We start from the raw sequence: 253,578 nt of genomic DNA, 5'->3' as shown, positions 1-253,578 counted from the left end.
ACAATTATATTTATGGAAAAAAAGCTTTTTTGCTTCAACAATTACCCCAAAATTTAGCATCCCTTGGTGAAAAAAAAGAAAGAGGAGGCAGGTACCAAGGAAAAGCCAGTGTAAAAATGTGCTGATTCAAGTGGTTTGCCCACTCCTCCCTAAATCAAAAAGGAGAAAATTGAACAATTAAGAGGATTAGGACAGCAAGTGGTAGTGGAAATTGAGCAAACCACACAGACTCCATCTTGTGACTCAGTTCTGGAGCTAGCTTAGTTTCCATTCGATGATGGGTCTGGTCCAGTTCTGTCTTGTGAGAAAACCTTATTGCATTGTTTGAACCTAGCCCTGTGTGGTTGGTAAATTCAGCCAACTCTACATGCTGTTTAGAGACCCTTAGCCAAGGAACTAGATGATGCTGACCAGAAACCTCAGTGAGATCCAATAGATTGATGGAGACTCAACAGCTCCCAGAAGAAGAAGCTTCCAAGGAGGACTCTACTCCATCCAAGCCTGTTGTGGAAGTCACCTACCCACCTCCTGAGGTTAGGCATATTGCGGAGAAGGCCACTAGCTTTGTAGTATGGAATGGCAGTGAATTTGAAGCTCACTCCTTTCCAAATGAAATCAGCAATCCTGAATTCAGTTTCCTTAATCCTAACACGTACCATGCCTACTTCTGACACAAAGTCAGCAAGTTCAAGGAGAGGAAGGTGCAGAAGCTGTAGCCTGTCATCCCCATCATGCAGCAGCAACAGGCTCCCAAAAACAGCTGCCCCAGAAGAGCCAAGCCCAGGTGATCCTAAAGACCACTGTATCTGTGGAGCCCCATACAGAGTTCATCACAGATAGCCCTCTCCTCAGCCTTCAACCTGAATATGGTGAAGCTGACCACCAAGTTTGTGGCCCACAAAGGGCACTGGTTCCTGATCCAGCTCATGCAGAAAGAGTAGAGGAGTGACCAGTTTGACTTCCCAACACAGTCTCTTCAACTACTTTACCAAGCTGATGGAGCAGTATACCCAGATTCTGATTCCACCCAAAAGCTTATTCATGAAACTCAAGAAAGAGGTGGAAAACTCTGGAGAAGTTTGGGATCAGTTTCTGTATAGTGCACCAAGTAGCTGAACTGCTGAAGAAAAAAAAAAAAGATTCTTCTAACAGAGGCTCATCCTTTTGCCTTGAGTAGAAGGCTATACATTTGATTATTTGAGATTAAGGTGAGAGCAAAAGAGCATATACCAGGAAAGGTAGAAAAGAAGAATTTCCCAAACTCCCAGTGCCATTTCCTTAAGGCATTTCCTGCCCAGCATCACTGGAATCAACCCAGGGAAGTTGCTCCAAATGCATTGCCAATCCAGCCAAAACAATGGCCCTTTCAGTAAAAATCTTTATGCAAAAGAGGTGGGTCCTCCAAATATTCTAATAAGTATCATAGGATGATCCTTGGTTCTTTCTATTTTTTTTTTTGGAAGGAGGAAGGCAAGGGAATTGGGGTTAAGTGACTAGCCCAAGGTCACACAGCTAGTAAGTATGTCAAGTGTCTGAGGTCTGATTTGAACTCAGGTCCTCCTGACTGCAGGGCCGGTGCTCTACTCACTGCACACCACCTAGCTGTCCGCTCCTTGGTTCTTTCTAAACCAAGATACCTGTGATGGACCATTTGAGGAAATATGAACTCCTCAAAGGTAGAGATGGACCTATTTTTATATTTCCTTCCCCAATGCAAAACACAATATCTAGCACATAGTAAGGGGCAATAAATGTTCTTCATTCAGGCACTTGGGAGTAAGTGGATGGATGCTCTACTCTGGGTTGGGGGGGCAATTCTGCATATAATCATTAATATATTAGTCTGTGATTGGGTACACTTACTCTGTCATGCCCTTTCCACTGAATTAGAGGAAATCTACTACTTCTTTATTTGTGAGGTCCTACCTCTAGCATTGGAAGATACCTGAGAGATCAGTAGACCAGCTCCGTCATTTGACAGATGAGGAAAATAAACTGCAGAGTACCTTGCCAGTGGATGAGGAAGCTCTCATAAAGAAGATGAGCTCTAGTTACGTTCCTCTGGGCAGAGTGGCTTTGTTCCAGGAGAAACAGCCCAGAAGATACTGTATGTTGTGCTCACTGACAGTGAGAAAAGCACAAAAGGGGAAGTCTTCCCTTTGTGATATTCATTTTCCCCAGTTTATTATTAAATAAAATTCACTCCTTAAAAAAAGAACAATGACAAAAGGACAAATATAAAGGTAACTTCATAAGAGTTGAACTGGTCTACACCACATGAACTAGCTACTGGAATAGACCTCATTCAGAGGGCAATTGTGGAAGACTATTCCAAACCTATATCAGAATTTCCAAGGAAAAATGTTTTCAAGTATCAAACAGTTGCATGTATCAGATAAGACCTAGGATAAAATAAGTTGAATAAATGTAGTTTAATGACTTACAGAATCTGTTAACTAGGTTTATTTCCTAAGGGATGTTTGAGATTATGACACTGCTTAGCTAAGTTTGTTCAACTTTTTTGACATTAAAGGAAGTATGAGATTGTGAATGTCCATGTCTTTTTTTTTTCCCCAATGATACTTAATGGTCTTGTGTTCTTTTACCATCTGAAAAATCACCCTGTATTGTGTCATGCTCTTGTTTCCTCATACAAGTCTAAGTCTCTTGACTTATAGCCCGTGCTGTTTACCCCATTTGATCCCTCTGACCATGAGTTATCACCCATCTGATCCCTATTATGCTTTTAAAAAATTCTATCAAGCTCTTGATAAGATGAGGAGTGAGAAGATGCCTCTTCTGACTTGGGTTATTTTAAACCTTTACTTAGGTATTTTCTGTAATTATGTCTCCACTAGGCATTTTGAGCTTTAACCCCAAAAGGGGAGAAATTGTTGCAAAACTTTATAGCATTGTTTGAACCTTTTCCTGCATGGTTGAGAAGTCAGACCTGTTGCTTAAAGATAAGATTCACTTAATACCTAAATCAGGACCTCAGTTGTGGTGACCAGAGCCCCAAACTGATCTGAAGGTTGAAGTGAGAAATGTAAGATTTTTCTCTGATTCATCACAAGCAATTTTTGTACATTTTATGTGAGATAATTTACCCCATTCTGAGTCTCCCTCCTCTCTTTTCCCTGTGCAATTGTCTTTCTCATCCATTAATTTTGGTTTTTTTATATTATCCCATCAAAGTCAACTGATACCTGCACCCTCTATGTATATTCCTTCTAACTGCCCTAGTAGTAGAACAGTTTTTAAGAGTTACAAGTATCATCTTCCCATGTAGGAACTTAAACAATTTAATCTTATTGAATCTCTTATGTTTTCTCTCTCATTATCTTTTTATGCTTCTCTTGAGTCTTGTATTTGAAAATCAAATTTTCTGTTCAGCTCTAGCCTTTTCATCAAGAATGTTTTAAAGTCCTCTATTTGTTGAATATCCATTTTCCCCTGGAAGGATTATACTTAGTTTCACTGGGTAGCTGATTTTCGGTTGTAGATCCTTTGACTTCCAGAATATCATATTCCAAGCCCTCTGACCCTAATTTAATGTAGAAGACACTAAATCCTGTATAACCCTGATGGTGGCTCCACAATATTTGAACTGTTTCTTTCTGGCTGCTTACATTATTTTCTGCTTGACCTAGGAGTTCCGAATTTGGCTACAATATTCCCAGGAGTTTTGATTTTGTGATCTCTTTCAAGAAGTGATCAGTGGATTCTTACAATGTCTAGTTTACCCTCTGGTTCTAGGATAGGGCAGTTTTCCTTGATAATTTTTTTGAAATAGGATGTTCAGGTTCTCTTTTGTTTAATCATAGCTTTCAGATACTCTAATCTTAAATTATTTCTCCTGGATCTATATTCCAGGTCAGTTGTTTTTCCAATGAGGTATTTCACATTTTCCTTTTATTTTTTCCATTCTTTTTTATTTTGTTTGATTGATTCTTGATGTCTTGTGGAGTCTTTGGCTTCCACTTGCCCAATTCTTATTTTATGGAACTATTTTCTTTAATGAACTTTTGTGCTTCCTTTTCCATTTGGCCAATTCTACTTTTTAAGGTCTTGTTTTTAGTGGATTTTGTACTTCTTTTTCCATTTGAACAATTTTACTTTTTAAGTTGTTTTCTTCAGTGAATTTTTGTGTTTCTCTTTCCATTTATGCTTCCTTTACCAAGCTGTTGACTTTTTTTTTCATTGATTCTCTTGCATCACTCTCATTGATTTTTAAATCCTTTTGAGCTCTTCCAGCAGTACTTTTTGGGCCTGAGAGTAATTCACATTTTCCTTTGAGACTTCCCCATAGGTGTTTTGACATTGTTGTCCTCTTCTGAGTTTGTGTTTTTAGCTTCCCTATCACTATAGTAACTTTCTATCATCAGGTTCTGGTTTTTTGTTTGTTTGTTTTTTGCTCATTTTTCCAGCCTATTTCTGTGACTTTTAAAGTTGAACTCTGCTCCTGGGATGGAGAGGGTACTGTCAGCTTCTTGAATCTGGGGCCAGAGCCTCTTAGCTGTCCTGCTGTGATGGGTCCACATGATCAGGTCCAAGGGACCTTGCCTCTGTAAGCACAGTGACTTGGGGCCTCTGGCTTTCTTACTGGGATGTAGCCTATGGCTGGCCTGCCCAGCCACTGCCTTCACTGGACTGTATTCCCCTTTTACTTGAGTGAGACCGATCTTTCCTGCCAAGCTTCTAAGTTTTCACTCCATCTTTTTGCTGGTTCTGCCTCTCCAGAATTCATGTTGAGGCAATATTTTATAGTTGTTTTGAGGTAAATTTGGGAGAGCTTAGGTGAGTTTCTGCCTTATTCCACCAACTTGACTTTGCTCCCTCCAGCAACACTTTCATAATTTTCACAAGCAATGGGCAAACAATCTGTGAAATAAGAATCATTCTTATATACTTGTAAGCCCCTTTACTTCAGCTGTGAGAGATCCTAGTTTCTTATTAAACCACTGTTATTTTGGAGTTTCACAACATTCTTTCAGCAACTTCTCTCCAAGACTTCAAAAGAATTTATGATCTCACTGAGGCTTAAGATCTAGGGGACTGAAATCTGACAAGTCCCTAAAGAACTTCTCAGTTGTTCACAAAGCATATGATACTTTCCCAAACTCTAATTGTATTATTCATTTTGTAATGGAATATTATTGTGCTATAAAAAATGATGAGCAGGCAGATTTCAGAAAAGCCTGGAAAGAAATGCATTGATCCTGAGTGATATGAGCAAAACCAGAAGAGCATTGTACACATTAACAGCAACATTGTGTGATTTATGATAAATTTGGTTCTTTTCAGAAACACAACGATCCAAGACAGTTCCAAAAGACTCATGATTGAAAATGCTATCCACATTCAGAGAAAAAATTATGGAATCTGAATACAGATTAAAACATACTATTTTCACTTTTTTAAAAAGTTTTTTTTTTGTTTTTTCTTTCTTGTGGTTTTTCCATTTTGTTCTGATGCCTCTTTCATAATATGACTAATGTGGAAATACATCCTGGGCCATCTCCAGTCATCCTGGTGAATATCAAGCCACTGAACCCAGATGGCTCTGGAGGACAAAATAAGGCTGGTGACCTTGCACAGCCCTCCCTCACTCAAATCAAAGTCAAGTGCAAGTCGTGTCATCATTTCCCTGATGTCATGGTCCTCTTCAAGAATGAAGGACAAACACAATCTGTGAGTAGCCTCTCCTCTTCTCTCCTCTCCTCAACCCTGAGGGTCTTCCCCTCCCAGTTTGATCTTTTTTTTTTTTTTTAGTTTTTCATTAAAGGGGCCACCCCTTGATTAACTTTTAAAGAGGCCTATTCACTGAATGGGTGTTACCTTGCTCACAGTGAGCACCTGAAAAGACCTTAGCCTAAAAGGGCCAGGGTCTCCCAATACCTCCTGGGCCATCTCCAGTAGTCCTGATGAATATCAGGCCACTGGACCCAGATGGCTCTGGAGGAGAAAGTGAGGCTGGTGACCTTGCACAGCCCTCACTCACTCAAATAAAAGTCAAGTGCAAGTCATGTCCTCATTTCCCTGATGTCATGGTCCTTTTTGAGAACAAACACAACATGAAAATATGTTTAACAGACTTGCACATGTATAACATATATCAGATTGCTTGCCGTCTTGTGGGGGGAAGATAAGAGAGGGAGAAAAATTTGGAGTTCAAAACCTTATTTAAAAAATAAATGTTGATAACTATCTTTACATGTAACTGGAAAAATAAAATATTATTTTTAAAAATTCGTATTATTCATTTCAAACAAAATATTGAACTGACAATTTTTTTAACCATAGTGGCAACAGGCTCCATTCAAAAGAGTTATTTTCAATGATACAATTGTATCACTTGCTGGATACCAATTTTCAAATTAACAGCTTTTCCTATACAAAGATTTCCAAAAAAAAATCACAATACAAGAAAAATTAGAAGCCTAACAAAAATACCAATAATATTCTGGATTTCTAAACATATCACAAACTTTTTTCCAGTCACATAGTATCAGTTAGGTTGGATGCATGTTTGAATCTTCTTACATAGTAAATGACTTCATCCGTCCATCAATTTGGCATTCTATATTAATTGCATTGAAAAGACCAGTATAGAGCACTTACCCTTTTAATTCTTATTCATGCAGTTTCTATGTCCCCTTAACGTCACATATCAAGTATATTTTCCACTAAATGTGATCTACCTATAGAGGATCAAACATTGCAATTATCTTACTAGAAGAATACATTTCACTTTAAATGGGACACCATTATTATTAGTTTGGGGACAAAATTCATTCTGAATTTACAATAACAAATGTTATCATTCAAAATCTCAATTTTCCCAAGAACCATTATAACCCAACACCTCAAATTGTGGAGCCCACTGCTTTAATTTTAGCTCCATTTCAAATATTTGTGATGATACTTTCATATTTTCCTTCTCCAAATATTTTAGCATTTATAAAAGTCTTCCAACCATAATTTGAAAATTTCATAGCAATTTCAATTACAAATTTTATCTCTAATTAGTTTATAATGCCACAATTTTCTACAAACCGGGAAAAAAATTTCTTCACTTATCTGACTATCTCTGTAACCCCAACCTGGTCAAGGCTGAAATGACAGAGAGAAAAGTATGTTATAGATTTTTAAAATCTTATCTCCCACTGAAAGTCTGAAGTTAGAGTAAGCCCCTACTTCCTGGGACAAAAAGTTTACCATCTGATTGCAGAGTGCTGGGAGAATTGTTTCATGTATGAACCTCATTAATCTTCCCCAGCATTTGAAACTCTCTGGCTGTAGATTTTATAGTTGTCTTATGGCTGCTTATTTATTCCCCTTAGAAATCTTCCAAGGAGCAGAATCCACAAACAACTCTAGGCAAGATACAAGACAAAGATATCTTGAGCAGCTCTTAGGGGAAAGATAGAAAGGAAGAAAAAAGAATAGTTCTTTGTTATTGGATATGACTGTTGGCTAGTGAAAGGACTCAACCCTAGACAACAGTTTATTTTGATTAGTACCCATATACAAGCTTCCCTCGCTGATCTTGTATTATCCTAAGTGAATGATTGTAGGACTGATGTTAGGTGACAGGTCTCTTGATCTCAATCAACTAAGTGGATAGATTCCCTCTCAGCAGGTTGCATGATTAAACTGATGGCCTTTGCATGGTTGCCACCAGGATATAGTCACAGATTGGGTATTCATTTTATTTCTAATAGTCATGGGAGGCTGAGAATCACTGAGTCCCAACAACTTCACAAGAACCCAAAAGAACTTGAGATTCTGACTTATCCTTGAATAAGATAAAAGATTCCAAGTCAGGAACCCCCTTCCTAGACCAGTCAAACGATTTATATTGGACCCTCCTACTCAAATTCTTTTTTATTCCTTGTATCAGTAATTAAGGTGGGCTTTTAGCACTTATTTAATCAAATTCAAGTGCCCTTGAAGAGTTTGACCTTTGTTTCTTTGATTAAATTAGGAGTCTTAGATGACCTCCTTGGCATCAAGGGAAAGCCTAGGTCACATGGGTTTAAGTAGCATGTTTGTGACACTTTCTAGGTCATGTGGGTGAGTCGCATGTTGTGTGATGCCCTTTGACCCTGAACAGAATATATAAACCCAGAGGTTGTATACTCCTGTGGGGCTCTCAGCCACTGGCAGACTCGTGTGGCACTCTGGGCAGCTACTCTAAGAGCCTCCAGCTTGTGAACCCAAATGTTGATGCTTCCTGGTACTATGAATTGTGATTTGGTCTGTTTATATTGTGTATGTTTTTAATTTGTTCCTCCTGAACTAAGTGAATGATATTTGTATGTTGGATTTAAAGTAAGATTGTTAACCCCTTTACAGTTACTCTCCTAGTGAAGGCAGAACAAAGAACCTGTGCTGGTAGCTCTTGTTGCTGGTCCTGTTGGGTTCTTATACCCCACAACAGCTGCTAGCCAAATTGTTGCTACCTTCCTTGATGTAAGTCATAGCTAACCTAATTTCCCAGTCTGCTGGGGTTGCTGCCAAAACTCTGAACACAGCAGTGACAGCTTGTTTTCATTGGTAATATGGCCAATCCAGATTGTTCTGTTCATTTGTTTTTTTTTTCATACTCTAGTATCTTGCTCCATTGGCATTTTTTTCCCTCCCAACTCTACTCAAGCTGTCATTTCCCTGGAGAATAAATAGGAATACCTGTGAATATATAGTGGTTATTGTTGAAAAGGAAGGTTTAGAAAATAATGGAAATGGATGTGGTAAGTCTAAGACACAAAGAGGTATATTTTGTTTAAAATGAATTTTTTAGTCATTAAGAAGATCCATTACAGGTAGATTGGTAAGACAGTCCCTCACTCAATGTGATGGGTTCATAATGATTATCCAAACATGGAAGCTCCTTTGCCTCTTAGATCTTAGTTTTCTAATGAAACTCTAGCCCTTGGCAATTTCTCAAATCTCATAATTTTTCTCAAGTCTGCTGTCATTTCTACACATCATGCTACTCATATAGATTCTGCAATTACTCAGGCTCTAACTTTAGCTATCCTCCCCTGGAACAATTCCATATTACTCTGAAAAAGGTATCTATGGTCGTCTCATTCTAGTTCTAGGCAGGTATTAAGGTTAGTGCTAATTGAATCTTTCCTTGTTGGATGAGCAGGGAAAATTTTCAGGCAATGTATTGTTTCAGAGGTTGAGGTTTGGGGCAGAATTGAAGTCCAAGGCAATAGGGGTCAGTTGCTGTTTTGGGAATAAAATGGTCCATGTCATAATGACCTCAGAAGAGCCAAGGTAGGGAAAAAGTGAGCCTTTCTTGTGAGGAACATCCAGCTCTACCAAGAGAAGTGCTTTTCCCTTAGAGAAGTGACAACTCATTGGTGAAATCTCTTCTCTTCCTCCCAGGGTCATTATGAATTTGGAAGTGGTTATTATAATTCACTTGATTTCCCTATGGAATACTCACTCAGACACCTTCAAAAGAAGCAAATCTGCTGATTGACTTCTTGCCTGAAGATGGGCAAATAGACTTCTAATACTAAAAGCTTAAAGGTCATTAATGACCCTCTGAGTGCCACTGAAGGGTTATTGTAGTAAAATTAGTCTTTATAACATTTATGCTTATGGGGAGGCACACATATTAGTCACAGATTGAACAGTCCATCAGTTGCTGCCTTTGATCTAAGGGGATGCCAATGTCTGTTTGGCAACCCATATCCCAAAGATGCACAATTTCTTCTAGAAGAAGATATGGTATTGCACAAGGGGTATGGAGCACATGAATTACCTTCTGTTTCCCTGGAAACTAAGGCCTCCCATGAGTGAGGGTGTGAGGGGACACACTTCCTGCTGGGTAGGTTAAGTTATCAGTAGGATCTAAACTGATTAGATTTTCCTCTAATTTACTGTAGACTAGATCTGTAAGACTGATATACATCTAGATAATTATGCTTAAGGTGAATAAACCTTTGGACTTAGGCCCTGAGCCAGCATCCACATGGGGCTAGCATTATCACAATGGAGCCCTTCTCACAAAAAGCTAATGAATTTTTTATTTGAGAATTTCCTACAGGTAACATAAAAAATATTAGATAACCCACATCAGAATTTACTGAAGTCTATTATCAGGCATGCCTCTGATCAGGCCTCTCTGGCCCAGTCACCAGTCTAGCTTACGAAGGATATAGGAAATGCTACAAGAGTTCATTCAGAGCAAAAATTCTGAGGAATTCTGAGGAAAAATAAGTAAACAGTAGAAACTCAAAAACTCCATGGCCTGGGTTTGGAATTTTGCTTGGGAGCTCATTTAGCTGCTGGATTCTCCTGTGGTAGTATCCTGCTCTACTCAGAGACAGATATATCTCATGCAGAGATAAAGAAGGAAAACAATAAGCATTTATCAACTGCCTACTATGTACGAGGCACTTTATGAACATTATTTCATTTGATCTTCACAACAACACCAGGAGATCAGTGCTATTATGATCTCATTTAACAGATGGGAAAGGAGCAAACAGGTGGTGATTGGTGGATTTTTTTTTCTATTTCTGTTTTACCTTCTTGTTCTAGAATTTCAGGGTGATTTTCCTTAATAATGTCTTATAATACTGTATTGAGATTCTTTTTTATCATAACTTTCGGGTAGTCATATAATTCTTCTATAGTATCTCCTCAATCTGTTTTCCAGATCAGTTGTTTTTCTGTTGAGATATTTCACATTCTCTCCTATTTTTTTCATTCTTTTGATTTTGTTTTATTATTTCTTGGTGTCTTATAACATCATTTTCTTCCCCTCGCCCAATTCTAGTTTTCAAGGAATTACTTTCTTCCTTAAGTTTTTGATTCTCTATTTCCAGTTGGTTGACTTTCTTTTTGTGATTTTCTTGGAGTGCTCTTATTTTCTTTCCTATTTTTTACTTGCTCTCTTTTTGATTTTTAAAGTCCTCTTGAAGTTCTTCCAAGAACTCTTTTTGGGTTTGTGACCATTTGACATTTTTCATTATAAAAGGGGTAGCTTTTTTTTAGCTCCACTGTCTTTCTCTGAATATGAACCCAGATATTCTCTATCCCCATAATAGCTATCTATAGTTGTTTTTTTTCTCCTTTGCTTACTCATTTTGATTTTGTTTTTTTTTTGTTTTGTTCTGTTTTTAGCAACTTATTATTATCAAGTTGTAGTCCTGAGGTGGGGGGAATGATGGCCTCAGGCCTCAGATCCTTCTTACTGCTGTTTTCTGAGATGTGTCCCAGGGCACTCCTCTCTACCTTTAAGCCACAGCTAGCAGCCCCCCAACCATGCTGTCCCCAAAATGCTCTTGTTCCCTATTGTCCCTCTGATATCTACAAGTTTCAACTGTCCTTTTTGCCTAGGAACTGAAACCAGGGACTTTGCTAACCTGTGAGTTCCCACAACCAGCAGGGTCTCTACCTCTCTGCTACCACCTTCACCAGGCATATAGATTTCTTTTATTCTCTCATCTGACTTGTGATACATGCATGTCACCTCAGGGGCAAGATAGCACTAGTCCTTGTTCAGTTGCAGTAGTGTCGTAGAAGTGTGCTAAGATTGTTTGAGAAAAGTTGGCAAGTCCTAGAGTTCATCTATAAAAACAACAACCCTGTACATCTATACTTATAACTCTGTATGAGAAAAACAGCTGCTTACTTGTCAGATAAAATTTTTAAAAGATCAAAATAATTACGCTCTGCTAAAAAAAGAGAGGAAAGAAAAGAGACTCATCATCCTTAATTTGTATTCATCTGGTGTACTGTCTCACACCAAAAAATGTATGGGATGTGTTATGTCTTTGCTTTTCCCAATTGAATCTCTATTAGTTTTCTCATGAGATTTCTATACTTCTCACTGATTTTCAATTTAGATAATAGTCATTGCCCAGGTCCTAACCTTCCAGAGCCCCTGCAGTCACTGTGTTACTATGTACTCCATAGCCTTCCTGGACCAGATCTGGCATACTATTTGATATTCTGCAATTTTTACAGCTCTGGCTGGTGTCAAAGCTGAGTATTGTTCTCAAAAAACACAATGCTTATGTGATTGAGAATTACTACAGATAGTTGAAGTGCCTCCTCCAAACTTGAAACAGTCAGGTTCAACGAAATCTTGGTGTTTTCTATTCTAAGAGGAGATGGAAAAAATGTTTCATTTAGTGACCCAGTAGCAATAATAACACTTGTCTCCAGAGACAAATTTCTTGACCACACTCCATGGAACATGATCTAACTTGGCTCTGTCGATAAGAATACAATCTGAAAACTGGGTAAAAAAAAAAAGTTTGAGTCTAATGATGGAATACACCTTACTCTGATCCAGTTTGTTGACTTATTGTTGCTTTTAAAATTCTCTGTGCTTTTCTTGTTTTTAAATAAAATAGTTTTAAAATAAAATTCTCTCCACTCCTACTGGCCCATAGAGCGATTGTAAAGGCATTGAATTAAAAACCAAAGCTGATGGCTATCTTCTACTTGATTTGAATCTTTGTGGACAACCACTACCTGTAGTCAGGACCAGCTGGTTGATTTGATTGCATTCTCATTGCCAAACTCTCCCTCTATAGTACTATTCAAATAAGTGGCAAGGTCCTCTGACCAAGAGGCAAGCTGAATGCTTTTCCTCACCATATCTCTAAGGAAATAATGAGAAAACTGACCCAGATCCATTGAGGCAAGTACCTTCACCCCGTGAATCACAAGTCCAACAGCAGCAGCAAATTCATTGCTTATGTAAGAGTTCATTGCTGTCTCTTTAAAGGAGGTAGAACCATCTCTTGTCATTATTTTTAATTGTTCAATCCTAGAGATTGAGGGTACTCATTGGGGTCCACTTATGAGTCATTGCCAGGCACAGTGTCCCCGGGCTGGAGAGAAAACTGTTCACATTGTCCAGCATCTTAAAAAGAGTCTGAAGTGTCAGCCAGCCACTATGGCAGAGACTATCTGTATGTATACATGGAGACACATTGGTTTTTCTGTTGTACAACTCATTACCCAAACATGTCCTCAGCATAACTTGGATTGCCAGTTCCAGATTTAAAAAGTAAAGGACAAAGAAGACAATATTGTTTTACCCCTGTATAATAATGAGATTCAGAAAAAAAACATCCTTGAAAAGAAGTATTTCTACCCTGTGTAGACGTTGTGTAACATTAATGACCTCATCATGCAGTCTCCTTTGATGCCGACGTGATGGCACTGAGCCAAATGCATTTGTCAAATCCCACCAGACCACCACTCACGTCCCTATGTTTTGGCCTCTTCTGTGATAAAGTACAGTGAGAAATTATATTCATAGCATAAACTGATTGGTGTTGAAGCTCTTCTGACCCTACTAATGTATTCATTGTTAGTGCTCTAGTCTCCTAACCTTTTTGATAAAACTGAGGCATAGATCTCAACCGTGGTGTTATATAGGATATGAGTCTCCAGATGGAAGAAAGATTCTTATCACCTTTCTTAAAGATTAAAATGTCATTAAAAATTTGTCACTCCTTTGGAACAATTACATTTGTGCAAAATGTTAAAAATAGTTACCAAAATACATTCCCTCTAGATCAATCCCTTGTTGTGCCTAGTACATAATGCTATATAGTCTGGAAGATTCATTCTTACAGTGTCTTGGATGAGCCCAAGTCTCAGGATGCATAAATGAGACTTAGAAACGGGTTTTCCATATCAGAGTATTAAAGTTAGGTACCAGTAGGAATAAAACTATGAGGAAATTGGTTTTAGGACCAACTACATCTTTAAAATACAAAATTGATATTGGGATCTGATAAAGGAAAAACTTCACTGAATATATTGGGGAAAGCTTGAGGATAGTTAGTCCTAAACTGTCTCTGAAACTGAACTGTGATTTTTTAGGATTTGGTGTTACAGACATTATTAAAATTCTTCCAAATACCATTGGACTTAAAATCCTCATGTGCTTTTTTGATTAAATTTGTTATTCTTACCTGGAAGTCTGCTCTATTTCTGTAGTTGTTAAAATTTGTAATCCATCCTTTTTGAAAACCTGATAAAAGTGGATGGCTAAAATTATTTGGTGATACTCTGCTGTTTAAAGTTCTATTACCAGCTTCCATGTTTAATGGATTTCTGCTACCTCATTAAAAGTATCTGAGGACCATCCAAATCAATAGATTCATCATTATTTTTATTAGGTCCTTATCCTTCCGGAGAGACTTGTCCTTTGCCAAGTTATTTTCTATTCAGGTTCATTTCTTTATTATTTGCAAATCTCTTGGCCTGGGCTATCCCTAATCGGGCTTTTTCAGATTGCTTTTTAAATAGATGTGTTAATATGCTTTCTGTTTTCTCAGTGTATACTGAAACAATGTCTCTTTGCTACTGATCCTCTGTGACTGGATAGCTTCCCCAAGAGGCATGGAAGAAGACAAAACATATTCTATTATCATAGATGGTGATATATGAAACCTTTGCAGACTAAAGTGCCTTAATAAGAACTAGTATTGTTCGGAATTACTGAATATCCATGGTTTTAAAAGGGCACAATCCTTGTTGATGCTCCTTCTGTCCTTTAATAGTGACAAATATTTTCTAGCCCCCTATACAATTAAAAACAAGCTTCCATCTGATATTTTCTGACAGGCTTTGATAGACCTCCATACCGCTTACAGAACTTTGAGAGTGGGTCACATCTCTGACACCTAAAATCTACAGCCAACACAGAATTCACTATATAATTTTCTAGGCCAATATCTTCCTCATCTGATGTTATTAGTCAAGAGCTAATTTCAGATTAAAATCTGATTTGAGGATATTAAAACTATCATTCCCATTACTAATCCTAAACCCCTCTATGTTTAATCTTAAATCATCCTTATTTATTAACCCTAATACTTTCCCTAAAACTGTCCCTAAACTTGGTACTGCTTAAAAAATAGAGTGGTGGATCAGGGGAATAGATTAGATACACAAGACACAGTAGTCAGTGTAGTAATCAAAGTAGTCAATTCAAAATTTTAGAAAAGTGAATGCTGAAAACTAAAAATCAAATAAGTAGCTTGTCCCTGAACCCTACTACTGAGTCTGAAGTTGTACCTTTGATCCTCTTCGGTAATATTTTCCTATCTTGCTCTCATAATATTCCACCATACATAAAAGAGATCTGTGGGTACTCAATCTTTGTCTGGAGCTTTAAAAAATTAGAGAAGTAAACTGGGAAAAATTATGAATAGAAGGAAATATCCAAAATGGAAACCATACTGTTCTAGAATTTAGTTCTCAAATAGATTTGGTTTTTTTTTTTAATATGAACATATAAGGATCTTGAAAAGACTTGAAAAATGTGTCTCAAGATGTTACATCTGTTATGTAATAATCATCATAAACCTCTGTTAGCAAACTAATGTTGAATCTTTTGACATTGCAGATGATCAAAATGTTGACATGTGGCTCCATCTAGTGTTGAAGATGCATTACCATTCTGTATTTGACATGAATAGTACAGATTGCTCTAGATTGTAATCTGATCTCCCATCACTTCTCAGGATGAGGCTCAAAGCCACCAAATACCAGAAACAATGATTCTGTGCTTTTATGAGGTGCTTTAGCGTACACACACACACACACACACACAGTAGAAACAAAAGCAAAAGGCAATATGGCCCACTATTTGAGGATTAGTCATTGTAAATTAAAAGCTATATTGTGCAATCCCCTGTCATTATAAGGGGGAAATAGTCTTTTTTAAACATTTTACTTAACGTTGTTTTAAAAAAAAATCCTAAGATCTTCCTCTCCTTCAGCCCTGGACTTGGAAAGAAAGCACATAAAGCCCCAGGTGCGGCTGGGCAGAACCATTTTGCAGAAGTAGCTAAATTTTACCTGAAGAGAGAAATGTAAACAATTCGGCCATGGCCTTTGCCCTCCTCCTCCCCATCCCACCCCTTAACTCACAGAGCTTCCCCTTTTTGAACTGATGCAGTGGACTTTGCCTTTGACTCCTAGGGTTCTCACTATATGCTATTTTCTAAACCTATATGGATTACTAAGCCTCCTGAACCTTGTTGGATCCCTGAGGTGGCTTGCTTCCCTAGGCTCAGATCTACTTCACTTAGTTCCTAATTATTTCTCCCCACCCCACCCCCTCAGCTGTTGCTGCTGCTGCTACCACCACACTTGCCCATTCATGGGTGGCCCAATACTATTAACTACTTCCCTCTTTCTCTTACACCAGCTGCCATAATTCAAAATCACATTAATGTATTTTCCATGGTTTATTTACCAGAGGATAGAATATATATGAATCTCAAATTCATGCACCAAAGTAAAGTAACTAGGAATAAGTATAATGAAAATAAATATACCTAGTCAGGAACTAGGTGATACTTAAACTTTCTAAGTATTTTATTGTGGTTAGTTCCACAAGTCCATTTTGGCTCATGACCCTCTCTGAGCTCTCCCACACCAAAACATCCTCTTTCCCATCCCCAGAAAGTGATGTCCTACCACCACACCAATGGTTCTTGCTATTGATATGACTTCTTAGTAAATACCATTTTGTAGAATTTAATTGGCTAACTGATATTGGGGAGATCAGTTGGTTGCATAATATTGTAGAGATGGGGGGCAGGACACCCTGGATGGGATTACGTGAGTTAGACATAACATGAGTTAGACAACCCCAATACACCAGGGAGAAGTCTAGAACCCTGAGAGGGGTTCCACATTCTGAAGACCCAACCTTCTAGTGTAAGTAAGACCTCAGAGCATGAATTAATGTGTAATATACATATACATGTAACTAGATAGATAGATAAACATTTATGAAGCACATATTGTGTGCCAGGCACCATGCTAAGTGCTGGGGTTACAAAAAGAGGCGAAAGGCAGTCTCTGCCCTCAAGGAGTTTATGATCTAATAGAGGAGACAACACACAAACAAATACATACGAACTAGCTATATACAGGATAAAAAGAAGATAATTAACAGAGGCAAGGTATTGAAATTAAGAGGAGTTAGGGAGAGCTTCCTATAGAAAGAGGAATTTTATTTTGGACTTAAAGGAAGCCAGAGAGGTCAGTAGATGGAGCAGAGGAGAAAGAGGGTGTTACAGGTATGGGGGACAGACAGAGAAAATGCCCAGAGCTGAGAGATGGTATGTCTTATTTATGGAATAGACAGGAGGTCAGTGTCACTGGATTGAAGAGTTTGTGTCAAGGAGTAGGATGTAAGAAGACTGGAAAATTAGGAGGAGCTAGGTTGTGAAGGGCTTTGAGTGCCAAACAGAGTATTTTATAGTTGCTCCTGAAGGCAACAGGAAACTGGTGGAGATTACTGGGTAGGGAGGTAATGTGGTCAATTTTAGGAAAATCACTTTAGTGACTGAATGGAGTGAGAATTGGAATAGGAGAGACTTGAGACAGGTAGATCCACCACAACGCACGAGGTAATAAGGGCCTGCACTAGAGTGGTGGCAGTGTCAGAAGAGAGAAGGGCCCCATTTGAGAGATGTTACAAAGGGGAAATTGACAGGTCTTGGCAACAGATGGAAAATGGGGTACGAACATGAGAAAGTATTGAGGAATCCAGGGTGACACCTAGGTTAGAAGCCTGAGGGACTAAGAGGATGCTGTTGCCCTCTACAATGCCAAGGAGGTAGGATGGTAGAGAGGGTTTAAAGGCAAAGATAATAAGCTCCATTTTAGACATTGAATTTAAAATATCTACTGGATATGCAGTTGGAAATGTCTGAAAGGCAGTTGAAGTTGTGAGATTGGAGGTCAGCAGAGAGAGTGGGGCAGGATAGGTAGATCTAGTTATTATCAGCATAGAAATGGTAACTAAGTCCATGGGAATTAATGAGTAGTATAAAGGGAGAAGACAAGAGGTTCCAGGACAGAATCCTGAGGGACACCTGTGCTTAGTAAGAATGATCTGGAGGAGGATCCAGGAAAGGAGAGAGAAAAGGAGCAGTCAGGTAGGAGGAGAGCCAGGAAAGAGTGGTATCCTGAAAAACTAGAGAGAAGAAAGTATGAAGGAGGAGAGAGTATTCAACAGTGTCAAAGGTGCAGAGAGATCAAGGAGAATGAGGACTGCAAAAAGGCTGTTGGATTTGTCAATTAAGATCATTACTAACTTTGGATCATTACTAAGTGTGGGTAGAATGATATGGTCAGATATACCCCAGATAGTAAGGGATTAAAGAAGAGAGTGAGAGGAAAGAAAGTGGAGACACCTATTGGAGATGGCCTTTTTGAGAATCAGGTGAGAGTTTTTTCAGGATAGGAGAAACACAGGTATATTTGTAGGCAGTAGGAAATGAGCTGGTAGACAGGGAGAGGTGGAAAATAAGTGAGAGAGTGGGGATGACAGAGGGGGCAATCTGTTGGAAGATTCAGGATGGAATGGGATCACTTGAACAAGTGGAGAGGTTAGCCTTTGTGAAGAATGAGACCACTTTATCATCTGAGACAAGGATGAAGTAGGAGAAGGCATATGAATGATAGGAAATGAGGAAGAGGGAGTTCATTACAAATGGCCTCAATTTTTTCTGTAAAATATGAGACAAGGTGCTTTGCTAAAAGAGTGGAGGGCAGGAGAGCCATGAGAGGTTTGAGGAGGGAGGAAAAGGTTTGGAAGAGCCACTGTGGAGAACGGGTTAGTTGATAAGGGAGGTAGAGTAGAACTGCCTAGCAGTAGGGGGGACCAGTTGAAGTTACTTAACATAAATTTATAGTGGACCCAATCAGAATGGTTGCTGCATGATTTTCTTTTTATTTTCCCTGAGGTTCTAACTCTTCTCTTTTTAAAAATTTTATTTATTTTATTTTTAATTTATGAAATAAAACAAGTATTTCCATAACATAGTAGAACAAAAAATCTAATTGCACATGAAACTGCAAGTCTATTATGTACAACTTGTTATTCCTTTTAAATATATAATAAAATCATCCTGTAAATTTTTATCTTCCCCCCCCACCCTAGAGATGTCTACCATTAGACACAAATAAACGTGTATGCGTGTGTGTGTGTGTGTGTGTGTGTGTGTGTGTGTGTGTGTGTTTAGAGAGAGAGAGGGGAAAGCAGGGAGGGAGGGAGGGGGAGAGAGAGACAGAGACAGAAAGACAGAGAGAGAGAGAGGTAGCTCATTGTTTTCCCCACTGCTTTATCCTTAGGGGCTGTTTCTGACCACTGGATAAGTTTACTGCTTATAGTCTAGACCAATTCTTCCACTCCCCAAGGTTAGTTTTACGAATTGAGGATGATTTGGAACAAAAAAAATGAGGGAACAAATGAGGGAACATCTAATGATAGGTAGGAGAAGAATGTGAAAAAATGACAAAATGTTAAGACCTGGAGGGATTCAGATTCTCCTCAAACATCCCAGAGTGCCACAGAAGTGCATCACTCTAAGAACAATTAAGAAGAATCACCTTACTTAGGCCAGGAATGCACAGGAGCCCTAGAGCCCTGCAAAGACCCTGGGATAGATAAGCTGGGGCAGGCCAAAAGCTGTTGCCCAGCCCCAGGCATCTCTGAGGCCCAAAGCCTGAGGTCCATCACTACAGGAGGACAAACCAAGAAAACCTCTTTAGGGTTGGTCCAGAATAGCCCTAGCAGTCTAAGCCTAGCAGTATCTAGGCCCAGCCTGAACCATCACTCCAAAGTAGAAGCCTGTGGCTATAGCCCAGCCAGAGATGGTGGCTGTGGGACAATCTAGGTGAGGTCCATATGGCATTATATCTAGAAATTTTATTCAAAATAACTATGAAAGCTATAAAATATTTGGAAACAGATCTACCAATATTCATCCAGAGCTATATGAAACTATGTGTAATATACTCTTTGCAGAAAACAAAATGCAGACAAATAACTGTAGTAACATTAATTCCTCATGGATAGGTCGAGCAAATATAATAAAAAATAATACTACCTAAATAAACTTAATTATTTAATGCTATACCAATTAAACTACAAAAAGAATAGATCTAAAAAAAATCAAATTCAGATGAAGGAATAAAAGATTGAGAACCTCAAGAATAATAATGAAAGAAAAAAGTGGGACAGAAAGTGGTCTAACAGTACTGGATCTCAAACTATGCTGCGAAGCAGTACTCATTAAAATGATTTTGTCATTCAGTTGTTGCAGTGGTGTTCAACTCCTCATGACCCTGGTTGGGGTTTTCTTGGCAGAGACACTGGTGGTTAAGTGGTTTGCCATGTCCTTCTTTAGCTCACTTTGCGGATGAAGAAACTGATGCAAACAAGGTTAAGCAACTTGCCTGGGATCACAAAGCTAGTGAGTGTCTGAGGCTGGATTTGAACTCAAATCTTCCTGACTGCAGGCCCAGAGCTCTATCCACTGTGCCACCTAGATGCCCTAGTAAAATTATTTGGTACTGGTTTAAAAAAGAGAAGTCAATCCGTTGAACAGATTAAGTATTCAACATATAAAAACAAACACAATAGCAAAGTGTTTGACAAACTCAAAGATTATCAGTTACCCAGTGAAGAACTCACTGTTTGTTAAAAACATCTGGAAAAACTGGACAGTAGTCTGGCAGAAATTAATTTTAGAACAGTGCTTCACACCATAAACCAAGATAAGCAAGATAAAAACGCCCAACAGATACAGGATGTACATATAAAGGTCACATCATAAACAAATAAGAGAATCAAGGAAGAAAGTACTTTTCAGACCTATGTGTAGAAGAGTTCATGACTAAATAAGAAATAGAGGGGGCACACAAAATAAAATGGACAATTTTGATTATATAAAAGTCAAGTTTCTGCACAAAAAATGTGCATAGTTAAAATTACAAAGAAGATACATTACTGGAGGGGAAATCTTTACAACGAGTTTTTCTATTGAAGGTCTCACATCCAATATATGTAAGGAACTGATTCAAATTTATTTATGAGTCGTTCTCCAGTTGATAAATGGGTAAAGAATAAGAATAGGAAGTCTTCAAATGAAGAAATCCAAGCTATCAACAACCGTATGGAAAAATGCTCTAAATGCCTAATTAGAGAAGTACGAATTGAAGCATCTTTGAGTCTCTACTTCATAGTCATCAAGCTGACAAAGATAACAAAAGAACAAAGTAACCCATATTAGAACTATGGAAAAAGAGGTATGCTACTGCATTGTTGATGGCACTGTGAACTGGTCCAGTCATTCTGGAATATGAAAGTTACTAAATTGTCTGTACCCTTTCACCCACTATTAGGTTTACGCCCCCTGCCAAAGAAACCAAAGAAAGAGAAAAAGGACTTATGTGTACAAAAATATCTATAGCACCTCTTCTCATGGTAGCCAAAAAAATGGAAACTAAAGGGTGAATGACTGAAGAAATTATGATATCTGAATGCAGTGGAATATTATTGTGCCACAAAAATGATGAAATGCACAGTTTTAGAGGAAACTGGGAAGAGTTCTAGGAACTGATACAGAGCAAAACGAATAAAACTAAGAGAACAATGTATACATTGTTAATAACACTACAGCAAAAAACAACTTTGAAAGACTTTAGAACACTAATCAATGCTATGATAAGCCATAAGTTCAAAAGAATGAAGTGAATTAAGCCACTCACTTCCTGACAGAAGTGATGAACTTAAATGTAGATAGAGATGTACACTATACAGCCCACATGAGAATTTGTCTTGTACTATGCAATGATATGTGAGGTTTTTGTTTGTTTGTTTAATGGAGCGTGTAGTGGGATAGAAAGATTAATAAAAGAAAAAATGACAGATAAGAATTATCATTACAGTAAAAGTATGGTAAACCATGACTTTTCCTGACTGCAAGAAGCAGGAAGGGATTTCTGCTTAGATGTTGGAGAGGGACAGTTCACCAATACTTTCTCCTTCAGTGGGGTTAGAAGGAGAAGGGATGATGTCTGTAGAGGGGGTTGTCTCACTCAACTGAATATAGTTCACAATACTGCCAATACTACCTCTGTGATGATCAAATGGCTACTTCTTTATTGCATGGTTGATGGAATACAACGTGTTTCACACATTGGTGTCATAGGGTTCCCATAATAGACTGATGGAACTGGTCTACGGCATATTTCATATGATACCCTGTACATAAGAAATTGTACGAGATATTTAACTGAGAAAATGTATTACAGGAAATAGTGGTGGGCCAGTCATGTAGTGAAAGCAAATGATTGCAGACAGGCAACCTGAGTCTTCAGTGGCCCCCAAAGTATATGAAAAGGCCCAACATATATAAAAGGTCCAAAGTTAGGCCACATTGCATAGATTCTTTATATGGAAGATCTATGGCCACACATGGACAGAATTGTACAGAATGACTATACATGAATAGGCTATGATCTCCACCAATGGAAGAATAAATACACATGTCAATGAGATATCAAAATATCTGTGCCAAGTAACAATGCAATGTTGAGGAAACAGCACTGTATTTGTCATCAGAAGAATGAATCTGAGCCCTGACTTTTATTTACTAGCTGTATGAACTTAGATAAGTCATTAACCCCTTGGAATCTTGATTTGCTCATGTCTAAAATGGGAATAATAATGCCTACGCTATCTCCCTAAATGGATTATCATAGGAAAAGTAATGAATAAAACTGATCTATTATTACATGTTGTGTGCCAAATATTTTGTGCTCTTCAAAATAAAGTTCTGATTTTATTTTATCTGATATTAAAGATATGGAAAGTACCTTAAAGTAAAACTGAGATACTATAGCTTGTCAACAGATTTTTCACTTGCCATGTTAAAGGAGAGAGAGTGGTGGGGAAGAGAAGAGATAAAGAGATGTGTGAGTACAAACTCAACTACGTTTTCCCAACTGGGCTTCTTTTAAAAAGAAATCACAAAATAAAAGGAAGCACATGCTCTGTCCCGACTGGCTACACAGGTTGTTGTTGTATTTGTCCTTCATTTTTGAAGAGGACCATGACATCAGGGAGATGATGACATGACTTGCAGTTGACTTCGATTTGAGTGGGGGAGGGCTGTGCAAGGTCACCAGCCTCACTTTCTCCTCCAGAGCCATCTGGGTCCAGCCATCTGATATTCAACAGCATGACTGGAGATGACCCAGGATGCAATGGGAGACCCTGGCCCTTTTAAGCTCAGGCCTTTTCATGTAATCACTTAGAGTGAGGTAACACCCATTAGTGAATAGGCCTCTAGGAAGGAAGGAAGGATGGAAGGAAGGAATGAAGGAAGGAATGAAAGAATGAAGGAATCTAGCCAGTAAACCCCAAGTTAAGGGGGCAGCTTCTGGCCATCAAAATTTGCCTTCCTTCGGAGAGGAAGAGGGAGAGAGGGGGAGGTGGAAAGGGGAAGGGGAGAGGGAGAGGGAGAAGGAGAGAGGGAGAGGGAGAGGACTACACAGGACTGGAATACATGAGAGGAGAGAAAACTAAACACAGTGAAGAAACATCTGCTTTAACAAGTGACAGGTGATATATAGTACAGATTATTAACTATAGAAAGAAAAATCACTTCCAACAGAACACAGAATGCTTTTTGTTTCTCCAGCCAACTACAGCATTCCTGTGATTAAACCCAAGAACTTCCATCTTGATTTTAAGCAAAGTTACTTTGAACTCCATTTCACAAGCTAACATCAATAGCAGGCTATTGTGTGGCCATGCTGGTGAAAGGAATAGAAGGGTTGATATGGAGAGAAAGGCAAGACAAAAGAACACTGAAAGGACAGATATTTATAAAGAACAGAGCCTGAATAGAGATAAGGTTAAAAAATTAATATTTTTTCAGAAAAAAAAAAACTTTTATATGAGAAGAAAGGATTATAAAAGGAACAAACATTAAAAGGGAAGATAATATCAAGATTTTAAAATAACTGCTGGTATGCACCACCTCCACCCCACCCCATTACACATGCACCTACTGTAGTCCTATAGAGTCAAGCTTAAGTAAAGAAACCAAAAGAAAATCTCAATGTTTGAAGCTAACAAAATTGCATTACCTAAATTCCACCAGAGGATGGTAGAATAGGGCAAACCTTGGCAGACTAGGGAAAAATAATAAATTCATTTTTTTCTTTCAAAAGTTAACCAAGATAGTAAATGACAATGTCTAATTTGTAAAGGTCAAAAAGCTCTCATTCAAAAGCCATTGATGGTTTAAAACAAAATCTAGAGTTTGAGGTGGTGGGAAGTGAACACCAATCCTGGAGAGAAATAAGACCAGATATTGATAATTTTCATTACTGTCAATTCCAGATTTGCAAATCAATTGCATTTCAAAGGTACATTTTTAAGTAGGTTTTACAAAGTAATTTATGGTAAGTACATGGAAGAGCAGTATCTGTACAACATAAGATTGAAGAGAGTCATTATAGAGACTTCATAAAGAAATATTTGGGCGAGGCTTTAAAGTTTATGCAAGACATCTTTTCAAGAGATGGGAGGGCATTCCAAGAACAGATGGGGTTTAATTATGGCAGCATACAATGGAACTGTTCCTTCCCTGTTGTTTAGTGATTTTTCAGTTGTCGGACTTTTCGTGACCCCTTCTGGGATTTTCTTGGTAAGGATACTGGAGTGGTTTGCCATTTCCTTTCCAGCTCATTTTACAGATAAGGAAACTGTGATTTGCCCAGGGTCACATAGCTAGTAAGTATCTGAGGCCAGATTTGAACTGAGGAAGAGGAGTTTCCTGACTCCAGGCTTGGAACACTACCCACTGTACCACCTAGCTGCCCCATCCCTTCTCTAGTCCTGAACATTATGACTCTTTTATTGCAACCTACCAACACATTTGTTTTCTTGGCTCCTGTTTCATACTATTGACACAAGTATATTTGCAGTCCTCAGACAAGTTTTTAGGTGAACCGTTGTTTAGCCACTTTTCTCTTCTACTTGTGAAATTTGTTTTTTGAACCCAAGTGCAAGATTTTAATATTTATCTTTAATTTCACCTTGTTAGATTCAGTTTAATCTTGCAGCTTTTCAAGATCTCCTTGGATTCTGACTCTGTCATACAATGTGTTAACCTCTCCTGATTTGTCTCAGCTGTACCTTTCCCAAGTCCACCATCTATGCCTTTATCCAAATCTCTTATTAAAATGTTAGACAACACAAATCTCTGATGTGATCCACTCACAATCTCTTTCCAAGTTGCCATTGAATTATTAATAACTATGCTTTGGATCTAGCCATTTAATCAGTTCTGAATTCACCCATCGTCTAGCCCACATCCATCAAATTTTGCTTAAGAATAGCATGAGAATATTTATCAAATGCTGGCTAAAATCTAGGTGAACAACTTCAACAGCATTTCTTTGATGTACCACTTCAGCAACCCTGTCAAAAAAGAAAATGGAGAAACAATGATTCATGACAATTCCAAAGGACCCATGATAAAAAATGCTGTCTACCTCCAGAGACAGAACTGATGAATTCTGAATTTAGACTGAAACATACTTATTTTTACTCTATTTTTATTATTATATTTTGTTCATATTATCTTTTGCAATATGGCTAATATGTATGGAAATATGTTTTGCAAGACTTCACATGTAGAATTGACATAAAATTACTTGTTTTCTCAAGGATCGGGAGATGGTGAGGGGAAGGGAGGGAGAAAATTTGGAGCTCAAAATTTTTTAAATTCTCAATTTTTACATGTAATTGGTAAATATTTAGTGAAATAAAAATAACTTTTTTAAAAGTAAAAAAAAAGAAAATCAAAACAGCCTGGTATAATCTGTTCTTTATAGTGCCATGGTGGCCTTTTGTGATCCAAGCTCTGTTTTCTAGATGTTTACTAACCCATTGATTATCGTCTCGTATCTCTCTCATTTTCTACGATTTTTTTTCAAAAAAAGTTTTTATTGATGTCTTTTCCTTTGGGTTTGCTTTATTTAGATCATCACAATTTCCCCCGGTGTCTTTTCCCCTTCCCCAAAAGCTATCAAATAAAAAATAATATTTTAATATAAAATCACTACAGCAATAGTCTGGAGAATATGTACAATACATGTACCATATTCATGGACAGTTAGGTAGCACAGTAGATGGAGCACTGGACCTGGAGTCAGATATTTGCTAGCTGTGTGACCCTGGGCAAGTCACTTAACCCCTGCCTGCCTCAGTTTCCTCAACTATGAAATGGAAGTAATAACAGCACTTTCCTCCCAAGGTTGTTGTGATGATAAAATGAAGCAATATTTGAAAAGTGGTCAGCCTACTGCCTGGCACACAGCAGATGTTATATAACTTTTCCCTTCTTGTTCTCATCCCTTCTTATATAATTATTCTCTTCCCTTTTATTCCCTTCCCATTTCACCTGTGCAAAGGCATAGAATAGAGACATCTTCTTATATCTCTTTTTGAATCAGACTCGTTCTTTGTAATTCTGCAACATTCATTTTTTTTGAGTGTTGCTTTCTGTTTACATTATTGTAGTCATTGTACATTTTGTCTTCTTGGCTCTGCTTACTTCACCTTGGATCAGTTCATATAGATCGTTCTATGCTTCTCTGTATTTATCACATAACATTTCCTACAGCACAGTAACATTCTATTACAGTCATGTATCACAATTTGTTTCACTATTCTCTAATCAAAGCATATCTCTTGTTTCTAATTTTTTTTGTTTTCATAACTAGCTCTGCTACAAATGTTTTGGTGCATATGGAGACTTTCTTCTTAGTTGTAGCCTCTTTGTCAACATGATATTTCAAAGGTCATTGCTAGTGGCTCAGAAGTCACAACTGCAAGGTCTTGCAGTATCCTGGGATACAAAGTTCATCTTAACAATTCCATACATGATTAAGAGCTAGTGACAAGCATTTAATATCCTATAATCAAGGAAGCAAGAAAATTGAGCTATGGGGGTGGGGGTGGGAAGTAGGGCAGAGAGAAAAACAGGAACTACTGCCAATAGCATGTACATGGGCATAAATAAAAGAGTGTTTCTTAAGTACTATGTGCAAAGCACTGTGTTAAGAGGAAACAAATACAAAATCAAGACAATCCCTGTCCTCCAGAACTTACATTCTAAAAGGTAAATACAATTGAGGTAAATACATTGAAGAGAGTGGTGGTCAGGAAGACTTAGAATTTTGCAGGGAGCCATGGAGAAGAAAACTGGCATGTCCTTTCCAAAGCAATGTATTATATTAATTTGATCATATTTCCAATTAGAGAACTGGAAAGCAGGAGAGTGAGGTAAAGAAGAATACACACAGTGGTAACATGGTGGATGACAAGAGGACTAGGGTGGAATATGAAGCATGACTATAATGGGCTAGATAAACAGTAAGTGTTGCAGAGCTAAGAACATGAAGCTCCCTAGGATGATGCATTGGTAGGGTGAACAGCAAAATCTAGTCATTTGGGATGGTGTGGCGACAGATAGGGTGGTTGGTAAAAAGATTGGGCTGGGGGATGGAATCCACTTTTCTCTTACTCTAAGAATGTCTATAGGCACTAGATAAAATCAAGGAGCCTCAAGTTATCAAGTTACTATTTAAATAGGAAATTGAATAGGTTTGTGACTGGATTGGTGGGATAGTAAGAGAGGCAAGTAAGACTTCTTCACAGCAGAGTGATACGGTTCTAGAGACTCTGTTTATCTGGGCATCCTTTCCTATATTCCTATGCTTATGTTTTCTTGTCATGTATGTTTCTGGGGTAGTTTTGTAAATTGGTCTTCTGTAAGATCATGGAGCTAAGAGAGAAAAGGAATTGCCCCCTTTCTTCCTTATTGCATAATTAGCTGGTAAAGGAAAAAATTTTGAAGAAGGTGAGATTTTTCTCCATAACCCTCCTACTTCATTTCCCATACCCTGGTACCACCTCTCCTATTCTCTCAATTATCCACCCACTTCTCTAGTCATCCCATTGAGCACTGACTTTGGGAAATAGGGCAGAATAGCCTCCATATTCCAACATTACCTACCTCCCTTTGTCCTCCCTGCCTCTCCCCATAAAAGACTCCTATTTGCTCTTTCCGGATTCTTAGCTGTTCTTAGCTAGATGCTATAGGGGGTAGGGAAAAGCAATGTAATTAAACACATTCATTAAGATATGTTGGAGATCCCTTGAATCTTCGTAGAGTTGTCATTCTTATTGTTTACTTGTTTAAACTTATACAATTATTAATTTATTAGTATAATCCTGTTTCAGCAATCCGGCTAGCAGCTGTTGTGGAGGTGAAAGACCAACACAACCCCAACAACAAGCAGACTGCCAGCACACTGCAAAAGCACAGGTTCTTTTGATCTGCTTAACTAAGGAAAGCTACTTTAAGGGGTTGACAAGCTTACTTTAATTCAGCATACAAATATCATTCACTTAGTTCAGGGGTAAAAACCAGCACCCTGAACTTCAGAGCAAAATACAAACAAAGTACAAACATCGACAGACAGACTTTGTCTGATTCAAATCCCAATACACAGTTACCAGAGTTTAACAAAGTCTCAGCATCCGGGTTACAAGCTGGAGGGCCCTTAGCTACAGCTGCCCGGAGTCTCCACATCAGCACACCAGCACGAGTGAGAGCCCTAAACAAATTACAAACATGGACAGACAGACCAAATGCAATTCATAGTTACCAACATCTAGGTTTAGCCCGGGAACTCAGAAAGAGGGCTGGCCCAGAGTCACTCATGCCACCACTGCTGTGGGTAAGAGCTCCAAAGAAGAGAAAGCCAACCCCTGGTTTTATATCTTTTTCAGGGTCAGGGGTGAATCACACATGCGACTCACCCATGTGACCTAAAATTGTCACAAAGAGGTGACTTAAACCGATGTGATCTAAGAGCCTCTAATGTCCCAAACCTATCACTCAAACTCATGTGTAAACTAGGCCCTCCCCTGAGTTAGCCCCACCTTGGGCCCCACCTTGGGCCCCACCTTAGTTACCAATCCACACCCACATAGGTTTTACACCTAATAGGGGTTTGGGCCTGGGGCTTAGCACCCAGTAAGGCTCAATGAAATACACTGAATTATTCAAAGGAAACAAAAGCCCACTAAGTGCTAAGAGCCCATTTTGCTTACCAACACAAATCCATGATTTAATTTGGGTGGAAGGAGATAGACATGGGATTTCATCATTGTAGGGAATTCAAAGTGGAAATTCCCTCCACCCGTATAGATCAGCAGTTCTTTTTGAGGCACTCCCAGGTTAAGTAACTTGCCTATGGTCACACAGCTAGAATGAGTCACAGATGAGACTTGAACCCACTGAACCACCTAGTCTTCCTACTATCTACTATATAATTAGATGACACAGTAGATAGAGTGCTGAAGGCTAGTCAGTCAGTGAATCAACATTTATTTATTTTTGCAGTGGGGGTGGGAGAAGGCAGGGCAATTGGGGTTAAGTGACTTGCCCAAGGTCGCACAGCTAGTAAATGTGTCAGGTGTCTGAGGCCAGATTTGAACTCAGGTCCTCCTGACTACAAGGCCGCTGCTCTACTCACTGTGCCACCTAGCTGCCCCTGAGTCAACATTTATTAATGTAATAGTAAGTATGAAAAAAACGAACAATCTTTGCTCTCAAGGAGCTTTCAATATAATGAGGTAAGACAATGCATAAAAGAAAGCTGAAGAGGGTGGGGAGGGAGGGAAGGTACCCAGTGAAGGGGGCATGATAGAGAAGTCCAAAGGAGTACAGCCTGGTAGGAAATAAAAAGGTAGATTCTCTTCTTAAATGGAAGTATTAGAAGAGCTCTCCTCTCTACCCTCCAATCAAAAAAGTACCAAGGCCATAGAGTATCAATGAGATCTGAGTACCAAAGTTGATATGATCTTTCAGGATGCTAAGGATTCCTTATGGTATAATGGAGAAGTCCAGAGAAGTGCATCCAGGTGGGGAATAAAGGGAGAAGGTGGGGAAGACCTCTGTTCAAATCCTAGCTTTGTGTGTGTTCTGTCGTTTTTCAATTCTGTCCAACTCTTTGTGACCCCATTTGGGCTTTTCTTAGCAAAGATACTGGAGTAGTTTGCCTCAGTTTCCTCATCTGTAAAATGACCTGGAGGAGGAAATGGCCAATGGAGTTAAATGACTTGCCCAGGGTCACAGAGCTAGTCTCTAAGGCCAGATTTGAACTCTGCAAGAAGAGTCTTCCCAGCTCTTTCCCAGCACTGTGTCTACCGTACTACCTAGCCATGAGCATGACCAAAAAGAGTCCCTTAACAGCCTTTAATCTCAGTTTCTTCATTTAGCATCTATTTTGCAGGATTGTTGTGAAGATCAAATGATGTAATATATGTAAAAAGCTTTGCAAAACTTAAAATGCTATGTAAGAGTTATTATTATGAATATATAATGTATTCCTCCTTAAATTACAAAGAAATACAAACTGAAATTAAAATCTAAAAGCTATAGTCATATAGTAATCTTCCCTCAAATGCATACATTTACAATCCTTCTGATTTAAAATATAGACACCTAAAATAACCACCAATTCATAGCTGTAAAATAGTCAAATTGTTCCCTAAAATGCTAAGGAGGTAAGTACGATAGTTTTAATGAATACACAGGTAGTTGGTTTGGAAACAGAGAAATCATACTTGATCAAATTAGACTGCTGATAGAAACATTATATCTCTTTATTGAAAAGTTGAAATGTATTTTTCATAAATGATTTGTAAAGCAGCAAACATCAAGACTGTGGTATAAATCTTGTTTGCTCATTTTGAACGTGCTGACATTATAATTGTATTTAGCGGACCAAGTTAATCAGATCAAATCTTCATTTACATAGTCATGTAAAATCTCAGATTTTCTTAAAGGTCATTTACTCTTGTCAGGAGAGCCAACTGTCTTCAGGAAGTCTACTGCCATGAAGCATTAATAGGGCAGCCTTGCATTTTAAAGTCTTCTAAAACATAGAAATTTCAAATATAATTTCTATTACATGGTAATAGGGGAAGATAGACTTCTCACAGAAAGATTAGAATTTACCCTTGTCTTGCTTCTTCAAGGATGAAAATTTCTCTTCACTCAAATAATTCTACGCTACAGATCTATTTCTACATTCACTTAGTAACTGCCTTGACTAAACAGGATATTGCGTCATGTGAAATTTTTTTAAAATTTCTGGTAATGGAAGAAAATTGTTTCTATGTAACTATTATTTTATTTCTGTGTAACTATTATTACCCTGTAATTATGCAGGGCATGCAAATCACTTTTTATCAGTTAACTATATTAAGATGAACCTAAAGTTATGGCTTTCAAAGGTATGAAAAAACAAAATGACTTTGACCTTTTATGTATATATATACATATGTATATATATACATACATATGTGTGTGTGTGTGTCTATATGTATATGTATATATAATTACAGATTAGTATTAGTTACTGGAACATTTGTTTTGTGTGCTGCTTCAAAGACAACTGATGAGAATGAATTGCCTCACTATAGATAACTCATCTGAGTTGTGCACCAACAGAAACCTGTTTTACATTTCTGTAGCAATTTATGACTCCCCTACAGGAATAGGCAACGTTAGATGTTAGTGGAAGTATGACTTCAGGACAGGGCTAAAGACACAGTAGGTAGTGTATTAATTAATTATCTTTTTAAAACTCTGCAAAGTTGAAAATTAAATCTCATTAATTTTTTCTTTGAAAGGAATGAATTGTATAGGATGGATTAATTGCTTTATAGACAAAAATCTAGAAACTAATTTTTTATCATCACCTTAATCTTCCAGTTTGTTTATTGTTGCTCTTCTCAGCATCGACAACTGTTTTATTTTTTTATTTATTTAATATATTTAGTTTTCAGCATTGATTTTCACAAGAGTTTGAATTACAAATTTTCTCCCCATTTCTACCCTCCCCCCTCCACTCCAAGATGGTGTATATTCTGGTTGCCCTGTTCCCCAGTCAGCCCTCCCTTCTGTCACCCACTCCCCTCCCATCCCCTTTTCCCTTTCTTTCTTGTAGGGCAAGATAAATTTCTACGCCCCATTGCCTGTGTATCTTATTTTCTAGTCGCATGCCAAAAACTTTTTTTTGTTCTTTTTGAACATCTGTTTTTAAAACTTTGAGTTCCAAATTCTCTCCCCTCTTCCCTTCCCACCCACCCTCCCTAAGAAGTCAAGCAATTCAACATAGGCCACATGCGTATCATTATGTATAACCCTTCCACAATACTCATGTTGTGAAAGGCTCACTATATTTTGCTCCTTCCTAACCTATCCCCCTTTATTGAATTTTCTCCCTTGACCCTGTCCCCTTTCGAAAGTGTTTGTTTTTGATTACCTCCACCCCCATCTGCCCTCCCTTCTACCATCCCCCCTTTTTTATCTTCTTCTTCCTCCTTTTTTCCTGTGGGGTAAGTTACCCATTGAGTATGTATGGTATTCCCTCCTCAGGCCAAATCTGATGAGAGCAAGATTCACTCATTCCCCCTCACCTGACTTCTCTTCCCTTCCTACAGAGCTGCTTTTTCTTGCCACTTTTATGCGAGATAATTTACCCCATTTTATCTCTCCCTATCTCCCTCTCTCAATATATTCCTCTCTCATCCCTTAATTTTATTTCTTTTAGATATCTTCCCTTCATCTTCACCTCACCCTGTGCCCTCTCTCTCTCTCTTTCTCTCTCTCTGTATGTATATATATATATATACACATACATATATACATACTCAAATATACATATATATACATAAGCATATATATATATATATGAATATTCCCTTCAGCTACTCTAATACTGAGGTCTCATGAATCATATATATCATCTTCCCATGTAGGAATGTAAACAAAACAGTTCAACTTTAGTAAGTCCCTTGCAATTTCTTTTTCTTGATTACCTTTTCATGCTTCTCTTGATTCTTGTGTTTGAAAGTCAAATTTTCTATTCAGCTCTGGTCTTTTCACTGAGAAAGCTTGAAAGTCCTCTATTTTATTGAAAATCCATGTTTTGCCTTGGAGCATGATACTCAGTTTTGTTGGGTAGGTGATTCTTGGTTTTAATCCTAGCTCCATTGACCTCCGGAATATCATATTCCAAGCCTTTCGGTCTCTTAATGTAGAAGCTGCTAGATCTTGGATTATTCTGATTGTGTTTCCACAATACTCAAATTGTTTCTTTCTGGCTGCTTGAAATATTTTCTCCTTCATCTGGGAGCTCTGGAATTTGGTGACAATATTCCTAGGAGTTTTCTTTTTGGGATCTATTTGAGGAGGTGATCGGTGGATTCTTTCAATTTCTATTTTGCCCTGTGGCTCTAGAATATTAGGGCAGTTCTCCTTGATAATTTCTTGAAAGATGGTATCTAGGCTCTTTTTTTGATCATGGCTTTCAGGTAGTCCAATAATTTTTAAATTCTCTCTCTTGGATCTATTTTCCAGGTCAGCGGTTTTTCCAAGGAGATATTTCACATTGTCTTCCATTTTTTCATTCCTTTGGTTCTGTTTTATAATATCTTGATTTCTTGTAAGGTCACTAGCTTCCACTTGCTCCAATCTCATTTTTAAGGTAGTATTTTCTTCAGTGGTCTTTTGGACCTCCTTTTCCATTTGGCTAATTCTGCCTTTCAAGGCATTCTTCTCCTCATTGGCTTGTCGGAGCTCTTTTGCCATTTGAGTTAGTCTATTTTTTAAGGTGTTGTTTTCTTCAGTGTATTTTTCAGCATTTTTGGGGGTCTCCTTTAGCAAGTCATTGACTTGTTTTTCATGGTTTTCTCGCATCATTCTCATTTCTCTTCCCAAGTTTTCCTCTACTTCTCTAACTTGCTTTTCCAACTCCTTTTTGAGCTCTTCCATGGCCTGAGACCAGTTCATGTTTTTCTTAGAGGTTTTTGTTGTAGGCTCTATGACTTTGTTGACTTCTTCTGGCTGTATGTTTTGGTCTTCTTTGTCACCAAAGAAAGAATCCAAAGTCTGAGACTGAATCTGGGTGCGTTTTTGCTGCCTGGCCATATTCCCAACCAACTAACTTGACCCTTGAGTTTTTCAGCAGGGTATGACTGTTTGTAGACTAAAGAGTTCTATGTTCCACGCTTGGGGGGATACGCCAGCTCTGCCACCCCAGCACTCCTCCTTCCCCAAGCACCCCCAACCCGGACTGGACTTAGATCTTTAGCAGGCTGTGCACTCCTGCTTTGATCTGCCACTTAATTCCTCCCACCAGGTGGGCCTGGGGCCAGAAGCAACTGCAGTTGTAGTTCTGTAGCTGCCCACCTCCTCTGCCCCCGGGGGTGGTGGACAAACTGCGAACTCCTTTTTAAACTCTGTCCCTAGCAGCTTTTCCCACTAACCTTCTCTGTTGTCTTTGGTGTTTGTGGGTTGAGAAGTCTGGTAACTGCTGCAGCTCACTGATTCAGGGCGCTAGGGCACGCTCCACACGGTTCCTGGTCTGGTTAGTCCGTGCCGCTCACTCTGGGCTCTGCTCTGCTCCGCTCTGCTCTGTTCCCAGCTCCGTGCGGGATCACCCAGAGACCATCCAGGATGTTCTGGGCTGGAGCCCTGCTTCCTTCTGCTATTTTGTGGGTTCTGCAGCTCTAGAATTGGTTCAGAGCCATTTTTTATAGGTTTTTGGAGGGACTCGGCGGGGAGCTCACACTAGTCCCTGCTTTTCAGCCGCCATCTTGGCTCCACTCCCGACAGCTGTTTTTTCTTAAGTGAGCTTTTCCTTCAGTCCAATGTGTCACAGTAACCTTTAAGTATTTTTCCTTTAGTTAGCTGCCTTCCTTTCATAAAGTCACTTGTCATTGTAGCAATGTTATTCCATATTTCTTCTAGTTCCTTTGTTATATCTCAATCAAAAGACCAGAATGCTTTGCTTAGAAATTTGGGGGATGGTCAGAACAGAACAAGAACAAAGCCAAAGGAGACCTTTGAAAAACTTAGGGATTCTTACAGATACTTTGTTTCTCTGATGGGTGGAATCTAGTGGTTTGGTATCTATGGAAGGACATTTCATACTATGCTTGAGTATAAGAGATCCTCATTTATCAGTGTGGTATTTCTGGACTAAACTTTTCAGAAGGCTATGAATGAGCCTGCAACATAGCAATGTTATAAGGAGCAGATCCTGATGAGATAAGAATCTCAGAGAGAAAATAAAGTGTGCTAAGGGGTAGAGAAAGCATGGGTGGCAAAGAAGCCAAGTAACCAGAGAACATGAGCATCATCAACATGTATGTGCCCACTTTATTTCTCTCCACATGGTCACTGAGTCCTCTGGCCATGGTCCCACAGCCACCTTCATAATCTGGAGATGATGTGGGAGTTCAGCACCACCACACCCAGTTCCCTCATAACTCTTGCCTGTAAGGGCAAGTAAAGTGGGACTTTTTACTGTTTTTTTTCTTTTGGAGTGTTTCTCAGCACTAAGGCAATCAAGTGCCTTTGATTGAGTCTTGCCTTTGCTTGTAGAAGGCCCATACCCTTTTGCTAATTAGGTCAGGAGAGGTGTGAAGCCCTCAAGAGGTGTGAAGCTCTCAGGCCCTGAAAAAGGGTATATATACCCTGAGGACAGCCATCGAACTCAGAATCAAGAATTGGGAATCAAGAATCGAGAACACTCAGAAGTGCCGGAGGAGAGATTTTGCTTTGGGGCATCACTCATCGGAAGAGTGTTGGTGATTTGTCCAGACAAGACTCTGGGTAGACGTTGGAGCCCCCGGCTTTGAAAACCCAGGTTCTGGTGCTTCTCTCTCTGGTAATTATGTGTATATTGCTATGGACAGACAGTTAGAAGCCCTGTCTGCTGATTTGTGTTATTTGCTCTGTTTACATAATTCCTGCTTGTAATTTCTGTTTGTGTTTTCTCTGAATTCAGGGTGTTGACTTTTCCCCCTGAACTGAACTGAACTGAACTGAATGATATATGTATGTTTAGTTAAAGTGAGATCATAAACTGCTTAAAATTGCTTTCCTTAGAAAAGCAGATCGAAGAACCTGTGCTAGCAGCCCTCCTGTGTGCTGGTGTTACTGACCTTACACAGTCACAGTAGCAGCAAGAAGCGACATTGTTGTTACACTGCCATTTAGCCCTCATTCTCATCTATGTTACTGCTCTGTTATCCATTCACCCTGATTCTTTACTATTCATTCTGTAACCACAATAATAATACTCCTTTAGCATTTCTTATATGTTTTCTGTTAGGAAACTCCTCATCCAATCAAAGTACACCCTGGATTATGTCACCATACTGCATCCCATGCTTAGCCTCCTCTAAAATACAGACCAGAGAATTTTCCCAAATGGGCAAGTGTCTCTAGGCTTAGAGCATTGTGGGAAATAAAGTTCTTCCATGGACATCCCCTCCATATGGTTTCCATTTTCCTTCATAACAAACATTGTCAACTTCTCATATGCCCTCAAATTTTCCTTTCTATTTAGCAGATGGAAGTTCACTGAGGTATTAGTGAACTTCTTGTCCTCCTCTTGGTATTTTTATACACAAAAAAGACAGGAAAACATAGCATCCTTGTTCATTCTCCCAACTAGTGCTGGACCAGCAGGTTATGTTCCCATAGGACAATGGCTCACTACTCCTTCCCTCAGGGTTCTAGGGTTCCTAGTACTATCATTCATGAGCCCCTGTCTCGTATGCAGTCAATATTGATTAACAGTTCACATCGATAGCTTTTTTTTTGAGTTCCAAATTCTTTTTTTTATTATTATTTAATTTATTTAATATATTTAGTTTTCAGAATTGATTTTCACAAGAGTTTGAATTACAAATTTTCTCCCCATTTCTACCCTCCCCCTCCACTCCAAGATGGCACATATTCTGGTTGCCCCATTCCCCAGTCAGCCCTCCCTTCTGTCACCCCACTCCCCTCTCATCCCCTTTTCCCTTCCTTTCTTGTAGGGCAAGATAAATTCCTACACCCCATTGCCTGCGTATCTTATTTCCTAGTTACATGCAAAATTTTTTTTTTGTTTTTGAACATCTGTTTTTAAAACTCTGAGTTCCAAATTCTCTCCCCTCTTCCCTCCCCACCCACCCTCCCTAAGATGGCAAGCAATTCAACATAAGCCACATGCATATCATTATGTAAAACCCTTCCACAATACTCATGTTGTGAAAGACTAACTATATTTTGCTCCTTCCTAACCTATCCTCCTTTATTGAATTTTCTCCCTTGACCCTGACCCTTTTTGAAAGTGTTTCTTTTTGATAACCTCCACCCCCATCTGCCCTCCCTTCTGTCATCCCCCCCTTTTTTATCTTCTTCCTCCTTTTTTCCTGTGGGGTAAGATACCCAATTGAGTGTGTATGGTATTCCCTCCTCAGGTCAAGTCAGATGAGAGCAAGATTCATTCATTCCCCCTCACCTGCCCCCTCTTCCCTTCCTACAGACCTGCTTTTTCTTGCCACTTTTATGTGAGATAATTTACCCCATTCTATCTCTTCCTTTCTCTCTCAATCTATTCCTCTCTCATCCCTTACTTTGATTGTTTTTTAGATATCATCCCCTCATATTCAACTGACCCTGTGCCCTCTGTCTATATATATATATATACATATATATATATATATATATATATATATATATACACATACATATATACATACCTAGGCACACACACACATATATATATGCATACTCCCTTCAGCTACCCTAATACTGAGGTCTCATGAATCATACACATCATCTTTCCAAGTAGGAATGTAAACAAAACAGTTCAACTTTAGTAAGTCCCTTATGATTTCTCTTTCTTGTTTACCTTTTCATCCTTCTCTTGATTCTTGTGTTTGAAAGTCAAATTTTCTATTCGCTCTGGTCTTTTCACTGAGAAAGCTTGAAAGTCCTCTATTTTATTGAAAATCCATGTTTTGCCTTGGAGCATGATACTCAGTTTTGCTGGGTAGGTGATTCTTGGTTTTAATCCTAGCTCCATTGACCTCTGGAATATCATATTCCAAGCCCTTCGATCTCTTAATGTAGAAGCTGCTAGATCTTGGATTATTTTGATTATGTTTCCGCAATACTCAAATTGTTTCTTTCTGGCTGCTTGAAGTATTTTCTCCTTCATCTGGGAGCTCTGGAATTTGGTGACAATATTCCTAGGAGTGTTCTTTTTGGGATCTATTTGAGGAGGTGATCGGTGGATTCTTTCAATTTCTATTTTACCCTCTGGCTCTAGAATATCATGGCAGTTCTCTTTGATAATTTCTTGACAGATGATATCTAGGCTCTTTTTTTGATCATGGCTTTCAGGTAGTTCAATAGTTTTTAAATTCTTTCTCTTGGATCTATTTTCCAGGTCAGCGGTTTTTCCAATGAGATATTTCACATTGTCTTCCACTTTTTCATTCCTTTGGTTCTGTTTTATAATATCTTGATTTCTCGTAAAGTCACTAGCTTCCACTTGCTCCATTCTCATTTTTAAAGTAGTATTTTCTTCAGTGGTCTTTTGGACCTCCTTTTCCATTTGGCTAATTCTGCCTTTCAAGGCATTCTTCTCCTCATTGGCTTGTTGGAGCTCTTTTGCCATTTGAGTTAGTCTATTTTTTAAGGTGTTGTTTTCTTCAGTATTTTTTTCTGTATTTTTTTTTGGTTCTCCTTTAGCAAGTCATTGACTTGTTTTTCATGGTTTTCTCGCATCATTCTCATTTCTCTTCCCAAGTTTTCCTCTACTTCTCTAACTTGCTTTTCCAACTCCTTTTTGAGCTCTTCCATGGCCTGAGACCAGTTCATGTTTTTCTTGGAGACTTTTGATGCAGGCTCTTTGACTTTGTTGGCTTCTTCTGGCTGTATATTTTGGTCTTCTTTGTCACCAGAGAAAGATTCCAAAGTCTGAGACTGAATCTGAGTCTGTTTTCATTGCCTGACCATGCTCCCAGCCAACTTACTTGACTCTCGAGATTTTTGTCAGGGTATGACCACTTATAGAGTTATGAGTACTTTGTTCCAAGCTTGAGGGAATGTGCTGTTTTTAAGAGCTATTTCTATACAGCCAGCTCTGCCACCCCAGCACTCCTCCTTCCCCAAGAACCACCAGCCTGGACCTGACTGGGATCTTAAGTAGGCTCTGCACTCCTGCTCTGATCCGCCACTTAATTCCTCCCACCAGGTGGGCCTGGGGCCGGAAGCAACTGCAGCTGTAGTTCTGTAGCTGTACCACCCCCTGCCCTCCTCCAGGGGCAGTGGCCGAACCACAAGCTCCTTTCACTCTGTACCCACAGCTTTTCCCACTAACCTCTGTTGTCTTTGGTGTTTGTGGGTTGAGAAGTCTGGTAACTTCCCCAGCTCACTGATTCGGGGGGCTAGGGCCCATTCTGCCCAGCTCCTGGTCTGGTTGGTCCTGCCACTGCCAACACTGGGCTCTGCTCTGCTCCGCTCCCAGCTCCGTGTGCAATAGACCTCACCCAGTGACCATCCAGGTTGTCCTAGGCTGGAGCCCTGCTTCCCTCTGCTATTTTGTGGGTTCTGCAGTTCTAGAATTTGTTCAGAGCCATTTTTATAGGTTTTTGGGGGGACCTGGCAGGGAGCTCATGTAAGTCCCTGCTTTCCAGCCACCATCTTGGATCCACCCCCACCCCATCCCACCACACACACACACATTGATAGCTTTTACAGAAGGGTATTTCCCAAGAAGGCATAATTTTAAGGACAGAAGTTATGAGACAATATCCCAAAGTGAGGGTATACTTTCAGTATGTGCACACATATAAGATCTCTGGGAATAATGAGTTCAAACTAAAAGTTCAAAAGTAGTTAGAGAATACATGAGATTGAGGCTTCTCCCTTTCAGATTGCTGTGTCACAAATGGTTAATTCATTCCCTTTCTCAGCTGGTTGGATTTTTTGCTGTGCATGGTAGGTCAGCTGATGGCCCAGAAAAAGCCATTTGTTCAGTTCTTATACTGGCTGCTCACTGTACTTGGCTGCTGCTGTTATTGGCTCTAGTTGCTGGTAAGACCCTTTTGATAGATTTCCCAGTCTCAGAAGTTGCCTGTGCACTCCCCTCTCAGAATGCACATTCACCTAAGAATGGGAGAGAATAAACACCAGAAGAATGGAAGTACTGTGCATTAATGGACACATGGTGGCAGAGTGAGAGATAGGACAGTCAACACCCCTCCCCTACTCAGTTGTTCACAGCAATTCACATAAAGGGTCAAGAGAAGTGTACTGATCTTTTTGTACTTGAACTCGAGCACCAACTTCGAATCTCCCAATCCAACCTCAGACACTTACAAATGCCTCCTAATGCTTCAAGGACTGGGTCCTTAGTGGCTAGTAGTCCCACTACAAAGATATTTTAATTTGTACCTGTGTACAAATTATACCTACCTTAGGCAATTCACTGAATCTTTTTGGGTTTCAGGTTCTCCATATATAAAATGAAAGTATAGGACTAGATGGCTGTTAACGTGCTTTCCAGATCTAAGTCTATGGTCCTAGGGCCACTTTAATCCATTTTATAAATATTTTCCTCAGAGCTTTACAGGGTCAACTAATACCCATCTGGTTCTTACTTGCCTTGCCACTGTTTCAATGAAATGGTCTCTATAAAATAATGGCTCTCTCAGTATTTTCTTTTTAAAATTAATATCTTTTCATCTTATCTGGGAATCCCACTCTAAGGACAGCTCCCATGTGCTCCCATAATGGTCTTTCTTTATGTCTTTTTCTTCACTTCCTTCGCTATGGACTCGTAGAATCTCCAAATGCTCCCTATTTTTCAATGGCTCTTAAATCCATAGTTCTTCAATACAGGGGTTGGTTATCTAAGAAGTGGACAAGGATCAGTTATTTGTAAGTTAGGGACTTGTGACTTGCTAGTTTCTTGGATCTTCATTCCAATAATGCAATACTTCAGGCCATAAGTAATGTCATCAAAATAGATGTTTCCCACCCCCCACAATCATGTGGATCTACCAGATCACAACCCATTCATGTCTTTTCATTCTACATAATCTTTATCCACCTCCTCTCATTAACTTTGAATGGAGGAGTTACTCAATGCACTAGTGACTTTACTCTATGACTTTTCAACATTTCATATAAACCTATGTAAAACTCAAGCTGGGTAGCTGTTATCTCTTCTCCTTCTACATAACTGATCTATATCCTTTTCTGATAACACATTTCTTCAATGATCTCCTTTATGATTCTTCTTGTTCAAAAGTCATCATATGTTGTCATTAAAGATGTTTTTTGTGTGTGTGTCAGAAAGACCCTTGAGATCACTGAAAGCACTATCCAATTTCCCAAAATTGAGGCCGTCCTTCCTCCTCTTCAATTCTGGAGCCAGCTCATTATCCATTTACAGTATCTGTTTAAGACATAGGTGCTGCTGTATTAACCCAATAAGTCTTCCCATGTGACTGCAGATCATAATCTGGTATTTTTCATCTAACATGTTTTTTTTTCTATGAGGCTGTTTAAGTGAATCTCTTCTGAATGGTAACACATTTCATTGAAGAAATTTCCTATATACTATATAGCTATGGTATTTCAGGGTTTGATGAAATAAGTATTAATGTCATCTGGAGAAATGACTATCTGGAGAACTTCACTACCTACCTGGAAAAATGTTTTCATTTGGATTCCATACAGGACATCGTCCATGATCCTGAAAAACCTCTCTAATGAACATACCTTTCTCTTTTTCTATTCCTACATTGATACTGTCAATCTGCAGTTGCATCTGTGAAGGAATGTTTGTGATCTTAACAAATCCTTAGAGACCCTTGTTGGGGCAAGAAGTTTTCAGGGTACATTTTGTTCTACCAAGTCAAATGCCCCAAACAAAGTGGGACTTCTTATTCTTTCCATCATTTGAGTAGCTGTGAAGATGAAGTCTGTTTTATGGGAAATCACATGCAAAAGGTTTTCTTTTCCCTTCATATTGTGTGCATGCATATTCTTTTGTCAGTGTTTTAATTGATAGTCTTTATTTTTAAAGAACTTACTCAATCACATATTTTCATAAAGGATGCCCATCATGTGTGCCTAGACTATTTCATTAAAATCTTATATTGATGAGAAAGTAGTCATAGGGAATGGTAGTTGCTTTTTTTTTGCAATAATATTATCTATGAGCATTTCTTTCCTTTTGAGTCTTCCACTCTTTGATATATTTTGAAAATCAGTCCCCAAGTGCCTTTTAAATCATTGTTACCACCAACACAGATTTTTTTCTGTGTGCATGTGATCAGATACAGCAGCTCTTTCTGATTTTCATTTATTATCTTTCTCATATACATCAAATGTCCCTTTATCATTTAAATTAAATGCCAAAAGACTTTCTAAAGAATGAAACCGCTACTAAGGCTAGTCAAAACTTCATAGACATTTCTGTTTTTTGTAAAGACATAGTTTGAGTAGATGTTGAGGTGGTTGAAATTCCCCGTTATAACAGCAGCATGCCTCTATGTTCTGCTCATGGGATCTACTGCCACACAGATCTTGTGTGATCTGCTTCCAGAATTAATCAACCATTGTCTCCTCCCAGCTGGGCAGACTAGTATACTCCCACCAAAATATTGCTTCTGTTTCTCCTTCCATTAATCTTCAACCAAATGCTTTCCATTATGCTTTCTCCATCTGGTTCACAGATTTCCCTCCAGTAATATGCTCTATTGATATATACTTCTTTTTTGAACCAAGCATACCCTTTGAACCAAACACCAAATAACTGCAATGGCCAATTTTGGTCCCAGAGAAAAAATTATGAAATATTCTTTCCTCTTCTTAGCAGAGAGGTGGGAGGACTACAGGAGCAGAATGTGACATGCATTGTCAAACACAGACAACATGCCAGTTGTTTTTGCTTAACTGTTTTTCTTTGTGATAAGGTAACAAAGAACTCTTCCCAAGGTTCAATTCCTAGGCAAATAGAATTATAGACAGAAATTACAATGATATAAAAATAAAAGATTTCAATAAGACTTATTTTTTAAAAGGGGAGGAAAAGTAATGTTTAGCTTTTCATTGATACAATTTCTATCAGTCTTATCTTTCCTTCTGTTAAGTTTTCCAGTTTGGTCTGTTTCTCAATCACACTATTTGAGAATATTGCTATATCATTTCCTCTTTTCCCAGATAGTCATAAATTACCGGGCCTATTAACTGATACTATTCTTCCTATGTCATACCTACTACTCTTTGTGTATCTGAACTAGCAAATATAGATGTGCAATTTCCTCCATCCCTCTCCATTTCCAGTTAAACCCCTCTTGGTCAGATCCACAGATCCACACTGGCAAATATCTTCTTCCTAAGTCTTGTTGAGTATACTGACTCCATGCCTGGCAAAGAGTCCATCAATTTTTTTAAAATATTAAGCCTAGACCCCAAAATGCACGTCTCATCTTCTTAATCTGCTGTTTACATCCTATTAATGCTGTGCATGCGTGTGTGTGTGTGTGTGTGTGTGTGTGTGTGTGTGTGTGTGTGTGTGTAGGCAATCAAGGTTAAGTGACTTGCCCAGGGCCACACAACTAGTAACTGTCTGAGGTCAGATTTAAACTCAGGTCCTCTACACTCCAGGGCCAGCACCACCTAGCTGCTCCCTATAGATGCCTTTCTTATATGAAGTACCTGTCTTAAATTAGCAACAGTGATTAAAACAACTTTTTTTTCTCTACCTTTTTTCCCTGGCTGCCATAATCTCTAGAAACAATATCTAGGTTTCTTCTGGCAATACCACTTATTTCTGCATTTATCACCGGAAAGTTATTGTTATTATGATTAAATAGACTCATATTCCAAATACCTGTCCCATGAAAACAGTATGGGACAGAAATGAGGATTCTAGGTATTTATGCATTTCCACTCCAAATTTGGAAAATATTTTTTGCCTCTTTTCTATCCCTCTCCACTGCAACTCCCATCATCTCTGGCCATTCCCCCAATTTTGCAGTGGGACATTATAGACCAAACCTATTCTCTATACTTTATTCTCTTCTCTATTGCAGTGCTAGTATTGTTGACTTTTTTCCTGATCATACAGTGTTGGACGTATTAGGTCTGTTTCACCCCATATATTTACAGAGAAAAATAATATGTCAGAATGAGGACAGGACTTAGGGAACATTTAGTCAAAAAAGGTTTTTTAGGGAATAACTATTTTTTTCATTCCTGTCTTTCCACAATTTCTCTCAAATAATCAGTGTTAATAACATCTCCTGAATGTTCATTAAACTCAATCTCTTTACAGGTAAATTGAAACTCTGAATATCATAACAAATATCATAACTCTCTCTCACCAGACAATTTGACACGGATCAAAGATGATATTCACACCATCTCTCCATTGTCCAGTAGTTTTCAGTTGTATCTGACTTTTCATGATCCCATTTGGGGTTTTCTTGGTGAAGATACTCAAGTGGTTTGCCATTTCCTTCTTCAGCTCATTTTACAGATGAGGAAATTGAGGCAAACAGAGTTAAGCGACTTTTCCAGGGTCACACAGCTACTAAGTGTCTGCGGCCAGATTTGAATTCAGGAAGATTAAGTACCGACTCCTTAGGGAATTGTAGTTAAATTATTACTGTTCAATGGTCCAAAGCCACATAAAGAAATAGTAACAGCTATGTACAGGATAAACAGGAAATACTCACTAGCAGGAAGGCACTGGAATTAAGAGGAGTTGGTTAAGGCTTCCTGTAGAAGGTGGGATTTTGGCTGGGACTCAAAGGAAGCCAGGGAAGCCAAGAGGTAGAGATAAGGAGGGAGAACATTCCAGGCATGGTGGACAGCCAGAGAAAATTCTCAGAGCAGAGAGATGGGTGTCTTGTTCATGTAAACACAAGGAAGCAAGTGTTACTGGATCAAAAAGTGCATAGAGAATACTACATTCCATTGTCTCCTCTCTTGTTTGTTGTTCTTATAACCATGATATTCTATTTAATCAATCCAGTTCATGACATGGGTTCTCCATCTGAATACAGTTTCTGCTTATTCGAGTTAATCTAATGTTTTTATAGGACAAATCTTTTGCAGCAATATCTTTAAGGAAATAAATATTTTTCAAATATGAAAGAAATCAAATCCAAGAAAGGTGAAAGCAAAACTTATTACCTAATAATCAACGTTATTATCTCTTTTCTGTAAGAGTAGATCACATAAAATAGTCATTTTGTTAGGTTCCCTTCATGTGTGTGTGCATATACATATATATAAAATACATATATGTGTGTATGTATATTATCTATATATGTATATATCTTTTCCCTCATAGTGAATGCTATTAAGACATACATACATATAGTATGTAATATATATCTACACATATATACTGTGTATACATCCACACATACTTATAAATGTTTTCATATCATTTACTATGAGGAAAAGAATGGGCAGAAGGGGAGTAAGTGAAAAGTTTAGTGAGTGATTAACAATCTGTTTCTTTTAAAATATGTTTTATTGACGCCTTTTGTAATGACATCAGTCACTTCAGCTCTTCCTCCCAGCTGCTGATTGATCCAGTCCTAGTCATTTCCATCTCTCTACTATAAGGAAGAAGGCATAATATTTACACTAAGCACATGTTATGTCTATTCACTATAAAACTCCAAATAATCCCCAGGTCTATTTGACTAAAATATGAAGTAATATGTGAGAAATATCCCTGACAAAGGTTCTTGTTCATCTAAGGGTAGCAGTCTTATTCTTTCCCCAAGTATGTTTTGATCCATTAGAATGACAAGACTCAGAGGTCCATGCTGATCTGGAACACTGAGAATGGGGTGATGTCCTGAACATCAAGTTCCAGGAGATGGATCTTTGAAGATTCTTCATTGGAGATGTTATGGCCATGGTCATTACCCACGGGTGATTCAGAGCCTGCCCAGCTGACATGCGATGATTGGAATCCAATGTCAATAGTCTATCTATAAAGTCCTTTGCCAAGTTGGAAACATTTGGCCAAGGCTGAAATGAAAAAAGAAAAAGAAAATTGGAATTTGGATATTAGGTACATTTCGAATGCTGGACTTGGAGTCAGGAAGGCCTGATTTTAAAACCCACCTCTTGTACTTAAAATAGCTATTTGGCTGTGGGCAAGTAACTTATGGTTTGCAAAACTGGAATAGTGATACATGGAGTACCTCTACCTCAGAGTTCCTTTGAGTCTCAGAAGAGATAATGTATGTTTAAAAAGTACTATGCAATCGTTCTTACATAAAAGTCAAGTATCATTATTATTAAGAACAGAGCATATCCAATTCAATAGCTTTTTTGACATAAAAATACATGACTATTAACACAGAATGAACCCACAGCTCCCCTCCACTTTTAAGAGAGCCAAGCAGGACATTCTATTTACTAATTGTCCATTTAATAAGAGAGAATTCCTAGGTTCATAGATCTAAAGCTGGAAGGAATTTTAGAGGTCAGCTAGTCCAACATCCTCATTTTACAGGTGAGAAAACTGAGGCCCAAAGAGGCTAAGGGCTCAGGTGGTGTCAGTGTTCTTTCTACAATACTATACTCTCTCTTCATGGGGAATTCTTTCCTAGAAGCTAGGAAACTTAAAAGTTACTATATTAAAGGTTTAGAAGGGGCAAAACCCAGTTTTGTAGTAAACCTTGGGACATCTGTTGCATATACCAGAGACTTCTTAATTGATGGAGAAAATGCTGGTATAATATTTTATGCCTGAGTGGGGAGCAGAGTTAGTGTAAGAGCTTTGGAGGAAAAAAATACTCATTGAAAGAATATTTCTTCATCACACAGAGAACCAGACTCTTTGGGACTAACTTTAGGTATGTAAAGAAAGAGGAAGAAAGACTTGGGAAGCTGTAGACATATTAAAGGAAGCTGGCTTTCCAATATTTCACTGGGATAGTTTCAAGTTTTCTTCCCTAGGAATCCTTGAATGAGATTGAGGTCTCTCTCTTGGTTTGAGCTAAGAGAGCATCTCACTTCCAGAAAATAAATCATTTATTCTTATGTATTTTCTGATATATTCTAATTTCTTTAAATTCTTCCATTTTTGTTTGCCATTTGCTTAGGTTAATGGGTTTACTTGCTATTCACTATTTGTGAAGGTCTTTTGTGTAACCAGTGTTTGGTGAGAAGGTATTAAAGCTTAAAATAATGTGCTGAGGAGGTATAAGCCCCCTCCCCCCACCACCACCTTAAGATCAACCAGGAAAGAAGCTTTTTGTTTTAAAGCAAAATTATGTCCTTAAACCAGCAATATTTAGGGGAGCAAGCAGATATAATTCTGCTCCTGTACATTTCTCAGAGAGTGGAAAAGAGAGCACCTAGCCTTGTGGCCTTCTCCTACTCCCCTCAAGGGAGGAATGACAGTGTCTTTTGGACAGTGTAGGCAAGATCCCAGAGATATTTATCAATGCCTTTCAAGTGCTACATTTAGCTAACCTATGTGGATATATACACTTACCAAGGAATACACAGGAACATATTGGGCTGTTTCAAGGATCAAATGAGATAATATTTGTGAAATACTTACTGCACTGCTTGGCACATAGTAAGTGCTTAATTAATACTTGTTCCCCTTCCCCTACCTTTTTCCCTTATATATACAATTGGGAAAATACCTAATTCTGTGTTTACTATGCCCAATTACTTTTGGGTCCACTGAGTTCTATAATCCCGCAGAGGACATTGCTCTGTGGATTTATTACAGTTCCACAACTATGCAGGGGGAAAGGGAGGGAGAGGGGAATAATTGTTGCATTTCAATGAAGGGATTCTCCTGAATACAGAGTTCTCATTGTCTTCAATCAGCAGACCGGCACAGGAATCCAGTGTGCAGAGGAGATAGGACATAGCTCAGTAACAGCTACTAGCTCTATCTGACATTTGAATAGTTTAATCTGGATATGTTTACAGTATTTAAAATACATTATAAATACAACAGTAGCAATTCACATGGGAGATGGAAGGAAGCAGTGTTCCCTATAGTCAAACAGTCTATATTATCCAATGACCCAGAGCACCATAAGAAAAATGGATAATCTGCCTCTTCCCTCTACACATGAGAAATCCTATAAAGACTCAATGATTCCTTTGGTTTGTCTAAAACATTGTTTCTGTTTTTCAAAATTTTCCTCAATTCTAAATGTAAGGTCAGAATGCCCTGGAGGAAACAATGAAGGGCCTCCCTCTGAAGTTAATCATTAATGTTCCATCAGGGTGAGAGAAGTGGGAATGGGATCTCACTCTATGCATAGACATTCTACAGTATTTAAAAATGTAGCCTTTTACAATAATATTCAGAATGTGAATTGAGAAAAAAAACAATTTCACTGTTGGGCATAAGAATGGGACCTTTCTTTTGGTCTTTTACCTCCTTGTCCTATAACAAAAGATTAATAGCAGCTCTTTCTGTGCGGCCAAAATAAATAAATAAATAACCCCTGCCCTGCCCCCCCCCCCAAAAAACCTGGAATCCAAGTAGATACTCAATCATCGATTAGTAAATGACTGAACAAACTGAGGACTATAAAGGAGTGAAATATTATTGCCCCATAAGAAATAACCAATATGAGAAATTCAGAGAACCACTTGAATACTTGAAGTGTGAAGTGACGCTGAGGGAAGTAAACAGAACCAGGAAAGCAAGATACACAATGATCTATGATCACGTAAATGCAACGAACACTAAAATGAAAACAAGTACTGTGTGCAGAATTGTAATGACCAATCTTGGCCCCAGAAAAGAGGTGAGGAAATGCATCTCTCTTCTTTGGAAAGATAAAAGGCTATACAGAATGCTGCATAAGCCGTTCTATATAGAAGCTATGTCTGTTGGTTTTAACTATTTCTTTGTTACCAGGGAAAGTTCAACATGTGTACAGGCAGAGTAATGTTGGGGATATCTGGAAATGACCATGATGTAAAAACAAGTTATCAAAAATTCATTTTAAAAAAGAAATTAAAACTCAATATGTTTTTAAAAGAGAATATGAACAAATTAAGAAGCCACTCCTCTATTTCTTTAGAGATAAGAGAATTAACGATATCCATCTTAAAGCAACACACAGAGGGATCCAAGTACTGCCTATTATGAAATAACTACCCTGAAGTATATACAAAGCATTTCAATGGACATCAAATACAGTAACATACACTTTAATTTTGCCCAGATTTGGCTCTGAATTCATATAGTTTTATCTGGACTTCATTCTATTTAAATGAAGGTTAAATTGCATGTATCCCAAGCTCAAGAGGCAGTGTGAGGTAGCTGATGATAAAAGGAGAAACTTGGAATAGCATATAAGGGTTTAAAATGCCTATGACACGTACTGTTACCAGGGGAGACTCACGCATGAGAGCAAGTCATTTAACCATTTGATGCCCAGACCATTCTCTGAGATTATAAATTGTAGAACAGTTTTGAATCTACACTGATGTAAGGAATTTCTATCCCAGACATTCCTCACATATGAAATCATAGATCTGAACGAAAATAGCAACAACAACAACAACAAAAATGCTGGGATTGGTTATGAGATAATCAGCTAAACCTTTCTCTAAAGAGCGTAAAATATGTGCAATGCAGCTTCTAAGATGCTCATTAAGTTCCAGTAGAACATAAGTTTCTTATAGGCAGAAAATATTTCTTTTTCTTCTGTCTTTGTATCCCCAGTGCTAAGTATAGTACCTGACATTTAATTGGCATTTAATCAATGTTGAATTGATCTGAATTAAGCTTATACCAAATGCAAATATATTTAACGTTCAACTAAAGAAAATGAGTTGTGTCTTGAAAATACATATATACATGTTCCTTAAAAGTCTGTTTGTTTTGGTGAGGAGGAGAGTTCTGAGCATGATGACATCCAGGTCATATGCCCAACAAGATGGAAGAGTAGACATTTTCTCCAGTCCCCAAGAATCCTCAAAACAAAACAAAACAAAAAACCTCCAAAAGAGGGATTCATTGAAGTATTGAGACTCAGAGGTTAAATATCTTGACCATGGTCACATGGCTAATTAAGTGTGAGAGCCTTACCATGCTGCCAGATCATGCTGCCTCTCCTCTTATTTATTTAATGCGTATTGTTTGTGAAATATTCAGCACTTTTGTTTTTCCTCCTATTTTTTCCCTCCAGGTCTCTGTCCAGTTTTTCTTTCTCTTAGCATCCTTAGCAGAATTTCTAGAATTTAATTTTTTTAAGTGGAAGCCAAAACTCAAGCCAATCAATTCTATCACTCTTAAGTACCTTTGCAAAGCATTTGGTTCCATCATAAAAGTAGTCCAACATAACAGAAAACAGGACTAAATGTAGGAGACATCCAGAAAGAGAATCCTTCATTGTTTTTGTTTTTCTTTTCAGAAGCTCAAAAGATTGGTTCCATTGAATATTTTGTGTCATCTATGGATATCTCACCTCATTCTCATCTAGACTATTTCCACTCCATTTCCTTAGATAATTCAGAGTGTTCTGCCTCCTAATTTCATGGCTACATATGAGTAGTTGTATCATTTTTCATTTTCTAAGCCACATAAATGCCCTAATTTCAGTGATTTGTTTGTAAGACTTTCTATAACTACGCTTTTCTTTCTGGATATTTGTAGGTGGATATATCTTTGTTTTAATGTTGGTAGGTTTAAGTGAACTCTTGGTGATAATTCTTGGTTCTTAAGTTATTCAAATTTAACTTCCAAGTTCATTCTATAGCTTAAAAATAGATGGATTGGATCTGTCATATGCTCATCCCCTTCAGATTTCTAAGTAACAGGGCTAATCATGATCAAAAGGCACTTCTTACAAAGTCATTGGTATAATTGTCATATATTCTACTAAACAATCAGCCTGGAGACTGTGCATTCTTTCAGCTTGATCTTAAATTTTTTAAACTGTGATCAACTTGCTGAGTATGCTACTTGCTGAAGTCTAAGTAATTAACAGTAGATTTAATTACAGAGTTTTCAGAGTGTTGGAAAAACTAAGAACATCCCAAAAATTTAAGTAGATAGCTAGGCTGTAATTCAATGCATTAGGCTTAGAGCCAAATAAAAAATTAACATTTTCCTTGAAAAATAGCAGCAACTTTAAGCAAAACTGCTACTGGTGATCACCCTCTTAAATTAGTACCATCTTAACACATCTTACAATGCCTGGTTATTGCTGAATTTAGCTTCAAGTTGTGCAACTAAATTACACCTCTGCGTATCACAACTCAGGGACCCATTTTCTCTGGTTTTATTGGAAGTAAATTAATAGCACACTTGAGCACATAAAGAACATGTTATCCCTGGTCCTAAAAGTACACTGGGTAAAACCCACTCACCTTTGTTGGGTGATAAGTAACCCTAGAAATAATGTTTATATAGCAAATTTGTGGTCAAAGATTTTTTTCCCATTCTTTACTATAAGCTCCTCATTTTGGTTGACTTTGAATTAAAACTTTAACAAGGAACAGCTGCAAATTTTATTGTGATATTTCATCCAGTTGGGCATATGGCAAGTTTCCTGAAGGTAATATTGTAAAGATATTCACAACAGCATATTTCATACGTGATATCTATTTTCTGAATGAACATTGAAGTAACCAAAATTCATATGTGTAATATATATAAATATGCATATAAAGATATACAATATATGTAGGTATAATATGTACATATGTCTCAATATAGAAAAGTCTTAGTGAAGAAACTCTCTTGATTAATGCATATCAAGAATTATTTTTCAATTCAAGGTCTTAAAAAATATACTGAAGCACTGAGAAGTGGAGTGATTTGCCCAGGACCACAAAGTCAATATATATCAGACACACAAGAGTTGAGCCTGGTTTGTCTTGAATCTATAAATACACAGGAAACACAGAGGGAACCAATAAATAGGTATGAGGAGAACCAGGAGAGAGCAGTGTTACAGAAGTCAGAGAAGAAAGTGTGCAGGAGAAGATGGTCATTGGTACACAGTTATCCCTCCCCCGTGAGCTGGAAAATCCACATAAAAGTTTTTGGCCTCCCTTCATACCAGAGAAGAAGTCTCCTTTTTTTCTTTTTCTTTTTCATTTATGGAGTGTTTACAGTACCTTATTGTAAAATTTGTGTTAAGTATTTGATCATAGGCTCTGGGTCATCTGCTGGACTTCATGTGACATCTGCTGCTTCCACAAAACTCCAAAAAACTTACCTTTTAATTTATGCTGACCCACAATATATCAAAACCTCGATGGGGAAAGTTGCAATGTGGAAGGGATAATTGTAAAAAACTGCACAAAGGTCAATGAGATGAAACACAAAGGAAGAGAGATCTTTTCCCTATATTTATCAACTAGCAAGCATTCATTAAACATGTATAAAGTGGGAGGCACTGTGCTAAGTGATGGAGATATGAAGACAAAGTTCCTCTGGCCCTCAGGGAACTTATATTCTAATGAGGGATATAACATGTGCACATGTGAGTAATACAAAATAGATACAAAAGGAATTCTAGGTAGTTTTGAGAAGAGGTTCTCTAGCAGCTGGATGGGTAGGGAAGGTGAAGGGAAGACCCAGAAAGGCTTAATGATGAAGGTAACACTTGAGTTGAATTTTGAAGGAAACCAGGGATCTAAGAGACAAAGGTAAGAAGGGAGTGCATGACTCCCAGTATGAAGGTGTGGAGGTAGGAGATGGAGATCCTATTTGTGAGACAGTGGTAGGTACCAGGGTGGCTGAAACACTAAATGTAAGGAGAGGATTAATAAATTGTAAAATAGCAAACTGTAGGGGGGAAAAACTGGAAAGGGAGGAATGTTTCATATATATGTACATGTATATGTACAATGTTTCATATATATGTAGATAGGTATGTATATATAAATAGATATATTTGATAATAGATATATTGAGTGGTCCCTATTTGATCCTTGACGCAATGGGGAACCACTGGAGGTTGTTGAGCATTGGAGGTGATATAATCAGACCTGTACTTCAGGAACATCCCTTTGCCAGCAACGTACAAGATGAACGGGATTGGAACTTGGAGGGAGACCAAATAAGAGGCTGCTGCACCAGGAGGCTAGAGGTTAATGAGGTCCTCTACTAGGGTGGTAGCTATATGAGTGGGATAAGTGAAGACCTCTCATAAAATCTGAGCCTCAGCCTTACTGTAAATTGAGTGGGATGAATATAGGTGTGGACTTTTCAGCATGGCTCAGGGCTTCTGATGGACAGCTAGGCCTAAGTTTCAAATCGCCTTACCCGTAGGAATCCAAAACTTAGAGCAGCCTGACAGCCCCTCAGCACGAGCCTCGCCATATAAGGATAAAAGAGTTTTCAAGAGTTGGCATTGGCTAAATTATACCTGGGGTAGATTTCCCCATTTAGATTGTAAGTCTGAACTCCACCAATGAGAGTAAAAAGGTCAGTGCTGGGTGACGGTTGTTTGCGTTAGGTTTATAGCTGGGTTCTGCCCTCTAGGCGCTGCCTCTCCCTACCTATGGTTCCAAGATCACCCTTTCCCGTGAGATAGTAATAAAATTCATTTCTACTTTCCACTGGAGAAGCCTCTGAGTTTAATTTTGGGTGAAGTTGCTGTCCCACACATATATGAGTGGTGAGTAGCAAGAGAAATTAGTATTTGACCATTATATTATTAACCAATTGTTAGGGCAGCTAGGTGGTGCAATGCATATAGTAACAGCCCTGAAGTCAGGAGGACCTGAGTTCAATTATGGCCTCAGACACTTACTTGTGACCCTGGACAAGTCACTTAACCCCAATTGCTTCAAAAAAAAAATGTTAACTGGGATACAGGCTTTTCTTCTCTATTTCTTTATTGACACACAGCAAATGTAGAAGGTCAACCTCCAAAGGACATGACCAATTGAGATTATCCCTAACCCTGGGGGAACATGCCATTCAATCTTGGGTCAGACCCCACCCAACTAGGAAACCTTATTTAAAATGCTTAGAGTGTACAAAGAATCCAGTCTAAATGAGTTCTTGCCCCCAGGTAAAAAAAGCTCCTGTTCTTGTATTCCTCAATTAGAGTTTACTGTGACACAACTTATGAAGGAGAAAATCAACTATAGTAGTCTGGATGGAGATGGATTCCTCTTTCCAAATTGCTGGAGCCAGCTGAGTCTCATGATCAAGAAACATTCTTACTAGGAGGAACTGAAGACTTCTAACCCACCTCCTCATTAAATGCCCACCCATCAAAGTTTATTTTCACTTGTCAATGGCATTCCCTTTCAAAAAATACTTAAGGCTTTCAGGTTCTCCATGTTTTTGTCTTTGGTAAGAGAAACCACTGACCATCAATTTATTGATTGCCAGATAGCCTAATTAACAAATTGATTATTAATTGCTCAGAAACACCATCTCTCAGGGGTTTTTTTGACACAGAGGAGACATATGAGAGAGGTGGAGTAGAAACAAGAAATTTGGCAACTGCTTGGATACACACACAAATATGTATATGTGTGTGGACATATATATATGTACGTGTATGTGTGTGTGTGTGTGTGTGTGTGTAATAAGAATGAGGAATCAGGAATGACAGTGAGATTGTAAATCTGCGTGGCTATAAAGATGATGGTACCCTGGACAATAATAAGGGCATGTGGAAGAGAGGAAGGTTTGGGGAAGAAAGATAATGAGTTTTGTTTTGCACATACTGAATTTGAGATGCCTCCAAGATATTTAGCTAGAAATGTTCATAAGGTAATATGAGATCTGAGCTCAGGAGAGATACTAAGACTGCTTATAGAGATATGAGAGCTATCTGTGCAGAGATGAAAATTGAGAGAATTTCACCAAAAAAAAGAAAAGGTTAAGTGATTTGTCCAAGGTCACATAGGGAGCAAGCAAATAGTCAACTAGCATTTAATAGGTGCCTACCATGTGCCAGGTACTGTGCTAAGTGCTAGGGATACAAAGAAAGACCAAAAAAAAAAAAACCTGTTCTCAAGGAGCTCATAGTCAAAGGGAAGAGATAAGATGCAAATGACTGTAAAACAAAATATACAGGATAAATTGGAGATAATGAACAGAGGAAAGAAACTATCCTTAAGAAAGGTTGAAAAGGTCTTTTGCAGTAAGTGAGACTTTAACAGACTTGAAGGACACTTGAAAGAGGTAGAATATTTACTACAAAGAGGTATTTATTGCAAAGATAGAGCAAGATAATAAACTGTGTATACCCTTTGACCCGGTGATAATACTGCTAGATTTATATTCAAAAAAGATCAAAGAGGAAAAAGACTGATTTATGCAGAAATATTTGTAACAGCTATTTCTGTAATGCACAAAAAAAAATTGGAAACTGAGGAGGTACCCATCATTCAGAGAATGGCTATGTACAATATGGTATATGAATGTGATGGAATACTATTGCGCTGTAAGAAATGATGGAGAAGGTTTCAGAAAAACTCAGGAAGGTTTGTATGAACTAATGCAAAGTAAAATGAGTGGAGGGGTAGCTAGGTGGTACAGTGGCTAGAGCACCTGGCCTGGAATCAGAATAATTTGCGTTCAAATCTAGCCTCAGATACTTACTAGTTGTGTGACCCTGGGGAAGTCATTTAACCCTGTTTGCCTCAGTTTCCTCATCTGTAAATTAAAAGGAAAGTACAAACCACTCCAGCGTCTTTAACAAGAAGATCCCAAACAGAGTCACAAAGAGTCAGACCCAACTGAAACAATGAAACAGCAGGCAAAACCAGGAGAACAATTTATGTGACAATAATAGTGTAAAGACAAACAATTTTGAAAGATTTAGGAACTCTGATCAACACAATAACTAACCACAATTCCAGAGGAGTCACAATGAAACATGTTACCCCCTTTCAGATAGAGGGGTGATAGACTCAGAATGCAGCTTAAGACTTTTTTTTAAAGGACCAATGTGGGAATTTGTTTTGGTTGAGTATACATGTTTGTAACAGATTTTTCTTTCCTTCTCAATGGAGGTAGAAGATTGGGAGGTAGAGAATACAGACCTGGAAGTAAGATAAAATTGAATTTTTTAAAGAGGTTTTTGCAATATTGTATGTAAGAGATAGTGGTGTGAGCTAAGGTGGTAGCTATGTGAATGGAGAAAGTACTTGATGTGTGAGATCTGAAGACACAAACAGGTAAGACTTGACAACTGATTGGACTGAGGGGGTGGAGGTGAAAGGACTTGAAGATGAGTCAAAGATGGGAATCATGCAGTGACAAGAGAAATAGGTTTAGACCAGAGGTCCTCGATTCAAATTCTGGCTCAGACACTTCTTGTACAAACCACTTTATCTGTGCCTCACTTTCCTCCTATGTAAGATGGATGGAAGGACTACACCATTTTGAAGGAACATCTAATCAGCTAGAAAGAATTGAGCACCTCTAATAGATTTGTATTTCTATGTTTATAAAGCCTATAAATGTATTTCTTAATATACTATATATACTTTAAAACGTACCCAAGAAAAGAAATGAAAAAGGATGAGACAAAAATGAAATAAACATTATTTTTAAAAAAATTTTAAGTGCGAAGGTAAAGCAAGAAGTAATATCCAAATACCCCCACCTCCACCCCAACATCTTGAAGGCACATTCTCTATATCCTACCCCAGTTTCTGATAGAACAAGCTCAAAACTTAGTTCACTTCCTACATACTATTGTAGTTTAATCCTTCAGTCATGTCTGCTTTTTTGTGAGTCCATATGGAGCTTTCTTGGCAAGGATACTGGAGTGGTTTGCCATTTCCTTTTCCTGTAGAGAGGCAAACAGAGGTTAAGTAACTTGCCCAAGGTCACAGAGCTAGTAAATGTTTGAGGCCAGACTTAAACTCAGGTCTTCCTGACTCCAGAGACAGTGTTCTATCCACTGGGCCATCTAGCTGCCTCTAGCTCCCTACATAGTGTGGGTCCCCCTATGTTCATGTCTAGATGCAACATAACTACCAGATGAGCTTGTGTCTCTGCTACCACTGGTTTGGGGTCCCAAACAAAGGTTACTCCTAAAGGTCAATCCTTGATACTCAGTTCATTAATGCTGCACTGCCTGTGAAACCATGACTCTGGAATGCCAAGATGCCAAGAGAGGCTTTAATCTCTTTATAGGACACCATGAGTAAAGAAATCACCAAGATCTCCAAGAAGCAAATGAAGCAAAGTGAGAAACTGTAACTGAAGCTAATAGGACTTTTCAAATGCTTCCTCAGCCAATCGAAAAGCTTCCTCTTTAGCACGTGGTTAACTGACCAGAAGTAGTTACAGAGTATCTACCCATGCTCCCCAGTCTGTCTCTCCAAAGTATTTCCCTTACAAGTGGTCACTACTCTCTAAGAAGCAGCATCCCATCATCTGCCATAGAGAGGTATCATCTTAGCAAACTGATGGGCTATACACATGCCCTGGACCCTCATTATGCAAGATTTCTTAAAAATAATTAAGCATATTTAATCATACTATTCTCACTAAAATTTTTATTAAAAATGTTTTAGTGAAAACAAAATTATTTTTGTACCATTAATGAAACAGTATTTTATCTTTATCTTATTTTATTAATTTTACAATGTACATAATTATTAATATAGTGGTATATGTATAATATTTATAAATAAGTAAATATGTACATATTGCAGGCATATGCTCAATATTTTTATTCTGAAGGGGTGTGTGAACAAAAAAGTTTGGAGACCACACTCTATGCTGTTTCAAAACTTTTCCTCAAACTCCTAATAATGCTTCCCTTATCCTCTCAGATAAGATATCCTTGCCTCCTTTTTTACTAAGAAAATGAGGGCTATCTCAAGCTCCCTGTTTTCCACACCTCAAAATCCCTCTACAACTCTACTAATCCTGAGGAGGCCCGTCTTCTTACCAAAGCCAACCCCTCTACCCCCTTTACCTATGTTCTTGATCCTTTTCTTTCTTGCTCTCTATCCCTCTGTCCCTGTCTAGTCTCTCTATCTTAATCTCTCTCTCTGTCTCTCTCTTTCTCTCTCTCTCTCTCTCCCCCTTTCTCTCTCTCTCTCTCCCTCCTCCCCCCCTCCGTGTGTGTGTGTGTGTGTGTGTGTCTGTCTGTCTATCTGTCACCTTTCCCCTTAGCTTTCATACCATGGCCCCTCTCCTAGTTCTCCTCCTACTTTTCTGTTTCTTTTTTCTTCTTCACTGGCTCATCATCACCTCCTGCTCCTACTATCCCTGGGTGTTTTCCAAGGCTCTGTCTTAGACTGGTTTTTCTTCCCTCCTTATACACACGCTTAAAATTCTCATCAGTTCCCACATGTTCAAGTATGATCTTTATGCTGAAGACTTTCAAATATCAAGCTAATTAACAGCAAACATTATTGGAGGAACTCAGGTTCCTGTGAGCAATGAGCAATGAATGTGAGCAAGAACATTAAAAGTAACCCTTACCCAGGGGAGTAACTTGGGGAGTGGGAAAGGATGCCAGCACTTTGCCTTCAGCCGTAGTGCTATCTCTCCTCTCTTTGGCCAGAAGGGAGGGCATTTTGAGCTTCAAAGGATCTAGAGGAATTCTGATTTCTTTTATTGTTGTTATTGTTGTTCAATTTTATTTTATTTCCATTTCCAAATTCTCTCCCTCCCCTACCCATTGAGAAGGCAAGAAACAAAAATATGAAGTCATACAAACAAATTTCTGCATTAGTCATGCCTCACCCCACCACATGCACAAAAGAAAAAGAAAGAGAAAAAAAAATGAGTCATTTGGCACTCAGAGTCCATCAGTTCTATCTCTGGAAGTAGATAGCATTTTTCATCATGACTACTTCCTAGTTGTGGTGGGTCATTGTGTTGATCAGTTACTAAATCTTTCACAGCTGATTATCTTTATAATATTGCTGTCACTCTGTAAACTGTTCTCCTGGTTTTGCTTGTATCAGTTTATACAGATCAATTTATACAGGTTTTTTTCTGAAACCATCCCCTTCATCATTTCATAAAGCACAGTAGTGTTCTATCACAATCTCACAAACCTCAGCTTGTTCAACCATTCCCCAATTGATGGGAATCCCCTCAGTTTCAAATTCTTTGTCACCACAAAAAAGAGCTGCTATAATATTTTTTGTACATTTGGGTCCTTTTCCTTTCCTTTTAATCTCTTTTGAGTATAGACCTAGTGGCAGTATTGCTATGACTAAGGGTATGCACAATTTAATAGCTTTTTAAACATAGTTCCAAATTACCTTCTAGAATGAACTCATTCACAGTGCCACCAATAGTGCATTAAACCTATTTTCCCACATCCCCTACAGATTTATCATTTTCCTTTTCCTTTACCTTAACCAATCTTATGGGCATGAGGTACTTCAGAGTTATTTTAATTTGCATTTTTGTAATTATTAATGATTTAAAGCATTTTTCATATGATTATTGGGAGCTTTGATTTCTTCTTCTGAAAACTGCCTGTTTATATCCCTTGACCATTTATCATTTGGGCAATTGCTCTTATGATTTTTAATTTCTCCTCTTCTCATTGGTGAACTAACATCATCACCCAAGACGGAAGCATCTGGTGGCAGAGTCTGCACTGGGAGCCAAGAACAGTTTAGATGCATAGTCAAAGCTCTACTAAAAGTAGCAAAGAACCAATACCATGCCTAAGGGGACCTTCTTGAGCATCAAGGGGAGAAAAGGACTTCCAAAAACCAGGGTCTGTGAGTTACCTCTAAGCCACATTTGGTTTCTAAACTTGATCCCATTCTCCCCTAGTGGAAAGTGTGTCTCAGGCTTTTGGTGATATGTTTTGTACCAACTATTCATATTGTACCACCTTAGTAAATATCCCTTTCTAAAAGCTACTTAAATCTGGCTGACTGAATTATTTTTAACTAAAATTCTTGGAGGTAGGGAGAGAAGAATAGGGAAGCTTACTGGTGGAGACCCTCTCCAAACCCTCCGGGGCACTCCTAGAGTCCTGAAGGGACAGAGTATACACATTCTAGGGATCCAGCTCATGAGTGTGAGTAGGAGTTGGAAGAGTACCCCCAAAGCATGTGTTAGATTTGAAATATTCTTGTTTGTGCCAATGCTCTGTCTCTTCTCCCCTTTTCACCCCAGTTGAATATGAACTCCTTGAGGACAAGATCTATTTTGTTTGTGTCTTTGTATTGCCAGTACCTGGTACAATTCCCTGAACCCAGTAGGTGATTAATAAATTTTGAATTTAATTGAGTCAATGTAATCAGTACAATGTCATCTGGGAACAGAAAAAAACTTTACCATCAGTAAAATGCATAATTCATAGGGAGAACAAAGCAAGTATGACTCTCATTTTCCAGCTTCCAAGAATTTCCAGTCAGTTTCTTTCAGTGTTCTTCCAACACCATTTAAGCCCAACACCTGATTGTAATAAAAACAATATACCTGTTGCCTTCCATCATTCTTGCCTCTTTTGTCCTCAATTCTAACAGGGTGAATTCTATACAGTCAAAGTAAAATGCATTCCTGCCATTTTGATCCTTGAAAAATTGATCATTGTTAATGACTCATATGTGAGAGATAGGGAACACAGCCTCTCAAATTAAGTGAAGCAAGGCAAGGAAGGAGGAAAGAAAGAAGTTAATATCAGAAAATGGAATTAGGTCCATCTTGCCAAATAACAACAGCAAAAGACTTTCTAAATAGCTTCAATCAAAGCAATATGTTTTTACTAATGAGAAATTCTTGAGCATCACAATTTTAATGAACATAATTACATGGAAAATAAACCATAGGAACTGAAAACTGAAGCAAATTATAAAAATTATGACTTGGCAGGCAACCTGAAATATGTAATAATTATTACTGGAATTCCAGCCCTGGTGGAAAGAGAATGGGGGGAGATGGAAGTGTATAATCTTTCTCTAGTGCAGCCTCTACTCTTGTACCTATTTAATAGTCTGAAAGAGGAAAGATGCAAGAAAGAAGTGTGATACAAATGATGGAAGATGGGAGAAGATGGGGAGACACTGGAGCTGTGAAAGGAGAAAATGAGCACCATCAATCAGACCTTTCATTACAGGGCTGTGTTCTAGTGTGTAAATACAACTCTGTGTGTGAGCAGCTTTTTCTTTACTGAGAGAATCATTGGCAAATACACATGTCTTTCAAATTGGTCGGTGCTAGTTCCTAAGATTATAAGACTTTCTACTTACCAAATACTGTTTGACCAGTTAGCTTGGTGGTTATGTCCATTCCATCAGCAACTTCTGCTTTCAAGTAACTTATAGAGGTGCCAAGAATATGTGAGGTCCCTTTTTCCCTTCATTAGCAACAATAGTGACAATTCATCTTTCAGGTCCCCTAGGCTAATATTAAACTAGACTTCCTAGACAACTCCATTTCGAAGATGAAAAAGGTGACATTATTAGTTGATTAAGACTGTGAACTATTAAAATATTTGTACTGTAAAATACCATATAGAAACTTAGCAATAGAACAGATATTTAAATTGATAGTTTTGCAGGTTTTCATGAATTTTAGTTAACATCAATAAACATTTATTAAGTGCCTACTATGTGCCAGGCACTGTACTAGGCATCAGAAATACTAAAACAGTGGCACAGTGAGTAGAGCACCGGTCCTGGAGTCAGGGGGTCCTGAGTTCAAATCTCTACCTCAGACACTTGACACACTTACTAGCTGTGTGACCTTGGGCAAGTTACTTAACCTGGATTGCCCTGCCCTTCCCCCCTCCAAAAAAAATACTGAAATAAAGGCTGGGGGAAGGGGGAGGGAAGCCCCTGCCTTCGAAGAGCCCCCACATTCTGCTAGAATAAATAAACTTTAAACTAAATTTTTTTCATATTCCTTAATCATGAAGCCTTAATAAAGGCATTAGCAAAAGGATTTAAATTAAATTAAAGACAAAAGGACTTAACATCACTAGACCACATTACAATATTCTGTTTTATATCTATGCTTCATTCACAAGGTAGACATGATAAACCAGAGATATAACTAATAGCTTTTATGCTTTGGACCAAAATGCACCTCCCATGTTTCTCTTCGAAGTGATCGAGAAGTAGAGCCTTGGAGGTTTCAGAGATAGTCAAAGCTTCTGTTGGAAGTGTTCAAGAGGACATTTCTCCACCCCTGATGTGCAAAATAGAAGCCAAAATAGAAGCCATTACAATGGCCATTTAATGTGACCAAAGAGAAATTATCCCTTGGTAAGCCCATTGTCCTTTCCTCCATAAGTTTTTTTTTCTAGGTCAACTCTTAACAGTGCCTGTTTGACCTCTTCGCTTCTACTACGCAAATTCATCCTTCCAATGAATAGATATATCTTTTCCCACATTCCTTAATTTTCTAGAGATAATAAGATTAATCTCAGCTAGTAGAAGTATTAGCATGTAGTAGTGTGTATGGGAGGTGGGGGGAGGGAGATTGGGGACATGGAATGGGTGAAGTATTTTAAATGGCCTTAATCTGACTTTGAGTCCAACAGAAGTTTAATAACTTGCTCAAGGTAACATAGATAGTAAAGTAAGTTTTACTTAATTTCTTCATCTGTAAAATAGGCAGATTGGATTAAATGATCTCTAAGATCTCTTTCAGCTTTGAGATTTTATTATCTGTGAAACTGATTAAATTCAGGTTAGCTCTCATAAATCAAAAGCTTGTACTTCACTGAAACTACCAAAAGCAAATGCTCAGAACAGTGGAATATGTGAGATCCAAAGATATTTTTGTCATGTATTTTATTTGAGGATTCCTGACAACTTCAAAAGTGTTTATTAAATGCCTTCTATGTGAATTACCACTGAGGCATATCATGTTGATACATGTGAGAGATTATAAAATACAATTCCTGCTCTCAAAGAGTTTATAATTTCATCGGGAAAATGAAGTGTAATCCTACTTCTGCCCAAGCTCAGGTCATCTTTGTGGCAAAATTGGCCTGCATTATATAAACAGGAGAGACAACACCTAATTGGCTGGGAGAATTTGGAGTGTGATGCTATTAAAAGGACTTTATTTCAGGTAAAGTTTGTTGCAGGGACTTTGGAAAGACATTTTGGGGAACACACATGGAAAGGGGAACCTCTAGGGAGGTTGTTAGAGAGAGAGACTTTTGAATAGAGGACTAGACCAGCACCATCATGTTCCTTGATCTCCAGGATTTGCAGTTCTAGAAACGCTAAGAGTGGACTTTCTCTGGGTAAGATTGTTCTTACTCCTAATTTGAGCTCAGATCTGATCTCATTCCCAGCTGATGAACTCATTTACTCTCTGTATTTGTTAGTATATTTGAATCTGTAGAACTCTAATTCTATTTGCTGTTTTGCTTGGGAAAACAGGTTTACTTAATTCACTATTTATGATGTTCATTCATGCAACAAGCATTTGGTAGGAAAGGCTTAAGCTGGCAAATTAAGGTAAGGACTATCCTTAATAAGAAGAATAATTAAGGGAGCATTTTGCCTTCTGAACTCCTAATATTGTGCCTCTAGACCAGAGGTTCCCAAAGTTATTTGGCCTTCTGCCCCCTTTAAAAAAAAATTACTCATCACCCTCCTGGAAATCTACTTTCTTTAATCCTTTAACAATTTTTTTTTAATTTGTGTCATTTCAAAAAAAATAATTTTTTAAAAGGATGCATCTTAAATTTAACAATTTATTGTAAATTGGTGGGGTTTTTCCTGCATCGAAATTTTGATGATGTAATATTGCATCATGTAACTATATAGTATCATGTTGTAAACAAGTCATTACATGCACATATTCCTGCTGATGCGTACTGGACTTCCCAACACTGCCTGATGGGCTTTCCTGCCAACACTTGCTTGTTAAGACCTATCAGTGGACTTGAGCACTGATCCATTATAACTTTCATTTTGTGTGTTTATTTGGAAAATAATATAATCACTGTGACTTTAACTGTATTTACACAACAAATAAAATATGTATGAATGGTTCTTCAAAATTTTCTCTTCTTTCCTTATGCTTCCACCACTCCCTTATTTTTATTCAATACCCCCCAATTGCACCTGAGGCTACTACCACCCCCCTAGATCTTCCAACACCCATCAGGAGTAGTATCACCCACTTTGGGAACCCATGCAGACTAAAGATATTTGAGAGGTGACAGAGAAATATAAATCTAACTTGTAACCGTTTTTGGAAGCTGTAGTGTGTATGTGCTGTATGCTGGTGGCATCAACACAGCTTTTCTCCTACTTTCTAAAAAGGTAGGTCAGATCTCATCCATACCACCAGAAGGCTGTGTCTAAATATTTGGACAGTCACACACACACACATACACACACACACACACCTTATAGCAACATATAGACATGAAGCAATTAGATAATCCTACATCATCTTTTTATTATGCTGTTAAATGATAAAATAAGCAATGCAAATATTAAGTGCCATAGGACTTCAAAGGCTGGCAAGGATGAACTTGAACTTGTAAGAATTGGGAGGGGGGGAGAGAAGGAGGACATTTTAGACAACAGAGTGACATTTAAGTGACTCATACAGGTCATCAACATCCCAAAATGAAGTAGTTAATCTTATAGTTAATCTTCAACTTGTAACTGATTTAGTATTGGTGTGAAGTGAGGAAATGGAATCCTATCACACACAAAAGGAACTTACCAAAATATTTGATATTCATAACAAATATTTCTCCTCACTTTGTTATAGGAAACAATACACATGTCATTCTCATTCTTTTTCTTATTTATTAATCACAGTCTCAACTAACAATAGGAAATTAAAATATTTTTTCCATATATGGATACATTATTTACTCATGGATTCCGTAGAGAAGGGCAAACAAAAGTAGGCACTCAACAACGTCCTTGAGCTAGGGGTTCATATGTAGTCAAAAGGACATTTTTATCTCATACTCATACACAATGGGTCTATGTCTACTCTCCATTTATTTTTGTTATTTACATAACAAAAATTTCATGAACTTAAAAATGAAAGATCATAGAATTATCAAATCTAACCTTCTAATTTTTAATAATAATAGGTACTATAAGCACTTTAAGACTAACAAATCACCTTACAAATATTTCATGTTATCTTCCTAACAACCTGAGAGGTGGGTGCTGCAATTGTTCTCATTTTACAGATGAGGAAACTAGGGGCAAACAGGGTGAGTGACTTGCCTAAGGTCATATGGATAGCAAGTATCTGAAGTTGCATTTGAACTCAGGTCTTCTAACTCCAAGTTCAATTCTCTATCTACTTTACCATCTAGCTGTCCCCTTTCCTTTTACATGAGGCAGAGACCCAAGTAGTTTAAGAGACTTATCCAACATCAGACAGGCAGTAAGCTGTTGTTGTTGTTCATCCTTCTTTCTCAAAGAGGGACTAGTGACATCATAAGGGTGATGTCTTGACTTGAGCATGAATTGGATTAAGTGAGGCAGAGCTTCAAAAAGTCCAGTGGCAAGACAAACCTCAAGATGACCAGCAATGGCCTAAGATACAGTGGGTAGGTAACCTTGACCTTTCTAAATTAAGGTCTTTCCCAGGTCTCAGTTTGTCTGAGGCCGTGGCTGTTCAATGAGTAAGGGCTAGGTAAGAGTTGAGACAAAAAAATGGCCCAATTTGCCATCACAAAACTATCAATCTAGGAGGGGAAGACCCTTAGAATTTCTGGCAAGAAGAGACAAAACAATTGCCATTTACCCTCATTCTAAGCCATCAAAACCTAAATAATGAGCCACAAAGATGGGCTGGGAGCTATTTATGAGGGGCTAGTCAAGTAGCTCCATTTGAAACACAATGGGCTTTCTTAAAGCCTGTTTTTTCAGAGCTATATTTTAAGAAATCATAAATAAAAATTGCAAAAATTGCAAAGGACAAAACAAATTGTCCTAGCTTTTTTGAAAAAAGAAAATAATAATAAATAGAATTTTTTTAAAAATCTAGGCTCTAAACTCCAAAATGTTTTATAAAATATAAGAGACCAAAAATTATATTCCTATGGACAAAGCACCCACACGTAAGGAAGGGGACCACATTTGATGAGGAGAAAGAGGAGGAAAAAGAAGAGAAGGAAAAATAGCAGCATTCCCCAACTTCCACTTGAATTGGTAGGTTCAGTCCCCAAAGGACAGCTACTACTACATTCAGATAACATGGTAAAGATAGTTAATACAAAACATTCTCCTAAAACCTGGTTTACTCCTTCCCAGAAATACACACAGCATCCACGGGAAGAGGAAGCTTAAACTTAGACCATAATAATAATGAGGCAAATGTGTAAGAAATAGTGAGTAGTAAGTAGCTGAGCCAAGTCCTCAGATTCTTAATCCAGTGTTCTTTCTTTTATACTACAATAACTTCATTAGTTACACATCTATTAAAACTGTAAGTCCCCATAAAAGATTAAAAGTCTCATACAAACTGAGAGGCTGGAACACTGGGAAGCTGCTCTGTGTTGAGGGCCTTCCAGAATACATCAACATACTTAGCAAACACTTAAAGTTCATCAACACACGCAGCTATTCAGGGCTATGACTCTAGGTACCAACAAGATTCCAATCAAATACTATCCAATAGACTAAGTTAATACACATAAAACATTTTACTCACTTGTCCCTTGTAGCTGTATTTGCCTTTTAGGATCTTCCTATAAAGTCTCGTGTGGTTTTCATCCTCAAATGGCAGGGAGCCACTCAGTAAAATGTATGTTATGACTCCAAGGGCCCACATATCCACTGCATTTGTGTATGGTTTTCTAGACAGAATCTCTGGTGCTATATACTCTGGTGTCCCACAGATTGTATTCATGGACCAGTTACCATTTTTGTTACCAGAGCATGCCAACCCAAAATCTGTGATTAAGATCTTTGACTCTGCCCCTGGGTGATAATATAAGAGATTTTCGGGCTTCAGGTCCCTGTGAGTTATTTGCAAACTGTGCAGATACCTTACTCCATCAATAACCATCTTGAGGATTATAATGGCATCCCTCTCTGTGAATGTTCCCTGGGAAATAATTCGATCAAAGAGTTCTCCTCCTGTAGCCAATTCCATCACTATGTAAACTCGATCCTGCGCTTCAAAGATCTCTATGAGCTGGACAATATTGCAGTGACTGACTCGCCGGAGGACACTCAGTTCGGATTCACATGCTTCTCTGCCTTCCTTTACTCTGGTTTCCACCATTTTTATTGCAAAAGGCTTCTTGGTCACTCTCTGCTCCACTCTCACAACTTTGCTGAAACTTCCTCTTCCAATAAGAGCCTGGATATCATATCTAATGAAAAACAAATAGACCTGTCATCCATCTAAAATTATTGTTCTCTAAACATATCCAGGATCCCTGGAGGGACCCTCTTCCCAACCCTCATGCTGTAATATATACCTCTACAAAAGGGAAATTAAATTTTTTTAACTAGTTCATTTCCTATAGCAATATGAGATTTATAAAATATTTTCCACTCAACCCTGTGAAGTAGGTATTATTGTTGTTGTTGTCCCCATTTTATGCGTGAGGAGATTGAAACTCAGAGAAGCAAATGGACTTGCACAGGTCACATGAGTAGTATGTGGTAGCCAGGACTTTAACCCAAGGTTTCAAGACCATTGCTAAAACCCAAACCTGATATCGACCATGTCGTCTCAGTTGATGTGCTAGTTGGCTTTGCTCAACTGCTTCCTCCCACCCCTTTTTTTAAATCATGTCTCTTTAATCTTTTAATTTTCAAAGTGCGCAGAAAAGAACACAAGGTAAGATGGAAACACAATCAGAACAGCTTTGAAAATTACATCTTGAATTTATTAGTCGGTCATTTATTAGACACTTACCATGTGCCAGGCACTATGCCAAATGCTGAGGCACAAATCAAGGCAAAAACATGGTCCCTACCTTAAGGAGGTCACATTGCAAATAGAGGGGTAGAGGGAGAGAGAGCAACATGCAAACAACTACATACATATAACATATATACAGTATCAATGGAAGGTTATTTCAGAGGGAAGCACTAGCAATAGAAGGGAAAAGGGAGGGAACCAGGAAAGGTATTCTGCAAAAGGCGGAATTTGGTCTGAGCTTGAAAGGAAGTCAGAGAAGCCAGGAATCAGAGGTGAGGAAGGAAAGCATTCTAGGAATGGGAGTGGCAGGAAAAAATGGCGTGGAATGGGGAGATGGAGGGTCTTGTGCCAGGAAAGAGCAAGAAGACCAGCACTACTACATCATGGAGTACATGAAGGGAAGTAAAGTGTAAAAAGACTGGAAAGGTAGGAAAGGGACAGGTGGTGAAGGGCTTTAAAAGCCAAAAAGAGGATTTTATATTTGGTTCTAGAAGTAATAGGGAGCCACTGGAATTTATAAAGTAGAGGAATGGCATGTTCAGTTCTGTGCTTTAGGAAGATCATTTTGGCAGCTGGCTGGAGGATGGACTAGAGTAGGAACAAACCTGGATCAGGGAGATCACCCTGCAGGCTAATATTAGAGCCTAGAACAGAGCTGATGGGGACTTGTACCAGGGTAGCTAGAGTTTCACAGAAAAGAAGAAAGCATATAAAAGATGTTGCAAAGGTCACCATATTGGATATGGGGAGATGAGTGCAAGTGAGGTGTCGGGGATGATATTGAGATTATGAACTGGGCAGCTGAGAGGAATGGTGGCTCCCTTGGCAGTTAAAGGAAACCTGGAATTAAGGGAGGGTTTGGAAGGAAAAATAATGAGTTCTCTTTGGAACATGCTAAGTCTGAGATACCCAATAGACAATTGGAGATTCGAAATTAGAGTGTAAGAGAAAAGATTGGGTTGAAAAAATAGAATCAAAAATTATCTCTATAGAAATAATCGAATCCATGAAAGCCACAATTGAACCTATTTTATTGTACATGTAAACTATTCTTTTTCTGTTCTGTGTATAATGAAATTCTCATTTTTATTTTAAGTTCAAAACAAAAATAAATGAAAAATGTGCCCAGAAATATGATTATTTACCTTTAGTGAAAGGGAAAGAAGCTATCAGGCCAGAGGGCTGGCTGTAAACAGCTTCTTGTTATTAATAATTAACTTTGCTTTCAAGAAAAGCTCCATGAGGGCTGGGACTGTCTCACTTTTGTCTTTATAGCCCCAACAATTAGCATGGTGTCAGACACATAGTAGGCACTTAATAAATGCTTGTTGCTTAATTGATTGTAAGTCTCTTGAGAGCAAGAATTACAAATAATTCATTTTTGTTTCTCTCCTGTAGCTCCCAGCATATAGCAGTTACTCAATAAAAATTTGTTGAAGGACTCAGGGAAGGAAGAAAATTGAACTGTGGCAACAAGCCTCAGTTACATTCTTCAGGACTCAGAAGCTGCCTTACTATCAAATAGGAAAGATTGAAAACAGTGACTTTTCACAAGCTCCTGACAATTCCCTAGGTGAGGATAAGAGAGTCCTGATGCCCCATTTGAGAAAATTCTCTGGACTTGCTTTTTCTAAGCAGTAAACACAAGTTTTAGGAGAATGTAAAACCATTATCAATAATTTATGGGCTACTCTCTCACAGAGAAAGCAACCCAGTCAGGTAGAACATCAACTGAAAACAGTTCAAGAGCTCCCCTCCTGACCCGGATTTATTGTGTGACCTTGAGAAATTAAACATTTAGAACATGAAGAAAGGCAATGCTAGGCTCAGAATCTTAAAACCTGCTTCACTGCCCTTTTTTTAACCACAGTACACTGTCTTTCCTTTAAAGTGTGAAAATGTGTGTGTGTGTGTGTGTGTGTGTGTGTGAGAGAGAGAGAGAGAGAGAGAGAGAGATGAAGAAACATGCAAACCAGCAAATAACAAAAACGTGAAATATTTTAAACCCTACTGAAGATTCCTATTTTAATTTCAACAGTATGCTTTAAAATGGGGGGATTCCCTCAACTTTTTGCATTTTTATTATCTCTCTCCCGATTTATTTGTTCCATATTTTGTACTGCTTACTGAGTAAAAAAAAAATAATAGTAACATTTCTACTGACTTACTGAAAACATCTTTGTTCTAGGAAATGCTTTTTAATTTTCTGGTCAATTAGTTTATCAAAATAGGTAGCAATTTAACCATCTTCAAAAGATTCTTCTCTTCCCTTTCTTCTGGTTATTTATTCACAGAAATATTCATTGTGTTCTCTGAACACAATCACAGGCATTTTCATTTCTAACACTTTGTGAACTAAGAAGACATCTCAAATGCATGTTTCACCTTCACTCTAACATAAATGAAAGCATTTTGCAAACACTAATTTATTGCTTTTCCCCTTGACTTGAAAGGTAGAACCATTTGCTCACTAAATTAATCATCGGTTATCAGACAATACAATTTCTGGGGGTCCAACCTCTTTTGCTAAAATAAAGAATGCTTTAGTCAATGAAGATAAACTGCATTTATTCAGCAAGTATTTTAGAGAGGCCTGTGTCATTGGCATTCAAGGAAAGGGCAAGGTTTTAAGTCTAGCTTTAAAGTGGTTGAAATGAAATTGGTTCAAGAGGAATGACAAATTTCCAGCAGCATTATGCCAGGTCTTACCACATTATAAAACTTGACTTCACTATTTCTCTGGATTTGAATTCATCACTTAATAGATAGAATCATAGATTTACTTAGAGGCCAGCTAATAATAATAACTAGCTTTTATCTAGAGCTTTAAAGTTTGCAGAGTACATGGGTTATTTCATTTGATCCTCAAAACAACTCTGTCAGGTAGGTATGATTATTATACAACCTCCTTTTTTTTCCTTTTAACAGATGAGGAAACTGAGGCTCAGAGAGGTGAAGAGATAGGATTTGAACCAGACTTCTCTGACTCCTGATGTGACACACACAGGAAAAACATCCACAGCTTCTGGTGATGAGCTTCTCCTTACAGAGCTGTTAGATAGCATTTCTATAGCATTGACTATGTGCCAGTCACTGTGCTAAGCCCTCTTTACCAATCTCATTTGATCCTCACAATAACTCAGCGGGGTAGGTGCTATTATTATCTATAGTTTACAGTTGAGGGAACTGAGACGGAGGTTAAGTCAAGTTACTTGCCCAAGGTCCCACCGCTAGTGTCTGAGGTAGCATTTGAACTCGGGTCTGATTCCAAGTCCGGCCACCAGCTGCCCCTAAACCTTAAAGTGATATTTAAATGCTCATTGATGACGATGATGGTGATGATGTTCATGGTGGAGGGGGGTTCAGATTGTCTATGACAGAATGGAAAGATGCCTGGACTACAAAACAGACTTTCTCCCTTAATTAATCCAGGTTCTGCCACCCAATAGCTGTGTGACCTTAGGCAAATCACTTAATCACTCCGCCTGTTTCCTCACCTGTGAAAAGATGAGGTCGGATTAGATGTGGGGCTGGGATTTACTTCCAACTCAAATCCTCTGACCTCCCTGTACAATCTCTTTTGGTTCAAAGGTTCTACCGCCTGTTCTTTGATGTACTACAGGTAGAAAGGGAGGGCTTGAGTTAGCTTAAATGCAGGGAGCTGGTGTTAAGTGGAGAGATGCAGATTCCATTGTACCTAATTTCCCAGTCTTTTTAGGACTAGACATGATTTGCAGCCAATGAGAACCACAAGGGACCTCAAGTCCTCTCCGGTCGCGACCTTAGTTTCTTCATTAGTAAAATGGAAGGATTGTGCAAGACAATCTCAAAGATCGTTTTCTGGCTCTAAGTCCGCTATTTTACATTTCTACAGTAATGTGATGTTCCATACCTTCCTTCCCCCCACCCCACCCCCGAGGGGCCTTTAACACCGGCCGGCCGAACTCTCCACGCCTACAGAGAGGAATCCGCCGTGTGCCCACCACACCGTGCCCCTCAGTGCTCAGGGGATCTCTAGGGCGCTTTACCTGGCAGTTACCCGGGGGTCGAACTTGGCCCGGTATCTGGCCACCTGCATTTTCTGAGCCGCCTCTGCTGCAGCTTCGCGGGTTCCCTTGTGCCCAGCCTCCCCCTGCCCCGTCTGCAGTGCACCACAGCTTCCTTTCCCCACTCCTTTTCCCCAGCTCCGGTGAAAAGAAGACCCCGGCAGCTCCGGGACCACTTTACTACTGGTCCCACAGCCCATAGTCCGTCTGCAGGGGCAGAGCCCATCCAGGAGCAGCAAATGAGTAGAGGACCGAAGGGGCTGACACTTCTGAGACACTTCTGAGGTTTCCCAGGGAAACCACCCATTTATCCATTCAGGGGACCAAATCCCTTTCTCTCCCCCTCCCCCATACACTTGGGAGAGGGAGAGGGCACAGGAGGAAGATCTCTATCACTGCCCCAGGTCCTAGAACTGGTGGTTAGCGGCTAACCCTGCTCCCCTCCCCCCACTCCCACTCCCACTCCCTGAGTTAGGCCTGGAGGTGGGTCTGAGGCATTGACCCATCTAGTCACACACACGCATCCACTTCAGCAACTTCTCTTCCTGGGTGAGCGCAAGGATAGGGACAACTTTGGCACCGGCCAGTAGAAGATTTTGTTTCGAAAAGACATTTAGTCCCCTATATTTCTCATTTGTAAATGATTACAGAAACATTAACTCTGTTATTGGGAGTTGCTAGCCCGATTGAATTGACTAGGAATCAAAAGAACTGAATTGGAATCCGTTATTAGAACTAGCTACTTGCTAGTTCTTCATCTGTCTTAAAAGGGGTGGGGTGGCCTAAGGTGTTTTTCAATTCTGGTATGTTATGCTCTCGAAGTGGGGGGAGGGGGGGCGTAAGAGCATTACCCCTCTGATAACTAATTGAGTTCTGTATTGCTCTCATTGTCTGAGTGTAATAAAAATGATAGTACCATAAGGTTTGCAAAGAGTTTTCCTCACACTCTGAGGGAGGTAATAAAAATGATACTATGATAAGGTTTGCAAAGCGTTTTCATCACAACACTGAGGCAGGTAGAAAAAATACAATTTTCATGTAATCTTTTTACAGATTAAGAAATTGAGGTTCCAGAGAAATTAAATGCCCATAGGCACACAGTTGATAAAGAGTGGAATTGGGATTTGAACCTAGGTAAAATCAGAAAAAGTACTCAGCAGGCAATCATGTCCCCCTCTCTGAGACTTTGGTCATTTTCTTTTAATCTGTGTTTGTTGCATTCGTAGTATATTGGATGGAGCATTTTACTTTGAGTCAGGGAGGCCTGGATTTGAATCCTGCCCCACACATTTAATAGTTTTGTGATCTATAACCTTAAGGAAGTCATTTAATATCTCCCATGGGAGGGGAACCTTCAGCTTTGTATTTTTTATCTGTAAAATGGGGATAAGTATTAGGACCTACGAGTCTCAAATGAGATGCTGTATATAACATACTTTGTAAAATTAAAGTGCTTGTTATTAGTTAATGACCATTGCTTTTGGCTTGAAAAGATAGCATTGTGACTAATTATCATGACTATACTTTGTAAGAAGATGAGAAAATCCACTTGCTCCCCTTCAGTAGAGAAGTGGTGGACTCTGGCTGTGGAACACAATATTCTGTCAGACTCAGCTAATGTCTCAATTTGTTTTACAGAACAGACTTTTCTCATCTTTCCCTCTTCTCTTTTTTATTCTTTGTTAGAAGTAATGACTCCCTGGGTAGGGGAAGAGGAAGGAATGTTTGGAATTGAAGGTAATTTAAAAATAAAAGATACCAATAAAAAAGAAATGATAGCATAAGAAACCAATAAGTAACCGAGACACTAAGTGAATCCTAAGCAAGGTCTACTCATTTCTCAATTCTTATGAGACTTTTCAGATGAAGTCTTAAAAATCAAGGCACCTCAGAATATGTTTTAGAATAAATAGAGGTTTGACCCGAGTCTGAAAGCTATTTTCCTCCTAAGGTTTCTTTTGAATTACAGGGACAATCATTTATGTAACTTAAGAAACCATTTGAGAGACTTTTATGCTATTAGTTAAAGGCATTCCTTTCATTCATTGTAATAATAGTTCACATTTATGCTGCTCTTTAAGGTTTTGTAAAGCGCTTTCTCACAATAGTCCTATACCCTGGCAGGGTAATTATCCTCATTTTATGGATGAGGAAATAGTTTAAGAGAGCATTACGTAACTTGCCCACCTTCACACAGCTAGTTAGTGTCAGAGTCAAGATTTGAATGCATGTCTCCTAACTCCAAGTCAGAGACTCAATGATATGGTCTTCATCAAGAGGAAGCTAGATGACACAGAGGATGGAGCATGGGATAGGCTCTAGATAGGCCAGAGATAAAAATCTGGCCTGATATTTACCTTGGGAAAGTCATTTACTCTCTCTGCCTCAGTTTCTTCATCTGCAAAATGGGGATTATAATAATATCTACCTCTGGGTTGTGAAGATCAAATGAGACAATATTTGTAAAGCACTCAGGAAACTTGAAATCACTATATAAATGCTAGCTATTATTATAAAAAATCATTTATTAGCAATAGGCACTTCTGTGTGAATAAATAACACCACACAAATCGAAAAGAAGTAGCTTCTCTAGGAGTTACTGGCATTAGAGAGAAAAAGTTGGATGGCAGAACCAAAAAGCATCTATGCAACTGAGTAACTACTGAGCAATCAAGTGAATTCAGTATGCAAGTAGAGAAAATATTAATTTCTTACATAAACAAAGGGTGGGTGGGGTGTGAAAATTTGCCAGGAGAGTGAATGTTCATCATAGAGTAATCAGCAGGACTCTTCAGACAGAATGAATTAAATCAGATATTGGCATCTTTTTAAAAGATTAATGTCAAAAAGAAAATTAAGGATACATCCCAGAATCACTGAATCTGGGAAATAGTGACCCGCTGATTCGGCATCCTGGGAGGCTAGGTACAAACAGCAGCCCAGGAGGATTCAGTACTTGCTCTCCCTCAGACTTGTTCATCACCATGACCAACACAGAGGCAAGGAAGGAACATTCAGCTGAGTCAGCACATTGCCTTTGCTTAGTATCTTTCCATGCTATGGGTAGGTAGACCTCTTTGGAGAGGAGGGAGAGGAAGAGGGAGCAGGGGAAGGGGAAGGGGGAAAGGATAAAGGGAAGGAGAAGGTGGAAAGAAGTATTTTGCTTGCAGAATTCCATCTTTTCTCTTTCTGGCTGCGTAGATAGGATTGAAATATCCAGGTAGTTTCCATCTTGTGGTGAGGAGAAGCACCCTTAGAATTGTCAAGTACTAAAGGTACAGAGAAGCAATTAAAGGTACTTGACTGATAGCCAGTCAGGAGAAAGAGCTGAAAATAGGGGATGAATTGGTAGGGGTGGGGTTGCAAGTGAAAAATAATGTGTGAGAGTCCTTGACTGCTCCTAGATGTAAATCACAGAGTCTGAACTTACAGAATTTTGACCCGTCTAGGTGTGGGAGAGAGATGAAGGGAAAGGCTGATGTAAGAACTAAATGGTTTACAGACTCAAAAGGTGCATGTTGTGAGTGTTGATAATAAACTACTTTGATTTGTTAGTACCATAGACCCATATTGCACATGACAACTATACTTCCCATTAATCCATGCAGCTGAGATGGGTCTACACTATCATTTTGAATTATGTTTACACTGTTATATGTAAGCAACCTTTAATGAGGCAATGGGTAAAGAATGAGCAGGGAGTTTTTTTATTTTTCTTTTTTTTCACATTCAATTTTTTTCCTCAATTACATGTAAACAAAATTTTTAACATTCATTTTTAAAAATTTTCAGTTTCAAATTCTCTCCCTCCCTGAGGAGTTTTTTCTAAGCAGAATAATGGAAGGCAAGGTTAGTACAGTTTCTGTCAGATAGTAGGTGCTTAATAAATGTTTATTGATTGATTGAAAAATTCAAATATCATCCCTAGAATAAGCACATGGACAACACCCATGAAGAGGTGGAACTGAGGGGATGAGTTACAGCCAGCTATTCTGAGAGCCTGAGAGAGGCACAGGGAACTTGGCAGATATGCCAGACATTTTTAGTACCAGTAACAAGTCCAAGGACCTAAGAGCTAAATGTAACCAGGAACTGGTCCCGATATCCACTCCTTGTTATATGTTTTACACATTTGCATCCCAGTACCTAGGAAAATATACAATAAATGTCTATGGCATTGAATTGAACTGTTAACAAATCATTTCCACTTCCTTTTTTCTCCAAAGGAAATTATACAGGACCATCTATCTCGATTCCACTTTTTTCTTCAAAGCTAAGAATAGAATTCATGTGCCCTCCTAATGGATAAAACTATAATCACCTTGAACGTGGCATTCCAATTGTTAAAATCTTACTGAAAACACTAAAAATATATACTTTCTAAAAGTCCTTCCTATGTCCTGAGATGGTCAAACTCTCACACGCATAGACATTATGACAAAGTTTCTAGCATTTGGGATTAAAAATAAAGACAATAAATAGTTTAATGATCTCATTCATGTACTTCTCTGAATTACGCATGCATATCTGCGTATCATTCACACACATTCTATTGGTAAAGAGATTTGTCATATTTACTTATATAGGCAATATGTTTTATCTCAAATGGTAAATTAACTATAGAATTAAAACCAATTTTTTTACTTATCTTGTCACCCTGAATCAATGCAATTTTTGTACATATGCTGTAATTGAAATATGTGAGCCAGCTGAATAAATGGAAGCTGTGCCTATCACTTTGTACAGTGTCATACCCCCTGGTGGTGCTCAGTAAATATTAATTGAATAAATTGAAGTCAACCTGCCACCCCTAAACAGAAAAATCTCCCCCATGCTCAATGCCTACTCATTTCCCAAAACTATCAAAGGCTTTGCTTAGAGTTACTTGCTATTAGCATGTTACCATTTATAACAACATGCAATTTAGCTTCCTATTGAATTATGCAGATGCTGTGCTTCTCCCTACAGAACCTCCTAAATTCACCCTGGCACCGGAGCTGGGAGTCAACACAGCTGAGCAAATCCTAGAATAAATGTTCTGGAAACACAGACTCTGTGTCCAGAGCTTCTCTAGGCCAAGTCCCAAATAAGAGGCTTCCTTCTTAAAAGGTATCTTCACTGTTTCCCACTAAAGCTCCTAAGGGGTATTCTTACATATTTTTTTTAAAAAGTACTCTTCTTGGAGACAGCTAGGTGGCACAGAGGATGGAGCACTGGGCCAGGGGTCAGGAGCACCTGAGTTTAAATGCCACCTCAGATCAGACCCTTACTAGCTGTGTAACCCTGGGAGAGTCACTTAACCCCAATTGCTCCCCCCGCCCAAAAAAACCCTAGTCTTCTTGCCATCCACACAAGGCATTCTATCTCCTATCGTTCTAGGCTCCCATACCTGTAATATTAACCCTCCTTATTTCCGCTTCTTGGAACCCCCAGTTTTCTTCAAAGCTCAGTTCCAGGGCCACCTTCTATATGAAGTTTTTCATGATTCCTCCAGCTGATTGTGCTCTCTCTACCTCCACTCCCACCCTGTCCCCATCACTTTGGATTTTTTCTTTATTTTTTTTCCTTTTTTAAAGTTTTTAAATTTATTTTAAACTTAAATACAAAATAATAAAAGAAAAAATACACAGCAGAACATAAAAGAGGATTCCATATAAAGCAATAAATTTCCATTTCAAGAAAACCTATATAATAAATACTATACATTATTTTCAAAGCTGTCAATCTTTTCTTTGCTTCCTTGAAGGTTTTCTTTTGTTCTCTGCTGTGCACTTTTTCCTTTTTTTCCCTTCCTTCTCCCACCCCAAGAAGGCTACAATTAAGCATGGATAAACACACACACACACACACACACACACACACACACACACATACACATACATACATACATATCCAAAAACATACACATATATACACATATACAGTCAAGACCATACTATGTTTATTTCTACTTATTATCTGTTTCTCTGTAGGTGGAGAGCATTTTCCTTTGTAAGTCCAAGTCTTTCCATATTTTTTGAAATCTACCAGCTCCTCATTTTCTATACCAAAACAATATTCCAACCTAGTCACATCCTATCTGAGACATTGCCCATGAAAGATTTTTCCCCATTTTCTGCATTCCTTCTATTCTTGACTATATAGGTTTTATTTATATAAGAAAATTTTAATTTAAAATAATCAACATTATCCATTTTATACTTCAATACTGCTCTCACCTTATAATATGATTTAAGGTCTTATTCTACTGAATCTAATTCCTTCATATCTTTTTTCCCCTGGTTTTCTTGAAGTTCCTGACCCTCTGCTCTTCCAAATGAACTCTTTTATTATTTTTTCTGACTCAGTAAGATAATTTTTTAGCAATTTAATTGGGATGGCATTACATAAATAGAATAGTTAGATAAAATTGTCATTTTTATTATATTGGCTTACCAACAGAAATAAATCAATTATTTAGATTTAACTTTATTTATATAAAAGGTGATTTGTGTTTATATTCATATAGTTCCTGTGTCTGTTTTGGCCTGTATACTGTCAAATTTTTTAATACTATCTAGGTATTTTATATGGTCTAAAACAATATTTATTAATATGACTGACACATAGTGTAGTTTCCCCATTTTCCTCTTTTGATTAAATATATTTTAGCTTTAACTTTGTCTGAAATCATGGTTACATACTACATTCTACTCTGAATTTTATTTTATGTATATATGTATTTCTCATTTTTATAGCATTTCTGGAAAGCAACGTACTGTTGAATTCAAATTTTTAATCCACTATCAGTTTTCATTTTATGGACAAATTCATCCCATTCATAATCTAAGCTATAATTACTTGTTGGATATTTTCCTCTTTATCCTTCTCATTATATTCCTATCCTTCCTCACTCCTGTGCTTTACTTCTACCCGCTACCTTGCCTTCCTATTCCTTAACCTACCCCTCTCCAAGGATCCCTCCCTTATCCTCTCCCTCCACCCTATCCCTTTGTCTCTTGTTTCTTTCTGAATGTAGATTTTTATACCCTTCTAAATATATATGTATGTATATATAAATGTATATGTATATTGTTCCCTCTATCCCATTTCTGTTAATCTATACACCCTTCTATATGCCTCATCCTATTCTCTCATATTATTATTTCTTTGTAAATTTAGAAGATTTTTATACCCTTCTAAATGAATATGTTGTTCTCTCTTTAACCCAGATCTGATGTGAGTAGGGTTCCAGAACTAACCGGACCTCCTCCCCCATCTAATTCCTCTGTAACAGTTCTTCCTCTCACGCCTCATTTGTGTGAGATAATTACTCTTTTTACCTTTTCCTACATTATTTTGCTTTTTAGAATGACATCATACTCAGCTCTACCCCAATCATTCTTTCAAACTACCCAATTACTAATGATACTCTTAGACACACGGTTTATACTTCCATGTATAAAAAGTAAACAATTTGTCCTTACCAAGTCCCTTGTAATTGGTCTTTGATGTTTACATTATATTTCCCCTGAATCTTGTATGCGGAGTCTTCTAATAAGTTCTGGTCTTTTAGTGACAAAATCCTGAAAGTCTATCAGCCCATTCAATATCCATGTTTTTAAATTCAGGATTATATTTAACTTTCCTGGGTATGATATTTTTGGCCACAACCCCAGTTCTTTTGCTCTTCAATATATAGGGTTCCAAGACCTGTGGTCTTTTAGCACAGCCACTGCTTGGTCTTGTGTGTTTCTAATTGTGGTTCTGCCATATTTGATTTTTTTTCTTGTTTCTCATAATATTTTCTCCTTTACCTGTGGGTTTCAGAATTTAGCTATGATATTCCTATAGATTTTTATCCTAGGATCTCTTTCAGGTGGTGATCAGTGTTTTGTTTTGTTTTTTTCTATTTCTACTTTCGCCTCTTGTTCTAAAACTTCAGGGCAATTTTTAAAAATTATTTCTTGTATTATTGTACCAAGGTTCTTTTTTTAAGTGTAGCTTTCAGGTAGTCTGATTATTCTCATGTTTTCTCTTCTTGATCTGCTCTCCAGATCAGTTGTTTTTCTTATGAAATGTTTCACAGTCTCTTTTATTTTTTATTCTTTTTATTTTGTTTTGTTATTGTTTTGTCTCTTATAATGTTGCTGTCTTTCCCTCGCCCACTTTTAACTTTTAAGGAGCTGTTTTCTTCCTTAAGATTCTGGATCTCCTTTTCCAGCTGGTTAACTTTCTTCATAATCATCTTAGTCTGCTTGGATTGTTCTTTTTTTTTTAATTTTGTTCTCAGTCTCTCTTATTTTATTTTAGTCTTTTTTTAGTTCTTCTAAGAATTCTTTTCGCACAGGTGACCATTTGGTATTACTCTTTGGGGTAGGAAAGGCTTTTTTTTTTTTGCTTCAGTATCCTCCTCTGAAGATGAGTCTTGGTCTTCTCTATTCCCATAGTAAATGTCTATGGTTGGATTTTTTCCTCCTTTGCTTGCTCATTTTTATTTTGTGTTGTTTTAGCAGCTTACTATTATAATCACCTCTTGCTTTGGGGTGTGGGGGATGGTGTTTCTGGCCGCATGTCCTTCTTGCTGTTATTTTTTAAGCTGTGTCCTGAGCCCAACCTTTGCACTCCTTCCCCTTTCCAAGCCACAGCCAGGGTACCCCTCCACCCCACCCTGCCTCCCTCCACACTAAGCTGGAAATGCTTTTGTTCCCTAAAGACCCTCCAGGGGATATAACTTGTAGTTTTCCCCTCTGGCTGGAACAGAAACCAGAGCTCAGCTCTCCTATAAGTGCCCACAGCCAGCAGCATCCCCACCTCACTACTTCTCCTCTCACCAGATGTTTGCTGGTTCCTACTCATCTGGGACTGAGTCTTGGCAGCACAACTGGGCCTGGCATCTCTCACAGTCAGAGGTTCCCTCAATCTTCCCTGCTCAGACTCCTAACCCCCCAACACTGTCCATGAGGTGAAAATTCCTATGGCTAAGGCTGAGGCTCCCTCCTAACCCAGCCACCCCCCAGGGCTCACTGGTTGTTGTTTCTGTGGAACTAGCCTGAAAGTGTTTACACTTCATTCAGGCTGAACCTGGGATCCTGGGATCTTTCTTTGGATCTTCTCTAGCTGTCCCAGGAGGACCACTGTTCTGCCCCAACTCCTGTTTATTTTTGCCACTCTATGTTCACCCTGAGACGCTATTTTATCTTGTTTGTGGAGAAAATCCAGAGAGCTTGAAATTTTCTGACCTAGTCTGCCATCTTCCCAGAATCCTCTCTTCTTTTACCTCATATACACCCATATGTATACATGTTGTTTTTCCAAATAGAATGTAAGCTCCTTGGGGGCATCTCCTGTTTCATTTTTATCTTTGGATTCCCAATAACCAGCAGTGTTAGGCACATTTTTTTTTTCTTACCAGACTTGAGATGTCACTGAAATGGGGAATACCTGAAGAGGAACTTCCCCCTACCTTTCTAGTCTCCTAGGTTCACAGTCTTGTTATCATCTACGGCTCCATACTCTAACCCCACGTATCAAGTCAGTTGCCAGTTCCTACCTCCACATCCCCGGCCTCCAATCCCTTCTCTCCAATCACATATCTACCACCTTAGTTCAAGGCAGACCCTCATCATCTTGTCTAGATTATCACAGTAGCCTCCTAACTGGTCTTCTTGACTCAAGGCTCTCCTCCCTCCAAAACATTCTGCACACAGCAGTGTACTTTGGCAAAAGCCAAAATAATTTTCCTTATGCACAGATCTGACCATGTGACTCAACCAACTCCTGGAAACAGAAAAGGGAGGAGGGGGAGTCAGAGGGTAGCCAGCAGAGGGACATGATGTTCCATGGATTCAAAACCAAACTATTGCCTCCAGGTCCTAGAGTTGAGGATGAAATATAAACCTTTGTTTGGATTTTGACATCCTTTATAATCTGGTCCCAATCAATCTCTCCAGCCTCATTGGACAATACTCCATCTCTCAACTCAGCAATCCAGCCAGATGGGACCTCTCTCAGTTCCTCACACATGACATTCTCCCTCCTGTCTCCATGGCTTTGGGTTCAACCATTCCATAAGCCTAGAAGGCATATCCTTCTTAGTTCTGCCCATAGAGTCCCTCTCTTTCTACATCTACTCATGTACCATCTTTTGTATAGAGCCTTTTCTGATCCTCCAACTGCTCTTCCTTGTAATCATTTAACTTCTTTGTATTCATTTTTAAAAATTTCAATAAACAGCTATTAAGTTCCTGCTATATGCCAGGCACTCGGCTAAGAGCTAGGGATACAAATAGTACAAAGAAAGATGGTCTCTGCCCTAAAGGAGCTTCCAGTCTAATGAGGGAATACAACACACAAAAGGAAGGTGAAAAGGGGAGTACACCGGAGGGACATCCAGCACAGGGGCATGATGTGGAGTTGAAACCAAGCACAGCTGCTGATGGAAAATGGAGAGTTACCTGGAGAGTTCTGATGTGAGCCCTCCATAAAGGAAGGCTCCGGGAGGAGTTCAAGTGATCAGCTTATCTTGGAGGAGGCATGATGTTCCTTGGAGTCTAAACCTAGCAGAGCTATTGATGGAATTGGAGAGTTACCATTTGTGTTTTTTCACTTCATTTTTTATACCGTACATACTGATATATGGACTTGTGTCCCTAACTGACTAGCATGGAACCTAACACATAGTAAGTACTTAGATAACTATTGCTCACTTTATCTGCAATTTATTCTTTTTGTGAGTTGCCTGGGGCTCTGAGAAATTAATTAATTTGCCCAGGGTCTCACAGATGATATGTGTGGAGGCAGAAATTGGACTCTTCTTAACCCTATACCTTGCCTCTAGCATAGTAGATACTTAATAAGCACTTGTTAATTGATTGGTTCATTGAAATCATCCCACATCAAACACTGCCTAAAGATTAAAAGGGGAAAAAAATGTTGCTCTTGATTCAAACAATATTGGTGTAAAGTATGATATGGAATGAGAGGCAATGTGACTTAATGTCTGGAGTGCTGGATGTGGAACAAAGAAAACAAATCACTCTACCTTTCTGATCATCAGTTTTCCCATCTGTAAAATGAGAATAATACAACCCAGGAAGGCCTTCCCCACAGGGTTGTTATAAGGATCAAAAGTGATAGTGTGTGTAAAGGAATTTGCAAACTTTTATAGAGTGACATAAAGAATGACTCTATATATGAAAGGAATGTATGTTTTAAAAGTATTTTGTCTTTCTTTCCTTCAGTCTGTTATAGGGTTTAGTCATGTCTGCTAGTAGTGGAGTGAAGAAAAAGACCCGTGGTAATTGTAGAATCTGTGGGGAACTCCATTTCTGACACCCCTCTGATTCTGAATTATTTCTACATTTTCAAAATAAACAAAGAAAGAAGACCAAAAGGGAGGGTTTGTTGTAGATAAAATGAGGGGTATTAGCTCCATTTAGGATGATTTCCCCTTGGAGCAGCTGGGAGTTTGCTTTTTCTGTCACATCTTCTTTGGTTTGAAAGGCTTCCTGCTGAGATTAATTTTCTTTAAAGCAATCCTACCACTGAAACATCAGTTTGAAGGTGTTCATTTTATCAGCTTCCCTCTCCCCAAGGTGCAGACTGAGGGTTTGCAATGAAAAGTGACATGGGGCTTCTTCCTTTAAACTCGTCTCACAAGCCATAGGACATGTTGACAGAGCATCCGGAGAGCTTCTCTGTGCTTTCCCCCTGTAAACAAATAATAATGAACCTTGAAGTAGGACATCTGTGTGAAATGAAAATGCTGAATACTTTGTCACTTTCATCACTACTGCATGGCAAGGACTATTTCAATCCAGATTGTAGTCTCTGACTGAAGCCAAGCAGTTACAATGGCTCAGGAAAAAATCTTGAATAGGTTTTCAGAGATAATGGCAAATTGTTTTGTTTTGTTTGGGTCTAACATATTTATGAAATAGCTAACATATTTATGAAACATGCTTACTAGCTGTGTCACCTTGATTGCCTAAAAAAAAGTAGTGGGGCAACTAGGTGGTACAGTAGATAGAGCACCAGCCCTGGAGTCAGGAAGACTTGAGTTCAAATCCAGCCTCACGTAGTTACCAGCTGAGTCAATTAACCCCTGATTGCCTCAAAAAAAAAAAGAAGAAGAAGAAATAGCTATATCTACCTTCTATAAGGAAAATTAAAGAGCCTCATGGTATATTTTAAGTTTTAAAAGTTCTCTTTGTTATGCATGCAAAAAGGGAAATATTTATAGTTAACCATCACTTAAGAAAAAGTTATATTAAGGCAGTTCATAGGATCATAGATTTAGAACTGGAAGGTACCTTAGAGACCATTAAATCCAAACCCTTCATCTTATAGATGAATAAACTGAGGCACAGAAAGCTTAAGTGAGTTGCCCAGTGTCACATAACTAATAAATGTCTAAGGCGGAATTTGAACTCAAGTCTTCCTTACTCAAGGTTCAGTGCCCTATCCACCACAAGTTCTGATTCAGATCTTTGATGCCATCAGCTTAAGCAGCAAAATTAGCACTTCCAACATCCTCGTGCTCTAGTATTTCATAAAATAGCCATGGACTCAAAGCCAGATCACCTGGGTTCTAGTGCTGTTTCTGTCACTTAAAAATTGTGTAATGTTAGACAAGCTACTTTACTTTTCTCTGATTTGTTTCCTTCTCTGCAAAATAAGGAGAATATCATTATTATATCGTAAGAAATTAATTTGAAGAGAAAACAGGATGAGCTGATGCAAACTGGAGGAAGAAGAACCAGAAAAACAATCTAAAAAAATGAAAACAAAGACTGTGTGCAACTTTGATCAATGAAATGACCATTTGTGACTTCAGAAGACCTGATGATGGATCCTACCTCCCACCTATCATCAACGAGATGGCTAAGGGGGAGAGCTCCTTTCTCTGATTGAAATGCCACCCCAATCCCCTCACTTCCTTTCTCTTTAAATTGAAATGAGAGAGTTGAACTTGGCTGCCCTCTTAAAGGACAAAATATAATTAGTTTAAACTTTATATTGCTATTGTTAAAAATCTACCTGAAACACCAAGAATTGAAATATACTGCTAATCTATGTAGTTTATAAGATTCCTTTTTTTAATATAATGCACTTTAAGGCATCCATTTCCAGCCATGAACAATGTGTTAATTTGTCTTGCTTAATTGTGCTTATTACTAGAGAGAGTACCATTGGGGATAAAGAGCTTTTGGAAAATGACCTTGAGAGTGGTATTAAAATCAAGAAAGGAGCACTGTAAAACATTTATAAAGGGTTGTACATTTTGGACTAGATAATCTCCAATATCCCTCCCAACTCTAATATACTATGATTCTATAGGAATAAACAAGATTTCCATCATCTATAAATATATAAAAATTGCCTTGTGCTCTCAATTCATGAATTTAGGGGCATAAGGCAGAAAAACATCTCATTCTGTTTTTACAGACTTACCCAAAGGATTTTAGTAGTTCACCATTTTCTAACAAATAAATACCAACATCAAAGGCCTCCACAATCTGGCTGCAATCTGCCTTTTCAGATTCATTCCGTGATACTTTCCTTCCTTCTTTTTGTACTCCAGTTAAACTAGACTACTCAGCTTGTCTCCATGTATTTTTGCACATCCTTCCCCAGATCAGGAACAGAACCAGTATTTCCAGCTGTTGAAATCCTTCAATTCCCAAAATGCCCAGATCAGATACCATTTCCTCCACCTTTCCCTGATTCCCCAGCTAGAAGTGATAGCTTCCTTGAATAGTTCATAACCTTTTTTTTAAAGCATGGACCCCTTGGGCTGTCTGGTGAAGGGGGATGGCAGGGGAAAGGTAACAAGAATTTATTAAGCAACTATAGGCCAGGCACTATGCTAAGCACATTATAAATATTATCTCATTTTGATCCTCACAACAACCGTTGGGAAGTAGGTACTATCATTATCCCCATTTTATTGTTGAGGAGACTGAGGCAGAGGTTAAATGACTTGTCCGGTGTCACCCTGCTGGATTTAAACTCAGGTCTTCCTGACTCCAGGTTCAGCTCTCTATCTTCAGCCTTCACCTAGGTAGCTTCGTGGCACAACCAGTTTCTTCTCAAAATAATGTTTTTAAATACATAAAATACATAAGATTATAAAGGATAACAAAGGATAGAAAAGAGTAAAATGTAATTTTTTCCCATCCAATTTCATGCACTCCATGAAATATCCAAGCACCTCAGTTTAAGAATCCCTGTTTTAAGAACTCTACTTCTTCATTAGTCTCTCCTATGTACTTTCTCATTCTTCTTTGGGTTACCTTTATTTGTGTATAAGTCTTATTTCCTAGGCCACTAGATGGCGATATGGTGGATAGTGCTGGAGTCAGGAAGACTTATCTTCCCAAGTTCAAACCTGACCTCAGACACTTACTAGCTGTGTGACCCTGGGCAATTCACTGAACCCCGGTGGCATCAGTTTCCTCATTTATAAAATGATCTGAAAAAGGAAATAGCAAATCACTCCAGTATCTTTGCCAAGAAAACCCCAAATGAGGTCACAAAGAGACTGAAATGACTGAATCTTACCCCTGGATTGTAAAGTCCTTGAAGAAAGATGTCACTTTTCACCTTTGTACCCTCAATTCCTAATACCAAGCCTTAAGATAGGTACTTGAAAAATGTTGATGGTTTAAATTGAACTGTTAGTGAACCTCATGTCCTCCTTTCTCTGTTTGAAATAGCACCCTAATCGCCTCACTTCCTTTCTCTTTAAATTGAAATGGGAGAGTTGAACTTGTCTGCCCTATCGTAGGACAAACCATAATCAGTTTAAACCTTGGATTGCCATTGTTAAAAATCTACTTGAAACACAAGGAATTGAAATACACTGCTAGTCTATGTGATTTATAAGATTCCCTTTATTAATATAGAGCATTTGAAGGGCTTCAAAGGGCTTAGATTATTTGTTATCTCCAAAGGTGGACTAGAGACATCTTAGCAGAGCCAATTGTTAAATTTGCTGTGTGAACATTTACACTTGGCAAAGTGGCAAATGCTATAAATCAGGGCTTGATTTATGGTTTGATTGGTAGTCTAGACCTATAGGGTCAATAGAGATCCCTGAAGATTACATATTGACTTTTGTTGCTGTTGTTGTTGTGGTTCATTTGTTCAGTCATGTCTGACTTTCTGATGCCAAATCCAGCACTCTTTCCATGATGCTGTAATGTGTTTATAATAATTAATATCAATTACAGAACAATTCCATACAATCCATATAATCCATTGGTGCTACACACTTCTGGCCTCTTATTTCTTAGTAAGAAGTGACATTGGGCAGTCTCATGCTCACTTAAGTGGCTGTGAACCCTACCCATCACCAAGGGGCACTCAGAGGGAATAAGAAGCTGTTTATGGTTCTCAGAGAGTTACTCTCTCTATTGCCCCTTTTTGTGGGTGGCAGTGTTTATCTTCTTATTCTAGCAGGATGAGTTTGTGTGGATTGATCCAATCTGACTTTCTGGTCATGTACCCATCCACTGGGAAGCTCTACCTTTCTCCCTTCTGTCTTACATTTCCGTTCAAAAAACCCTCTTGTGGGAATCATAGCACGATAGAGATAACTGCCCAAGCATGATGTGACTATGTACAGTTGCTTTATTCATTGCCATAATATGAAAAAGTAAAAAATTAGGATCTCTTAAAAACAATTACCATGCAGACTAGGTGCTTGTTACTTTTCCAGATTACCTACGTAGCCAGTTGTAACAATAATGCTGCTTACCACTGCTATGGAGGCGTAAGGCCAATAACACCAACACACAGGAATGCTTCTAGCACAGGTTCTTTGATCTTCTTTTCTAAGGAAACCAACTTTAAGGGGTTTACAATCTCATTTTAATTAAACATACATATATCATTCACTTAGTTAAGGGGGAAAAGTCAGCACCCTGAACTTCAGAGAAAACACAAACAGAAATTACAAGCAGAAATTATACAAACAGAGCAAATAACACAAATCAGCATACAGGGCTTCTAACTGTCTGTCCGTAGCAATAAATACATAGTTACCAGAGAGAGAAGCACCAACATCTGCGTTTTCAAAGACAGGGGGCTCCTTAATGGCTACCCAGAGTCTCATCTGGCCAAATCACATGAACACTCTTCCAATGAGGGAGCCCCAAAGCAAAATGCTAACCTCAGAGTATATATACACTTCTTCAGGGTCAAGCCCACAGAGGGCATCACAACCATGTGACTCAAATTTATGTGACTTAGGCTTCTTGTGACTTAAGCAGGTCATAAAAGACTCGATTCAAACAAGAGCAAGATTCAATCAAAGGCACTGGGTTGCCTTAGTGCTGAGAAGCATTCCAAAAGAAAAAACAGCAAAAAGTCCCACTTTGCTTGCCATTACACCATTATCTAGCCTATAGTCATACTCCAAACCCAGGGGTTCCCAGACAGAAGCCAGGTACTTGGACTAAGTCATTCTCCATTAGCCATTCCCATAAAGAGTTGGTAAATGCCCCCAACCAATGTTTTAACAAATATTCCTAATACTGCAGCTAACAAATATCCCAAATTCTGGAGTTAACAAAGTCAACAATGTTAAAGTGAGCAAGGGTGCCCCTCCCCCCATGTACTTTCTCATTTATGGCTTCCTGGAGGGTTATGGTATGACAATGAAAAGTTCAAGAGACTTAGTTTCTGGGTAATTAATCATTTATTAATTATGGATAGCAAATAATTAATAAAAGGATGATCATTTGGCTTTCTCTTGTAGATCAAAGACTCATCCTGGAGGCATCTTGATGCTTATATGCCCTTAGAAGAGTGAGTGTTCCCACAGGGGGGCAATTAACTCTGGCTAATTAATTAATTAATTAATTAATATTATAATGAAGGTGGGCCTATTCTAATGAGGGGCCAGGGGATGTGACTTTGATTATATCACTCTTACTCTCAGACAACCCTCCCCCCTTGGGCAATCTAGACAAAGATCTACCCCCCACTTCAGCTAAGTCTGAGTAGGACACAGTTGCCCAGAATTCACCTAGATGAGATTCTTTTTACTCTTTAATCAGAACTAAACTTCACAGTTGAGCAGGGTCTGAACACGATTGAGAAGAATGTTAAATCCAGTCTCATCATCAGCCCTATTCTTTACAGAGGTTAATTTGACCTAGTAGAAAATGAGGAAATAGGGAGGTTAAAAAAACAGCAACAACAACCCATATCCCTCTATAGTAATTGGTTATTAATATAAGAGAAAAATTATGATTTCTCTCAATGGTCTATTCAGATAGAGGAAATTCAGGACTTTGAGTATCAGTATAACTGCTACCTGGCCCAAAGTTCTGTCCCTGAAAGCAACTTCCTGCCCTTGTTGGCACAACTAGATCATCAGCTGAGTCACTAACCTCAAATCATAGGATAATTGAATATCTGGGGTAAACTCATGAGCCTCACCTGATGTGTGGGACTTTATGTCACATCCTATGAGCCATATATGTTGTGGCTCAGCACTAAAGGGTTTGGAGCTTTGTGAAGATGCAGCAAATCCTGGGTGGTCCCTTGCTTCCCCCCATCCTGCCCCCACCATGGGCTCTTGAAGGAAAAAGGTAAAAGTCAAATGCCTGGTCTACCATACTGCAAATTCCTCCATGTCTTCATAGTTTAAGTATCAATGTCAACATTACCCTCAATGAAGCAGTCTAGTACCTCTGTTGACAAGGGAAATGAGGTTGGTATAGGATCACTTAATTTTGTCTGAGTTCTTCAAAAACATATGCTGGAATTACTTCTGCTTGTCCTGGACTGAGGAGATCTTCATTTGAATATTGGTGCCAATATTTATTAACTATATATACACCCTTACTTCCTCCGAACTACTAATTGAGGAGTGGTTGCTACAAAGGAATCCCTGTTCTAGAGCTCTGGCCTCTTATACTTCATCTCTCAAAGAGTCTTCCTGACTCCAAAGCCCAGTGATCTGAGTTCTAATTCTGCATCATACACATTCTAACTAAAGTCATTTAACCACTGTTTGTCTCAGTTTCATTAACTGTAAAATGGGAGTTATGTACCTACTCACAGAGTTGTTGTGGGGATCAAATAAGAAAATATTGACACAGTGCCTGGAATATAGTAAATGCCATATAAATGCTTATTCCCTTCCATCTCTGGCTGTTCCCCATACCTGGAATGCAGCTCCTTCTAGTCTGTATCACTTAATTCCCTCAAGACTTCGGTTCATGTGCCACTTCCCACATGAACGCTTTTCTAATCCCCCCAATTTGCTACTTTCCCCCAAATTACCTAGCATCTATTCTCGGTATCTAATTTATTTGTGTGTAGGTGTGTGTGACTTTGTGTAGGAGTCTATATTTTGTCTGCACAACAAAATGTAAACTCCTTGAAGGCAGGTTCTTTTTCATTCTTGTTTTTGATTCCTTAGGAACAATACCTGACACTATTAGACACTTAAAAGCTTGCAGATTGGTTGATTGGTTACATCATAGAGTGCCTAAATTGAAAAAGGGAGCAGTGAATGACCCAAATAATTATTCCTCATTGTGCTTCTGGACAGAAAAACCAACCACAAAAAAACCCCCAAAACCCACATCTGTTATGTCTAAGGTCCTTTCCAGCTTTATAGCTCTATGATCTTATCCTCAGTTCCCTTGAACATTTTTTCTCATTTGTTATCCTTTTTGCCATCTTCTAAAGTGAAGAGACTGAGTTTCAAAGAGAAAAACAGAAAAATATGCTGCAGAGACAATAAAAAGAATCTTGCAAAATAGCTCCCCATAACTGGTCATGTCCATTAAAAGATAGCTCTCTTCTATAGAAAGGACCACTTCTATATACAGAATACCGAGAAGATACTAAAATTCTTGTCTTCTCATCTGCTAGACCAATGGCTCTTGGCTTTCCTCCTCTCCACAGCGAGATTTCTATCTGTGCCCCAATGCAATCTGCATTTCTACGTTTCAACAACCTATGTGGACATACATTTTTTCAAGGGGACACAAATAACACACATGGGTAAGGTCTTTCTCCAGCACAGTGGGAGAATCTGTGGTTTTTCCTCATTGTAGCCTAGATTCCAGCTCAATTGCTTTAAACTTTTGAGAAGAAACCAATTTGAATTCCTCTGTCTGGAATTTAAAGCCATTTACAAGTTGACCCTTTCCTACCTTCCCAGTCGTCTTGACTTTACTCCCCCCCCCAACCCTTTCCCCCCGCCTCCACTCTAGGATCTATCTACAAAGGTTACTTAATATTCCTTGCATGTTACACTCCATCTCTGGACTCTGTGCCTAGAACACAGTCTCTCCTCACCTCTGCCTTCTGGTTTCCCTGGCTTCCTTCAAGACAACTTAAATCCCACCTTTGGCAATCCCAACTCTCCTTCCCCTACCTCCTCCAACGGTTCCTTCCTTCAGATACTATTTCCTTTTTATACTATGATGATGATTAATATTTATATAGCTCTTTAAGACTGGCAAAGCTTTTTACAAATATTATTTCATTCTATCCTCACAATGACCCTGGGAAGGAGGTGCTATTTATTATTATCCTCATTTTACAGTTGAGAAAACTGAGGCAGACAGAAGTTAAGTGATTTGCCCAAGGTCACACAGCTAGTAAGTATGTGAGGTCAGATTTGAATTCAGGTCTTCCTGACTCCAGTTTCAGCAATCTATTCACTGAGTCATGTAGCTGCCCACATATGTGTTTGTTTGCATAGTCAGTATACTGACTATAACTAGAATATGCATAGTTGGCTATCTATTGTCTCCTCCATTAGACCAGGAGATCCTTGAGAGCAAGGATGTGATTTTTGCCTTTCTTTATATCCTCATTGGTTAGCACAGTGCCTGGCATACGGTAAGTGTTTAATAAATGCTTGTTGACTTGGCTGCCTAAATTCCTAAATGTCACTATTGTGGCCAACCACATGCTAAAAGTATTGCAAAAAGAGGAATGTCTAGGGCAAGGGAAATGTTGCATAATTATTCTAAGTGGCAATGTACAATTAAATTGCTTTATCTACATCCTTTTCTATTGTGGTTATTACTGGAATAGGAGTCATGTTTTTTTTTTCCCCTGCCAATGAATTCAAAGGCTTTTTACATAGTTAAAAGTGTTGTATGTAATTGAAGCCTTAAGATTTTTCTCTTCGTTAAACCAAAACTCCTTAGCTATTTCATGAAATATTTAACTTCAGTGTCCCATTTCCCTACTGTAAAATCCCAACCAAAGTAAGTCCTAAAACAAGCATTCTTGTCCAGAGGAAAAAAAACAACCCAGTTCATTCCCTGATTGTGGGCCTTTGTGTAGTTCTGAAGTCTGTTCTAGATATATCCAGATGTAAGAAAAGCCCTCTCCATCAAAGAACAAGCCATTCTGTCTCAGGGATAAATTACTTTTATTCCTAAAAACATTATTAGTCCCATTCCTGGCCATGTTGATTTTTCAGTCTGTTGGTCAAATTGCCTCTAACATTTTGGAGGTGCCTGCTGTGGATTGAAAATAAAGGCAGCAGGTTCCTTCCAAATATTGGAACCAGAGTACTGAGCATGGTCTTGCCCTAGAAAATTAGGATGTCAAACAAAAGCAAAGGATGAAATACTTGTTGGTGATTCTTCTGGTGTTTAAAATTTCCAGAGTAAGGTGGACTTGGGGAATACTTTTTGTTGTTGATTTTTGTTGTTTTTTCATATTTTTGTTGTTCAGTTGTATCCAACACTTTGTGATCCCATTTAAGGTTTTCTTGGCAGAGATGCTGGAATAGTTTGTCATTTCCTTCTCCAGCTCATTTCTTACAGTTGAGGAAACTGAGATAAACAGGGTTCAGTGACTTGCCCAGGGTCACACAGCTAATAAGTGTGTGGAACCAGATTTGAACTGAGGAAGTTGAATCTTCCTGACAACAGGTCAGGCATGCTATCCACCACACCACCTGACTGGTGGGAATATTAGAGAATGATAAAACACAATGTCACTGGTCTATGATTTCATTCCAACAAAGCTGTAACTTCATAAGTCTTGGAGAGTATTTTGAAGAACAAAGAAATTAGACAACCTATTTAGAGTCACCTATGAGTGTCTGGGGTAAAATTTGAGACCAGATCTTTCTTGTTCCAAGTCTAGCACTCTAACCCACTGCCTTTCTCATAGTGAATTGTAGTACCTCCCTGTTATTCCCCAGTTAGACAACATCTGTATTATTATGGTCAGTTCTGGGTGCTGAATTTTTAGGAGGGCATTGAGGAAAAGGAGCATATCCAGAAGAGGGCAACCAGAGAATTCAAAGCCACACCCAGAGAGAACAATAGAAGAAACTGAGGGTGTTTAGCCTGGAGAAGACCTAGAGGGGAATAGTGAAAGAGGGATTAGACTTTGCTTCAGGCAGAGCTTGGAGCCCCAACTTGCAAGTTTCTAAGAGGCAAATTTCAGCTTGATTTTACAAACATCCCAACAAATAGAGCTCCCTAACAAAAGTGAAATCTGGCTGCCTCCGGAGATGTGGTGTTTCTTCTCAATGGAAGTCTTTAAGAAGAGAGAATGGATGAATGCTTCTAGGGGATTTAGAGCCGTAGGTCTTCCTGACTCCAAACCTAGCACTTATCTTTGGAGTGAGCATTGAATAAATAGCACCATATGGATCATCTAGTCCACAGGGGTCAAATATGCATCAGGGCATACACATTTGTGTAGCATGCACAACACTTCTGACCCAGATTAAAATACAGTTGGGAAATATTTAACCAAATAAATAAAAATATAAAATAAAATATATAACAAATAGAAAACACAAATAATATTAACATGCACTTTTCTAAATCAATATGCAACCCATAGAGATCTTTATGTACAGTTTGTTGGCCCTCGTTTCTTCTTGAGTTTGACACCATCCCCCTTTTTTTTTTATAGATGAGGAAACTGAGGTCTGGAAAATTTTAAAGTGACTTGCTCAAAGTCATGCAGTCAGTAAGTGGCAAGGTTGAAAGGAGAACCCAAGTCCTCCAGGAGGGATACCTGCTCATGTAGATTAGATGAAATATCTTCTATGAGAGCTTCCAATTCTGGTATTCTATCATTCTGTAATTTTTGTCTATGGATTGTATTTTTCCTACATGCTTGTTTTTCATAGTTGACAAATTACTTCTCACGCTGCATATTTTGGTTTTTGAATACATGCTGGGTGTTTTAATGAAGTAGTTTATTTCTAGGGAAGAAAAAAATAGACTATTAAAATTGCATTACTGATCTGCCCCTTCATGTGTCTTTGAAAATGATAAGAATCCCTACCTGGAGGGAAAAACCAATAGCAATGATAGCTCAAAAGGAAGGAGCAATGAAAAGATAAAAAGAACTGTAGAACTTAAGCGTTAATATGATCTTTTTAGCTAGGCTTTTGTTTGTTTTTGCCACCAAGGACTAAGGTGTAGAATACCAGAGATTTCCTATTAAGTTCTCTAGGCACAAAAAATTCATACATATGGCCCTATGCAGGAGAATTTGATGTGTATGAATAAATACTGCACCTTTGAGAATAGAAACTTGTAGTTTACACCAGGTAAGGAAGAACATTTTTAGTACAGTATATGCCCCAGGAGACTTAGAGGTCTTTACATATGTCACATCTTTATTCAGGCCATGTTATCTATCCATTGGCTAAAGAGAAATATCAGTCTAAATACAGAGTTTTTATTTTCTGCTCACCATAGTTACTGGAGACCCAAAACAAAATTTAAAGATTAGTCTCAAAAGTCTATAGGCCTGGGAGCAGTTAGGGAGTTTAGAGCACTAGACCTGGAGTCAGGAGGACCTGGGTTCAAATCCAGCCTCAGATACTTACTAGCTCTGTGTGACTCTGGGCAAGTCATTCAACTCCATTGCCTCGGGGAAAAAAAAAACCCAAAGTCTATAGGCCTAGCTCTAAATATATATGGTAGTTTGGCAGGAAGAGGAAATAAAGACAGAGATATGAAGCATCACCAAGGCAGTATAGCATAGGTGGATGATAGAATGCTGGGCTTGGAATCAGAAATATATTTGGTTCAAATTTGGTTCAAAACCTCTACATACCTCAGAATCTATCTCTATAATTTATCTACTAAATCATATTGTTTTACAATATGATGTAATATAATCTGCCTCAGTTGACATGGTTCCCCCTCTCTAAGTCAGGGTCATCACACGGCAAGGGTCTTGCCACACAAACATCTTTTCCTCTTTTGTCCAACCCTTCGTGACCCCATTTGGAGTTTTCTTGGCAAAGATATGGGAGTATCCAGCTCATTTCCTCCTCCAGCTCATTTTATGAAGGAAACTGAGGCAAGCAGGATTAAATGACTTGCCCAGGATCACACAGCCTATAAGTGTCTGAGGCCAGAATTGAACTCAGGAGGATGTCTTCTTGACTCCAGGTCCTGCACTCTATCCACTGTGCCACCTAGCTATCCTTTTCCTTCTTTTGATGGAATTACAAAAAATGAGCAAATCTAGATTTCAGAGAAACATTTGACAGAATTCCATATGCTTTCCTCCTTGCAAAACAACAAAAATCTGGCCAGATAAAACAATCAGCATTACTACTACACATCAAGGTTAAAGCCTACACCTCTCCATTCTTTTAATAATCAACATCCTGAAGAGAGGTGGGAAGTACCCTTTTGTAAGGACAGCGTTTGTTGGAAAGTGTCCAAGGTGTCAAAACAAAATGAGGATGGGAACTGGATCTGTGATTTCTTTGGTTCAGGAACTCCTGAATGAAGAAGCTCCTTTTACCAATGCAAGTGAACACCTTTCTAGAGCAGAGATGTCAAACATGGGTCAATGGCCCACATGCAGCCTCCAAGAATCCAGAATACAGAAGGACCAGATTAAAATATAATTGGAAAATATTTTGTTAAAAAAACTAAAATACAACAGAACATGCATAATGTTAAAAGGTTTTCTGAGTCAATATGCATGCCAAGGGGATCCTTACATATAATTTAGTGGCCCCCATTTCTATTTGAGTTTGACACCAATGACCCAGAACAATGAGAGGTTAGTGACTTGCCCAGGGTCACTGGTAGGTATCAGGAATGGGAGTTGAATCTTCTATCCCCATTCCCAGGCCAGCTCACTATCTACTGTGCCATATTGCCTCTATCAAAACAAAATGTTCCAATAAATTGGTTTTTTTATATATGTTAAAAAATAATAATGAAAAGCATATTGATAGGCTAAAGGTTATTCAGGGAAGAGTGATCAGGATCATGAGAACTCAAAACCGTTACTCATAAGGGAAAGTTAAAGGAACTGGTATGAGTTAACCTGGAGAAGAAAACACTTAGGATAATCATTGTCTTTAAATATTCTCTCATGTCCAGCTGTCATGTGGAAGAAGATATAGTTCTTCTATAGGATATAACTAGGATGGATAAATGAGTGTTACAAGTAGTTCTAATTTAGTTTAGTAAAAAGAAGTGATTTATAACATTAGAAATATCCAACTATGCAGCAGGATCCCTTGCAAGGGAATGGGACCCTGGCACTGGGAGAATTTGAGAAAGATCTAACTCAACAGAAAAACAAGAGAAAAGTGGGAGAATGGAGCAAAAGGAACAAAAAGGAAGGTAGATTAAGGGAGGGATTAGTACTTACAGCTTAATGGTAGCAAAAAATTGGGTTACTCATCAATTGAGTAATGGCTGAAAGTTACAATATATGAATGTGATAGAATACTATTGGATTATAAAAAAATTATGAAGGGAATGGCTTCAGGGAAACCTGAGAAGACTTGGATGAGTGAAGTAGGCAGAACAGGAAAACAATTGATAAAATGACAACAATTTTATAAAGACAAACAACTTTAAAAGACTTAGGAACTCTGATCACAGTAATGACCAACCATAATTCTAGAAGATTCATGAAGAAACTTGCTTCCCACTTCTGGATAGAGATAATGGACTCAGAATCAAGAATGAGACTTTTTTTTTTGGTCATGGACATGCAGAAATTTGTTTTCCTCAACTATACATGTTTATAACATGGGTTTTATTTTTCTTTATATCTCAAGTGGTTTAAGGGGTAGGAGAGAAAGATGGCAGATTTTTACTGGTTGAAAAAAATGTTTTAAATTTAAATAAAAAAATTAGATATTTAAAAGAAGTCTAGATTAAAATGTAATTGGGAAATATTTAACAAAATACACAATAATAGAATATAGATGTTAATATGTGATTTTCTAAGTCAATATTGAGCCCTTCAGGGTTCTTTAAGTAAGCTTAGTGGTCCCCTTTCTATTTGAGTATGATAGGACTGGTCTGATGACAAACCTTTTGTTAGATCTGAAAGAGAATTTAGAAAGTATTGGGAGAGAGTCTCACGAGGTGACTTCTAAGTTCCTGTCTAAAGTTATATGACTCTAACCCAATTAAATGCAATGCATATGAAAACAAAACATTTTCTTTTAAGGTTTTTGTAAAATTATAACCTTTTCCCTTTGAGTTGCTCTTTTTCTTTTGTTTCTATTTTGTTCTAAATATCATTACTTTATGCAATGATATCATTAATTTCCCCACTTCCCTAGATTTCCCCCCATCATTTGTAAGAGTAATTAAGTGTAATTACCCTACCAGCTCATTGTCTTAGTGAGAAATGTCCTGGGAATGTTGCCATCTTGATGGAGAAAATAAAATAACAGAAAATAGTTAAAGAAGAAAAGTCCTTTTAAGATTATTATGTTTTTAAGATGTGGGGAATTGAAGAAGAATAAATGTTTTCTTTAAATAAGTGAGATATTATGTGATGTTTATTTTTTTCAGTATTGTAAGCTTCTTTTTAAAAATGGTGTCTAAATTTCATAGGAAATCCCTAAGAACAAAAGGTATTTTTCTAAATGAAGAGTAAATGATGAGTTGATATAAGATTGTTGGGGCAGTTATTTGTTAGAAAGGGAAGATTGCCCCTTTGTATCTACATTCCCAAGCTGTTTAACAATCTTATCAGTGGCTGGTATCAACGGCATAAACAGGGCTTGTTTATCAGATTTACAGATGACAACAGAGCTGAGAGGAGTAGCTGCTCCATGACAACCAGTACTCAAGAAGATATTGACAAGTTAGAGCATATAGCTGAGTCTACTAAGGTTAAATTCTAAAAAAGATAAATATAGTCTTTTTCAGAAATTCAACTTCACAAGTACAAGATGGGGGAAGCAGTTTGTCCAAAAAACACCTGAACATTTTAGTGGCTATAGAGGTAGCTGGGTGCATAGTGGAGAGAGTATGGGCCTGGAGTCAGGAAGACTCATCTTCATGAATTCAAATGTAGCCTCAGACACTTATTAGCTGTGTGATCCTGGGCAAGTCACTTAACCTTGTTTACTTCAGCTTCTAATCTGTAAGAAATGAGCTGGAGAAAGAAATGGCAAACCACTCCAGTGTCTTTGCCAAGAAAACCACAAATGGGTCATGAAGAGTCAGACGCAACTGAACAAAAACATCAACAACTCAATATGTCAACAGTGTGATGTGACAGAATGAAATGCTAATGTGAACTTGGGCTTCATTAAAAGGAGCATAATTTATGGGAATAAAGAGGTCATATTCTCTCTGCTCAGACCACATCTGGATTACTATGCTCTAGTCTGGGTACTGTAGTTTACAAAAGATGTCTTCCAAAGAAAGGCAAGCACAACAGTGAAGGGCCTTGAGTCCAGTCCATACAATATGAGGGTGAGTTGAAGGCTCAGGAAATGTTTAGCTTGGAAAAAAGACTAGTATCATATATTAGAAGAGTTGTTACCTAAAAGAGGGATTAGACTTCTATTTGATTCCAGAGGCTAGAACCAGGAGAAATGAATAGGAAGCTACAAAGAGATAAATTTAGGCTTGATGTCAAGAAAAAAACTTCCTCTGTGTGACCCTGGGCAAGTCACTTAACCCTAATTGCCTCAAAAAAAAACCACAAACTTCCTGAAAATTTGAGCTGCTTAAAAGTGGAAGGAGCTTCCTTAAGATGAGATAGATTCTCTGTCTTTGGAGATCTTCAAGAGGAGGCTAGATGATTGTTATTCTTGTTCAGCCATTTCAGTCATGTCTGACTCTTCATGCCCCCATTTGGGGTTTTCTTGGCAGAGATACTAGAGTGGTTTGCCATTTCCCTCTCCAGCTCATTTTATAGATGAAGAAACTGAGGCAAACAGGGTTCAGTGACTTGCCTAGGGTCACACAGCTAAACCAGATTTAAACTCATGAAGATGAGTCTTCCTGACTCCAGGCCCAGCACTCTATCCACTGTGCCATCTTGCTGTCCTCAATGATTACTTAACTGGTATATCATGGAAATTTCTTTCAGGACTAGATGGCTACCAAGATCCCTTCCACCTTCTGTGATTCTTTCGAGTCATTGGTTAAGGACATATCAAGTTCCCTAGAATGTAGTCAGATATCAAAAGAAGTCCCTACCAAAATCACCTTAACCTTAAAGGTGGTGTTTTTCTAATTGTCAGTTATTTTTTTATTGGGCAAGTGGATGAAAGGGGCAAAAAGTGCCCCCTGCTACAATTTTATGGTGATCCCTTGTGGTTAAGAGCTAAAAATGTTCCTCTGAAGCAAGAATTTATTTGGGTGCTTTAATGATCACCTCTGTCTAGGTGACACAATAGATAAAGCACTGTAGCTGGATTCAGGAAGACCTGAGTTCAAATCAAGTCTCAGACCCGTACTAGCTGTGTGACCCTGGGCAAGTCATTTAACCTCTTGCCTTCGATTTTCTCATTTGTAAAATGGGGATAAATAATAACATCTCCCTCCCAAGATGACTGTAAGGATAAAATTATAGTGCTTTGTGAACTTTAAAGCCCTATACAAATGCTAGTTATCATTATTACTGTTGTTATTCCATAATATATTATATATTGATACAATATTATATAATGATATGAGTTTTGATGTAACCACTTGTGTATTTGAGCTTTTGAGATAATCAGTCATTACCGGATTTTGAACTCACCTTTGTCCCACAGAGTTATATAAATTCACAAATAAATCTTGAAATGCAAAACTGAAAGGACAATTTGAGTTGGGTTATTTTTTGTTTTTTAAAAATATTTGTTCATGGTCCCAACAATTGCCTTAAGGGAGGGACTAAGCATTCATATTATTATCATCCCCATTTTACAGTTGAGGAAACTGAGGTAAACAGGTTAAGTGATTCTCCCAGAGTCATACAGCCAGGAGGTGTGTACAGCTGGATTTGAACTTAGGTCTTCCTGACTTCAGTTCCAGCACTCTAACCACTGCACTACCTAGCTACCGTTAGTAAGGATGCTGTGAGAAGAAACAAGACAACACTTGGACAGCCCCAAGGGAACCATCTTTTGCAGGGAATACTTATTCTGAAAACAAAGGGGGTGGGGTGGGGGGGGAGGTACCTTTTAAAGATGCAAGGGAGATGCCGCAGCTCATGCTCATACGTTCTCAGTGCCCTGCTCCTTGTGCTGGTTTGAGATAAATCAGAAACATGTGATGCTTTGCTTCCCAAAGGCCACTGAAGTCCAATAAAATATTGTGAGGAAAGGCTCTTATCTGTTTCAGGTATAAATTAATAGCTACAAAAATAAAAGTACGATTTTGCTAAAGCCATAAAAACAAATGGCACATTATGACTCCGATGGGAAGATTTTAGACATCTGATTAACTTGAAATCTTTTTGGTATCTTTCTGTTTAATAGCCAGGGTGGCTTAAAATGCCCACCATGAACAATAAATTAGCCCAGATCATGAAAAAAGAAATGAATCATTATCACAAATGAGCAGGGTTAGAGAGTCAATGACTGAAGAAGGAAGAGCTAAAACCCGCGCTGTCCTATTGAGTGCCAATATTGAGAGTATTAAGAAATACTCTGCTTTGTTTGCCTGGTATTCTTATGCAGGGAACAAAGAGTCACATGTTTCTGATTTGTCTCAAACCAGCACACGGAGCAGGATCCTGAGAACACATGAGCATGAGCTGTGCTATACAATTCTTTCATTTTTAAAAGGTCTTTTTTTTTTTTTTTATCCCCAGAATATTCACTGGAAAAAGATGGTTCCCATGGGGTTGTCTAGGTGCTAGTCATTTGCGGGGAGGTGAAGGAAGAGGAGAAGGAAGATTACCCTTTGATTAACTCCAATCAAATATAATTTAGAACAGAGGGGGGAAAAGGGTTTATAAAATGACTTGCTTTATCTCTCCATATCATCCACATAGTGAAAGAGTCCATCTCCTCCTTCAAGATAGCTATATGCAGGCATGATTTCTAGTTTCCAGTCAAATACATAAAAGAGGGATGTGACCAGAGGTAAGCTGGTAAATGTTTAACAACCAACTCTAGAGGAAAAAAATGTTTACTAAACAAATCCCCAGGGGGAAAACAAATGTTCCCAGAACACATCTTTAAGATTAATCTGCATTACTAACATTCCTCCATCACTTTCTTGAGTCTAGACAATCAACAAAACAATAAATAAAGCTGATTTTCTAGGTGTAAATGCTCTCAACAAAAAATGTAAAGGTGCAAGGAAGCTCTTGCCTCCAGAGACTGGGTCTTTTCCTCAGCTAAAACATTGGAAATAGAAAGTCAATGAAGTGGAATAGAGTAAAAACTAAATGCGTAATATGCATTTTATAAGCAAACTCTTCTTTTCTTGGCAACTAGAGAAGCCCCCCAACACACAGGCTTCCTGCTGGAAGTATGCAATCTATTACGGGGATCATGAAGCAGAATGTTCTCCACAAGTCTTCTCCACAATAGCCCAAAGTGAGAGGAAAACTAGTTAAAATTTGGGAACAATAGATTTAGACTGCCTGACAAGTATTAATAATTACTAATGGCATCATTGGCAGCTAGCACATTAGATTCAATAAACATTTATTACGTAAAAATAATAATTCTAGCAAGCATTTATATAGTACTTTAAGGTTTGCAAAGTACTTTGCATATATTATGTCACTTGATCAGCCCTATAAAGCAGGTACTATTATGGTTTCCATTTTATAGGTGTAAAAACTGAGGCTAGAGGTTAGGTGATAGAGTAAATAGATAGCTGGGCCTGGAGTCAGGAAGACCTGAGTTCATCTAGCCTCATGCGCTTACTAGCTGTGTTATCCTGAGCTAGTTACTCAAATCTCTGACTGCCCCAACTGTAACCTGGGGATAATGTGAGGGAGGACCTTGTGAGGATTCTTGTGAGGACCAAACGTGATAATATTTGTAAAGCACTTAATCCAGTGCCTGGCACATCGTAGGTGCCTAATAAGTGCTTGTTTCCTTCCCTCCCTCAAGCTTGCATCTTCTTACACCAAGTACAACACCCTACCCACCGCACCACCTTGCTTCTCGCTGTTCACTAAACACTGTAGACTGGAAAAGACACAATGTTTAGGGAAAAAAAAGAACCTGTTCTCATGGAATCTGCAGCCTTGTAGGAGGATATATCCAACATTGTATATATAATATTGTGCAATAAAATGATGTAATTCATTATAGAAGTATGCAACAATATTCTGTGCGGTAACAAAAAGCCTTTTAATTGTCCGCTAAATTGGAACAGAGTATACATACAAAAGTGGAGGAACTCCACCTCTCCAATATCCTCAGTGGAGGTATTGAGGTTTTACGAGTGCTAGGGACCCCAAAATACCAACAGGCTGAGTCCTGCCCAAATGAATTCAATCCAAGCCTTCTTATATTGGGTAGACTCTTAAGGAATCTCACCATTTCATGACGCTTATATTGACAACCGGTGCAGAACAATCTGAGCCAGACTGAGTCTGAGCTAGATTGAATCTGAGCACTTTTATGGAGGCAAGATGGATCTTATATACAGAAAGACTGTGGGAGGGACCTAGGGGTGGCCGAGTAGTCTGGGGTGATTTGAGGAGGGTTTTAAGGAGGATCTTGTTAGGACTGGCGTGACTGGGGCGGGGGGGGGGGGGGGGGGGGGGGGGGGGGACTGGAGTGAGGTCAAACTACAGGAATGGGATTAAGGGTGGGAAATAGCTAAAGACTATCTAGAGGGCTAGGCGAGGTTAAGAGTATCTAGGGTGGGAAGTGGCAATTGGGTTGATCCTCCAGAACAGACTATGGGAGGTAACAGACAATGGAGGGCTAGGCTAGGTTAAGGCTAACAGATTTGGGCATGAAAAGCTTATGGCCTCAAGTGAAGGCAAGATCAAGTGGGAAGATTCAAGGCGTGGTTCAAGGGGGTTCTCAGAGCCTATACCCCATCAGAGGAACTCTCTTGTCCCCTAGTGGCTTTTGACTGAGGAGGACGAATTACTGTGGGCCTCCAGGTAGGGAAGGGGCCCCAGACACATAACATTGCTTTTTCTTTTGTCTCTGTTGTATTTCATTCTTTTCTGAAGATGGAACAAACCAGATTATGACCCAGTGAAATTTAAAAGGTCAAAAGATCCATCCAAGGTCCAGTAATGGGAGTCCATAAGAGAGCCTGCCATAACCATGACAGCCAGACAAGCCCAGTGAACCAGCTCAGTCTGGAGGAGCACCTTGCCTTGACATAGCCTGTGAGTGGGTAAACATAACACCTGAGACACTGTAACCTACTCATCCATCAGCTTTGCTCCAGCCAGAAGTGAACTTAACAGGGGAAAGGGAGGGAGGGGGATGTTTTGTAGCTACCACTTTGTTTGAGCCCTCTCAACTGGGAGGTAGTAGAGGAGATTGTGCCCAAAAATGCTTTGTAGCAAGCAAGTCAAGTCTTTGTCTGTACTCCCCAGGTACTAAGGAATAGAGGGGGAGAATCTATCCTGATTCAAGGAGATGTTTTTGTGCTTTGCTTCTTTCTGTATCTCAGTAAATATCCCTTTGTAAAGGCTAATTAATGCTAGTTACTTAAATTACTATCAGGGCACTAATAATTGCTTAGATGATATTGAGGTAATTGGTCAATTGATATGGGTGGGTGGGGCTTGTGAGTAATAGTACTAGAGAAAGATACTCTCACAGCCTCACAAGAGAACCTCTAGAACCTTGAAAGGAGATTTAGCTAAGCTCTAGGCAACTGACCAGGATTGGGAGAGTAATCCCAGAATCTATATGTGTTATATGGGCATGTATGTGTAAATATATATACACATATCTATAAATGGACAATGAGATGGGCTCAGAAGAGAATGAGGAGAGAGCAGGTGGGATTCTGAATTGCCTTTAGGACATTTCCAGTGAAAAGAGCACTATGTTCAAATGACTTGAATTCAAATCCTGGCTCTGCTTACTATTCATATGACCTTGGGTAAGTCATCTGACCTTCTTGGGCCTCAACGTCTTCCTCTATAAAATGAGGTGTTTGGCCTAGAAGTCTTTATAAAGTCCCTCCCAGCTTTAGACCCATGATAGTGAAACTGAAAAGTTCCTGTAATGATTCTAAAGCTTCTCCTTGAAATAAAGGCTCGTATTTGTAATATCAACGTTTTTCCATTATCATTGTCTGGCTGTTATAGAATAATAGGTCAGGAAGAATTTAAATAGAGATTCACCCAAAGAACAAGGGTGAAGTGCATGATAGGTGTGAATAATCTGCAACATATCATAAATAATGAATTAGGAAGATGAAATGCTCTAAAGGATGTCATCAAAAACATTTGGTTGAAAAAAGATGGGCTGATCATGTGGGGGGTGTAAAAGATAATTGATACACAGCCCAACGAAGCTTCTGGCACATTAGATAGGCCACTGTACTGAACCGATGGGACGATATGGACAAGAGCCATGTAGAATGAATAGCCATGGTGGTGGCATTGTTGGTGGAAATAGCTACATTAAAGAGGTCAAAGATCCATCTGAGTCTAATAAAACTGCCTACAAGTGTATGCTGCTTATAGAGAAGCCAAATATGATCCAAAATGTTTTTTTAAATACCTTTCACTCTTTATGATTCTGCCTCAGTTCTTTATAAAGCAGGTCTCCAAACTGAATTTGAGGATACTCTGAGGCTTCATTACTGTGTCAAAGTGAATCTCACTTCCCAGGGTCCATACCAGTGGAATGCAAGTTTTAGTAGGTCCTATACCAACCTGGAAAGGCTTAAAGTGTGAGTTAGCAACATACTGTTTTTCCTTGGCTTGAGGAATGACCAAGCTGAGTATTAAGGGGCTCATTCCCATTGGTGCTGCTGGAGCTTCAGCTGCTCCTGGGCCACGCTGACAGCCTCTAGAGATTGGGGAAGCAGCTTCAGAGATAGTGACACAATAACAGTATATAAGACCTGTCTTGGATGGAACATCCAGAAGTCTTCCATCCAAATGAACACTAAAGTCACAGATGTCCTTTGACCACTTCTGCTTCTTCAGAAGAGAGCCTCTCCCAATAATGTTTCTCACCACCAAACTCCTGAGCACAGTCAAATGCACCAACATCAGAAATGGATGTAATTTCATCCATGGAAATGACACTAAAGAAGATGCATTACCATCTTCGTTGCCCCTGCACTCTATGGACAGTTGGGTCTTTCCAACCACCCTGCTGGGAATGAGCCTCTATGTCCCATCTCCTCCTAATGGAATATAAGATCCTGGAAACCAGGGACTTGTCTTGCTTTTCTACATGTATCTCCTATGCTTAGCACAGTACTTTGTACATAGTTAAGTGCTTAATAAATGTTTGGGTTTTTTTTTTTTTCATTCCTCACTTGGGTAGTCACCAAGTGATAATTTTATGTGTGTGACAGCAACTCAAAAAGATGACCTACTCAGGTAGATGAATGTGATTTGCATCATTGGAAGAAGTAGCCACACTAATTGTCTTCAAACTTCAAGTATTGTTGGAAGACAATCACAAGAAGAAAAATAAATATCTAGCTTATTAGGTACAGAAATGTAATAATTTATGGGAAAAATATAAAAAGAAAACATTTCAGTTAAAGTTGAACTTACTAAAACTTACCAATCTTACCACTAAAGCTTGCCATTTCAATTGAACAAGCAATTGTTTAATTGCCTATAATGTGCAAGGCACTATATATAACTAGCAATATTTTATATATAGGTAAGCAAATGGCACAGTGATTAGAATCTAGAATCAGGAAGACCTGAGTTCAATCCAGCCTCAGACACTTACTAGCTATGTGACCCTGGGCAAGTCACTTAAAGTCTGTCTTCCTCAGTTTCCTCTGTCTATAAGATGAGGACAATCATAGCACCTACTTCCCAGGGTTGAGATAATATCCCAGGGGTGAAATTAGACAATATCTGTAAAGCTCTTAGCATAGTGCTTGGCCCATAATGGTCACTTAATAAATAGTTGTTTCCTTCCCTCCATGTAGTGAAGATGCTGATTCAGTCAGATTCTCATAGTGCATGTATTTCTTAGGAACAAATAAAACATTGTTAGAAGGCTAAACATGAATAAAGATATATTTAGTCTTTTAGGTCACTAGAGCATTACAGATCATGGATTTAAATATTGTATGGATCAAATGATTTCAATTACATCCTCAAAACAGATCCTACATCTTCCTCTTCTCTATTCTGCTTGTCACTACTCTAGTTCCAGCACTCATTAATCCAGTCTAGACTATTACAATAGCCTTTTTATATTCTCATCCCCACTTTTTTGTGTCTTCTGTCGAATCCTTCAGGCTGTTTTCAGAATAATCTTCCTTGTATAAAACAACTCACTGTCTTCCCCTCATGCCCACTCCCTCTTTCAGAATGACCCTATCTTTGTGGAAAGCACCATCATTCTTCTAGCCACCCAGGTTCACAACCTCAGGCATCCCTAATTTCTCATTCTTCCTCACCACACAAATCCTATTGCTTCTGTCTTATTGATTCTACCTCCACAAGGTGTCTAGCATCCATGCTCTTCTTGCCTCTCAAATAGCCATATGTACAAGTAAACACAAAATGTATCAAAATAAATAGTACAATTTTGGGGAAAGGGAACACTAACAGCTGAGGATAGGGTGAATCAAGAAAGATTTCATGTAGAAATTGACATTTGAGCTGAATTTTTAAAGAAACAAGGGATTCTAAGAAATTGAGGTAAGGACAGCGCATTCCAGGAGTGGGGTCAGCCGGTGCAAAGGCTCCATCATGGTTCTCCTCTCCTTTGATGGCTCCTCTGTCCTTTACCATTTACTAAATTTGAGGGTTCTCCAAGATTTAGTGCTCGTTCTTTGGCTCTTTTCTCTTTACACACTCCCTCCGAGACTTCATTCAATTCCTTGACTTCAAGTATTAATATGTTTATGGATGACTTCAGAATCTCTCTAAACTCTCTCCAAAGTGCTAACGTGCATCTCCAAATGCCTATTAGATGCTTTCATCTTCCTTTCGTGTGTTCTACTGCTTCCTCCAAATCAACATGTCTAAGCCCATATTATCTTAATTATTATTCTATTAAACATCTTATACTATAATAGAATAAATAGTATTATATCATTAAATTAAATAATCCATAATTATCTCCCCCCCTGAACTGTTTCCCCCTCCAACCTCCATATTTCAATAAATGGTACCACTATTCTTTCAATCACACTGGGCCAAGATCTTGGAATCATCTTTAATCTCTTCCTTTGAGAGGTCTCACATATCTATTCCTTTTTCTCCCATTGTCACTGAAATATGTGATAGGGAATAAGCAGAAGATGAATAAACATAAAAAGATAACATAGTATTAGTGAGGGCCAAGTTGAAGATAAATAGCACTTTTCTGAGGTGAAGCCACAGCTAGGCAGTAGTCCTCTGTCAGCCACAGAGATATGGGCCAGCCAGTGCAGTTTATAGCTTTCTCTAGCATCGATCAGCAGTCTAGGAACTGAAGAGAATAAAATAAATGATGAGACTGACCCAAGGTTGTATAATGGTATTCCATACGGAGTAGAGGAGCAGCTAGGTGGCATTGTGAAGATAACACTGGCCTAGGGATAAAGGAGGCCTATGGGTTGCAATCCTACTTCAGACACTTATTAGCCATGTGAACCTAGGCAAATCACATTTACATGGTGATTACTAGGTATCAGGTACTAGGCTAAGTGCTTTACAATGAGTATCTCATTTGATCCTCACTATAATCCTGGGAGGTAGCTCCTGGTATTATCCACACTTTACAGATAAAGAAATTGAGGTAAATAAAGGTTAGTCACACAGCTATGCAGTGTCTGAAGCTGAATTTAACTCAGGTCTTCCTGACTCTAAGCCCAGAACCCTATCCACTATACCACCCTGATGTTCCTCATCTATAACATGGGGATAACAATAATACCTACCTCATAGGGTTATTGCCAGGATCAAAGCACTTTGTAAACCTTAAGGTGCTGTATAAATGTTAGCCATTATTAAAGAGATGAAAAGATTCAAGATGTTAGAAAGAGTAGCTTTGAAATGTCTGACTGAGACCTAGGTTGGGCAGTGAGGAAAGTGAAGTGAGCCTGGGGTTCCTAACAATTAGATCGGTCAAAAGTGGGGTTGAGTTGCCCTTGTTAGATGATGAGTTCCTGATCACTGTAATTGTTCAGGCAGGGTAGTTCTATGGGGAAAGCACAGGATTTGCCATTAGAGAGTCTGGATTTGAATCCTTGATCTGCTAACCTCTTTTCTAACCTCCAGTCTCATTTCTCTAGCTGATCTTTTAGATATTTTGAATTGGATATTCCATAGACATCTTAAATTTAACATTTCCAAATAAACTCATTGTCTTTTCCCCAAATCCTCCCTTCCTTCTAACTTCCCTATTACTGTGAAGGTACCACTATTCTCTTGGTCACCCACACTCACAACTTAGGTGTAACCTTCAACTCCCTGTTTTTTTAGCACCTTCCACATCCAACCAATGATTAAGTCTTGCCTTTTCTGTCTTGCTAATTTCTGTAACATAGCTCCTCTTCCCCACCTGATACTGCCACCACACTTGGCAGGCCCTTATCACCTCATGCCTGAACTATTGCAATCAGCTTTCTCTTCCTGCCTCAAGTCTTCTACTCCAATCTATCCTTCACTCAGCTGTCAAAGTGATCTTCCCCAAATGTAGGTCTGACTGTATCTCCCCCTCTATTAAATAAATTCCAGTGTTTTCCTATTACCTCCAGAAGCAAGTATAAAAATCCATGTTTGGTTTTCAATTCCAATGGCTTCCTATCACTTCCAAAATCGAATAGAAAATCCTATGTTTGGCATTTAAAGCCCTTCTTAACCTGCACCCTCCTCTACTTTTACAGTCTTTTCATACCTTATCTACCCATATACTCTGTGGTCCAGCGACATTGACCTTTGCTGTTCCATGAAGGGGACATTCTATCTCCCAGCTCTGAGCATTTTCCCTGGCTGTTCCCTTTGCCTGGAAATCTCTCCTTCAGCATCTCTAATTCTGACTTCTTTCAATTTTCAGCTCAAGTCCCACCTTCTCCAAGAAGCTTTTCCTAATCTTCCTTGATCTTAATGGCTTTCCTCTGAGACTATCTCCAATTAAACTCAAAATATAACTTGCTTACACAAACTCCCCCATTAGACTGTGGGATTCTTGAGAGCAGGGAATGTTTCTTGCCTTTCTTTGTATCCTCAGAGCTTAGTGCAATGCCAAGCACATGGTAGGTGCTTAATAAATATTCATTGACTGTGGCTTTCCATAATCTGTTCTTTCTCAATGCTATATCTTAAAACCTCTAGTTTCCTTCAGACTTTGACCACCTTATGAGACCCCCAGCAGCTAATGAGATGATACTCAACCAAAATGAATTTGTATTAATTTCGTATATATTTAAATGTGTACATGTTGTCTGGCAGCTAGGTAGTGCAGTAGATAGTGCCTGGCTTGGAGTCAGGATGACTACTATTCCTCAGTTCAAATCTGGCCTCAGACGTTTACTAGCTGTGTGACCCTTGACAAGTTACTTAACCATATTTCCTCATCTGTAAAATGAACTAGAGAAGGAAATGGCAAACCACTTCAGTATCTTTGCCAGGAAAACCCCAAATGGGGTCACAAACAATAGGACAGGATTGAAAAACAACTGAACAGTGAAATATGTTGTCTTCCCCCAATAGATTGTAAGCTCCTTAGGGATAAGAACTTTCTTCTTTTAACCTAAATATTTAGCACAATACTTGGCATATAGGATCCTTTGTTCATAAACTTTGTCAGAAAAGGCCTCAAAAGCCATCTAGTCTACCTCATTTTATCAATGAGGAAACAGACTCACAGAGGGGAAGTGACTTATCCAAAGTCACATGTATAGTAAAAGGCCTAGTAGGAACTTAATATAATATTTAATTGATTAATCCTAAATTTCCAGTACAAATACTTGTTCAATGGTTTGCCTGCCTGTCTGTTTGTTTGTTTTCCTGGGAATGCACCAATAAAGTCAAACAGACAATGCAAAGGAGTCCCAGAATATCTATGGAGCTATGGCATCATATTACATTTAGTACTGTGATTCACTACTTTTTCAAACTATCAAAATCTATCTGGGGAGAATGACAGGTTCTGTTGGGTTAGTGGCCTGCAAACCAGCCTTCTGGCTACTCTGCTAAAATCAAACACAGTCCTAATTCTGAAGTTTAAGCACAGAATTTTGAACACACTTCCAAAAATAGTTGAGAGCTCTGAAAAGATATGCTATTTTGAACTGTTGTAAAGACATAAAGAAGCCTTTCAAAATGTTTTTATGTTTTTGGCTTTATCCGTAAAGGACCTTATCGTGCCTAGAACCAGGCCTCCAGGCATTCCCTGGCTATCTCCAAATTAAGCTATCTACTCTCCAGTCATCCTCCCCATGCCCCTCCCACTGGAACTTTGGACTCTTCCCCTGGGACCCTGGATTCTGATATGTGAGCTTTTGCCTAATATTACTTGGAACCATACCTCCATGTCAACTCCTCTTTCCTCTCCTGCTTTCTAATTCCACTTTAATATGCCATCATTCCCCATTTGAACGTCAGCTTCTTGAGGGCAGAGACTATCATGCCAGATGATCAATGATGAAACATACTATCCACCTCCTGACAGAGAGGTAATGTAATTGATTTACAGTAGACAGTGAGACAAAAAATTTTTGAATATAGCCAATGAGGGAATTTATTTTGCTTGACTATGCATATTTCTCACAAGGAATTTTCTTTTCTTTTTTCAGAAAAGTAGGAGATGGTAGGAAAAGAAAATAGATGTCTATTAACTTTAAAAAAAATAAAGATGTAGGGAGTGCTACAGATATGGAATATTGCATGCTCTTTCAGATGAGGTCACTGCTTAATTGTTTTACATTGCTACAAGAGACCTCTTATGGAGGGGGGATAATCTGTAAATGTTTGCAATACAAAAACAAAACACATCAATAAAACTCCTTAAAATGTCAAAACAAAACAAAATCTTTGTAAGAAAAATGCAAATACATAGTAAAGCAAAACAAGTTCCCACATTAACTATGTCCCCCCACAATGAAGGCTTCATTCTGCACCTGGACTGATCTGGTCATTGCACTGATCAGAGTTCTTATATCTTTCAAAATTTATGTTTTCACAATATTATTTTATAAATTGTACTCTTGTTTTTACTCTCTTCACTGCATATTAGTTCATACAAATCTTTCCAGGTTCTCTGCAACTTTCTCTTTCATCATTTGTTACATAACAATGATATATTCCATTAAAATCATGTACCATAATTTCTTCAGTCATTCCCCAATTGATGTCCACCTTCTTAGTTTCTAGTTCTTTGCTACTACAAAAGGAGCTGCTATAAATATTTTCTTACATGTGGGTGTTTTTCCTCTTTCTTTGATCTCTTTGGGTCTAGTAGTGGTATTTCTAGGTTAAAGAGTATATCCAGTTTAGTTACTTTAAGAATTAAAAAAAAATAAAAAGAATATGGTTCCAAATTGCTTTCCAGAATGGATAGACCAACTCACAGAGTCACCAACAGAACACTAGTATACCTATGTCACTTGTTGTTCAGTCTTTTTCAGTAGCGTCTGACTCTTCATGACCCCATTTGGGGTTTTATTGTCAAAGATACCGGAGTGGCTGGCCATTTCCTTCTCCAGCTCATTTTATAGATGAGGAAACTGAGGCAAACAGGGTTCAGTGACTTGCCCAGGGTCACACAGCTAGTAAGTAACTGAGGCCAGATTTGAATTCAAGAAGAGTCTTCTTGACTCCAGGTCCGCACTGTATCCACTGAGCCACCTAGCTGCCTCACCCCTATGTCAGCCAGTGAGAAACAGTGTGACTAGTACAGCCACAACCATGCCCCACCTCCCATTTTTAGCCTCTTGCTGGAATGGTACTGTTAGGGTTAACTTTTCTACTTCTCTGTTTCTTAGTTTCAGTTCCATGTTCCTCATTCCTCTTCCTTATTAGGTAATCTAGAGAATATCTTCATTTTACTAGTCCTATAGATAACAGAACAGTCTCCTGTGGTGATCATAAACTGTCTATTTGTCTCAAATGACATTTAAGGTCTAGCCCTGAGGCTGTCTGAGCCTTTGACTGGAGCATGGATCTTCCACTCCTTTGCTAATAGCAGCTGATTGCTACTGTCCCTTGTAAGTAGCAATAAAGATTGATAGCTTTAACAATGTGTGTAATGACACTTTTCATCTAGACTCTCTGTACTACAACCTATATTTGTACAGCGACTCCAACATCGGTCATTTTCTTTTTTTCCAACTTTGCCAGTCTGATCTGAGTCAGGTAGGACCTCGATTGTTTTAATTTCCTTTTTTATTAATGATTTAGAATATTTTTATGACTACTGATACTTTCAATTTTGTCCCTTGAAAACTGTCCATATCCTTTGACCATTTGTTAATTGGGGAATGGCTCTTGTTCTTATAAATTTGGATTAGTTATTTAAATAGCACAGATATGAGACCTTTGTTAGAGCAATTTGCTTCAAAGATCCCCCCCCCATAACCGTTTCTATTTTAATAGTTAGCATGAGTTCTAGGCTTAGGTGACTTCCTACTGAGGTGCTGATAAAAGGTCTGACTACCCCAAGTCTATCCCGCTATTATAGAGTTTATTTAGACCATAGAAATCCTTTTTAAAAATGCAAATACCCATATAACCACTAGAGCCCCATTAAGTCATTTAGTCAGTTACCTCAAAATCCCAAAGAAATGGCACCAACAAGAAGCGGTGGCCTAGCAAAGATGGGGCTGTAGTGGAGAATAGACACCTGAAGACTAAAAAAAATACATAATGGTGTAAACCAAAAATAAAAAATAATTTTTTTCAAAAGGGAAAAAAGAGAATAAATAAATATGTATATACATGCATATACATTTAATAGTGTTATTTTCCATTTCATATGGTATCTTTAGTTATGATTTAGTTTCCCTATTGGTGTTCATTTTTATCTGATCTAAATCTAAAATAAATACATCTTGTTTTATTTTTAAAGTTGCCTGATGCACAATAGATTTCATTCCATCCTTAATTTTTACTTACTCAAACAAAATTTTTCTTAAGAAATAAAAAAAATACATAATGGCATCAACATATATAGGGAAGTCAGGTAGAGGGGTGGGTTTAGGGAGAAAGAGACCTGTGAGTATCAAACAAGACAATGTATACATACAGTGCTTTGCAATCTTTACAGCACTACATACGTGCTAGCTATTATTATTATTATTATTATTATTATTATTATTATTATTATTTTGAGTTCATTTAGGGGCATGTTGAGTTTGACATGCCTGTGGAACATTCAGGCAAAGATGCTGAGAAGGCATTTGAAGATATAAGACAGAAGCTCATGAAACAGACAAGAGCTGGACATAGAGATTTTTGCAGTCGTCTTGCATACAGAAAATAGTTGAAATTAGAAGTGATCCTGTTATCTGAACCAAATATAAAGATACATGGTATGACTTTGAGAATTATTATTTAAAGAGGCAGAGTTTTATATGTGTTATCATAGATTTAGAGCTGGAAGTGACTTCAGAGATAATTGACAAGCATTTCTTAATTTCTTACTATCTGCTATTCCCTATGCTAAACTCTGAGGATACAAATAACAATGGAGAACAATCTCCACCATCTAGGAGCTTCTATTCTAATGGTGAAGGGAAATATCTGTGTGTGTGTATATGTGTATATATATGTATATATATGCATACATATTATATGTATATGTGTGTGTAAATAAATAAATACACACATATATACGTATATATGTATATGCATATATACGTGTGTGTATATATACATTGTAACAACAATGTTGCTAGCAGCTGCTGTGGAAGTGAAAGACCAGGAGGGCTTCTAGCACAGGTTCTTCGATCTGCTTTTCCAAGGAAAGCAACTCTTAAAGTTATCCCTTAAGGGTTAACAATTTCACTTTAATTAAACATACATATATCATTCACTTAGTTCAGGGGTAAAAGTCAGCACCCTGAACTTCAGAGCAAATACAAACAGAAAATATAAACAGATCAACAGACTTTTGTCTGAACATAGCAATACATGCATAGTTACCAGAGAAAAAAAGCAGTACCATCTGGGTTTTCAAAGCCCGGGGGGCTCTTTCAAGGGCTACCCAGAATCTCATCACCAACACTCTTTCATTGAGTGTGTCCCCAAAACAAAAGGCCAACCTCAGATCTTATATACACATCTCAGGGCCCTAGGGCACTTGATTACCTCAGTGATGAGAAGCACTCTAAAACAAAAGACAAAAGGTCGCACTTTACCTGCCCCATTCAAACAGAGGCAAGATTCATTAAAGGCACTTGATGGCCTTCACATTCCAAAAGAGAAAACAATAAAAAAGTCCCACCCTAATTACCATAACATACATATACATGCATAATATATGCATATGTATGTATATATACACATATACACATATATATAATATATAAAACATACAGAGTGGAGGAAAAATTATGTCAGAAGGGATGGCAGTAAAAGCTGGAGGAAAGAGAAAAAGCTTCCTGAGGAAGACGGCTCAAGCGCCACCTTCCTTCTTAAAGAACATCAAGGATCCTCAGAATTATATTGGGAGAAAGAGTATTCCAGATATGGAGAGCAGCCAATGAAAAGTCTTGGAGGTAGAAATGGAGCATTATGTCTAAGGAAGAACCCATAGACCAGTATGGCTGTATGGGACAGAATGGGGAAGAGAATAGAAGAAAATTGGAAAGGTAGAACGAGCCCTAGTTATGAGAGCTTTAAATGACAAAGGAATTTTTATTTGATCCTGAAAGTATTAGGAACCACAGGAGTTTAATGAGTAGGGAGAGTGACACGGTTAGACTTAGGCTTTAAGAAAATCACTTTGGCAGCAGAATAAAGGAATAGAGTGGGAATAGCTTTGAGGCATGTAGACTCACAAGGTCTCTCTTAGAGATCTTAGAAGGCTATCTATTGTAATGGTCAGGTGTGAAGTGATGAGGACCTGTACTAGGATAGTAGACTAGTGAGTGGAGAGATAGTGATGTATGGCAAAGATGTAGAAGAAATTACAATATTTGACAACTGATTGGATATTGGGACAAACAAGAGAGATGAGTCAAGGATGACACAGGTCGTGAACCGGGGTGACTGAAAAAATGGTGGCCTCTTTGATAATATTAAGGAGGTTCAGAGAAGGGTGAATTTGGGGAAAGGAAAATGAGTTCTGCTCTGGGCATGTTGAATTTGAGATGTCTATGGAATGTTTAATAGGCAGGTGGTGATGCAAAACTCAAAAGCTCAAAAGAAAAGCTAGTTCTACGTAAACATGCCTGTGAATCATCTGCAGAGAGAAGATAATTGAACCCATTAGACCACAGCTAGGTGACACAGTGGAAAGAATACCAAGGCTGGAGTCAAGAAGACTCATCTTCCTGAGTTCAAATCTAGCCTCATACACTTACTAGCTACATGACGCTTTGCAAGTCACCTAACCCTGTTGGCCTCAGTTTCCTTATCTGTAAAATGAGCTAGAGGAAAGAAATGGCTAACCACTCCCATATTTACTAAGAAAACCCCAAATAGGGTCACAGAGAGCCAGGCATGATTGAACGAAATACCATGTAGTTCAATCCATTTATTTTAACAACTGAGGAAGATGAGGCCCAAGGTAGTAAAATGATTTATTACAGGGCATCTAGAGAGGAACATACAGAGCTAGGATTCAAACCCATATACTCCAGCATCAAATATAAAATACCATTTCACATTTAAAGCCCTTCACCACCTGGCCCTTTCCTCTTTTTGCAGTCTTTTTATACTATATTCTCCTCCACAAACTCTAAGATCGGGCTAAACTGGCCTATTTCCTGTTCTTCTCATACTACACTCCATTTCCAGACTTTATAACTTTTCACTTGTCTGCCTCCCACACCTGGAATGCATCCCCTCTTCATTCTCCACCTCCTGGCGTCCCTGACTTCCTTCAAGACTCAGCTCAAATCTGACCTTCTGCAAGAAGCCGTTCCATACTCCTCCTCCCCACAATGGATAGTATGTTTTTCCTCTGGAATTACTTTCCATTTACACTGGACCTATCTTATATCAATCAATAAACATTTAAGTCCCAACTATGTGCCAAGCACTAGGAATTCAAAAAGAGGTCCTGCCATCAAGAAGCTAACAATCCAATGGGGGAAACAATTTGCACACAAATACATGTACAAAGCAAGCTATGTACATGACAAACAGGAAATAATTAGCAGAGGGAAATCACTGGATGTAAGAGGGGCTGGGGAAAGCTTCCAGCAGAGCATGGGATTTTAGTTGGGATTTAAGGAAGCCAGAGAGATTAATAGTCAGAAGGGAGGGGGGAGAATGTTCTAGGCATGGGGGACAGAGAAAATGCCCAGAGCCCAGAGATGGAGTGTCTTGTTTGTGGAACAGCCAGGAGGCCAGTGTTACTGGATCAAAGAGTATATGTCATGGGGTAAAGTGTAAGATGACTGGAAAGGCAGGAGGGGGCTAGGTTATGAAAGGCCAAACAGAGCATTTTGTGTTTGATCATGGAAGTAGTAGGGAGCTACTAGAGTTTATTGATTTGAGTGGGGGGAGGCCATGACATGATCAGATCTGCATTTTAGGAAAATCACTAGCAGGTGAAAGGAGGATAGATTGTAGTGGGAAGAAACTCGAGGCAGGTCGACCCACCCCCGGCTATTGCAGTAGTCCAGGCATGAGGTGATAAGAGCCTGCAGTAGAGTGGTGGCAGTGTCAGAGGAGAGAAGGGGGCATCAAAAGAGAAAAGACAGCTTTTAGGAGAGATGTTGCAATGGTGTAATCAACAGGCCTTGGCAACAGATTACACGTGGAAGGTAAGAGATAATAAGGAATCCAGGATGACATCTAGGTCATTGGCCCAAGTCTGGGAGGATGGTGATAACTTCTACTGTAATAGGTAAGATAGGAGGGGGTAATGGTTTGGGAGAAAAGATAATTAATTCTGTTTTAGACATATGGAGTTGAAGATGTCTACTGGACATCCAATTCCAGATGTCTGAAAGGCAGTTGGAGATGCAATATTGGAGGTCAGCAAAGAGATGGGGTGTAAGTTATTTGTACATTATCTTCCCATTAGGATGTCAACTCCATGAGTGCAAGGACCATGTTTTTACCTTTCTTTGTGGCTCCAATGCTTAGCCAGTGCCTAGGTTATAGTAATTACTTAATAAATGCTTGCTGATTGACTAACACTGACACCACACCTAACAGTTTTGCCATATTACCATATTTCCTCTTTAATTGCTACTGCATCTGGAAAGTGGAATGTATCACAGCCACACACCAGTGAAATCACAGGTTAGGACAAGAAAAAAACAAAATCCCCAGTACAGTAGGTGATTACAGTAGGCATATTGAGGCAAGGCAGGCTCCAGTGGACTACAGGTTTCTGGAGGCAGCAGAAGGTTACCATCCCCACAGAGCTGAAAATTAATATTCCTAAAGCTCAGGTCTGACCATGTCACTCCCCTAATCAAGAAACTCCAGTGGTTCACCATTGTCTCTAGGGTAAAATATAAACTCCTCTGTTTGGCATTTAAAGACCTTCACAATATGTGTCTAGCCCACCTCTCCAGACCTGTTCCACATATTACTCCCCTTCACACACTCTATTTTCTAGCCAAATGACCTATTTGTTTTCACCAGTATACAACTGTCTTAAGACAGACCTAAGACTAATCCAAAGGGCAAAAGAGGTCCAAAAAGCCAATGAGGAGAAGAATGCTTTAAAAAGCAAAATTGGCCAAATGGAAAAGGAGGTCCAAAAGTTCACTGAAGAAAATAATTCCTTAAAAATTAGAATGGTGCAAATGGAAGCTAAAGACTTTATAAGAAATGAAGAAATTATAAAACAAAACCAAAAGAATGAAAAATAGAAGACAATGTGAAATATCTCATTGGAAAAACAACTTACCTGGAAAATAGATTCAGGAGAAATAATTTAAAAATTATTGGACTACCTGAAAGCCATGATCAAAAAAAAAAAAAAGCCTAGACATCATCTTTCAAGAAATTATCAAGGAAAACTGCCCTGACATTCCAGAACTAGAGGGTAAAATAGAAACTGAAGGAATCCACCAATCACCTCCTGAAAGAGATCCCAAAAGGAAAACTCCTAGGAGTGTTGTAGCCAAATTCCAGAGTTCCCAGGTCAGGAAGAAAATGTTGCAAGCAGCCAGAAAGAAACAATTCAAGTATTGTGGAAATACAATCAAGACAACACAAGATTTAGCAACTTCTACATTAAGGGATCAAAGGGCTTAGAATATGATTATTCCAGAGGTCAAAGGAGCTAAGATTAAAACTAAGAATCACCTGCCCAGCAAAACCGAGTATAATCCTTCAAGGGAAAAAAATGGATATTCAATGAAATAGAGGATAGGATGGAGATAAATGTAGTTAGTCTTTCATAATATGACTATTGTGGAATTGAATTGCTTGCCTTCTCAATGAGTGTGGGTGGGGAGGGAGGAGGGGAGAAAATGTGAAACTCAAAGTTTTAAAAACAGATGTTAAAAATTGCTTTTACATGCAAGTGGGAAATAAGATATACAGGCAATGGGGTATAAAATTCTATCTTCCCCTACAGGAAAATAGAAGGGAAGGTGATATGAAAAGGGGGAGGGGTGGTAGAAGGGAGGATTGGGAAATTGGGGAAAGAGGTAATCAGAATACATGGTATCTTGGGGTGGGGGAAGGGAGAGATGGGGAGAAAATTTCAAACTCAAAATCTTGTGGAAGTGAATGTTGAAAAACTAAAAATAAATTAATAAAAATAGAAAGAAAAAAAAAAGACAGACCTAAAGGCAGCTAGGTGGAACAGTGGATAGAATCCCGATCCTGGAGTCAGAAAGATCTGAGTTCAAATCCAACCTCAGATATTTACTAGCTGTGTGATCGTGGGCAAATCACTTAACCTTGTTTGCCTCAGTTTCCTCATCTGTAAAATGAACTAGAGAAGGAAATGGCAAACCACTCCAGTATCTTTGCCAAGAAAATCCCAAAAGGGATCATGAAGAGTCAGAAAAGGCTGAAACAACTGAACAACAACAAAATGTGAGTAATAACAGCAGCACCTACCTCCCTAGGGTGGTTGTGAGAGTAAAATGAGATAATACTTGTATTCAAAATCTTAAAGTGCAAGTTACAAATGCCAGCTATTATTATTGTCTTCACCTCAGCCTGATAGAATCCCTCTCCTTTCAAAGTTCAACTCAAATGCCAGCTCCTAAACTAAGCCTGTCCTGATCTCCCTTTTCCCCTCCCCCTCCTTGTTAACATCATCCCTCTCCCCTAAGAACTTATATATATTTTATAGTTCCTTTTTTTGTTTATATGTTGTTTTCCCTTCATGAGAAGGGCCAGGGTCTCCCATTGCATCCCAGGCCATCTCCAGTCATCCTGATGAATATCTGGCCACTGGACCCAGATGGCTCTGGAGGAGGAAACGAGGCCGGTGACCTTGCACAGCCCTCCCTCACTCAAATCAAAGTCAACTGCAACTCATGTCATCACTTCCCTGATGTCATGGTCCTCTTCAAAAACAAAGGACAAACACAACCATGACATAAAAGGCAAATAATGAATGCTAGAGAGGATGTAGGAAAACTGAGACACTACAGCATTGTTGGTGGAGTTTTGAACTGATCCAACCATTCTGGAGAGCAATTTGGAACCATGCCCAAAGGGCTATAAAACTGTGCATACCTTTTGATCCAATAATACTACTACTAAATCTATATTCCAAAGACATCATAAGAACAGGAAAAGGAACTACATGTACAAAAATATTCATAGCAGCTTTTTTGTGGTGCCAAAGAATTGGAAATTGAGGGGATGCCCACCAATTGGGGAATGATTGAATGAGTTGTGGTATGTAAAAATAATCGAATAATATTGTGCTCTAAAAAATGACGAGCACTGACGAGATTTCAGAAAAACCTGGAAAGACTTGCATGTACTGATATAAAATGAAGTAGCAAAATCAGGAGAACATTGTGCACTGCATTTTAGCAACATTGTGTGATGACCAACTATGATTGACTTAGTTCATAGCAATACAATGATCCAAGACAAGTCCAAAAGACCCATGACAGAAAATGCTACTCATATGAAGAGAAAGAACTGATGGAGTCTTAATACAAATCAAAGCATACTATTTTCACTTTTTTGGGTGTTTTCTTTTCCTATTGTTCTGTTTCTTCTTTCTTAACATGACTAATACGCATACGTGTTTTACATAATTGCACATATATAACCTATATCAAATTGCTTGCTGTCTTGGGGAAGTGGAGGAAGGAGGGAAAAATTTGGAACTCAAAATTTTATATTAAAAATGAATCTTAAAAATATATAATAAAGTAATCCTATAAATTTCAAAAAAAGAAAATGAATGGGAAAAATACAACAAAAAACTAGCAATAAGACAGGGGAAATCATTTAATCTCAGTTTTACCTGTGAATTCTCCAGGACAATAAATTGCAAAGTAGATGGAGATCTTGTGAGTGGGTTCTCTCTTTGCTAATTCCTTACATCACAGGTGGGGCAAGAAAAGTCCCTATTACAGCAGGTACTTAATAAAAACTGAGTTGGATTGGATTTGCTGGGGAGGGAGGAAGAAGATTGCTTTTTAAAGTTAGAGTAAAAAGTGCCTAGCACAGTGCCTTGAACGTAGTAGGGGCTTAGTAAATATTTGATGAAGTGAGAAGTCAAGGAAAAGGGCAGTCAGAAATAGTTGTTATGGTGGGGATTGGTAAAAGAGTAAGAAATTACTCAGTCTCCCAAGAAGGGATCTGCTGCCTGGAAGGAGGCTAGGTTTGTTGTCTGACTGATAAGCTTATTGTTGTGTAAGCAGGATTGAGCTGTAGGCAATTGGAGCTGGGGGAAACTAGTCAGAGAAACCCTCACCATCAGCTGACAATCATTCGTTCCTCAATCTAGTCTATCACCTTTCCAACTGGGGTAGAACGTTTCTGTGGCTGGTAAAAAGGACTAGAGGTCTGCTTCTGCTTTGATCAACTCAAACATATCCTCCATGCTACAGCTCGCCGAGTTTTATTTCAATGTGGACCATGGCTACCTGGAGGGTCTGGTCCGAGGGCACAAAGCCTGCCTCCTGACCCAGCAAGACTACAATAATTTGGTGCAGTGTGAAACTCTGGAAGGTAAGTGCTGCCATTTTCAAAGTTTTTGGAAAATAAACAGGAGATGATATAGTTCTTTGTAAACTTTAAGCGAGAAATTCAGCTTCCAGTGACCTGAGAGCCTGGAGAACCTTGTAGTAAGGCTAGTTCTAGCTCTGACTTTCCGAAGTCTATTCTCTCAAAAACATGAGGAAAAAATAGAATCTACCTCTTTACCCTCACTGGTGGTGAATTCACATTTTGAAGTTCCCCTGAGATACTGCTAAATTTTTGCAAAAAGTACATTAATGTGCCAGACTGGTACACTCATTGATCCGAAGGGTGAATGTCAAATCAATATTTACAGCTTACATTTACTTAGCACTTTAAGTTTTACAAAGCATTTTATGTACATCATCTCATGACTTGGTTCTTAAAACCAGCCTAAGAAGTGAATAAGCCTAAGAGGTGGCTAAGTGGAGGCAGGGTGGCAGATCCTGGAGTCAGGAGGCCTAGATTCTAATCCTGATCTCTTCTTAAAAAACTAGCTATGACCTTGGGCAAATTATCTAACCTCTCTGAGACTCAGTTTCTTTTTTCATAATGTAGGGTTGATAGTAGTTAAACTAGCTACCATCACTGTGTTGTCTTGAGAAAAGTGACTTGCCAAATTTAAGGCAAAATAAATGTGAGTTTATCCTCATTTTACAGATGAGTAATTCAGTCTCAGAGAGGACCAAGTGACTCACCATCATGAGGCTCAAACCCAGGTCTTCTGCCCATAAACCCACTGTTTTTTACACTATGCCAGACTACTGCTTGTTAATTTCAGTATAATTTTGATATTAACCAAAATGCAGTCAGTCACAGTGGATAGAGCATGCTAGGTCTGGAGTCATGAAAACCTGATTCAAATCCAGCCTCAGACACTTAATAGTTGTGTGACTGTGGGCAAGTTAGTCATTTAAATTGTGTCTTGTTTCAGTTTCCTCAATTGTGTAATAGGGGTAATAATAGTACCTACCTACCTCTCAGGATTGTGGGGATCAACGGAGATCATATTTGTAAAAAGTCTCGGCACAGAGTAGTCTCCGCATAATGCTTATTCCCGGCTTATTCCCTTCCTTTTCCATTCTTTCCTATCCTGCCCAAAATTTCTGGCTAATTCAAGAAAGAGTTAAAAAAAAAAAAGTCTGACATACGCCCTAGGGAGAGGAAGTTAAGAAAAAAACACTTTGAAGGTGACTTTGTGAACTGCTTAAGTGAAAGCAGTAGCTGCCGAGCCCTGGAACACACTGGTTAAATCCTGAACCCGCACGACTGTAGCAGCAACAGAAAGACCGCAGGTGCTTTCATTTGAAATGGGAAAAGCCAGAAACTGATGCCTCAGAAATGATAATAGCCAGTTCTGTTCTCCATAAATTAATTGCAATAGCAGTAAATAATCCAAACTGAAGATTAATTACATTTACGCAGCTGATGTGCCTCAATGATGGCAAAATTGTTGAGTGTCTTCCCAGTTTCTGAGGAGGGCAGAGAAGGGGGGCGGGGCGGTTGCTGGATGGTGGAGCTAATTGAATTGTAAGCCTAGTTTTTCAAATGAACTGAGATGGGAGAAAGTTAATGGAAGCAAGGTTTGCACCAAAATCCAAGGAAACAGATAGGCAGCCATTGTGGGTTTTTAGAAAACAAAAAGGTTAAGAGATAAGTGTGTGGAGTTCAGTCTTGCCTGGAGTAGTCTCTCCCTGACTTTGCTTGCTATTTGGTTAATTTTTATTTATCCTTTGGGGCATTTGTTTGAAGTTGGAGTTCTCAGTTTCAAGTTAGCTGTGGAAGAGGGTTACTCTTCATCATCATTATCATCATATATAGTAGTGCCCACTATGTGCCAGACACTGTGCTAAGTGCTTTATGCTTATTATCTCATTTGATCCTTACAACAGCCTTTGGGAGGTAGGTACTATTATTATCCCCATTTTATAGATGAGAAAACTGAGGCAAACAGAGGTTAAGTGACATGCCCAGAGTCACACAGCTAGTGTCTGAGGCCAAATTCTTGACACTAGGATCTATCCACTGTAGGCACCACCAGCTGTTATAATGGGGATGTGCAGGTATTCCTTCATTCCCTTTATGTTTTATAGATGTGTATGATAGAAAAAAAAGGTGTGGACTGCTTTTATGGCAGGGGTAAAGGACAATAGGAAGACAGCCAGAGTGCTCCCTTGGTACGTTCTCAGGAGAAATCAAAGAAAGTTTCTGGGATGGCATGGTGGGTGGAGGGACCTCCTGGGAGAAACTTAGGGGAGGATATGAAAATAGTGTCACAGGGTGGGGAGGAGTGAATGAGCTGTGATTCATACCATTGGAATGAGAATGCCTAAGAGAAGGAGAGTTTCTTTCTTTCCTCCTTCCTTCCTTCTTTCCTTCTTTTTAAAATACATTTTCATTTCATTAAATATTTCCAATTGCATGTAAAAATAATTTTTAACATTCGTTTTAAAATTTTGTGAGTTCCAAATTCTCTCCCTTCTGCCTCTCACCCCTTGATAAGGCAAATAGCATGGTATCATATTAGCCGTGTTGCAAAAGAAAACACACACACAAAGAGAAAAAAAGTATGATTTAATCTGCACTCAGAGCTCATTAGTTCTCTCTCTGGAGGTGGATAGCATTTTTCATCTTGCAAATCGTTTTTGGAATTGCCTTGGATCATTGTCTTGATCAGAGTAGCTAAGTCTTTCATAGTTGTTCATCAAAAAGAGGGCTTCTTAACCATATTTGAGGCCCAGACCCCTTTGATACAGCTGAGGAACTCTTCTCAGAATGTTTTTAAATGTTTGAAATAAATTACATAGAATGACAAAGGAAATCAATTTTATTGAAGTAGAGCCATCAATTTAAAAAAAAATTACAGAGACCAGGTTCAGAACTCTTACTTTGACCATTGCTTTACACACAATGACTCTAGGCCCCAGGAATTTTTCCCCAGCAAACTCTTCCCCACCTTTATTTTTTTCCTCTTTCCAATTGTCAATAGATAATTCCTACTCCTTTCTCTCTGACACTTATTCACTTGGTTACTAAACTCTTCTCTTCTTCTTATCAATGATAACATTTCTTTTTTTTTTTTTTGTAAATAGTATTTTATTTTTTCCAATCACATGTAAAGATAGTTTTCAATATTCATTTTTTTATAAGATTTCTCCCTCCCATCCCTCCCCTCCCCAAGACAGCAAGCAATCGGATATAGCAAAATGGTAATGTTTTCATAGTATTTATGGCTAAAAATGAGGAATTTTTTAAAGAAACACCAAAAAGTAAATTCTAGATAAATGGAATCTGGAGCTTTGAAGGGACCCTCAGGTGTTACCTAGTCCTACCCAATCATTTTACATATAAGAAAACAATAGCCCAGAGACCTTACCCCAAATCCCAGGCCATCTCCCGATCCTGTGGTCATTCCCCAATGCCACCCAGCTGGTTGCCTCACACTTAGTGATTTAGGAGACCTGAATACTACTCCAGGGTCTATGTAGACTTCAGCCCCATCTTTACCCTGGGAATAATAAAAATAGCTGCCCTGCTTGACCTCTTTCACAGCCATGTTGGGAGATAATTACTGTCACATCTGGCTGCACTTGAGTGGAGATCAGCCAATAGGTTTTCTTATTTTTTTTTTCAGGTCAGAAAGAGGGGTATAAGAAGAGAGGATTATAGTTTCAAGGACAGAGATAAGAAGAAACCTAAGGACTGGGAATTTCTCTCTATGAAATGTCCCAAAAGTCTTAGTGCAATTTTAAGCTTTTAATAACAGAAAGCTGGATTAAGACTTTTGGGACATCCTTTATTTTTGCATGAAAAGAATGATAGGCAAATAATGTGCAAGAGAACACTCCCCAAAGTCATTTTAGCCCAGTATATAAAACCAGGCAGGCACTTTTTTGGTAATAGTTTATCACCATGTCAGAAAAGAACTTTGAAGTCTAAAAGAACATTTCCCCTATGATTCCAAGCTACTGAGTATAATTTTAGAAGCAACTGAAGACATGCAAATATTTTTTAAAATTTTTACAAGGATAAAATATAAGGTCACACTACCAAAAATATATTTTGGGAACTATTATTCACAAACTTTTTTGAGAGTTGGTCTGGTCTGAGATATTCCAAGACCTGCTACTGACTCACTGTGTAGTAAACCAGTAAAATTTCTATAGCTTAGTTTTCCCATCTCTAAAATAGGGGAACTGATTCATGCTGCTTTTGTCATTGGGGAAAATCTTGTTACTGGAGCTAACAGATGCTTAGGCTATGTGAAGGCTGGTCAACTTTACAAGATTCTCTTTTCCAGCCCTAATAAGATCAATGAGGCCTTAGATTTCACAGAATCCCATATCTAGGGGTAGCTAGGTGGCTCAGTGGTTAGAGCACCTACCCTGGAATCAGGAGGACTTGAGTTCAAATCAGAGCCTTGTAACCCCGGGCAAGTCACTTAACCCTGATTGCCTCAAAAAAAAAAAAATCTGATATCTAGCTCTGGAAAGAGACCTTGGAGAGCATCTTGTCCAACCCCACTCATTTTACATTTGAGAAAACTGAGGTTCAGAGATTTTAGTTAAGTGACTTGGCTGAGGTCACTCATCTATTAAGTGAAGTAATTGGAATTCGAACCCAACTCCTATTGATTCCAGAGCTAAGTCTCTTTAGTCCAACCCCTTCATTTTGTAGAAGAGGAAACAAGCCTAAGGAGGTTACATGACTTGCCTGGGATTTGAACCTAGGACTTCTTGATTGAAGAGCCAATTCCCTTTACACCACACCATACTGCCTCTAGTCCAGTAGTTCCCACCACCACCTCTCTTTTTGTGGGTGAGGAAACTGAGGCCCAGAGAATCTGTGGTTTGTCCCAAAATCACACAGGTGGTAATCTGCTCTCTTGGTCCAGATCTTTCACTTATGCCAAGTCCTTAAGATGATTTACTCAATGAAAGTAATTAACTGCTCTTGCTAAAAATGTTAGGGAGTGCGCTACCTTTCTCAGTCCTGATCCTCCTTGATGTCTGTGCAGCATATGGCATCGGGCATCACCCAAGTGTCACTCTCTGCTCTCTAGAATACTGCTTCTTCTCTTTCTCCTCCTATCATCCCAACAGCTCCTTCTCAGTTGACTTTGCTGGGTTGTTTTTCTGATTTATTTTTTTTTCCCATTCAGTCCCTTCATTATCTCTATCCTGGACTACTGCAAAAACTTGCCAACTGATCCTCCTTTCTCCAGTGTCTCCTCCTCACCCCCACCCCACCCACTCCACTGCCAAGGTCATTTTTCTAAAGCTTAGATCTGACCAAGTCACAGACACACATACCACCCCCTCCCACCCCCTGCTATGGGCTCCTTTGGCTCCTTATCTCCAGGATCAAGTATCTTCAAGAGTCTATTCAAATCCCACCTTCTTCTGGGGACCTTTTCCTTTTCCTCTAGTTGTTAAAGTCTCGCCCCTCTCAGACTATCTTCTATTTACTCATTTATTTAGTTCCATTGTACCTAATTATATTCTCTTCTCCAGGAATGTCTGTCTGACCCTGGGCAAGTCACTTTACCTGTTTGCCTCAGTTTCCTCATCTGTAAAATGGCAATAATAAAAGCACCTACCTCCCCAGGGTAGTTGTGAGGATCAAATGAGAAAATTGTAAAAGTTTAGCATTGTGCCTGGCCCGTAGAAAGCACTATATAGGTGTTAGCTATCATGATGATGATGACGAGGAGGAGGAGGAGCTCCTTGGAGGCAGACTTTTTTTTTCCCTTCATATGAACAGTTTTTATGGCACTATGTGGGCAGGTAGGTAGTACAGTAGATAGAGCACTCAGCCTGGAGTCAGGAAGATCTGAGTTCAAATCCAGCCTCACTTATTAGCTGTGTGACCCTGGGCAAGTCATTGAACCCTCTCAGTTTCTTCATCTGTAAAATGAGCTGGAGAAAGAAATGGCAAGCCACTCCAGCATCTCTGCCAAGAAAACTCCAAAGGGGGTCATGAAGCATCGGCCACAACTGAAACAACCAAACAACCACAACATAGCTTTATGATGTGACTGCCACATAAGTATTGGTGTTGCTATTAGTGTTAGCAGCTCCTTGGAGGACAGAGTACCTGGCACTTAGAAAGTGTTTAATGTTTGACTCTTATAAAACTAAACATTTTTTTCAATAATAACATCATCTTTGAGTTTTGCATATATATCCATTTCTGTTCCTCCGGAACAATTAGACAAGGTGACAAAAGGAGCATAAAGTATGGTGTTGCACAACTATCATGGTTTTTTATCCTCATATTTGAGCCTTCTACTCAACTCTCCGTTTGTGAGAAATGCCTCTGAATCTTGTCCATCTCACATTAAATCATTGGGAGTTTTTACAGTAGCTGACCTATTTTTTTAGGAAGGGTAGGGTTAGAGAAGGAGGGCTTCATTGTGTACAGAGTGAGAGTGGGCCCAGGATTCCTTATCGAAAGCCCAATCTCCTCCTTCAAGGGGCCTTTTAAGTAATGAAAGTGTCACAACCTTAAGACTCTCACATCCTACCTGCAGCTAGTTTTTGTGTTGCCTCCTAACCTTTTCTTGCTCTTTCTCAAAATAATCTGGGTAGAAAGCCCAGCTGTAGTCTGTCAAATGTCCTTCCCCTACTTAGAAATTGAATACCTAAAATATCTCCCTCCATTTGTTTCATTATTGTGTAAACTAAACTGCATAGGAGTGGATTCTAAATATGCATTTTCTTTTGGGCGGGGTCAAATGGGTTTGTTCTGATAACTTTTAGTTCCAAGCAAAGTAAATCTAAATAAAAAATTTAACATTAGGAGCCTTGGAAATGTGGTACAGCATTAATTATAGACTTGCTGCAAGTCCATATGGCTTTTATTTAAGTAGCAACTTTTATTTTGAGCCCTCATCACCTCTTACCAACACCTCATTTGTTCTCCACCAAAGGGATTTTCCTAAAGCCTTTGGTCATGATATTATGTCACTCCCACTCTTCTCAACTGATGGGGTACAGTCTCTGGGAACCCCCTTGAACTCTCCTTGACTCCAGGTCTCAAATATAAAATCAAATATAAACTGGAATTTAAAGCTCTTCACATTCTGGCCCCTTCCTACCAGTCCTCTCATACATGCTATGTTTCAGCCATGCCAGTGCCTTTTCCCTAGCAGTGCCCCTTCCCAAGCTTGGAATGTAGCTTCCTCCTGTATCCCCTTCTAGGAACTGCTGGTTTAAGACTCCACCCAAGTGCCACCTTCTATGCAAAGTCTTTTCTGATTACACACCCTACTAGGGACCTCCACCTACAAACTTCTTTTTTCATTTTATATAAATGTCTCCTTAGAATGTAAAATCCTTGTGGGCTGCGGCCTAATCTGTCTCACTTTTTGTCTTTGTATTGCCTGAATCCTGGTAGCCACATTCTTGCATTTACCCCTTTTATATTTCTTCTTTTGTGTTGTCTTCTACCCTAAGCTTTAAGCTTCTAGCTGGCTAATACTCCTGTGCTCCCTTATATTTTTATCTCTAGCACTTGGAACTGTGTGACAGACAGAAAGCACTCAATAGATGCTTTATATTCTGTCTGTATCTCTAATGGTACCTTGCCGGTCATCTGTGTGATTAATAACACCTTATTGATAGATTGCTGCTGAAGATACCATCTCAGCCTAGGGGAATCAAGGAATTCGGTAGGATGCTCCATAAGGACTCTCAGGACTTCTCTGTCTTCATTTTTCCTCACATACATATCCTCCGTGGTTATCATAATGCCTGGCACCTGGTAGGTGCTTAATGAATGTTCTTTTTTGTTGTTGTTGACGACCCTCAAGGTGGTGAGGCCTTTAATAAGTGTTTGTTGAATTGTTTAATTGACTAGTAGATTTGAGATAGATCTTAAATCCTATTGCAATATGTTCTTGGGGTAGCATTTTAGACCCCTTGAATGGAATGTACTTGGAGCAAAGAAATACCCAGATGTGTTCAGGGGAGACTGGCTAAGCAGAATTGCCTGGTGTAGTGGTACTGAATTCTGAGTTGGAGTAACCAATGTGACCTTGGTTGCTGAGTCATGTTTCAGTTGCGACCAACTCTGTCCCATCCTTGTTTAGGCCATGGTCACTTTTCCTCTAGACCAGTGATGACAAACTCACATAAAAATGGGGATCACTAAACCGTATGTAAGGATGCCTGTTTGTAGGATATTGACTTAGAAGACCACATATTAACATTATCTATGCTCTACTGTATTTTTATCTATTTTGCTAAATATTTCCTTATTACATTTTAATCTGCTTTTGGCCCCATTGGACCAAGGACCATCTCTTTGACTCCTCTGCTCTAGACTACTGTATAGCCTCTTGAATGGTCTCCTTGCCTTCTGTCTCTCTCCTACCTAATCCATCCTTCACACAACTGCCAAAATAATTTTCCTAATGCACTGTTGTCGTTCAGTCATTTTAAGTCGTGTCTGACTCTTTGGGATCTCATTTGAGGTTTTCTTGGCAAAGATACTAGAGTGCTTTGCCATTTCCTTCTCCAGCTCATTTTATAGATGAAGAAACTGAAGCAAACAGTAAAATGATTTACTCAGGGTCCCAAAGCTTGTGTCTGAGGCCAGATTTGAACTCAGGAAAAAGAATCTTCCTGACTCCAGGAACAGCACTCTATCCGCTGCACCACTCAGCTTCCTGTTCTAATGTATAGGACTGGTTATTTCACTCCTCCCCTGACTCCCAAACAGCTTTGAGTCCTTAGTCTTCAACAATTGGACAACAAACTACCTTCCTAACCTTATTTCATATTACTGTATTTCCCTTCATGTATTCTTTGTCCCTGCCAAACATTTGCTGTTCCACAGACTTAATTATCTTTTGGCTCCATGGATTCCTGTCAGCCCCCTCTCATGCCAGTAATACTTCACTGCAGAGATCAGGCTTTAATGATCTCTGTCCTCCTTCAGGACTCCAGTGAGCCTATCCTGATCCTCCCCAGATGCAGGTTTTCTCTCCCAACTTAAATTTTCCTTAAGAACTTAAACTGCATTCTCTCCCTTATGTAACCTCCCCCACTGTCAGCCAACCCCAATATAAAGCACCCTGAACAATCTGTCTCCAATTTGTCTTCCCAGGCTGATCTCATATTGCTCCTCTTCTTCACAATATACATTCAGGCACTGATTTCCCTTTTATATTACATTCCATCTCCTGCCTCACTATCTGGGCAGGTGTCCCCCCATTCCTGGATGCTCTCCCGAGCTGCCTTCAAAACACACTTCAGGTGTCAGTCACCTCAAAGAGGCTTTTCCTGATTTCTCTCAACACCCCCACACTAGCTTTCTTCCTGCTTCCTATCACCTTGTTCACCCCTAATTACAATGTGTTTATTCTGTAAATTTTGTATAGACTTTTCACCTAGTTCTCCATACTTCCCTATGTATCATTTCATAGTTTTCTCTGATATTGTCCATTTCATCATTTCCTAGCACAATAGTTTTTCAAATGAATGTAAATTCACATACCACAGTTTGTTTAGCCATTCTTCATTAGGTGGAAACTTCTTTAGTTTCCAGTTCTTCACTGCTACAAAAAGAGCTGCTATAAATATTTTTGTATTTATAAAAGGTCCTTTTTTCCTTTCTTTCTGGGATACAAATCTAATAATGGTGTTGCTGGGGCAAAGGGTATACACACTTTAGTAACTTCCAAAATAAATTTTAGTAAGCAATTGGAGATGTGGCTGAAGCTTGGATGCTAAGGAAATGCAGGAATCTTCTATATAGATGTGATGTGTAAAGCTCTCAAAGTGGGGTGAAACCTCAAAGAGGGCAGGGGAATAAGAGCCAAGGACTGAACATTATAGGGAGGCACTGAAATGACTCTTAACCTACCTCCTCATTAAAATGTCTACAATCACGATTGTCTTAACAGGGGAGGTCCAAATGATGTACTGTCAGGCCAATCAGAAGAAAGATACATCTAGATTTAAAAGACCCTTTCAACCCTCACTCAGGGTCTTTGGTCATTGAGAGAAGCCGTTGACCCAATTTATTGGTTGCTTCTAGCTTAAGTAATAAATTGATCATGATCAGACTTTGTCTCTCAGTTTACCTTAATTTTTCTTTTTCTTTTTTTTTGTTGCAGGGGGGAGGGCAGGGCAATTGGGGTTAAGTGACTTGCCCAAGGTCACACAGCTAGTAAGTGTCTCAAGTGTTTGAGGCCGAATTTGAACTCAGGTCCTCCTGACTCCAGGGCCAGTGCTCTACTCACTGCACCACCTAGCTGCCCCTACCTTACTTTTTAAACATAATGCTATGTACCTCATAACTTTTGGAGGACTGCACTAACACATAATTCCTGCTGCATATGGCCCTAGAACAGGCTGCTGGATTCACTATTAGGAGATCATTGATGCCCTTTCATCAGAGGTTCCTTACCATCTGGAAAAGGAGACAGGGAACAGTGAGGACAGGGAATTAATGAGTGTAACTATGGCCAATTTCACTCCCTAAATTTCAGTTACGATCTATGTATCCTGGGGTAACTTCTCTAGGCTTGAGTTCCTCATCTATAAATTGAGAGCCTTGAACTAGATGACCACCGATTTCCCTTCCAGCTCTACATCTGTGATCCTGTGGTAACATTACTTGAGTCCCTTCTCCTAGGGCCAGGTTTATTTTACTATCCCCTCAGGTTTCTAAGGTGCTGCTCTGAGCTTGGGCCATTCTGTGTGCCTACAGTTGCTAGTGGACCTGTGACTAGTCGCTGTACCATTTACCTATTTTACAGGGTAGCTTTTACACAGAAATGTTTATTTCAAAGATGTAGCAAGAAAAAAAATATATAGTATATAAAGCAAGAATAAATATTTGGTTCCAGCACCTTTTTAGTATATTTTCTTCTATACCAGCTTGCTCTCTTGGGTAAATAGGCACAGAACTTAACTCAGATCCTATATAGCCCACCTTTGGATCCACCAAGTGCGTGAGTAACCCTGGCCTGAGGGTTGGATAAGCCTATGTCTCAGCTACCTTGAGCCTGGTGTACTGAAGGTAACTCCTAAAGGTCACTCATTGTGCTTCAGATCATCAGTGCTGGGCTTGCTGTGCAACCTGGAATATGACAATGCCAAGGGAAACTACACTGTATTCATACCTCAGGTCATCAATGTTACATTTGCTGCAAACCCAAACTCTGGAAAAATGGGATGCCAAGGAAGCCTTCTGGATCTTTTGGATTCATAATGTTGTAGGTTCCACTCCCTTCACTGGTTGTTGAGCCTCATCCACTTAGCAAAGAACCAATAATTGGCTGACTTTTTTGAATGCCTCTGCAGCCAAAGACCCTCCTCTTCAACATATGGTTTGCCAGTGAGAACTAATTACAGAATGCCTATGCGTGCTCCACAGTCTTGTCTTCCCAAGGTACTTCCTTTACATTTCATCAAAATTCTCCAGGAATCAGATCCTTAGAGCCTTCTTTCTACACGTAGATGCCATATAAAGCGTACTAGGCATGTGCAAGACCTCCATTATGCTATGATGCTATGACTTCTATAGCCATATCGACTTCTTGAGTGTAAGGTTTACTTGAAGCATCTGGGTGGCAAAGTAGATAGAACACTGAATTGGAAATCAGGAAGACCCGAATTCAAAAACTGACTCAGGGACTTACTAGTTGACACTGGGTAAGTCGTTTAACCTCAGTCTACCTCAGTTTGTTCATTTGTAAAATGAAAATATTAATATTATCTCCCTCCCAGAATTGGTTGCTCTGAGAAAAAAAAATGAGAAACATGCATAAAATACAAACCTTAAAGCACTATAAAAATGATAGCTATTATTTTCTTTGTATCTTCCTTAGCACTAAGCACAGTGAGTGCATCGTAGTAAATTGTAGTTGTAGGAGTTCAAGAAAATTTTTGATGATAAGCCTCAAAGCCTTTTTGGTATGAGACTCTTCACACTGGCAGAGGTCAATGCCCTGCACCTGTGTGAGGGGAAGGATGGAGTTGGTAAGAATGGGAGAGAAGAGAGACATCTAGTCTCTTCGGGCTCTTTGTCATCCAGCTTCAAGAAATAAAATTCATGATGCTACATTCTCACTTTAGGCCATGAATGGAAGAAAAGCACTCTGGGAAGAAGTCAACATGAGAGGAGCTGGAAATCTCCATCATGTCTCTACCCTCAGCTTGCGACACTAGTGATGAATGGGAATTTTCCCCTTGGGAGAGATCTGGGACTCTCTTATCTGAGCTGAGTTACCTAGATCCCAATGGGAAAGCCCCTTCACTCTGCATTGTCTGATACGTATTTTTCTATGTATACTTTTTCTAATTTCTGTTTTGTTATCCACTTGGATAAATGAATTTCATTGCTATTTGCTAAGTGTGTTCATTGTGAAACTGATATTTAATGGGAAGGGAGTAGAGCCTTGGACATTAAACTTAAGGGTCCTCTTTTCCCCATTAAGAAATAACGATCAGGAGCTTAGTTGGAACCTGAAAAACTACTGCCCCTAGTTTAATAATATTTAAGGGAACAGATAGAATTCTAGCTCAGTAGCCTTCTATCTGAGGAGAGCAGAGCTGCAGCCTCTGGCCCTCACCTCCTGCTTCCCCTCCTGGCAGGAATTAAAGTCTCCCTTGATGAGCAGTAGGGAAGAGAACAGACCAAAGGTGTCCATTATTGTCTCCCTGTAAGCCATATATGATACTTCATGCTACAAGAGGAGGAATGTACATGATCTTGACTGCATACTAATATCTGAGAACATTTTGGACACCAAACGTCCTTGAAAGTTGCACACTAAACTTGGCAACTTCTACTGTACCAGCCAGTCTTTGCCACTTACTGTTTTACAGGACTATAGTTATCGGTCAGACTTGGAGATATTGGGCTCTCAGATTCCCCTGGCAGCTGAAACGTGCTGAAGTTATGCAACAGTAACTGTATATCAGAGAAGAAAAATATTGTGATACAGTGTTTGCAACATTCAGTGGCAATTGTCCTTTGCACTGAGAACGCAGGCTGTCAAAATGTAGGTCCAAACTACCATTGGTAAAAGCCAAATACAACATGCCAAAATGATCATTTTAATTTACTTAATTAAATAGATATCCCCACATATTGTAAGGTCAAACAGAGAGGGTTAGCACATACAAATATATACTAGACTTTGTGAAAAAGTGGCTTTCCAGGCCTCTGCTGCAGATCAGTAAATGGTGAAATTGCAGATAATAATTCACTTATGTCCTGGTCACCATGTTGCTTACAAAAAACAATTTCTCAGAAGAAATGAATTTTCCAATTTAAAGCTAAAGATTTTATTTTACATGTCCCACTTAGGTGGTTTGATAGTTTTGGACTTATTATCAGGAAAACTCCTGCCTCAAATTCAAACCGTGCCTCAGATACTTATTATGTGACTCTGGACAAATAACCTCTCTGCTTCAGTTTAGTCATCTGCAAAATGGCAAAGATAATAGGACCTAGCTCATAGGGTTGTTGGCAGGATCAAATAAGATAACCAATGCAAGGAGCTTTGCAAACTTCAAAGTAGTACCTAAATGTTAGTTATTATCTTTCCTTATGGTGTAGAGGTAGGTTTGAGATCTTAAAGCTGTGCCAGTGGAGCAGAAGCCATACATATCAAGTCTTACAAACCGGAGAAGTCTTCAAGTGATGGGGTATAGGCTCTGGAAACCCCCTCGAACCCTACCTTGAATCTTCCCACTTGATCTGGCGTTCTCTAGAGGCCATAAACTTGCCCAAATCTGTTAGCCTTAAACTAGCCCAGCCCTCCATTGTCTGTTACCTCCAGATCTCCCTCCTGCTTCCCACCCTTGATCCCATCAAAATCCCATTTTCTTGATTCCTGGTGTCTGACCTCTAGTTACCTCAGCTACTGGCCAGTCCCATCAAGATCCTCCTTACACTCCTCCTCAAGATCCTCCCTGGACCCCTCCTCCCATCACCCCAGACTACTTAGCCACCCTAGATCTCCCCACAGTCTTTCTGTATATAAGATCCATCTTGACTCCATGAAGGCTCTCATATTCAATCTAGCTGAGATTCAGTCTGGCCTGTTTGTCCATACAAGCATCAAAAATGCTCAGATTACTTAAGAGTCTAGCCAATGCTCAGGCTCCTCAAGTCTACCCAATATGACGAATCTTTAATAAGCTTTTTTTTACTTTGGCTGAAAGAAGGCTTGGGCCGAATTCAGTCGGGCAGGACCTAGCATGTTGGTATTTTGGGGTCCCAAGCACCCCTAAACCTCAACACAAGTATGAGCCTGGTAATGGAATAGATGTCTCTGAGCCATCCTAGGTTTGTTCAGGGAGGTTTATCACCCCAAGGTTGACTGCCAATTGATAATTTTTTTTCTTTTTCTCATAGGAATATGATATCATAGATTTACAGTTGGAAAGAACATCAAAATTTGAGTCCAATGCAATCTTACATAAAAGGAAATTGAGACTCAGACAACTTAAATGATTTTCCCTGGGTGACATAGCTAATAAGTGTCAGATGTGGTTTGAACCCAGCTGTTCCTAACTCCAAGTCCACTCCCCTATAGACTATACCATATTGCCTCTTAAAGATCATTTACTTGAGTATCAGGGTAGAGGGACATTGCTATACATTTTTGTGGAGTACCTAGGAGAACAAAAAGATATTTGAAGACTTGAAATAAAAACACAAAGAAGCTTGGTAGTTTCTTTTTATGAAAAAAAAAAAGACAAAATATGAAACATTTTTAGAGCTGGACGAGGCCTTAGAGATCTAGCATTCAATCATACCCTTCATTTTACAAATAAGGAAATATGCCCAAAGAAGGCAAATGATTTCCTTGAGATCATAGAGCTAGTTTATGATTTATTTGGAAACTTCAGTATAAAAAATGTTGGTAGACTATTAGTTATGATCCCCAAACCATGAAATATACAACAGTTACACAATTGAGCAAGTCACCTAAACTCTCTGCTTCAATATTATCTGTAAAATGGGGATGTAGTCCTGTCCTACCTACCTCAATTCAATTCAACCAGCATTTATTAAGCCCTTGTTATGTGAAAGACAATGTTCTGGGTGCAGGAGGTACAAAGACAAAACAAAGAATCCCAAAATGTTTTATAAACTATGAAGCATTATATAAATTTAGGAAAGGAAATTTTGAGGTCACAACTGAGAACCACTCACAATCCCCTTTTCAGCCTCCAGAGCTGTCTCTGCTTCCCATCTTCCACTAGCTAAAAATCCTTTCTCTTGTCTCAGTCAGTATCCTCCTCCTTAAATCCTGCCCCTTCAAGAAATCTATCCAGACAATAGCTGTATTTAAAACAATACCAAATATCCAGCTGGAACTGAGAAAAATTCCCTATTTGAATCTGGGCATTGATACAGATTCAAAATTTGTATAAGTAATCAAATTCTTTACTTTTGGTCCACATGTCAAAGTATATTAAAAAAAAAAGCAATCCTATCATGTAGACATAATATAAGGGAAATTGGAGATCTTTGATGAAAGTATCACACAAAGTGATAGGTTTGTGTTAATGCTAGTAACTTCCTTTCTCAGATTACCTTCCGTCTACTCTGCATATATCATATGTATATGTAGTTATATTTGTCTCCTGCATCTCAATATGAGCTTCTTGAAGTCAACGACTGTTTTTACCCTTCTTTGCATTTCTGGCCCATAACAGTGTCTGTCATAGAGTAAATATAACCATTAATAAATGCTTTTTGATTGCTTATAGTAATCGATTGAATGCATATGTGTAATTTAAGGAAAATCAAAATGTGAATGATCAACCTTAGCTCCTCAGTCTAACTAACTAACCCAAATTCAATCTTGGGTTTTGTTTCAGACCTGAAAATTCACCTTCAGACTACAGATTATGGCAATTTTTTGAATGAAGAAACTGTCCCACTCACAGTTTCTACCATCGACAACAAAATGAGGAAAAAATTATGTGAACATTTTGAGCATTTCAGAAACAACTCCTTGGAGCCACTCAGCACATTTTTCACCTATATGACGTAAGTGTAAAGTTAGTTCCATATAGATCTTCAGCTGCCTTAAATTGTTAAACCTTGTCTTAATTGATCCCCCATGGCTATTTAAAAGCAAGATATTAGAGTAAATCCTATTACCTTTTCTAGGGCTTATAAATTTTAATATATAAATGTTAGGGACAACTTGACTTAGCAAAAAAAGCCCTGGATTTGGAGTCCTGGTCAGACAACTTACTAGTTTCCTCATCTGTAAAATGGACATACTGGCTGTATTTAAAACAATACCAAATATCCAGCTGGAACTGAGAAAAATTCCATATTTGAATCTGGGCATTGATACAGACTCAAAATTTGTATAAGTAATCAAATTCTTTACTTTTGCTCCACATGTCAAACCATATTAAAAAAAAAAACCCACCACACTTACTATTCTAAGTTCCCTGGGATGAGTTTCATGTTTATTATGGCACCTAGATGATCTATCTAACACATATTAGACACTTGATAAAAATTTGTAGAATTTGAAATCAAAGTGTATAAAAAGCATTTGTTATAAGACATAACAATAATAGCTAGCTCTTGTTTATTATCTCTATTCTATAGATGAGAAAATTGAAGCTGTTAGGTTAAGCAACTTCCCCTAGTGTCTGAGGTAGGATTCAAACTCAGGGTTTCCTGACTCCAAGTCCAATACTCTTGCAACTGCACTGTCTAAATGCTTCAGAAAGAGTCACACGGATTGTTTACTGCTGTTACTTAGAATTCTAGTGAAGATTATCACGTGTTAGATCTAAATAAGATATTCCCACCCAACCCCCAAATATGAAATGAATGACAACTATAAGTTTTTAAGGAGTATCATGTGTCAAGATTTCACAGTCCTTCATGAGCAATAGGTATTCTAATAATGGTCATATACTCATGTCATTACATTGCCAAAGAGATAGGAAAATACCCTCCAGGATAAACATATAGACAATTTTTCTTTCATAGCTAATGCGTATGCCTGAGGTGTTTCCCAGCTATCTTGACTGATTGCAATTGTTTTGTGGTTTGGTTTTTTTTTGCATTATTGGCACTGTCCTTTAAGAGTGTCAAGAATTCAGGTTGGTATTGTGGGAAACAACTCCATCCTTGGATGCTAATTGGACAGAGATCTCCCATTGCCTTGTTGGTACTCCAAATATTTGTTGACAATGTACAAACTTATTCTCAGTGCTCTCTGCCCCCTCCTCCTCTTCTGTCACCATCACTGTGGTTTACATAATTGAGAACCTTGCCTCATTTTTAATTGAAAAGATTGCAGCCATTAGTCAAGAGTTCTCTCTTCTCCCTCCTCATCTCAGATCACTCAGATGATGTCTTCTACCACTTTCTCCCCATCTCACAAGATAATGCAGCCCCTCACTTTGCCAAGGCAAACCCCTCTACATGTACAAATGACCACATTTTGTCCTATCTGCTCCAGTGGACTACAGCTTTTACCAGCCTCACTATCTGACATGTTCAATCTGTTCTTGTCTACTGGTTGTTTCCCTACTGCCTACAAACATACCCATGTCTTCTCATCACTTGATCCATCTAACCCTGCTATTGTCCCATAGTTCTTCTCTCTTTTGTGGTTAAATTTCATAAGAAGACTTTTTACAATTTGACATCTCCACTTCTTTTTCTCTCTCTTCTTAAATCTGGCAGTCTGGCTTCCAACTTTATCATTCAATTGAAATGATTCTCTTCAAAGTTACTATTGATCTCTTAATCACCAAATCTAATGACCTTTTCTCAATTCTCATTCTTCTTCGCCTCTCCTGCAGTCTTTTACTGTGTCAATCACCCTCTTCTCTTTGTTATTTTCCTCTCTCTAGGTTTTCATGATATTATTCTCCCCTGACATACCTCCTACCTATCTGTAATTCCATCAGTCTCCTTTGCTGGATCTTCATCCAAGCTATATACACTGACCATGGGTGTTCCCCAACATTCTACCCTGGACCTTCTTTTCCTCTATACTATTTTACTTGGTGATTTCATCAGTCCCCATGGATAAAATTGTCTTCTTTGTATAGATGGTTCTCAGACCTATTTGTCCAGCCCAAACCTCTCTAATGACCTCTAATTTCACATTTCCAACTGCCTATTGGACATCTCAACCTAGATGTTTTGTGGACATACTAAACTCAACATCTCCAAAACTGAACTCATTATCTTTTCCCCAACCCCTATTACTGTCAAGAATACCACCATCCTCCCAGTCAGATCAAAACTTAGATGTCATTCTTAACTCCTCACTTCTCTCACTTCTCATATCCAATCACTTTCCAAATCCTGTCATTTCTACTTTTGTAACATCTCTTGATTTTAGACTTAACATCATGCCCATGAGCTGAGGACCTTCACACAATATCCCCCTTTCCAGCTCCCTTTTGTATGTTATCTTTGCCCACTTGATTACAAGCTCCTTGAAGGCAGGGGACTATCTTTTTTGCTTGTATTGGTATCCTTGGCACTCGTCACAGTGCCTGGCACATATAGTAAGCACTTAATAAATGCTTGTTGCCTCAATAAATGCTTTTTGTATATGTTATGTTGTTTCTCTCCTGACACTGCTATCACCCTGGTGCAGGTCCTCATCACCCCATCCCTGGATTACTACAAAAGCCTGCTGCTAGGTCTCCCTGCCTCAAGTTTTTCCTCACTCTAAGTTCATCTTTCACTCGGGTATCAAACTGATCTTCCCAAAGTACAAGTCTGGCCATGGCCCCCCCTTAGTGAATCAACTCTAGCAGCTCCTTGTTGCATCCAGGATTAAATATAAAATCTTCTGTTTTATTTTTAAAGCCTTCGATAATCTGGCCTTTTTCTACCTTCCTTGGCTCTGTGTACTCTGTGGTCCAGTGACACTGACTTCCTTGCTGTTCCTTACACATGACACTCCATCTTCCAACTCAAGGTATTTTCACTGGCTTTCCCCCATTCTTGGAACTATCTCCCTCCTCATCTCCACCTATCAGATTCCCTGGCTCCCTTCAAGTCTCAGCTAAAGTCCCACCATCTACAAAAACCTTTTCCCAGTCCTTCATAATTTAAGTATCTTTCTCCTAATTTTATCTCCAACTTATTCTATGTATATCCTATTTTTGTATAGCTGTTTACATGTTGCCACCCCCATAAGACTATGGGCTTCTAGAGAGGAGGGAGTGTCTCCTTTCCCCACTCTTTTTTTTTTTTTGTACCCACAATACTTAGCACAGTACCTGGCACATAAAGGCACTTAATAAATGTTTATTGGTCAATTGATCCTATCAATGAAGTCCCAGATCCAGTTCATATCCCTATCCCAGAAACCTCTCTTGCAAAAAGAAGGCTATCAATCAATTAACAAGCCTTTAAGTACTTGACTATATGCGAGGTACTGGGCTAGGTTCTGCAGACACAGAAGACAGAAGTAAAAACAATCTCTTGATTGTTTAGAGTCAAGAAGTTTAGAGTCTCACAGGGGAGATAACTACAACAACAATAATAATATGTAGATATAGACATATACATACATGAGTGTATAGAGAGAGAAAGAAAGGGAGTGCATTTTACAAAATAGATACTAGGTTATGTGTGGCAAGAGAGGTACATAGAGGACATAAAGAAAGGCCTCTGATAATTTATTATATGTTTTAAAGGAACAGCAAGTTGTACATAATAGATTTGCAGTTTCATGTGCAATCTTTTTTTTTATTATACTATGTTATGGAAGTGCTTGTTTTATTCCATAAATTAAAAACAATAGAAGTAAAAGAAAGGCCTCTATGGATTCTGAGAGATGGAGAAGAGACAGGAATACATTCTAAGTATGGAGGACAACCAGTATGAAAAGGAGGAATAATGAATGAGGAATAATAAGAAAGCCAGTCTGGCTATACTATAGTGTGTCTGGAGAGTAGTAACGAGTAACAAATCTGGACAGATAGGATATGGCTATTGTGAAAGGCTTTAAAAGCCAAACAGAGAAATTCATATGTTTATATTTGATTTCAGAGGTAATAAGGAGCCACTGGAGTTTATTGAGCCATAGAGTAACATGGTCAGATTTATGTCTTAGGAATATGTGTGGCAGTATTGTGAAGAATGTATTGGAGGAAGGAGAGACTTGAAAGCAGAGAGATCAATTTGGAGGTTAGTAAAATAGTCCAGGCCAAAGGGTGAGAAAAGGCTTAACTAGGGTAAGTAAGGAACTGTGAATAGAGAGGAGACATATGAAGAAAGAAACGATAATATTTTACAAGAGATGAGATATGTGGGGTGAATAAGAGTCAGGAATCAAGGATAATGCCAAGGCTTCAAACTTGGGTGACAAGGACAAGTATGGTGCCCTTGACAGAAATAAGAAAATCTGGAAGAAGGGTGGATTTGGGAGAAAAATAATGAGTTCTCTTTTGGGCATGTTGAATTTGAGGTGTTTCTGGGACATCCAACTCAAAATGTCTAATAGCCACTTGGCAATATGGGATTAGAGCTCAGGAATTAAGAGACTAAGGCCTAAAATATAGATCTGGAAATCATCTAAGAACTACTAATTACGGAAATCTGTGTAAGTTGATGAAATCACCAAGGGAGAATAAAAGAAGGCCCAGGACAGAGCCTTTTGTATATCCACAGTTAGATGTGTTCTCAATAAGGAGTTAAGATAGTTCCACATTCATCAAGTAGCAAGAGAACCAAGAGAGAAAAGTGTTAGGAAAACCAAAAGAGGGAAGAGTGCCTTGGAAGACAACATGGTCAACAATTTCAAACGTTGCAAAGAAATGAGAAAAAACCACTAGACTGGCAATTAGAAAATTCTTGGTGACTTTGGAGAGGGCTGTTTCAATCGAATGATGAGATTGGAAGTCAGATTACAGATGATTTAGGAGGAGTAAAAGGAGAGAAAGAGAATGCAATAGGTATAGATAGCTTTTCCAAGGAATTTGGCTGATAAAAGTGAGGAGAAACACAGAACAATAAATTGCAAAGATGGTAGAGCCTAATGGTCTTTTTCAGGATTGGAAGGACTTGGGTGTGTTTATAGGCAGCAGTGAAGGACAATATTAGAGATTAGCACCAGTCTCCTTTTAGATAACTATTCATTGGGAAGTTTTGCTTATATCAAACACATTTTCTTCTCTATAACTTCCACCCAGTGCTCCTAGTTTCGCCCTCTCTGTCTGGACAGAACAATGGTAATCCTGCTTCCATGTTAGGTTCCTTTAAACACCCAAAGATTGCTCTTCTATCCCCTCTTTTCTTCTCCAGAGTGAGTATCTCCGGTTCTTGGAGGCTGTTCATCACCTCGGTTGAGCTCCTTGGGACTCTCTCCAGTTTGTGTCAATGAATTGAACTCTTTCAGGGATACTTTTATGGGTCTTTGGAAGTCATTACCATGCATATATTTGACATTCACTCTCCAACTCAGGTGCAGCTATATGATTGATAATGTGATTCTGCTGATCAATGGTGTACTACAAAAGAAATCTGTCAAGGAAATTCTTAAGAAGTGTCACCCCCTGGGAAGTTTTATGGAAATGGAAGCTGTCAACATTGTAGAGACACCCTCAGATCTATTTGATGCTGTTCTGGTTGAAACACCTTTGGGTATGCAAGTATACACAATTCTTGACTCTAGATTTTCTCAATAAATACAGAGACAACATCATTGAAATCCATACCTTACCTTTTCGTATTTTGATTATTTGATGAATTAGACTGCATGGCAAGTGAATTATAGAACTTTCCATTTTTAGGGAGGACTTTGTATCACTTGTTTTTTAACCTTTAATTATGGCTTTATGCCTATAAAAGTCACGTACAACTCATTTCATTTTAAATATACATGTTAAATATAAGTATATATATGCGTGTGTGTATATACATATATACATATATTTACATGTATACATAGATAAATATGTATGTATGTGTATACCTTTTTGGATGAGAGCCTCCAGAACTTCTGAAAAATGACCTGAAAGAATATTTTTGTCATGTTTTGCACTGGATTATAATTAATGTTGCTAACAGCAGTTTTAATCAATTGAATGCTAAGGAGATACTTTTGTAAGTGTTATCCATTTAATACTTGTTAGGAAAAGTGAACAGTGATAGCTTACTGTGAAGGTCATTGATCAACGTGCCCAGTTTCTATTACAAAAACTAAAACTCTTACTATAACAATTAACCCTCACTTAATTTCATAATGCACTATAGATTGTTCCTTCTAGTGCCCCATTCTTCCTCCAAATTAGACTCATAGAATCTTGGAGTCAAAAGGAACATTCAAGAAGGCCAAAGCCTTTTCAGTAGCCCTGCGAGAGCCTAGTCTTCTCCCTCCCCAGAAGCACAAGATAGACAAATGATATTCTTCCATGGTCATTCAGTGTAGGCTTTGCTTGAAAACCTCCAGTGACTGCCATTTCCACTTTGGGATAACTCTAATTGTGGGAAAAGTTTTTCTTATATTAAGCTCAAATCCATCACTTCTATCCATTACCCCTAGTTCTGCCCTTGGGGCCAAGGCCAAATCTAATCCCTTTTCCATAAGACAGTTCTACAAATACTTAAAAATAGCTATCATGTCTCCATCATTCATCTCTTCTTTGGTCTAAATACTTCCAGTTGCCTCAAACCACCCTCATGTCATGCTCTTCAGGCCTTTCATCATCCTACTCAGCCTATGCTGCATGCACTCCAGCTTGGTAGGAGGTATACGCAGAGCAGTTAGGTAGCACAGTGGCTAGACTCTTCTTCCTAAGTTCAAATCCAGCCTCAGACACTTACTAGCTGTGTGACCCTGGGCAAGTCACTGAACCCTGTTTGCCTCAGTTTCCTCATCTGTAAAATGCGCTGGAAAAGGAAATGGCAAACCATTCTGGTATCTCTCCCAAGAAAACTTGAAATGGGGTCTTGAAGAATCAGACACAACTGAAATAACAACCCATTTTATAGATGGATAAGAAAAGGGTTGACAAGCCTCTCAGGTGCCTGCTTACTTTAAAAATAGCCTAACTTTCCCCTCTCACAGAAGCCGAGGTTGGCTTACAGGTTACAACGGTCAGTCTTTAAATCTTAATTCGAGCCAGAGTGAAGGTCATTAAAAAAAGAGGCACAGTTCTTGTCTCCCCTCATCAGACTGCACCCCACCCCCATAGGCTCTTGAGTCTCATTAATCAACAAAGTATTTCTTGAATATCCACTAGGTGGTGCAGTGAATAGAGCACTAGGTCTAAAGTCAGGAAGACCTGAGTTCAAATCCAGTCTCGGACACTTACTAGTTGTATGATCCTAGGCAAGTCATTTAACCTCTATTTGCCTCAGTTTCCTCATCTGTAAAGTGGGGGTAATAATAGCTCCTCCCAGGGTTGTTGTGAGGATCAAATGAGATAGTTCTAAAGTGCTTAGCACAATGCCTGGTACATAGTAAGCACTATGTATGTGTTAACTATTATTATTAATTATCATTCTATACATTATTATTATACACTCTATTCTAGAAAGATACTTAATATAAAGATTGGAATAGAGACTGGACCTATGATTTCATTGCTAGAAAGGACTCCTGGGTAAGGAAACTCCTCCTAATAGAGGTCTTTTCTTTGCCTAGGACAACAATAAGTGACTTGCAAAAGATCAAATGGCCGGTATATACCAGACTTAAGCCTAGGTTTTCCTAGTTCTGAGGCCGGATCTCCTCTGATCACACCATACTGTGGTGTGCGAGTATTCATGTAGAGTTACAGGAACTGTAAGATGTGGTTTCTGATCTCCCAGAGTTCCTTGTGATTGTGAGATAAAGTATGCATTGGAAATTAAATAATATTCAAAGAGAGCATAATTATCAAATGAGTACACAGATTATAAAGGCTTTAGGACTTCAGAGGGGGAGGGGAATCACTATGGGCTGAAGTGAATAGGGAAAGCCTGGTGGGAGAGAAGGAATAATCATACACATAGCACCTACTATGTGCCAGGCACTATGCTGCTAAGTGTTTATTACAAACATCTTGGGACAAGTAGGAGAAATAGGTTCTATTATGATTAACATTTTACCATTGAGGAAAGTGAGGCTGACAGAGATTAAGTGATTTGCCTGGTGTTACACAGCTGGTCAGTATCTAAGGTCAGATTTGAACTGAGGTCTTCTTGACTCTACCCACTGCACCACCTAGCTGCCTCATGGAGAAGTGGGACTTAAGCTAGGCCTTGAAGGGATAGGTATGATTTTGCAAGAGTGGCACTGAATAAGGAGCCAGAAGACCTGAGTTCCAGTTCTGGTTTTGCCAGCAGATATCCTTAAGCCACCCTCTCTCAGCCTCCCTTTCTTCATCTATCAAATAAGAGTGTTGCACTAGATGACCTCTAACATCGCTTATGGCTCTGAAGATTTATTGATTTGTGACTATTGCTCCAGGAAAAGCTAAAGCATTCCAGGGAGAACTCAGTATGAGCAAAAGCCCTAGGATTAGGATCAGAAGTCAGTGAGATATGTTTGAATAATACCAGCAGTAAGTCAGTAGCAGTCACATTATAGTTAAAAGCATGGCCAAATGTGTAGCATGAATTAATTCTGTGACCATCTCTGCTTTCAGCTCCTTTCTTTCAAGACTGCGTGTCTGAAAATATCCTTAATGAAGTGAATATTGAAATAATGCGTAATAAACTCTACAAGGTAAATACTTCTGTAAAATACTGTATTTTGTAGTAGAAAATGCCCCGAACTAGAGAACAAAAAATTGTTTTATAGTAAGTTATAAAAAGAAAAGTTGCCATGCTCCTAAGTCAATTCCCACAACCACATATACCATGCTCCTTTATGCCACAATTGCATGGTATAAATCACAAACCCCATTTCAATCCAAGGAGTATTGAGTGTTCACAGAGGTACATTCATGCCACTGTTCTAGATTGTTGAGTGATTCAAATGAATCATGAAATACGGTCTCTTGTCTTCAAAATGCTTCTCAGTTTGAATCACCTCGCTCACCCATTCATACAGCTTTCACTTGCTGACAACATATGGCATCCTGGGGTGGCATTGAGGGAAATTGATGACTATCAATCCTTCAGGGCTCAGCTTGTGCCATATCCCATAGGAAGCACATATTCATCCTCCTAAATCCTAGTGCTTTTCTCCCCCCACCCCACCCCCCAATGCTTTACGTAGATTTTATATTCAGTTTTCTTTATACACATTTTCTCCCAATACATTATAGACTCTTGTCATTTTTGGCTTTGTACTCCAGAAGAGGCAGGATGGTATATTGGCTAGAGGTGGCTTTGAAGACAGGAAGACCTCGGGTCATCCCAATTCTGACACATACTGGCTGTCTGACCTTAAGCAAGTCACTAAACCTAACCTCTAGGCAACTCTTTAAGACCAAATTGAAGACAAGGTGCCAACCAATATTGATAGCAAGAGTTTCCTCATCTGAGATTTCCCTATACCAATAAAATTACAAGTCGAGTGTCTTATTATCAAATTAAGAATAACATTTATTATTGGATGAGCAAAAGATATTTTGTCTTGTCCAATCAATAAGAATGATGGATCCCTCACGCCACAATTTAACACACTCCACAATATATACCTCAAAATACAGGGAGACATGCATACAGTCCCTTGACTTTGTGGAAGTCTGAGTACCTGCTTTTCCCCTGACGACTTTTCTCCCCAAAGATCCTCAAAGGAAGCATCACAGAGGCCATAGATTCCAATGGAATAGTCTCCTAATTGTGATTAGAAACATTCTCCATTTGTCTCAGGCAGGTATATGGGATACGTTAGATATAATCAGTACATGGTCAGGTCAACTTGCTCAACTCCTATGCCGCGGGAGAGATTGCAATCTTCTTGGGCTGACAAATGCTTACCTAAGGGTACCTGGAATGATTCACAATACTACAAAGCACTAAGTTGGGTGATGTAGGTGATGAGTGTAGATTGCATTTAGTTCTGCCTTCTCTTTGCTATTGTCCTTACATTGCCTGAGTTATCAGAGCATAATCTATATAGTACTTCCCAGGGAAAAAGAATGTAATTCCCACCACAGTATTTAGTAACTCACAGTAAGACGATCAACCTTTTTAAAGGAAAGTATATTTATTTTATTGTCTTACAATTTTTTTAAAGTCATACCTTGAGGCTTTCTACAAATTCTGCAAAGATCATGGTGATGTCACAGCAGAAATAATGTGCCCTATTCTTGAGGTAAGAAAAAGGTTATTTAAAAAAATGCCATATATGCCTAGTCATTTTTCAGTTATTTTAAAGGTTTTGCTTACCTATTTTTCATCCAGGTGATTCCTTTTTCTATGATTTAAGCCAACACTAGGCAAAGCGATTTGTATACGTAGAGTAAAACAGAGTAGTATAGTAGAAAAGCCATTGGAAAGTTTTCTTTCTTTCCTTCCTTCCTTCCTTCCTTCCTTCTTCCTTCCTTCCTTCCTTCCTTCCTTCCTTCCTTCCTTCCTTCCTTCCTCATCAAACCTTATTATAGACGTTGATTTACCTCATTGCATAATTGCCTTGTTGCATCAGAATGTAATAAAATTATTCTTTTGGGGCTACCTCTCTTAAGTATTTCTTTCCTTCTTCCTTCCCTCCCTCTTTTCCTTCCTTCCTCCCTTCCTATGTGTGTGTGTGTACATATATACATATATATGTACACACACACACGTATACACAATATACATGTATATGTATATATTCTCCTCTATACATAAATGTGATAATTTATTTGCATGGGAATTCACATGTGTATGCACATGTATATATCTCATGCATTTAATAATAGGTACATATGTATGTATCCATATAAGTGTAGAGATAGATATGTAAATCCAATTATAGAACTTTACATTTCTATTAAATTTCTCCTTGTTAATCTTGGTCCATAATCTCAGCCCATCCAAATCTGATTTCTGATTCTGTCATTAATATGTTATATCAAGTACTTAGAAATACTTAGCTATCTTTAGAACTCTGGGTAAGTCACTCAATATCTCTGTCCCTCAACTAACTCATCTGTAAAATGTGGTTTATTATACCTTACCTACCTCACAGAGTTGATATAAATATTAAACATGATAGTGTATTGATAAGCACTGCATACATTGAAGTTCAAATAATATTATTATTTCCTACACAGCTCAACTCTGACATGTTCTGTTTTACATTTAGAGCCCTTTGCAACCTGACCTCTTCCCACCTTTCCAGTCTTTGTACACTGCCCTCCATACATTCCATGATCCAGCTACATTGTCCTACCCAGTGTTCCTTAAGGACAACATTTAATTTCCCATCTTTTCATGAGCTGCTCCCCAAGCCTGGAATGGTCTGGCCTCTCCATCCACATCCTGGCCTCCCTGGCTTCCTTTAAGAAGTCTTTCAAGACTCAATCCAAATCCCCCTTTTTGCAGGAGGTCTTTCATAGTCTCCCTTACCTCACCTCCCAATATACACACACCATCAGAGCCTTCCCTCTGAGATCATCTTCCATTTATACTGTGTAAGTCTTATATGTACATAAGTTTTTGCTGGTTGTCTCCCTCATTATAATGTGAGTTTGTTTAACATAGGGACTGGGGTTTTACCTTTCTTTGCATCCTTAGCACTTGGCATAGTGCCTGGCTTACGGAAACTAGTTAATAAATGCTTATTAACTGAATGACTGTTGTCTCATTTAAACAATAAATAAATATGCAAGGCTGTCAACATGTATAACTAGAAATAAATTAGTTGATATAGCTTCCAATAAACTGAACATGATAGTAGTGTTAATACCCAACAAATTTTATATTATGAGATTTCCACAGTTGTAACTTTGATTTAAGCAAGAATTTTAATATGCAAGGATAAGGTCAAGTTCATGTTAGGCAAGTACCTTCAAGCATACTGTGCTATTTGCCCTGAAATAACCTCTGTTCCACTGTTTGGATTGTCCACGTGGTTTATAAGGAAACATAGTGATAAAACAAACACATAGTTTGTGGAGGCATGTTTAATTTATCTCCATTAGAGTATGTTGCTAATAATGATAAGGCCAAAGTCCTGGGATGGACCTAGTTAGTTTTTCTTTGTTCTATGGACTTAGACTTCACCCTTCAACTTCCAGTATATATGTGCCCTTAAATAGTCACAAGGGGTCTTGGCATGAGGGCAGACTTGCCTCCACACAAATTGATAATGACTACATGAAAATAATTGATTCAAGAGTTAGGAACCTTGTCTTCATAGATGTAGAACAGTTTGCTATTACAGCCACAGAATCACTTAGGTCAGTGGTTTTAAGAAACACTATTTCTAAGTGGAAGGATGCTCTCGGGGGAGAGTCATATCAACAGCTTCATGCAGGTTTGTGGGGGTGTCCACAGTGCCCACATTCACCTTCCTTAGCCTCATTATATTTTAGAGTTTTAAAGAACCCTGGGTATCATCTAACAAAGAGGCGTCAAGCTTTTGCCCAGCCTCCCAAAAGCTATCCAAGTCAGATAAAAATGTAATTGTTTAACAATGAAATATTTAACAAAATAAATATAAATACAACATAGGTGATGTCAACTTGTGTTTTTCTAAATCAATATGAAGCCCCAGGGATTTATTTCTCTTTGAATTTGACACGACTGATCTAGTGCACTTGCATCATTTGGCTATCAGCCTGCCCTAGATTTTTTCCAAGTTTCATCTCTATATCAAACTCACTATTACCCAGCTACTTCCTTTATATTACTCAGCTTTCCTCAATAGAAAACAAATAAGAGCACATCATTCCCATCCATTAGAGTTAGCCAATGCTCCCGAGTAGGCAACTCCTAATTCGTGGTGTTTTCGTGATTTCATGAAAGCTATCAATGAGCTGCTTCAACAATCCCATGAATCAGAAGCCATGTCTAGTTCATCAACTATTTTATTGTTTACAGGGAGCTATGCTAGACACTGAACATACCAAGACAAAACCAGAAGCTCCCATAAGGAACTTAGGATCTTACTTTTATACAAAAACCTAGTGAGAGGGCATTTCCTCAGCAGTCTGTCGGTAAACAGTATGAACTTATAGTACACTAGACTTTAAGGGAGTTTCAAAAGTAGCTGAAGAATCATAAAATTTCAGGATTGAAAGGAACTTTAGAAACTGCCTCATCCTCTCCCTTTATTTTGCAAAGGAGAAGAGGAAGTTGAGGTCTAGAAAGGGGAAGTGACTTTCCCAAGGTCACACAGGAAATCAGTGGCAGATCTAGGATTAGAACCTGGATCTCCTAGGACTTAGGGTTCTTTTCCACTCTGCCAGAAAATAATATATGGGAAATTTACTTGAGAACTTAACAGCATATGGAAAAATCTGTAGTGGTATAGAACCTGGAAACAAATTGCAAATTACAATGTGTGGGGAGTGGGGAGACAGAGACAAAGAGAGAAATTGGTGTTGAGAGTTGATATAGTGAAGTGAATCACCTGCATTTATTCTCTATGCTGGTCCTCCCAACATAGGGCAATTGCTCTGGGAAGGGAAGGGAAGAGAAGAAGGATTTTTTTTAAATACCAGGCACTGTGCAAAGCATTTTATAAAATATTATCTCATCCCATTTTACACGTGAGGAAACCAAGACAGACAGAGATTAAGTGACTTGCCCAAGGGTCACATAGTTAGTAAATATCTAAGTCCAAATATGAACTCAGATCTTCCTCAGATCTATCCACTGTACCACCTTGCTACTTTGGTACAGAAAAAGGTTAAAGGAATTCAAGGAGCAGCTAGGTGGCACAGTGAGTAGAGCACCAGTCCAGGAGTCAGGAGTACCTGAGTTCAAATCCGGCCTCAGACACTTGACACATTTACTAGCTGTGTGACCTTGGGCAAGTCACTTAACCCCAATTGCCCGGCCTTCCCCCCCTGCAAAAAAAAAAAAGCAATTCAAAATAATGATACCTGCTATCATAGTTAGCATGTATATAGTGCTTTAAGGTTTGCAAAGTGTTAAAACGATGTGGCTACGTCTTAATCAGATACAGATCAGGAAAGGTAATCAGATTGCTTCAGAAATGGACTTGCCTCATTTTAATCCCAACATCTGCCAAAGTATTTAGCAGATGATTAGCTCTCTCTGTAATCTTGTGTTTTATAAATTCAGTTTGAGGCCGACAGACGTGCTTTTATCATCACACTTAATTCCTTTGGCACGGAGTTGAGCAAAGAAGTGCGAGAGACATTGTACCCAACCTGCGGTAAACTGTATCCAGAAGGATTGCGCTTGCTGGCCCGAGTAGAAGATTATGAGCAGATGAAGATTGTGGCTGAAAACTATATTGTAAGTGAGAATAGGCCTTTCTACCCTTATTTCTCCAGAGTGGGATGCATTATTCTTCTTAATTGTTGTTTAAAAACACTCATGTGTAATTTGCCCATATGGAAGAGGCTGGAGAGCCAGCTTCTAGAGTAGAATGCCTTGGGGAGATTTGGAGCATGCACAGATTTTCTGTAGCATTCAGGCAGCTATGCATGGCACAGGCTCCATTCTCAAATCTTCTGGTGGCTTGCTTTCTTGGCCTTTCAAAGCTCATGAAGTCTTGGTCATTTCCTTTCTCTTTCACCTAGAATGAAAGAACAAATGCTGAGACGAATGCTGAGCCCACATTCATGACACACATGTCAGCCTTAGATAGGCAGGGCCCGAGACCTCTATCCTCACATCATTGTCTTTCTTCTCTTGCTGGAACTCAGCCATATGAGAAGGAGTCAGACCAAGAGGCCTATGGTTAATGAGTGCCTTTTTGAACACCCCCCAGTGCCAGCTACGGAGCCAATCAAAGATACTCCTCTTTATCGTATGGTTAGTGGACCAGAATGTTTATCCATGCTCTGAAGTCCTCACTGTGCATGCTCATAAGAATGAGGCTCACTGGCCGTTCCTCCATCATACATGAAACATATTTGTTCTAAGCTACAGCAATCACATTCTTCAATCTTTTTAGGGAGTAATGGTAGGCAGAGTTACCTATGCTATTGCACTGAAGAATATAAGATTCTCAAGGGCAGAAGCTGTTACTTTTATATTTGTCATTACCTAGCACAGTGTCTGACCTATAGTAATCATTTAAGAGGGCATGTAAAACTATATAATGACATAGACAATGGAAACAAATAACTAATTACAGTACTAAAAATAGACTGTTTATGGGTTGCTTCATTAGGAACAATGCCCAGCATCTTTCCAAAGAAATGCTTTCAAAAGTATTTCTACTCCAAAACTAATGGTTTTTAACCAAGTGTTTATCTCCTAGGAATGTCTCTCTAATTTTTTCATAAAGAAATTTCCCAACAGGTAGCCAAAATACTTTGGGTATGTGATCGGTTTATATGGATCTCCTTGGTATGGGTGGGTTCTCTGCTATTTACAAGTACAGAACATAACTCTTCCTTCCTCTCCTGAATGATTTTTGCCCATGCCACTCCATAAATAATCCATGTACAATTCACTTGGGAGCCTACCTTTTCAAGAAGTTCCCACCAATATTTCTGTTTTTGCTTTTTAAGGAGTACAAGCCCTTGTTTGAAGCTGTTGGTGATGGCCCTGACGGAAAGTCATTGGAAGATGTATTTTATGAACATGAGGTGAGAGACTATAAATTTAAAGTTCTAATCTAACTCAGGATTTTTAAACCTGTATATTTTAACTCAAAGACCCTTTATTTTACTTTTTCAGCATCACACGCTTCAGTTATCATCAATTTAAATGTACATGGCTAACAAATATGTATATTTTGTGTCCAATTGATCTCTTAGTATGTTGCGAATGTAAAGTTTTCCCCATAAGGGTTGATGTTCTTTATTCTTCTTTCCCTCGCCCAGGTAAAACTGAATGTACTGACCTTCAACAGGCAGTTCCACTATGGAGTGTTTTATGCTTACATAAAACTGAAGGAACAAGAGATGAGAAATATTGTGTGGATTGCTGAGTGTATTTCACAAAGACATCGAACAAAAATTAACAATTATATTCCTATTTTATAATTCAGTGGGAGAAGCAAGGTTAGAAAATCAACAAAGACAAATGTGCTCTTGTGGAAAATGATAGAGGGTATTTTGCTATATACTGTGGGCTATGCAAAAATAAACAAATCCTCATCTTACCATGTCTCAGATCTGTTATTAAACGTTATAAATTAACACCACAATAATAGGCATTGTTTTTACATTTATAGCTTACGGCTCAATAGGTACTAAGCACTAATTTTAAATTATTCTAAAATCGATAGTAATTTATTATGCTTGTTTTGTACTCTAAAAATCTTCCCCCACCCCCATCCATGCCCCAGTCATCCAGAGCAAGAACTTTAATCCTGACTCTCCCCATCCCTTCCCATCACCCTATTCCCCACCCCCACCACCACCCCAGGCCTCTGGGTATTCAGTTTTTCTGTTCTTTTAAATTTATAAATTTACTTTTGTGATCTCCTTTCCTTGCTTCTTGAAAAGGCAAGGGTTCATAGTGCCTTGATGGCAGTAACCACTAAACACTGTCTTAGCATACCTGTGCTTTTGTATGAATGTTGATTTGTTGTTTTGGGATATCAATACAACTTAGAATTTAATTTTGCTTCAATGAAAGCATGTTAGTATTTGTTAAGGCTTTCCAACCCAGATTTCACCAATATGAGTGCACATACCAGCCACCAATGCAAATGTCAGCCCTTAATTCTTGTCTAGGTCTTTCCATAAATTCCCCATAGATAATCTACCCCATATGCTAGGAGACAGAATAGAGAAGGAGGAAGAGAAGGAAGATAGCAACAACAAGAACATCCTTCTCCTCTTCCTCATGGATAACATCAGCATAAAACTCAAACTATCTGTTGATTCTTATTCTCACTACATAACTGAAGAACTTCCTTTTTTCATATACGTAATTGATAATGTATACTACTATTTTTATCCTGCTATTTAAAAAATATTATTCATATATTGAGAAAAACATATCTTTGACATGAGAAAGAAAATGAAAGACTAATTGTATTGCACCATTCTTCTGGCAGAATAAATCACTGAACCATAATTCTGCATTGCAGGGTTTCCCTGTGAAGATGACTGTATATTGGCATCAATTATTATGAAAAGGGAAAGCAGTTTTGGGGTAAGAGGATCATCTTTTTTAAATGTGAAAGAGGTTATCCCTAACTCATTGAGAGGAGTGAAATTTCCCCCCAAAAAATATAACTGAACAAAAATCAACATTGGTACAATGAAGAAAAAAAAGGTGTTGATTTGGGGGGAAGGGGATTTTTGCCTCAGATAAGGTTTTAATAACAAGGACACTTAGGAAACAAAATTTATAAAAATAAAATTAAAAGCCATGTCCCCAGTGGGCTATTGGTCAAAAGATGAGAACAAACAGTTCTCAAAGGAAGGATTGCAAAATATTGAGAGCCATATGAAGAATAGCTCCGAATTAATAATAGAAATGCAAATCAAAACCCTGATAAAAGATGAAAATGGTCCATGTTGGACTACAAAAAATATGGATACACTACTGGTAGAGCTCTAAGTTGGTCCAGCCATTCTGAAAAGCAATTTGTAATTATTTTTAAAAAAGTGACCAAAAAAGCCAAACTATTTAACCTAGAGATCCCACAGTGCTAGGCATATAATATCCCAAGGAGGTCAAAAATAGGTCTCAGGTTCATTAGAATAGTCATAACACCACTTTTTGTGGTATCAAAGAATTGGTTAATAAAGTATTGGGGAATAGCTAAACAAATCATGGTATATAAACATAATGGAATATTACTGTGTCACAAGAAATTATGACAATGAAGAATTAAGCATTGGAAGAATAATATGAACTAATGCAGAGTGAAGTAATCAAAACCAGGAAAACTATTGACAATGGCTACAACAATGTAAGTGAAAAGGACAACAAATATCCCTGAAAAGTGTTTTAAGAGGTTGGTGAAAATAAGTGGAACACTGTATACTCTGTTGATTCAGTTTACTGAACTGCTTTTTTCTTTTTCATCTTTCTTATTTATTCTTGTAATACTGAGTTGCTTGTCCTTCATTTTTGAAGAGGACCAATGATATTGTGGGTTGATGTCTTGACTTGCTCCTGACTTGCATTTAAGTGAAGCAGAGGTGCACAAAGTCAACAGCCTCACTCTCCCAGAGTCATTGAAGTCCAGTGGCAAGACAAAAGTCAGGATGACTGATGATGGCCTGGGATGCAGTGGATGACCTTGGCATCTTTGGTGTCTGACCAAGTTCTAAACACTTCACGTCACCTGCTCCAGCCACCTTTGTGGTCATTGGAACAAACTGTTCTCATCCAACCATTCTGCTTGGGAAAGTCTTCACATGCTTGAGGTGGATACCCCTAATTCACCGATGGATTTGAGGCCCATCAGTTACCTTCAACCTGGTTTAACCCATCTGCCTAGATGGTTTTTTACCATGGTGTGGCCTCTGTGCATGCTATACCTTCTTGGAGTCGTAAGTGAGAGGTGGGCACCAAGGTGGATAAGCAGCCCTGAAAAGGTGCTAGTCCTCCCTTAATACTCCATACACACAACTCCATCCTGGATAGAGAAAAAGTGAATAATATATTCAGAAGTACAGGTGATAGAAAAATAAAATAACACATTTTAAGCTTAAAGAAAGTAAGTCTCTGCATTTAAAGCAAGTTTCTTCTACATTAATGTATGCATAATAAATTATACATTAACCCTTTTTAATTTATTCATAAACAAAATAAGGTACTTAATTATGTGCATATGCAAACCAATATGTGGAAGTGGTGCACTCAAACTAAAATTAAAGAGCAAATAGTCATTTATCAAATAACTTAATACTTTTGGGGCATCTATGAATAGGAGAGAAGGTAAATAGATGAAAAAAGATAATGCCTTAAATATTCAATAATTCACATTTTTTTAATTATACCTCACAATACAGATGTTAAAAGTCCCATTTTGTGGGTGAGAAAACAGCCTTAGAGAGGTTAGGTGACTTGCCCATGGTCACAAAACTAATAAGTAGAGTTTAATTACCGAAAGATTACTTTTTGGATCTAAAAAAAATTGTTTTAATTCAGGAAAACAAAAGATCAAGAATATCAAGGGAATTATTTTTTTAAATGGGAATGAAGGGAGCCTAGTTATGCCTGATCTCAAACTATACCACAAAACTAAAATTGTCAAAACAATTTGGTACTGGGCAGGAAATAGACTGATCAGTGGAATAGATTAAATAGGTAACATAAAAGCAAATGAGCAAAATTACCAAGTTTTTTGTAAACCCAAAGCTCTTAGCTATTGGGGCAAGAACTTATAATTTGACAAAAACATGAGAAAACTGGAAAACAGTCTGACAGAAACTGGACACAAACCAACATCTCATACCATGTACCAAGATAATATTGAAATGAGTATATGATTTAGACCCAAAGTGACATAGACAAATTAGACTAATGTGGACAAAATTAACTGCCAGATCTTGGACTAGGGGTAGAGTTCATGACCAAACAAAAAATTGAGAGGAGTAAAACAGACAATTTTTATTACACAAAATTAATAACTTTTTGCATTGACAACCAACACAAGTAAAAATTAGAAGAGATGCAGAAAATTGTGAAAAAAGTTCTTTGCAGCAGATTTCTCCAATAAAGATCTCATTTCTAAAATATATAGCAAACTGAGTGAAATTTACAAGAATAAGAGTCATTCCCCAATTGTTAATAGTCAAAGAATACGAATAGGTACTTTTCAGAGACAGAAATCCAAGCTATCAATAGCCATATGAAAAAATGGCTCTCGATCACTAATAATTAGAGAAATGCAAATTAAAGCAACTATTTGGTATCACCTCTCATCCGTCAGATTGGTAAAGTTGACACCAAAGGAAAATGACAAATGCTGCAAGGGCTATGAGAAAACAAGTGTTTTAATTCACTATTAGTGGAACTGTGAATTGGTCCAACCATTATGAAAAGAAATTTGGAACTATGCCCCCAAAGCTATTAAATTGTGTATGCCCTTTGACCCAGCAATACTGATAATAAGTTTAAAACCCAAAGAGATTAATAGATAAATCAATAAACATTTATTAAGTGCCTACCCTGTGCCAGGCACTGTTAAGTGCTAGGGCATCTCTACCCTTGGGGAGCTTGTGATTTAATAAAGGAGACAACAACAAAACATATATACAAACAAGCTATATACAGGATAAATATGAAATAATTAACAGTGAAGGCACCAGGATTAAAATCAATAAAAGATGGGATTTTAGTTAGGACTTAACCCAGGAAAACCAGTAGGAAAAGATGAGAGAGAGAGCATTCAGATGTGGGGACAGTCAGAGAAAATGCACAGAGCTGAGAGATGGTGTTTCTTTTCCTGGAACAGTCACAACACCAGTGTCACTGGATTAAAGAGAATACCGGAAAGGTAGAGGGGGATAAGTTATAAAGGGCTTTGAATGTCAAACAGCATTGTGAATTTGATCCTGGGACCATCTAGCTGTCTATAATTTATATCAAGTGATCAATAAACATTAGCACAGACACTGTGCTAAGCACTAGGAATATAAGAAGAGGCAAAAGACACTCCTCGTCCTTAAGGACAAATTACAATTACAATCTAATAGGGGAAACAACATGCAAAAAAAAAAATCATTCAAAGCAAGCTACATACAGGATAAATAGGAGATAATTAACAAAGAGAAGGCACTGGAATTAAGAGGGGTTGGGAAAGGATTCCAGTGGAAGGAGATGGAGTGTCTTGTTTGTGGAATAGCCCGGAGGCCAATATTATTGGATCCAAGGGGACGTTGTTAGGGAGTAAGCCTAGAAATGGAGGAGGGGGTTAGGTTATAAAGGGTTTTGAATGTCAAATAGAGAATTTTGTATTTTATTCTGGAGACAATAGGAAGTCTCTAAAGTTTATTGGGGCGTGGGGGGGAGAGATGGTCAGACCTGTACTTTAGGAAAATCACTTTAGTGGCTGAATGAAGGATGAATTGTGGGAGAAGGGGTAGAGAGGGTAGAGCTGGAACTTGAGGCAGGCAGTTTCACCAGCAAGCTATTGCAGTGCTTCAGGCATAAGATGATGGGGTTCTGTACTAGAGTGGGGGCAATGTCAGAGGACAGAAGGTGGTACATTAGAGAGATGTTGCAAGGTGAAATCAACAGGCTGCAGCAACATATTGGATATGGAAAATGAGAGATGAGTAGAGGATAACAACTAAGTTGCAAGCCCAAGGGACTGGGAGGATAGTGGTGCCTTCCACAGTAACAGGAGAAATAATAGGGAAGGTGAAGGGGAATGGGTTTAAGATGAAAGGTCAGTTTTGAACATGTTTAATTTAAATCATCTACTGGACATTGAGAGAAATTATTATTTCTCTCTTACATTAATAACCAATTACTAGCAGGGGATGCAGGTTTGTTTGTTGCTTTTTTTTAACCTTCCTGTCTCCTTATTCTCTACTAGATCAAATCAGTAGAATAATAGGGCTGATGATAAGATTGGATTTAACATTTTCCTCAACAACTGGGGAAGCTTTATTCTCCAGAATAAAGATTAAACAGTAAAAAGAATCTTATCTAGGTGAATTCTGGACCATTGTGTTCCACTGGGGCTTGGGGTGGGGGTTGCGGAGGGGGCAGGGAATAGATTCTTTGTCTAGATTGCCCAAGTCTGGGGATAATCTGGCAGTAATGAAGAGGTCAGGGAACCATTATGAAGAGGTCAGGGGAACTATATGTTTTTAGGAGTGGTCAAGGCCCCAAAATACCAATACACCAGGTCCTGCTCGAATGAATTCGACTCAAGCCTTCTCACAGCCAAAGAGAAACAAAGCTTATAACAGGTTCGCCATATTGGGTTGCCCTAAGAAATCTCACACTTTGTGATGCTCGTTTTCACAAGTAGGCTAGAGTGCCTTCATGGAGGCAAGATGAAACTTATATACAAAGATTGTAGGAGGGATCTTCGGTGATCCTGGGGTGATGCGAGGAGGGGTTTAGGGAGGGTCTTGAGGAGGAGCTTGATGGGACTGGGATGAGGTCAGGTTCTAGGAACCAAGAGAATGAGATTAAGGGTGGGAAGTAGCTGAAGGCTACCTGGAAATAACAGACAATGTAGGGCTAGGCTAGTTTAAGGGTAACAAATTTGGGCATAGACACTTTGATAGGATCAAGGGTGGAAACTAGCCAGACAATGGAGGGCTAGGCTAGGTTAAGAGCAACCTAGCCTAGAGATTTGGGCCTAGCAATAATGAAAGGCTTATGGCCTCGGGCAAACTCCTCACCTCGTGGGAAGATTCAAGGGGAGTTCAAAGAGGCTCCCACAGTCTAAACCTCATCAGTAAGAGTAAGAGTGACATAATCAAAGTCACATCACCCAGCCCCTCATTAGAGTAGTCCTCCCTCTTATAATATTCATATCAATTGTTAGCCAATCAGAGTTGATTGCTGCCTGTCAGGAATACCCACTCTTCCAAGGGTATATAAGCATCAACAGACGTTTAGGAGGGGTCTTTGGTTTACAAAAGAAAGCCAAATGACCATCCTTTTATTAATTGTTTGCTAGCCATAATTAATAAAATGGTTAATTACCCAGAAACTAAGTCTCTCAAACTTTTCATATGTTGTAACATCAAGTTTGAGATGTCTGAAAGACAATTGGAGATGTAAGATTGGAGCTCTGCAGAGAAATTGGAACGGGAAAGGTAGATTTGAGAGTCATCAGCATAAAGATGATAATTAAATCTGTGGGATCTGATGAAATCAATAAGTGAAGTAATATAGAAGGAAAAGAAAAATGGGCCCAGTTAGAGGGCATGCTCTGGATGAGGATCTAACAAAGGAGACCAAGAAGGAGTGGTCAGACAGTAGGAGAGTAGCTAAAAGTGATATCCTGAAAACCTAGAGAGGAAAGAATCTCCTAGAGAATGTGATTGACAGCATCAAAGGCTGCAGAAAGGTCAAGGAGAATGAGGATAAAGAAAAGACCACTGGATTTATCAACTAAGAGATCATTGGTAACTGGAGAGAGCAGTGTTGGTGAAATGATGAGATCGGGAAGTGGATTATAAGGGGCTAAGAAGAGAATAAAAGGAAAGAAAGTGGAGGCACATATTATAGATACCCTTTTCGAGGAGTTTAGCTATAAAGGGCAGGAGAGATAGAGGAAGATAGTGGAGATGAAAAGATCAAGTGAGGTTTTTTTGTTTTGGGGGTTTTTTTGGAAATAGGAGACATGGGCAGTAGGGAATGAATCAGTAGACAGGGAAAGATTTAAAATGAGTGATAGAGTAAGGAATGACAAAGGGGGAATTCTGTTGGGAGGAGACAGGATGAGGAGACAGGATACTTGAAAAGGTAGTTAAAGCCACCTCATCATGTGGTAGGAGGAGATAGTGGCAGAAGGCATATGAGTAGTTTGACAGGAGGAAAATGGAAGAAGAGGGAGCTGATGGCAAATGGCCTCAATTTCTTTAATACAAAATATGAGGTGAGGTTTTCAGCTCAGAGAGTTGGGGGAGGGAGAACCATGGGAGGACTGAGGATGGATGAAAAGGTTTAGAAGAATCACTGTGGAGACTGGGATAATGAGTTGAAATGGGAGGCATGGGATTACCTAGCAACAGTGAGGGCCCAGTTTAGGTTGTATATAACATGAATTTGTCTATATGTATAATGTTGTGACTTTCTAGTAAAGATAAGTTTTCAAGGGTATTCTGAAGCTTAATAGGTACCAAATTAAAAAAAGTTTTCTTGATCTCTAGAGCAAGAGTGTGAGGTATTATGTGTAAAGTATGCTACCTCCCCCAACCAAACAATATCAGAATGATTGCATGATTTTCTCCACCTTCATTCAGCAGCACAAGTGGTGAGAAAAATCCATGGTTGAGGCTTGAATAAGTATAATCAGAGATATGAAAAGGGAGCTTGAGATTTGAGAGAGAACAGTTGAGTTGAATTGACTCACCAATGGATCAAGATAGGAAAAAGAGGAGAGAGTGGCTGGTACAAGAGAGATGGCTTGGGAGATAATTGAGGGGTTAAAGAATTGGAGGCCATAGTGTGTATGAAGAATAAGGTTTTGTTAGAGAAGGCAGAGGAAGAGGTAAAAAATAAGTTGTTTATGATTGGTTAAGGGGATTTCAGAATTCTTGAGTATGGAGGTGGTACATTTGTAGGTCTTAACAAAATGAAGACTATAACCATCTTTGTGTGTGACTGAGATGGGGTGGAGGAGTAGCTCTGAGGAAGTGAGTAAGTTGAATGGTTAGAGTACTTGAGGAAGAGTTGATATGGAAGAGCTAGATGGCGTTTGGTTGAAACTTTGGGGTAGGAGGGTTGAATGGGATGGGAATAAGGAATCGGGTGGCCAAGGGATAAGGAATGGGGTTTGAATTATGACCTTCAGGGGTTCAGAATCACTGGGATGACCAGGCATGAGAATGTTCATTATTGAGTAGAGGGTACCTCTCCTCTTCCCAGTAGAGTTGGAGATCACACTGAAGGCAAGTATAATAAGAGAGGGAAGGCACAAGGTCAGATGATCAGGTGGTCAGATGGGAGGCCCTGCTTCACCACTCCTCTTCCCTTTGAAGGGTGGAGATTAAACAGGAAAAGTGCCCAAAGGGAGATGGATGTTGTACCCACACAGCAAATTCTCATTCCCCACTAACTTTTCTTTTCCTCTTCCCTCCATGGTTAGGCACAGCCGGAGATGGAAAACCTGAGATCAAAGGTAAGGTTGCTCCTCTGCATGAGAGATTCTCCATATCTCTGTTGGGAGATTGGACTGGCAGTTGGAGGTGAATGTTACCTTGTTTTGGAGCAGTTGGAAGATGCTCAGCCCCCTGTCACCTTCCTTCAAGGGACACCCTGCACCCACCAAAAGATAGAAGATAGGAGGTGAGAGGTCAGAAGACTTTTGGCTCCCCTAGATTAAAGAAAGAGATAAAAGACCGTAGGTACAAAAATATTTATAGCAGCTCTTTTTTTGTGGTAGTAAAGCATTGGAAACTGAGGACAAACCCATCAATTGGGGAATATCTGAACAAGTTATGGTATTTGAAAGTGATGAAATACTAGTGTGCTATAAGAAATAATGAGAGGGAAGGTTTCAGAGAAACCTGAGACTTATATGAACTGATGCAAAGTGAAGTCAGCAGAACCAGGGAAACAAATTATATAATAATAACAATATTGTAAAGATAATTAACTTTGAAAGACTTAGAAACTCTGATTAATAAAATAACCAACCACAATTCCAGTGGATTCATGATGAAATATGCTATTTTACCTCCTGATAGCTGATGCACTCAAAGTGCAAGTTGAATCATCATTTCTCTTCTCATCTCTTTTATCTTTTTCTTTCCTTTTTTCCTTCCTTCTTTCTTTCTTCCTATCTTTCTCTCCTCCCTTCTTCCTCCTTTCTTTTTTCTTCTCTCCCTCCTTCTATCCTTCCTACATCCTTCTTCACTCCCTTCCTCCCTTCCTTCTTTCCTCCCTTCCTTCCTTCCTTCCTTCCTTCCTTCCTTCCTCCCTCCCTCCTTCATTTCCTTCCTTCCTTCCTTCCTTCCTTCCTTCCTTCCTTCCTCATGGCTAGTGCAGGAACTTGTTTTGCATGACTATGCATATTTGCAATGGGTTTGGATTTGGGGGCTTTTGGGGGGTTTGGGGGGGAGTCTTCTCAATGGGTAGGATAGGGGGAGGAGGGAGGGACAGAATTTGGAATTTAAAATAAAATTGAATTTTTAAAATAATTTTTAAAAAAATAAGAATTGAACCCACAGAGTTTTCTTACTCCAATCTACTCATTAAACTGTATTGTATCTCTATGCTTCAAGAGTAAAGTTGTGAGCCACCATAACCCCTGCACCCAGACTTAAGTTTGCTAATAAGTGAAATCAGTACTGCAGAATGGAAGCCTTGTGATCGGAAACTATCTGAAGAACTCTGTTTATCAGTGAAGTAAATGTGACAGAGTAAAACTAGAGAAAAATAGTTTCCCAATTGTACTTGAACATATAAACCTACCTCTCCCCACACTGAAGAAAAAATAAAATCCTTGTAGAAAATATGTATAGTAAGGCAAAACAAATTCCTATATTGATCATGTCCAAAAAGTATGTGTCATTTTGTACCCTGAGTCCATTACCTCTCTATCAGGAGGTAGGATGCTTTATCATTGATCCTCTAGATTCAAGATTGGTTGAGAGAGTTATTAAATCTTTCAAAGTTGAAACAATACTCCTAACATCATGCTGCTACTTCCCCAACTGTAAAGAAAGAAGTCAATATACATTTATTAAGTACCTACTATGTGCCAGTACTGTGCTAAATGAGGACAATACAAAGAAAGGAGGAGGGGAACCCAGTCCCTGCTCTTGATGAGCTCACAGCCTAATGCGGAAAACAACATGCAAATGACTATGTACAAACAAGCTATGTTCAGAATAAATTGGAGATAATTTCAGAGGGAAGGCACCATGATTAAAGAGGACTGAGAAAGGCTTCTTTCAGAAAATGGAACTTTAGCTGAGACTTGAAGGAAGCAGGGAGGTAGAGACGAGGAAGGAGAGATTTCCAGGCATGGGGAATAGCTAGAGAAAATGCCCAGAGTCAAAAGATGGATTGACATGTGAGAGACAGAGCAAGGAGGCCAGAGTTACTGGATTGATGAGTACTTGATGGGGAGAAAGACGTAAGAAGATGAAAAACACAGAAATTTGTCAGGTTATGAAGAGTTTTATAAGCCAAAAAAAACTTTATATTTGACCTTGAGATGCTGAAGTACTGAGCCTAGTAAGTCATACTTAAACTGCTTTTTTAGGAAAATCTGAGTTATTTACATGTAGACAGGTCCTTCTCCTGCATTTCCCACATAGAAAACTTGAGCTGATTTCTCTCTTTCCCCTTTGGCAATCTAAATATATATCTTACCCATTACCTTCTGAATGAATGTAGTCAGTCAGATTGAATACCAGTCAATCAATAAGTATTATTAAACATCTCTTATACCTATCCAGCACTGACAAAATTTTATTAATGAGAAGGAAGTCCAGCCTTTGACCTTCACTATCCCATAACACCTTGCCTGTACTATTGAGATAGCTCCTTTACTCATCTCTCATCATCAAGTCTCTCCCCTATCCACCCTTTCCCAACTCCATATCCTAGCTGAACCACCAGCAGACTATTGAGGTAACCAAGGCTGAGGTGATGAGAGCCTGTACTAGAGTGTCAGAGGAGGGAAGGGAGCGTATACAAGAAAGTAAGTGGGAGAGACAGTCAGACCAGGAAAAGGAGACCATGGCAAAAGAACTCTGGGGATGAGGGAGTGTGACCGATATGCCAAAGATTGCCACTAGAAGGAAGCATACCCACCTTACATTTGCCCCCTGAGCAAACCTCTCCATGTTCCAAGCCAGTTCTGATTTTGATCACCTGCATGGCCATGGGCAAGTCACTTAATCTCAGGGATTTATTTTCCCCAGCTTTATAATGGGAATAATAAAACCATATGTATTTCCCAAGGTGAGGAAAGTACTTTGTAGATCTCGAAGAGCTATATATATGTGAGTCATTTTTAAACATCCAGAAAAGTGAGAGCAGCCCTTTGAGGTACTGGAAAACTAGAATCATGATCAGAAATCTTGGTTTATATCAGGTACAAATCAGTTCAGGGGGTTGAGAGCACAGATGGCTGTGGGAAGGAATGTGACTCTGGCATCCTTTCTCTTTGTCTAATTTATTTCCAAGAGGCAGACAGCTTTTCACCCCATTGATTTTTTTTTTAAGGGATCATTCCATTTCTTTACGATTCATTTTCTCTCTTGCTCAGCAGTCCTCAGCATTTGTACTCTTTCTGTACTGATCAAAATTTGCTGGCTATGGAGTGACTGCAACAATATCAGACAATGACATCTTTATTGACTGTATTCCTTCGAAATAGTGTCATTTATTAAAGCCCTTCATATGCTGGCAGCTCCCTACCTTTCCAGTCTTCTTACTCCTTACTCCTTTCCACACACTTTGTGATCCAGTGGCACTGGCTTCCTGGCTCTTAACTTGCCTGAATCATTCTATCTTCAGATTCCATGCAGTTCTCAGGCCTTTCATCCTTTGGTAGATTCCATTCAATTTAATTCAACAAGAATTTATTAAGTACTCATGTACTAGTCATTGTGCTAGGAACTAGAATTAAAAGGTCGAAAATGTCCTCAGGGAGCTAATATTATGCTGGGCAGGTAAAATAGGCATACAAATAAGTATACGGCAAAGTAAGTTGAGAAACAAATAACACAGGGGTGTGTATCAGAAAAGGCTTCACAAAGGAGTAGGCATCTGAGATGAGGCTTTGAACGACGTCAAGGATTCTAAGAGGCAGAAATGAAGACACATTTCAGACATGGGAGCTGGTTTGTACAATTTTATAAGGCAGGGGATACTGGGTCTGGAGGTGGCAAGTAGTCTAGTTTGACAGGAACATATATTTCCTGAAATGTGGTAATATAATAAGGTTGGAACATTAAATGAGAGTCAGATTTTGGAAGTTTTAAACTAATTTTTAGTGAGGGTATACCTTATATTATTTTGGCTACTAGATGAAGGATGTTTTGGAGGGGGGAGACACTGGCATTAAGGAAGATCAATTTGGAGGCTATTGGCCATTGGAGATAAGGAGCCAAATTAGGGTAGTGGTTCTGCAAGTGGAAATAACTTGATGATAGAAGAGGTATTATGGAGATAAGATAAATGTGATTGGACGAGGGTAAAGCAATGAAGGAGCCAAAGATGACTTCAAATTATAAATCTGGGTTAATAGAATGTTGACACCATTACCTGAAATAAGGAGGTTTGAAAAAAAAAAAAGCTTGGGTCTGGAGGGATGGAAAGGACAATGAATTCCATTTTTGGATAATTTTAAGATTTGCTATGGTTAAAAAATTGTCACCTAATGCCCCATCTTTTGATGATTTAGCCTTTTTTGTATTCAGCTAGGCTAGTCTTTCTGATTACAGAGCAACAAACTCACACCAATGTCCAGAGTCAACGACTTTCCAGCTTCGAATGAGCCAACAGCTTGTACTCAGCTGGCATAGTCTTAGAGAACATTCACGCCAAGTAGGATGTTGAAAGATGCAAATTGCGGTCATTAGAAATGAACACTTTGCTTCTTAATAGTTTTTCAATGGCTGCTTGATGAAAGCCTTAAAATACCAGTATCATAGACACAAAATTTTTCATGGGCCTCTAATTGAGAACCTAAAACAAACTTTTAAGCCAAAAAAGAAATTACTTAGAAAGGTTTTTTCCCCTTAATACAAATACATCATCACTCTACTTTTGTTTTAAAGAAGCAAGACTCTTTAAAAAAAAGAAAAGGATTCAGGTTTGTCATTTTTTTAATTGTTAGTTGTATTGATGCCTTTTATTTTTATACCAGTTACTTTCTCCTAAGTCTCAACCTCATTAAACCTTCCCAAAAAAAATCACTGACACAGTGACCTCTTCTACTGCACTCCACTCCATATCTTAAGATTCCTACCTCTCTACTGAGAATAGGGAAGTGCTCTCCTGGAACAGTAGCAACCTTTATAATTCATCAAGGTTTAACTGTCATTTAGTGGCTGGTTTTGGTTGTTTTATGTTACATGTGTTACTATCTATCTATCTATCCATCCATCTATCCATCCATCCATCTACACACATACATATATATAAATAACATATAACATTTATATATAATAGTATCTAGTATACATACACATATATTTATACATGTATATATGTAGGTATATATATGTACATATACATATACATATAATTTTCTGCTTTTTTAGCTCTATATTAGTCAATATAATTCTGATGGTTTTCCAAGTTCCTCATATTCATCATTTCTTACGGCATAAAAATATTCCACTTGATTCATAGGTCACATGTTTAGCCATTTGTCTATTGATAAAACCACTCTGCTTCTAATTTTTTTGCTACCACAAAAATGCTGTTATAAATATTTTGATATAAGTTGAGCTTTTCTCTCTTCAGCTTCCTTGCCCAGTACTAAAATCACTGATTCAAAGGGCATAAACAGTTCAATGATTTTTTTTCCACACAATTACAAATTATTTTACAGAAAGTTTGAATCAATTCATACTCTACCAACAAGGGTATCAGATAAGTCCCCTGATCTGCTGGACTGAGGAAGGAAGGGAAGGAAAGAGATTAAGTATTTATCTTTCACCTACTATGTGCCAGACCCTGTGATACATGTTTTTTTTTACTATTTCATTGTTTTACTCATTTTTACTCATTTACTATCTCATATTTTTATTATCTCATTTGATCCTTACAACAACCCTGCAATGTAGGTCCTGTTAGTATCCCCATTTTCTAGTTGAGGAAACTGAGGAAAGCAGAGCTCAAGTGATTTGCCCAGGTTCATACAACCAGTTAGTGTCTGAAGGCAAATTTGAACTGAGGTCCTCCCAACTCCAAGTCCAGTGCTCTATCCACTGTGAACCAGCTGCCAGACTGGGGTCCCATGAAATGTGGGGCTTCTCTGATCATAGCACCCACTGGTCCCCATCCAGGTGGAAAGGGTCATCTGATTACCTATCTTCCTTTATCCCATCTAACACCACTCCATTTTTTTGTCATCTTTGCCAATTTTATGAGTGTGAGATAAAATTTCAAATTTGTTTTAATTTTCTTTGTTCTTATTGGTGATTTGCAGCAATATTTCAAATGGTTATTGTTAGTTTTTCATTTTTCTTTTGAAAATTGTTTCTTCATATCCATTAGCCACTTATTTATTAGGGAATGGCTCTTGGCTGGCAATCCCCTTTATATTCTGAATATCAGACTCTAAAAGAAGATATTGAATACAAAGAACTTGGGGGCAAAAGTTATTAAATTTTATATAATGAAATTATACATTTTATCTTTTTATTATCTTCCTTATCCTTGTTGCATAGAAGTTTCCCTTTCCCCCATATCATAGTTGTAAAAGGCCCTCCTCTTCTTTATTTTTCTTCTATTTTTTGTAATATGACTTTTCATATTTAAGTTATGTATCCATATGAAGCTGTGTCAGATGCTGGTCTATATCTAATTTCTGCCAAACCGCTTTCCAGCTTTCCCAGCAGTTCCTATTAGACAGAGAATCCTACTGGGAAGCATTTTAATGGAAACAGAACAAACAAGAACACTAGTACTACTGATGCTTACTAGGGAGACAGCATGGTTGGAGTGAAATGACCTGAGGACTTGAGGAAACCTGCTTGAATCATGGCTCTGACACTGTCCATCCATAAGCAAACCATTTATTCTCTCTGGATCTTGGTGTTTTCTGTTGTTCAGGCATTTCAGTTTTGTCCTACTCTTTGTGACCTCATTAGGGGTTCTCTTGGAAAAGATACTGGAATGGTTTGTCGTGTCCTTCTCCAGGTCATTTTACAGATAAGGAAACTGAGTCAAATAGGGTGAAGCAACTTGCATGGGATCACACAGCTAGTAAGTGTCTGAGGCCAGATTTGAACTCAGGAAGATGAATTGTTCTGACTCCAGGCCTAGCACTCTAACTATTGTGGCACCTAGCTGCCCAGTTTTCTATAAAATGGGGGTGAAAATAATACATTAGTACTTCACAGCGCTATTGTGAGAAAATGCTTTGCAAATCTTCTCATACCGTGTAACTCAAAGTTATTCTTACTATTAAATGTATCATGTCTATGATGGTTGGAAAAGCATGTAAAATTTTTATGAGTTGATGAAACTTTTACTTCAACTGACACATTTCAGAGTCTCTCTTGAAGGTTGAATGAACAAGTGAAACAATGTTAACATTAAAGCAACTTCTATGTTAAAATAGAATAGAATCATATTCTATTCTTCTCAGATCTGAAAATGAATCTTTAAAGTTGTCTTAGTCAGCTTGTAAATTTAATGCCAAGTACCTAGAGTTAGAGAGGTGATAGACTACAGGCACAAAATGGTGCATATGCTATTAGACATGATCAGTATCTCTATTTTTCTCCTACTAATAGTACTTGGCACATAGTAGGTACCTAATTCTTGTTGACTTGACAAAAAAAGGCTAGAGAATGTAATTTGGAAATGACAGCAATATAAAAAAAAGCAAAAATGAAAGATTTTATAAACAAAAGAATAAATGAATGAATAAGGTAAAGTCAAATTAAGAAAGTCAAGTGGAAAGTGCTCAAAGCAGGAGTAAAGCCTCCTCATCACAAAATCCCTAATCCCAGAAGAGCAGATGGGAATTTAAATAAGCATCTTTCTAAGATGTGGCCTAAATTGCCATGTAAGACTTCATGCTATTTTCAGGCAAGGCTGTCAAAAAAAATATTCCTTGCAAATTGAAAAGGAAGGTCTGGACAGATAGCCAGCACCCGCCAAAGCAGCTCTATAGAGTCTGAACAATAAGGAAGCTGGATCTGATTTAAGACAGGAGTCATTCATCATTCAAAAATCTGTGAGAGCAATGAGGAAGAGAGAAACAGAATGCTTCTGGAATAACAAAGGAGAAATTCTGGCCATAAATTCAAGGAAAACTCAAACCTCACTGGAGCATGACATTTCAAAAAATGACCTGTGGGCTACAGCCACAGAAATCGTCTACTTGGAAAGATTCTCCACCAGTAGAGAAACAGCTTAATGCAAAATACCCAACTGCTGGTGAGTCAGGGGCAGAATCTTTGTCTGAGAAGGACAACACATTAATCATTTATTCCTGGAGGCTGGTTTTTTTCCTGAGTTCTTTTTTTTACTTCCTCTTATTTATTATTCAATTAAACTCAAACTTGTTCAAATACTAGATTTGATTAGAAAAGGGGTAGAAGAGGAGTCTCAGAACAAGGAAATATATGCAGTAACCTTCAGGCATTGTGAAATATGGCAGGTTTAACTCTCAGCAAAAAGGCAAGGCAAACGGTACTTTTTATGTGTCCAGGAGTCTGCTGCTGACAACTAGTAAATTGACCCACAGCTCAAAGGTGCCCCTGATACACAATCAGCAAAGGTAATGAAAAGATCTTTGGGGGTGCAAATGGTGGGCTGAAATAGCAGCTGGAAAAAAGGGGCATCCCCACTTGTTAAATGGGGAAGGACAAGGGTAGGAGGAACATTGCTACCTTAATTTTCTCAGGACTCTCTAACAAAGCCTTAATGTGAATCAAGGTCCTATTTTTTGTGGTCTTACTGTTTTCCTTCCCAGGTTGCCACGTGGGTCTCTTCTCAGACTTTCAGTTCCATTGAAAAGTGCAGACATTTTCACCAATTGTAAAATCCCTCTCCTTAGCCAAGCATTATGTGGGCCAAATTTTAAGATGTCAGTTAACAAGCATTTATTTAGTGCTTACTCTGTGACAGGCACCATGCTACTTCAGGGAAGGTTTTCAAGGACACATATATTTCAAACTAAGCAAAACACAGCAGCTGGAGAATTTTAACCTTAAGTCATGAGTTACTCAAGATTCATGGTTTCCCAGTTGTAGGGGTGGGACAAGGCAGGAAGAGGATAAGGAGATTCCTAAAATCAGTTTTCGACCCCTTGCAACACTTTTGTGAGTCATAATATACGTAGCCAGTCCAACTGGAGAATCGGGCTTTATAAGGTAAATCTCTTAGCTCAACCTTCTGTACCTTCATTATCATATGGAACTAACTTAGCAAACTAATACACACTGTTCAATTAAAGGATAAAATTTTAGAATTCATCCCTCACTAAAGAAAGGTAACAATGAACTGAGACTATATGATAACAGATTTCTCATAATAAATCAATTGTCTTTCTTGGTACCAACTTGAGCTAAAAACCTTAGTGCTTACGCTTTTTTGTATATCTCTTTCCCCTTCTCCTTTATTGCTCCCTTTAATGTCTACTGAGAATTCAATTCAGCAAACTTTTATTAAACGCCTACTACATGCTAGTTATGAGGGATACAATGATAAAGAAAGGCATAGCCCTGCTCTCAAAAAGCTCACAATCTAGTAGAATCCAAGAAGTTTTTTAAAAAAATTGAGCATTTTGAGCAAAATATTTAAAATTTGAGGAAGCTAAGAAACAGACTCCAGGAGTTGAAAATCACATCAGAATCATAAACTCCTGCCGTTGAAAAAGACATTGGCATTACCTAGACCTTTTATAGATGAGGAAACTGAGACCCAGAGAGATTTGACCTATATCTCATTAAATCAGAACTAGAACTCAATGTTTGTAGTAAATCTCTCAGAAATGGATCACGTTTATTCTGATTTTCAAGTGCTTATCCTTGAGATGGAATGTAAGTGTTACTATCCCCATTTTACAGATGATAAAATAGACCCAAAGAAAGGTCAGATGACTTGCCCAGAGTCATACAGCCTAGTAGGAATGGGAACCAGAGCTGAAGTCCATGGCCCCTGACTGAGTGCTGCCTCTGGTGGTGGTTCTTTTTTAAAATTCCCTCTTATAGTCTGAGGCTATGAGACTCCGGTCTTTCATTACCAGGGTATATGAAGGTATGAAAAACATTACTATAGAATAACTTTTTTTTAAACCAGGTAAGCATTACATAATTAATTTGCTTCCTTTTAAATTATCAAGCATTTGTTTTTCCCTCTACTGCCTCCTCCTACTGAAAAGAAAAACAAAACCCTTGTAACAAATATGCAAAGTCAAGCACATAAATTAACATATTGGCCCAGAAATGTTTGTTTCCTTCTGTGTAGCAGTTCATCACCACTCATGCTTCATCTTCAGTTCTCCATTGATCAGTATGATGGCCAGAATTCTTAAGTCTTTCAAAATCCTTTTGCACAATCTGGTCGTTACAGTTTAAATTGTTCTCCTGGTTCTTACTTCACTCTGTATCAGTTCATATAAGTCTCAAGCTTCTCTGAAACCCTCTCATCATCTCTTATAGCACAGTAGTTTTCCATTAATGGAATAATTTGTTAAACCATTCCCCAACTGATGGACACTTCCTCAGTTTCTAGTTCTTTGCCAGAACACATTCTACCTTTGCTGCTTTCTTTGATCTTTGAATAAATATAGACCTAGTAATGGTTTCACAAAGTCACAGAATACGCAAGAGGTTTGGAAATTTTGGGTCAAAATTCCAAATTGTTTTGCAGAATGGATAGACCAATTCACAGCTTTACCAACTGTGTCTCAATGTACCTGTTTTCTTCTAGTCTCACCAACATTTGTCATGTTCATTTTTTGTCAACTTTGCCCAGTGTGAGGTAGAACCTAGGGGCTGTCTTTATTTGCAGGGATTTGGGACACTTTTAAAATATGGGTATAATTGCGTGGATTTCTTTCCTTGCGAACTTCCCACTCATCTCCATTGACCATTTGTTAGTTGGGTAATGGCTCTTATTCTTATAAATTTGAATCTATTTCTTCTATATCTTGGAAATGAGACCTTTATAAGAGAAACTTTCTGGAAAGATTTTTTCCCCCAATTAACGTCTTCCCTTGCCATCTTATCTGTAATGGTCATTAACTCATTTCTTGGCTTCTGAGATTATGAGTACATAGATTCCTTGAGGCTAGGAAACCTTTTTTATCTTTGTAATTATCTTGTCTAGCACATTACTTTGGACATAGTTGATAATCAATAAATGGCACTGTAATAATAATAGTTACAACAACAGAACAGAAATAAAACTCAGAGATCATCTAGTCTAAGTTTTTCATTTTACAGAAAAGGAAACTGAGTCCAAAAGAAGTGAAATGATTGTCTAAAGTCTGGAGTTTATTGATGGAGAAGCTACAACTAAACCCTATTGCTTAATTATTTGATTTTGTGGTATATCTATTTTTCAACAGGCATTTAATAAGGACCTATAATGTGCTAGGCGTTATGACTAGGTGCTGGGGATACCAAGACAGAAATCACAGAATTTGAGAACTGGAAAGGACCTCAACTGTAGTTTCTGCCCTCAAAACTTATACTATATAATATATACATATGTACATGTTGGTCTAGATTTGTGATTTCATCAGTATCAGAAACTCTAGAGAGAAATTTCTAACAGTCTAGATCAGCACCTTCTCTCTAATTTATTTTCCTAGAGCATTCTTGAGGCACTGAGAGGTTCAATAATTTACCCAGTCACATTATCAGAAATGAGACTTGAAGATAGGTCTTCCTAACTGGAAGAGTAACTCACTAACCACTATTCTATGCTGATTTTATATACATATATACATACATACACACATGTGTGTATGTGTGTATATGTGTACCTACATACATGTGTATATACATATATGTGCATAAAAATTGGGGGATAGCTAGGTTGCACAGTGGACAGAATGCCAGGCCTGAAGTCAGGAAGACTCATCTCTCCAAGTTCAAATCTGGCCTTAGACTCTTACTAGTTATTTGACCCTAGGGTAAGTCACTTAAACTTGTTTGCCTCAGTTTCTTCATCCGTAAATGAGCTAGAGAAAGAAATGGCAAACCACTCCAACATCTTTGCCAAGAAAACCCCAAATGGAATCATAAAGAGTAGAACACTACTAAAATGACTGAACAACAACAAAAAGAATTGAATAGCAGTTTGGAAATGGCCTGGATTGCCTTGGGGGAAACTTCACCTCACTCTTAATGACTCCAGGTTTAATCCTGAAACAAATGCCCATCTCTTCAGAGTCAAAATTCTTTCAAGGATGCTGTGAGGGCTGTGATTCATAGGATGCCAGTCTCCAAAGAATTAAAATGGTGAGTGACCCTAAGGGAGATAAAGAGATGCACAATCTCTGTGACAAGGCTGCACTATATTGTAAAGGAAGATTTGTACCAAAGAAGGGAGGGTAAATAATATCACCAGATGTATAAGAGGCAGCTACGGAGCACAGTGCATAGAGTTTCTGAGCTTGGAATCCAGAAGACCTGAGTTCAAATATGACCTCAGATACTTACTAGCTGTGACACCTTGGGCAAGTCATTTACCCACTTTTGTCTCAGTTTCCTCATCTTTAAAGCACAATATAAATTGTAGCTATTATTATTAAGTGGGAAAGGATATGAGCCAGTGACAAAGCATGAAAATATTCCAGTGGAACCATCCACATATGCTCCATTGAAATCACTTCAGTGTCAGTGTTGAGGGTTGAGGGAGCCAAGGTCCAAGAACCCTAAGACTGGAGTTCCCAGACAGGGTCATTGAGGGGGAGTACCCCTCAAGGACCCAAGTACTGGAAAGGGTCGGGGCCATCTGGAGTGAATTCATGATCTCAAGCATTCTTCAAGTCAAGGTGGCAAAGATTTATAATGCTTTACAGCAGGCAAGAGTTCTTAGGGAACCTGCAACCTTACAGGGGTGCAGGAAAAGTTTTTATAGGAGATTTTGGGGTGAAACCTATCAATTAGGTGTTTGGGGTGGGATTAGGGAGTGGTTAAGGGGTGGTCCATTCTTAAAGGAACATTACTTTTTGTATCTACCGTGCAGGTATCTTACCCAGAGTTCACTGGGAAATAGCCCAAGGGGGTGCTACAAAGAGCTGTGGTTTTGACTGTAAAATGTCACTAAGTCAACTAATGGTCAGGACTGACTGGAAATATCCAGGTTGCTTCCATCAAATGTCTTGTTAGACAAGATACATGTAAGGGAGTATACATATGTCTGGGTCTAGCATGCACATGATAGGCCATTGAGTAGTGAATATCTTTATGACCCAGTACATGTCCAGTTTAGCACATATACAGAGAGTCCAAACTAATAAATTCTATGGGTAAAACTGGCCACAGTATCAGGAGGAGAGATAAGTGTTTTGCTAGGGCATGCTGCCCTTGAACTGGAGAAAAACTGCCTGAGATAGTATTTTGAGGCTAGGGGAAAATGTGATTTTAGAGCTGGATGTGGTTTTAGAATTGGGGCACAGGCATCCAAGCAGAGGCTAAGGAGAAATGTTAGATTAGGGTCCAAGCACAAGCACCCAAGCACCCCATCATCAGGAGATCTATAGGAAGGCTCCCATTGATTGGGGTGGGCCTTACTATTGATTTATGGGAGGACATGGACAAGAGCAAGTGTGGATGGATTGTGATATGCACATCCAAGGCTTTAAGGTTCACAAAATGCTTTAAAAATATGATCTTATTTCATACACTCAATAACCCTATGAAGCAGGTACTTTATCCTCATTTTATAGATGAGGAAGCTGAGACAAAGAGAAGCCAAGTAATTTGCCCAAGGTTTCACAGCTAGTAAATGTCTGAGGTCAGATTTGAACTCAAGTCTTCCTGACTCCAGGCCTAGGACTCCATGCACATTGAAATTATAGGTCTACAAAGTATCAGAATATACCTTACCTACCTAAAGACAGAGAGATAAGCCAAGTTATCACTTTATCTCCTCTGAAAAGAAAGTAGAAGCACTGTTTTGATTCTAACATGCATTTGCAAAATTTTTAAACAGCTAATCTGCTTTTTTACACAATTAGCTGTTATCATCTAGAAGTCATTTAAAAAATTCTTGTTGCGAATGTTATCTAACCCTAAGTGTACCAAATAAAAATAGTTATTTGTAATGTTGGCTACTAAAAATTGGTTTATGAAATTCTTAAGTTGAAATTTTCTACAGTTAAGTTATTTCATAAGAAAATATTAAGATCTTTTCCAGTTATAAAATTCTATTCCAGTCACAGAAAGGATGGCAGAGAAATAGTTAAATCAATGCAGCCAAGACCATTACGTAGTAGAGGGGTTGAAGGCCAATGTATTACAGGCAAAACAGTCTTCAGCACATGTCTGTGAGAGCCTCTGGAAAAAGCAAGGCTGTCACTGGCCCAAGAAAGCCATAGCTGGCTTTTCCTTTATCCTTAAAAAGAATGCATGTTCCCTTTGACCCAGCAATACCACTGCTAGGTCTATAACCCAAAGACATCCAAAAAAAGGGAAAAGGACCTATTTGTACAAAAATATTTATAGTGGCTCTTTTTGTAGTGGCTAAGAATTGGAAATCAAAGGGATGCCCATCAGCTGGAGGATGGCTAAACAAGCTGTGGTATATGATTATGATGGAATATTATTGTGCTATAAGAAAATGACAAGTAGGATGATTTCAGAAAAACCTGGAAAGATTTACATGAACTGATGCATAGTGAAGTGAACAGAACAAAGAGAATGTTGTATGCAGTAAAAGCAATGTTGTTCAACGAAGAATTGTGAATGACTTAGCTATCTTCAGCAATACAAAGACCCAAGATGATCCCAAAGGACTAATGATGAAGCATACTATCCATCTCCAGAGAAAGAACTGATATTGTTGGAATAGAAACTGAAGCATACTATTTTTCACTTTCTTTCTTTTTTTTCTCTTACTCAATGTACAAAATGACTAATATGGAAATGTGTTACTTGTATAACCTATATCTGATTGCTTACCATCTCAGGGAGGAGGCAGGGAAGGGAGAGACGGAAGGAAGGATACAGTATGGAACTCAAAACTTTAAAAAAAATTTTTAAAATTATTTTAACATGTAATTGGGGGAAAATAAAATCTATATTTTTTAAAAAAGGAAATAAGTAGAAGAGAAGGAAGAAGTATGCACTGAGATATGTGAGTGGAGATGCTGAGCAAGCAATTCATTTGGGAATCTAACAAGAAGCTAGACAGTGAAAAGGATGGGCTGGAGGGATAGACATAGGCATGGCTTGTGTTTGGAAGTGACCAGGATCCACTGTTGTCACTGCCACTCAGCAAGAATCACATCTGATCAACTCTCTGCTCAAGTGGGCAACTGTTGAATCCAAGGTTTTCCTGTTCTTTAGAATCCTTTTACACTTTCCATTTTAATCAGTACAAATGTTGGCTTAGACATGGATGAGATTGACCCTAATTTCTTTCGTCTGAGCACTTCATTATTTGTGCCTGGGGAGCTGCAAAGAAGAGACAGAAAATGTGGCAGCAATGTGAGACAGAATGAAAGGGATGGAGGCTTCAGCCCTTTATCTAAATCATTAGAAAAGTTATCTCCTACCTGGAGGTTTAGAGAAGTCAGGAGCCAGAAGAGGGAATCCTGTCACTTTTCAATATTTTGATAAGCTCCAAGAGTAGGATAACAAACTCTAGGAACTTGGATCTTATGATTCCTTCTTGCATATAAATGAGTTAAAATTGGCTGTAGGGAAAGGAGGCTTAGTACACAAGGGAGAGCCTCTTATAATTTACTCCCCTGTTGTTCTCTTTCTGAACAGTTGCCCGTACCATTCCCTGAAGAGGAGGACTGAAAGCTAAGGGTAAGTCACATTCTCTAGCACAGCTGAGGGGAAAAGTTGGGAAAAAATGACTAAACACACAAAGGTAGGGGCCATGCTAGCCCAAACACCTCCCCGTCCATACACACACACACACACACACACACACACACCCCTTCTAGAGTTACCTAGGGTTGGGGCCAAAACCCCAGTAGCTGCGATTCCCCATATTGCTTGGAAACCCTATTCCCAATTGGTATGAAGCCTCAGAAACTACTGCCCTCTCCCCCAAGAGGGCCACCACCTATAGTCAGTCCTCCCTTGCAGTCACAGAGGAACAGAAACAAATTTGGTAAGTTTGTATCAGGTATAAGAATGTACTAAATTCACCACTGAATATAAGGAAGCAGCAATGTAAATAGTTCCATGTCATTAGAACCTAAAAAAATGTATTTCTTCCCTTCACAATCCCATCACATTCAATATACCTGTTTAGTTACATTTCCCAGCATGAAACTAACTTTAGGAATCTAAAACAGGTAAAGGATTAGCTAATGAGTGGCACATTTACTCCATGTACTATTTAATTTTCATTCTTATTGCCTATCTTTTAAAAGTTCAAGCCGTGTAGATAAAACTTTAAATAAGGAACATTCAGATATAACAATGAAAACAGCAGCCAACGTAGCAATAGAAAGAAGTATGAAAAAGCTTTGAAAGAGAGGACCTGGAAATAAAAGCATTGGAAAATTCATCTGACTGGCACTTAGGCCAAGTCCAAGGTCCTTGGTATAACTTAAGCCAATGTCCATCAGGCACCATGCCATCTACCACTCATTACTGAAGGAATGCAAAGGTAATCAAACAAACTATTGTATTATCAAACTAAGAATGGCATATGCAGAGTTTCTGAGAGTTGTTTTTATGGTTTCACTTAAATTGAGTTCCTACGGTATGCTTTCAAGAGTTAGACATCTGGGCAGCTAGCCATGATGGCCACTTGGGTTTATCTCAATATGGGCAGTCCTGAGAATTTTCGGAACACGTACTCTCAGGTACATCCTAAGGTAAAGAAGAAAACCATGTTCAAACAAAGATTACAAAGTCACATGAAAACACAATCTTATGAAACTTCTCTGGCATTATGCAATTCATTTGCTAAGTAGAAAGTGCTGAATATACTCTCCCAGTGGAATGACTACTTCAGAGTATAGATTCCTGGAGTATTACTGGTGCTTAAAAGAATGATAAAGTAAATGTATCTGAAACACATCAAATCAGAGGACTAGCTAAAGAAAGGACACATGAAGTAATCAGTTAATACTTATTAGGCACCTACTATGTGCCAGGTACTTTGTGTTGGGTACCGGGAAGTACGAAGAATGAAACAACACTCGTACTTCAGTACAACAGTACTTCAAAGGAGTTTACATTCCGATGTGCGAGACAATAAGTACCTATGTTTCTAAAGAATAAATATAAAGAGAATAAATACAAAGTAATTGAATACAAAGTGGTTTAGGATGAAGGGCACTAGCAACTGTTGGGATCGGAAGGACTCAATGTAGAAGGTGGTACTTGACCTGTATTTTGAAAAATAGGACTCTTTGAAGTAGAGAGGAAGAGGAGATTGCATTTTAGGCATGGAGGATGGCCAATACAAAGGTGTAAAGATGAGTAATGGAGTGTTGTATGTGAGGAAACAGAGAGTAGGCTAATTTGCCTGAACTGCAGAGTGTGGGAAAGAGTCTGGAAAACTTGATTAGGGCCAGGTTGTAAAAGGATTTAAAGACTAAACAAGGAATCTACATTTGTAACCGGAATGGCCTTTGTTTTCTTTGAGTGACTCAGCTTACCTCATTGAGCCTCTAGACGCTGTGGCTTGCTCTTCCGGGGCAGGAAGTCCAGCGACCATGCCAGGAATCAGAACTTCCTGTGTGATGAGTCATGGCGCTGGCTGAGGGGAGGTGTTAGCTCCAGAGCCATGCCCTATTGGGTGTTAACCTGGTCTACGCTAGGGGGAGGGGCCAGCTCAAGAACCAATTGGCTCTGGTCATTCAGGCAGCACTTGATGATGTCAAAAACTCTATAAGAAGGGAGAGGACAGCTTGAAGAGCTCTTTTTCCTTTTCTGGTTGGTGTGGGAGCAAGTGGGGAGCGTGACTCTGGGCCAGCCCTTGCTCTCAGGCCGAGCCCAGATGTTGGCAACTATGAATTGTATTGGGTCTGTCTGTTGATATTTGTAATTTGTTTGTATTTTGGTCTTGAGGTTCGGGGTGCTGGTTTGTTTTCCCCTGAACTAAATGAATGTTTTGAACCTCAGGGTGCTGTTTTTTTCCCCTGAAGTAAGTCAATGAATCCATATTTGGTCTGTCTCTTGATGCTTGTCTGTATGCTCTCCTGAACTAACTGAATACTAACAATGCTGGCGTTTTCCCCTGAACTAAATGAATGTTGTCTGTATGCTAACTGAATGCTGGATTAAAGTAAGCTGGTCAACCCCTTCACCGTGCTTTCCTTGTTTAAGCAGATAAAAAGAACCTGTGCTTTCCTGGCATCCCAGCAGCCTCCTGGGTGCCGGCTGTGGGGGAGGGATTTTACGCCCCCACCGAAGCTGCTAGCTGGGTTGTTAAAACAACATTTTATCCTATAAGCAATAGGATACCTCTAGAGTTAATTGGGTAAAGGACTATGCAAAAGATGGATTGGAGGGAAGAGAAATTTGAGGCGGACAGACCAATCAGGAAGCTTTTGCAGTAGTCAAGGTGAGAGGTGATGAGAATCTGGACTACAGTGGTCTTTGTGTGAGTAGAGAGAAAAGACTGGATGCCAAAGATGTTGTAGGGGGAGAAAATGTAAGATTTCTCTTGGAAGTAGATAGAAACCCATGATGAAAAATACTATCTACTTTCAGAGAAAGAACTGGTTAACTCTAAATGCAGATTGAAGCATAATTTTTTTTCTTTCCTTATTTTTCTTGTTTTATCATTTTTTGCCGGTGTTTCCTTTTCTAACATGGCTAATATGGAAATAAATATGTTTCACGTGATGTTACATATATAATTAATGTCAAATTGCTTGCCTTCTCAAGGTGAGGGGAAGACAAGAGGGAGAAAGAGAATTTGGAACTCAACATTTTTTAAAATGGCTTTTAAAAATTTACATGTAATTGGGAAATATTTAACAAAATAAATAATTTATTTTTTTAAAAGGAAGTGGATAGAAAATGAAACTCAAAGACAGGAATATCTAGGTTCAAGACTTGCCTCAGACATATATAAACTGTGTGACCCTCAGCAAGCCACTTACCCTCTAAAGATCCCATGCCACTCTCTACAGATTGTCTACAGGTAGCAGCAATGTTCACAAACCACAAATCCAGAACCCCTTCTCCTCTTACCAAAAACAAAAAATAAACAGAAGAATGATTCAAAGATTGCATTTGCAGAACCACCTACAATGACCAATTGTTCTAACATTTTCAAAACTTTCCAAAGCACATACCCCATTCCATTCAAAGTGCTACAATATAACCCTTACTACATATAGATGTAGTAGAGTGATTAAGTGACTTGTTCAAATTCCTACACATAGTAAGTAGCAGAACTAGTCTCAGCTCCTCTAAGTCCAGATATTCAGCCAACATTTACTAATCACCTACTATATGATGAATACTGCACTAGGCACTGAGGAGACCCAAAATTAAGTAACATAATGGCCCCTTCTCTTAACAACAAGAACTCACATTCTTAAAAACCCTTTAAAGTTTATGGAGTATTTTGCTCATAGTTCTCTGAGGGAGCTAATACAACTTTCTTTTTCTAGATGAAAAAACTCAGATTTCTCCTGGCTCCAGGGCCCGAACTCTTCTCATTAGACCACATGACACAGTCTTCTTGGAGTTTTATAATCTAATATGATTAGACACAAACACAAGTAACTACAGTGCAAATTATTATGTAAGTGCACTAGAAATGTACAGAAGAGCATTTACATAGTGCTTTAAGGTTTTCTCCTATGACTCTCACAACAGGCCTGTGGCTTAGATCTATTGTTATCCCCATTTTATAGATGTAGAAACTGAGGTTGAGAAAAATTAAGGAACTTGCCCAGTCTTAAAGGTTTCCAGAGAGGGAGAACCCCCTACTTCTCGATGCATTGTATTTTACTTTTAGACAGCTCTAATTATTAGGAATTTCCCCTTCCATCAAGCTATTTTTTTTTTCCTCTTTACAGATTCTACCCATTGCTTCTAGTTTGCCCTCTGGGGCCAAACAGAAAAAGTCTAATCCCTCCTCCAAACACATGACAGCCCTTCAAATATTTGGAAAGAGCTATCATGTCACCTTCAAGTCTTAACATTTCCAGTTCCCTAAAACAATGAACTCAAAGCCTTTCACCATTCTGTTTGTCCTCTGGATGGGCTCCAGCTTATCAGTGCCCTGATTCCAATGTGGATTGGAGAACTGAATACAGTTCTCCAGCTGTGGTCTGACCAGGGCAGAGGACGATGGAACTATCACTTCAAATGCTGGCAGGGCTGTGGGAAAACAGGCATATCAATCTGTTGGAGGGGTTGTTAATTGGTCCTGCCAATCAGGAAAGCAATTTGAAACTATACCCCAAAAATCACTGAACTTTGCATATCCTAATCCTTGATGCTTTATTTACAAGTGCTTTGTAAGGCCAGCCCACAAAAAAGAAGCAGGATTGTGCCAGGTGACTACTTGGATAAAGGAAAACTAAAATATAAAAATAGTGACACTAGAATACTCTACCACTTCTCCTGCTAGTCTAAGCTAGAGCAGGAAGCCCTGCAGTGTCTAGTCTTGTACTTTACCTATTGGAGGTGCTCCAAAATATTTGTGGAATAAATAAATGAGCGAATGAATCATGGTTATTTTAACAACTTTACCCTCCTTTTAAAGTCATTTCTCCAGAACCAACTTCATAACTGGTAGGTCATGATTTTATGGCAGGATCTTTTTAAATATGCTCCAGTAAGAAAATACTCTGGAAAATAATAAAAAGAGAAGACCAAGAGAAGAAGGTAATCTCTTGGATGTGAGAAGTAAAGGAGAGAGGAAAGTAGGTAAGACCAAACCTAACTCACATTTATGTAGCAATTTGAGCCTTGCTGAATTCAAGGCACAGCAACTTTGTGAGGTAGATAGTACTGTGAGAAATTATTCATTTGGACTTCTACTCTATTCTAATCAGTATTAATCAGTTTGATATTTTACATAAATCATATAGGGACAATTAGGTAAGATAGGTTCTTACACTAGGCCTCAAATTTTAATCCAACGTGCACTATTTGTTTACCAGTTATGAAGCACTTGCCCAAACAGAAGAATGCTGAAAAAATATCTCCATACTGTTTTGCTCAAATTTCATGTCCAAACTTAGTGTGGGTGGATTCTTTGGAAAATTCTCCAGTCTGTTTTTGTACCTCTGGATAACCCTCTCGTCCAACACGAGCAGGTGACCATCTCATGACCACTTAGTCAGCGGAGATGACCCTCACCTTGCCCATTCTGTGACCACCCATGCTGATGCATCATTTGTGGCTTCCCTGGAGAATCAAAATCAAGGTCTATCAACCAATGGGATTATGTATTTTATCATGCCTCTTGCAAATGGTTGGGTATCAAACCTATAAAAGTAAGGTCCTGGGGAAAAGAGGCATCTCAGGTCATGAGGAAGATCTGAGGTGCACTTCATTAGAGAGGTCCATGGACCCTTTAATAAAGTGCTATTGGCTTGGAGCTCTGCCTCAGTGGCTCTTCTTGCAGATTGGACAATTTTGCACCCCACGGTACAAGTATGATTATTCCTATTTTACAGATGAAGAAACTAAGGCTCAGGTTAATGTTTTGTAGAGAGGTGTAAAACAAGAAACTGCTAAGGGCAGGATAATTTCCAAAGTAACTGAAAGAGAGGAAGATTCTAAAAGAAGGCTTTTGCCTACCCACCTCCAAAAAAGGCAACTGAGAATTCATCTTCCATTGAACCGCATGCCTGCTTTTCCACTTGTACAACATTTTAATGAGGTCAATCTGTGCAGGCATCATGGATATCCTCAGCAAAATCATGAAACTGGAACAGGCAGGCTTTTGCAGATGATTTTCTACAGAAGGTCAAATCTTCATAATTATACACTATGAGCTGTAGACTATAGTATTCTTTAGTGTGTATTTTTATAAGCATCTTGCTCACTAAAAACAAACATCCCCTTAAAAGCTCTCCTCTAACATGTTGAAATAATTCAGAATTCTATGACACATGACTATGAGAACTTTTCAAATGGCTATTAGCATCAAACAATGGTTAAAACAGGTAGATGATCTCACTTAAGGTATTTTCTCTTATTCCTAGGCCCATCTTTCAATGTGGCCCTGTAAATAGACCACTGGGCTTGAAGTCAGGAAGACCCAAGTTCAAATTTGGCTTCAGATACTTACTAGCAGTGTGACCCTGGGCAAGTCCCTTAACTTCTGCCTTCTTCAGTTTCCTCAATTGTAAAATGGGGATAATAATAGTGCGTATTTCTCAGGATTTCTATAAGGATCAAATGAGATAATAGTTGTAAAACACTTAGCACAGTGCCTGGCATGTAGTAGGAGCTTAATAAATGTTTCCTTCCTCCCATCCTTCCATCCTTCCCTCTTTACTTCCATTCTTCTCTTCTTCTGCTCCTCTTTCCTTCCCTCCTTCTTTCCCCTCTTCCTTCCTTTCTTCTTTCTCTCCTTTCCCTCCTTCCTTTCCTCCTTCCTTCCTTCCCTCCCTCTTTCTATCTTTCCTTACCTCCTTCCTTTCTTCTTTCCTTCCATCCTTCCTTCCTTCCTTTCATCCTTCTCTCCTTTCCCTCCTTCCCTCCTTTCTATTCTTCCTTCCTTTCTTCTTTCCCTCCTTCCTTTCCCCTTTTCTTTCCTCCTTCATCCTTGGTTTTCTCTTTTGGTTTGTGTTTCTTTTCCTCAGCACAGGTCACCAAGCAGCATCTTCAGAAATGAATGTTTACCGGACTTTGTGAGTTCAAAGGCTCCTGGTTTCCTAAGTCAATGCCATGGGCCCAGTAGGAAGTGCCCAGTAGCTCCAGAATTTCTTGGAGAAGAAGGCCACTGACAGGATCATCTTAAACCTGGAGAGATTAAAAAGCCATGCTTGGATGGTGGGAAGAGCTGGACTTGGAGAACGCCTCAGACATACATATCTGGGATGAATATGAAATAAAATGTCTTTACTTCCTGGGAGTGTAAACTAATGGTGAAGTGGTATTGTTTTATGTTTAAGTATTTGTTACTGTGCACTTCTGAGTCTTTTTTTTTCCAAAGCTTTTCTTTTGTGGTGAAAGAAATAGCTGTCCTATACTTGCTAACTTCTTTATACATGGAGTTCTTTTACTAGAACTGACCTCATTAATCCCTTTTAGAGGGGATCCTAGACAGAGCTATACTTGAGTTTTGCTGTAGATTTTCCCTTTAATTCTGAGGCACAGGCATCATAAGCCAGAAAGACAAGAAAAAGGCCTGTCTCCTTTGAAGCCAGTCTGTATGAGTCCAAAGCAAGAGACCATTTTTACATGGGAAAGGACAGGTCTCCCTGGAGCACTAATTTCATGTAAAATAAGGGAATTGGACTGAGCCCTGGATGTGTAGACAGAAGACCTGTGTTTAAATTCCAGCTCTGCTGTATCAATTTGGGCAAGTCATTTAGGCTCCCTGAAGCCTCAGTTTTCTCATCTGTAAACTGAAGGGTTTGGATTAAGGTGACCACTAAGGTTCTCCCGCTCTATTAGCCTATGATACTTCAGATTATTGTCTGGTGAATTATAGCCCAAAGATCAAGGACCTTCCTTGATCTCTACCCAATCTCCCCCACATCATTGGGATGACTTTCTCACAATTCATTCATATTAGTTCTATTTTTTAAAATTCTATTTAATTTTATTTTCAATTCTGAATTCTTTCCCTCCTGTCTTCCCTCACCCACTGAAAAAGGCAAAAAACAAAACCCATTACAAATACATATAGTCAAGCAAAACAATTAGTCAGGGCTTTGTTTGCTTGTTTTTTTAATGTTGTGCTTCAGTCAAATTGCCACCCAAGCTCAGACTTCCACTACTTACCAGTAGCACTTGGGAGGTTACAGGGGGAGCGGTAGAACTTATTATGCTGGGTGCCCCTGCTCCAAATTTGAGACTCTGGATTTATTATTTGTGTACAGGTGACTGTTAATCAAAGACCCCTCTTTCTTTGGAAAGACAAGCTCCAAATAATTTTTTTCTCTTCAGTTTCTTCAGCTGAGAGTTAATTATCCATGCAACACTACCTTTTTGGTACCTCATCCTAGGCTGAAAGACTATTAAAGAAAAAAAGCAAGTCAATTACAGGACTGCAGATTTCCTTGGCAGAATAAAAAGAGACTGGCTTCTTCTAAACTAATTATTAGCCATTAGCCTCATTAGCCATCTTCCCCTCCAAAAACATGCCTCAATCTGTATGCTGAGGCCATCACCTCTTTTATCTGGAGGGGAGTAGAATGTTTTATCATGATTCCTTTGGAATCATAGCTGGTCATTGTGTTGATCACAGTTCCTAAATCACACAAATTTGTTTGCCTTTGCAATATTGTTATTGTATAAATTGTTATGGATCTGTTCACTTTACATTGCATCAGCTCTTACAAGTCTTCCCAGGTTTCTCTAAAACCATCTCCTTCACCATTTCTTATAGTACAATAGTATTCCACCACATTCATACAATATATCTTGATGAGCCATTCCCCAATTGATGGTCATTCCCTCCGTTTCTGATTCTTTGCCACCATGAAAGGGCTGCTATAAATATATTTGTACATTTGTGTCCTTCTCATTTTTCTTTGATCTCTCTAGGATATATACCTAGTATCAGCACCACTGGGTCAAAGGAAATGTACAGTTTAGTAACTTTGGGGGCATAGTTCCAAATTGCTTTCCAGAATGGTTAGGCTAGTTAACACCCCTAACAATGTAACTTCTTCCATAGCCCTTTCAGCATTTATCATTTTCCTTTTTTGTTAAGTTTGCCAATCTTGATGGATGTGAAATGGTACCTCAGAATTGTTTTATTTTGCATTTCCTTAATTTTAGTGATTAAGAGCATATTTTTCCTGTGGTAGCTTAGATTTCTTCCTCTCAAAACTCTTCATTCATATCTCTTACCATTTATGAATCATAAAGTGGCGCTTAGTCTCTTAAATTTCATTCCATTTCCTATATATGTTAGAAATGAGACCTTTGTCAGAGAAACTTGCCGCAAAGATCTTCTCCCCAGTTTCCTGCTTTTCTTCTAATTTTAGCTGCATTAGTTTCATTTATTCAAAAACTTTTCCATTTTGTATAAACAAAATTGTCCATTTTACATCCTGGCTACCTCTCTATCAGCTCTTTTTAAGAAATTGTATTTATTTATTTTTAACATACTTTTTTTTTTATTTGGGCTGTCTATCAGTTCTACAAGTACTTATAAAATGCCTAATGTGTACTAAATATCATACTATGCTTTAGGGGTACAGGGGATATAGTGACAGAAAAAAGGAATCAGTCTTTGCTCTCATGAAGCTTACATTCTGTTGGGATGAAACAACATGAACATAAATAAGCTAAGACAAAAATATATACAAAGTAATGTGACCCTGGGCAAGTCACTTAACCCTGTTTGCCTCAGTTTCCTCATCTGTAAAATGAGCTGGAGAAGGAAATGGCAAACTACTCCAGTACGTTTACCAAGAAAACCCCAAAATGCAGTCACAAAGTGTCAGACGTGACTGAAACGACTGAACAACAACAATAAAATCTTTATTTGTGTGTGTGTGGGGGTATTATCACCTGAAGACATCAGGATAAACCTTGTGTAGGAAGTGGTACTTGATATGAAATTTGAAACAAGTTAGGGAGAAGATGAAGAAGTAGATTCTTGTGCAACACACCTCCCCTCCCCCAATACAGGCACACCTCACCTCTACCTAAAATATATCCCATTGTTGGAGGGATTTCTTCAGTAAATGCAAATACCCATATTGAGTCATTTATTTTGTAATGGATTAGGAAGTTAGTCATCTCAGAATTCCGAAGGAATGAAGCCAAGAAAGAGCAGTCCATTTTGATTGAGAAATTGGAGGGAAGAAAAAGAAAAGTTTGGAGGCTGGAATGCTATTTTAGGTACAATTCATTATTGTGTACTGATTTTGTGCCAGGCACTGTGCTGTTCATTGGAGATTTAGGTACTCTTCCTACCCTCAAGGTCAATTGTATTGTATTGCATCAAGGTAATATGTATATAGATAAGTAAACACAAGATTTGTACAAAATGTTGTTGTTTACTGGACTAGTCACATCTGATTCTTTGTGACCCCCTTTGGAATTTTCTTGGTCAGAGATACTGGAGTGGTTTGCCATTTCCTTCTCCAGTTCATTTTACAGATGAGAAAACTGAGGCAAACAAAGTTAAGTGACAAGCCCAGGGTCATACAGCTGGTGTCTGAGGCCAGATTTGAATTCAGGAAGATGAGTCTTCCTGACTCCAGACCTGGCACTCTGTCTACTGCACCACATAGCTGCCCTTGTACAAAATAAACACAAGGCAATTCGAAGGGAAGACTAACCACAGGGAGAATTAGGAAAAGTCAGTTGAAGGAGATGACAATTGAACCAAACATTGCAGGGATTTCAAGGGGCGGAGCTGTGGAAGGAGAACAGGTCAAGAATAGGGAACCACTTGGACAAATGCATGGAGGTGGAAGATGAGATGTAATCCATGGGACAGACAAGTAGGTCAGATTTGCTAGATCATAGTGTTTGTGAAGGGAGATAAACTGCAATAAACTTAGAAATGTAGATTGGAACAAGAACATGAAGAGCCTTAAAAGCCAAACAGAGGAGTTTGTATTTTTTCCTGGAAACAATAAATAGAGACACTGGGGTTTCTTGATCAGGGGAGTAACATCTTTACAATGAAATATTTTTAAAACAAAGTTGTCAAATTTGCTGCAAATACCACTGAAGAACTTTCTGCTTTATATCTCTGAACCTCTATCAGCCCTGTTGGCTCAGCCACTTCCAGTCAGTTTGATCCCTTAATCTCTGTAATATTTACTATCTTATACAATCATTCCAGCATAGAAGTAAAACAAATGTCAATGATTCTCAAAATCTCTATTTAAATATTACATAGTACTATTGCACAGAGGTCTGGATCATTCATTACTTTTAGGTCTGGAAAGCCTCCCCTATAAATGCCATAATTGTTTTAAATAAATTAGGTTAACCATCCATCCCATAAAGGGATCTGACCATAGCACTCTCTCTATATCTCTGCTTATTGAAATCCTTCTCTTTCTTTGAGGTTCAGCTAAGGTACCACCCACCACCATCTGACACCTTCCCCTAAAATTGTAGTCTCTCCCTCCTCTTTTCTTTTTTTCCCCACAAGTCAGTTAATCAACAAGCACTTATTGAGAACCCACCATAGTATGTGCCAGGAACTGGGGCCACAAAGAAAAAAAAATGCAACTTAGGCTCTATAGGAGGAGACAACTTATACCCCATGAACGCATACATGTAGATACAAGGGGACTTTTCTTGAAGTTAGGAGAAAGTCTTCATCATTCTACTTCCCAAAGGACCATCTTGATAGACTTGTTTCTAGAAGTTAAGAGAAGCTGGAGAGAGCACTGTCACAAAAACTTGGAGTGAGCAACCAGGAAGAGGGGTTGACCATCAGTTCAAAAGGTGTAGAGATACCAAGAAATCTTAGGCCAGAGGGAGGAGCTGTTTCGACTCTTGCCTTCACCTCTGGCACAAGGCTTCCTGAATTCTACAACAACAGTTTCTGAAACCGTTGACTCCTTCCATACCTGGGATTTCCTGACACTGCTCACTCCTCTTATCTTCTGACCTTTCATTTTTCAGTCTCTTTTGCTGGCTCACATGCACCTGAATCGGAGGTGTAAACCGAGATTATATATGCTGGTCTCATTTCTCTCTAAGATCTCTCTCTCTTTGTAATCTTATTAACAACAAAGGATTCAATCACCATATGTATAGAAATGACGCCCCAAACTGCATTGCTAACCCTCATGTCTCTCCTAAATTCTGTTCTCATATCACTAATTGCCAGCTGGACATCTCTAGTTGAATGTCCTGTGGGTATGGCAAACTCAACATATCCAAAATGAAACCCATTCCCTTTCCCATTCTCACCCCTCTTCCTGACTTCACTATTTTCCCCAACAGGGTACTATCACTCTTCCAGTTACCCAAGTCTGCATTCTAGGAGTCAGCCTCATATTTTCTTACGGCATTTTATGTACATCTATCCTTTGCTCCCATCACATTCTATTCTGCCTCATGCTTGTATAGGCATCACATCTCCCTACCCCCACCCCTTCCTCACTTAGATTATAAATTCCTTGGGAACTGTATCCTTCTTTTCATCTCTATTTAACAGTGCATCTGGCAAGACTGGACTGGTTGTCTTGTGAGAGGGTCTAAGTTGCTAAAGATCCTGGGAGTTGTATTTCTTCCTATCTAGGAAAAGGATGAAGTTACTGTGGAACTGAAACAAGAGGGAAGAGATTTCCACTACCACAGCAATTTAAAAAAAAAAATCTCTCTGGAGAAGGACATGTAGGAAAAGAGAGCTGGAGAGAGACAGAGAGACGGACAGAGAGATAACAGCAGCAGTAGCAGCAACAGAGGGAGTAGCAGCTGAAGGATGCTTTCTTTCCAAGAGACTGATTCCAAGCCTTGTAACAGCTGGAGCCTTTTTCTTCCCCTGGCTCACAGTATGGCTTATTAAGAGAATCCGGCAAGGAAAGACTGAATTATATCTACTTCAAGAAACTGTAGGAACAATGGTGCATTTAACTACACTATTGGTTTCTCCTTTCCTTTTAAATTGCCTCATGTTAACAGGTAGCGTGGTTCATCTCTGTGTCTCATTGCTCTTTTAAATTTTGCTTGTTACTTGCATTTTTAAAATAATGATCTTCTAGACAAAGATAAGATAATTGTACTTGCATCCTGAGTTTGTGTTTTGGCTTTAGGGTGGTGATAAGATTTCAGAGAGGGGAGAGGGAACCCGGGGATATTTGATTACAACAAATTCAACTGGCCAGGAGTCCACCCTCTTGGATCGGCAATCAAATGATTGCCTGGGGGCTCAGAACATTTTAATTCTATTAAACATACAAAGAATAATCTGTTCCAATATTATAGAAATCATTTGCAAAAACAGGAGCAGAAGGGATCCAAATAATTTCCTTCTGTGACACAAATGTGGTTTTGATATCTAAACCATAGAGAGTCACTTTGGAAAAAGAACTATAGACAAGTATTTGTTGTTCAATGGTTTCATTCATGTCCAAATCTTCATGACCCCATTTGGGGTCTTCTTGGCAAAAATACTAAAGTGGTTTGCCATTTCCTTTTCCAGTTCGTTTTACAGATGAGGAACTGAGGCAAACAGGGTTAAGTGACTTGCCAAGTGTCACACAGCTAATAAATGTTTGAGGCCAGATTTGAATTTAGGAAGATGTCTTCCTGATTTCAGTCTGGGCACACTATGCGCACTATACCGTCTAGCTATATATTTAGCTTAAGTTTCAGGGGACTCATGAACTTAGAGGGAAAAGCATCTTTGTTTTCACTAACTTCTGGCTGAAATTTAGTATTTCCTTCAATTATGAATGTGGCAACAATATGTAGGGGTCCACAGTCTTCACCAGACTGCCAAAGGGACATGTGACATGAAACTTCTACTACAGATCAATATCCTCAGTGAATATTAATGCAAAAACAAGAAAGTAACATCCTGACCTTGCCCCAGTGGTTGGAGACAGGTGTAGTCAATTCTGCCCACTTTTCCTAAAGGAAGGAGGGTGAAAAATGAAGATGACTTCATCCAGCCTCCACAATGTGACCTCTGCTGGGCATTGTTGTATCCCTAGTACCTATGGGGTGTCAGAAAACTTATATTTCGATAAATTTGTGATCTCCCCAACATAAGTACTCTATCAGTAGTGCTGAACATAATCCATCCACGCCTTTTCATCCTTTACACCTTTTCATGCTGTATAATTCTTGTCTGTGTACTCCTGTTAATGTTCCCTAAAGCATCCACCCAACATTTTTAGGGCTTTCTTTTCACACTCTTAGCATAACATAGATACTAAGAGTATACATGGGCTATCCACTGGTTAGGTCTCACTCTCACTGCATGACCAGCAAATCCTCTTTTGCCATTCATACATCTCACTGATAGCATCTTTTCTGCTCCTCCTCCTACACACCTCTGATCAATGACCATGTTCCTCTCTATTGCCTTTTTGAGGGATTGCCAACTTTAATTCTACATAGACTGTAGTATTCCACAAGCTGCAGCTATATAACATCCTCAAGAGAATATTGATATTAAAAAGAAAAAAAGGCCTTTGCTTCAGGGAGAAATTTGGAATCATTAAAAGTCCCAAGATATTTCCTCCAAGCAAGAAACTCTCTATAAATGCCCCACCCCACCCCATCTCCCCCAAAAATTCCTTATCTGTTTTGCAGGAAGACTTCCTACATGGTATTTTCCTAATATCAGTGAAATCACTACCTCTACACACACATACACACACACACACACAAATTCAGCCTGTCTGCCTTCTTTTCAATTGTGTCCTATTCCCTGTTCATTCAAAGTGTTCATGTGACAGATATATAGATAGATGTTAGATAGATATGCACATACAAACTGTATAAAATAAACATGCATAGATGTGTACATACAAGGTGTCTAAAAGTCTTAAGACAGTTTTAGGCTTTGATAATTGAAAGCTGCACTAAGACTTTTGGAACACCTATATGTATACATTTGTATGTCTGTATGTACACACAGCTGTATGCATATATAATATATACACATAAAATATGGAAGAGAGGATATACAGACATAGATGTAGAGATATAGATATAGATGGACGAATTCTATAGACTGTCATACAACTGCATAGGATAGCATTATACATGTGGGGGTGAAAGGGATTTTAAAGATCACACAGTCAAAGACCCTCATTTTAAAGGTGGGGAATATGAGTCCTAGGAAAGTTATATGGTGAGCAAGACCTCACAGAGCCAAAATTTGGACCTAGGTCCTCTCACTACAAATTCAGTACTCTTCCTACTTCCACCCTGCCCATAATTTAGCCAATAGGCCCTCTTCATCCACTTGAACATTCCTGTGCAGATAGTTAAGTCAAGTTCTTCTGAATGCTTGTGGATCATAGTTTAGGAGATTTTGCAGTATTCCAAGACTTGATGCAATAAGAAACGCTAACACAAGTGTATCCGGCTTGTTGTTTTCATGAATTCATAGCAATGCTGCTTTTGGAACATTCAATATTAGTTTTCCCTATTGTTTTGAAGTGGAACGCATCAAACATTAAATTGTTCACAGGCTAAGGTCACTATGATGAAATTCAAGAAAGGGTAGGTAAACAGCAGTAGTTGCTCTTAAGTAGTCAAATGCCTTATCTAATTATTAATGCCTATAAATGGATGTTTGGAGACCACTGGTATTTGAGGTACATTGCCATTTTAAGGGGAAAGTAAAGATACTGCTAAATAATTAGCAAACTTAACTATAATTAATCAACTTATATTACTAATTATATATAATTCCTTCTATTTATTAAATACTCTTCTGAACGTAGGTTTGTGTTTGCATGTAGAGACAGAGCCAAGGACTAGGAATAGATAGGGGAAGTAGCTACCTAGGGTAAAACATGCAATGAAGCAAGTTAAAAGACACTTAAATATTGCTTTATATAAATGCACATAGATTTAAAAGTAGAAAGGACTTTAGGGATCACCTAGTACAACTCTCATTTTACAGATAAAGAGAAGGAGAACGGAGGGAGGGAAGGGGATAAGCATTTATTGAGCACATAAAATGCGTCAGATACTACAAATACTACCTCATTTGGTCCTTACAACCCTGGGAGGTAGATGCTATTATTATCTTACAGATAAGGAAACTGAGGTAGAGGTCAAGTGATTTGCCTGGGGTCACACAACTAATAAGTGTCTGACTAAACTCAGATTTAAACTCAGGTCTACCTGACTCCAAGCCCAGTATTCTATCCACTTGTTTCTTAGTGTGAGGACTCAGAGACTAAAAGTAATGAAGTTACTTGTGTGCCCAAGGTCAAATCAGAAATAAGAGAAGTAGCATTCCAATCGAGGGTCCCCATCTGTAGTGCCCAGCTGCAGATTCAGGGCACTTTGCAATGCACCACCACATATTTTTAAAGCCAGATAATTCTGTTCTCTGTGACACACGGGCATTTATTTTGGAATAAATCAAACTTCACATATGACAATGAAAGCTCAGTCTCCAGTGGACTGTAACATGGAGGGAGCAAAATTTTCAAACACTGCCCAAGATGAACAAAGGCGTGAGTGTGCCTGACAGTGGATGAGATATTGGGCCCAATGTTCTGCCAAATCCAAGCTTGGAGATCAACACTGTGCCTCAGTACATTTCCTTTTCTGCCTGGGTCATTCTTTTAGGTTTCCTGTCATATGCTGTTGTGTTTATGAGAAGTGCTGGATCTCCTAGTCATCATTCCACGGGCAGAATTTGCATTGCAGGGCACTTTGTAAAGCTGATTAGTTGATAAAGCAGCTTTAGGGAAAGCCAAGAGAAAACACCAGGTCCTGGGTTCTGTTGCAACATGTTAACATCCTCTGAAAGCAGATCTCATGGTTATAACCAATCTAATCCAAGACCTCTCATTTGTTCTGCTTGAACATTTCTGATGGAATCAAGTGGGAAGCTATTTCTTGGAGGAAAACTGTGAGGTCCTTTTTTTGTGACAAAGAGGAAGATCATGAACCTAAAAGAGACAAAAGATGTTTAAATAATTGCATATGCCTTTGTGTTTATCTAGTGGGTCATTAGGGCTTACCCTTCATAGGGTTGTAACCCCCAAACTCCATTCCTCAGAGCTAAGGTTCTGGCTGATTAAGTTTCTTCAATAACCCTGCCTTTCTTTACAGATTTTACAATGATTTACTTTATGGATAGAAAGGCAGCCTGTCAGAGGGGATAGTAAGGTGACCTCAGTCAGGAAGACCTGAGTTTAAGAGCAAACTTGCCCAGTACTGGTTATGTGACCCTGGCCAGATATTTTCATCTCCTCAAAACCTGAGACAACTTTCTAAGGCTTTAAGCCGGGGGATTTCTAACCTTTATGTGTGTCATGGACCCCTTTGGCAGCGTGGACCTACGGATCCCCTTCTCAGAATGTTTTTAATATATAAATAAATAGAATTACGAAAGAAACCAAATGCATTGAAATAAAAATGTGGTTTTTTTCCCTCATCCAACCTCACAGATCCCCTGAAATCTAGTCACATACCAAAGCATATGTGCATCTTAAGTTAAGATCCTAAATCTAAACAGCACAGTAGTCCCCAGCATGAATTTCTAGAGAGTGTTTCCTCACTGGCAGCTCCCTAAAATGAAGAAATGATAGGGCTAGACTTTAATCCTCTCCTGAGAAAAAAAATAATGCATAAAGAACCAATTTATATGCTCAGATCTGTGGTTAATTATAAACAAAAAAATTATATATTTCAACCTCACTTCCTGTCAACTATTTCATTGATGCAAATGTGATTCAGACCTGGAAGCTGCAAAAAGATTTGTAGTTTCTTGAATTGCTGTTTTTGCTATTAATTTTAATTAATTATAATTAACAATATATATATTAATAGTATAATAATAATGAATTAATTGTATTAATAAGTTTGCTAATTATTTAGCAGTATCTTTACTTTCCCCTTAAAATGGCATAGACAGTACATTTAGAAATAAGCAAATCTTCATTTCAATAAAAACATTTGTAACTAACTGTACTTTGATTTTAACAATGTTAGAGATGGCTATTGTTTTCCAAATAGAGGAGGGTCTCAATCTAGAATGTAAATGCTTACATTGGGCTTCCTCAGATATCTAATTTCTTATATAAAACTCCTTTCCTGTTCCATAGGTTCTTCTTTCACCTATCCTGATAGAGTCACAGGTTTGAGAGATTAGGTAAAACTATTTGCTTTCTAAAGAGATGTTTTTTAAGTAATTATAACTCTCCTAGAGGGAAAAAAAAACAAAAAAATCCAAAAAAAACCTTCCACTAACTGTAGTTAACCATTCTATGCTGATCATTATTAAGTCAGGATAACCTAAGCTCAAATCCTGCCTCAGACACTTATTTGTTGCCTGACCCTAGACAAATCACTTAACCTTTCTCAGCCTCAGTTTCCTCATCTGTATAATGGATATGATAATAGCAACTATCCTTTAATAGGGTTGTTGTAAGAATCAAATGAGATAATATTTTTAAACCTTAAAGTATTATATAAATGCTAGGTATTATTATTATTAAATTGTATTTATTCATATGAATTTTTGTAGCTTTTAAAGTGTATATTCTTTCTACTTTTATTCAAGAAATACATTTGAGCATCTGCCTTGTGCAAGGTCCTATGCCAGCTAGGCTCCTTGGGGAATTGTTAAAAGATGAAGATGTGATCTTTGCCTTCAAGGGGTTTCTAATCTAGTAGTGGCAATAGGCACGTATGCAAATCACTATACAGTAATTCAAGGCAGAATGTGAAAGATGCCAAAAGAGAGATACAAAGTCCTCACGTGGCTCAAAGGAGAGAAAGAACATATCTGATTGCATAGCTCACCCAAGCTTACACTCTCTTGTAAGTTTACATCATCTTGGTTTAATCTTCACCACCATCCTACCGAGGTAGGTGCTATTATGACCCCCATTTAAAAGATGAGGAAAGTCAGCCTCAGAAAGGTTAAGTGACTTACCAACTAAAGCAAGATTTGAGCAAAATCTAGAAGGATTTCAATAGGCAAAGATAGTGTCGTGCGGAGAGAAAAGGTATTCAAGACAGAAAGAAGAACGTGAGCAAAGAAGTAGAGATAGCAAAACATGAAGCATCTTTGGTGAATTGAAAGCACAGTCTGGCTGGAGTAGGAGTAGGGGAGCAAAAGAAGATAAGATTGGAGCCAGAGGACAGAGGACTTAAATGCCAGGATATGGAATTTGGACTTTGTTTGGTGGGACATTGAAGATTTATGAGAAAGGTAGTGACATTGTTAGATGTGTTAGGTAGATTACTGTAGCAATAGCAGGAAGGAGAGATTGAAGCCTCTTTTTATATCCCCAGTTCTTAGCACAGTGCCTGGCACACAGTAGGTGCCTAACAAATGTTTACTGAACTGAATCAAATTGCCTAAGGATATATGAGTAGTAAAGAAAATGTTAAGAGATAAAGAAGGCCTGAACTAGTATAGTTATAATGGGAATGACAAGGAGCAGCTGTATTCCAGATATATGCTCCCTGTAAGAGAAAAGCATTCCTAGCATTCTGGTACCCTGGGAAGGTACAGTGGTAGAGTTAAGATTATAGAATTGGGCCTGGAGACCTGAGGTCCTGGGTTTACATCCTGGCCTTGCTACTTACTACTAATGACTTAGGCAAGTCACTTCCTTCTCTGGGCCTCAGTTTCTTCATCTATTGGACTAGATTGCTTCTAAGGTCACTTCCAGTTCTAAATCTAGGGTCCTATTATTGTTATCTCCCCTATTCTACTATTGTTATTTTGATTTTTTTTAAACATATCCATCCCCCTCCAACATTCATGCTGCTCCACTTTCTGAAATACACTGGGTACGCTTTTGCTAAAGAGACTCTTAATGATGATAACATTTCATTTGGCATACTAATTAGACAATATGGCACTTTCTACAAACAGTTTTTTTAATCTCGTTTCCCCCACTTGGTACTGATGGTTTTCACCACTGAAATCCAGCTATTCTCTTTGTCGGAATAGTAAAGAGCTTTAGTGATACCATATGCCTCATTAATCACTTGTCAGGGGCTGCCTTTCCTTTCTGTCATCTGGACTGCCACGATCAAGCGTAATGGTATCAATCACAACAGAACTCCTTTAAATAGCATTTTAAGGTTTAAAAAGAACTTTCTTCACAACAACCAGGTGAAGTAGATTGTGCAAATTTTGTTTTTTCCCATTTTACAAACGAGAAACCTAAGGGGGTAGGGTGGTCACTCAAACAGAGTGTCAAAGCCAGGGCTTGTTCCCAAGTCTTCTAACTGGGAAGACTAACACTCTCTTTTATGCAATTCTTATTTCATGTCCCTTTTTTCAATTAACAAGCATTTATTTTGTCTCCTCCTGACCCCTATACACACACACACACACACACACACACACACCCTGAAACGAATGTGAAAAGTCAAGCAAAATCAATTTCTATACTGGACATGTCCAAAATTATATATCTCATTCATCACCTTGAGGAAAACTAACACTCTTTATACTCCACCACACTTCCAGACATGCCTCAGTTTCCTCTTGTAAATTTTTTCAGTTCCCGGACATTCCAATGACTTCACATCAATCACTGGCTGCACAGGAGCATCCTTAATCTTAGTCCCTCACTGGACAATCAGACTAGGTAGCTAGTTCTTAATCCATGGGCTGGTCTCTTCCCCTAAGCATTCTCATTCCTCTTTCTCGCTGCCTTCCAATGTTGTGATGATCCTCTGTTGTACAAATTGGACCTTTGTGTTTTGTATAAAGAAAAAAAAACGCTTTCATGTTTATAATTCTGAAACTTTCCCATTCTTCAACAAAACATTGTCCTCATTGTGTATTGCCCCTCCCTGTCTGTATATAAAATTAGTTGTAATTAGCCTCTGGCTCTGTATTTACAAAGAAAAGTGAAAAGAACATGAGAGTAATCTTTGGACTTGGACCAATGGGGTCAGCTTGCATAATTTAGGCCAAAATAACTTACTTTCCTCAATAATGGAAATAGATTTTAATTATTTGTTTTAATTTTCCTAATATTCCTCCATCTGTCTACTTCTTTTTAGCTATGTAGAATTCAACAAGTGTTCATTAAGCACCTCCTACACGTCAACACTGTGCCATGTGCTGGTGATACCAACACAAAAATTAAACAGTGCCTACTACCAGGGAGCTTCCATTCTACTCTAGCTATTCGACATGCACACAGATAAATAAGTACAAGAGAATTCCATAAGGAAACAATTCCTAATAGTTGGCTTCTCAGCATAGTTTTCAAGGGAACAATATAATTTATTACTAACAGTCTTGTTCTTTGGTGTTTGGGGCTAATTGCAAAGCTTGTGGATCTTGGCCATGTTAGTGTTCAGACTTTATCATAACTTGATTCTTTGAACAATGCTTACTTTTATCTTGACCTTTGAATGTCAACATTATGTGGTTTTTGCCTCTCAGCATGCTATTCTTTACTGTGGGTATTAATAACCTTTTCCTCTCCATGGGCTATATCAAGCTGATGATAGTGACAGAGGACAAAGAGAGGTGTACAATGCATGTACTGAGCCATCGCCATTCAGTGCTCAGAAAACTCAACTCCTGCCTCCAGTCTGTCTGCACAAATGGAGATTGTAGTGGACAAGGCAGTCAGTCAGTCAGTCAGTACTTATTGAGTGCCTACTATATGGTGCTAGGCATTGTGCTAAACACTGGGGATATAGGGGAAGGCAAAAGCCAGTCCCCCACCCTCAAGGAACACACAACCAAAATTTGCAGAGGACTGAGGAGAATAATAGGAATGGGAAATGGAGGTGAAAATGCCTGCGGGAGGCGGCCCTTGGTCTGTGAGATTTGAGTAATGGTAGTATATCAGACAGGGGTGTCCTGACACACACGAGGAGTTATATTTGTATAGCCGAAAGAACTGTGTACTTGTACAGTCAGAAGACATGGGTTCTAATCCTAGCTCTTCCACTCAACAGCTACATGACCTTGGGAGAAACACTCAACCTTTCTAAGCCTTTGTTTCCTCATTTATAAAATGATATTCATAAATCCAACCACACCAGGTTGTTGTGAAGAGCAGAAGATACTGACGTACATAAAGAGTTTTGAAACTCAAATTCAGTCTTTCAACAATCTAATTTTATCCATGTGAGAATTAATTCTTTCTCTCCCTCCCTCCAGATTCTAGAGTTCCTATCTAGAATATAAGCCTCTTAAGGGCAAACTTCTTAGTAGATTATCTTAGTGAGTTGATGTGGTTGAAAATTTTGCCAAGTGACCAAACTTTGGTGATGAATCTCTCTGACCTTAGCTGGGCTGGTCCTCAGACAACAGAAACAAGGTTGCTCTATTGCCAGTCTTATTTTAGTAGAATGTGCAAGAACCTGTACTCTGCTGGGTTAGCCTTGGGGATGAGCAGGCCCCTATCTTTTACTGTTTTTATATTTATATTTTTATATAAGTGCATTTTGCACTTAGCATGCCTGGGAAATATTGGGTGCCTAATAAATGTTTATTGACTGACTTGGAAGTTGATTACGTATGTGCAGTAGGAGAGTGAGGAGTCAAGAATAATGCCATTTTTGGGAGCAGCTAGGTGGCACGGTGAGTAGAGAACTGGCCCTGGAGTCAGGAGGACCTGAGTTCAAATCCAGCCTCAGATACTTGACACAATTACTAGCTGTGTGACCTTGGGCAAGTCACTTAACCCCAATTGCCCTGCCTTCCCCCCTCCAAAAACAACAACAACAAAAAAGAATAATGCCATTTTTGTGAACTTGGATAATTGGAGGGATGGTTCTACCCTCAGTAGAAACAGGAAAGATGAACAGAAATGGGGAAGATTCCTCTCCAGAAAGAGAGATTATTACTCTCAGAAAGATATTATTCTTTTAAGTGGACTTTAGCCTCCTCTTCTTTCTCAATATAGATTTTTATTCATATCTTTTATTATTATATCACCTAGATTTCCCCCATCTTTCTCTCTACACCACCCCAAAATCATCCCTTAAAACAAATTTTTTTTAAAAAAGAGGAAAAATTTTCAGAAAAATCAGTCAATAGTCTTCCTCTTCTTTAACATTTTTGTTAGAACTGATATACACTCTCAAGCTCAATCATTTCCAAAGCTGTGATCTTTACCTCCCTCAGAGGAATCATAACTGTGCTCATCAGATATCACAGCTGCCAGAACTTCATCATCAATGTCTTCGAAAAGCTGATACCACTCTGCAAGGATTGATACTGGACCCAGAACACATTCAGGCTCAGGACTCAAAGCAACACAAGGCCATTTCCCCTCTCCCCACCTGGCTCCAGCACCCACTATTTCTGCCATTCCCAAGCCCTCCAGAGATCTATGTCTGAACAATACCCCACTCCCATCCCCCACCACAGCACACATTGACTCAAAACCCACAACCAACACCCTGACTCATGGTTCCTCTGCCTGCAAACACTTGGGAAGCTAATCACTGTCTTTGCTTCCACACACTTTTATACCTCTGACATTCTGTTAAAAGCATCCATTCTCCACTTATATACAATATCTGTTACAGGCCATAATCCTGATGTTTCTTTATATCCTAGAGATAATTCTGGGGATAATAATAATAGCTAACATTTATATAGCACTTACTCTATGCTAGGCACTGTGCTAAGAGCTTTGCCACTATGTGGTCTTCACTATAATCCCCAGAGGCAGATGCTAGTAAGTATCTGAGGCCACATTAGAACTCGGGTCTTACTGACTCCAGGCCTGGTATTCTATCCATTGTGCCTCTTAGGACCTCTTAATCTTCTAAAGCCTGTCTGCCTTTACTAGGAAGACCTAGAGCAAGGGTTAATAACTTTATTTTCTGTCATGATCCCCTTTGGCGAATATTCTGGTGAAACCCAGGGACCTCTTCTCAGAATAATGTATTTAAATGCATGAAACAAAATACATAGGATTACAAAGAAAAGCAATTACCGTGAAATTGATTATTGATTAATTAATAGTCAAGAGTTTTAGTAGTCACTGTAACCAATTTCTAGGGCTTAAATTGGAATTTATTTTGTTTAGGCGCTGGTAGAAAAGTTTGTAAGAGACTTTGCAGGGGTCTGTGCACACAAGTGAAGTAGACCTGTCTCTTGAGGGAGATAATGAAGATGGACGAAGGATGATTCAACCTGGTCAGGTGTTTTTCCTAGCACTGGGTTTCTCGGGTATGGAGGAGTGGGGACTTTCCAGAGGATGTTCAACTCTGGGTTTTCCCTGTTACCATGGATTCTGAAGATTACACTCTCCCACCTTCTTTTTCAAGTTAGCATAATTATGGACCAATCATCGTCTTAGTTTAGTTGGCACCAGGGAACCTTATGTAATGAACTTATGTAACCAAACTATATAAAAGGCTGCTCTGACTGTAATTTATGTCTTTAGTCACTGTGGGCCACTGATTTCTATCATTAGTAATTGCCAACCTTGCCAATAAATAGATTATGATCCAATTTTTGTAGTTTGGTTTGTCTTCATTCACAGATTTTTATCATGACATTATTAAAAAACAGTTATCAAAATATTTTTTAAAAAACAGGTTCACAGTGCCCAGGTTAAGACCCTTGGCCTAGAGTACGGACCTGGTGACATATCACGTCTGCTTTCTGAGGCTCGGAAAGTACTAGTAGACTTATCACAGAAGGTTAACCACTGGGTGATGAATTCTCCAGCCGGGATAACACATGAAACAAAGAAAAAGACAGAATCCTCCTCCTTTGTTATATGAGCTTCCCTTCTGCTTCTGTGGAAGAGATAGTGGCAAAGCACCATGTTAAGCGTGAGCAATGTAAGAATCACACAGCTTTTCTAAAAGCTGTCTATAAACATTAACTCAGCCGTTGGTACTTTCAATGTGAGTTCCTGGTCCAATGGCAAGGAGGAGACGTTCCACTGGAGGAACTGAATCCTATCCGTTGTGACATCATCAGTATAAATGAAATCAGAAAACAGAAAGTCAATAGTAGTGATTACTATTATATATATATATTATATACTAATATACTATTATATGCTAGGTACTATACTTAGTGCTTTACAATTATTACCTCATAACTGCCCCCATTTAGTTGCAACTAAATGGATGAATTACTCATAGGTTTTCCTTACAGAGACAAATAAAAGAGTTTTGTCATACATCCAAAGACAATAAGAAATAGCTCTTCGTAGGACATTTCATCATCTCATTTTGCAGTGTTCATCACTAATGCAAAAAGATTGTCCTGAAAACAATTTCAGTTTATACTACCAATGTTATTTGCAGAAGGTAAGGTAGGAAAAGAAAAAAAAACTTTTAAAAGCTTAGTAAGAATCTCCATGGAGAGTCACTCCAGGATCTTTGCCAAGAAATGGAGCCATGAAGAGATAGACACAACTAATCAACTAAATAACAGTAACAGCAAGATTCTGCAAATCCAATCACGCTTGGTGACTTTAATGCAAAAATAATGACAGTGAAAAACATTAGAAAATATCATTCAGGAGTAAAGAATGAAAGACACCAGAGGTGCATAGGCTAAATAGAAGCTCATGACCGCATATCATAGAAAAAATCAGTTCTCAAGGAAAAAAATATCTAGAGGTACTGGACATGCTACACATCAAATATCACAAAAATGGAATTGATTATAGGACAAGAAATTCATTATTTATTCATCAAGCCTTTATTAAATGCCTAAAATGTTCCAAGACACAGAGAAAAAAAATTAAAAAAATAAAACCATCCTGAAAATAACTTCTGTTCTATTAAGGAAAACAACATGAATGCAGAAAATTAAATATAAAATATAAGCAAAGTAAACACAAAGTAATATCTGGGAGGAGGGCATGAGCATCTAGGGGGAGGAATCAGAATATGCTGCCAGTAGAAAGTGACCCCTAAGAGAAGCCAGGTATTCCCTTACTTAGAGGTAAAGAGGGAGTATATTGCAGGCACAGGAGATATCCTGTGAGGGGAGATGTAATATTATATAGAGTGAAGATAAAAAGGGCCAATTTAGTTGAAATGTGGTATGTGTAAAGGCCAGTTGTATGTCCAAAGAATGGAAAGGCAACTTGAAGCCAGAATGTGAAAGAACCTTAAGTATCAAACAGAGGAGTTTGTTTTTGATCCAAGAGGCAATAGCTAACCACCAGAGATTCTGGAACTGGGGAGTGACATGATAAGGCTTTTGAAGTATCAGTTTGGCAACTGTGAAAAATCAATTAGAAAGACGAAAAACTAGATGAGAAGAGGCCAATTAAGAGGCTATTGAAATAATTTAAACCAGAGGCGATGAAAGCCTAAACCAGGATGGTGGCAGTCACAGTGGACGAAAGGAGACTGATTTAAGGTATATGGGAGAGTGTAATTAGCAAGACTTAGTGACTGATTAGATATGAGACGTGCAAGAAAGGAATGATTCTGAGGTCTTGAACCTGGATGGCTAGAAGAGTGGTCGAGCCCTCAACAGAAATGGGGAAGTTAGGAAGAAGGGATAGTTTGTGGGAAAAGATTTATTATTTATGTCTGAGACATTTCTAAATCAGTTGTCTATGTACAATCAGACCACTAGCTAATTACAGCAAAAATTAATATTAATTCGAAACCAGAAGAATATAAAACAATGAGGAAAGGATAGAGCTTGCAATTAGAATCAATCAATAAACATTTATGAAGCACCCATTATGTGCCAAGAACTATGCTAAGTACTAAGGATACAAAAATTAAAAAATGAAACAATATCTACTCTCACTCTGTTGGGGGAAGACAACAGACACACACACATACATGTATATACACACCCATTATGTGTCTATATATATAAAATCATATTCCAAATAAATAACAACTCCAACTTAACCTATGCAAATTAAAGATGTTGAAAAATGGGAAATGTATAGATAAAAGGACATCAACTTCCCATGTCATTCTATTGCCAGAAGCAAGAGTCCAAGAGAATCCTGAAACTCCCTCAGCCAGCAAACAATTGATCTATTTGCCAAGATAAGAAGCATGGAAGACAAGAGGAAAGAGTAAAATCTTGAGGAAAAGGATGATGGAACATCAAAGCATATGTAACAATTAACTTGGGAAAGTCTTATACCTCCTTATCATCTACAACAGATGTTCATGCATAAACTGTGATTATCTTCCTCGGGGGGTCATTTTATACATGTTCATCATATGTATCACAATATGAGATGACCTATTATCTCATGAATTTTATCTTATTTTTTATTATGAATTCAATAAACACAAAAAGTTTTTTTTAAAGAACAATAAAGAGGACCACATATGAGACCATAAACTTCTTTGCTCCACTGCCAGTACCTTCCTTCTGAGATTACTTTCCATTCACATGGAAATATGTGTATATGTATATAAATGAAATATGTGTATATGTATGTAAATTATATGTGTATGTATGTAAATATGTATATGTGTGAAATACATATATGTATACAATTGCATGCTGTCTTCCCCCATTGGACTGTGAGCTCCTTAAGGGCAGAAATCATGTTTTTGCCTTTGTTTCCCTAGCAAATAGCACAGTGTCTGGCACATGGTAAGCATTAGTATATGCTTGTTGAGTGACTATCATATAATTTGGTTACTAAAAGTGTATATAGAATTTGATGTAGTAGTAACAAACTTTCTGGGTTTCTTTTGCCTATATTGGGGGGTGCTGCATATTTTAAATATTTTGATGATCCTTTTTTCTTTTTCAAGTGATGTTTCTTTTTGCCTATGGATGCAGAATACATAATAAAACCAAATCCACTGACTCCTTTATTTGCCTCTCTATGGAGGCCCTGTGAGGTATCCTTAATACTTTGAGACAACCTCCTTTTTTCTCCTGGTTCCATTCATAGTGAACACATCAGGATTGCTATGATTCACTTTTTCTAGTAGGTCATCTTCCTGCTGGTCACTGTACAACAGTAGTTTTCAAAGTGTTGTCTAGGGACCTCTGGGAGTTACCAAGATCCTTTCAGGGAGTCCTCGATATCAAAACTATTTTCATAACAATACTAAGATATTTTAATTTATGATACAGTAAATATTTACAGATTATAACACACATTGATGAAAGGTCGCTGGGTAGGCTCAAAAATTTTTAGGAGTATAAAAAAGTCCTGAGACCAAAAAGTTTGACACCTACTCACAGTGTGTTGATAAATGTTTAAAGGGAAGGGTGGCGGAGGGGATGTGTGCACAACATACTTTAAAGTTTAGTCTGCATTATCAGTATTTTTTTTCTTCATCACTTTTTAAAGTCTAGACAAGCAACGAAACCATAAATCAAGCTCTGATTTGTAGTGTTTGCTGATTTCCAAGGTGTAAATGCTCACACTGAAAATTTAATAATTAGCTCTTTTGAGCTGGTTCAACCTGACTGTAGCTCACCCTTAGAACTACGGTTGTACAAAAATCTTGTATTTGGAACACCAACAATTAACTTAATGCTTATGAGTGGTCTAAAATGTGTGATTCTTAGCCCCTCAAACACCAGACTAAGCAACTAACATCAATTAAATTTTTGCAAGGGAATATTTACTCCAAAGGAAACAGTAAAAACAAATATAAATATTTTCTTCTAACACCTGAGAGAAACACTCTTCTCTATGCCTCTTCAGTTTCTGGGGAGAATGAGTTCAAACTTAACATAGTTTCTATATAACATTTGACTACCAGATTCACTTCCAAGTAAAGCACAGGGCTAGATGAGTCCTAAGTTCCTTAGGTCAGTGGCGGCAAACTCAAAGCTGGCTTCATATTGACTTAGAAAACCACAAATGAACATAAGCTATGTTGTATTGTACTTTCATTTTGTTAAACCTTTCTCAATTACCTTTTAATCTGATTCAAAAGGACTTCACTGACCTGGCTGGCTGTAAAGCTTGTCATTGGCTTTTGCACAGAACCATCATTTCCAGCAGATCCAATCCTCTCTCCCCTCTCAGTCTCTACCTCCATTTTGAGGAGGGACTCAGATCTATCATGCTTCACTCTACAGACTTTGCCACCTGGCTTCATCTGCCTCTCACTATGCCCCTGAAGACACCTTCTCCCATTGGTGAGTTCTTCCCAGAACCTTCATTTGGGGAAGGGCCCCAAACCTATCATCCCTTATTCTTCGTATTCTTCATTACTTGTGGTAAAAATAATGTTGCATTAATTCATATACCATGGGTTATACGGTAGAGGGAAAATATTCCTCAGATCAAAGATAAACTCCCAGTTAAGGGAAAGATATTAGTCTCAATTCTTCCATCTGAGCTAGTGAAATGATTTCTCTCTTTGCTATGTTTCTGCAGCTCTTAACTGAATGATAAAAACTTAGTCTTGGAAGGGACCTCATAGTTCATCCAGTCATAACTCCCATTTATTTCAAGAATTCTCTCTGTATCTGACCAAGATGAACAATTTACAACCTCCAAAGGCTATTCATCTGTTTCAGAATGCTCTAAAGACCAACAAAAATAATTCTTTAAATCAAGCTAAAATCTGCTTTTCTATAACTTCTACCCATTGGTGCTGGTTGGATCTCTGGATGTAAATCTAATCCCTATTCTTTGACACGAATATAATTTGAATATTTGTTGTATACAGATATTTCAAGACAGCTATCCTATGCCTCATTACTTACCTCTCATTTGGCACTTATATCCATTATGCATTTTGACATGTTTTTATATGTATATGTCTTATCATTTTATTCAATTGTAAATTCCTTGAAGGTAGAGACTGAATCATTTGTTAACAGCCTTAAATTCTATTAAATAATATGAATATGACAAAACAAAATGGCAGAGGAGTTCTATGAAGTTACTGAAGATCAGTATAACTGAGTTCTGCCAAACCCTAAAGCAAGGATTTTTAACCATTTTTATGTCATGGATCCTGGTGTCAGTCTGGTAAAACCTATGGACCCACCTTCTCAGAATAATGCTTTTAAGTGAATAAAATAAAATGCACATGATTACAAAGGAAACCAACTATCTTGAAATACAGTTATCAAAATATTTTTTAAACACAAGTTCACAGAAACCTAGGTTAAGAACTCTTGACCTAAGGGAAGTGACAAGGAAATGACTTGCCCAGGGTCACACAGCTGAGTCATGATTTGAACTGAGGTCTTCCTGATTTCACTTTATTTGCTTCCTGTGCCACCTACCTGCCTAATTTGAACCATGTTCCTGAATTAGAATATTTTAAAGTCTAATTACTCTCTCCTGGTGAGAGATCTGCTAGCTCCTAACCTAGATTTGGGTCTGAGAAACAGTAGACCTTCTTCTGGGCTCAGCCATTAATAGTTATTTGGAAAGTGCTGCTAGTTCAGAATAACAGAACTGCAGGCTTCCCTTTGGTCTAGAGTTCCTGCCCTAGTTATTCCTCTGGGCTAGAAGCTAGAACTGAGACCTGTGTCTGTTCCTAGGATCTGAGCCACATCCTTGTTGTTTGCTTCTGAACCAGCTCCCTTCCTCACAGAGAGTCCAGCATTTGCCCTCGTTGGAGTTCCAAGGTGATGCAGGCTTCCCCCTCCTCAGTCCTCCCTAGATGTAGTTAGCCTATTCCTTTACCATTCTTTATCTTCTTCAACCTTTCTGAAGCATCTGACATTCATGACCATGCCTTTCTTGATATTTTCTTCTCTGTTGGCCTCCAAGACACTGTAACCAGAGTGACCTTTGTTTTCTTTGAGTGACTGATTTTACCTCATTGAGCCTCGCTGGGCGCTGGGGGCTTCTCTTCTGGGGCAGGAAGCCCAGAAACCACGCCAGGAAGAAGAGAACTTCCTGTGTGATGAGTCATGGGGCTGGCTGAGGGGAGGTGTTGACTCCAGAGCCATGCCCTATTGGGTGTTAACCTAGTCTACGCTAGGGGGAGAGGCCAACTCAAGAACCAATCGGCCCTGGTCATTCAGGCAGTGCTTGATAATGTCAAAAACTCTATAAGAGGGGAGAGAACAGCTTGAAGAGCTCTCTTTCCTTTTCTGGTTGGTGTGGCAGTGGTGGGGAGCATGACTCTGGGCCAGCCCTTGCTCTGGGGCTGAGCCCAGATGTTGGTAACTATGAATTGTATTGGGTCTGTCTGTTGATATCTGTAATTTGTTTGTATTTAGTTCTGAAGTTCGGGATGATAGTTTTGTTTTCCCCTGAACTAAACGAATGTTCTGAACTTCAGGGTACTGGCTATTCGTTCCCCTGAACCAGCTGATTGTAATCTGTATTTGGCCTGTCTGTTGATGCTTGTCTCTTTGCTCCCCTGAACTAATTGAATGCTAACTGAATGCTGGCGTTTTCCCCTGAACTAAATGAATGTTGTCTGTATGCTAACTGAATGCTGGATTAAAGTAAGCTGGTCAATCCCTTCACCGTGCTTTCGTTGTTTAAGCAGATAAAAAGAACCTGTGCTTTGCCGGCAGCCTCCTGGGTGCTGGCTGTGGGGGGTTCTTATGCCCCCACAGGAGCTGCTAGCAGGAGCTGCTAGCTGATTGTTAAAACAGACACTATTTGCCTAATTCTCTTACCTAGTTGGCCAGTTTTTTTTTCAATTTCCTAGACTGATTCATTTTCTTCCTCCCATTTCCTAAACATGGAATTCCCACAAAGACTTTTTTCCTGACATTCAAGACCTCCCAACTTATATTTCTAGCCTTTTCATACACATTACAGTCAAATAGCAGCACTCCCCTTCCTCTGATCTCACTACACCTTTTCTTCCCTCTGAGCCTTGAATCATCTCTTCCTACATACCAGATTGTTACAATCCAACCTTTCTATCAAGGTCTAGTTCAGGTACCACCTACACCATGAATTTTTCCATAATCCAGCCCCCATCTCCAATAAAATTCTTTCTCAGACCTCTCATACCATTCTATTTGGACCTCCCCCTATGCATTTAGCATATTGTAAATGAGAGCAGTTATTTTGTTTAATAGTCTTCTCTATCATCACTAGGTTATTGCCCTTCTTATGACTAGGGAGTGTTTATTGCATTTTTATATATCTAGCTAACTCCATTTCCCATAAACTGCTCTGCTTGGTATCTACTTCAGGAACACCATACTTCTCCCAGGACAAGCTCACTTCCAGAAATCTTATCATCATGGAGATTGATTCAGTTTCGATACTCAACCCCATCTCAGCACTTTCAGTTGCCTCTTCCCTCTGACTGGAAGGCTGTAGTGTGGAGAAACAAACTCCTCCCAATGCCACCCTTTACAGAGGGCTCAGAAATTTCCAGTTAATTTCACCTATCAGCTGCTCACTTGGTTTCAACTCCATGAACATTATGAAGTCAAGGACTGTCTTTCTTTTGCTTTATTTGTGTCCCCAGTGCTTATCACAGTACCTGGAACATAGTAGGTACTTAATAAATGTTTATTGACTATTGACCAACACCTAAAAAGATATATTGCACATAGTAGGCACTGAAATGCTTGGTGAAATGGATTGAATGGTAATGGAACACCCATATGAAACCATTTGCACTTAAGAATTCTTTTGGAAAACATCTTTTGATTACTTTAAAAGTCACCTTTAAAGTAGTCTTGTATTTTATGGAAGTAATTATAGTTAAGTATAAAATATGTAAAGCTAAATGATGGAACATTATTAAAATATTAGAATATCTGTGAAGAATGTCTGTTTCCAAATGTTAAGTATCTGGCATCGTAAATGATATTTGCAATTACAATGCATAACTTGACAAACAGTTTATGATACCATAGATCTAATGACAAAATAAATTTACCATGACTATTGTCAGCGGCAAAAATAAAGTAACTTAGGAAAGAAAAATGATAGAAAGAGAGTCTTAGAAAAGGCCACTGTAGTCCAGAGTCTTTCAGACATGACAAAACTTATCACTTCCTTTTCTTTCAGCCCAGTCATGTTCCCTTTTGTTCAGCCACTGTACAGTACAAAAAAGGATAATGTCAGTTGTGAATAGAGGTGAAAGAAAATGAAACTCATTGCCCATTCCCAGAAGGCAAATTCTTGGAGACTGGCCTGGCTGTAGGTTAGTCCTATAGCTGTAGACATGATCCAATTAGGCTATAAGGGGGACAGGAATGGAATGGAAGTAGGTAAGAGGAGATGAGTCCACAGTATATTCAAGGGAGCATCATATGTTTAGGGGATTTTCACTGTTCCCAAACTGAATGATAATGAGCCATGGGCTTGGAAGAGGGAGTGGGAAGGCCCTAGGTCTGCTGTCACATGCTTTGTTTTAGGTAGAAGTATTGCTGCCACAAGGTGAGATTCCATTTAGGAAATCATGCTAGCATTGGCTATGACATTTAGATATATCTTACTACCCTTCCCAAAATGTTATATATAGGAAATAAATTTAAACCAAACAGCTAGACTTCCCTATCCTCCCTTCCCTAACTATTACCACTGAATCAAGAGAAGGTAAACAAATGAAGCCAGATACAGGTGTGCCAAAATTTATTATAAAGAGGTAGAGCCAACATAGTGGAGTAGCAAGAGGCAGTATAATGAACCCCCACACTCTAAAGAGATCTAGAAAATGCACCAGACCAAATCCTAATGGAGAAATTTTTTTTTTATTCACTGTGAGTCATTTTTTAGTCCAGGGTAGCTTAGGAAAACAGAGACACTGGGGATAAGGTGTGACCAGGAACACTGGAACATTCCAATACCCACAGAAAGGCTGTGCACCCAAAGACATAAACCAAGCACCTCAATGGGAGCAGGTGGTACCTGATAACTTTGTTGCCCACTACACAGTTCTGAGTCACAGATCCAAAGAGGACTGAGGAGGGGACCTGCACCCCCATCCCATCCCCTGAACTGTGTATAGAGAGAAAAGCTGGTTCAGAAGTAAGCAGCAAGGGTGTAGCTCAGATGCCAAGAGCAGAGCCAGATCTCGGTACCAACACCTCAGTATCAACTTCAGACTGGGGTCTACAGAAGAAAAACTAGGGCAGGAACTCCAGACCAAAGGGAAGCCTGAAGTTCTATGACTCTGAACCAGCAGAGCTTCCTAAATGACTATTAATGGCTGAGCCCAGCAGCACTTTGTTGTTTCTTAGACCCAAGTCCAGGTTAGGAACTTGCAGAACTCTGACCAGGATGAGGGACAACAATCAGCCTTTTCCCTGGATCAGACCACTTTGGGAACACTGGAAGGTTGCAGATCCTCAGCCTGAGCTGTTCCTGTGATCCTGGGACAAGACAACACTCAATACTCCAGGACCAGCCCAGACATTCCCTGTAGAAGTGCACAGAACCTGGCTATAGCATAAATTCCAAAATCAGAAAGTAGACTGGAAAAATGAACAAAACAAACAAAAAGAATCCAACCATAAAAAGCTTTTTTGGTGACAAGGATGTTTGAGATACAAACAAGAAGATAATGATTCTAAAATATCTACAATCATTACCTCAAAGGAAAACACAGCTTAGGCACAAACTCAACTAGAATTCCTGGAAGAGATGAAGCAAAAGTTTAAAAAAAGAGTGAGTTAAAAATGGTTTTATAAATGAAATGAAAGTGCTTGAAAAAAATTGGAAACAAAACGAAAACTCCAGAAAAAATATTGGAAAGGGAATTAACAGCTTAAAACAAGAGGTACAAAACTTTGCCCCAGCAACAAACTCCCAAAAAAATTAGGATGGAGCAAACAGAAATCAATGACTCCATGAAACAAAAAGACATGGTAAAACAAAGTCAAAAAACTGAAAACATAAAAGAAAATATAAGGTATCTTATAGCAAAAACAACTCTCCTAGAAAACCAGTCAGGAAGAAGAACATTTAAGAATTATTATATTATCTGAATGCCAGGACCAAAAAAAGACCTAGACATTCAAGAAATCTTAAATGAAAATGCTAAGATCTCTTAGAACCAGAGGGCAAAATGGAAATAGAATCTGCCAGTTGCCTTCTCAAAGAAATCCTCAAAGAAAAACTTCCAAGAACATTAACTAAAATCCAGAGCTTACAGGTCAAAGAAAAAAAATGCTACAAGCATCCAGAAAGACAGAATACAAGCACCAAAGGACAATAGTCAGAATAACACACACACACACACACACACACACACACACACACACACACACACACACCACTTTAAAGGAATTGAGAGCTTGGAATACAATATTATACAAGGCAAAGAATATAGGCTTACAACCGAGAATAACTTACCCAGCTAAACTGAGTATAATCCTATGGGGGAAGGCGGGAGTGGACCTTTAAATGGACCTTTAAAAATGAACCTTTAGAGGACTTCCAAGAATTCTTGATCGAAAGACTAGAGCCATGTAGAAATTTTGATATTCAAACACAAATATTAAGAGAAATATAAAAATGTAAACATAAACAAGCAAAACTAAAGGACTAAATAAGGATAAAATACTTATATTCTAATATGGGGAGATAATACATGTGTGTCCCCTGAACCCTGTCATCATCCAAGGTCATAGAGGAAGTTTAATTAGACAAGTCTTGGTATTTATTCTTTTATGTCTTGATGATCCTAAGAGAAGAAAGGAAAAAGAGTGGAAGAAAAATATACCATGGGAAGGGGAGGAAAAGGAAAGTTAGGGAAAATTATCTCACACAATCAGGGTATACAAATAGACCTCTATGCAAATAAGATGGAGGGAGTCTGGGAGAGATACTGACACTTAAACTTTGCTGTCTTCTGAACTGCACTCTCTCTCTGTCTCTCTGTCTCTCTGTCTCTCTGTCTCTCTCTCTCTCTCTCTCTCTCTCTCTCTCTCTCTCTCTCTCTCTCTCTCCCTCCCTCCCTCCCTCCCTCCCTCCATCTATCTCCCTCTCCCTCTCCCTCTCCCTCTCTCTCCCCCCTCTCTTTCACACACACAAACACACACACGCGCACACACACACACACACACACACACACATTTACTTAACAGGAAACAGGAGGAAAGAGGATTATAAGTAGGGTAAGATTAAGGTAAAGATTAGCCCTAAGGAAAATAAAATAAACGATAAGGACAAACAAAAATATTTGTAGCTCTTTTTGAAGTGGAAAAGAATGGAAATCTGAGGGGCTGCCCATAAATTGGTGAATGGTTGAGCAAGTTGGTAATGTATGAATGTGATAGAATACTTTTGTGCTATAAGAAATGATGAAGGAGATAGTTTCAGAGACACCTATGACATATATGTGTGTACATAGGTATATACACAGCCATTTATAGATACCCATATGATATATACAATATACATATATGTATGATGTATTTGGCTAAATATATAACACATATTGAACTCATATCTGGAGTATGTACATAATATATGTAACATACATATATAACACCTATTATCTGTAATATACATGTTGCATAAACGATACAAGTATAGTAAATGAAACGTTGTGCATGTCTAAAAAATGATATATCACAATTCATTATGAGTCGTTTCTATTCTTATGTGATGTGTGACATGTTAACATGTGTGATATATGTAAGCAATATATAAATAAATAGCTGGCTGACCTGGGAGATCTTTTGAGCCTTTGGAGTAAATTATTTATGTTTGTTTCTTAATTTATCGAACTTTAAAAAAATAGGTTTATTGAACATGATTAAGCATGGGAGCTATAGTCATGGTACAGTTAGGAACCAGAAATGAGAAGCTGATTTATAGAACCTCTTTTAGAAAAATAGGTCCCAGGCAATGAGTTGTACCCTCTAGCATTTCTTTCAGAATGATTCATTGATTAGGTAGAATTCTGAGTAGAGGTGAGGGGGGAAGGGCAGCTAAGTGGCACAATAGATGAAATACTGGGCCTGGAGTCAGGACAACTCATCTTCCTGAGTTCAAATCTGGCCTCAAACATTTACTAGCTGTTGACCCTGGGCAAGTCACTTAATCCTGTTTGCCTCAATTCCTCATCTGTAAAATGAAAATCTGAGCTATTTGTCTAGGAACTTGTCAATGGTTCAGCACTAGGGTGTTTCACAATACCTAAGGACAAACAAGGAAATACTGCTTGCCAGGTTCAGGCAATGGTCACTACATGTTTGACATCAAAGATCTTTTGTTCAACTTGTTTCTCCATATAAATTCTTCCTTAAATTCCCTACAGAGGTGGTGTCATACTCAAAAAGAAAGGGAGCCACTAATCTGTACATAAGGATCCTTGCTGCAGCATACTGCTTTAGTTTTAAAATGTAATATTATCTCTGTTTTATTATATTTTAATTTATTTTGTTAAACATTTCCCAATTACATTTTAATCTGGGTCTGGCCAGCACTCAGCAGTATTGTGGGCAGCATGAGGCCTGCAGACTATGTGTTTGACATCTCTGCCCTACAGCATGAGATAGATAAGTGGATGGACTGGGCTTGACAAAATGTACTTACACATACATACATATATGTGTGTGTGTATATATATATATATATATATATATATATATATATATATATACACATATATATTCAGCATCCAAGGCTCACCTGTGAGTTCATTAAAGTTAAGTAATAAAAAAGATTGCTGTAGGTCCACCTATATTTGTATTATGCTCAGTAACACTTTGATCAATAGTTACGTAGTGCCTTTCATCTCAGCATGACAAAAGTAATGGGAAACTGGCCAGTGGGAGGCAATCCTAAGAACATGCAGAGTATACTTTGCTGCCAAAGCAAGTGGGGAGAGTTGGCGAGCCTCCTTCTTGAAGTGCATGATAGCATGTGATGGAGAGTCCTATTGTCCACTGTAGAGCTTATGCAATTATTTTATAAACATTTCTGTTCCTCTAGCCACATGGCAGAGATAGACTTTTGACTGGCAACTGAGCCAGAACTGGGTAGTCATTCAAAAGGCATTAACTGGCCAAAGTAAGAACCCATACCCCCACCTCCTTCTCCCATTGCTGCCTGGTTGCATTTGAGTGAGATGGCAAGGAATATTGTAAGCCTATGAGTGGTAAGAGAGAGATCTAGTGCCAGCAGCCTACTCTCCCCATTCTGGTCTTCATGAAGTCATGAGCAATAGGCCCTTATTTGCTTCTGTCACTATTGTGTCTATTTCCTGCCTTATGTCAAAGAATATTGGAGATGGAACAGACGAGACTGCAGCCTTGTATTTTCGAAGGTCAGTAGAGTACCAGAGGTCTAGGGATAGAAATCCCTGCTCAAATTTATAAACAACTGAGCTCGGTCTATGAGCACAGTCCTAAAAAGTAATCAGAACCCAGCCTAATGATGGATTGAATCAGCAGTCAAGATCCTGACTCTTCCAAGCAAAGGAACAATTCTGTTAGCTATGTCACATTTGGAAGTAACCTTATCGGGGTGAGTGCTATGTAGAATTTACTTTAAGTTTGAGGTAATTCTCCCTAGAGACCGAGGTAATGTAAGGGAGTATGTGTGTCTGAGTGTTGGGGAGATTTTTTTTTAAGCACAGACTTTTTTCATTCTTTTTTTGTTATTGTTCCAAATTCTTTCCCTACCTCTACCCATTCCCCTACCCAATAAGAAGGCAAGAAAAACAAAACCTATTACAAATATATATAGCAATGTAAAAACAAATTTCAGCATTAGCTATGCTCCAAAAAAAAGAAACAAAATAAAAGAAATAGAAAAAAAATTGCTTCAATCTGCACTTTGAGTCCATCAGTTCATTATCTGGAGGTAGATAACATATTTCATCATGAATCCTTTGGAATTGTTGTGAGTCATTGTGTTGATATGAGTTATGAAATCTTTCAAAGTTAAATTATCGTTATAATGTTGCTTTTACTGCATAGATTGTTCTCTTGGTTCTGCTCACTTTACAGAACAGCAGTTCATACAAGTCTTTTCAAATTTCTTTGAAACCATCCCCTTCAACAATTCTTACAGTACGAAAGTATTCCATCATATGACCCTGGAGGAGAAAGGGATGCTGATGACTTTGCACAGCTCTGCCTTACTTAAAACCAATTCACTTCCAGGTCAAGACATCACCCTTATGATGTCATTGGTCCTCGTTGAGAACAAAGAACAAACAACAACATAACCATAACATCCGTATACCACAAATTGTTCAGCCATTCCCCAATTGATGGACATTCTCTGTTTCTAATTCTTTGCTACCACAAAAAGAGCTGCTAAAAATTTTTATACATAATGGTCCTTTTCTCCTTTCTTTGATCTCCTTAAAGTAAAGCCCTAGTAGTGGTATTAGTGGGTCAAAGAGTATGCACTGTTTAATAAACTTTTGATCGTATCTCCAAATTACTTTCTAGAATGGTTGGACCAATTCACAACTCCACCAACAGTAGTTGGTGTCCCTTCTTCTCACATCCCCTCTAGCATTTGTCATTCTCCTTTTTTGTCATCTTAACCAATCAGATTGGCATAAGGTTGTACCTCAGAATTGTTTCAATTTGCATTTCTCTAATTATTAATGATTTAGAACATTCTTTCACATGTCTATTGATAGCTTGGATTTCTTCCTCTGAAAATTTCCTATTCATGTCCTTTGACTATTTATCAATTGGGAAATGACTTATTCTTATAAATTTGACTCAATTCCCTATATATTTTAGAAATGAGACATTTATCAGAAAAACTTGCTACAAATATTTTTTCAAGCAGTTTCCTGCTTTTATTCTAATTTTAGCTGCATTGGTTTTGTTAGTATAAAAAGTTTTAAATTTTTTATAATCAAAAGTATCCATTTTCCTTCCCATAAGACTCTCTAGCTCTTGTTTGGTCATGAACTCTTCTCCTATCTACAAGTCTGACGGGAAACTTCTTCCCTGGTACACTAATTTGCTTATAATATAACTCTTTATATGTAAATCATGCATCCATTTAGAATTCATTTTGGCATACAATGTATGATGTTGGCGTGTGCCTTGTTTCTGACAGGTTACTTTCCAATTTTTCCAATGGTATTTGTCAGCTAGTGATTTCTTGCCCCAATGTCTGGGATCTTTAGGTTTATCAGACACCAGGTTTCTACGTTCATTTGTTTCCATATATTGTATTCTTAATCTATTTCACTGAATAACCTCTCTGTTTCTTACCCAAGACCAAATTGTTTTGATCATTATAGCTTTGCAAGATAATTTGAGTTCTAGTACTGCCAGATCCTTTTCCTTCCCATTTTTTTTCCCATTGGTTCCCTTGATATTCTTGACCTTTTGTTCTTCCAGGTGAAATTTGGGATCCTTTTTTCTAGCTCTATAAAGTAATTCTTTGGAAGTTTGATTAGCACAGGGACATATTTTTGTACTTTCATCTTGCTATCTATTCTCAGTGAATATCTCTTTGTAAAAGCTAATTGATATTAATTGGTTAAAAGATACTGGGGAATCATTTGAGGGTATCAATTACATAAGGGAGATAGACTATAACAGGTGATTGATATTAGGGAGAACGCAACAGAATGGGGAGCTCAAGATGATAGCATTAGAGAAGAACCTCACAACACTTCAGGAGTTATCTCTAAATCTAAAGGTTGAGAGATATAGCTAACTAGATTTGCTCTGAGGGACCTGGCTCATCAACATAAGTTGGAAAGCTATATAAACATGACAAGGTCATTTATTATTTTACATATCATAGAGATTTAATAACAATATTAACTTACATTTGTCTAATGTTTCATAGTTTATAAAGTACTTCACAAAAACTCTATCAGTAAGGCAACACAATGATTATTATTTGTCGTTTGGTAGTTTTTCAATCGTGTCTGACTCTTTGTGACCCCATTTGGAGTTTTCTTGGCAAAGATACTGGAATGGTCTGCTATTTCCTTCTCCAGCTTATTTTACAGAGGAGGAAACTGAAGTAAACACAGTTAAGTGATTTGCCCAGCGTCACAGAGCTAGTAAGTATCTGAGGCCACATTAGAACTCATGAAGATGCCTTCCTGATTCCAAGCCCAGTGTTCTATCCACTGTACCATCTAGCTGTCCTACAATGATTATCATACCTAGTGATAGCATTAGCTCTAGGTCAATATTTGTTTAATTTATTAATTTGTCAACAGCCATATGTAAAGGTCTTGGTATATCATAAACATTTAAATGCTTTTTTATTCATTTTTAAGTTAATATTATGATTGGAGGAGTAGTTATAATAGTTAGATAATTAAAATACGATCCTTGCCCCACATTTTTTTTAAGAAATTGGTACAGTGAGATAAACTATGAGTTCCTTGAGAAGAGAGACTATCTTTTGCTTTTGTTTTTTGATTTCCCCAGTGCTTAGTATAGTGCCTGATACATAGTAGGTGCTTAATAAATGTTTATTGACTGACTATTGGACACTCCTCTACTAGATTGTAGGCTTCTTGAGAAAAGACATAAGGCTATGTTCTTATTCATTATTGTATCGTACCCATGCATGTTTGATGAATGAATGAATCTCAGATGTCTTTCAGGATATTATTTATTCTAATAAGACAATTGTCTGTTGTACTTTATTCTAATAAGACAATCATTGGATGTACCTAAGAAGCATATGTTCTTTCCACACATGTGTGTTGATCACTATGGGGAGATACAGAAAAGAAGTCTTCCTTAATGAAAATCACGTTGATACTTCAGTGGTTCAATGCTTGCTCATCGACTCATTCACTCAACAAGTACTCGTTAAGTGACTACTACCTTTTGTTTCAAGTACTGTGTTGGTGCTGGGAACACAAAGACAAAAATGAAACTGTGCTAGTCCTCAAAGAGCTCACATTCTACTAGGGGAACAATGTGAACATTGGTAATTAAATTCAAAATACATTCATATATCTGATTTCTTACTGTCTCAGGGAGGGGGGAAAGGAGGGAGGGAAGGAAGGATAAAATTTGGAGCTCAAAACTTGAAAAAAGTGTTTAAAATTGTTTTAACTTTTAATTGGGGAAAATATATGTATATATATGTGTGTGTATATGTATGTATGTATATATGTACTTTTTAAAAATAACTTCCATGGGTATCCACTCTGCTGATGTAGAGGTAAGCCTATCCTTTTTTCTCACCTGGCTGCACTACTCTGGGATATCTTTGAATTCTCCACCATGCTACTGTGTTAGGCTCCTCTTCCCCTCTCCCTATTTTTCAGCTCCCTTTTCCATGTTGTTTTTCCCCATTAAATTGTAGACTACTTGAGGGCAGGGACTGTCTTTTTTATTTTTCTTATATTTATATTCCAGTGTTTAACACAGTGTCTGTCATGTAAGAGATGCTTAGTAGTTTATTGACTGACTATCCAGGATTTCTGATCCTGAGTGATTTTCACTAATGTTCTTTTATAAATCTCCCGAATGACCAGTTCACTCTTCTCCAGGCTGCACTCCAGACTTCCCTAACATCCTGAAGCCTCATCATGCATCATGCCTAGCTCTTCATCCTGAAGCCTCATTCCAGCCCTGGAATTCATACATTGTAAGTACCCCCTGCTCCTGCAGTCTCTTCCTGTGATTGGATGGCTCTTTCTAGAAACTCCATTTGAGGAGAGTGCCCAGGCCAGCCATATCTCATTCCTCTCTAGGCTGCATTCTGGAATTTCTTTACTTTGCCTCAGTGCTGGGTTATCACCTCCCACTTTTCAGTTTCTCTTTATGTGTAGGCTTTTCCCATTAGAATGTAAGATCCTTGAAGGGCACAACAGTCTTTCTACTTGTATTTGTATTCCCTGCTGTTAGCATGGTGCTTAGCTCATAGTAAATATTTAATAAATGCTAGTTCATGACAGTTAATAAAGTTGATAATGACAAAAGGCAATTATGAATCTAGTAATGCTTTCAAATAAACTTTTTTTAAAAAAATTAATCACAATTGCATACAGCTGATAAAATAAGTACATGGGTGAGACATTATTTACTCACTTGACGGAAGGCATGTCTGCTTATCTATTATACTGAGTCATTTAATGATATGACTGGCACATAAGTGGATTTTCAGACTCCTTGTGTCCTGCCCCTATTGGCTCTGCTTATGAAATTAGGGGTAAGGGGAACCAAAGGACATCAAAGTTCAGAGCAAGTCTCCTAGTTCCAATCCAAGTATTGGATAGAGAAATAGGGAGTCCTTCCCCTTTATACATAAGATTCAAGCTCCCCAACCTTGCTTTCTACATACCCTAAGAGGAATCTTGGGAGGTAGGGGAGACTGCTGGGGTTTCAGACCCCTTGTCTAGCATTTATAATATAAGACATCCTGACCCAGTGCCAGAGGTCAGACAAGTAGTATGATCCTGGGCTAATCCTTTACCTTCCCTGTGCATCAGTTTTCTCATCTGTATAATGAGGGAGCTGAACTTGATGGCCTATAAGGTCAATTCTAGCTCCAAATTTATGACATCATGATTCTGTGGACATAGGTGACAAGGTAGGATAATAGCAAGACTGAGAGTGACTGAGAAATCCCGAAGAGTAATAGGCTTCAGGGAGCAAACAATGTGCCCAGTATTGAAGACACTGAACTTGAGTTGGCAATGGAACATCCAGGAGGAATTGTCATAGGATAGCTATGATGGAGAATCAGAGACCATCTTCCAACCCTCTCATTTTAAAGATGAAGAAACTGGGTCCTAGAGAGGTTGAGTGATGTGCCCAAAACCAGACTGGTCATAAGCAACAGTGTTGGGACTTGAACCCAAATCCAGTGCTCATTCTACTCCACTATCCTCTCGTGGTTCATTAGTTGAATATGTCAGGATAGGGTCTAGGGGTAGAGGTGTAGACTTAGGAATTCTGTTCACATAGAGATAGTATCTGAAGTCAAGGAAGTGGTTTTATCATGAGGGTAAATTATCAGGCATCATGAAATGTCAGTTCCTTTAATATACCAATTGAATTGATTTAAGACACAAATTAATAACTCCATATAATTTTGGCAGACACTACACAGAGACAATAAGTCAGGTCAAGAATTGAATAATAGGAGAACAGACTAAACATGGCAAACAAACGAAAACCATCAAGGAAAGATGCATGGAAAAGGGGGTGCATTGGTCATGTAATAGGAAAGATAGAAGGGGATAATTATTTATTAAGTGCCTACTATAGACTAGGCATTATGCTATACCTTTTACATATGTTATCTCATTTGATCTTCATAACAACCCTGGGAGGCAGATACTATATTATCCCTACTTTACAGGTAAGGAAACCAAGGCAGGCAGAGGTTAAGTGATTTGCTCAGGGTCACAAAACTAGTAAGTATCTGAGGCCAGATTTGAACTCATGTCTTCATAACTACAAGCCCAGCAATCTATCCACTGGGTATCTAGTATAAAGTATAACAGATGAACAGCCTGAGGACTGCACATAAAATATTTTTTAAAAACACACACTCAAAAAATATTTTAAAATACATAAGATATTTTTAAAGCCTAGAGGAAGGCCTTGACTTGATGCTTTATAGAAGAAATAGAAGAATACATGGACAAAAAATACAGAGGATGAGAAAGCTTGGAAGAGTTATAATTGATACCACTGGAAAGAGTGCCCTACTGCCCCCCATTGATAATAGCACAGATGCATCAAAGGAATATATATATAGTTTCACAATATGAGAAGTACTTTCTGCTGGGGAAGGAGAGAGTTAAGTGCTTACTAAATCATGCTGCTAGTTTTTTTTTAATGTATATAAAATAGGACACCCTGTTTTTCCCAAATCCAAATGCCAAAAACCTATTGTTTGTCTTTAGAAAAGCCTAACGAATTCTAGGGGAGAAGGGTAGTGCCACACCTCCCATGATAACATTCTTAGCTAAGAAAAATTTCACACCAGATTGTCTATGCTCATTAACCTTCAGTTCCCTCTCATGTGTGAGCTAGGGAGATGAATATGAAGGCATTTACAGAAAGTGAGAGCCTCATTGAGAAAGATCTGTTTTTTAGGAAAGAGTTGTCTATGACCTAGAAACCAGGCCACTTGTTCAATGGTTTTTGTCTGTGTGTTGCATTCATTGTGTTCCTGTTCCCAGAGATTAATTCACATCTCCTTTTGCCACTTCACAGTTTGAGGGTTAGGGTTTTTTTTCCCTAAGTTACTTGGCATTCTATGGGGCAACTTTTAAAATTAACATTCACCTTTTCATTCACTAGACTGTTACCTAGGTGTTTTGGGCATGTTCCTGAAATGATCAGATCTATTTTCCAAAAAATCCTGATGCCTTAGACTAAAGCTCAGTCTGGGGGAGAAGAAAGTGGAGAGGAGGGAGGGAGAGAGAGGCAGGCAGTGACCTTGGATTCTCAAAGCCTCCATCACTACAGGAAAGGCAGGAAACGTTTCAAGTATGGTCCCAGGGACAGACTCAGTTCTGCTGCCCAAATTGCAAAGAGGTTGATTACCCCCAGGTTAACCCCTAGGTGATGGACTCTTTGCCCATGGCAGAGTCCTCAGGACTCTGGATACCTTTTCTTCTTCTACAGAAATGATGGTCAAGTGTAGGAAAAAGGACCAGAAGGTGCTAGGTGTGCTACATAATTCTTTTTTTTTTACATTAAATACATATCATTTAATTTTACATGAAGATTCACTGATAAATATTAAAGCCTTCAAAATATGTAATAAACAATAAGTAAACCCAACAGATCCATTAGAAAAAACTGATATGAAATTATTAAAAAAATGTTATTTAGGAATTTTTAATGTATAAAATAATAAGCGTGTCTTACAGAATGCAATAAAAAATCACACAATCTCTTAATTGCTTGCTATATTCACAGAGCCCTGCACTGACTACAAGATTGAAATATCTTTAAAGACTTCTATATTTAAGTGAACCTGCTATCTAATCAATATGTCTGTGTATCTCTCTATTATCACCAGACCAGTCTACCTAAGGAAGAAATTCCTCACCAGATGATAGGTCATCAAATTATGTTTTTTCTTCCCAACCATAACAACTCATGACTCTGTGGAGATCCTTACTTCTACTCCATATCCAACTTTGGGCTGATTCTTCTAAGTTCATCATGCCCTATAACTGGTGCTGTGGCTGTAACACCATCTGGAAATTTTTGTGCTACACAATTCTACCACTGCAAGGCAAGATAACTAATGTTCCATGAGCTTCTTAACAGCAGAGACAGGCTTTCCTGTTTGTATCCCCATTGTTTGACACAGTTCTTTGCATTTAGTGTTTACTAAATGCCTTTTCATTAATTGATTCATTCATTCATTCATAGAACTTCCCAATTCAAGGCAGCAGCATTGTATAGTACAAAGCACCCTTGAAAGCAGAGACTGGCTTTTCTATTTGTATCCCAGGGCTTAGTGTTTTGCACATAGTAAGAGCTTAATAAATGTTTTTTTCATTCATTCCTTCATTCATAGAGCCTCCCCAGTTCAGGTCAGCAGCATTGTACAAGGAGCCTTAGTTCCAGAGTCAGAGCATCCATGTTCAAATCTCAGCTCCAGTGCTTATTATGTTGGCTGTCAGGTGGTGTAGTAGATAGAGCTCTGGGCCAGGAGTTAGGAAAATCTGAACACAAAGTCAGCCTCAGATACTTTATAACTGTGTGACCCTGGACAAGTCACTCAACCTCCCTCTGTCTCAATTTCTTCAACTGTAACTGGGGGATAACTATAGTACCTACTACCCAAGGTTGTTGTGAGGATCAAGTGAGATATTTTTAAAGTGTCAAACATAATGCCTGACACATAGTAGGCACTTAACAGTCAATAGACATTTATTAAGTGCTTACTATGTGCCAGTCACAGAGCTAAGCTCTGGGAATATAAAATGAAAAAAGAGACAATAAATCCTAAGGATCTTACAACCTCCTGGGGGAAAGATAAAACATAAAAAGAAGTTGAAAGGGAGCAGGAGGAGGAGGAAGAGAGGGTAGCTGATACAAAGGCATAGTGGAAAAGTTAAAGTCCAAAGTGGACTTTTGTTAAAGCTAAAGTCCCAAAGTGAGAAATGAGGGGATGTTCTGGCCCAGGTTCCCTCCTTAAACGAAGGTTTAGAATTTGTGACTCCACCATCCAATCAGAGGAACAGACAATGGTGATGATAAGGAGTCCTGAGGAAAATGTGATCTTTTTCCCCCCTTTGGAGGCAACACAGAGTCACACAGCTAGTAAGTATCTGAGGTCATATTTGAACTCAGGCCCTCCTGACTCCAGCACCGGTGCTCTATCCATTGCACCATCTAGCTGCCTGGTAGATGAGAATCTTAAAGCTTCCTGGGGAATGGTGGAAAAAATAAAGTCCTAGAGTGGGGCAGCCATGTGGGAAATGAGATTTTCTGACTGGGCTTCCTTCTTATATGCTTTTCCCTTTCATCCCTTCCCCTATGCGTGTGATCTTAATTTCCTTATTTGCAAAATTAAAGAGATTGGACTAGATTGCCTCTGAAGTTCCTTTTAGCTCTCATCATGATCCTTTATTCCTCAAAGATACTTGGGAAAGGGGGTACCTGGAAACTGACTACCAAATCATCTATTTCTGACAAAGACTTGCCGACCAAGCCAAGCTCACTCAGAGAAGGGATGGGCTATGGAACATATGGAGAAACTGAAGGGAAGTAGGGCACTCACTCCTTCTAACAAGCCTGGTATCAATTGAAACATGGGTCCAAGCCATGGGATAGAAATAGAGCCTGATAAGGTCCCCCCCTACATGCAGGTTATCTTCAAGGGATAATATTCATTTTTCTGAATAGGAAGCCTTTGCACTAGGAGTGCTGAAGAGGTCCTGCAAAAGTAGTAAGTGATTGATGGAGAGAAACACAGATGCTTATTGGAGATACTCCATTATACCTTTGATATCTTATGCACCTGGAAAATAGACCTGGCTACAGTACTCAAATGTTATCAGGTGCTAACAGGTGCAGAATGCAGAGGTAGCATACCACTGCTTGTTCTGCCTTCCTCCTCCTCCTCCTCCTCCAATTGTCATGTATATTTTTTATCTGTTTTCATACTATATTTCCCCAGTAAAATGTAAGATTCTTGAGAGCAGGGACTGTTTTTCATTTTGTCTTTGTATCCCAAGGACATAGTATGTAAGTTGGACTCTAATAAATGCTTATTGGATTGGGGGTGGGGGTGAGGGGAAGAATGCAGAGGCAGAAAAAGATCTCCAACAAAAAATTGAAGGAACTATTGCAGAGAGCATTTATGGAAAGCTATGGGGTCCATTAACCATGCCACAATGATTCTTGATGCTCAAGGGATTCTAAATTACATTTCTTCAAGGATCACCTATCATTCTTGTGTCATTAGAAAGACTGCTTGGGCCAATATGCACATTTAAATAAAAATAGTTTTTAAATATATTTTCTTTGATGATTTATTTGCAAAAACTGATCATCATTTCAACCTTTTCAAATCCCTTTCAGTTAAGACTATCTTGCAAATATTTATATAAATCACCTTAGGAAATTTTCCGTAAAATATGTATATTTATAATCTTTATGAAAATTGGAAGTCTGAGACTTTTACCACAGTTGATTACTATGCAGTATACAGTTATCCCTTCTACATCGTGACTTTTTCCATCACAGTTTCAACATATTGTGGTTTGGCGTAAGATATCAAATGGGAATTTTTTTTGGAGTTTTGCAGAAGCCACAGATGACACGTGAAGGCCAGCAGACAACAAAAAAATTTAGAAACTCAGAAATGCATAAATTATATGTATAGTATTATATAATATCAATATATTTTATCTTTTAATGCCTTTAAGACTTCTTCTCTGGTACAAATGGACAGCCAAAAACTTTCATGTAGATTTTTCTGATAACAGGGTGCTACCCCCACCCAGCCCCCTCGATGTGGAAGGGATAACTGTAATCCCCTTTAATTTATGTAGTACCTGGGGCACCCTCCTCTCACATGTACCTTCTACCCACAAAAAGCTACCCCAAATTCAAGGTACTCTACAGACCAAAACCATAGCTCACAAGCCCCCACCAAGGGGTTTATTTTTACTTGTCTATCAGGAGACACAATTAGTTCAAAGAAAAGGCTTTTCATAAAATAGTATTACAAGAAAAATAAGAACAAAAACCTTCTGCTCCCAAAGCTAGAGAGCACTCCTCTACAAATAGAAATACTTTCAATGAGAAGAGAGAATGTGCACAGAGATCATACATGCAGAGAACACACATGACCAGTACAAAATTATAAAGGGGCTACTGATACTGCAAGGCCTCTAGCATCTTCTGGTAAGGTCACCACAATGTTTTTCCTGGGCCTGCTCCCTTACGATTATTGCTCTGCTCTTTGTAGATCACTGCTGCCACTCTTTGTGAGGTATGGTGCCCTGTTCCCGCCTACTGGGATGTAGCTGGAGTCCTCAGCTAAGGAGCTATCTCTTCCCCATAAAAGAATAGTGAGTTCTGCTCTCTCTCTTTTAGTTTAGAACTCAGAAGCTAAGCTTCAGCTCTTTTAGAAAGATAGGGTCCTCACAAACCAGTAATATATCTAGGGAAAAGTAACTTCCTTTCCATACGGAAGTCAGTCAGCTATGAGACTCTTAGCTCCCAGAGCAAAAACTCTTTTAGAACAAAGACTAGCCAGTCAGCTAACGTTTAGTTTGCTTTTTAAACTCCCTTACCCCGGTGTAATTGACAAAGAGATGGCCTTGGGGCCAGAAAGATTTGAGTTAAAGGGCTGTATCTATCACATGTTGGCTGTGTTACCCTGGGCAAGTCATTTATCTTCTCAGTGATTTGTTGTTTGTCCTTAGCTCTGGAAGAAGACCATGACATCGGGAAGGTGATGCCATGACTTGCAATTGAATTGGATTTAAGTGAGAGAGGGCTGTGCAAAGTCACCAGCCTCACTCTCTCCTCTGGAGCCATCTGGGTCCAGCAGCATGATATAGGTAAGGACAACCAGAGATGGCCGTGAATGCAGTGGGAGACCTTGGCCTTTTTAAGTTAAGGTCTTTCCCAGGTCTCAGTTTGACTGCAGTAATGTCCATTCAGTGATTAAGGCAAGGTGAGAAACGAGGCAAAGAATAGCCTCTTTTACCTAGTCAAAAATTTTGATCGCTGAAACCTCATAAGATATCTTGGGGTTTATAGGCTAGGTTTCTTAAGGCTCATGCCTTAAATCCAAATCACTCTGGCTCTCATTGATTGACCAATAGTTCCAGCCCAGCCCTCATTTATTTGGTCATTGTTTGGGCCCTGATGGCTAAGAATGAGTAATAAATAGCAATTGTTTCTGTTTTGGCCAGAGTTCTGTTTGGCCCCTCCCAGAGCTCAGCGATCTGTCACAATTCACAGTTTAAGAAGAAATGAAGGGGTTAGGAGTGGAAAAAGTTTAAGAAGCCCTGATATAGGCAACTCTCTAAGACCATAAATTGCAGATAATGTTGGCCTGCATTTAGAGAGGGAGTTTCCTAATCCCAGTGTTTCCTATGCCAATGATATCACAGGTCTAGACCCTATTCTCTACTCATCCTCCTAGTATTATGATTGTCATCTCTCTCCCACAGCCTCAGTCTGGGTAGAAAAGTCTTTGTCATTCTTATTTAAACGTCTTCAAGAATAATGTAACCCCAAACCTCATTTCAAGGAGCTCTGACAATGAAATTCCAGATGAGGTATGATGGGTCTAAGCCACAGATTTCCTCAGCCCCTCCCCCGCCACCACCACCAAATGCTTGGGTCTTAGCATCCATATGAACAGGTTAGAGAAGGCAAAAACAAAAAAAGACCACCCAGAGCCTGATAGGTTATAAAATCCTCTGCAAGTATGGCCAGGAACAAACTTCCCAAACTATACCTAAATCATATACGGTTTGACAGTGGGGAAAGAGTATTAGATCTGAAATCAGAGAACTTGGGTATGAATCATAGCTCTGTTATCTGTAATAACCTGAAATAACTTGGGAAAGTCATCCAACTTCTCTGAGCCTCCATTTCCTCCTCCATAAAATGACAGGTTTGGACTAGATGACCTCTGAGGTCCCTTCTAGTGCTAAATTTATGATCTTATGAGTGTATGATTCTGCCCTGTCATTATCCACCCAGGATGTTTGTGGATGAACAGCTGTCTTCATCAAATCACAAGCTGTACATATGTGACTACTGGGGCTTTAGACTCACTATTTCCTTTGTGATTCACAACAGCCACTTGCTTACTGATGTCCATTTGTCCATCCCAACCACAGATGAATATCTGTCATCTCTCCATGGTTGCCCTGATCTTATAAGTGATAGGCCTGGACTTTGACAAGCTAGTCCCTTCCGTCCTAAGAGTCTATAAGAAAGTAGGGTGCATTGAAGTGAGGAGGAGGCAGGAGGAGCGGCAACCAGCCAGAGAAGCCAGGAAGCAAACCTTGCAAGGGGGTGGAAATGGCAGCTAGAGGCAATAGCTTGAGATGAGATAGATTATCACTACTGGACTCTAAGACCAGAACTGTGCAGATGGACAATCAAGAGATATATTGGCACAGATACTGTGTGGCTGAGGCCCTCTCCTCCCTGTAAACCCCATAGAATTTATCAATTTTTTTTTTTTTTTTTTTTTTTCTTTTTTTTTGTTTTTTTTTTTTTTTTTTTTACTTTAAGCTTCTCCTGTCTGCTGCACGTGCGTAATTACACACATAGACCAGCAATGCAGTGGTTAACCACTTTGATCACAATTGCTGGCTGAAGAGACAAAGTGAAGAGAGATGGAAACAAATTTTTAAGAAACAAAGATATGCCATAATTTGTTCAGCCATTCCCCAGTTGACGGGCACCTCTAAGTTTCCAGCTCTTCACCACCACAAAAGAGAGCTGCTATAAATATTTTTGTATTATATGGGTCATTTTCCTCTTTCTTGAGATACACATTTTTGGAAATGGCCAATGTGAAAATTTGCTTTGCTTGACTATGCATATTTCTTTGGTTTTTCTTATTTTCCTTCTCAATTGGGGAGGGGAGAGATGGAAAAGAAATGCTGTTAATTGAAAAAAATAATTGGTAAAAAATAAACAAAGATATGCCTCCACACTGGGAGGAGCAAGAGCACTAAAAGGGAGAAGGGAAATGAAGAATCACTGCTTTGGTGTTTATTAGGAAGAAAAGTTCAGCAGCAGTATTGAGAGGCCTCCTGCATAATTCTCCCACACAGACCTCTCCATCCACTCCCTCCCCTTCCCCCCATCCGTCTTGGACTCTGGCATTGACAATCTCTTGGCCCTGCATCTGGCTCCTGCTTCCTTGTGCTGGCAGAGCTGCCTCAGTTCCTAGGACACCTCTTGCCCCCTTCCTGCCTTTCCCATAAACCTCCCCTGAGATCAAGAAGGAGGAACACTGGAGTGATTTCTGTCTGAAACCAGCAGGCATCCATCTCCAGCATCCTGATATCCTTAGTAATGTCAAGACAGATTCCATGCCTGTGTGTATGCATATTTATATAATATAATACAAGCAGTAATTCACTAATCACTTTGGCTTCATATATAGTGCTTCTCAAGCTCTACCTTTATGCTTATAGAACAGGTATATAGGTAATCATTTCTCCAAAGGTTTTATACTCATTTAATCACTGGTTTCTCTTACTTCTTATGGACTGGAGGTATTATTGCTCTCGCGCTAAAAACTTTACAAAGTTTTGACCTTTTGCTTTTAAGATTTCAGAGAACTTGAGGTCAAATTCTTTAAAATTCCACAAGGACAGCCCTTGACCTCATTTGTGGTACAGAGGGCCATAACATATTGTCAGTGAGAAACATAATGCGTAGTTCCTGTCAGTGTAAGAAAATAGTATCTTGCTAGTTTTGTAAGCTTGTTTTTTCAAAGATCCGGACAGTTTGCCTCATATCTTGGGGCAAACACCTGATGGGACTAGAATTGGACTTTGCCTAATAGGGTTCTTTCAGATGAGAAATGGGAGGGCAATACCAGAGACCACAGTCCTTCATGGAAAATGTCCTTCTCTTAGAAATTAGTAACAGAAGCTCTCTTGCACTATTCAGTTGGTGTAACTGATAGGTGCATAAGGGCATAGCTGTATGTGTTTGGTCCACAAATAAATTGAAATTTGATCCTACAAAAGGTTATTAAAAAACTAAAGAAGGTCTCAAATATTGTTAATTATATTTTTGCATAAGGCTCAAGTTGTTTACTTTTCAATAGGTTACATTATTGTGCTCACTGTGGGGAGCATAAATCTAGAAGTGGAAAGGACCTCAAAGGTCATGAAGTTAAACCCCTTCGTTTTTTATGGATTAAGAAACAGAGGCATAGAGAGAGTGAGTGATTTGGCTAGGGTCACAAAGCTAATAAATGTTTGACGTGAGATTTGAACCCAGATCTTTCAGACTCCAAGTCCAGTGCCCAGTCTACTATACAATACAGAGAACTTTTTAACAGAATAAAAACTTCTGCAATCAAAAAAACAATTGTACTAGTGACTCCAGTCTAGTCATGAGAATAATTTCCAATCATGCCCTCAAATGCAAACTCCTTTAGAAATTGCTTTTCATCTTTGTCTTAAAATTTGTGGGGCCCAAGATGCCACCCTGCATATAGAAGGCACTTAATGAACGTTTGTTGGATTGTTGAATTGGATGTAGTTGACTGAGCCTTTACCAAGTGATAAGTTCACAGAATCACAAAATTTTGTAGTCTGTCACAGTAAGTTAACAAGTATTTATTAAGCTCTTATTAAATGCCAGGCACTGTTTAACTAAAAATACTAACAAAAAAGAAACAAACTAACAAAGGAGAGAGAAAAAGAAAGAAAGAAGGGAGGAAGGAAGGAAGAAAGAAAGAAAGAAGGAAAGAAAGAAAGGGAGAAAGGAAGAAAGGAAGGAAAAAAGAAAGGAGGGAGGGAGGGAGGAGGGAGGGAGGAAGGAAGGGAAGGAGGCAGAGAGGGAGGAAGAGAGGAGGGAGGGAGGAAGGAAGGAAGGAAGGAAGAAAGAAAGAAAGAAAGAAAGAAAGAAAGAAAGAAAGAAAGGAAGAAAGAAAGAAAAAGAAAGAAAAACAAGGAGCTTACATTCTAATGGTGGAAAACAACACATAAAAGGAAGGTGGAAAAGGGGAGAGGGGAGCAAGGACATGGTAGAGAAAGTCCTGAATGCAGACTGGAGAACAATAAGATATGGCTGACCTTCGTTCTCTCTTTAAATGAAGGTTCTAGGAAGAACCATCCAATCAGAGTGTGAGCCTGCAGGGGCAGAGGATACATCCAGTGTGTGAATTGCAGGGACATAAAGAGCTTCCAAGCTGAAGAAATGTCAGGGATACAGTCAAGGAAGCCTGGAGTACAACATTAGAGGCAGTGTATTCTAATGTTGTCACCTACAGATAAGGAAACTGAGGCTCACACAGATTAAATTACATCAGTGGGGTATAGTGGCAAAGAGATACTGTCTCTGGAGCTAAAGAAACTTGGTTCAAATCTCTTTACTAATAGCTGTTACCCGTGTGATCTTGGTTGAATCACTCAACATCCTTGAGTCTTAATTCTTCATCTGTAAAACACAGAGATGTTAGATGACATGGCTTCTGAGATCCTTTACAGATCTTGATCTATGACTTGATTCAAACTCACAGAGCTTATTAGTGATAGAACTAGTGCACTGATTTCTCAATTCCAGAACCCTTTCTTTTGGGTTGTATAGAATACCATTAGTTCATGTGACTCTCAATTCTGTAAAGTAATATTAGTAATATCAATCAATCAGAAATCATTAAGTACCTACTATATTCCATGTGGGGTACCTAGGTGGCACAGTGAATAGATTGAAGGGCTTAGAGTCAGGAAGACTCATTTTTATGAGTTCAAATCTGACCTCAGATGCTAGCTATGTAACCCTAGGCAAGTCATTTAACTCTGCCTCAGTTTCCTCATCTGACAAATGAGCTGGAGAAAGAAATACCAAGCTACTGTAGTGTCTGTGCCAAGAAAACCCCAAATGGGGTCATGAAGAGTTGGACACAACTGAAAAATGACAGAACAACAATATTCCATGCACTGAGGTAGAGAGCCAAAAAATAAAAATGAACCAGTCCCAGACCCCCAAAGAGCTTACATTATATCAGAGGAGACAACATGCCCACAAAGTAAACATGTAGGATTGTTTTAGCTCCTTCCAGCTCTAAATCTGTGATCCCACTTTTAAGAGTCAGAGATTAGATTCAGATCTGGGTTTCTCTTGAATTCAGGTCCAATACTCCTTCCATTATATCATGACATCTCTCCAGAGCTGCAGCTAAAAAGAATTTCAAAGCATTTATTTGGAGGTCTTCTCATGTTTTCTCCTAGGACTTAAGGCAACTCCTGTTTTAATACATATCCTGCTGAAGCAAACACAGGCCACACCTATCTAGCCACCTTAAGTAGGTCAGTCCCTAATAGATCATCCAGATTTATGGCAAATACAAGGCAGTCACTGATAGTAATATGGTGGTCTTACTCTGTTTGTTAAGACAGAAACCAGAGTTCTTCTTTTACAAGATAAGGGTATCATTCCACCCCCTCATACCAAGTTTTCCCACAGTGTAAAGGCTAAATAAATGGCCAAACTGTAAAAATAAATAAAATTGTTTAAAGTATTTAGAGAGTGGTTGGCCTAAAGGATATTCTGATTGACCTATAACCCTTATGTACCATCTGCAAATGTAAAAATGCTGACAGCAATTTTCACTTCACTGTGAGAGGTTGAAGAAAACAAAGTATAGTACTAATAGCACTATACCAGAAAACTTAATGAGGAAACCCAGCCTTGTTGTTTTTTTAATAATTGACAGCTTGGGGACAAAGGTTCAGTTCTACAAATAATGATTTTTAAAAATTAAATGTCTTCCAACTACCTTTCACCTGAACTTTGGGGTCAAGATAACCTTGGTAATTTAGATTTTTTTACTCAAATAGCCAGAAAAGTCTGATTTCCAGCACATACTTGAGCTCTTTGAAAATGGAAGGAAGTACTGGTTCTTCCCTACTCTCCCTCTGATTTATGTTCAAGCAAAGGCTGAATGATTCCTTTCAGGGATATGAGAGTGGTCATTCTAGTCCTGGGCTTTATCATTCTACAGACAATCTTTCTGACTCAATAAGACAACTGGCCTGACTTTCACAAAGCTTGATTTATTGGCATACATGTTCCCTAGTCCTCTACAACTATGTTTAAAGTTTGTAACTTAAGAAATTATACTTTGTATTCAATGCTTCCTTTTCTTGCAAGAGAATCTCAAGGGATTCTGTCCAAGGAATCTGTTCATGGCCCTGTCCTGTTTAGCATTTTTATAATCACTTCAATAAAAATATAGTTTCATTCAACAAGAGTTTATTGAGCACCCTCCATATGCCAATCACTGTGCTAGGTTCTGGGGATCCCAAAAAGGCAGGAGTCCCAGCTCTCAAGGACCTTACATTCTTTTGAAGGGAAACGACATGAATATGGATAAGTGAATACAAAGTAATTTCTGATGAGTGGGTGGAGGGCTGTCGCAACTGAAGAGGATCAGGATAAGAAAGGAAACAAGTATTTATTAAGCACCTACTCTGTGCCAGGCACTGTGCTAAGTACTTTACAAATATTATGTCATTGGATCCTCACTACAACCGTGGGTGATAGGTGCTATTTTTAACCCTAATATTCAGTTAATGTAACTATAGGGAGGGAGGTTGTGACTTGCCCAGGGTCACATAGTTAGAAAGTATTTTAATCTAGATTTGAACTCAGGTCTTTCTTACTCCAGGTGGGCTACTTGGCTGCCTCAGTAAAGATGCCCTTGAACTGAGCCTTGAAGGAAAGTAAGGATTCTTTTTGTAAGTGTGAGGTACACCGATATTCCCCAATTAATCAGTGGATCAAGGCAAACAAATCCTTAATCAATTTTAAAGGAACAAAGTGCTTTGATCATCAGATAAAGATAAATGACATCATACAAGAAATATTTTGTGATTGCCTAAAGGAGCCAGGCACACCTATGGCCCTGCATACAACCCAGTAAATCAGAGGAGGACAATCATGAAAGGCATTACAATCCTAACATGTAAAGATCTGTGGAAGAAACCAATGACAGTTAGCTGGAGGCTAAGAGAGAAGGCAATGTGGTATATAGTGGGTAAGTACTTGTCTTGGACACAGGAAGACCTGGGTTCAACTCTAGCCTCAAACATTTATTAGTTTTGGGACCCTGGACAAGTTACTTAACTTCTCTCATTTGTTAAATGTAGATAATAATAGGAGGAGGTCAGCTAGGTGGTACAGTAGATAGAGTGCTGGGCCCAGAGTCAAGAAGACTCATCTTCCTGAATTCAAATCTGGTCTCAGACACTAGCTGAGTGACCCTAGGCACGTCACTTAACTCTCATTGCCTCAGCTTCCTCACCTATAAAATGAGCTGGAGAAGGAAATTGCAAACCACCCCTGTATCTTTGCTAAGAAAACCCCAAATGGAGTCATGAAGAGTCTGAAACAACTGAGCAACAGGGTTGTTGTGAGGATGAAATGAGGTAATATATGGAAAATGATTTGTGAACATTAAAGTGCTACATAAATGCTATTAATATCACTATTTTTAAGCATTAGAAGGGATGTTATGGGGGAAAGGGATTAGATTTGTTCTGCTTAGCCCCAAAGGAAAGCAGTAAGTAGACATTACAAAAAGGTAGATTTAGACTTGATGTCAGGAAAATTTCCTAAACAACAGAACCATTCAAAAGTGGGATGGGCTGCCACAAGAGGTAGTAGGTTCACCTTTATTAGCAGTCTTCAGGTGGTGGCTGGATGCTCACTTACATCATAGCTAATTTTCAGTAAGGTATGGGTCCAACTAGATGATTTCAGTCAACTATTCCAGCTGAGGGACCATGAAAAATCTCCGTGTAGTTCATTAATAGAAATAATAAAATAGTAGAAGACAAATCTTGTTCTTTTGGAAGATTTCTGAATTAATGTATAATAGATAGAGAGAAAGCGATTAAAAATATGTATAAATTAGTTTTCATTTTATTCTAGTTTTGGTGGCTGGCATTTATGTACTGTTTACATTAGGTAATTAAAATAAGATTAAAATAGAGAAGTAGGTAGAGTTACAGTTCATGATTTCACTGAGGAAGAAATTAGAGACTGGCACAGTGTTCTGCTGGGTATACAAACCAGGTCACATCAACAGGCAAAGCACTTAACAGTCTGCAAATGATTTATTGGCAACACAGTCATTGATTCTGAAATTTCTACCTCTATCTGAGAGACAAAAGTGGAAGGAAATCTTTACTTGCACTGGGGAGATCTAGGTTTGAGTGCTAGTTTCTCATTCACTAGCTCTGTGAGTGTGGATAATTCACTAAATTTCTTTAAGCCTAAATTTCATATGATCATTAAAGACTGAGAGCTAGAAGAGACCTTAGGCACCACGGAATCCAACTACCTCATTTTACAGATGAGAATACTGAGGCTGAGAGAGATTAAATGAAGTGCCCAGAGCCACACCATAGTGTAAGCCTCTGAGGAAGAATTTGAACCCAGGTCTTCTGACTCCGAATCCAGTGCCTTATCTACTATTCTAAGCTGTCTCTTTCCTCATTTCTGAAATAGGTATAGTATTTGTACTAGTAACATCAGATAGTTGTTGAACAGATTCATTCATTCATTAGCAGGCATTTATTAAATGTTTACTATGTGAAGATCAGTAAAGCAGGTATTAGGCAGGTACAAACTCTGCCCCAATGGAGTCAATATTCTAATGGCAGAATAAGACATATAGATGACATTAATACACAATATCACATAATTACAAATCACTCCAGGACGTCCAAATGAGATAATAATTCTCAACAGAGAAGCCTTCTTGGTAGATGTGGCATTTGAGTTAGCTTTGAAAGAACAGATAAGGATGGAACAGGTAAAAGGAGAGAGAGAGAGAGAAGAGGGAAGAGTGTAAGCAAAAGCAAGGAAGGAAGGAAAAAAGCACAGAGCATGGGTGAAAGAAAGAGGAGTCCAAGGAGGCTGAAGCATTGTGGTGTCAATGTGATTAAAGATCTTCCCAACCATTAATCCCTTAATAGGCCTCAGGGGGAGCTAGTTAAGGGAAGCTTGATTAGGGGAGGCTTGTTTGTAGGAAGGCCCACACTCTTTTGTTGTGGTAGGTGTAAAGCCCTCTGGGCTCTAAGAAGGGTATATATACCCTGAAGGTAGCCATTAAGGTCAGAATTTAGCCCAAGGAGGAGAGAGAGACACAGAGAGAAAGAGAACTGCAAGGGCAGGGAGAGAACTGCAAGGGCTCTCAGAACTGTGGGAAGAGAGGACACAGGTAAGCAGACAGCTAGGATTTGTAAGTGAGTGTTTACAGAAAGGCCCCAGCAGAAGGGAAGGTTACAGGATGGCTTGGCTCCTTGCTGTGATATCATGTTTTAATTTCTTTGCTGTTACATTGAAGTGGACTTACTAGTTTTGGGATACAATTGTTGCTATGTCAAATGGGAATTATTGGTTTGGGGATCTGATCCTCTGGTGTCTGAATAAAAGTTTTACTTCTTCTGCCTTCTATATAGAGAGTCTCTCATATTTGGCGATTCCAAACCCTACAGTCATATTCATGGTCACCATCGATATCATGAATCTTGCCTTACTGATACAAGCATAGATACACAGAAGAGAATAATGTGATAAAGTTAGAAAGGAACAGTGGCCCAAAATGTGGATGGCTTTGAAGGCCAGGCAAAAGGAGTTTAAAATTTACTAGATAGATAATAGAGACTTACTGAATTTTTTTAAGTGAAAGGGTGACATATTCATCAGATGCATGCTTTTGGGGTGGGGAAGGAAAACAATTCAGTCTTGTAGCTTTAGGGCTCTTACTCCACCATTACAGATCAGTAAATCCTTGGTAACTTTTAATCTTAGAGTTGCCAAGACCCTAAGAGGTCAAGCAACTTACAAGTGGTCACATAGCTAGTACACATCAGAGACAGACTTGAACCTAGGTCTTGCCACCTCCAAGGTTGATCTCTTACCCACTATGCTATGGTTCCTTTCATTATTATTACTTATTTTTATCTTCAAGGCATTCTACACACCTTAACTTACATAAATAACATTCCCAGATAAAGCAAAGAAGTATTATCCTCACTTTATATAGACCAGCTCCTTGCCTAAAGCTCTTCAAAAAGATACTGCCTCTTAAATTGCCTGCATCTGATAATATATGGTCCTTGCTCTCAAGATTAATTCTAATGCATTTTTGTTGTTCAATCAGTGGCTGACTCTCCATAGCCCCATTTTGGGGGTTTTGCGGCAAAGATACTGAAGTGGTTTGCCATTTCCTTCTCCACCTCATTTTACAAATGAGGAACTAAGGCAAACAGGATTAAGTAACTTGCCCAGGGTCACACAGCTAGGAAGTATCTGAGGCCAGATTTGAACTCATAAAATTGAGTCATCCTGATTCCAAACCCAGCACTCTATCCACTAGCTGCCCCACTCTAATGCATAGAGTCTGCCTATTTGGCACCTGAAGAGATAAAAAATAGAAGTATTGAAGAAAATTTTCTATGCAATATTTCCATAAAGTTTTATTTGCAAATAAATACAATTTCTTCTTTGGGTGAGAGTTTGCCTCAAAGGTCCCTTCTAATCCTGAAATTCTATGACACCAACATAATTCATTTCAAAAATTTTATTGCCTAGTCTTATAAAAACTTATTTTACATTGCTCTTTACTAATATATCACTCTCATTTTTCATTATCATATCCTGGAATAAAAACTTTGTTGACAAATTTTATTATTTACATATTTCTGAGAAATACATTTTTCCAACTCTTTTCTCTGCTTATTTGTAACTTAAATGCATCGAGTTACCTGAGGACCAAATGAAAATAATAGAATTTTAGAAGCAAAAGAATAAAAATTCTGATCAACCCCCAATTTTTAGAAATGAAGGAACTCAGGTCCTGAGAGTGATTTCTATGAGGCCACATAATGAAAGAGCCACTGTGGGACTAGGACCCAGGTTTCCAGAATCTGAAATTTTAAAAGTCACTCTATAAAGTGGGTATAAAAGTTATAAAATCTAAACCTTAAGGATCAGCTTTTCTCATATCCTCCATGATAAATAAAAGAAAATAAAAGAAAAATTATTATAAATATCCTTTCATAGTTTCCATTGACTATAACATATATCAAAGATATATTACCATTTTTTCCCCTAAGGCATCTCAGAATTTATGAGGGAAGGGAAATGTGTACAGACTAAAATGGAGACAAGTTCCATGAAAAATGAGTCATGTTCCCTGAAATTAAAAAAAAGTTCTTTCATGCACACATACACACACACAAAGATAATGGAAAAATTCCTATATAAGCAAGAGTTCAACTGTGAAAACCAGCATGAATGGAAAGAAGGACTTAGGAAAACTTGAAAGAAGAATTTGTTTTAACCCGAGACCTAGAACTAAAGTGTTAGGTTTACATGAACTAGATTCAACCTTATGGGATTCTCAAAAATCTTTTTATATGAATTTTACATGAATTCATGTCATATGAGGAACTCCGAATGTTTAACTCGGGAAGAGAAGACATATCTTTATAAAAGTCTTCATACAGACATGGTTTGTAACTACAAAAGAGTAGAAACAACATATATATATATATATATATATATATACATATATATATATATGTGTGTATATATATATGTATATGTGTATATCCAATGATTTGGGAATGGCTTTTTAAAATTGTGGCGTATGGATAGAATAGAATGCCATAAGAAATGTAAATACAAGGAAGAAATATGGGAAAACAGGAACTAATATAGAGTGAAGAAAGCAGAAATAAAACAACATATACCCTGATTATATGTTTATCAGTAATAATAACAGCAAAGAAGTAAAGGAGGATACAAGGAAGAAAATTTCAGAAGAGAAGGAACAGAACCTTTAAAAATTACACTTTAAAAACAAAATAACAGAAATTTACTGATTATGTGTGATTTGATCCCTCTTTTTTTGTATTTAAGCATCTTATGATGTTTACTACATTTACAATTTTGAAAAAATAATTTTCCTTGTCCCACTCTCCTCCTTCCCACTCCCCCAAAAGAAGCAAAAAAGGACTCTCATCCAACAAGGTGCTTTCTATTTCCATATTAAGATCATATAAGGTTTCTTGACTGATACAACTGCAGAGACATAACTTTGTACAATGGTTCTCAGAGTATTACTATCATCATTCAAGGCATAAACCAGAGAGTTAAGGAGGAAACAGGTAGGAAAAAAAAAACATGCAAACAACAGTCAGAGCGCTTTTTTATATTAATCCTTGGTGTATATTTGTTTTCTTCAAGAATATAAGCTCGTTGAGTGTATAGAACATTTTTCATTTTTATCTTTATGTCCCTAGCATCTCTTGGTTACAGTGCTTAATAAATGTTTGTTGAATTGTATTTTCAGACTAACTTATATACATAATAAATATGAGAGAGATGAAAAAAAAACTATCATTTTAGGCCCAAGAAACAAGGATCCTTACTGACTAGGGGAGACACAAAGCTTTATGGAAGGGTCAGCATCTGATTTCCAATAGACAATGGTGGGGAGGCAATCAGACATGAGTTGGGGGTGGTGGTAGGAGGAAGTGAGGTAACCAAATGAGCTCCCTATATTATTTAAATAATGTTATACCAGAATCTAGCAGTAGAGTGGAAAACTTGGGCTTCTTGGGCAGTATCAACCTTGAGTTTGCCTCTATGATAACACCAAAATCAATAGATCAGAGATCTGACCTCCGAAAGCAAGGGTTCTTAGCCCTTTTTTGAGTCATGCAGCCCTTTGGCAATCTGGTAAAGTCTTTGGACTCCTCAGAATAAAATGCATAAAATAAAATACATGGGATTGGAAACTGATTGTCTTGATATACAGTGTATTTCAAAATGTAAAATTAACAACAACCACAGCAAAAAACAATTTCACAGGTCTCAGATTAAGAAAAAAAAACAAAACTTCACATACATGACCTCATTACTGGCAAAGCAGGAAGGGGATTTCTCATTCTCCTCTTCTCAGTCCAAGAGCTATTTGTGGTGACTTGGGGCAGAGGCACATTCAACTGAATTCAAATATTTATTAAGTGCCTAGTATGTGCCAGGCACTGTGCTAAGCACCAGGGATACAAATAAGAAAAAGAAAGACAGTCCCTACCATCAAGGAACTAACAATCTAATGTGGAAAGGCAACAAACAAAAGGGAGCTGAAAAGCTGGGGGTAGGGGGCTAAGAAGTGGGTACTTGGGATGGGAACCTGATGTTTTCTGGTGTCTATTGGAAACCAAGCACAGCTGCTGATGAAAAAGGGAGCATAGCCACATGCCACAGCTAGACATGTGCTTAACCCCACAGCCCAAAAGGAGTGTTCTAAGAGTGGGTATATTCTCAGCCCAAAGGATGACAGCAATTGGCGGGGGTGGGGGTTGGAGGGAGGGGGGTGGCTACCAAGAGTTCCTCAAAAAGGAATACGTGGATCTTGGCTGCCTAGGAAATCAAGATCCATGTATTTCTTTTTGAGGAATTTTTGCTACTTCTCCCTGCTGTCATCCCTTGAGATGACATTATATATGATGTGTGACATATATATTATATATAATACATGTATAGCCTTCTAGCCAGAGAAAGATTTCTTGGGCAAAATAAAAATAGCAAATGCAATTTTAGGCTGACTTAAGAGAGACATAGTGTCCAGAACTTAGAGAATTGAAATCTTTTTGCATTCTGCCCTGTTTGGATCACATCTAGAGTATTCTGCTCAGTACTAGGCCCTGTATTTTAGGAAGGTCATTGGAAAGCTAGAGAGGGTCCAGAGGAGAAGAATCAGTATAGTAGCAAGCATACCATATGATGATTAGTTGAAGGGACTAGAAATATTTAGTTTGAAGAAAGGAACTTATCGCATCATAAATTTAGACCCAGAAAGTACTTTGGAGATCATCTAATTCAACCCTTCATTTTGCAAATGAGAAAACCAAGACCCAGCAAGGATAAGTGAATTAACCAATAACCACACAATCAATAAAGCCAGGATCTGAATCCAGGTCCTCTGATTCCAAATCCATCACTCTTTCCTCTGTACCCCTTTGCCACTCGTGATAATTGTCACCAAGTATATGAAGAACTGACATGTGGAAAAGAGGTTGAGCCTGTCCTGTTTGGCTCAAGAGTACAGTATTAAGAAAAATGTCTAAAGTTGTAAAAATACAGATCTTGACTCAATGTAAGGAAAAATAGCAGTTAAAGCTATCTACAAGTGTAATGGGCCTCAAGAGATAGTGGGTTCCCCCTCTCTAGAAGTCTTAAAACAAAAGCTGGACAATCATTTGTTCAGCATTCTGTAGAATGGATCTTTTTTTAGTCTTTGTTAATATAAGCTTAACATAAACATTTCAATATACAAAGAACAGAAAAAGAGGATTACCCATGAAACTGTGAACTTTGTTAGCTTTTAAAATATGTTAAATTTAGTGTGATAGTAACAAAATTGCCCTACTTTCAACTTCTGCTATCTTCTGTATATTTTTCAAATATTTCACTAACACTTCTCTTTTTTCCCCTTTTGTATCACTTTTACTAGCTATCCATTCTGCACTTATGCAACTATCTCTCACCCAAATAGAAGTCCTCCCTTGTAACAAATAAACATAGTCAAACAAAACAGTTTCATACTTCCAAACATATGAACAATTCTTCACCTTTAACCCATCATTTTTCTGACAAGAGATGGGAAGCATGCTTTATCATCAGTCTTAAGTCATAAATTGTCATTGAAGTGATCAGAGTTCTTGAGGCTTTCAAAGTTGTTTTCCTTTATATTGCTGTAGTCATATAAAATTTTCTCCTAGTTCTGTTCAGTTGACTCTGCATCAGTTAATAAACATCTTCCTAAGTTCCTCTGAATCTGCCATATTAGTTATTTCTTATGGTTCAATAATACTCCTTTACATTCATATGTTATAATGTATTCAGCCATTTACTAATTGATTAGTATCCGATGTGTTACCTGTTCTTTACTACAACATAAAGTATTGCTACAAACATTTTTTATATATTTTCTTTGCCTCTGACATCAGCTGTTTCTTTCTTCACTCAACTCAAACCTACTGATCGTTTTTTATACTTTCACTTCCAAAATTGAAGTTTGTTTTGCTTGTGATTATTCCATCTCCAACTCTTAACTTAGAGGAAATCCATTCTCAGCAGTAACTAGAATTTCGAATAAGTCCATTTAAATGATGGAGGCCAGCTTCCTATACATGTTCACCATTCCAAAATTTTTGTCTTTACTGCCTCCTTCAGTGAAGTGTCCTCTTTATTTGTGTCTCCTAAAGATTGTCTGGAACCAATTCAGTAAGTCCCTTACATAAATACAATGTTGCTTAACCTCTCCCCGCCTCAATTTCCTCATGTATAAAATGGGGATAAAAATAGCACCTACCTCTCAAAGTTGCTATGAGGATAAAATGAGATAATATTTGTGAATCAAGTCACAAACCTTAAAGCACCATATTAATGCTAGCTATTAATACTATTATCATTATTAGCTTAAGCACCAGCATTTTAGAAGCACAAAACTCAGTCTTCCTATATTAGCCTCAATATGATTTCTTGTAGAAGATTCAGTAGTATACTAGCACGGATGAGTACTTTAATATTCAACTATGCAAAAATCATCTCAAAAGGAATTTATCTGTCTTGTAAAGGAAACACAATGGAAAAACTGACTGCACTATTATACCCTAAAGCAACAGAAAGAAAAATAAATTGCCAATTTGATCCCTAAAACTAGAGTCTGAAATATAGAATCTCTCCAGAGGATCCCACAGATGCAAAGGGCCCAGTATGTGTCCTGAATAAGCCCCTACAAATAGCAAAGATCTCTGAACCTGCATGTACAATAGGAATTTGGATCCCCAGAGTGAGATTGCCTAGAGCAATAATACAAAGCCAAAACAATAATAATAACAATAACAACCATGATGATGATAATTTTTAAAATTTAAGAAGCCAGAACTAGAAGAATAGAGTATCAAATCTATCAAATAAAGAAGGATAAAGGAGGTGGTGCTGAGGAAGAATTGCCCATGTATTGTTATAGAGTTGCTGTTGTTCAGTCATTTCAGTTGTATCCAATTCTTTGTGACCCCATTTGGTGTTTTCTTGGCAAAGATACTTGATGGCATGATGAAAAAATGAGAATAAATGAACAAAGAAGTCTGATGGAGACTTTGAGGAAATGACTGGAATAGTATTATATATTTTATGTAAAATTAATTAATGTATATATTCCTATGTAAGAGGAGTTTCCTTAATCAGACTTCACCAAAAGCTGAAATTTGAGGGTGCTGAGACATGGAAATGTAAAGAGGAGGAGAGGAAAGCAGGGACCAAAAGTAGAGGCCAGTTTCTTAGGTCACCACTGCTGCCATCAGTGTCTTCCTCTTCCCCTTGCTGCTACTTGAAATTCTACCACACCAGCTCATCTGCCCTTAGTTTTCCTAGAGCTTATTGAGACATCCCCTTCCCCTGACCCAGCCACAGGAGAGAATAATGTGGATCACAAACTCCTGGATTATGAAGATAATGAAGTAGAGATAGCAGCTGAGGGAGATGGAGCTGAGGCCCATTCAAAGGGTGGTGTAGAAGGCTCCTACATCTCCCTCTGGACCTCTGGCTTCCATGACTTCCCACTTAAGCCAGAGCTACTCCAGGCTGTTGCAGATTGTGGCTTTGAACATCTGAAGTTCAGCATGAGTGTAATCCTCAGACCATCCTGGAAATAGATATCTTGTACCAGACCAAATCAGGCATAGGAAAGACAGCTGTGTTTGTGCTGGCCATGCTGCAACAATCTCTGCCAGTCACTGGTCAGATTTCTCTGCTAAGTGATATGTCACACTCGAGAACTGACCTTTCAGATTAGCAAGGAGAATAAGCATTTCTCCAAATACATGCCAAATGTCAGGGTAGTATTGGTTTTTAGTAATCTATCAAATAAAGAAGGATAAAGGAGGTGGTGCTGAGGAAGAATTGCCCATGTATTGTTATAGAGTTGCTGTTGTTCAGTCATTTCAGTTGTATCCAATTCTTTGTGACCCCATTTGGTGTTTTCTTGGCAAAGATACTGCAATCGTTTGCCATTTTCTTCTCCAGTACATTTTATAGATGAGGAACTGAGGCAAACAGTGTGAAATGACTTGCCTGGGGTCACATAGCTAGTAAGTGTCTGAGGTCAGATTTGAACTCAGGAAGATGAGTCTTTTTAATGTCAGGCCTGATACTCTATCCACTGCACAGCTAGCTGCCTTTCACTGTCATGGGGACCCTGAACCAAAATAAAAATTTCATTCTCAAAAAACATTTTATCCTGAATAAGTGTAACAAAATGCTTGTGAAATGTATCAGAGTATCCAGGAAATTTTCTCCATGACCCCATCATGAGAAGCTGTTCATGATATTGAATACCAGCCAGAATAAAAAGATCTTCCTGGTCTGCCACAAGTTCATGAAAGTTTTGGTGGAGATCTTCATGAATGATGAGACAGATGACAATGCATGGGCTGCAACTGTATTATGTAAACTGAAGGACTATGAGAAGAATTAAAAACTCTTTGACTTCCTGACTATCCTTAAGTTCAACCAGGTAGAGCTCTTTGTGAAATCTGTACAGCACTGTATCATATTGGCCCAGCTTCTAGTGGAATAGAACTTCCCAACAATTGTTGTCCATTGTGGGATGTCCCAAAGGTTGTCCCAGTATCAGCAGCTCAAGGACTTCCAGTGTCATCTTCTTATGGTCACTATCCTGTTTGACCAGAGCATAGATGATGAATGAGTGAACACTACCCTCAACTACAACATACCCGGGAACTCACAGAGTGACCAGGGTAGACTGGTTTAGTACAAAGGGTTTGGCCATGAAATTTGTGCTAGATGAAAATGATACCAAAATCCTCAAAGATATCTAGGATCACTTCAAGGTCAATATCAGTGAGCTGTTGTTGTTGTTGCTTTTTGTCCTTTGTCCTCAAAGAGAACCAATGACATCAGAATGGTGATGTCTTGACTTGCAAGTGATTTTCATCAGTGAACTATCTGATGAGAGATATTTCTTCCTACATTGAGCAGACATGGTAGAGGCCTTGGACTTGTTTTGTAGTATGATACCCTTTCCCTCAAAAGGAGCTAAATACCTGGGCACTAAAGTAAAGGAGATACTATTGCCCAGGCTCCCAGCCTCAAAGACCTTGTTCATATAATCCTCAAAACTCCTTTATTTATTTGCCCTGTTGGATTTTTTTAACAAAACTAAAAATAAAACAACAACAAAAAGGAAATGTAAAGCAGAAGAGTGGCAGATATAAAATAAATATCCCTACCCTAGAAAGAGTCTGAGGCTTGAATAGCTAAATTACACATGAAGAGCCCAGCCGGAAAATAATTTGTCTCCAGCCAACAGACTACGTTTATACTTTTGTCCCTAGACACTTATGTATGATTCCCAAAGGAGTAGGGAGGTGGTCCTAACTAAATTGAAAATAATCATCTTAAGGCAAGTGCTGTGTCTTACTGAGGGAAGAAACTTTTGATGCTGAAGGATCGTCTTGCTGGAGAGGCTAGATCTCTCCCATATTCTTCCCGGAGATGACAAATATCAGAGCTGAGGCTCCTTGGGAGTTAGATTTCTGCTATTTCTGAGCTAAAGGTTGTTGCCCTAACAAAAAGAACTTTTCAGCTAAAAACAGCATTTTGGCTGAGGAGATTGGTAGCAGTACCACCCAGCCAAGCCAGTAGAAAAGACTTCATGAAGCTGCCTACCTAAGAGCAAACTGGAATAGTTCAGACAATTGACCCATATAAAAGAAACATCATGCCCTCAGAAGAGCCCAGAAGTTGAGCAACCTGCTTGACCCAGGCAGGCATCAACAGAGGAGCACCAGAACTGCCTGAATGGCAGCTGTTTCCCAGTCCAGAAGCAACTGATCCTGCTTGACTACCACAGGGGCTGAATGATCTGCTTGACCCAGCCTAACTGTGGACTTGCCCACTAACCCAAGTCATCACACCTTGCAAAGAGCCAACCTAGCTGCATCACAAGTGCCACAACCTACAATGAACACTATCAGGACTTTTGGAGAAAGAAAGTATAGCAAGGCTCCATAGTTCTAGAGTCGTAAGTTGCCTGGGTGATGTGTGTCCCTTACACATGTACCCCACTATCATTGCAGTCTAAGACCATGCCCACTGTTCCCCTCATGAACTCTGTGTGTATTTGCAGCCGAATGGCACTTATATTGTTGGGGGTGGGAGTGGGAAATGCCTTGTAATTACTGTTCTTGATGTACTGTTATTTTTAAAAAGTCTTTTCTAAAGAACTATCTGACTCTACTGGCTGATTGATAATAGGAAACATATTAGTGGAGCCCCATGAACTATTGTTCAAAAGGATGTTCACCCACAAGGTTACCCTTAGAATCCTGAAAGTGGGGCAGCTAGGTGGTACAGTGAGTAGAGTACTGGCGCTGGAGTCAGGAGGACCTGAGTTCAAATCCGGCCTCAGGCACTTGACACGCTTACTAGCTGTGTGACTTCGGGCAAGTCACTTAACCCCAATTGCCCTGCCTTCCCCCCTCCAAAAAAAAAAAAAAGAATCCTGAGAGTACTATCAGTCACCCTTTTAGGAACCAAACCTGTCAGTGCCTTTGAAGGTTAAGCAAAGTGAGACTTGAGACAGGTATTACATATGCAAAGCATTCTAATTCATAAATAAATGAATGTTATTATCAACAGTGATAATGAGAATAGATCATTAAAATAAAGAAATCCACTTAAAATATATATATTTAAAAATCTAGATAGAGTAGGCTGGCTGTTTAATTAATTCTATCATTATCAACCCATTCCACATGTGATTTTCCAAGTTAGTTTATCAATGAGATTAAATTCATCATGATAACCAAAATAGATATCGTGATGGTTATCTGAGCCATAGCTGGAGTTGGAATAGAATGAATATTGAGTTAATACAGAAAATAATGAAAGCATCTGCCCTTCTTTACTTGTAATCAAGTTCAATCTTTATTATCTAGATACTGAAAATGCAGAAAAGAGCATGCCTCTGAGGATTGAGTCAGAAACTGCAATAAGGCATGACCTCTATTAGAGAGAACATTACTTTATTAGTCTGCATGACAACAACTGCACCTGCAGAGATAGAAAAATGAAGTACTAGGAAAGAATCACAAGTGGTGTAGTGGAATGGAAAATTCTTAGTACAGATACTATCTGGATATAGAATGCTGGTTTTTCATTTAATTCTGTTTTAGAAAGGATATATTCAGAGATCAAAAAAAGGTTCATGTGTACAAAATATTTATAGCAGCTCTTTTTGCTATAGCAAAGAACTGGAAATAAAGAGGGTGCTCATCAATTGTGGAATGGATGAACAAATTATGGTATGTGAATGTCATGAAATACAACTGTGCTCTAAGAAATTATGCAGGTGATGGGTTTAGTGAAACCTGGAAAAACTTGTATGAACTGATGTAGACTGAAATGAGCAAGAACCAAAAACACAATTTATACAGTAATAACATTGTAAAGACAAACAACTTTTAAAGACTTAAGAATTCTAATCAATGAAATCACCAGTGAAGAACTCTAAAGACTTAAGAACTCTTAATTAATGAAATACCAGAGGACTGATGAAGAATGCCAGCCACCTTGCAACAGGCGATGGACTCAAGATGTAGATACATTTTTGTAGATTAAGATACATTTTTGAAGATGGCAAATGTGAGATTTTGTCTTGCTTGATTTTTTTTCTTTTTTTCCCCTTGGGAGTGGGGGAAAGGTGGGAAGGAGAGAAAATACAATTGCTTTTAATTGAAAAGAAGCAATTTTTTTAAAAAAATAAAAGTCCTATTTATATTGAATTGAAAGCTGCCTCCCCAGACCTTCCACCTACTCATCCTGCTTTCGCAATCTAGAATCAAGAAGAATAAGTTTAAACCTTTTCATAAGAAAATTCTTCAAGACTCTAAAAGGAGTGATCAAACACCTCCTAAGTCCTGTCTTCTTCAACGACTGGTCCTAATGTATTGTAATGTTAAGTCCCCCTGCAATTCTAGTCCCTTTCTTATGTGTACACTCTTGACAAGAGACTTTGGCAGAAATGACAGAATCAGTCAGGAAGAAAAATTCTAACCTTTCTGGGCTAGACCTGAAGTAGAAAAGGTTAATAGAAACAGTTGTGGGATTCTTGAGGCCAGTACCAAGGAAAAGTCAATTTTTAGGTTGACCTGTTGATTCTAGCAGAATTTAAATTAAATTAAAAATTAAATTAAATCCAGAAATTATAGGATATCATGGACCTCACTTTAAATGGGGGTAATGACGAGAAATCTTTAAATGTATATGGCTGGGTACCACTGGCTATAAACTATGAAATAAATCCGATAGTACAGAGTTATAAATAAATAATCCAATGAAATCCAGGCAGAAAATTGAACCGAACTGATTAAGGACATCATTATTGCAGCTCCCTGGCACCACATCTTATCTGGTGACAATAACGAGACATAGCATAGCATAACATAACATGATGGAAGAGGTAAAAGTTTGAGGTAGAATCAGTAAAGTCTCTACCGAACTAACTCAAAATTCTTTAAAACTCTGCCTCCTTGCTTCTCTGGCTTCCTTCAGGTCTCAACTAGAATCCTATCTGTTACAGGATGTCTTCAGGTCCATCTTAATTCTAGTGTCTTCCCTCTTTTAATTATCCCCTACTAATCCTATATATATCTTTTTATATCTAGTTGTTTTCATGTTGTCTCCTCCATTATTCTGTGGACTCCATCAGGGTAAGGACTGCTATTTTCTGTATCCCCAGCACTTAACACATAGTAGGTGCTTAATAAATGTTTATCAACTGACTCACTGACAAAATTTTTAAAAAGTAGCAAGAAACAATTACAGTTGCTCAAAAAGAATTAGTTCTCTGTGACAGGTACTTGTTGCTAAGTGTCTTGAGTATGTGGGAGGGTAGACAGCTTAGGCTTTGAGACCTATGTTAAGTGTTACCACTGATTCTGTTTAGAAAACATCCTCTTTCCCTGCTTTTACTATTCAGCCTTCAATGCATGTTTCTTACTTGGGATTTCATGGACCTTCTTATTCTTATTCTTTGCACCAGCTTCATTTTTAAAATAGGAACTAGATACTTCTCTTTTGGAGTCAACTGCTCATTGTCCTCAGAACCCCTTCGCTGCCTACTTCAGGTTTATTTACAAAGGTACCCAGAATAGTCTCATTACTGATTATCCTGAATTCTGCATTAATCTTTGTAAGAATAACAGCTGGCATTTGTATAGTGCCTTACAGATATTGCTTTGTTTTAACCTCACAACATCCCTGTGAGGCTGGTACTACAGATGCTATTATCCACATTTGAAGTAACAGCCAGGTTAAGTGATTTTTCCATAGTTGCACAGTTTATAAGTATCTCAGGCTGGAGTCGAGTCAGTGTTATCCTCAAGATAAGGACTCTCCACTTGGCCACACTGTCTCCCTAATAGTGCTTAATCTACTAACTTGTTATTTCACATTCTCAATTTATCCTTTTTGACATTATGGCTGGAGAATTCTGAAATACCAAGACTTTAAAGGTTTTTGGAACAAGTTTTACTGCCTGACGCAGTCTTGAAAGAAGACAAAACAAGGACAAATTAGGAAGGAAAAACTGAAATTGGAGTCAGGACTTTACTTAATGCCTTAACCATTTAGAAATGGATTCCCAAATCATCAGAAATATTCAAACTCACATGTGAACACAAGGAACTGAGCTTTCAGTCACTGAAAGACTATAGAGTTTAGAGTGTAATTTAGAGTTGCCTGAGACTCGTCACAAAGCTACTAAGTGTCAGAGGCGGATTTAAACTCAGGTCTTCTTTAACCAACTCCAGAATTCTATCCATACAGCCTCTTTGCTTGAGCTCATGTAGTGACAAAAATACCTAAATCAACTTTTAGCTTACTTGACTCTGTGACATTCCTATTTTTTTCCTCCTCCATTGTCAAAGATAATCAATAGTAGATTCTGTGAATAGAAGAAATAGACAACAAATCTGGAATCCTCTTTTATTCAATGATATTCAAATATTGTTGTGACAACAGACTATTTTTCCCCTCTGTTATTTGTGTCCAAAACTGAACTGAGGATTTCCCTGGGGGTCAAGACAGCCAGGTAGGGAATACTGACCAGTAAATACATCATATTTATTAGGGATTTATAGTCAAAATACATATGACAAATGCTATTAGGATTTCTTATAGGTTCACAGAATCTCAGAGGAAAATGTAACCTCAGAGGCCATCTAGTCTAACCTGTATTTGGCCAGGAATCCCTCCTACAATAGCCTTGACAAGTGGTCATCCAACTTCCAACTGGACTGCATTGAAAGGAATCCTACTAAGCACTGAGGCAGTTCTTTAAACTTTGGGATACCCTTCATTATTAGAAAATGTTTCCTTGCATTAAATGGAAATCTGACTCTCTGCTTCTACTCTTGCCATATGGGTCCAAGCAGAATAAATCTAATTCCTCTCACCTAGGAGAGTACTTCAAATACTCTAAAATAGTTATCATGTCCTTTCAACTCCTCCACAACACATCCCCAAGCTTTCCCTTCTCCAGGCAAGATCATTCTAGTTCCTTAAACTGATTCTCACGTAGCATGGATTCCAGTACCCTCAACATACCCTCAACATTCCGGCCACCCTCGAAGCAATTCTGTTAGTCTATATCCTTAGTAAAATATGATGACTAGAATTGAAAACAATAAGCCAGATGTCACTGCACTGTACAGCAAGATTATCATCCCCATTGTTCTACACTCCACTCCTCTCTGAATATAACCAAAAATTATTTTAGCTTCTTTTACCTGCATGCAGTATCAAACTATTGACTTATGTTGAGCTTATAATCTACTAAATGCCCCAGCTCCTAGGAGTTCACCTGAACTGTTATCCAGATATGCAGCTCCTATTCTGTATTTGCGTTTTTGGTTCCTTGAACACAAGTAGAGGAATTTACATTTATCCTAATTAAATTTCATCTTATTAGATTCAGTCTATCTTTCCAGCCTATTAAGATCTCTCTTCAATTCTTGTAAAAGAAGTAACATCATTTACAACATTTCTACATGGCACTTCCTTGTTTATAATATGTTGTAAACTGCTTATACCACTTATATCTCCACTGCCCTTTGGGTGACTGTCAATTTCAATTCTCTAGAGAATGTAATATTCCATGACTTCCAGCAATACTGTAGATAAATGTAAAAGTAGCATCATATATTATTTATCCAATGTGGCTTTTGAAAGAATATTTTGTCATAGGCAAAAGAAAAAAAAGGATGTGACATTGAGAACAAGTACTAGTTGCATATTTTGTAAAAACAACAACAGCTTCCCCCATAAAGAACAGTTACTCATCTAAGCAAAGGAAGTTCAGGGACTGGGTGAAACACCCTTTAAGTAAGCACTTTTTAGAAGCTCAGAATCATTGTCACAGCTGGGTCAGAGAGAATGAGGATTGACACTAGCAGAGGAAGATGCTATTTAAGTTAGCAATGCTCTCCTGGAAATTTCTTTATCATTTTTCTCATGGAAGATTAATACAAAAAGAAAGTGGGAACAGCCTCTAGGGCAGGGGTTCTTCATCAAGGGTCCATGAATTTGGTTTTGGTTTTTGAAATTTTGATAATTATATTTCAATAAAATTTATTTCCTTCACAGTCCTATATGTTTTATTTTACGCATGTAAAACATAACTCTGAGAAGGGATCCATAGGTTTTCACTAGACTAACAAAGGAGTCCATCACACAGAAAAGGTTAAGGACCACTATTCTAAGGTAACAGAAGCAGCTATATGACTCAGTGGATAGAATGCTGGGCCCAAAGTCAGGAAGACCTGCCTCATGTACTTTCTAACTAGGTGACACTGGGCAAGTCACTTCTCTGTTTGCCTCAGTTTTCTCAACTGTAAAATGGGGATGACATTATCACTTACTTCCTAGGGTTGTTGAGATAGCATTTGTAAAACACTTAGCACAGAACCTGGGACATAGAAAGCATGTAATAAATACTTCTTTCCTTTCTTCATAAGTTTGTCATTTGACAAGCATAAATCATAGCATAAAATCAGTGGGCCTAAGACCTAAAGGCCAGTGGTATTTCAGAGGGATCAAACAGGTATAAATGACACCCCTTTTTAGCCTCAGTATTGACAATAGCAGTTTCTGTCTCAGGCTTAGCCTGAGCACAGCACTCGCCTCATCATGAACCACCTATCAGTGCTTCTAGTGCAAAGATCAAGTTGCGCTATTGGGTCATGCTTTTAGCCCAGCTCAGTGGGTTCACACCAGTTTTCAAAGCTCTGACAATCATCTGATTGCCCTTCCAGTCAAGACCACCCACAAATAACTAACAACAGTATATACTATGGCTGAAGGATTGACAGCAGGGCAAGCCCTAGGGTAGAAGTTGTATCTGTGTACTAATCTCAGAACACAGACCATAGGCACCATTAGATTAGTCCTACCTATTCCTGGCTATTATTTCTGCTTTGGTTCATTGAGATCACCCAGTCTACTCACAGTGAACCTTGGCAAACCCTAAATTACAGTATTATTCTCTGGCAGGATCCATAGGACATTACTTCCACAACATGGGAGACCTACCCCTTCCCTCCTTGATGTGAATTTCATCATCCTGCGCAGAATCAGAAGTTTCCTTCACTGGCTCATGTAGCAAAAATTCAGCTAGCAGCTGCTGTGGGAGTGACAGACCAATAAGAAGAACGCTGACAGCACAGGTTCTTTTTATCTGCTTTACTAAGAAAAGTAACATTAGAGGGTTGACAATCTTACTTTAATCCAACATATACATATAAACCTACTTAGTTCAAGAGGAAAAGCCAACAACCTGAACTTCAGAGCAAATATAAACAAGTTATAAACATACACAATATAAACAGACCAGATCACAATTCATAGTTACCAAGAAAACATCAACATTTGGGTTGACGAGCTGGGAGGCTCTTAGAGTGGCTGCCCAGAGTCCTACACCAACACTCCTCCAGGAGTGAGAGCCTCAAGCAAATAAGTGTGTTCTCTCTTTTTATACAGAGTTTAGACATCATCAAACATCATCTGAGAGACCAGAACTTAGGTG

General features: G+C 38.6%; 2 protein-coding genes and 1 pseudogene across 2 annotated transcripts; 2 read left to right on the top strand and 1 right to left on the bottom strand.

Moving 5' to 3' along the window:
• Positions 1-45,539: 45,539 nt before the first annotated feature.
• PSKH2 (protein serine kinase H2) lies at positions 45,540-71,833 on the bottom strand. Its single transcript, XM_036742424.1, has 3 exons — positions 71,616-71,833; positions 66,364-67,030; positions 45,540-45,824 (listed from the first exon to the last, which is right to left on the bottom strand). The coding sequence occupies exons 1-3, from the start codon at positions 71,831-71,833 to the stop codon at positions 45,540-45,542; spliced, it is 1,170 nt and encodes a 389-aa protein (XP_036598319.1).
• Positions 71,834-121,093: 49,260 nt separating this feature from the next.
• Positions 121,094-153,373, top strand: ATP6V0D2 (ATPase H+ transporting V0 subunit d2). Its single transcript, XM_036738942.1, has 8 exons — positions 121,094-121,223; positions 137,087-137,258; positions 142,678-142,856; positions 145,847-145,926; positions 147,388-147,465; positions 151,386-151,562; positions 152,789-152,866; positions 153,104-153,373. Exons 1-8 carry the CDS (start codon positions 121,094-121,096, stop codon positions 153,263-153,265), a joined length of 1,056 nt encoding a protein of 351 aa, XP_036594837.1. The 3' UTR covers positions 153,266-153,373.
• A 16,497-nt stretch (positions 153,374-169,870) lies between these two features.
• Positions 169,871-245,480, top strand: LOC118835151 (annotated as a pseudogene).
• The last annotated feature ends 8,098 nt before the right edge of the window (positions 245,481-253,578 follow it).

This window comes from Trichosurus vulpecula, chromosome 1 (assembly GCF_011100635.1).
Source record: "Trichosurus vulpecula isolate mTriVul1 chromosome 1, mTriVul1.pri, whole genome shotgun sequence".
Taxonomy (NCBI): Eukaryota; Metazoa; Chordata; class Mammalia; order Diprotodontia; family Phalangeridae; genus Trichosurus; species Trichosurus vulpecula.
The sequence above is the reverse complement of the archived record's forward strand: the minus strand, read 5'-3'. Positions and strand labels throughout refer to the sequence as shown.

What these genes read in the sequence shown, in the direction of transcription:
- PSKH2 (XM_036742424.1), bottom strand. Translation starts at nt 71,833, where the DNA reads ATGGGCTGTGGGACCAGTAGTAAAGTGGTCCCGGAGCTGCCGGGGTCT. An exon ending in GACCCCCGGGTAACTGCCAG is followed by an intron (nt 67,031 to 71,615) that starts GTAAAGCGCCCT and finishes GTTTTTCATTAG; the next exon opens with ATATGATATCCAGGCTCTTA. An exon ending in AATACAGCTACAAGGGACAA is followed by an intron (nt 45,825 to 66,363) that starts GTGAGTAAAATG and finishes TTTTCATTTCAG; the next exon opens with CCTTGGCCAAATGTTTCCAA.
- ATP6V0D2 (XM_036738942.1), top strand. Translation starts at nt 121,094, where the DNA reads ATGCTACAGCTCGCCGAGTTTTATTTCAATGTGGACCATGGCTACCTG. An exon ending in TGCGTAATAAACTCTACAAG is followed by an intron (nt 145,927 to 147,387) that starts GTAAATACTTCT and finishes ATTTTTTTAAAG; the next exon opens with TCATACCTTGAGGCTTTCTA. An exon ending in ATGTATTTTATGAACATGAG is followed by an intron (nt 152,867 to 153,103) that starts GTGAGAGACTAT and finishes TCCCTCGCCCAG; the next exon opens with GTAAAACTGAATGTACTGAC.